Below are 244,125 nucleotides of genomic sequence, written 5' to 3'. Positions count from 1 at the left end.
TCTTTGCCCAGATGTTTGTTTGTGATATTTAACCAGTTTCCAGGGGATATTGGTGGATGGAACCAGCTGTGTCTTTTTCTCGGCTGCTCTTTGTTCTTAAAGTTTAAAAATGATGCTAAGGCTGAAACTCCAGTACTTTGGCCACCTCATGCGAAGAGTTGACTCATTGGAAAAGACTCTGATGCTGGGAGGGATTTGGGGCAGAGGGAGAAGGGGACGACAGAGGATGAGATGGCTGGATGGCATTGCTGACTCGATGGACGTGAGTCTCAGTGAACTCCGGGAGTTGGCGATGGATAGGGAGGCCTGGTGTGCTGCTATTCATGAGGTCGCAAAGAGTCGGACACGACTGAGTGACTGATCTGATCTGATAAAAGCTAAATTTTGAAAATGAAGTTTATATAATTCAGGTTATTTTACCAATACCAGTCAATCCAACCAGTCCATCCTGGAGGAAATCAGTCCTGAATATTCATTGGAAGGACTGATGCTGAAGCTAAAACTCCAATAATTTGGCTACCTGATGCGAAGAACTGACTCATTTGAAAAGACCCTGATGCTGGGAAAGATTGAAGGCGGGAGGAGAAGGGGACCACAGAGGATGAGACGGTTGGATGGCATCATTGACTCAATGGAGTTTCAGTAAACTCTGGGAGTTGGCAATGGACAGGGAGGCCTGGTGTGCCGCAGTCCATGGGGTCGCAAAGAGTCGAACACGACTGAGCAACTGGACTGAACCGAACCAATACACACTAATGACATAGCTAATATTTGTTGAGAGTTCTATCAGTGCCAAAAAGTTGCTGAGATATTTGCATGCAGCGTCTTAACCTTTGAACAACTTATGTAACAGGGACTCTCTTATTCTTCATGTTAACAAGTGGGATATGGCTGTTATCTGGCATTGGCCCCTCTGGGTGTGTACCTTACTCTTTCACTCTGTTCTGAGCCTAGGAGGCTGACAGATACCAGTCACATCCACCACTCCTTCCCCTGCCCTCTGGCTTACTTTTGGATTTGGCCAGTCAAGATCCCTGATGAGACAATTAAAAGGGATGGCTAAGTCTAAAACAGTTTTAGAAACCCAGTCTCTGAGTACACTACTAAGCATATCTGCTCCTCGAATTTTTGTCTATGAAATAGAAATGAATCTAACCTTTTTCTTGGGTGGTGGTGAGGAGGATTAAATTAGATGACTCACATAAAAAATACCTAGCTAGATTTCTCCATTCTAAAGGTCTGTTTTCTGTTGCATTTTGTAACGTAGTAGTCTATGAAAGTGATGGTTTACAATCACAGTTTGTTCTCTAACATGGCAGGGGGCAGGAGGCAGAGTGCCATATCCTGCCCAGACACCCCGGACCCACCTGGGAGTGGCCTACATGCAGTGTGTTTGACTGCCACGGCTACTTTTGTCTGCCTGAGTCAGTGTGCTTTGTCCTCAAGCAATCAGAAATGCCAGTGTTTCCTCTGGTTCCTGGACTGATTCTTTTAATATTCACATTCTTACAAAGTTCACAAAAATTTGAATTTTGTCAAATGCTTTCCCAGTGTACATGGTTTGTATGATCTCCTTTGATTTATTAGCACAGTGAATTATATTAATAAATCTCCATAGATTGAGCACTCCCTGCATGGCTGGAACTTATTCTAATTGGCTAATTGATTGTTTGCTAATATTATATTTATTTTTGCTTCCATGTTTATAAGTGAAATTGGTCTGTAGTTTTTTTGGCTTCCCTTGTAGCTCAGTCGGTAAAGAATCTGCCTGCAGTGCAGGAGACCCGGGTTCAATCCCGGGGTTGGGAAGATCCCCTGGAGAAAGAAATGGCAACCCACTCCAGTATCCTTGCCTGGAAAATCTCATGGACAGAGGAGCCTGTGGGCTGCAGTCCATGGGGTCGCAAAGGGTCGGGCATGACTGAGCAACTAACACTTATTTACTTACCAGATTCAGTATCAGTGTTACACTTACAAAGGGAATTGGGAAGGTTTCCTTCTTTTTCTACTCTCTGGAACAGGTTGGGTAGCCCTGGGATTATATCTTCTTTGAAGGTCTGATTTCTGCATGAAATCTTTTAGGCCTGACACTTTGTTTGCTGTTTCATAGTAGGTCTTTGATAACTTACTTTTTGTCTCGTAGGAAACTGGTGTGTTCAAACTTTGGTCTACTGGAATCAGTTTGGTGATGGTATTAAAATTATTCATTATTTAGGTTTTCAATTTATTACACAGAATTATACCAAGTATTTTCTAATGGTGTATTTCAGTTTACTGTTACCTTTCTTATTTGGATGTTTGTGCTTTCTCCTTTTTTGTTTTTTGTTTTTTTTTTTTAAATTAAGTAAGCTAGTGGTTTGTTGATTTCTTCAAAGACCAGATTTTATTTGTTTATTGGTTTGTCCTCTCTTCTAAAGCATTAGATTTTACTATTTACGTCCTTCCTTCTGTGAGTATATTTTTTATTTTAGGAAGAACAATTTCAAGTTACAATAGCTTTATGATACATAAGACAAATCATTCCTCGTTAATATTTTTCCCCAGATTTTTCTGGGATGTTTTCATTTGTTTGTGAATAGCCTCCCAGAGGTGACTTTTATAATTATTGGTCAAATTTCACTGGAATTACATTGATTATTTTTAGATTTTTGGAGGAGAATGGGTATTTCTATAATACTGAATCTTTTTATCCAGGAACAAGTTATGTCTCTTCATTATTTATTTGTACCTCTCAGTAATTTTATTTTTTATATATATTACACTCAATTTTTGTTAATTTATTTAAAGTTTTAGCCTTAATTGTTTTTTACTTGTGTGAATGGAATTTTTCCTTCTATAATCTGTAAGTTGTAAGAATAGTATTGATTTTTGTGTTTGTAACTGCCATTTCATGAATGCTTGTTTCTACTTTTTTTGTTCTTCCGTGTTTCCCAAGTGTATAATCATATCATATGCAAATAATTGCTAGTTCATTTTCTAATAGTTGTATCACTTATTGTTGATTTTTATATGCACTAATTGGTACTTTCAGAACAGTGTTAAATAACAAATGTAAAAGAAAAACCTCAAGTCATATTGTTGACTTTAGTGAGGATGCTTCTAGTGTTTCAATAGTTAGCATAATTCTTAATTTTGAGGGAGGATACATATGTCCTTTTCAAGAAGTAAATTTTTTTAAAGCAAGACATATATTTGAATATTATTAAAAACTTTTGACAGTTTTCTTGGTAATCATATTTTTTCTCCTTTGACTTATTTATTTGATGAATTTCATTAATGGATTTTCTAAGATTGAAATACTTTTGAATTCCTGGAATGAATCAATTTGCATAATGTACTGCTGGATTCTCATTGTTAAGATTTTTAGGGTTTTTCATGCTACTATTTTTAAAGTTAGGTTGGTTTGCATGTTTCATCTTTTATCAAAAATTTAGTTCTTAATGGTTTCCAAGTAGTCTATCATGTGGCTATACCACAAATTAATGCCATTTTTCACTTTCATGCATTGGAGAAGGAAATGGCAACCCACTCCAGTGTTCTTGCCTGGAGAATCCCAGGACGGGGGAGCCGGGTGGGCTGCCGTCCCTGGGGTCGCACAGAGTCGGACACGACTGACGCGACTTAGCAGCAGCATTGTTCCCTTATAGAGCCATTGATTTGTCATTTCCATTTTTCAACATTGTAAGTAACAATGAATATGCTTGTCCACCCCTTTTTCTTGTTTCTTAGCTTATTTACCACTTCTTAAGAGAGCCCCTTCCTGACCCTCTGACTACACTAAATCCTCTAATTACATGGAACTGTCTTATCTTCCCAGTGCTTTGTTAGGTCTGTAATTTACATTGACTATGTGTAGTTAATGTCATCTTCTTCTCTACTATTTGGTAAGTGGCATGAAGTCATGGACCATGTCTGATATTACACATCACTGCATCCTTCCAGGAGCTCAGTGCCTGACCTATAGTATGAGTTCAGTAAGTACTTTCTGAATAATGATTATCATCTATGTACATATATTTTCTTCTAAGGAGGGTAGGCCTGTTACATAAAAAGAAATTTTAAATTTTATTTTCTGTGTACATTGAGATAGTAAATTAATTGATTGGAACTGGAGGTGAACTAAATTATTTTCATAAGAAAGGAGAGAGGAATTTGGGATAGTGGAGAAGGAGCAGGTGAACAGAAAGGTTGGAGTCTGAGACACAGACCCTAAAGCTAGTGGTAAAGGGACTAAGGAGCTTCAGAGAAAGGATTTTTAGTTACAGTAGAATCCTATTCAACTCAAGTGCTAAGTCTTGATAGATTCTTAGGAAAATCATTTTTGTGAAGCTAAGACAGTTATTCAACAAAGATGTCAATGTCATCTGAGTTTCACCAAGAAGGTAAATTAAGTTTAAAAAGGGCAACGGTAAAGTCCTGCATGTAGATTAAAAAATATATCTGTTGCCTGAAGTAGTAGAGGTTTGGAGGGGACCTGACTTTGATAGCTTTCTCTTTAAAAATGTGGGCAATTACCTGAGTACAACGTGTGACAATTTGTGTGATCAGTATTAAAACAGTGAATGCAGGAATTAATAGGAGAACAACATCCTATCCAAGGTAGACCATAGTTCTACTTCACCCTATTGGTCAGGTTACATTTAAAGTATTCATTTCAGTTTTTTTTTAACCTGAACCATTGGCAAACTTGATAGCACCCAGCGTGCTACCTAGTAGGGAAGAGTTTGGAAGGCCATGGCCTAAGAATCATGTTTGAGGGGAAGAGAAACCGTTTAGTCTCAAAAAGAGGAAAAGGTCAGGCCACTTGATAACTGTCCTCAAATCTGTTGAAGGACTGATGTGTTGAAAAGGGTTAGATCCTGTTCTATGGGCTGCAGAAGACAGTATTTGGAACAACAGCGTATATTATGGGGCCTAAGATAGACTCAGTACAAAAACTTTAGGATTAAATTAGAATGTGCTGCTGTTGGAAGTGGGAGCTTTCTGGCCTTGAGTATTCTAGCAGAGGCTGTGTGACCATCTATAGAGGAGACTTCTGCTTTGAATGGGTCAGACTACATGACTTCTTCAGTCTTCTCCTATGGAGAATCTATGAAAAAGACTGGCTGCCTCATTGCTTTCACTCTTCATTGTTACTAGTTTAGTATCTGCTTTACTCTTCAGGCTGAAAGCTCTGTGAGGATGAGGACCGTGTCTATTTTGTTCACACTGAAGTAGGAGGGGCTGGCATAGAGCTTTGTGGTCAGTAATTACTTGGTGAAGTGAAATGAATGGTTGTCACCCACGATAAACAATGTCGATGGAGCAGTTTAGCCATTAGAATAGAGGAAATTAATTAAGGGGACTGGGTTCAGTTGATGTCTCTACTTTGGCCCCATCCTTAATATGTCAAGTCTTGAGCCAATAGGAAACCTGGTCTTATTGCCAACTTTATCTTTTAGAGGTAGACTTCCATTTCTCCACTCATGAAATAATAGGGAAAAACCGTATGGCAGAGTGTGTAAGAGTACAGTTCCTGGAGTCAGACTCCCTTGTATTACTTTCACAGGGTTACTGTGAGAATTGAATTTGTGTGTTTGTATGTATGTGTATTGGAGAAGGCAATGGCACCCCACTCCAGTACTCTTGCCTGGAAAATCCCATGGACGGAGGAGCCTGGTGGGCTGCAGTCTATGGGGTTGCTAAGAGTCGGACACGACTGAGCGACTTCACTTTCACTTGCCACTTTCATGCATTGGAGAAGGAAATGGCAACCCACTCCAGTGTTCTTGCCTGGAGAATCCCAGGGACAGCGGAGCCTGGTGGGCTGCCGTCTGTGGGGTCACACAGAGTCGGACAGGACTGAGGCGACTTAGCAGCAGCATGTATGTGTATGTGAGCTACTATTATAAATTGGTATAAATTCTTTTTTAAAACTTAAGCATTTGGAAAAGACAGGACACATGGTAGGCCTTTGAATAATGTGCATAATGATGAATTCTCTCTATATATACAGAAGCTTACGAAGAAGCCTTATAAAAGTTGTACATACACTAGAGAGATAGAAGGCTGAATTTGAATCCCAGTTTTGCCATAAGCCATTCTCCTCTCTGGAATATCAGTAACATCGAGCTGAAAATACCAGTATTGACTACCTTGAGAGTGAAGTGAGCTCAACTATGTGGTAGAATTTTGATAACTGTAGATTAAAATGCATAACTTGAGTTCTATTACTGCTTATGTCTTTATCACTACCACTGGTCTCCCTACCACACACACTGTAGTGGGGCCCTGGTTCAGCTGCTACTTTGCAGGATTCTTCTCTTCTACCAGCTTTAGCTCCTTTCCTTCTCATCATCCCTTCCTGGGAGGAGGAAGGGAGGGAGTACTTCCTCTTTGCTTTTAGAGCTATCAGGATCTCAGGTTTAAGGGCTTAGATTAGAAAGAAAAATGGCTGTTTTGATTTCCACCCTGTTCTTCTATGCCATTTCTTTCTTGGTCCCTCTCAAAATTTTCCTAGCTCTCCTGTGGCATAAAGTGAGTCAGAATAGCAAATGAAACATGCAGAAGACATAAATTCCAGGCATAAAATATATATCAAATATACATCTATCAATTGGCTTTATGCTATCTGAGCTGCCCCCAGGGTGTCAGTGGATCAGGTGAATGGATTTCTGCCACTGTGGGTAATTCCGTAAGGTAATAGGGCCGGCCTTAATGCAGTGGAGAGGCAATATTCTCCCAGTTATAGATCAAGGTTTAAAGGGGGATTTGTATATTTTGATTTTGTGAGTCAATGAAGTTGAGTCCCTAAGGCACTCTCGGAACTCAGGCTTTCTGAGGCTGTGGAGAGGAACTGACTAAAATCCAGGAATGCAGCTTGAAGGGGATGAAGCCACCCTTGGCTCCAAAGGACTGGTCCAGAAAGGTTCAGTCTTAGGATGTCTGAGGAAGCTCAAGAGTAAAGATAATTATTGTATAAATATTGCTTTATTTTTTTCATTTACTTGATCAAGTTAACTATTATACCAAATAGTGAATTTGTCTAATCAAATGGAGAAAAAATTCAAGCTATTTGATTGACTGACAACACCCAACCAGAAAGGTTCATCAGTTAGCTTTAATTGTGATGTTACACCTCTATGATGATGCACTAAGAGGGAAGACTTGGAGATGGAGAAACACAAGGAACACTTATTAAGATGACATTTTATTTTACAGGTACTGTGCTTAGCATTTCCATGCACTGACTAATGCTTTCTACACCCCTATGATTTAGGAACTATGGTTATCATTTACATTTTATGGTTGAGGAAATCAAGACATTGAGAAGTTAAGTAACTTGCTCAAGGACCACCTAGTTGGTGGATCAGGGATCTGAATCCATTCTTAACCACTACAAATACTGCCCCAAAGAGAGAAGCTCTTTCCAATTTGGGGAATGGTTTTCTAGGCTCCTGGAAGTCTGAGAACTTAGATTCAGAAAAATTTGATCAGAAATGAGAATATTAGAAATGTGCCTGGGAGTAAGTTAATATTCCTGATATACACCAGTGTGCTTAAGAATGGTTTCTACAGCTCCACACAACTAGTGGGAGGTAGGGAGAAACCTACTCCAACCTTTCTTTAGATGAAATCTGTTAGCAAATTCCACATTTGGACCTGAGCCCTAGCAGAGTTGTTAGAGATCTGATGACTTGGCTGAGATTTAAAAGATTTTCCAAACACAGGGGTCTCAAGAAAGATGCAGACTTTGATTACTGAAGTACAGCTGTGCTAAACATTTCCGATTATTGGGGAGTCCCAAGTCTAGTACATGTCATGCATATGGTAGTAAGCAGGATACTGAAGATTAATATCTATTAGCCGACCTCTTCTTCCCAACAGAACTCAGTTCTATTCCTGCAGTCACCCTGCCCCATGTGGCCAATTAAACACAGCTGATCCCAATTCCAGATCCCAAGGGTGGGCCTGATTAGGTTTAGCAATCCAATTTTTCTATCCTGGGATTGGTTCAACAGTGGGCATATGATCTGATACTGGCCAATTAGAATTGAGAGGATGTCGGGGGAGGAAGAGAAGTTAGGTATCTGCGTCAGTTTTCTTCTATTTTAAGGGAAATTCTCAGAGATTATCTTTTTCTTTCCTTTAGAAGTAGCTATGTTTGTGTTGTGATAACTATGCATGTCTCACAGTGTTTTATAACTTTCTCAAAGACCCAACTAAAATCAGCTTAAAGAATACATGTTTATTTTATAACCATTCACATAAGAGTTTCAGAGGTAGGATGGTTACAGGGTTGGTTAATCCCAGGGGTGCAAGATTCCTTGCATCATTCTCTACTGTGTGTTGGTAGCTTTCTTTGTGCTGACAAGATGATAGTAGCAGCTCTAGGAATCCTCACACGGGAGAGGCAAGAGTGTCCAGAGGCAGGAAAGGTGGCAAGTTCCTGACTTGTGTGGGAAACATTCCTAGAAGGGCCAAAGCTGACTTCCTCTTATGTTGCCAAGAATTGTTGCACGTACATTCTTCAAACAGTTGTGGGTAGATGAAAGAAATGACCATAATTGGCTTAGATAATTAACATCTACACTTCAGTTCAGTTCAGTCACTCAGTCGTGTCCAGCTCTTTGAGAACCCATGAATCGCAGCATGCCAGGCCTCCCTGTCCATCACCAACTCCCGGAGTTCACTCAGACTCACGTCCATCGAGTCAGTGATGCCATCCAGCCATCTCATCCTCTGTCGTTCCCTTCTCCTCCTGCCCCCAATCCCTCCCAGCATCAGGGTCTTTTCCAGTGAGTCAACTCTTTGCATGAGGTGGCCAAAGTACTGGAGTTTCAGCTTCAGCATCATTCCTTCCAAAGAAATCCCAGGGCTGATCTCCTTCAGAATGGACTGGTTGGATCTCCTTGCAGTCCAAGGGACTCTCAAGAGTCTTATCCAACACCACAGTGCAAAAGCATCAATTCTTCGGCACTCAGCCTTCTTCACAGTCCAACTCTCACATCCATACATGACCACAGGAAAAACGATAGCCTTGACTAGACGGACCTTTGTTGGCAAAGTAATATCTCTGCTTTTCAATATGCTATTTAGGTTGGTCATAAGGAAGATGAAATATACTATTTGATACTTGAATAAAACTGGGCTTCTCTTGGAGAGAGAAGTGGGAGAGAGTATGACTGTTGGATAGATAACCAATAGGGTTGGCCATACCCTACAACAACTGTAGTTGTCAGACTACCAGTTTGAGTGAAGCCAGCATCAAAGATGACAAGGTAGACAGATGCAAGTATCTGGGTCCTTAATGACATAATGAGCCGCTGAATCAAACCAAATAAGAAACCTGCACAGCTTCCTGTGGACTTCTATTATGTGCCATAAGTTCCCTTCTTATTAAAGCTGTTTGAGTTTTCTATAATTTGCAACTGAGATTACTAAAGACAGATACAAGGTGCTTAATGTACACTTGGTGAATAAATGAATGAACAGATGAATAGATTTGAGGTTTATGTACTAAGGATGAAAGTCTCTTATTGTATCATATGAGGATGAGCAATTTTTGAAAAGCAGGCAGGGGTAAGTCAGATTTTGATATACTGAAAATACATAGTAAGTTCTTCTGAAAAGACATATTTATCTTATAAAATAGTTCCTTTTAAAAAACATTAGAGCATATCTGTGGTTATTACTGTTAACAGAAAATTACTGAAAACAACTGGCTCTCTTCTGGATGAGTACAAAGTGGGGAGATAAAGTAGGTATACTATGGAAGTATTTAATAAACCATTTATCAAATATTTCTGGGGTGCTTATGATATGCCAGGCATTGTGGTTGGTCTCAGGGATACAAAAGTGAGCAAGAACAATGTGATCTTACTTTCAAAAATTTGGAGTATTTCTTCTATATTTCAGGGATCTAGACTAAAATATCCCCAATAGATCCTAAACTAGTAGAGAAGCATTACTGTTAATTTGGTTTACTAAAAATTAGGCTAATTGAATATGTAATATTTGGTGGTTGTACAGCACTCCTGTAAAGTATATACATGTATATAATAAAATAAATATTAATAAATACCTGCCATTGATAACTTACTCTGTGCTATGCATGGTTGGTTCTAAATGTCATGTACTTCTCATAATGATCATGTGAAGTAGATACTATCAGCAATCTCATTTTCTAGATGAGAAACCTGAAGCAGAGAACAGTTAAATATTTTATTAAGGTTACACACCTAGCAAGTTGCTCAGTTTGGTTTTCTACCCTGCGAAACTTTTTCCAGAACTTATTCTCATAACCACTCCTGTATGGGCATTGTATTTTATTCCCAATTGTATAGATTAGAATCTGAGTTTCAGACAGTGAAAATGACTCACCCTGTCTATAGTAGAAGGGAATCTGTGCTGGTCTCAAAGAGGTTTTTTGAGTATTAAATGAAACAATATGTAAAAAGTACATAAACCAAGGGCCTGGTGTATAGGAGGCCTTCAGAAACTGGAGGGCTTTAAACAAATTTAGGGTTTAGTTTTCTGGTCTTATTCTAGGAATTGTCAGAAATTTCTGAATTTCCAAAACCCACAGCATTTCTTTACCATATCCATTTCTTCTACCCCCCCCCCCCCTGACTTACAGGAGGCCCCTACTTGCTTTTCAAGTATTGCAGGAGGAAATTATAAGAGGTGATGCAGACTCCTGAATGTAAGTCAGAAAGAGTTCTCCTCTAACTGTCTCATTTCCCTCTTCTGAGAATGTCCAAGGTTAGCACAAGAAATCCATGGCCATTGAATTCTCCATCAATTTTCAAAAGGTTACTTATCGTAGAACTTTAGGATTGGAAAGGACCCTGAAGAACTTGTAATTTTAATCCTGTATTTGAAACAATATCTCCTTCTTTGGAATCCCACCAAGAGATAGTTTCTGAAATTTGGATCTGGGCCTGGGGTATTCATGAAGATGTTTATCACTCTTCTATCACACAGAGAAAAAATTAACTTGTTTTTTAAAAATTAATTTTGGTTGAACTATCATCTGTTATAGGAAAGGACAGTAAATCATATAGCTCTATTTATTATCCCCAAGTGAGGCAACAGAAAAGGTTACGAATTTTCACAAAGTGAACTTACTGTGTAACCAGCACTCAGAGGCCTCCTTCATGCCGTTTCCCACATACTAAGCCTTCAAAGGCAATCATTGTCCTAACTTCTGATGCCACAAATCAGTTTTGCCTGGTTTTGAACTTCGTATAAATAGAATCATGCAGCATGTAGTTCCTTGTGTCTGGTTTCATTCTATCAGCATAGAGGTGTGAAATTTATCCATGTTGTTGAATGAGGCTGTAGTTGGTTCATCCTCACTGTTGTGTAGTTTTCACTGTATGACCAGACCGTGACTTATTTATTCATTTTCTGTTGATGAATAGTCGACTGTTTCTAGTTTAGGCTATTAATTACAGTGCTTCTGTGAACATTCCTGTACATGTCTTTTGAACATTTGTTCACATTTCTGTTGTACATACCCAGGATTAGAATTGCCGGGTTATAGGAATGCATGTTTTGTCTTTAGTCAATGCTGTCAAACAATTTTCCAGAGTGTTCTCCAGTCTAAAAAGATTGAGTTGAACTTTTTAAAGGATAGGACCCAAGGGGAACATAAGAAGCTCCATTATAAGTGATGCTACATCTGTACTCAAAGAATCAGAAGCATCTACTTAAAACTTCATTTGTTCAACATACATTGATTGAGCACCTACTGTGTGCTACAGGCTCTTAAGTTTTGGGGATCTAAGAGATTAAAAGAGAATTTAAGCATATAATCCAATGATAACTATTTACCAACTGTGGTAAAAGCAATGAAGGAAAAGTACAGAATGCCATAAACCCAAAAGACTAATGCCTTCCCTTTTTTATTCCTTAAGGGAAGGGGAAAAAAAATAAATAAACAACCAACCTCTAACTGTAATAGTGTTAATTGTGAACCAGCTTCCAGGCTGTCAGGTTGCAACCTAATTAATCACTGAGGGTGGTATGGAATTGACGAATTGCTTTGGTGCTCTTTTACTAGTATAAATCTTTGATTTAATGATTGCTGCTCTCTGATTCATACCGTACTACCTTGGTGATCAATATGCATGATGAATGGCTGATTTTCAAGAACCACCCACTTGGTAATGCTCCTTTACATACACAGCGTGTGTATATATAAATTAGCACGCAAGACAGATTTCTAACAAAGCAGCAGACGGTGAGGTAATATTATGGGTTGAGAAGGAGGGGCAGAAATGGAGGAGATGAATGGAATTTGCTGATAGAAGCTGGGAGGAAATTTTCAGGAAGGGCAAAATAAAACACTCATTGAGAGAATTCTCTTTTCTGTTTACTGTTTGATCAGTTTCCCTTGGCTTAAGTCCTTCAGTTCAAGGATCTGACACTGCTTTGAAGGAGACTTACTATTCACAGCTCCTTCAGAACATGAAATTCGTTGTAAGATAAAAGCTATATGTAATTATCAGCTATGGATTCCTTTGCTTTATTTCACAGTTTCTATCACCAGGTGGGCGTGAGGGTAGGAAGTTGACTATGGTTTGCAGTGGTCCTGGAAGACCTGTTTTGTGTTTTGTTCATTAAATCCAGAACTGTTTATTGAGTACCTACCGTATCTCAAGCTGCAAGCTAGGTTCTGGAAGTACACTGGTGAGTAAGACAGGATAATGTCCACCCTCAAGGATCCTTTATCTAGAAGGGTCTGTGAGGCTACTAGAGCCTTCTTTGGTATATTGGACACACATGTGCTATACTTCACTCTGGTGTTGAGATACTTGGTTTCTAGTTTCAGAGAATTGTCTTTAGGTGTCTCTCACCCTCCTGTTCGCACACACATATATTTTGTGATTCAGTTTCCTCATCTGTCAAAACCTTACTCTCTCAGATTTATTAGGGAAAGCCAGAAGTATGTGATGTAACTGTGAAATAGTGAGACCAATTCTGATGTGAGTTTTACAGAAACCAGTCTCTTTATTGCCATGTTGTAAATATGACAGCAACTTGAGTAGTGAAGAATTATATGAATGTAAGCTGTTTTGAATTTTCAGGGAATTTTATTTTATCTGAAAGACAGAATCAAAGAAACACTGAAAGAATTCTTGTTGCATTATTTTTGATAGCAAGAAGTTGGAAAACCTTAAAGACCCATCCCTGGAATTTTGGTGAAACATGATGAAATGATTCAAAATGATTACACAGATCTCTATTGACATAAAAAATAAGTTCTCATCATATTATTGAATAATAAAAAAGGTTTAGAAAAGCACATGTAGTTATGATCCTGGGCACAGAGTGGGTATTTGGTAAATATCTTTTTAATAAACAAATAACTGGTTATTTGTAGCTCTTCCCTACCTCCCTATCAGCAAAAAGAAATGTATGGAATGATGCTCCCTAAATTGTTAAACGTTGCTGTCTTGGTAGTGGAGTTTCATGTAAATAGAAAAAATTTTTGAAAAATATGTTCTAAATAGTTTATTTTTTATAATGAATGTTATTTATTTATATACCTAGAAAATACGAGCTATTTTCATTTTTTTAAAGAACAGTACTCTGAATAAGAATACATTCCATCTGTTAAAAGGAGGCTTGAAGCCTCTCTTCTCTGGGATTTGATCTTCCTCAGTATGCAAGAGAATTAAGAAAAGCGACTCCTGGGCAAGTGGTAGTCTCTTTTTACAAGACCTGGAGGGCTGATTTCATCAAGTCCCCCCTGGAGAAATCTGAATGGTTCCGCATCTCTCCTCCTGGGAGCTGGTTTGCTCTCCCTCTCCTGAAGCCAGGGGATTCTCACTTTTATTACTATTGTGGCTTCTCTTCCCCTCTACCCATCTCACCCGGGCAGATTTCTTGTTTCATCTAGCACCCAGTAGAGCTCTGCTGAGCTGGGGCCTGTCTTTCCCACCAATCCTCATCCAATTAATTGATAAAAAAATTAATAATTTAATTGTAGTGATGGGAATTATACACCATTCTCTGAGCTCCCTCTTTGTGAAGCATCCCAGAGATGCCTCATACAGACAAGCACCTGAAGCAAGAGGAAGGAACATTTTCTATATTTTAAGTGGATCTGGCCACTTGAGCATCTTTGATTGGAGGGCAGGCAAAAGAACAGGAGTCTGAGAGCAAAAACGGTCCCACTAGAAATCAGAAGGTTGAAAGGAAATTGGTAGGGAAAAAAATCACACTTGTTCCCTCTGTGCTGGTGGATATTTCTGGGACTTGTGCCAACCTACTTACTTATTTTAACCCTGAATGGCATAGGTGTGACACAAGTTCATTGATTTTTGGATTCATTTAAAATTCCCTGATAGCTCAGTTGGTAAAGAATCTGCCCACAATCCAGGAGACCCTAGTTCGATTCCTGGGTTGGGAAGATCCGCTGGAGAAGAGATAGGCTACCCACTCCCGTATTCTTAGGTTTCCCTGGTGGCTCAGCTGGTAAAGAATCTGCCTGCAATGCGGGAGACCTGGGTTCAATCCCTGGGTTGGGAAGATCCCCTGGAGAAGGGAATGGCTACCCACTCCAGTATTCTGGCCTGGAGAATTCCAGGGACTGTATAGAACATGGGGTCACAAAGAGTCAGATACGACTGAACAACTTTCACTTTCAAAAGTATGAACTCTGAATTCAGTCTTCACAAGCTGTGGGACCTTTGGCTTCAATTTTTCATCTGTAAATAGAACTAATAAGACAACTTATCTAACAGGGTTGTTGTGATGGTCAGTGATACGATGTCCTTATAGCACTTATAGCCCAATATCTGAGACTTTCTGCAAGGGCTCAAAAGTTTTAGATATAATAGTGAATATTATTTCTGCAAGTCAGTATTAGGGATTATGTAACTAGAGGCCAAGCTAAAGTTTATTAAAGTATTGAAGGGGTTATTTCTTTGTAAATTTAATCTAGGAAGGAAGAGTTTCTTGAAACAATGTGCTGTTTAAGGCAGTGATGTAACATGATTGCAATGGTTAATCAACTCAGAACAGTTTTCAAGTCCCCTCAGGTGTCTTAGAAACCTTGAAATCACATTATTTCTAGTTAGTTATCCAAGTGTACCTTCTGCTAAACATTCTGCTAACAGTATTTTGAATTACTGCAAGTTTTAAAATACCAGTTTATTAAGTATTGTCTAAAGCAGATGTGTGCTTAAATGGACCTTTACATATTTTAAACAAATTGTGGTTTCAGTGTACAGTAGAATTGGTAGCTTAGACTGTATTAAAATGATGAAGATTTGAATTAAACTCTTCTGGGTTTTATTCATGTAAATGCCATAGTATGAAGAGCCATGGAATTATTTGTAAGTATCTTATGTCTCCTTTATTCTACAGTAAACCCATAGAGATAAGTGATTGCTCACTTATCTTTTTGTCACGCACATACTATTTATAGCTTGGTATATAGTATAGAGTAAATGCTCAATAAATGTTGAATGAATTATGGCCCAGAGTTTGTGTGAACAAGTATTTGTTAGTCTGGTCAAGGGGAAGATGGTGAAACAGAGCATTTAACCTCAGCCTACTTTTATCTCCTGCAAAGATGAAAAGATCCTTGGGTTCACTGTGTGTTATGTATTTCTTTTGTGTTTTTCTGACAACACATAGGATGGTAAGTATTCAGTATACACTTAATTGGATCAAAGTAAATAGAAGGAGGGAAAAGTAAACAGAGGGAAAAGTAAAATGGGCTACTATTGTTCTTAAATGAGGAAAACAATTTCCCTGGTTTTAGCCTCTCAATAAAATTTTTTGAGCCTTCCCAACTTTGTAGCTCAGCTGCTAAAGAATCCGCCTGCCATGCAGGAGACCTGGGTTCGATCCCTGCGTTGGGAAGATCCCTTGGAGCAGGGAATTGATGCCCACTCCAATATTTTGGCCTGGAGAATTCCATGGTCTGCATAGTCTATGGGGTTGCAAAGAGTCGGACATGACTGAGTGACTTTCTATATATACTATAGATTTTGGTGCATGGTAACACAAGTTGATTGCCCATGGAAAACTGGTCATGAAGGGTTTCATCTCTCTTTTTCCACAAAGAATATTTAATAAGGTCACCTTTTGACACACAGTTTGAATTTTATAGCTAGCCAGACCATTTTCTCAGTCCTTGCACTCCGCTAAGGAAGGACCCTAGAGCAGTTACCTGGGTAATCGTACCAAGCTTCTCCTCAAATGCAGATAGGGAAGAGCTTTGAGGGAAACATTTGCCACCCTTCTAAACACAGGTTCCTCTGCCTGTAAAGCATAATGAAGCTATAAGCTCAGCTTCAGAGGCCAGGCTGGCACTAACTCTGGAACACCTAACTTCATTGTCCATCTCTAGGTAATGTGTTGGTTTGCCCAGGCATCGCAAAGCTTTGTAGCTAGGGATCTGAGGAACTGATAGAAGAAGGACTTAAAGAAGAATTAATGAGAGAGAAGGGTGATTCATGGAGTGGAGTTGTTTTTGCTGATTAGAACGGTTGATTTTCAGTGGTTGTAAGGAGGGATACCAGACTATTTCCACAAGAAAAACCATAGTCAGTGTAAAAGACAGGCCATTTCGTTCATTAAAAAAAAAAAAAAAAAACAGTAGAAGCAGAGAACCTTAGAAGTCAGGCTTTTAGGATGTTAGTGTCTCCCACCAACAATTAGGTGAGCATAAAGACGCTCCCAAATTGGGTACCAACAGCTGAGAGTATCCAGCCTCTTGAGCAGGACAAAGCTCACCAGCCAGTGTAGGCTTCATGACAGCTGCAAAAGCAATGGCTACATAAACTTTCTCAAGGGTGGGGGGGCGGGGAGAAAGCGGAATGTGAGAGACGTTTTTGCAGTAAGAAAAACATAATAAATCCAAGAGCTACACATTGCCTGGGGATTTTTATGACCATAGCCAGGCATGAAGGAATGACTGAACTTAACTAAAGCTGTTAATTACCTGGGTGAGATCAAAAGCCCAAGTAAGGGAATATATTTATGATGCACCTTACAGGATATGCTTCAACTTTTTACTTTTTTTCATTAATTGGTTTGATTAAATAGATTTAAAGAGCCTGGGCAGAGCCCTTTAAATCATATTCCATATTGATCTAATGAAATAGTCAATAAATTTACTAACATAGCTCCTTTCCTTTACAGTCTGAAGGGAAATGCTTCACTGAATGGTTATAACTCAGCTCCAAACCTCACTGCCATTCCCACAGTGACTCATCGAGAGCAGGAGGATGCTGGGAAAATCTTTTAGGCCATTTGGAGGAGTGCTTGAATAAGTGGTTTAACACCTGTTCACAGACTACTCACCACCCTCTGACCCTCATCCACCAAGCCCTTTGGTATTTCATGGAGGACTTTATTGGAGCTGGCCAGTGTTGGGTGCCTTGTGAATTCTATGCATAATTTAGCAAATTTACCAATGTTTGCCACCATGTGTTCTAGCCCTGACTCTGGGACTTCAAGACTCCAGCCATATTTTAGAGCCTTTGACTTTCATTTGTCCATCCAGTTCTGTAAATATTGACAAAATGAGGCTCTTAAATACAGTAAAATGGGCTCAGATGAATAACAAATCTATAGTGAAGATGCCTAAGTCTCTCAGTAAACCTCAAACAAATCCTGGGAAAGTTTCCTAAAGTAGTTTCTTTGTGTCCCTTTCCCACCTCCTAGGGCAGGGCAGAGAACCTGGATGAGAGACATGGATAAAGGGATATTTTATGAAATCTTTTAGACACTGACATTTCATGAATTTCTTCTTTTGAGTGAGGAATGGAGCAAGATTTTGCACTTGCCTTATTGTTATTAATCCCAAAGTTAGGCCTACAAGCAGTGTCCTTGGGGACACAGTTTCCCTGGGCTTGGGGTGTCAAGTCAGCACAGAGGTGACAAAATTAACTTTGGAAGTCCCTTAATGCACCCATACAGGACAGTGTTACTAGTTTTTGTGCCTAAAATCCTGCAAGTAATTTTTGTGTACCTTCAAGTATGAGAACCACTGTGAGGAGGAACAGAGTAGGTGTGCAGCTCTGAGGAATTCAAACCAACCTGTCTTTAAAATCACCATCAAAACCTTAGTATGACTGGGGGATGAGCTGGCATTCCCAAAATGACCCTGACAGCCTACAGGCTTTAGTCAACCCTGTTTTTATATTGAGCCTTTCTAACCTTAATGCAGTGTTACAGATTGATTATGATTGCTAAGCTTAAACTAGGAAGCGGAGTCACATCTCGGAGGACGGGGGCAGGGGAGAGTGGGTGGGTTTAGTCTCCCAAACTTGCAAGCCTGCGCTAAATTAGACCTTGATGCAGCTTCACTGTACTCAAGAAAGCAATGGAATTCTTGGGCAAACCAGGGCAGTTTGTGGATATAAAATGACTTTAAAAATTAAATGCTGTAGTGAATTCAAATGTTCAAACTCAGAGTTCCTCAGAGTGGAGGAGAAATCCCTATAATAGAGGCCTTTCTCTCTCCTTTCACTTCTCCCCCTCCATCTTATTGTATCTTCAATTATCTGGGTAATTTGGTCCTGAGGGCATAAATTCCTTTATAACTCAAATCCATTATGCAGAGAAGAGTCATCAGGAAATTACTCAGATTGCATCCCTGATGGTGTGAAGGTTTTGGAGCAGATCCGGCATCCCATTAGCAAAGCACTGCTCTCGAATTTAGATTTGAGCCTGGAGGCTGGACATCCATGCTCTTGCCTTCGCCCCTCTTTGTTTCAGCAAGGGCCGCCTGTAGGGAAGTCCCGTGCTGGTGCTGGCTGGCGGCAGCTTCTCTCCATCCGAGGCCACGGCTGCTGCCAGCTTCCCTTGGCTGGCGTAGACACCTTCTCTCCAGGCCAGGGACAGCCGCTGCCAGGCGGGCAGACGTATGCTTTCATCATGTCTCACCATCTCCTGGAGCCAGGCACCCAGGCCTTTTAATTCCTGTAAAACTCAGGTCTTTCTGGTGGAGAGCTGGTTTTCATATCTGTGGCCTGACGGGGATCGTCCTTGTGCTGCTGCTGGTGGTCTGTTGGCAGCCTGCCTTTGAGCTGACAGGCCCTCAACCAAAATGCAAACATATTCAAGTTCAATTTTGGAAGAGGACATTCTAAGTCTGGCAACCTCTCTCATCTGGCTTCATTCTTTCTAGATTTCTGGTTTACTAGGGATATTCAGTTTGGTTTTATTATTTGTGTATACAGGTTTTCCCTCTCCCCCCGCCCCCACCCCTGCTCACCCCTGCAAAGTGACGACTTTGAGGAAGGCAGCATGTAGAAGGATCTTAGATTATGGTTCAGGCAGACCTGTGTCTATTGCTCTTTGTGTCTTCCCTCACAATTAAGTAAATACTGTGAGAAGAGAGAATTTTGTGTATTTCAATCTCTGCTGTGTCCCCAGTGTCTGGCATTGTGCCAGGCACATAGTAGGTGATCCATGAGGAATTAAAGTGCATGAGGAAAAGAATGGGCTAGCATGCTGTGCTCTAATTAGCAGCTTTGTGATTTTAGGAAGAATTCTTTTAAATGCCATTTTTCATTTTGTCACCTGCAAAATGGTCATGAAATGTGTAAGACCATAGAGAAAGTACCTGGCTAGTGCTGTGTTCAACAAATGGTAGGGTCTCCCTCTTCCATTTGTCAACCGTAGAGTGAACTCTTCAAGGACAAACACCTCGTTTGATTCTCCATTTCCCAGGCCTAGCACTGCTCCTGCACAGAGTGGGTGTTCCATAACGACTTGTTGAATGAATCTAGTCCTCCATGGGAAGCGGGTGCTTGGGGATCAGTGAAGTTGACTACTGAGGACAGGCCTAGAAAAGTTACCTTTCTATTGTGTCTCATTCTGGTATCTGTTTCTATGTGAGGGAAATGAATAGAGAATTCTCTCCAGATCATCTGGATCTATGGATTATGTGATGATTTGAAAAGGAATTTTTTACTGAAATTTCTTCTTTTCAGTCAAAAAAGACCACTCATAGGATAAAAGGCCAGGCCTTGCAGTGATTTGCTGACCACACTCTACATATTTTGGAAGTTTGATACTTTATGTGTAATTTCTTGCACATTTGTAATGTTAGGTCACGTGACCCATTCCGTGAGTTAACACACCTGCTACTGTTACACCCATTTGACAAGGAAGAAAAGTAGAGGCAGGACATGGAGATTTGCCAAAGTCAGACACTTATTTAGTGGTGCATTTCCTCACCCCAAACTTGCCTCACTAGAGCATGTAGCTTCTGTGAGTATTGAGCTGAAAGGAGGATACAGGTGTTTTGTATCAAAGGAACTCCTGTTCCCTTTGTCAATGTTACTTATTTGCAAAATCTTGTCTTTTTTTCTGTTACTTGACCCAAGGTCTGTATCTGCCACACCACTTACAAATTGCTCCAATCTCTATTTTTGTTGTTATGCCTGACATATAGTCACTTTCTTAGCTTGCAGCTCAATTAATCATGCTCGTGTAATTTTGAAGGGAACTTTTGTGTTCGTTTAAATTTGGAAGGTGTTGAAGAATCACTTACAGCTTTCAGCACTACTTTCTCCAGATATGACCCAGCTGAGAATGTCTATTTGATTTACTGTGTTAAGTTGTGTCTATTTCGTTTTTCAAGAGGGCTAGCATTATTAATTTTATTCTATTTGGGGGAATAATTAATTTTATTCTATTTTATGGAATCTATATTATTTATAATTTATTTATATTTATAATTCATTTATTTATAATTTTATTCTATTTGGGGGAATAATTAATTTTACTCTATTTTGGGCTTCCCTTGTGGCTCAGCTGGTAAAGAATCCACTTGCAATGCAGGAGACCTGGGTTCGATCCCTGGGTTGGGAAGATCCCCTGGAGAAGAGAAAGGGTACTCACTCCTGTATTCTTACCTGGAGAATTCCATGGACTGACTCATGGGTTGCAAAGAGTTGGAAACAACTGAATGACTTTCATTTTCAATTTTGGGAAAAAAGAGAAGAATATATTTATTCCTATATCAGAAGATATTCCTATGCTGGTAATTCAAGGCCAAATTTTTTTTGTTAACCTCTGATAAAATAACATGTAAACTGAATGCAAATCAAGTGTGACCTAAGACTTATTATATTATTGACAATTCTGGTCCCATCCAAAGCCACAGAAGATAATAAATTAAGTACTTCTTCACGTAGTATTGGTGATGTTCAATGCAAACTCTTTTGAAGATGAAATGGAACATTTTTATGAAGAGGGATGAATGAAATACAATAAGCTACTGTGGAGATAATTACTAGAATGGAGGTAAAATAGGTACCTCGGTGATTCTTCTCTAGTGTTGCCATAGGTATGGTCATTTAGATGCAGCATGAAGCCTCAAGCTATAGAATGCTAGCTCAAGGGTACCAAAGTGTAGACAATTCTATACTCAGTTCATATGTTTATTCTTCATTCCATTGGACTAACAACTTCCACATCAAGAATGTGTTTTCATGACTTAGTATAGACCCTACAGTGGTGTTTGAGGTCCTCGCTTTAACTAGTGCCCTCCCAACCTCATCTTGCTTTGCCCACTGCACTCTCTCTCCAGTGGCTTTCTTTCTTCTTACTTCAGCACATCAAGCTTGTTTTCATCATAGGGTTTGTCTGTGCCAGTCCTTCTCTATGGAATAATTTTAATCCAGATCTTCACAAAGTTCAGTGGTTCTTGAACAGAGGTAGGGCTTATTTTGTTTCCTAGGGGAAATTTGGCAGTGTCTGGAGAGGTATTTTATAGTTCTGACTTGGATGTAGGGTTGCTACTGGTATCTAGTGGACAGACACCAGGGATACTGATGAACATCTTACAATGCACAGGATAATCCCTCACAACAAAGAATTATCTAGTCCAAAATGTCACCAATGCTGAGGCTGAGAAACCCTGAGTTATAGCTAATCTTTCTCAACATTCAAATGTCACTTCTGTCTCAGACAGGGGTCTTCCCCATCACCTTCTCTAAAGCAACCACACTCTCTCCCGTTACTTTTTTTCCCCCTCAGCTCCAGGCTTTATCTGAAATTTTCTTTGTGTGTATTTTTACTTGATTCTTATCTGCTTTTTCTCTTTAAACTATTAATATACACTACTCTGGAGTGAGGCCCTTGTGCTTCTTGTATACCACTGTCTCCTCAAAGCTCAGAATAGTGTCTGTCATTTAGCTGATGCTCAGTACACGTTCCTTGGAAAGAGGGAGGGAAGAAGGGAGGTAAGGATGAAGGAGGAAAGAGGAAGGAAGGGAGGTTGGTTGGATGGATGGAAGGATGGATGGATTATGATTATGAATAAATACTGAAAAAACTCAAGGACATAAAAATCACTCCCCATTGTAATGATATATACCAAAAATTCCTAATTGACAAACTGACTGTCACATGTCATGAGTACTGGTGATAATAGTTCCTGGTGAATTGTGTAAGTATGTACTATTAATGGTCATTAGTGTAACACTTAATTTTCGGAAGAAGCTCACCAGGTCCATAACCCCAGTTTCCAGTCTGAAGGAATCATGGGCTTCATTAGTTTGTTAGCAGCACAGGTGGAATCTTGGGGACTGATTCTGGGATCTAACGTTAATATGAGTATTAAAGTTTGTCACTGGGACAATCTGAGATTCTTTTCTGTGTATTTTTTCTGAGGATTTCAGGGCTTTTCTCCATTTATTTTTCTCAGTACGTTCTTAATTTTCACTGCTTTGTTTTCACTCTTGCTGGACTTTTCTTCCTGATCTCTTTTCATGATTACATGCTGACACTACACTTCTGACTCTGGCTATGTCATCTATAGGAACCTCCATGTTCTTTGGCATCATTTATGGGTAATTCAAGCATATTGTATAATCATATGTGTAATTATTTTTAAGAGAAGTATCATAAAAAGTCACTTGGATTATCAATCGTGAAATAAAGTTAGTGCAATGAAATGCATTTAGTGCTGATATTAGAATGAAGGTAACTGGTTGTAACTGAGTAAGAAGGCAACTCAGGATAACAACGGTGTCATAATCATCATGATGGATTTGCCATTTCCTACTGCAGAGGATCTTCCCAGCCCAGGGATCAAGCCCATGTCTCCTGCATTGCAGGCAGGTTCTTTACCTCTGTGCCACCTGGGAAGGCCCCCATCATGATGAATTTGAATTGTCCTTGTCCCAGAGGTAGGTGTGAGTGCCAAGTTGCAGAGAGATTCCCTGAGTGAAATGGAAAATACGTTTACTCTACCATGGAAAACACATGTTTCATAAAGACATGACTTTATCAGACTTTTCCTCTGGCTTCCTACTGAGACTTTAAACTCTGGAACTTTCATCATGCTTCCATCCCCCCTCACAGCCTCCGTCTTTATCCCCTAATTACATGAGCTTAACTTCCCCTGACCCACAGAGAGTCAAGAAAAATTGGCATATAAAGCCCTGTTGTGTTTTGGTCTGACCTTTGGGTCTTTTAAATGAAGCCAGGATACAGTGTAGGGGTTTGAACTGCTAATGTCTGGACGCCCTTAAGAAGCATAAATCTCTCCAAATCCAAGGGGGACTTGAATGTGGTGATTTCCAACCTTCTTGGATTTGTGACACCTAATGGTTTGATTTGCTAACACCTCTCCCCCCACCCTTTTAAAAGTAACAGGTGTGTCATATGTTTATTTTAAAAATTGAATTATTTATATACTATTATTATTTAGCTTATTTTTGAGGGGGGAGACAGGGAAATCCTTTGGAGAATTTTTAATGGCCATTATGGCTGGCTCCTAAAGGCTAGCTCAGATTTAATCCTCTCTTTATCACTGATCTCATTATCATGATTCTAGTTCATTTAACCTTGCCTGACTTGGTCTGTCATCTGTACTCTCCTGTGTGATACCTGACCACACACTGTCCTCTGTTCTTTAATTGCTCTGGTGTGTTCTGTGTTTCCATCAATATCATTCTCAAATCTGACCCAATTCTAAGCACAGGGTCAGATCAGATCAGATCAGTCGCTCAGTCGTGTCCGACTCTTTGCGACCCCATGAATCACAGCACGCCAGGTCTCCCTGTCCATCACCAACTCCCGGAGTTCACTCAGACCCACGTCCATCGAGTCAGTGATGCCATCCAGCCATCTCATCCTCTGTCGTCCCCTTCTCCTCTTGCCCCCAATCCTTCCCAGCATCAGAGTCTTTTCCAATGAGTCAACTCTTCGCATGAGGTGGCCAAAGTACTGGAGTTCCAGCTTTAGCATCATTCCTTCCAAAGAAACCCCAGGGCTGATCTCCTTCAGAATGGACTGGTTGGATCTCCTTGCAGTCCAAGGGACTCTCAGGAGTCTTCTCCAACACCACAGTTCAAAAGCATCAATTCTTCGGCCCTCAGCCTTCTTCACAGTCCAACTCTCACATCCATACATGACCACAGGAAAAACCATAGCCTTGTCTAGATGAACCTTTGTTGGCAAAGTAATGTCTCTGCTTTTGAATATGCTATCTAGGTTGGTCATAACCTTCCTTCCAAGGAGTAAGCGTCTTTTAATTTCATGGCTGCAGTCAACATCTGCAGTGATTTTGGAGCCCAGAAAAATAAAGTCTGACACTGTTTCCACTGTTTCCCCATCTATTTCCCATGAAGTGGTGGGACCGGATGCCATGATCTTCGTTTTCTGAATGTTGAGCTTTAAGCCAACTTTTTCACTCTCCACTTGCACTTTCATCAAGAGGCTTTTGAGTTCCTCTTCACTTTCTGCCATAAGGGTGGTGTCATCTGCACATCTGAGGTTATTGATATTTCTCCCAGCAATCTTGATTCCAGCTTGTGTTTCTTCCAGTCCAGCGTTTCTCATGATGTACTCTGCGTATAGATTAAATAAACAGGGTGACAATATACAGCCTTGACGTACTCCTTTTCCTATTTGGAACCAGTCTGTTGTTCCATGTCCAGTTCTAACTGTTGCTTCCTGACCTGCGTACAAATTTCTCAAGAGGCAGATCTGGTGGTCTGGTATTCCCATCTCTTTCAGAATTTTCCACAGTTTATTGTGACCCACACAGTCAAAGGCTTTGGCATAGTCAATAAAGCAGAAATAGATGTTTTCTGGAACTCTCTTGCTTTTTCCATGATCCAGCTGATGTTGGCAATTTGATCTCTGGTTCCTCTGCCTTTTCTAAAACCAACTTGAACATCAGGAAATTCACGGTTCACATATTGCTGAAGCCTGGCTTGGAGAATTTTGAGCATTACTTTACTAGCGTGTGAGATGAGTGCAATTGTGTGGTAGTTTGAGCATTCTTTGGCATTGCCTTTCTTTGGGATTTGAATGAAAACTGACCTTTTCCAGTCCTATGGCCACTGCTGAGTTTTCCAAATTTGCTGGAATATTGAGTGCAGCACTTTCACAGCATCATCTTTCAGGATTTGAAAGAGCTCAACTGGAATTCCATCACCTCCACTAGCTTTGTTCCAAGTGATGCTTTCTAAGGCCCACTTGACTTCACATTCCAGGATGTCTGGCTCTAGGTCAGTGATCACACCATCGTGATTATCTGGGTCGTGAAGATCTTTTCTGTACAGTTCTTCTGTGTATTCTTGCCATCTCTTCTTAGTATCTTCTGCTTCTGTTAGGTCCATACCATTTCTGTCCTTTATCGAGCCCATCTTTGCATGAAATGTTCCTTTGGTATCTCTGATTTTCTTGAAGAGATCTCTAGTCTTTCCCATTCTGTTGTTTTCCTCTATTTCTTTGCATTGATTGCTGAAGAAGGCTTTCTTATCTCTTCTTGCTGTTCTTTGGAACTCTGCATTCAGATGTTTATATCTTTCCTTTTCTCCTTTGCTTTTTGCTTCTCTTCTTTTCACAGCTATTTGTAAGGCCTCCCCAGACAGCCATTTTGCTTTTTTGCATTTCTTTTCCATGGGGATGGTCTTGATCCCTGTCTCCTGTACAATGTCACGAACCTCTGTCCATAGTTCATCAGGCAGTCTATCTATCAGATCTAGGCCCTTAAATCTATTTCTCACTTCCACTGTATAATCATAAGGGATTTGATTTAGGTCATACCTGAATGGTCTAGTGGTTTTCCCTACTTCTTCAATTTAAGTCCGAATTTGGCAATAAGGAGTTCATGGTCTGAGCCACAGTCAGCTCCTGGTCTTGTTTTTGCTGACTGTATAGAGCTTCTCCATCTTTTGCTGCAACGCCAAGGCCAGGGGCGGCGGCCGGGAGGAGCAACCCCACGCCCGAGGCCAGGGGCGGTGGCCGGGAGGACCAACCCCATGTCCAAGGAGCTGTGGGTGCGCGGGCGCAGGAGGGCCTAGAGGAGCTATCCCATGTTGAAGGTCAGGAAGGGCGGCGGTGAGGAGATACTCCTCGTCCAAGGTAAGGAGCAATGGCTGCACTTTGCTGGAGCAGCCGTGAAGAGATACCCCACGCCCAAGGTAAGAGAAACCCAAGTAAGATGGTAGGTGTTGCAAGAGGGCATCAGAGGGCAAACACACTGAAACCATACTCACAGAAAACTAGTCAATCTAATCACACTAGGACCACAGCCTTGTCTAACTCAATGAAACTAAGCCACGCCCGTGGGGCAACCCAAGCACAGAGAAGATGCACAATAAAATAAATAATTGAGTGCTTGGAGACATCCTTGGTTGGTAGTTGGGCACAGTCCATGTTTGGAAGACAAACTCTCAGTGCTCATTGGACAACTTCTCAGAAGAGAGAAGCAAATCTGCTCCAAGATTTACTAAAGATGCATGTTTTCTTTCCATGGAAAGAACAATGATAGCTGTACCATTAGGCACTCTTCTATTCTTTGTGTGCCTGGGTGGAAATAAAATCTCACAGAAATCAAAGGGCATCAGTTGATGCCTTTTAAGGAATGCCATGATATAACCAGGACCTCTTGGCTTATTATCCTGGGTGTTTGCTTCTACTCTTTGTTAGCGTAGGAAGGACAATCATGGCCATCCTGGCTGTCTTGATCTTTCACCAGCCATCGTACATGGCCAGGCCGTCTGTCCCTCCTCTTTCTCTGCCAACATCTCATTCTTTTGATGAGGATTCCAAACAGCATGGCTTAGTTTTTCTAACTTCTCTTCTGATATTCAACTTATTTGTTTAGCTCTTATCTCCAGGGTCTTGGAACAAGTTCCTATAAAGGAAGTCGGATTGAGAGCTATATGAGAGATATTCCACTATGTAATATGCTAAATCTCCTTTTACATCTAGGTCAGTAACCTAGGGTTTAGTCATAGTATCTCCAACCCTTCTTCCTTCCGGAAGAACTTTCTGCCTGGGTACTTTCCAAATAGAGGGTGTGCGTGTATGCTAAGTCACTTCAGTCATGTCTGACTCTCTGCGACCCTGTGGCCTGTAGCCCACCATGCTCCTCTGTCCATGGGATTCTTCAATCAAGTGTACTGGTGTGGGTTGCTGTGTCCTCCTCCAGAGGATCTTCCTGACTCAGGGATCGAACCTGTCTCTTGTGTCTCCTGCATTGGCCAGTGGGTTCTTTACCACTAGCACCACTGGGGAAGCCCAAAATAGAGGGTAGGCATTCTATGTACCTATTTTATTCCTAACTCCAATGGTCTGGGAAACACCTTGTACTTAAAAATTCAGCATGTACTTTCCTACCCACAGTACTTGCTAAGGGAAACTCCCTTACTCTTTGTACCTCCCTGCAGCTGGTCACAAATAGATTAGGGATGACTCTCTGACTCAAGAGTGACCAATTAATAAGCTTTCAGTTTACACAGCCATAAAAGTAAAAGACACTTGTTCCTTGGAAGAAAAGCTATGACAAACCTAGACAGCATACTAAAAAGCAGAGACATTACTTTGCCAACAAAGGTCCATCTAGTCAAAGCTATGGTTTTTTCAGTGGTCATGTATGGATGTGAGAGTTGGACCATAAAGAAAACAGAGCACTGAAGAATTGATGCTTTTGAACTGTGATGTTGGAAAAGACTCTTGAGAGTCCCTTGGACTGCAAGGAGATCAAACCAGTCAATTCTAAAAGAGATCAGTCCTGAATATTCATTGGAGGGACTAATGCTGAAGCCGAAGCTCTAATACTTTGGCCACCTGATATGAAGAACTGACTCATTGGAAAAAACCCTGATGCTGGGAAAGGTTGAGGGCAGGAGGAGAAGGAGTCGACAGAGGATGAAATGGTTGGATGGCATCACCAACTCGATGGACATGAGTTTGAGCAAGCTCCGGGAGTTGGTGATGGACAGGGAAGCCTGGTGTGCTGCAGTCCATGGAGTAGCAGAGAGTCAGACATGACTGAACTACTGAACTGAACTTAACACAGCTTAGGGTGAGAAGTGAGCTGAACAAATCTGAATCTCACCCTTAGGAGTTTGAACTGGGAAACTTGGAGAGCCCATGGCAGCTAGCAAAAGGGGCAGAAAAATGCCCTAAATTAAAGTCATGGCCAGTAGTTTTTATGATGGAGCAGAAACTAAGACAAGGCATGAAGGAAGTGGATAAGCCAACTGTGTCAAGAGGTAAGTGAGATAGGGAGAGGGAAAGAGCGGCCCGGGCAGAAGGAAATGCATGGGGCAGGGTCTGAAAGCAAGTGCTTGATGGACGTAGAGAACCAGTCCAGATCAGATCAGATCAGTCGCTCAGTTGTATCCGACTCTTTGCGACCTCATGAATCGCAGCACGTCAGGCCTCCCTGTCCATCACCAACTCCCGGAGTTCACTCAGACTCACGTCCATCGAGTCAGTGATGCCATCCAGCCATCTCATCCTCTGTCGTCCCTTTCTCCTCCTGCCCCCAATCCCTCCCAGCATCAGAGTCTTTTCCAATGAGTCAACTCTTCGCATGAGGTGGCCAAAGTACTGGAGTTTCAGCTTTAGCATCATTCCTTCCAAAGAAATCCCGGGGCTGATCTCCTTCAGAATGGCGTAAAGAGCAGTGGTGCTGACTGCAGCTGAGACCACACTGGGTCTTATGAGCTGGATGAAGAAGTTGGGACTCTATTAAAGCAGCAACTGACAGGGAACATTAAAATGTTGATTGAGCAAAATAAGCTCTATAATGACGCAGAAAAATATTTATTTTGGGGATTCTTAGAACAGACTTGATTATATCTTTAGGTTTGTAGTTTTTTGTTTTTTTTTTTTAAGGTTCACAGTAAAATTACTCTAAAATGAATTTTTATTGATGCTCAGAGCACAAAGGTGAAAGAAACCTCCAGAGGTCATTGAGATTTTAGCCCTGTCTTTAGGCAGAAACATACATAAATCTTTCTAGACAGATGGGTGTTTGTTGGCAAAGGTATTCAGCCGCAAAGAAGTAATTGCTGCTTTTGTTGACAGATTTAGAGATGTTTCACCAAACACTATCTTAAAATACTATGATTAGATGTAATTTTGCAAAAATGAGTCTATAATGGAGGTGATTCACTTGCCGTATCAACTAAGGAGTATCTTCTATTTACAGTTTATTTAATTTACGTTTGATTAATTTACACTGAGTGCAAGCAGTTATTCTATAATTATCTCTTTGCCTGCATCAGATACATACAACATTATGTTTGGAAAATTGTGAAGTCAGATGTTAACATAGAAAACATGCATTAAGTAATCTCTTTCACCTATTTACCGTCAAAGCAAACCTTTTATGACTTTATATTCATGAGTTTTAAAAATCTGTATTTCCCACATATCGTAACACCAAATACTATTTACCTTCCATTTTTCACAATTTAATATCTAAGCTGTCACAAAACACAATTCTTTTGTTTGTTTAGTCCTAGTATCTCCACCATTAGTAGGAAAAGCAGTAATTTTAAACACATCTTTCAGGAAAACCATATACATGTATATTCTCTGAACTTCACTCAGGCAAGAATTGTGTTCTCTGTGATTATTAATTTTTAAAATACTGATGATGCACTTTGGAAATTGTGGTAAATAGGACTTAAAATGAACAATTGACTCCAAGTAATGTAAGCCAAGGGTTCATAAACTATAGCCCTTGGGCCAAACCTAACGTGCTACCTGTTTTCCTGTGGCCTTGGAACAAAGAATCGTTTCTACATTTTTTAAAGGATTGGACAACGTTCAGAAGAAGAATATTTCATGATATGCAAATATTATATGGAATTTGAATTTTAGTGTCTGTAAATAGTTTTATTGGAAAATAACTGTTCTCATTCATGTACGCATTGTTTATGGGTGCCTTTGTGTTACAGAAGCACCTTGAGGAGTTGCAATGGACACGTATGATTTGCCAAATCTAAGATATTTACAATCTGGTTTTTTACAGAAAAAGTTTGCTGATTTCCTGTCCAGCAGTAATCATGGTAATCTCATTTCCCCTGTGGATGAATGGTTTGGGAATGAACATAAAACCTAATCCTGGGAAATGGAATATCAGAACTATGCCAAGGGCTTCTGGGAAAGGTTTCTAGCTCTTCTAAAAAAGGCACAGGACAGTATAATTCCTTTCTTCTTTTGTCATTGTTGCACCTGGATGAGGAGCGATGGCATCTATCTTATGCCCATGAGGACTCCCACTTGAAGGTAACACCTGCCTCACTGAGATGGCAGCAGGGAGATGGGAAGGGAAAGGGTGTTTTTTTTTTTTTTTTTTTTTTTTAGCTTGTAAACAACAAAAATTTACTTCTCAAGTGCTTCTGGAGGCTAGAAGTCTGAGACTAGGGCAACAGTATGAGTGGATGAGGGGTGTGATATTGAATCATTGAATGAGCCCTCAACATCACCCTGTCTTTGTACTTCATGTTGTATTGGATAACACACTTGCTTAATGCTCAGTTTGAGATGAGGTTTTCTGGTCCTTGGAGCCAAAGCTTCCTACATAGGCCTCTACAATTTACTACCCTCTATACCAGTTGAGTAAACTCCAGGAGTTGGTGATGGACAGGGAGGCCTGGTGTGCTGCGATTCATGGGGTCGCAAAGAGTCGGACACAACTGAGCGACTGAACTGAACTGAACCGATACGAGTTGTTGGGAATATAACACCAAAATAAAATATAGTACTTTTCTCTACCAGCTCAATCTAATAGGGAGATACTTCTATTAAAAATGGGATCAGATCAGATCAGTCGCTCAGTCGTGTCCGACTCTTTGCGACCCCATGAAGGAATGTTTAAGGCTATTTTGGAGAGTAAGAGTGAACTTCACAGAAGTGCTAGTATTTGATCTGAGAGCTGTATTTTATCAGGCCAATTTATAGGGTCTTTTCTAGGGAAAGAGAAGAATATATAGAAAGGTGTTTGGGGGTAAACATAAGAAATTTGATATGGCTGAAGATACTGCTGAAGAGGGAAGGAATAGTCAGAATTTTTGTAGCACAGAACTTGGATATGTTCTTGCAGCAATCACTACAACCACTACTGCTAGTATTAAAACAACTATGAAAGAATTGGTATTAACAACAGGCATCATTTACTGAGTACATATGAGATTGGGCACTTGAAATGTATTATCTCATTTGATTCTCATCAGAATTCTACGTGGAAGGTCCTCTAAGTCTATTTATGTTTTAAAGGTAATTTACCAAGGCTCAGCCAAGTTAAAGACTTGTCCAAAGTCACTTAGCTAATAAGCAGAGAAGTGGGAATAAAACCTTGATATTTCTGATTCAAAGTTGGTGTCCTGACCAGGATGCCTAAAGCCTTTCAGGTCCTGTGGATCAGAGTTGGTTTGAATCTTGTTGCATTCTGCATACCAATGGATTTAATGACTCTTGCACATCTTGTAGAGCCATTGTTATAGCTTCAGGAACTGTAGCACAGTTGAATTTCAGAGGTTTTAAAAAAATCTTTTTACAAGTACAGTTTTAGAAGTGAGTATGGACATTTCAGATATGAATTTGGACTCACAGCTTCAGGTGCTTTTCACAGCTGTGCCAGTGGGTACTCAGGAAAGCATAGTTTGTACAGTAGAGAATTTCTATTTTTGAAAGCAATGCCCATGTCTGTGTATTCTAATTCAGTTGCGGTATAAATACATACCATCTAGTTGCATTTGGTGTATACATGTCCTTCCTAAAATGCAAGTTTCTAATACCCTGCTTGAAGAAGCAACACTTGAAGGTGTGAGCAGTAGAGGACCATGTTAGAATCCAGATGCAGTGATAACTAGCTGGAGCAAATGAAAAGCAGAGCAAAAGCTGAGTTGCCAAATGCCCGGGTGCCAGAGCCAATTAAGAGAAGTAGTTTCAAATGAGTAGAGCTGATGGGAAAGTGAAAAGGAAACAGGAGGGCTCTGGGGTCACATGGGAGAAAGTGACAAAGAAAAGGTCAGGGAAAGAGGTGGTAGAAAATGCAGGAGGTCACTTGTGGCTGGATCGAAAAAGAATGGGAAAAGTTTCCAGATGGAATACGGTCCAAGTAGGAGTGAAGGCAAGTTTCTGCGGCTGTGTAGAGCCATTATGAGACAGCTGGGCCATGGGGTCAGGTGGCTGCATTCCAACCCCAGTACTGCCACTGTGCCACCTAGAGAGGTTAACTAAATCACTTAAGCCTTTGTTTCCTCATCTGTAAAATGGGGATAATCATAGTACTTGACTTGTAAGGTTGTTAGGATTAAATGAAATCATCTATGTTAAGTACTTAGTACAGTGCCAGACTCATAGTAAAATATTCAATAAATGTCAGCCACATTGATACTATCATAATATCTGGCACAGTAAATCTCATTGTTCTTCCAAACTCCAGGCAGAATCTTTCTCAGAAGGTGGAATGGCTGTCCAGGACAGGCATTTAAAGCCATCTGTTAAATGAATGAATGGCTCTTACCCCCTTGAATTGTTATCATTATTATTTTTTGGTTGGACCACTTCTGCAGTTGATTTACCCGTCCTCGCACAAGGGTATACAGTGGTGAGAATTTTAATGCATGAGTGGTTTGGGCAACAGCCTCAAAATGTCTTATTTTTACTACGTATTATTATAGCATTACATTCATAGTTAGGGGTCAGCTGCCATTTCCTGAGGTTTATAACATGCCTGTTTTAATTAACATCAAGCTAAATTTTGGCATACAGGTGGTCAGCCCAGATGTGAATGTTATTTTTAAAAGTGCCTTATGGCTGTTAAATCTCTTTCTTTAAAATAGCAAAACATATATGAGTGTGTGTGCATGGTTGGGGGGGTGCGTGGTGGAGAGCAGTAAAAATCTGAAATACTGATTATTTCAGGCCTTCTTTAGGCAAACTTCAATGATGAAAAGATTCCTTCAAAATTATTAAAATATGCTCACATAAGCCACAAACTAATATATTGAATAGAATCCAGAATAACAATAAAAATGAGGTGACCACACAGTGGAGAGATGAAAAAAAAAGTATATAGAGCGTTGCATATACACTCCAGTTTAGAAAAATAAGCACAGAGAATGAATAATATGTCAAAGGGATGCACTTAATAGAGGTGTGAGATGGGCACAAGGGTTCTAACTTTTATTTAGGAATATAAAACTATTGTATGTGAACACACAGTATATAGGAAAACATCCTTTCTCTCTCATACACATCATGTGCATGCATGCATGCACACTATATATACATACACATGTCATGAGCTCAGTCATTAATAGATGTGGGTTGATTTCTAGAAAATTAATTTACTTTTCTGGCCTAATTTCTAAACAAGGATACTGGACCTGATGATTCATGCAACTCATTGATACCTCCTTCTTCTTTATCCCCATATCCATATCGAATCTATTACCAAGTCTAATGAATTTCACCTCCTAGATATTTACCAAACCTTTCCATATTTTATCTACCTCTGCCTCATCTAAGCTACTGCCATCTTGATCTGGGCCACTGCAGTAGCTTCCAGCCTGGTCAGGCTGTAGCTACTCTTGCCCACTTCCAAATCTCATTTCCATACTACTTTCAGAGTTATCTCTTTGAAATAAAATCTAAATGTATTATGGTCCTGGTTGGGACACTTGGCCTTCCCTCATTGCTCTTCAGATAAAGACAAAACTCTTCACCATGGCATTCTGAGGTCTGCAAAATCTTGACTCTGCCTATTATCTTACCATAATCTTCTGAATTTCTATGCTCAAGACAAGCTGGATTTCTTTCAGGCCTTGTACTTTCCATACTCCTCACTAACACAGAGCCTTTGCAAAGCTTTGCACATTTTTCCTAAAATGGCCTTCTTTCTTTTCTCTCATTACATTCTCAGTTGGACCTAAATTGGGGACAAAGTCTTTCCTCAGTGAAAAGGCATGGACTAATACAAAGATGATGCTGTGAAAGTGCTGCACTCAGTATGCCAGCAAATTTGGAAAACTCAGTAGTGGACAAGGACTGGAAAAGGTCAGTTTTCATTCCAATCCCAAAGAAAGGCAATGCCAAAGAATGTTCAAACTACTACACAATTGCACTCATCTCACACACTAGCAAAATAATGCTCAAAATTCTCCAAGCCAGGCTTCAACAGTATGTGAACCGTGAACTTCCAGATGTTCAAGCTGGATTTAGAAAAGGCAGAGGAATCAGAGATCAAATTGCCAACATCCGCTGGATCATCAAAAAAGCAAGAAAGTTCCAGAAAAACATCTACTTCTGCTTTATTGACTATGCCAATGCCTTTATCTGTGTGGATCACAAGAAACTGTGGAAAATTCTGAAAGAGATGGGCATACCAGACCACCTGACGAAATCTGTATACAGGTCAAGAAGCAACAGTTAGAACTGGACATGGAACAACAGACTGTTCCAAATATGGAAAGCATTACATCAAGGCTGTATATTGTCACCCTGCTTATCTAACTTATATGCAGAGTACATCATAAGAAATGCTGGGCTGGATGAAGCACAAGCTGGAATCAAGATTGCCAGGAGAAATATCAATAACCTCAGATATGCAACTGACACCACACTTATGACAGAAAGCAAAGTAGAATTAAAGAGCCTCTTGATGAAAGTGAAAGAGAAGAGTGAAAAAGTTGGCTTAAAACTCAACATTCAGAAAACTAAGATCATGGCATCCAATCCCATCATTTCATGGCAAATAGATGGGAAAAAAATGCAAACAGTGAGAGATTTTATTTTGGGGGGCTGCAAAATCACTGCAGATGGTGACAGCAGCCATGAAATTTAGACATTTGCTCCTTGGAGGAAAAGCTAGGACCAACCTAGACTGAATATTCAAAAGCAGAGACATTACTTTGCCAACTAAGGTCCATCTAAGCAAAGCTATGGTTTTTCCAGTAGTCATGTGTGGATGTGAGAGTTGGACTATAAAGAAAGCAGAGCACTGAAGAATTGATGCTTTTGAACTGTGGAGGTGGAGAAGACTCTTGAGAGTCCCTTGGACTGCAAGGAGATCCAACCAGTCCATCCTAAAGGAAATCAGTCCTGAATACTCATTGAAGAAACTGATGCTGAAGCTGAAACTCCAATACTTTGGCCATCTGATGCAAAGAACTGACTCATTTGAAAAGACCCTGACGCTGGGAAAGATTGAAGGCAGGAGGAGAAAGGGACAACAGAAGATGAGATGGTTGGATGGCAACTTTGATAGACATGGGTTTGAGTAAGCTCTGGAAATTGGTGATGGAAAGGGAAGCCTAGCATGCTGCAGTCCGTGGGGTCGCAAAGAGTCAGACATGACTGAGCAGCTGAACTGACTGTGAATGCAAATAGCTTTGGGAGAAGGAGTCTATTGAAGGGATGAAGGTGTAAATGACATATCCTGCTTTTCTTACAGATTGTATGTCTTGATGGAGGGGAAAAGCATCAGAATTAATGACTGAATTACTAACCATTTTTCAAGGAAATTGACTTTATAAAAATTCTAAGTTATACATATCACTCCCTTTACAGAATCCCATCTATAGTATGAGGTAAATACTAATAATATTCCTACTCTATGAATGAGGAAATTGAGGATAGGAGAAGTTGAATAACTAACCTAAAAGCACCTACTTAGTAACTAACTGGTCTGGGATTCCAACATAAGCTCTATTTAATTCTAGAATTATAGCTCTTTCTTTTATTACTTAGCTATCTCCATATGGAAGAATAAAAAGGCACAAGTGTAGGTTTTAGATGCTAATGGTAACAGCTATCAAAATTCAATACAACTTCTAGTGTTCAGCTGTGTAAGTTAATTGTTTATCCAGTGATAAAGAAAAGTGATCCAATAAAAAGAAAAATCTGACCCGGTGTCAGTGTATCACCATTAGTCTCAAGTCGTTTGTGTAACTGGGAATTGCTCATTTCCCAGTGTAACTTCCCAATGAGTTTCCCAATCCTTGGGTGATACCTTGGAAATAGCAGAATGAACAAATCCCACCCATAGAGAGGTCAGCGATGGCTTTCTTGCCATGTTTATGGCAAACATTCAATGAGCCTGCTAGAATTAAATGGCAAAATTCATCACAACTAATTTCTATTTGTCATCTATTAAGCTACATTGTTTTGTCTTCAACATCAAGTTAAATAATGAACCTCTCACAATGGAGTGAATTAACTTCCACTTTATGTTCATGTCATTGTCAAATGGAAACATCACTTGCACAAATGAAAAAGATTCATTAGTAACACGAATGCACAAGCTTCACTCTAGTAAAAGATAAGAGGGACTTAGACCTTGTCATAGTGTGTCGGTGCAGAACTCCCAGTTATTTATGATGCCAGCTATAATCTTCAGAGATTATTTTCAGCAATGGCAATTAGCCACAGTGTGTTGGGGCAATTATGGGCCAGAGTGTCTGCCTTTGACAGGTATGCCTCCATGGCTCTAAGAGCCATGATCCTTGAGAAATGTAATCCCATGGCATACTGCCAGGCGTTCATCTGGCTTTCCCATGGGTGAAGCCTGGGAAAGTAAGCTGTGCCCGGCCAGCTCCTTCTAAGTGCTCAGTTGGCTGGCATGAAGAAAACTTCTAGTTTACATTGCTGCCTGATTCTGGAAGGTCATAGCCCTTGCTCAGAGACAAGATCCAGCCTTCTTTTTCATTTTGCCTGATTTCATTCATACCTTGTCAGTATAAACAGCTCTTAGTTGTTCAGATTCTAATTGTCTAAGCAGTAATATATTTGGGTCCTTTTCTGTTTCACCAGTTTCTTTGGACCATTTTACTGCATGTTCACCATTTCCTTAAAAAGTCGATAAGAGAATAGTGATAATGCATTTACATATTATATGGGCATATAAATTTGTACCCCCTTTTTGAAAAGCAGATCAACAAAAAGGATCAATATCTTCAAAAAATGAGTACCATTTGACTTGGGTGTGCCACTTGTAAGAATTTACCCTAAGGAATCAAATGTGTACATACACAAAAACTTAGCTGCATGTCGTCTTCATATTCGGGCATCCCTACTGTCTCAGACAGTAAAGCACCCACCTGCCAAGGCAGGAGACATAAGAGACCCGGGTAGAGTGCTTGAGGCAGGGAGAGGATAAGAGGTGTGTATTTTGCTGAGGTAGATTTCTTGAAGAACAATTTAAAGTGGTTGCAGTTCTCCTGCTGGTTATGTCTTGGTTAATTCTCCTTTTTGTGTAGTATTCCCTGTCCCCATCGGCCACAAGGTAACCCATGTGATTTGCGGTATCCATCTCTGTGGTCCTCAGCAGTTGGTCCAGGTGTGGGTATGCAGATCCAAACCACTCAGTCAAAACTCTTCCTTGAGACTTTTAGAAAAATGAAGCTCTGATGAATGTACTTTCATTCCGCTTTTGTTTGTAGAATTTCAAGGATGGGAGCTATCAGTTGCTTGTGTCTCTCTTAGCTTGTGGTGAAGCATACTGGCCAGTGAAACTTACACCTTAAATTAAATATGTGCAACAGAAATATGCCTGATATGATGTCTCAGGCTGAGGCATTTACCAAGCCTTGGTCTGAATGAGCCACACTACTCCTTAATTCTTCTTAAGGTGGAAAATTGGAAGCAGTGACATTCTCATCTTTCTTCAGAAAGGCCTCGGTTTCTCCATATGGTAAGATGAGCTCAACAATACTGATCTATTCCCACTAAGGGGTGAGGCGAGGTTGTGTGAAACGAGCATTCATCAAGTACTTTGAGATCCTGGACTGAAAAGCCCCTGAAGCTCTAAAGTGCAATTAGCACTTTCCTTTTTCTTTTTGGCATAGAGTTTTGAAAAAGTTACTTTAAAATATTCTATTAAATCAGTTTTCAGGATCATGAATGCTGGAAGATTGACAGCTCTGGGAAGAGCGCCATCTCTCAAGTGCACATTTTAGGAGATGCAGTAGTTGAAATTGCACCTCTCCAGTACCTTATGAGGCCTCTGCTGACATGACGTGACGTGCCCAGCACTCAGCACGGGTGGGAGAGATTTCCATGATTCTTTCGGTTCTCCCTAGTTTTGCCATTTCCTCCAATCTACTATGACTTTGTGGCATGTCTTTGTGGGTGTGAATCAAAGCACCTCTAAATTGTGCCATCTGGGTCATGCAATATAGTAACTGGGGAGAACTGGGAAGCAGGTACAGATTGTCTTCAACCCCCACTGTCTGACTTAGGGATGGATTGGCTCCAGAAACAAAGCCCAGTTTGCAAAAGTAAAGTTGCGAGTGGAGTTTTTATAATTGCAGTTGGCCATCACATGTTACACAGGAAGAAAAGCACAATTAGGCCCCTCAGAGAAAGGGAGGACCTGAGGGGCCTTTCTGTTTCTCAGGAGTCACAGAATCTCTCTCGTCCTTGCTTGTTGCTCTTCTCCAGCTCTCCCTGCTTGCAGACCCATTCACCTGTCCTCAGCCTCCACCTTCCTCTACCTCTGCAAGTCCACTACACCCTACTCTACCTCTCAGATATCTACAGTCTGCGTGTGTGTGTCCTGGTGCAAACGAGAGAGGGGGAGAGGGAGAAAGGGGTGAGTTTTTAATCCTATCATGTGTACCTAGAGATGACCATGGCCTTGTGGGGTTGAAGAGGGGGGCAGAGTAGAAGGGGTGCTGGTAAGTAGGCAAAAGCTGGCCTTACAAGTCTACCCTCTGGTTGATAGATGTGATGTGATATAATATCTAGGCTGAAGCCCACTTCCTGGTGTATTTCCAGTGAGGGTGGGCTGCAGAGAAAGTCCGTGTGTGAAATTTGGAGGCTGGAAGGGAAGTAGGAGTCATTTTGTAGTTCACACACAGTGTGCCTTATCTGAAGGCTCACCTCCTTGGCATCTGGCTGCAGCCAGGCAGATCTGCAACTATTTTTCCTTCCTCAGGACCCTCCTTCAGCTTCTCTCTGACTCTTGGGCAATGTGCATGCTCAGCTCCATGGTGAAAGGCTCTGACTTCCGCAGGAAATCCACACCATCGGGTCAGAGGTAATGAGAACTGACAGAGGCTCCAGTTGATGGGAACTCCAGCTCATACAGTGGCTGCCAGCTTGTCTTTGCTGTTTCTCACTTTTCATCCATCTTTCCTTGTTTTGCTGCCTGCCCTGCAGGCTTTAAGAACCAGCATAAGATGCAAAGACAACAGCCTTAAAGATACAGCTTTACTAGTTCCTACGGTTGTGCAAAGTCAGATCCCTGTAACAAATCCTGTAACATGCACATGTACACATACAGCTGCCTCCTAGGGGTCCTGCTTCTGACTGAATCCAGACTCGTGTAGTTTGTCAGTACCCTCGCAGAGTTGAGCTGACAGTGATTTCTTACTTTCTACCAAGATACCCAGTGTTTCTGTTTATTTTTTCGTATTTAGGTCCTCTACACAAAACTATTCCTTGGGGGTCGTCTTTGTCTTTTCCCCCTTATACCAATGTTTCTTTATTTAAGTTTGTTAGAGTGTAGTTGACTTACAATGTTGTGTTTCGGGTGTATGGCACAGTGATTCAGTTATACATATACATATATTCATTCTTTTTTAGACTTCTTTTCTTATATAGGTTATCGCAGAATATTGACTAGAATTCCCTGTACTATATTGTAAGTCCTTGTTGGTTATCTATATTTAATCTTATATATAGTAGTATGTATATGTTCATTCCAAGCTCCTGATTTATCCGTTCCCCCATGTTTCCCCTTTGGTAACCATAAGTTTGTTCTCCATATCTGTAAGTCTGTTTCAATCTTGTAAATAAGTTCATTTGTTTCATTTTAAAAAAAATTAGGTTTCACATATGAGTGATATTTGTTTTACTCTGGCTCACTTCGCTTAGTGTGATAATCTCTAGGTCCATTCATGTTACTTCAAATGACTTTCTATTCTTTTTTATGGCTGAGTAATATTTCATTGTATCTATCACATTTTCTTCATCCATTCCGCTGTTGATGGACATTTAGGTCACTCCTGTGTCCTAGCTATTGTAAATAGTGCTGCAATGAACATTGGGATGCATGTATCCTTTCTGATTATGGTTTTCTCTGGATGTGTGCCCAGGAGTGAAATGGCTGCATCATATGGTATGTCTAGTTTTAGTTTTTAAAGGAACTTCCATACTGTTCTCCATAGATGGCTATACCAATTTACCTGCCCACCATAGTGTAGGAGGGTTTCCTTTTCTCCATACCCTCTGCAGCACTTATTGTTTGTAGATATTTTGATGATAGCCATTCTGGCTGGCATTTCTCTGATAATTAGTGATGTTGAGCATCTTTTCATGTGCTTTTTGACCATCTGTGTGTATTCTTTGGAGAAATGTTTATTTAGATCTTCTGCCCATTTTTTGATTGGATTGTTTTTTTTTTTTTTTGACAGAGAACTGCATGAATTGTTTGTGTATTTTAGAGAATGAATCCCTTATTGGTTGCTTCATTTGCAAATGTTTTCACCCATTATGTGGGTGTCTTTTCATTTTGTTTATGGTTTCCTTTGCTGTGCAGAAACTTTGTGTTCTTGGTATTAACCTTACCTATCAAATTAAATCACACTAAATTAACACTCAGGTGTTAGGAGGCCATTGTGCTTTGGGGACAATCCCCTGAACTCCCACCTAACCCATCTTTATCTCCTGCTCCTCTTGGCTCACTGCAATGCAACCACAATTATCTCTTCCAGATCCTTGGATATGTCAATATCATTTCCTATCTGGCACTTTTCGTATGTTGTTCCCTTCCGCCTAGAATGCTCTTCCCCTGAATCTTTACATGTCTGTCTGCTTCTCATCCTTAAATCCCCTCTGAACTGGATCCTGCTTGAAGAGGCCTTTCTGAATCAGTACATGTTGAACTTGACGAGTAATAGATGTTTGGATTATCATCTTAAGAATTCTGAGACTGAATCCAAGTTTCCAATAAAAAGAGTGCTGTGCTTGATTAGTGTTGCCTGGCACTGACATCACAAAAATAAAGAGCTGAAAGATAATTTCTGTGTATTTTCCTTCTTTGGTTTAAATGATTTTGCCATTAACTAGAACCCTAAATTCTGGCCTTGCTGCTGACTTAATGTATGAGTTTCATTTAGTCATGTGACTACTTTACTTGAGCTTTCTCACCAACAAGGACCCTTAGTGAATTCACAGATCACTGACACATGTGAATGGTGGTGGGGAGGCAATGGGGGTGGGTGTTCAGTAGATAAATGTGAATATTCAGTGACATTTGGAGTTCTGGAGGATGCAAGAAAATTTTAATATCTTATTTTTTAGAAATAATGGCTTCTCACCTAAATTTATAAGCAGATATATGAAGAAACAATTAAACTTGTCTTTTAGAAAGCTAAAGAAAAAGAAAGCCTATGTGGGAACACCTTCTGGGTGCCTCATTCTCTGAGGATGCTAGAAAGAAGCAAAAACCTGGATCTCTGTCTTTGTTGTGCTGTATTAACCAGTATTATGACCTTTGAATATGTCTGTTAACCTCTCAGGACACTGGCTTTCTAATCGGTAGCAGACATATTGCACTTCTGCTAAGATTCAGTGTCAAACTTCCTATAATAAAAATGTTGGCAAGATGGAAGGACTCTAGAAAGTGGTGAAATTAAAGGGTAGGAGAGAGATTCTCTGGGGAAAACAATGGGTTTGCTGGCTGCTGATGCAAGGTTGTAGTGTTGCTTTAGGGAAGGCAGGGAATCTTCAAATCTCTTTTCCCTGGTGTGTCTATCCAGTTTTGATCTGTGACTTCAAATTAGTGTGTGAATGACAAGACACTGCAAAGAAGCATTAGGTGTTTTGTGGGCAGCCTTCATGTGTCCGGGGTGGGAGAGAGGGCAGAGCTGGGGGTCACTCTTGGTCCAGACAGATGCCGCTGCTGCCAACTGCCCCTTGCGGAGCCCAGTGGCAGCCTAGGGAGTTACATGACTCCAGGCTAGTCTGATCAATAAAGGGCATCCTTACTATAGCAACGCAGCGTGATGGCAGGGCTGTCCATGGATCACGTGCCCCCCTCCCCAGACACTGTGGAGTTTGCAGCAGGCAATTAGAACTTGAGGGCAGCTTCTCTCAGAGGTCGATGAGCTGACAGATGAGCAAAGAGCTTTCCTGCTCTTCCGTCCCTGTATGGGCATGGAAGAGTTTTAGCCCACTCACCTTTGGTATTAGCCCTTCTTGGGTTGTAATGGGAAAATCACAGCAAGGCTTAGAAGTAGAAGCATGGGGAAATCCAGAGAAATCTCTTATTAATAATAACAATAACAATAGCTAATTTTTATTGTTCATGTGACTCTGATTAATATCTCCTCTCTAGATTGTAGCTCTCTGAGCACAGAAACAGTAAGTGTTTTCACAAACCTCTATGTCCATAGCATCTTGGGCTCGATAAATGTTGAATTAATGAATGAATTAATGAATTAATCAATTAATGAATTGATTGAATGAATTACTGAATGAATTAATCAATTGCTGATTGCAAAACAGGCACCATATTGAAGGTTTAACATAGATTGTCTTGTTGTATCCAGTTAAAATTCTATTATTACCCTCATTTTATTGACAAATCCAAAAGAGGCTGCTAGAGTCAAAGAAGTTTGCCTCGGGTCAGCCAGGAAATGTCTGTGCTATTATAGGAGGCACCTTAGTTTTCTAGTTACTAGAGCAGGGTTTCTTAACTATGACAATATTGGCATTTTGGGTCAGATAATTCTTTGTTGTAGGAGGCTGTCTTGTACATATTAGCAGCACCCTTAGCCTCTACCCACTAAAAGCCAGTAGCACACCCTCTCCTTGCCATTTGTAACAATCAAGAATGTCTCAAGATACTGCCAATGTCTCCTTGGAGGAAAATCACCCTAGTTGAGAGCTGTTGTACTAAAGGAAAGCCCAGGCTGAGCTGAACTCTGAAAGAGGGTTTATTTTGCCTTCCTTTCACAATGTGTATAAATGATGTGTATGTGTTACACTATTGAAGGTGAAAAGGTTGCAAAGCAAAGCTTTAAAGGGCTTTTGAAAACCATGTGGGTTTATGTATGTGTGAGCAAGGGGACCTCAACCAGGAGTTACATCTTTGGGCTTCAGGCTTGTGACCCCTTTGGTTATAAACTGAGCAGTTCAGCTTAGACTCTAGAAGAAGGGAGAGGACCCCAAAGTGTCTGGGAAGTTCCTTCTAAGAACCACATTAGCTCTGAGAGAAAATTACATTGTCCTGGAATGATGGTTGAGGGCAGCCTAATATATGGAAAGAGCAAAGGCCTGTAAGTGTTCATTATTTCCTCTAAGCTTGTTTCTTCATCTGTAAAACTAGAGATTCTAGGAAGATGGACTTAGATGACCATCAGTTCTGAGGCACCGGGCTGACAATGACAGCGGCTCCTACCTGGAGCTACTGGTGTGTGCATGTGCAGAGACAAGAGGGATGGACACTTTTCTGAAAGTTTGATATGTATTAACCCACGTAATCTTCACAATTCCTCATAAACACAGCCATATAAGAATGCCTGGTCAGCTGATCACAGAACTGGATTCCAATATATTTCCATTGTCGACATTAAACCCAGTTAAAGTTCTTACTGATGAATTCCAAAAATACTTTTTTATTCATATTGGTTATATGTGGAATTTTGAGACTAAAGTTTTTTTTTTTTTCATTCCACAAAGCATATATGATAGGATTGTTTCACAATTATTCTTATAGCAAATTGGGACCTACATGCTGATGAGAGAATTAAAGTAATTTTATGTGATACTTCCAGAATATAATACATATTGCATAATTTTCCTATTGAGAAGAATGATGTTTTCCAGATGCAATCATATATAAACCTAATAATGAAATGTCCACTAGGGTATAATTTAAATTAATCTATTCTGCTTTTTAAAAAATGCATTCCTTCCGTACTGAGATATTTTATTTCTTGTTTAGAAAACTATATAATTTGAACTTTTAACTATCATGCTTAATTTCTCAAAGCAAGGCAGTTAGTCTTGGAACTTCTATTATTTGTTGTAGTAAATCTCCTGTTCATTTAAAACTTTTCCTCAATTCTTCCTTTTCTTTGGGTTTGGATGTCCTATAGTCCAGGTAGGGATATATATTCATAGATCTGTATTCTAATCTTGTACCTTCTACTATATTGCTTAGAGCAATTGCTTATAAACTTAATGTCATTAAACTTTTTAATGTCACATCACTATCAATAAAATATTTTTGAGCGTGCATCTCTGTGTGCACAGTTGTTATAAATTATATATATTACTTTCTTGCTGTATATTGGTAAGGTTCCACTTATTTGCTTTTTTAGGCAAAAGCATAAATACAACATGTGTATTAATGTATTTAAAGATAGGTGTATTAATGTATTAATGTATTTAAAGATAAAATAATATGTAATGTATTTGAAGATAAATAATATATAATGTTTTCACATCCATATTAATCATTTCACATGTCACGTTTGAGAGTTCATTGTGATAGAGAAGTAATATGGCCTATTTTCTTCCCTGATAAATGAGGGATATTATCCATCCTGCTTATCTCAAGGTTGGAAGAGACTCAAATGAAATGAAATAATAGTGATTATAATTGTATTAGTAAATTTAGCTATCACTATCTAACAATATTATTTTAATGATTATTTTATTATTTTAATGATTCCTCCAAATAAACTTAAATTATATTGGTATATTAAGATGTTCTCTGGATTGAAAGACTTCATTTGGAGGAATTACCATGAGTTTTCAGCTATGTTTTGCTGCAAGTTCCATTTTTCTTTATGCCACACTATTAAAAATTTTAAAACTGTAAATATCATTTGACCAATGATGAGACTGAAGCCTCAGGACATTTGTTATTATGATTATACCTCACGTACTACCTCAAGGATCTGAGTATGCTTATAATAGAGAATACATATTAAAATAGAAATGAGTACATGGATATTAGCTTTTTGTTTTTTTAAAGGAAGGATGGAAATGATTTTTTAAGGATTTTTTAAGGAATGATTGAATCCAAAAAGTTAGGCTGAGAAAATCTGTTGCAGTTGGGCATAAATATAAGTTCCAGGTTTTTGAGCTATTAGGGCAAAAGGAAAATATCTGCATACTCTTGTTATCCAATAAAAGATAGCATTATACGAGACAACCTCTTTTATTCTCGAAATTTAAACTAAGGGAGAAATTTGCATTGAAGTTATTTACGTTAGTAGCATCATCAAGTCTTGATTGCTATTGTTAAGAGATTTTTTCCTTTTAGGTGCTCTTTATACTGACCTTCCATGAGAGAATTATGCTGAGAGTAATAAATAAGAATCAATAAAACTCTTGGGCAGATTTTAAAAATACAGCATATAAAATTTAAAAAATAGTGTTATTGAGATAAATAGATGGATCATATTGCATATTCAGTTCGTTCAGTTGCTCAGTCGTGTCCAACTCTTTGAGACCCCAAGGACTGCAGCACACCAGGCTTGCCCGTCCATCACCAACTCCCAGAGCTTACTCAAACTCATGTCCATTGAGTCAGTGGACATATTGCAGATTATATACAATTAAAAAGGAAATTATTAGATTGGAAGATAAATCAGAGGAAATTACAGATTGCAACACAGAGAAACAAAGAAATAGAAAATGTTAGGAGCTAAGGAGGACAGAGTGAAGTGAAATGAAAGTTGCTCAGTTGTGTCTGAGTCTTTGCAACACCATGGAACACAGTCCATGGAATTCTCCTGGCCAGAATACTGGAATGGGTAGCCTTTCCCTTCTCCAAGGGATCTTCCCAATCCCCTGGAGAAGGGAAGGGATCAAACCCAGGTCTCCCTCATTGCAGGTGGATTCTTTACCAGCTGAGCCACAGGAGAAACCCAAGAATACTAGAATGGGTAGCCTATCCCCTCTCCAGCAGATCTTCCCAACCCAGGAGTCAAACTGGGGTCTCCTGCATTGCAGGTGGATTGTTTACCAAATGAGCTATCAGGGAAGCCTGGAAGATAGAGTAAAAGACTCTAAACTGTCTAAACAGTTGTGGAAGAAGAGAATAGAAGAGGAGGCAATATTTGAGGAGATAATGACTGATAAATTTCTAGAGTTAATGAGAGACATGAATTCTCAGATTAAAATCATATCAAACAGGACAAAACAAATTTATGAACAAAGCCTCATAAATAGCAAACTGAAGAAATTTTCAAAACAAACAGAAAAATATCCTTCCCCCATGTTACCTATACATTTAATTGCAAGCAGAAGATAATTAAACAATGAGAACTGAATTTCAGTAGCAGCAATGGAATCCAGAATGATTGCTTCAAAAATCAAAGGAAGGAATCGGTCAACCTAGAATAATATATCCAATTAATGCATCTTTCAAAAATAGTTGAAAAAAACTTGCAGACAAATAAAAACAGTGTTCATAGGCTACCAACAATTCTTAACAAAATCACTTCTAAAGGATAGACTTCAGAAGGGAGTGAAATAATCTCAGAAAAAAAATAGAATGAAATAAACGCGCACTTCAAAAGAAAGCAAGAAAGGAAACCCACACAAATGCAAATAGGACAAATAGACAGTACAAAGTAAGATGGTAGAAATAATATAAATGTAACTGTAGTTTATTATAAATAGGAAAAATGATATATTTAAAAGACAAATGTTTTAGGATTTGATTAAAGAAAAATAGCACTAAAAAGAAAGCAAAGCCCAGTTTTATGTTAAGAGACTGGTCTAAAATTATGAGGACACACAAACCTAAAGAACAGATCTGTGGTGGTCAATGTGGTGTAGAGTAGTGAGGGGGCAGGGATGGATTGGGAGTTTGGGATTAGCAAATGCAAACTAGTATATGTAGAATAAATGAAAAACAAGATCCTATTGTTTAGCACAAGGAAGTATATTCAGTATCCTGTAGTAAACCATAATGGAAAATAATAGGAAAAAATGTATATGAAATATATATATATTTCTAAGAATATATATATATATAATCTGAATTATTTTGCTGTATGCCAGAAACTAGAACAACATTGTAAATCAATTATACTTTAATTAAAAAACTTAAACTTTTCTGAGGGAAGCAAAATTAAAAATAAGTAGGACATAGGTTAAAAATAAAAGAATAGAAAAAGATATACCAGGCAACCAAAAGAAAGATTGTGTAGCTGTGCTAATTAATAACAAGCAAAGTAGATTTTAAAGGCAAAAGCATGACTGAAGATAAAGAGGGTTCCCATTTGGATGAAAATATTTCAACTCCTCAGAGATAGGTAATATTTTAAAATTGGTGTACACCTTCAAATTATATAAAATAAAAACTGCAAGAATTGCAAAGAGAAACTGACAAATGAACATTGTAAACTTTAACATAACCTCTCTTTCTCAAAAACTGACTGCTCAAACAGATAAAATGTTAGTAAGAATAAGGAATATTTAAGTGAAACAACATTAATCTAAGTATCATATATAATAACAATCGCCTGACAGAAGACCCTCAGTTTTAAGGATTATATAACAGTTAACAAAAATTGACTCTTTACTTGGCTATAAAGCAACTCTGAACAAATTTTAAAAATCAGCATTAAAAAAAGTCAGCATCATATGACTACTGAACACACTATTCTCTTCCCATAGTAAGAGATTACAAACTGAATCCCCTACAAAGTACCTTATTTTTAGATAAACTAAAAGAAATGATAATAATTCTAAATAACTCACGCATCCAATGCAAATTATAGTGGAAATTAGGAAATTCTTGAATCTGAAGAATAAATAAAACAGGGCATATTAAAATTTGTGAGATATAAGAAAGGAAGTGCTAGAGGAAAATTCAAAGCTGTATAATAGAAAAGAAGAAAGGCTAAATTAATAAGCAAACACTCTAAGTTGGAAAAGCAATACCAATAAAAATAAAAAGCAAGAAACTAGTAAAGATAAAAAAATTAATGGAGGAGGAAACTGAACTTTTTCAAATGCTAACTGGGGTTGTCCTTAATCTGTTCACGAAATATTTCTACTTACAAGCAAATGGGATGGCATTTCTCTGATCCTTACGGTTGTGTACGGTCGTTGTGATTTGCTTTGGCTGATGAACTGTGAGTGAAAGGAAGTATGCATCATCTTTAGATGGATGTTATGTTTGTCAGTACATGGCTTACAAAAGTCTGTGTTTTTGTGTCATGCTTAACAGCAGTGCTTCAGATGGTGGCTCCTCAATTAGTCTGATCCTGGAGCTGAGTCGTCAGCCTAACTAAGCTGTTCCACAACAGCTTGTAGTGGAAGCAAGAAATAAAGATCACTGGTTGTGATTCGGTGATTTTCCTAACAGTATAATCTAGTGCAGTGATTCTCAACCTGTTGGTGATTTTGCCCTTGAGGAAACATTTGACAATGTCAGGAGACATCTTGGTTGTCACAACTGGGGCAAGGTGTAGGGGTTTCACTGGCATGTCAGCAGAGATCAGGGATGTTGCTAAACTTCCTACAATGGACAGGACAGCCCCACACAACAAAGAACGCAGAGCAAAATATCTAGTACAAAATATCAATAGTGCCAACATTGAGAAACTCTGATTTTGTGTATGTGGCTTGAAAGAGTTAAGAAGCAAATGTGAAGTGGAATCACACCGATTTTTTTCTTTTGCTTCTATTCCAGTGAATTCTTTATTCAGTCTCCCTGACACTGAATATGTTCAGTCCCATTTTTTTTTAGTCTTCCCTCTGATAAGGCTTGGTGAAGCTCAAGCACTCAAGCACAATGATTGGACCGAAAATGTGAGTGTGGAGTCGAGTCATTATGTAAGTGCTGATGTAGGCAAGGTCACGTACTAGTGGAGGAATTCTCTGTCTCTAGATTTCTGGATAATTCTCTTCCTGGGATCATAAGTACATCGTCAAATGGTTGGTGTCTGTATTTGCTTCTCTCTGTCTCTCCCATTTACCTTTCCTCTTTTCTGTTTCTTCCTTCCATGCAGCCTAAGTAGTGGCATGGGCAGGATCCTTACTTCAGGAGCAAGCTGAGCTATCTCTTTGCTCTTTCTTTTCTCATGTGGCAGTTAGGTCTACAGCTACTGCATGGACCACAGCCGGGGCAGTTTGATGCCAAGTGCTGCAGCATGCTCATTTGTAGTCTGTGGATGTTTGGGTTTATTCATTTTGGAGCTGGCAGGTGTGATCGATTGATTGTCTACCTAGGCAAAAACAGTATTCCATATGGTTCTGTCCAGTCCACTAAAACTCTTTGCACTGAGGTTTAGAGCCAACACCTGTGCTAAAAATGTTACTTTGATTTCCACCTAACATTATTACTTGCTCACATATAACCCCTGAGCTCTTACCTGAAAGAATGGCTGTCGTCTGTATTTTCATACACCTGGCCATTGTTTTGTCTAGTTGCTAAGTTGTGTCTGACTCTTTTGCAATCCCAGGGACTGTAGCCTGCCAGGCTCTTCTGTCCATGGGATTTCCCAGGCAGAAGACTGAAGTAGGTTGCCGTTTGCTTCTCTAGGAGATCTTCTGACCAAGGATTGAATCCATGTCTCCTGCATTGGCACACTAATTCTTTACCAGTGAGCCACTAGGGAAGCCCACCATCTGGTCCTAATATTATATAATTGCAGGGCAAATAAACCTCACTGCTACTTCTTCTGCAATTTAATTCTCTCCATTTAGCTAGACTAAGCTCATGATTCATCTCAATAGAGAACTTTTAACCTCTTGCTGAATGATGAGTTACTTATCAGCCAACGTATTTTAAACACTCAGTATTTACTAGGCAATCATATAAACATTTTAATGAATTACATCATTCAAGTCTCAGTAACCCAATTTTAAGCAGACATTATCATTATATCCTTACTTAGCATATGAGGACAGTGGACAGTAGAGAGTTTAAGGAACTTGTTGGTAGTGTAACACGCCACTCTTGGACTTCAGAGACTATGCTGTGAACCCCTATGCCATCTTGCTTGCCCTGTGACTGAGATTGTAATCATCCCATTTTTCTTTCAGTTCAGAAGGTGGTGGTCTTGGTCGAGTAGGACAGTTGGCAAAGTAGAGACCCATCATAGGTAGAACTTGGTGTTCTCCGTTCATCCTAGCTTGTGCTGCCTGGGTCTTAGGAACATTAATTTGAAGCATTTGGTCTCAGTATGTACTGTCCACCCTTGGAAATCAAATGAAAAGCTGCTCTGGTGCCATTGCAGGGCTTGCTTCTCTTACATTGACTAGAAAGCCTTTGGTAGAACCTCAGGGGACATCAGCTAGAAAAGCGAGTATGTCAAGTTGATTTGGGAAATTGGTACTGTAAGCTCCTCAGAATCACAAACCTAGTGTTCCCTTAATTAGAGAGGTGGCCCTCCAATCAATATTCTTGCTGTTCCTTGCTGAGCCATTTTCCTTGCTTCCCAGCCAGCCACTCTGGGGATTTTCAGCTGACGATGGTACAATCCTCCTGGGGCTGTACAAAGCACAGAAGGAGAGAAGGAGCATAATTTGTTGGCCTGTTACATGGGGTTGGTAAAGCACAGGACTGCATTCATCAAAGCCAGCATAGTTCTTCCCGGTTTTATATTCGGAATGCATGTCCCATGGTTCACAAGTGATGGCAGGATGCAGCAGGTACACTAAAGCATAGTCTGGAAGTGTTTAAGCATTTTAATATTTTTGTTGAAAAAAGAAAATACCCAAAGCTCCATATAAGAAATCACACTGTCCCAAGAACTGAACTCTGCCCAGATGTCTGTTATAGCTAGTTTGAACTTTGCATGAGTATCTTCTCATGTAATAAAAGAAACGGAGGTGATAAGAGAGAAAACAAACACAGTCATCAATTCTCATTGTTACTGATTCAGTATCGTATCAGGCACTAAATGACTGATTCATTATCTCATTCAATGTTCACAACCATCCTACAAGGTAGAGCTCTAACGTCCATATCATACATATGAAGAACTGGGGATTAGAGTGCCAGAGTAAATTGTCTACAATCCCACAGGATTTGAATTCTGGTCTCACTCACTCTGAAGCCCCTTATCTGAACCACTGGTTTGAATTTGATTTATTTGTTCAAATGAAATTAGAAATTCCCACTCCAGATTTGATTAATCAGGATTCTCTCATAATCCTTGGTGACGGTATGAAATAAACTGATTAGTCTTAAAGCATGGCTGAAACAGGTCACCTCGGCTATGTTTATAGGGATAATATAATTACAGCAGTTTTCAGGAGTTTTCAGACTCCCCCAAAATAAACATTAGTGAAGAAAGATAAGTTAGGGACCCCAATTAGCCAGTTTGGATCAATTTCACTAGCTGGATGTATAACTTCCCAGTTCACTTTCCTTGTATAAACACAGCTGTGATGTACCAACACATGCCTTGGCATGCTGGGATCCAGAGGTAAGATGGAAGTTCTTAAAGAGAATTCTGAAAACTGTTTATCATCTTGTCCTGTGCTGTCTTGCCTTAGGGCCAGATATTTATTTGGCATAAAATTGAGAAAGAAAACACAAGCTCATCTAAATGGTTCCTTTATAACCTGAGGAAAAGACCTTGAGTTATGACCTCAAAAGAGTTATATCAATAAAAGAGTCCCTTAAAACACTTATTCTTCTGTAATTTGAGCTAGTTTGCTATTGTTGTTGTTAAAGAACAATTGGCATATTATTTCACTTACTCCTCAGGTTGGGACAGTGAATAGTCTAAGTGTCAGCTTGTTCTCAAACGGGCTTTGTCCAACATTAGAAGACATATACAATTCCTGAAACTTAGACTTCATTTGGGAAGTTAGCTAATGACAATCAAAGAGGATGTCTAGAGAAACAGTGAAGAGAAAGGAAAACAAAGGGAATTACATGTTAACAGGGATAAATTTATGCATTTCAGTTTTAGGGTTTGAAACAGTGTGAAATCCAACGTTTATTCATTGAGGATTCTCTTCAGTGTAGGGGATTAAAGCTCTTCATTGAGGATAAAAACATGAGTTTGTTAGCTCTGCGTTGGTACTCAGTGATTTTATACCCTAAGATTAAATAGAGGCTTATAACTGAGTAGTTTAGCCTGATGCCTTACTTTAAAGAAATTTTTATGCAACTGTTTAATTAAAGAGTGTTCTTTTTTGGACTGATGTTAGCACAAGCAAAGGAGGGAGCCAACTAAGTATGGAGTGGCAAGTAGATTTTCTTTCCTGTGACAATACTGATGGATAGAGTCAGCTTTGAGATGACTGAGGTCAAATCTGGGTTTGATTAGTGATGTCTGTCATAGACATTGCAGGGGTGGGGGAGGGGAAGAATGTTGGTAGGATGTGTATAGTTAATATTGGTGATAGAAATTCTGCAGTTTGAACTGTAGCAAATGCTGTGTCCGTTCCCTAAGAAGCTTCTCCACTACTATAATACTGAAAACATGGTCTCTAATTTGCTGCTTTGGCTTACATTATTATTAAAAAATAAAAGCTAACATGTATTGGGTTCTTATTACATGTCAGGCAGTACTTGCACTTTGCACATATTATCTTATTTACTCCTATTTCACAGATGAGGACCGTGAGATTCACTCTCTAGAAATTGAATCAACGTCTTTTGGGCATCAGAGTTTATGCCTCTAACCATTGCAATTTTGGAAAAACTTTTTATTTTATATTGGAGTGTAGCTAATTAACAATGTTGTGATAGTTTCAGGCGGACAGCAAAGGAATTCAGCCATACATATATGTATATCCGTTCTCCCCCAAACTCCTATTCCATCCAGTCTGCCACATAACATTAAGCAGTGTTCCCTGTGCTATATAGTAGGTCCTTGTCTGTTATCCATTTTAAATATAGCATTGAACACTGCACTTTTAAGGCACATTCTTTTGAGGCTTCTGGTGAGGCTTTTTATCCCCCTCTCTATTTTGGGAGAACATCTCTCCTGAGAAACCAGAGGAATATTGAACAAGAGCATAAAGAACAGAAAACAGAAAGCACAGATGTGGAACAACTTTGTAACACACGACTAGCCCTGATTTCCCAGGTCACGTAAGCCATTGGTTCTTTAATAGGCATTGGCCTATTTTGTGAAGGGCCTTCTTTGGGATCCAATGTGTTTCCTAAGATGAGGAAGTTGTAAGTTTTGCTTCTATTGGGCAATAACTTAAAATTGCAGGGGGTACAGAATGGGGATATACTGATAAAAAGGAATGCTCTGGTGGGTCCAGGGCATGAGATACTGCAGTGGAGACAAGTTGGAAAGGTCCTTGCATAGGAAAACAGCATTCATTCACTTATTTATTCAATTGTTCATTTATCCAACAGACTTACTGAGTACCTGCTTTCTCTGGGCATTGTGCCAAATGCTAGAGATAAGGGTTCCTGTTAACAAGGAGTTTCAGAAGAGAGGAGACTAGCTCTGGAAATAAATGATACACTTACAGAGTTTGTCTAAGTTTGCACTGGCTTCCCATCTTTTCCACTTGGAGAGCCTGTTTACTCCAGGTTGGATATCACTATTATTACAACACTCAACAATCTAATTCTAAACAACATAGATGAGATGTGAAAATTCACATGCATCATGTTAAGTAAAGAAAGGTCAAATATAATATTTTATCCACAATATGATCATAGCCATGTCAAAATTATATGAGTGCAACAAGATGACCTAACTGAAAATGTGTCTGAAGATTTTGAAACATTTACGAGAAGCTGAAAAAAATCCTGTCTTTTAAGAGCTGCAAAGATTTTCTGTCTCGTAAGAAAATCAGCCTTCTTTACTTCTCTGGGTCAGACTAGTTCTTTGTTCTAGAAAAATGACTGAATTGTCTTTATGTTACTGAAATGTAAAGCAAGAAGCTGGCTATTATTTGGGAGGCTTGTGAACTCATCGAGACACCTTTGACTGAGAAACCAAATGCTCTGTGTGGTCGTGTTCTTTTGTTGCCTGCGTATGAGCAGGGCATCCTGTGTTTCTTTTATCTGTGTGGGCTGAGACTGCACTGTGCCCTAACTATGGTCACCTGTGTCTGGGGTGGTCTGTAGATTATTATTTGAGCTTTTGTCTTCCAGGGAAGTGATTTCCAGAAGGATAAGTAGACACAGTTTTTATCTCATGTGGGGAGTATCAGGCTGACCTAGGGTTTGGGGTTGGACTGGGCTTTCAATGACCTATTTGATCTGGTCATCCAGATTTTGAGAAGTGCCCTGATTCTGGATTATTATTTTCTTAAGTATAAACTTATATTATTAAATTTAAAGTGGGACCAAAGAGTGGGGCCGCATTCTTGTGAGTGAGGGTAGGGCTTGCTCTGGGAAGGAATGGTATTGCCTTTCCTTAAGATTGGTATTGCCTTAAGATTCCATAACATCTTATGGAAAAACCCAAAGAAATTTTTGGCTGACTCAAAAGTTTCCTTCTGTTCTTCTTGAATTGTAAGTAAAGTCCTATTAGAAGTTGGAGTCCCGTCTCACTACTGCTGTGGAAAATCAATAGAAAATCTTCTTTCACTTTGGGGGTTCCAAACAAGAGGAGGTTCAATTTGCTCTCCCTCTGAGGCCTGGGTGATGGACCCCAGACTTTGGTCCTCAGAACTGCAGCAGAGGCAGGCTGCAGCAAAAGTAATGTAACTGCCACCTTCCCTTTCCAGCCTCTGTCCATCCCCTATTCTCCTAGATGACAAATGGGAGGGGATTTTGCAAGGACAGTATCCCCTAAGATCTAGCCAGTCAAGTTGATAAGGCTTGGAGACCTGGGCAGGCAAACACATTTGGTAAACAACAGAAAAGAAAGGATGGTAAATGGGAGGGGAAAAAAGAGAAAAGAGGAAATTCTAGAGAATTATTTCCATTATTTAATTTCTATAGTTATATTTTTTGTAATAAATCAAGACTCATAGTGATATGATTATTGTGACCACCATTGACAAACCAAGTCCCTGTTCAACAAAGGATTAATACCTGACATTAACTCCATCAACTAACAGCCAATGTAAAAATTGGAGGTGTGTCATCTGCAAAGATATCTTGCACATAAACCTGCTGATTGATTTTTGTTTTCATGTCCCAGGCGGGGTTTCTCGTGTTTTGATTTACACTAGGTCCATTTGTGCGTGTTGTTGGTTTCAGCAGGAGAGCATGTTGGTTGGTGAAGGCAGCCAGTCCTGAGAGCTAAAATCACCTAATTCTTATTTTTGTAAAATGATGTAAGTCCTACTTATGTTTTTAGTGTACGAAAGACATGTTCATGTATCTAAATTAAAGGCAGTAGCCCACCAGGCTCCGCCATCCCTGGGATTCTCCAGGCAAGAACACTGGAGTGGCTTGCCATTTCCTTCTCCAATGCATGAAAGTGAAAAGTGAAAGTCAAGTCGCTCAGTCGTGTCCAACTCTTAGCGACCCCATGGACTACAGCCTACCAGGCTCCTCCATCCATGGGATTTTCCAGGCAAGAGTACTAGAGTGGGGTGCCATTGCCTTCTCCGAAATTAAAAGGTACCAAAGTTAAAAAAAAAAAAAAGTATCAAAGTAAACATCAAAATGTTCCTTCCTGTTGCTCTTCAGAGATGATTATTTACCAATTCCTTGAGTAATTTTTCCAGAGATAATTTATGCATATATGAGCAAATACTTGTGTCTGTGATGTTTTTAAATGCACATTTAAATGCTCATCTTGAGGCTGACACTCTGTTGAGTGTTTTACATGCATTGATCCTTCAACTGTCACAATATACCTATGAATAGGGACTTGGGTTTTTTGGGAGGGGCAGGGGGACTTAAGTATTGTTAACATCCCCATTCTGTAGAGGAGGAAACTGAGGCTCAGAGACCAGGGTGTGCTGAGCTGTCTTATTATACCAGTGTGGGAGAACCCTTTGTTAAATAGTTAGAAATTTTGTGATCTGGTTGACCACAGATTGAGCTTGAAATTGAAACCATTGGGAGTGTTTGCATTTGTAGAAATTGACAGATGCTGAAAATCACATTCCTTCTAGCCAGAGCTGGCTGGGCAATGTTTACCAGCACACCATTTCTCAGAGATGTCCAATGACTTGTTCAAGATCACAAGCTAATGGTGGCTGAGTCAAAATTTGACCTCAGGCCTCTCTGACTCTGGACCCTGTGTTCTGAGCCAGGATCACACTGAGAAGCAGGAGAAAATGAACTTGAGCTTCCCAGTGCCTGTTCTGGTGACCTCCCAGCCCTTGGACTCTCCAGATTTAGGCTGCGTTATGCTATCTCTCTTTCTCTTGTGATTTTCATTAGTGTCTTAATAGTTTGTTTCCTTCTCATCATAAAACTGACCTATGCTTCTTGCAGACAAGTTGTAAAATGAAGAAATATATTAAGAAGTAAATAGCCATCCCTGAAATAACTGGTGCTAGCATTTTGTCACCTTTTACTGACTTTGACCTTTGTGTTTTTGGTTGCTTGAACTAAGCTTGATTCTTATTTGGTATCTCTGTTTTTTGCCTTTGGACATTCTTCTCTTTGATTTGTTATTTGATGTTTCTTTGTACTTTTCACTCTGCTTGTTCACACAGGATTCCTAGCTGTGACATGGGCTGCAATTAACCCTGTTCTATGTAGCATCAGCATGTATGGTGAAAAAAAAAAATAAACCATGTAGTCAGCTTTATCCTTGAATCAGGCCCTGTGCCTCAAGAGGCTCAAGATGTGAGAAGCAAGAGGGAAACAAAACCACCAATTCAGGTTGCCTGATTCACACTCCCTGTGATATGTGTGTCTTGAGAGAATGAAGGCAAAATCACACACACAGTTTACACTGCTCTTTCTCTTCCTCTCACTATTTTTTCCACTGAGCTAGGGCACAGTAGTTGAATTTATGTAATTTGAATGTGCAAATTACATACTTTCTTGGTAAAAGAGAGCAGCAAAAGGAGCTAAGTAAAACACTTAGCCTTCTAAAGCATAGAAAATCAGTTGCTCAATGTTAGCGCATTGTTAACTTTAGCTATAACAGCTAACAATATTATATTTCACTTCTAGAGTATACCTTTAAGACAATATTTATGTGTTTGTATGTGTGCTAGCATGTGAGTCTCACTATATATATGTGTGTATGTATATTTATATATACACACATATATGTATATATAAACCATAATAACTAATTCTGCATCAGGTAATTGATTGGGAGTGTTAAAGAGGAGCCGTTTTCTTCACAACATTTCAATAGTGAGTAAGTGGCATAGAGAAATAGAGGCTGTCCCAAGAGACAAACCCTGTCCTTGGCTTTGGGCTATGCAAACCCTGTAGGTTCTGAGCATCAGTGATACAAATTGTGCCAATCTGTTAGAACAGACCCAGCTTCCCAGTGGTTTTGTGACTGTCGCCTGCCTCTGCATCTCTTATAATGAAATGGTTCTTGGACAGCTGGGTTATCAGCAAAGAGCTATGTAGGAAGTGCCCTGCCCAATTAATCAGATGTCATTCTGACCAGATTTCTTCAGCACACTGCTTCATGGTAAACAGCAGAGTATTAATAAATGAAAATCAAAAAGAGACAAAGGAGAAAGACATCATTTTTATGTATACTTGTCTTAAGGCATATTTTTCCATTTCTGAAACTTGAAAAATAACCATCTGGAAAGAATCATATTATAGACAAGGCATGTCATGACATTTACAGCAAATATTTTTTCCTGTGAGGATCAGTATTCTCTCATTGCCCCATCAACTGCCATATAATCAGATACCCATAAAGTATTCAATAAATAGAGGGTTCCTGCAATAAATCAATAGTGCAGGAATAATATGTTTTAAGTGTTCACATTTTCCTTTGTTTATCCTTCTTTTTAAACACAGTTTTGCGTCACAAACCTCCTTAAACGTTTGTCTTTGTTTCTTTGCCTCTCAGCCACCCAGTCTCGGGCAAATGACATTAAACTGCACCACTGCAGAGAGATCTCTGGCATAAATAAATGTATCAGGAGGTCAAGAGGTCAAGAGCATAAATGAGGCAAAGATTTCAAAGAAATCACCGACCAAATGATTTATAAATCATGGAAAATACTGCTCCAGCCATAAAAGAGAAATTAAATTTATACATCATGAGCTTCAAGATGCTTTGGGTTCTGGTGGGTAACTGGGTTAGAAATGGAAGAGCTTATGTCATCCTGTTGTTGGTTTGGAGCCTTGTTACAGCGGCATTTACCCCAGGACTCTAAATCAGGAGGACTGAGACTAAACTCCCCCGCCCTTCTCCTGTGTCTCCAGAAACATTTGCTTTTACCTCTGACCTAGAATTTCCACCCCACCAGCCTCAACTCTGGAGTCGGGTAAAAATCACTTCATTGTTGGGCAGGATGATTGTACCCGAGAGTGAATATGAGCCTCCCATCTGTTGGTGAAAGGCTGAGAGTCCTACCTTTGTCTACAGAAAAGCAACAGAGAATTATAGCATCTGCCCTGGCTGGCCAAGGAAGCTGTGGAACTGAGGCCTTCTGGAGCATAACAGCCAAAACATCTATAGGAGAGAGTAAAATGAGCCAGTCTCTGTAAAAAGAACAAAAATACCTTATGCTATAATCATCTGTAAAGAGAATCTGTCCAGAACTTTTACAGCTTAAAAATAATCCTTTCTACTTTTTGATGCATTTTCTTCAAAAACATGATGTTTAATCATTTCTCTCTTCTTCCCCCCTCCCCAATCTCTTTCTTTTTTCCTGCATTTGGGAAAATATCAGATTGGAAACTGCTTGAAAGTATCTATTTCATCTCTGTATGAAATGTACACAGTGATCTGTACATAAAACTGAAGTAATTTCATGGGGAACTTGCCGAAAATATAGTCAGTTGGGAATGTCACTTCCGAGTTAAACAGATGTGAAGCGGCAAATGACACCATGAACAGCCATCAAGCTTTGGAATTGATTGCTGCTCTTTATGACCTATCCGATGGGGACTTAAACTTGGGGCTGGTTTTAAAGTTTTCCTGGAAACAAATTTTGGTAATCCTATTCAATGGAAACAATATGTTGGTTCCTAGCTTGAAATACAGATCTGTGGTGATAACAGAGAAAAACAATATGCTGTGTCAAGATTCCTTTGCTCTCACAATCCCAGGTAGGATTTCAGTGGAGTTCTGAGTTTTCTTCCTTCTCTTTTCCTTCCTCTCTCCCTCCTCACTTTCCCTCTCTTCTTTCCTTCTCTCTTTTCCATTTCTATTTTTTCTTCTCAGGCTTCTCTTCTTAGCTTCAGGTATTTGCAGGAAGAAAATCTGTTAGAAAATTTTCGGCTATGTGTTTTGCTTTTTAAATATCTAAGACACATTTTATTCAAACATTTGGGATTAAAGAAATGTTCAGGTACATTCTCCCCACCACCCCCCATATACTTTTGCTAGTTTTTCTAAGCCTAGGTTATATGTTAAAGGGCATTTAATCCACAGCTTGATACTGCCTTTATTCTTACATTATCGAAATTGGGTTTTGAATCACCTTGCTTAATGATGTCTTTCCAATTCTCTTTTCCTTGATAATTGGAAAGTTGAGTCTTATGGGTTGGGCCACAGATCTATGCTGTGTTTGGAATTCTGGCTCCTAAGAACAGGTTAGTACTATTTTCTTTCTTTATTCATTTTAGAAGGATGCTTTATCTTCCTTATCTTAGAATCTCTACAAATACCCCAGTGGGGCATCTACCTAAGAATCATCACTTTCCCCAAATAGATTTAATATAGAAAGTTGAATAGGTTAAAAAACAAACAAGCTCACATAAGCTGCCTTACTTTTCTCTGCCTTTAGCTTTTTTCACATTGAAGAAGAAAAAGAAACTGAGATTTTTGCAAAGATCTGAACATAACACTGTAAACGTTTTCAATGGTTTTCCCCAATATTCTCATAGTAGTTTTGCTTGGATTATGTCTCATTACTCAATAAAGGACAAAAAAGGATATTAATTCACATCTTAGAAAAAACATGTAAACAATATATCTGGAGAGAACCTGTTAATAATGATTAGTTTGTTTGCATTTTTCTGTGACTTGTTAGAAATTTTGAATAGTGTTTTGTTGAGGCAATTTGGTTGCTCACTTAGCCTCTTCCTTACACTGTGGCTCTGGTGTTCTCAGTTATAACTGCCTGTCTCAGTCAGGCTTTCATGTAGTTGGGTCTGTTGGGCCAAGAAAGAGAAGAGAGAATCTCTGCTGCCACTAAATCTCTAACTTTGTTAAATATTTATTCATTTTTAAGGAAGTGAGCAATGAATATTACCATATTTGCCTTTTCTGGTCCATTGCCTTTTATTTTTCCCCAAAAGAATTCCTACTTGTATTGCAATAACTTTTTGTAAGGGTTCCATATTTTCAGTACAGTGTTTGTCTGGATATTACAACATAGGGCAGGTTGCCCTGTAGGGGGTCATGTGTTTCCACAAGAATAATATTATAATGAGGAGGAGGATATTCCATCTAACAAATCATTGTAATAACATTTATAATAATAAAAAATGAAAAATACTATTAAGTTTTCAAAGGAAATGCAATGTAAAAATTCATACCTTTGGAACAGATATTGCTTGAGATGATTTATAAGTTATCCAAATTATATCTCTGGTCCATTGGCTGTTGATCACATCTCATGGCTTTGTTTTTTTTAGCACATGATATTTTGTTTGTGCTGAGAAATAAAGTCATAATCTTGAACATGCAGATGAAGAGAGGGCTGAGGTATTCTGTATACAGGCTGTGTGATGAGGTCTATTACATGGCTCCTATACAGTATATAATAGTGGATGACAAGCAGTGTGACAGTCTGAGTAGAGAGTGAGACAGTAATTCAGAAATACTAGTCTCATAAGGCAAAAAAATAAAAATACAAAAACAAATATTTCTTACTGGTTTCAGCATGGAATTTCTTTAATAATACTCTCTGATTTAAGTGAAATCAGATATAATTCCCCAGGGTCTATTTTAAAGAATAAAGAAGAATCTTGTATTTAGTTCATGGACAGAAGACTATAATATAAGAATTCTTGACATTTTTTTCATTTGTCGTCTGAATATCTGCTTCCTCAATTTCCCTTTGTAGTAAAAGCAATTAGGAGCATGGTCTCTGCAGTTAACAGTTCAAATCTTGTTTCAAAGACAGACTGATCTTATGTAGGCTACCTGACTTCTCCTTGCCTCAGTTCTGTTCTCTGTAAAATAGTGAAGACAGTACTACCCATTATGTAGAGTCACTGTGCGATTTAAGTACACGAAAAGCAGAAGAGTTCTTGGCACATGGTGAATTAACAATTACTAAATATTCGCTGCTGCTATTATTAGTGTTGCTATTGAGCACCTACCTTTTGCATAGACAGGTTAAGGCAAACTGGGCTAGCCTATGCTCACATGATTCTAACCTGGCTAGATGTTAATTGCTAAGAGTACTAAAATAAGCCTCTGAGACCTCCAAAGGCAAACTGAAAATTAAGCCCTTGGCTGTTAAGGGATAGTACCTGTGTATGCACGATAATTTTATAGTTAAGAAAAATGGAAATATACAGTGAAAATCTGATAATGAGGAAAGAACATTGGATTATGAGTTGGAAAATGTGCCATTAAAAACAGACAAACAAACAAAAATGCATGACCTTGGGCAGGTCACATGTCCTTCTTGAATCTCATCAGCCAAATGAGAATGGGAGTGATGATACCCAATCTGTGTGTTTCCCAGGATTACTATGGAATCCGATTAGAAGAAACTTGGGCACAGGAAAGCTCTCTGGAAAGATGAATGTGCTGTTCAGGCAGGAGGTGATGCAAGTTGAATGACAGAGCAGGCTTTTGCCCATCAATCCTGCACTTCCGCTGTTGCTGTTACTGCTCCAGTATGGGATGCTGGAGGATGGCCCGATTGCAAATTCCAGGGCACGCACATGGCCTGCTGATTGCACTGGCACCTGCTGTGCAAAAGGAACCAGGGTGCATTTTTATGTGTCAATTCCGGACAGACAGATAATTTTGCTTTGGAATAAAGAGGCTTTCCTGGGTGAAACGGGACAAATGCTTAGACCCCCTTATCCTCCGAAACAGCATCCGAGTGGCTGAAGCTTTGTGCCCTTTGAGGTCTGAATGATACCTAGTAATTTTGTGACAGTCTATTCCTTAGGCAGAGTCGCAGAGTTCAGCAGCCACCCCCTACAGCCCTGGCAAAAGCAGTTTCCGAAAATGCCAGAATAGAGAGGAGTTAATATACAGTGCGGAAGAGGAAAGGCCCAGGGAGTCCAGATCCAAGCCAGGAGACGGTTTTCAACAATGAGGGAGAAAGAGCGCATGGACGTACACACACGCGTGTAAGGCACAGAATTAAGAGGACCAGAAATCTCCCCTACACCACCAATCCAGATGCAGAAATAAGAGGAGGGGGCCCGGTTGGGGCCCTAATCTATCACTCAGCCTGGCACGAGCAGGGAAGTCACGAGCCTGGCACCAGCCGCTGTGCTCTGGGGCCGCCTCCCCGCCTTGGGCGGCAGAAGGGCTGCAGGCTGAGCCGTGACATCCTGGGCCTGTGCTCCTCAACAGATGGCACTGTAAATCTGAAATATTCCACAGGAGAAAGACAAATGGGAATCAGCCGAGGAGGCTTGGAGCCTGGCATACGGAGCGAAATAAATAGAGGCCCGGCATCCTTATGGGGCCGTTCCTTCCTCCTGCTCTTAAATATCACACTTCTGAAGTCATCTCCCATTGGAACTCCCGGCAACTGAATAGGTTCATAAACACAGTTCTCTCTGGGCAGAGGGAAACTGAGAACATCAGGAAACTTTGTACTGATGCTTCCAGCCCAAAGTTAGTTGTGGAGATTGAACTTGTGAATGATTTCACACGAGACTCCACTCTGGCTGATGACTCTGCCCTTATCCCCCACCTTTGGCCCCATTATTGAGCAGGAAACAATCCTTTCCCTAATCTTCTTAAATATTTGCTGACCCTGTACTATGTACAATCTCTATCATTCATTCATTCACTAGTCATTTATTCTCCTTTATTGAGCATCTCCTTTTTCTCCTACGCTATGCTTGTGACTGAGACCACAAAGATAATTGATGGTAACTTGCCCTCAAGAAGTTCTAGTTCAGTGTCATGGATAGATATTAATCAGGCTTACAAAACCAAATACAATGGTTAAAAGGCTCGTTCTGCCCTTTAACAGAGAGAGAAGCTCTCGATGTACTGATAAAATTTGGATTCCAGTTATTATCTTACCTGTGTTTCAGTGAGTCCATTTATGACAAATTTCAACTGAGGTGTTTCAAAATCTCTTGTTTGAGGCTGATGTATATAGTTGTAAAGTATTTAAAATGTCTTTATAGTACACATACAGAGCATAAAATCCATCTCTCACTATGCTGGAGTGGGCATGGCAACCCACTCCATACTGTTATTCTGCAGCTCTGCCTGCCTTCTTGAATGTCAACTGCTTTGTTGTCTCTGATCTTCAGTCACACTGTTCCAGTTTCAGTGAGTGCTCTGCCCAGGTCCCTTGTATGAGTGCCTCGTTGCAAGCTCTCAGGCATCAGCATAAATAGCATTTCTCCATAGAGGCAGGATGTTGTGGTGGCTGAGTGGACTCTGCAGCAGTCCTGCCAGGATCAAAATCTGAACCAGCTAATTGCTAGCTATTTGATGGTGAAGGAGATGGTGGAAGACAAGAGAAGCCTGGTGTGCTGCAGTCCATGGGGTCACGAAGAGTCAGACACGACTGAGTAACTGAACAACAACAATGTGATCTTAGGCAGATTCCTTACTCTGCTAATGTTTCCCCATTTAAACAATGTGGGTTGTTATGATACCTATTTCATTAGATTGCTAGGAGGTTTAAGTTAGAAAATATATGGGAAGTATTTACAGTAGCACTCAATAAATATTAGCTTTTTTGTTTCCTATGATATCTAATGGCTTCCCAAGTGGTGCTAGTGGTAAAGAACCCACCTGCCAACGCAGGAGACATAAGAGACACGGGTTTGATCCCTGGGTCAGGAAGGTCCCCTGGGGGAGGGCATGGCAACCCACTCCAGTTTCTTGCCTGGAGAATCCCATGGACGGAGGCGGCTGGGGAGCTACAGTCCATAGGATCACAAAGTCGGACATGACTGAAGCGACTTAGTACACATGTGCTTCATATCTAAGTCAACTCACTCCTATTACTGTGTTACTCTCTGCCCTCTTTTGGTATGACACAAGTAGGTATGACAATCATGTAAGGTAATTCTGTGCTTATTTATCTATTATCGATCTTTTCCAGTACAGTGTGAGCTCCACAAGGCTCTTTTACTTAACAAAGTATCCCCAGCACTTAGCATAGTGCTTGCTTATGGGTTGATCTTGGAAGTATGCTGCTTGGAAATCATTCTGTCTTGCTTTCCTAACAATGGAGAGTTCTGGATGCCAAACAAATGCACAAAAATTTTCCATATTGTAATGGGCGTCTGGAGATATTCTTCTGAGACAATTATGAAATATAATATGCCTCCATGATATGATATATGATATCTGGATCTTTTTCAGATACAGGTAGGGAGGTTTCATTGAATCTTCTTAATGAAAATCAATCATCTAAAAATTAAATTAAGTTGATGCAACTAACTATTCAGTCCCACTTGCTTCTTAGCAAAAGCACCCAACCCACCACTGGGATCCCTGTTGCTAAGTTTTCTCAAGAAACAAATTGATTAATAGATTTTTTTTTTTTTTTCCTAAAGGCCTTTCAAGTAAGCAGGTCAAGTAGCTACGATTTCATTAGGGCCTCTCTAGTCAGTGATAGCTATGCAATTTGGTTCCAAACATCCAACTTATAGATTGGCCTAAGCCCCACAGAATTGATTGTGCTGCAGGGATTTTAGAAGTCTGTGGATTGTCATTAACTATGATTAAGGAATTTTGGAAGGGAAGTAGGAAGCTTTGCTGAGAAGCAAATATTTGCACATTTCATTCAATGAAATGATGCAGTAGGGCCAATGCACTCCCCCTTTCATCCTATGCTCCCAAAATCACAAAATATATTAAAGTTGTTTATTAATGACACTGTTTTTTATAAGGGACTTCCCTGGTGGCTCAGACAGTAAAGCGTCTGTCTACAATGTGAGAGACCTGGGTTGGATCCCTGGGTTGGGAAGATTCCCTGGAGAAGGAAATGGCAACCCACTCCAGGACTCTTGCCTTGAAAATGAACTTCTAAAATGAAGAATTAGGAACCAGCAAGATATGGTCATACATTAATGAGAGATTTGGAAATAACAAAGAAGATGATGGCAAAGCCCAAAGGAGAAGTTTGATATGTTTAATAGGTTTGATAAGTTTGTTATTTTTGATAACTGGTCAAGTCTTCAACTCACTTCTTCATTTTGGTACCAGTAGAACTTTAAGGGGATACAACATTAGGATGGTAAAAGTAAACATTTATCCATGTACCTATGTCTATCTCTATGTCTGTTATCTATGTTGATATCCATGACTGTGTCTACCTAAATCACCTATCTATATATAATTGTGGCTCCTATTGTGAACCACTATAGTAGGTATATATAAAATGCACTTATTTTGTACATAGTAGCAGAGAAATTGGGAAGACAGCTCAAAGACCAATGGTGGAAAATGAGGATCATGGAAGTAATGGTGAGTGAAGAAATCCGAGTTTCCACAATGAAAGATGCCCAGTGTAGGTAACACCTGGAGGATCCAGAGGAACTTAATTAGATAACCCAATATCAGAAACAGTTTCAGAAATTATCATTTTTCTCTGAACTTCCAGGTATAGTTGAAAGTCTGCTGCTACTACTGCTAAGTCATGTCAGTCATGTCTGACTCTGTGTGACCCCACAGATGGCAGCCCACCAGGCTCCCGTCCCTGGGATTCCCCAGGCAAGAATACTGGAGTGGGTTGCCATTTCCCTCTCCAGTGCATGAAAGTGAAAAGTGAAAGTGATGTCGCTCAGTCATGTCTGACTCTTCGCGACCCCATGGACTGCAGCCTACCAGGCTCCTCCGTCCATGGGATTTCCCAGGCAAAAGTACTGGAGTGGGGTGCCATTGCCTTCTCTAAGTTGAAAGTCAATAAATGATAATTAATAAGGTAGCTTTTTAAAAAGGATAATGTCAAGCACATTTTTTAAAAGTTGAAATAGACTTTAGAAATTCCATTTTTTACAACTTAAAAAATTAAAAATTTTTAATAGTTTTAGATTTATAGAGAAGTTGCCAGAATCATACAGAGTTCCTGTGTAGTCTGGGCTTCCCTTGTGGCTCAGCTGGTAAAGAATCTGCCCGTGATGCAGGAGACCTGGGTTCAATCCCTGGGTTGGGAAGATCCCCTGGAGAAGGGAAAGGCTACCCACTCCAGTATTCTGGCCTGGAGAATTCCATGGACTCTATAGTCCATGAGGTCTCAAAGAGTTGGACACGACTGAGCAACTTTCACTTTTAATACAAAATCACCTCATTTTGCAGACAAGAAAATTGTCCTAGAAAACTAAATGATTTGCTCCTGGCAATGTCAAGGGGAGAACCAGGATGCAATTTCCTCAGCTGGCAGCTGAGGGCTCTTCCTAGTAAACTGTGCCTTTTTCCATCTTGTGATTTTGTACTTCCTCTATGTTTTTGCTAATTAGAAACAAATTTGGTTCAGAAATTCTTGGTGTGAAATAGATCCAGGCAGAGCTGGCCTGGGTGACGTGTACTTCATCCCTGGGGCACCTGAAACATCTTTGAGTAACTCTCAGGGCTCCAAGGAGGGTAGTTTGGCAGCAGCTCTGGGGTTCAATGACAGAACTTGTTAAAAGTTAACCATTGGGCACCATCTGCCCTGTGAGGCTTGAGGTGGGGCTGCAAGTGTCTGAATCAAGAGCCACTATGAGCAGGGAGGTGAGTCAAGTACACAGGTCACAGATGGGATGTGCTATTCTGTAAGAGCATTCTCTTAACCCTTAGAGATTAAACTTAAGAAAGAAAGAGTCAAATAACTACATTTGAGTTCATACAAATCCCCTAACCGTACCTTTCATGTTATGTGTTCTCGGAATAAAGGCGAGATTGGCTCAAAATGTACCTTTGGGTCCTCTGTTTTCCTCATCCCTTGAAAAAGAAATTCTTCACCTTCCTTAATTTTTCCTTTTACCAATGTGGGGTAGGGAAAAAAGAGGAGCAAATAAGCAGTAAAAAAAAAAAAAAAAGAGATAGAAAAGAAAAAGACATTATGACATAAGGACCTAAAGTTACAGCCCAGAATCAGAAAAATTTGGATTTAATGCCCAGTGTTGCAATATATTAACTGTGTGATTTTTGAGGGAGTTACTCAGTCTCTCTGTGGCTCAGTTTCCTTATTGGTAAACAAGAATGGTATTTATGGCAGGTATTCAAATTTGTCACTGAGGGAACAGAATGAGATAATGCATCTAAATAGTTTTGCCTCAGGCATGGGAAACTGTCAGGACTTAATTAACAGTGGTTGTTATTTTTTTCACTAGTACTACAATAATAATCAGAGAGGGCAATGGCACCCCACTCCAGTACTCTTGCCTGGAAAATCCCATAGATGGAGGAGCCTGGTGGACTGCAGTCCATGGGGTCACTAAGTGTCGGACATGACTGAGTGACTTCACTTTCACTTTCACAATAACAATACTGTCAAGAAGGGAATAAACACAAAAGAATGAATAAGCAACTTTCTGGGCAAACCTATCAGTCTTTTACTTTTAGTAGCACTCTTTAGAAAAAGTTACCTTTCCCAAAGTACTTGTTTTTTTCTTTGAATTTTTGATGATTATTTATTTAATGATAATACATTCTCTCATTCATATTGCATGGTGGAATTGTCGAATTGACTTATTTTATAGAGTTTTTTTTTTTTTTTTTTCTTAAATAGTCTCATGCTCTAAAACTGAAGAATCTGAGCTATAGGATTTTTTTAAAGATGAAAGTATTGGGCTGGTTAAAAAGTTTGTTTGGGCAAATGAACTTTATGGCCAATCCAATACTTGAATTTTCACAATTTTCTTCGATCAGTTGTTTATTCAACAAGTATTTGTTAAGTGCCTGCTATGCACGAGCACTATTCTAGTCATCTGAGATACACAAAACAAAGATCCATGATATAAGAGCTAGCTAAACCCAACATAAGATGACAATAAATTATATTGTATGTTAGATGGTTGTTAAGTGCTATAGAAAAAGAGAAAATCAGGACAAGGCAAGGAGTGTTGGAAGCCCAGAGGCTTGGGTTTGTTTTATTTTATTTTATTTTTTTAATTTAATTTTATTTTTAAACTTTACATCATTGTATTAGTTTTGCCAGATATCAAAATGAATCCGCCACAGGTATACATGTATTCCCCGTCCTGAACCCTCCTCCCTCTTCCCTCCCCATACCATCCCTCTGGGTCGTCCCAGTGCACTAGCCCCAAGCATCCAGTATCGTGCATCGAACCTGGACTGGCAGCTCGTTTCTTACATGATATTTTATATGTTTCAATGTCATTCTCCCAAATCTTCCCACCCTCTCTCTCCCCCATAGAGTCGGTTTGTTTTATTTTTAATGAAATGTGACCCTTGTGGGGACAGGCCCTCGTGTCTGGGTAAAGAGAATAGATGCTAAAAGAACTGATCTTTCAACCACTCTTGATTTTCTGTTCTACTGCCTTCCAATGAGTCAGCTTTCCCTGCTGCAGCAGCCTGATTTCTAGCTGCTACCAATCCTAGCAGATCCACTTTTCTGACAGGCCAGAAACAGGCCCATTCAATTACTCTGACCCAAAGCCCAGCCAGAGGTAGATGAAAAGTGACGTTCCAGAGCATGAACAGTTTTCTCCTCCTTGTAGTTTTCTAGGATTACGGGCAAACGAGGGAACTGCATCTAGATGTTAGGTGGAAGCTCTTGGGTTTTCTAGCCCCTCTTGTAGGGATTCCAGCTTTCGTTCACAGGTGAGAGCTGCCAGGACACTCAAGTGCAAGGTAGCATTATCATTAATCTCCCAACCAGGGCTCCTATTAATGTGTCACTGAAACAGCCTATTTTCTTATACCAGTTCTCACCCCTTTGATATACTGGACATGTGTCAAAGAAATCAGAGGCCATCCATATCTTATCTTACATTAGGAAGAGGCATGTAGAAATGTCCCTTCATTACCAGGACAGTCATGTCAAAAAGAATCGACTTATTGTCAACGTTTCTAACCTAACAATGTTAATGGAGCCTTTAGACATCCTTTCTCCTCATTTGTTTCTTAGATGCCTATCAAGGAGACAGTTGCATGACTTTCCAAGCTCTGGGGAGCCCTGTGTATGTGTATTAAATGACAGCACTCTAGGCTGCTTATTATAAAGGACACGGGGTAGGTGGGAGGATTGAGATCCTGGAAGGAAAGCATGCTGTTGGCGGAGTGCCAAGATGGTGAGAGACTCCAAGAAAGACTCCAGGCTCCAAAGTTAGATATTGTTTCTCCCCTCTCATGTCCTCCCCTCCAAAATTTTCCAGCATTGCATGATAAATATATACATTGAGTGAAGACAGTTTCCAGTAATGTTTTAGATACCTTTCTCCCTTAATTCATACACGTAGTTCAATTATTTTTTTCCTGAGACAGAGGAGGAATTAAGGAAAGAAATCATTGGCTAGAGAATTTTCTAGGCCCTTCTGAAAGTACCTGGTGCTGGGGAGGGATATCCAGGTTGAAGCTGATCTTGGAGGAACCAGCTCCCCGATAACGCGTTGTTTGCCATCCAGTGCCGATCAATGGTAACAAGATGACGGGTTGATATTAATGAATAAATCAATAAGCCATTTCCCCCTGTGGAAGTTACACAAATGCCTTGTCCTAATAGTATGAAACCATTGGAATTTTTCTTGGAAATGCCCATAGGCTCTTACAGTAAATCTCTTTCACAAATGGATAATTCACCCTTCTTTCTTTTAAGACACAATGAATATGCTCCTTAGATCTGCAGTCTTAATCAAACCCACTCAGATGCAGTTGAACTTTGTCCAGTCAGCATGGTTCAGCAAGATACAGCTGTCACCTGTGTGCACAGTACTTTCATAGATTTCAAGGGGCTATTTGCCATTTGGGGAAATGCTCAGCACCAGACACCCCTTTTCTGTGGGAATCCCTTATGTATAACTCGCAGAGGAAGGTTGTACTTTGCCTTCCATTTCCACGTTGGAAGCTGATTGAATCTAGATTTTCCTCTCACCAACCCCTGGCTCAGCCAACTAGATGTTCTTGCCCGGCTGTTTGGGCTGTGAGCTGTGATGTGAACTTGGAGGGGATTAATCATGGTGGTGGCGCCTTGCGGCAGTGGCTGCAGCTCTCGGTGGTGAAGGCACAGGTGTCTAGCAGTGAGTTGTTCTCCCCGGTCTTTCTGAACTCAGTCTTTCTTTTGTTCTCCCCGGTCTTTCTTTTGTGAGCAGCTGTGTATCTCTTGGATATGGCTTGTGTTTCTGGTTTTTGAGTTTGGGGGCTAATACTCTGAGTCACCTGACAACATTTTAAAAGTACCTTTCCACTTAAGTTAGCTAGAGTTGGTTTCTGACCATTAAAGAAGCTTTATCATGTTTCAGCACTGAGATGAAATGCCAGATGTCACTTGCTGCATTGTGTGGAGGAGAAGGCTGAGCCTGGGCAAGATGAGTAACTTGCCAATGTTTTCACTGGTGAGTGGCAGAGTTGAGACTTGCAGTGAGCCTATGAGACCTGTGGAAGCAAGCTTTATGTCTTATTTAATGTGTTATGTTTAGGACCTGGCAAAGGACCAGACTCTCAAGATTTGGACTCCACATTCAGCCTACAGGTTACATTATTGTCTCTATTTGAGAGAGAAACTAGTTATCTACAGTATATTAGGACCTTTCCAGTACAAAAATGTTTGTTGTTTTTCAGGAGAATAGGCTCAGGAAACCTGGAGCACAACCACATCTATCTTCCTGTTCAAATGAATCCCGTTATTTGCCATTCTTGAGGGTGAACATAGTATGGAAGGGCTTTGTGGGAAATAGAGACTACAAAGTGGCGAGGCTGGAATGTCATTTATTCAACTATGTTTTGGGAAACATGCATAGACTGTCACTCTGTGCTGGGTAGGCATCTGAGGTATAGCTTTCTCATTTCATCCTAATCATTGTTGACAATATGATGTTGGTGCTATTATTGTTCTTGCTTTATAGATAAGGAACCTGAGACTTAGAAAGTCTAAGTTCTTGCCCCAGACTTACAGCCAGTAAGCTATAACACCAAGTATGACTGACGTCATGACCCAAGCTCCTGACCAATATACTATACCAGTGGGGCCTGTTGACATTTGGATCTGGGGTTTGTTGATGATGGTTGACTGCTTTTGAGCACGTTTCATTAAAAAAATGTATAGAATGGCTTATGTTATTCCAAGGTCATGGTCTTTGAGAGAGATACCCTTCCTCCACTATTTTTATTTTTCTGTGGGAGAAAGCTGAAATTTGGAAGACTTGGCAAAGAGAGTGTTAATGTGCTAACATCAAATGAATTCCATGGATTTTCTATTCATTAAGGCCCATTTCCCTGCACATAACTCACCTCTGCTTGGTTATACTACTCCAGGGTATGCTAGTAAAAAGGGGAAAAAAATGGGGAAGCCAGCCAAAAAGAGGTGTTTTTGGCTGCAAAAATCAACTTACACCTACCAACAAAGAAAAACAGAAAGGCTTTGCCAAACAGTAAATATCAAGTTCATTGCCTAAACCCCAGAAGAAAACGTATTAAGCAATTTATGGTACCTTTTTGAGTCTGTGGTCACCTGATACTACTTGGCTGTGAATCTGGGGAATTGCAATTCAGCAGTTCGGAGGCGGATCAGAGCAAAGACTCTGCTCATTTCATAGGTTGGCTGAAGTACTGGGGAGATGGCAAAATGAGAGTCCCCTTTGTCTTAGATGATGAATGAACATTTATTTATTCATTTACTGAATCAATTTACTAAGCACCTAACCAGGTACCAGGCAATCTTTTACCCCTGGGGATAAAGCAGTTGACTAGACTTGCAATATCCTTCTCACAGAACTTACAGTCTAGCCAGGGGAGATGGATAAATTAAGACAACAAATAAATGAATAATTTCAGAGAGTGATAAGTGACTTGAAGAACACAAATCAAGTGCTGCAATAGAAGATGACCCGTGGAGAGAGAGTAATTGAGATTGAGTGGCCTGGAAGGTCTCCCTGAGGCCCAGATGTTAAGAAAAAGCCCAGCCAAAGATTTTTGAGCAAACATTCTGGACAGTAGGTGCAAAGGACACAATGGTAACTGAACAGATCAGCAGAGCAGATCACAAAGGAACTTCATTCATACTCAACAGCAACGAGAAGCACTTGAGAGCATTTGAGCAAAAGCATTGATGTGTCTGATTGACATTGATTGAAGGCTCATTGGGCAGTCTCAGTAGAAGGTGGTTTCGAGAGGCCTAGGAATAAACGTGGCTTCCCCAGTGGCTCAGCAGTAAAAGAATGGGCCTGCAGTGCAGGAGACACAGAAGAAGCGGGTTCGATCCCTCAGTTGGGAACATCCCCTGGAGGAGGGCATGACAACCCACTCCAGTATTCTCTCTGGGAAAATCCCATGGACAGAGGAGCCTGATGAGTTATAGTACATGGCATTGCAAAGAGTTGGACATAAATGAAGCAACTGAGCTCATACACACACACGCACACACACAGAAATAAATGCAGGAAGAAGAGGTAGAGGATGTAGCCAGACTGCAGAAGTATCACTGTTGCTGAACAGGAGTGTGTATATCTAAAGTATACTCAGAGTGATTTTCAACTCTGACTGCACATTTGAGTCACATTTGAAACTTCTTAGGAATATAGCTACCTGGGATTCATCCTTGAATATAGTGATTCAGCAGGTTAGGAAACACATCTGTCTTTTAAGAAAGAAACAATAGGAGATTTTAAAGTCTAAACAGGGTTGAGAACCACTGGTTTAAAAGTATTTTCACATTCATTACTACTTTTGGTTGTCCCATAATCTGTGAGTTAGCTGCTGTTGCTTTCCCCATTTCGTGGATAAGAGCACTGAGGCTTGCAGAAAGAAAGTGATTTATTTAAGATTACATAGTGAGCCGAAGCCAGAATCTAGTTCTCTATATGCAAACCCAATGTTCTTCCTCTTACCCCACCACATATCCCTGAATGTAACCAGTAGGTGGATTACTGTCTTTGAAAATCCAAGATAGAGAAGGGTGCTTACCATCAATAAGTAGCAACATAATGGGGATTTGGAGAGAAAGTGGGAGCCCCTGGGCTGGAGGTGAAGTATGGAGGTATTCCTACATGGTGCCAGTAGGAAGATGGATCAGATAACATGGAATCTAAAGAGGTGATGAAAACAGCTTTGAGGGAATAAATGGTGGAAAGTTTGGAGGAAAGAAGGCATAATTAGCTGTGGGAAGATGAAGATACTTTCATAAAGATGCTTCCATGAACCAGTACTATAGTGTCTTTTATTTTTTTTATTTTGATGTTTAGCATTGATTCCAGTTTCTTTTTAGAGAGGGAGAGGTGAAGATTTCTTCTCCATTGGCTTTTCTACCAAGATGCTTTGTGTTGCCTGGACCATGTTAATTTTAAGGATTTTCAACTTTCGCTTTGATCCTGAGGTACTTCTTTATCTTCTTACAAGATCCCCTTTAGCTGTGGGTGTGCAAAACCAATTTCCATTGCTGTCAACAAAGCAGTCCTTAAGCTGTTTGATACAGTGAACACTTAGAGAAGGAAGACTGAATGTGCAATTCTCTAAATTAGCAAGCAGACTAATTTGGCATCCTCCTGCCCCATTCTCTATACCCAACCTCTCTACACCTCTCTCTGGTTTCAGCTCTTGTGAAAATCGTTGACTTCTTTTCTGGGATGCATGCCTTGCGTTTATTTGCAACCAAGTGACTGTCATCAAGGAGAAATATTGGATACTCAGGAAAGATCATTCCTTCAATCCATTCTTCATTTAATAGCCAGAGTGATTTTTTTCAAAGTGGAAATCTGATTGTGGCACTTCCTACTTTAAACTCTTCAGTGACTTCTTATGCAACTAAGATAATGCTGAGCCCATAAAGTGCTTGCAAGACCCCAGGGATGTGTCGTTTACCAAGATTCAACCTCATTTTCCCTTGCCTTTGATATCTATACCCCAACCACACACACATTTTTGTAGTTCCCTGTAGGTAGAGTGCTCCAGCTACCACAGGATATTTGTACATTCTTTTCTTCACTTTAAAGACCCTTCCTTTCCCATTTTACTAGTTAATTTTTTATTTGCACTTCAGAACTCTGTCATTTCATCAGATAGGCCTTGTCTGGTCATCCTAAATTAATCCCAGTTCTGGCTCCCTCTTCTTCCTCAATGTCCATCCCCCCCACCCCAACTTTTCCCCATCAAGGCATCACACACATCTCATCTGAAGCACCAATCATAGTGGCAATCTCACATTTGTTTTTGTGATTCCTCAAATTTGATTAAAGTTTAAGCCCCCTCTAATCTGTAAATTTTGTGAAACTAGGCCCCTGATTGTTTGTATCAACATTGGGGATTGTGTGGATTCTGTTCCATGTCTATACACAATGCTTGGTACATAATGATAAGAGTGAAAATAAGAGAATAACAATAGTAGCTACCATTTATATACTATGGACTGTTCTAGCTCCTCTTGTATATTAAATCCTTTTGTCCTTTAACAACCGTATGAGGTAGGTTCTACCATTATTCCCATTTAAATACAGGAAAGCTGAGCTACAGGGAGGCTATACGACTATAAAGGTCACACAGCTAAAAAGTAGTAAAGCTGAGATGAAAACCACTCAATGTGGTTACAAACTTAGCATTTTAAATTATAATACTATCTTTCTTTTGTATAAAATAGATGTTCTGTAACTCTTTGTTGAATGACGAGTTGAATGAAGATATGAATAAAAAAGCACATGACTCCAAAAATCTGTAATAAAATTCCAGAGACCTGAGCTCAGTCTCAACTCTGTGCCTGACACCTATGTGTAATTTCAGCTTTGAAGACCTCCATTCCCTCCCTTTGTGTGAACAGGGGAAGTGAGACAGACAAGCATTAAGCATAAACAATCTGACTCCAAGCTGGCATGACTTAAAAGGCTACATCTGGATTCAGCTCTTGGGCTTTGAAACCTTAAAACAAAAATGACCAAGGTAGAGAGCTTGTTTCCTAGATCATAAGGGAAGTTAGAGCCCCTGAGAGATGGAACAATAAACGGAAAGACCATCTGAATGGAGCATGCATCGTGCTTCCAGACCAAGCAAACAGGAAGTTGTAGGCCTTTCTCTGCCTATCATTTTAGGTATTGCACGAGGGGGGATTTAGGGGATAATTATCAACAATCACTTCCTTCTTGAGATATTTGTTATTAGCAGTTGTGAATGCCTGCTGGAGAAACCACTGAGTTAATTTTCCCCTTTCCTAATGTAGTTATACAAAAGTCTCATTGCGTTAATACTTTTGCAATTGTGCTGTAACTGAAGCCTCAGAAAACAGCTCACCAGAGAGCCCAAGCCTTGCAAACAAGTCTCGGGAAGCCTGCATGGAAAATGCAGACGTGCTCCTCTGTTGCTAGTTAAGCTGGCTGGGACATTAATGCATGCCTCCTCCAGCATTTTAGACCCAGGCCCCAGGCTCAGGCCCCCATCCCCACCCCCAAAGCTGCCATCAGGGTCCTATGTGCCTCCTAAACACTTGGCTGCGGCACTTGGGACATTTTATTGAGGCAGCTTTACTGGAAGGATCCAATTACAGGGAATGGCATGTTAGATTCAGTGCCCCGGTTAACAATGCTATGGAGAACACTGAGGTTCCTTTAGTCCTTCCTGGGATGAAAAAAAGACGAATAGAGGTAATGGCAAACAGCCCCTTGAGATGGCTGCTACTTCTGGACGTGAACACTCCACTGGTTTTTTTTTTTAACTTTATATTTTTATTCATGTATAAAAAGCAATACATCATAGTTGCAGAACAAAAATGTCCAACAATAGGAAGTAGAAAGAGTAAAAAGTAAAGTTCTCCCTTCCTGCCCTTAAAATCCCACATACTTCCCCTGAGGTAAGCACTGTTTTCAGATTGTTGCATATCCTTCCAGATCTTTCTTTATTGCATTTAAAACAAAATTATATTATGCTTTAAAAATTTCTGTCTACATTTTTCTGCAACTTTGTTTTTTGCCTTAGCAATACATCTTGGATATTTTCCACATCAATGCATACAAGTCTACTTTATTCTTTCTAACTGATGCTTTGCAATTCCTAGTATGTCTATATTACAATTTTCTTAAGCAGTTCCTCTTGTTGATCCATTTTTAGATGCTTCCCAAATTTTGGCCACTACATATAATTCTGTGATGAATATCTATAGTTTCTTTAAAAGCAGTGTGCACACAGAGAGTTTTTGTAAATTCCAGAGTGATTATTCAGAGGATTAGATGAAAATATTACTTCTAGGATGGTCAAGTTCAGGTTTCCTCTTGAGCTTGAATAAACCTTTGGAGGTTTTCTTTTTTTTAAATATAAATTTAAAAAATAAAATAGTTCTGCAGTCACGTGACAGATCCACATATTTACTTTCCTGTTGTAATCCCTCATCCAGCCAGTTCAACTTCAAGCCCTACAGGTAACCACTGCTATTACTTTCTTAGGTTTTCTTCCAAATCTTTTAATGCATAAACAAGCAAATGTGAGTATATTTTCTTATTTCTTCCCCCATTTTTACATAAAAGCAATATATTTTATGTACTCTTTGCTCTTGCTGTTTTCTCTTACCCATACATCTGATAGGCTTTTCCATATAAATACACAGAAAGCTTTCTCATTACTTAAAAAAAATTATGTTTTTAGTACAATTTTAGGTTTACAGAAAACTTGAGTAGAAATTGCTGAGGTACAGAGAGTTTCTTTTTTTTTTTTTTCCATTCCCCTTTCAATTTTATTGTTTCTAGGTTTTTGCCTGTAATACGACAGGGTTGCTATGAACATATCTGTCAGGTTTCTTGGTGAAAGTTTCTTTCTTTTTTTTTAAAATTTTATTTTATTTTTAAACTTTACATAATTGTATTAGTTTTGCCAAATATCAAAATGAATCCGCCACAGGTATACATGTGTTCCCCATCCTGAACCCTCCTCCCTCCTCCCTCCCCATACCATCCCTCTGGGTCATCCCAGTGCACTAGCCCCAAGCATCCAGTATCGTGTATCGAACCTGGACTGGCAACTAATTTCTTACATGATATTTTACATGTTTCAATGTCATTCTCCCAGATCTTCCCACCCTCTCCCTCTCCCACAGAGTCCATAAGACTGTTACCACTCTGTGCCTTCCCACCAGTTTTCCATGTTATCCAATCTTGCATCAGTATGGTAACTTTGTTACAACTGATGAACCAATACTGATACATTATTACTAACAAAAGTCCATAGTTACATTAGGGTTCACTTTTTGTGTCTTACATATCTGAGTTTTGAAAAATGTCATATATTCATCCTTCAGTATCATGCAGAACAGTTTGTGTCCTAAAAATTCCCTGTTTTCACCTAGTTGGCTCTCCCTCCCTGGCAATTACTGATCATTTTACTGTCTCTACGGTTTTGCCTTTTTCAGAATGTCATATAGTTGGACTCATAGAGTGTATAGCCTTTGCAGACTGGCTTCTTTATGTAATGTGTATTGCATTCTTCCAAATTGTTTTCATGACTTTATAGCTTTTTTTTTTTTAATTGCTGAATAATTCCAATGGGTGCACCACCATTTTTTCACTTGTTGAAGGACATCTTGGTTGCTTCCAAGTTTTGGCAACTATGAATAAAACTTCTGTTAGCCTTTTTGTGCAAGTGTTTGTGTGGACTGAATTTCATACCAAGGAGTACAATTGCTGAATCATATGGTGAGACTTGTTTAGATTTATAAGAAATTGCGAAACTGTTTTACAAAGTGTCTGTAACATTTTGCATCCCCATTAGCAGTGAATGGGAATTCCTTGTCAGCAGCTGGTGTTTAGTTTTGAATGTTAGCCATTCGAATAGATGTGTAGCAGTCTCTCGTTGTTTTAACTTGCAGTTCCCTAATGATATATAATGTTGAACATCTTTTCATATGCTTATTTGCCATCTCTATAACTGCTTTGGTTAGGTGTCTCTTCAGATCTTTCACCTGTTTTTAAATTTGGATGTTTTCTTATTATTGAGGAGTTCTGTATATTTTGGATATAATTCCATTATCAGGTATGCTTTGCAAGTACTTTTTCTCAGTCTGTGACTTGCCTTTTCATTTTAATAAATGTCTTTTGCAGAGCAGAAGTTTTAAACTTAAAGTATAGCATCATTTATTTTCTTTTATAAATTGTGCTTTTGATGTTGTATCTAAAATATCCTCACCAAACCCAATGTCACCTAGATTTTCTCCTATATTTTCATCTAGAAGTTTACATTTAGATTTATGATCCATTTTGTGTTAATTCTTGTGAAAGCTGTAAGGTATGAGTTTAGGTTCATTTCTTTGTATTTTGATGTCTAGTTTATTTCAATATCATTTGTAGAAAAAAATATAATTTAATTATTAAAGTATCTTTGCTTCTTTGTCAAAGATCAATTGACTATACTTGTGTGAGGTTATTTTTTGGCTCTTTATTCTGTTCCATGATCTATAATTCTATTCTTTTGCCAATCCTACTCTGTAGCTTTGTATTTACGTCTTAAATTTGTGTAGTATCAATCCTCTCAGTTTCCTTTTCTTTACTGTGGGTTGGCTATTCTGGGTCTCCTTGCCTTTTTACATAAACTTTATAAATCACTTTGTTGATATCCAGAAAGTAATGTGCTTGATTTTTACTACTATTTCATTAAATCTTTAGATAAAAATAAGAAGAATTGATATCTTAACAACTTTCAGTCTTTCTATACATGAACTTGCACTATTTCACCGTTTATTTAGATATTTTATGTCTTTCATTAGAGTTTTGGAATTTTCCTTAAATAGTTCTTGTACATATTTTGTTATATTTATACCTAAATATTTAATTTTAATGGAGGGCTAATGTAAATGGTGCTATGTTTTACATTTTAAATTCCTGTTGTCATTGCTGGTATTTGAGAAAGTAATTGACTTTTGTATATTAACTTTGTGTCCTGAAACCTTGTTGTAATCACTTACTAGTTCCTGGAATTTTTCTGTTGATTCTTCAGAATTTTCTACATAAACAATCATGTCATCTGTGAACAAAGACAATTTTATTTCTTCCTTCCCAATCTGTGAAACATTTGTTTCCTTTTCTTGTCATGTTGCATTGGCTAGGACTTCTAGTCGTATGTTGAAAAGCAGTGGTGAGAGGGGACGTTATTGCCTTGTTCCCATTTAAGAGAAAGGTATCTAGAAACTCACATTATGTATTATGTTAACTGTAGATTTTTTTGTAGATGTCTTCTACTTAAGTTGAAGAACTTTCACTCTATTCCTGGTTTGCAGAGCATTTTTACTGTGAATTGCCTAACGCTTTCTGTTTTGGAAGGTTCTTATTGTTGATTCAATTTATTTGTATACATAGACACTTCAGATTACTTACCCATTTCATCTTTTATGAGTTTTTGTAGAATCTGACTTTCAAGTAATTGGTCCATTTCATCTAAAGTTATCAAATTTGTCAGCACAGAATTACAAAATTCTCCATTATTGTCGGTTTAATTTCCATCAATAGTGATGGTCCAGCTTTCATTTCTAATATTGGTAATTTTTGTTTTCCTTTTTTTTCTTGGTTTGCCTGGCTAGCATTTTTTTAATCTTATTGATTTAAATTGTTCTTATTTTATTGTTTTCTATTTTATCAATTTCTGCTCTTATTTTCTGTTTTATTTGAATTTAATTTGCTTCTCTTTTTGTAGTTTCCTACCATGGGGTCGCTAAGAGTCGGACACGACTGAGTGACTTCACTTTCACTTTTCACTTTCATGCATTGGAGAAGGAAATGGCAACCCACTCCAGTGTTCTTGCCTGGAGAATCCCAGGGACGGGGGAGCCAAGGGGCTGCCATCTCTGGGGTCGCACAGAGTCGGACACAACTGAAGCAACTTAGCAGCAGCAGCAGCAGCTGCAAGATGGAAGCTTAGATCGCTTATTGTAGATCTTTTCCTTTCTAGCATATGCATTCATGTAATACATTTCCCTCTAAACGTTGTTTTCACTACATCCACAAATTTTGATAAGTTGTATTTTCATTTAATTCCAAATATTTTAAAATTTCTTTGATACTTCCTCTTTGAGCCACGTGTTACTTAGAAGTGTGCTGTTTAATCTTCAAATATCTTTTCCAGTATCTTTCTGTTATTGATTTATAATTTAATTCCATTGTGGTCTGAGAGTGTACTTTGTTTGATTTATATTCTTTTAAATTTGTTAAGGTGTGTTTTATGACCCATAATGTGGTCTGTCTTAGTGAATGCTGCATGTGAGCTTGAGTAGAATGTGTATTCTGCTGTTGTTGGGTGAAGTATTCTATAAATGTCAATTAGGTCTACTTGATTGATGGTCCTGTTCAGTTCAACTGTATACTTATAGATATTCTGCCTGCTGGATCTGTCAGTTACTGAGAGGAGTGTTGAAGTTTCTAAATACAATAGTGGAAATGTCTGTTTCTCTTTGCAGTTCTATCAGTTTTCACTTTACACATTTGACACTCTGTTGTTAGGCACATACACATTAAGGATTATTATATCCTTTTGGGGTATTGACCCCTTTATCATTATTTGATACCCCTTTTGTCTCTGATAATAATCCTTGCTCTGAAGTCCACTTAGTCTGAAATTAGTATAGCTACTCCAGCTTTCCTTTGAATTGTTATCACGGTTTGTCTTTCTCTAGCTCTTTACTCTTGTTAGTCTATGTCTTTATGTTTTAAGTAGATATCTTTTAGATATCCAAAAAATAAGATAATTGGGTCTTGCTTTGTTTTAATCTACTCCAACAGTCTCCGTCTTTTCTTTCGTGTATTTAGACCATTCACACTTAAAATGAGTATTGATGTAGTAGGTGTAATATCATTATATGTGTAACTGGTTTGTGCTCATTGCCCTTGGTCTTTGTATCTTTTTTGACTTTCACTTTTCTGCCTCCAGCGGTTTTCAGTGAGCATTTTCTCTGTTTCCATTTTCTTCTCGTAGTATATACATTATATTTGCTTTTTAAGTTCTTTTAGTGGTTTCTCTGGAGTTTGAAATATATAATTTACCCAAGTTCACTCAATATGGACACTATACCATGGAAATGTATACCGTTTATATATATACGTTACGTGTGTAAGAATTAACTATATTGCTTCATGGGTAATGTGGTTTATCTTGTAACACAGTACTTCTACTTCCTCCTTTTTATATTTTATAACATTGTCACTTATTTATCCATAAACTGCAATCATCTAACACATATTATTAGCGTTATTATTTTGAACAAACTATTACCTGTTAGATGAATAAGAAAAGATTTTACTTCACCTCCATTTCTTCTATAATCCTCCTTTCTTTATGTAAGTCAGTGTTTCATATTGTTCTTTTCTTTTTGAAGAACTTCTTTTAACATTTCTTGCAAAGCATGTATAATGGTGACAAATTCTCTCAATTTTGTTTGATAAAGTTTTTATTTCTTCACTATTTAAGGATGATTTTGCTGGATACAGAATTCTAAGTTGGCGGTTTTCTCCTTCCAACACTTAAATAACATTATACTGTCATAAATATTGAGTGCATATACTTTAATATTTGACAAGTATAGCTTTCTCTCAGTGCTCTTAAAAGATTCCTCCCTATGTCCACCTTTAAAGTTTTCCTGGCTGTCATTTATTTTATATATATAGGAAGATCAAATAAGAATGTCTAATTTCAGACTATCCCCACAAAATCTTGTATTTTTATTGAGATTACCCTGTTCTTCAAATTAATAAGGAAGAATTGTTATGCCAATAGAACCCTTGTTGAGCAAAAAGAGTTGTAGTGTTTTCCAGTAACCATTGGTTTGATATAAAATATAGCTTATTCCTATCTTATTAAGAGTTTTTCTTAACAATAATGAAAGTTTTAATGCATTTTTAGCAACTATGGAGATTAGCATCACATTTTTGTGCTTAGATCTGCATTAATGTGGTAGATCATATTAACAGATTTCTTAATACTGTAAATCCTTTTATTCTTAGAATAAACCCCACTTTGTCAGATGTATAATTTTTTAATGTGCTGTTGGATTATGTTTGACATTTATTTTAAAATCTTGCTTCAATATTCATAAGCAAGATTGGCCTATACTTTTCTTATTTGTGTAGGTGTGTGCATGTCTGTAAGTACACACACTCAATCTTTGCCAGGTTATTGTTTCATTTTAGGTACTATTGGAATTAATTTGCTTTATGAGGTTGGAAAATGTTCCATATGAAATCGTTTGGATATGTAGATGTGGAGGAGAGGGGGAAATGGGTATAATCAAACTATGTTTGCTATGTCTTCTTTGGAAATCAGACTATTATATTTTCTGTTCCTTCTGGAGGCTGTTTGGTAAAATACAAACAACCAGTGGTTTTGGTAAAATATTTGGTAAAATACTAACATTGATGAGGTCTTTACCTCTAGTGCCACCTGGAAAGCCCTATGCCTTTTATAGTTTTATTTGTAAAAAAAAAAACTTATTTTTATTTTTTCTTGATTAGATTAGGTCATTTATCTTTTACTTTAAAAATTAATCAGCTTTTCAAAGGTCAAACACATATTTATACTCTTCAAGTAAGAAAAAAAGGGTATGAAAAATGTACATACATATATATTCATTTGAGTAAAAGAAAGGCAGGAAGCATAAGATAGAAACTAATGAGACTGGTTAGTTGCAGGGTGGTAATGGAATGGAAATAATGAAGTGATGAGAACAGAGTGGGAGGAATGAATGGGAGGCACACTACTCCACATCTATGTGTTTGTATAGAGCTCACGCTTAGAACCATGACAAAGTTCACATACTGGAAAATAATTAATATCCACCAGGATATGAGTGCAATCCAAAATAGAATATAAAAATCATGAATGAACCCAACTACAGGTGAATAAAGTAACTGCACTGAAGGAGATAGAGAAGAAAAAACTAACCTAAGCAAACCTTAAAACAGTATTTTGACTGTACCCTTAGTAAAGACAAAAACATTTATACACAAAAATTGCCCTAGCTACTGAATTTGAGTTTATGGGGCTATGGTGAACAATGCTGAAACCATGTATATATTAGAATTAAACAAATCAATATATCTATTATAGATAATAAAAGCAAGGTTCTTAACTTTCAGAGAAACAAGTTACAGATAAAGGAAAGGAGAGACTAGAATGGGCTCTGTGGTGTTAGATTAGAATAAGAGATAGCAAAATGAACTCTTAGTTTTTAACGAATACAAATAGATATAGAAATAAATATAGATGTGTGTGTGTATGCAGGAGTTGGTATACATGTGTATGCTTCCTAGCTGTGTCCACAGAGAGGGGCTAGACACTCCAGTAGCAATGAACACCCTGGCACTCAGGTTATGGTTTCTATAGGTCATTTTCCAATAGCAGAAATCAGGGTTCCTTTAAAAAAAAACTGTGGATTCCAGGGAAGTAGCAGATGAACCTGGAAAATATTCCAGCTGCAGAAATAAAGAAATATTTTTTAAATGACAGGGATATGTTCAAAAGAACACTGAAGACAACTTGAAGAAGCTCCAGAATCTCCAAAATTAAAGACAATTTGGGCAAGAAAATTATTAGTATATTGCATTATAACATGTAGAATAAAGCAAATAATATTTTGCTGTATTTGCTTTATCACATACCTATCCATCCATCCATCACTCCATCCATTCTTCAATCCATCTCATTTTTTGATCCATTAAAAATTAGTAGACATCAGATAGCCTGTCCCTCAAATACTTCAGCATGCATATTATTAACTAGAGCTTAATATTTTTTTACAATTCCTTTTGAGGTAAGGTTTACATTTTATACATATAAACATACAGTTATATTTTGCTGGTATTGCTCAATGTCTCCTGCTGCTGAATATTGAAGTGGAAAAATCTGGGATCATTTTCCTTCATCTTATGAGTGACTTAATCTTTTTTATTGACTCCAGAGGATTCTTTATTTGTCTTTAAAATTCAAGAGTTTCCCAGATACAATTACTATTTACCTTCCTATATCAATTTTTTTTTCTTAGAACATGGTGTCATCTTTCAGTGGGCAAATTCAAATCTTCTTTTTAAAAATAAATTATTTCTTAAATTGTATTTTCCATTATGTGTTTTGATCCATTATTTTTTGTTTTATTTAGCACAGACTCCAATTACATGATTGCTGCATCTTCTATGTATATCTTTTAGTCATTGATCCTTTTAAACTCTTTATTCCGTATTTTTTGCCTTTTTAAATTGCTGTCTACTATTTGTCTTACTGAATTTTCAACAGTGTCTATTATCTCATATGTTCATTCAATATTGGATGATTTGGATTTAAATTGTTTTTGTATTTCTTAGTGAGTTCTGCCATTTTTTATCACCTGTGTTTTTCATCTCACCATCCATTATTTGAGACTCTGTATCTCTGCTTTATAATACTCCTTCATAGGCATGGTTGCTTCACTATTGTTTTTAACTTTATGATACGATATCTGACCAGTTTTCTAGAAAGTGTTCTTTATCTCTTGGTGAATGTTGCCAGTCTTCTCTACATTTTTCCCTTTTTAATTATTCCATTGCTCCTTCCATTTTTATTATTCAACATTACATCATTTGCATTGCCCTTGGCTAGATATTTGAAGAGGTTCAGAGTTGGGGTATTAGACAGTCCTCAAAGTCTGGGACTATGCTTTGTATCTCTCTCAGTCTGTAAGTCTCCACGAATAGGAGCAAACCCTTAAACAGTAGTGTTAAAGATGATTAGGCATGATGGAAAAAAGAAAAAGATGTTTTTCCTGACTATATTTACACAGGGTGGATTTGATAACTGTGCTGCTTTTTCTGCTGATAATATGTCTTCAGTTAACATAAGGAGTGGAGGACAGTTTTATTACTTTAAGGTGCCTGGGGTCTTTTTGTGTATATCCAACACTGTCATTTGCCCTTAGTAGGTACACAATAATTGTTTGCATATTTGAATTCTTGGGTAGGATGGATTATAATAGGAGGAAAAAGTCAAACCAAAGCTCTTTGCTTAAACCATGTAGATCATCCTCATGAGCATGTGAGCAAAAAGCTCTTGCATATTAAGATCCTATGGTAGGCACTTGTATAATTTAATGAAAAAGACAGAAATCCTGTCCTCTAGCTAGTGCCAGAGAACTCAAAATAATGTTAGAGAGTTTCTCAGCTTCAGACTTTAGGTTATTTTTTTCTGTATCTTAGAATCTCCTCTTATGACCTAGAATCTACTTATTTGATTGGGTGAAGTATATACTCTTGGGTCCCTGAACTGTTACTATTGTTTATTATACTTTTAATTAATTAACTGTGTGTTTATACTAAAGGACTCATTCTGCAAGCGCGTTTAGTTTTTAATGATAAAAATTCAGTTGAGGTGGGTAAATTTCTGGATCTTTTTGTTCTGCCTCCTCACTCAATTATCATTTACTCCTGTAATAATCATCATGTGTCTCAGTGTTTGATGTGGCATCTTACTTTGCGATTTTTTTTTCAATACAGAAGTAAATTCTCTTATTTAAATAAGTCATATCTTTGCAGTGTATCTTCCTTTTCTTTATTCAAAGATAAAGAACACAAATGAATAACCAGACACCAGCTGTTTTTAGCTTTCCCCCAAGATTCAAAATCTTACCTGGGGTGTGAAGAAACAGAAGTATCTTGGTCTGTAGCTGAGATTATTACTGAAGCTATCATGTGCTGACACGGTAAACATCCCCAGTTACAGTATTTGTTGATGCAAAGAATAAAGAAACATATTAGGAGTGCTAGGATAATCAAAAATCTCTCTGATTCATGCACTGGGGGTGTCGGATATCTCTTTCTTAAGGGAACGGATGTTTATGGACTGAGGGAGTGTGCCTTTTTATTTATATGATGGGTTTGGGGTTCTGAGATGTGTGTATACTTAATTTTATGATAAGCAGGGTTCTGATAAGTCAAAGACTTCTTATATTAAAGGCAACACCGGTTTTGCTGGAGAAGGGCAGGGTGACTAATTTGGTTAAGTGTCTGTGTCAATACTCAATGGCATATTTGCAGGCAGCTGGTTTAAAAGTAGAAACTGACTTGTCCATTTAAAATGGGTGCTGGTGGTGAGAAAATAGATCTTTAGAAATTAAACCTGCTTAATATGGCTTAACAGAATGAAAAATAATAGCAGTGCAGTTTCACAGACTGACTTTCTTGCTAAACAAACACCAAAGCGTCTTTCAATTTTCCACACGCAGGGACTAGTTTCAAAAGATGGATTCATGTTACCCTGGAAAGCTCCCAACCAAATAATGTCTCTTTATTGGAAGCAAATGAAGAAAAAATAGGATCTGTGGGGGAGTGGGAGCTACATAATTATATTAAAGCATAAACTCAGGAGTTCAGATAGGGATACATGGGAGGAATAGTTGTCCTGGCTTTGGGTGGAGAGAAACTGTGATCAGAAATATTTATTTGATAGGGTAGCCTTATTAGTGAGTTAGACGATGATAGAGAAAAGCTTGAGAATTCAGCCAGGATCGAATTTAAACAAGTTTTCCTGCTCTCTAGGGAGCTGAGATGGAGAAGGCGATGGCACCCCACTCCAGTACTCTTGCCTGGAAAATCCCATGGACGAAGAAGCCTGGTAGGCTGCAGTCCATGGAGTTGCGAAGAGTCGGACACGACTGAGCGATTTCACTTTCACTTTTCACTTTCATGCATTGGAGAAGGAAATGGCAATCCACTCCAGTGTTCTTGCCTGGAGAATCCCAGGGACAGGGGAGCCTGGTGGGCTGCTGTCTATGGGGTCGCACAGAGTCGGACATGACTGAAGCGACTTAGCAGCAGCAGCAGCAGCCCAGAGCTGGAAGACCTTGGAGTTTAGTTGTCCAGCAGGGGAGGCAGGAGTGGGATTTGGTGAAGAAGCAGAATGCAGTTTCTAACAATTTAGGTTCCAGAAGCCTGAAGCCTTAGGTATTAGTGGTGACTCTGCTCTTTAGCACAGGTGTGACTTTGGACAAGCGACCCAGTCCCTGATTTATTTTCTTATCTCTAAACAGGGATAAAATCAGTATTTATTTTATAAAGTTTGGGGGGAGATAAGCAGTGCTAGTACATACAAAGCATTTAGCAAATTGCTGAACATTCAGGTAGGATACATAAATGTAAGCTGCTTTGATATTATATTGCAATAATAATAATGACAAAAACAATAATAAACAGCAGCAGCTGCCATCCAGGATTTAAGTCTGAGTCTTCCTTGTTTAAAATAACTAATGCAACTAACAGTTTTCTCTTGCATATTCACTAATTGTTCCACCAGTCTATTCTTTGAAATACTTTCCCCACTTCTCAGTCCCCCAAATGGGGCTCATAGCAAGACACTTGTACTGAAAGCATCCATCCATTCATCTGTCAGTTACTTATTCATTCAACAAGCATTTATTGAGAAGCCACTGTTTGGCAGACCCTGTTGGGAGCCAGGGATATACATGATGGTTAAAAAGGCAGATTCTTCCATTCTGGAAATTTAAGACCTAGTACCAGTCCATTCTAAAGGAGATCAGTCCTGGGTGTTCATTGGAAGGAATGATGCTAAAGCTGAAACTCCAATACTTTGGCCACCTCATGAGAAGAGTTGACTCGTTGGAAAAGACCCTGATTCTGCGAGGGATTGGGGGCAGGTGGAGAAGGGAATGACAGAGGATGAGATGGCTGGATGGCATCACCGACTTGATGGACATGAGTTTGAGTGAACTCTGGGAGTTGGTGATGGACAGGGAGGCCTGGCATGCTGCGATTCATGGGGTAGCAAAGAGTCGGGGGCTATACATGGGTGTTTGAGAGGAAACTAGGGTTTGGGCAATGGCTTTCTGGAAGAAGTATTTAAGTTGAAACTTAAATACTTAAGCAGGAATCACTCAGTTGAAGGGGATCAGGAATGGATAAGAACAGGGGAAACTATTCCAAAAAGGAAGAGCCTGTGCAGAGGCAAGAATTTGTGAAAGAGAATAGAATGCTATCCAGTGTGCCTGGATAAGGGATGTGAAGAGAAGGGTGTCCAGAGATAAGAGATGGGTTGACATTGGTTATGAAGGGCTTTGTTAAATCACCTTCAGAGAGTATTTATTTTATCCTGAGGGCAATGAGATTGGAAAATCAAAAAATCTTAACATGTCCACGAAAACACTGGTATGTAATTTTTTTTCCTGCCATTTTCATTTCAGTTATTCCATTTCATCCTCACAACAAGTCTAAGAGGTAGAGGAGGGCAGGCATCTCTCCCCCTTCTGTAGCCAAGGAAACAGTGTCAGACTCGTGTCCTTCCAGGTCACTGCCAAGTTCCATTTTGTAAGACCGCCTGACGATAAAAAGCACCTTTTGCTTTACCTCCTGATACACTCTTTCTCTAAATTTAATTGATGGGATGTTGATGCTGAGATATTGTTCAAGGAGAACACTTTATAGAGTAAGGCAAGCCCTTTAGGAAGGAAGGTGACCTGATACAGGCCCCTACAGCTCCCAAATCACTTGATTCCATGGAGCTCCACATGCCTTGGCCTGCCTTCTCCATTTGGAAGCTCTGGCTGGGGCTGTTCTTGAAACCCATTGAGGAAACTGTGTGAGGTTATCTCCATTATTCCCTCACATCTTCCTCCCTTGGCACAAGGAAGCTGTTAAAATGAATTGGAATTTGAAAAAGGTCCAAGTGTAGCCGTGCATCAATCACAGATATTTGAGCAGGTCCAAAAGCACAGAAAACAAGCAATATTTAATCAGAGATTCATGGGTCCCCACAGGCCCAGGTTACCATACATCCATACATATATACACAAATGAACAAAAACCAACAAATATTAAAAATAGGGCTCTGCCCAGCTTGGAATTTTTCCAGCCAAGAAAATACTCTTCATTTTTCTCACCATCTTAGTGATTTCTTTCTCCCTTGATTTTTTTTATCCTTATGAGAAGCCAGTGGATTCATGAACAAGGGTGAAATCCTGACAAGCAAGAGGGAGAGAGAATGAATAGGACATAATTGTTATATGAGGCAACTGTTTATTTTTCTTCTTTAAATGACAAGCTTTTAGGAAGGAGGATACTATACTAGTTACCTAGAAGAGAACAAGGACTTAGCTTTCAAATGCAATAAATCAGTGGGGTAACTATATAAGCTGTTGTTTACTTTTGTAAAATTATTTGTATTTTGAAATGATTTTAGACTTGCAGAAGAGCTGCAAAAAAAAAAAAAAAATACCTATAGGCTTCATACAGTATACACTTATGCTAACAGCTTATGTAACTAACAAATTAATTTTAGTACAATGTTATTAAACTAAAGAACTTAATTGGATTTCACTAATTTTTCCACTAATGTCCCATTTCGGTCCCAGGATTATATTTAGTTTTATGTTTGCATTTTATGCTTCCTTAGTCATTTCTAATCTGTGACAGTTCCTCTGTCTTTCCTAGTCTTTCATGACCTTGACACATTTGAAGAGTACTTGCTAATTATTTTGTAGAATGTTGTGCAATTTAAATTTGTCTGTTGTTTTCTCTTGGTTATGCTACAGTTATATATTGGGAAGAACGCAACAGAGGTGCTATGCCCTTCTCCGGGCACATGTTAAGGGGTACGTGGTGTTGACAAATGTTCCTTAACCTTGACCACTTGTCTAACATCCAGCACCTGGCTGGCCTCCTAGACTTTCCACGAAAAGTTCAATTTTCCTGTTTAAAATGACTAATTATTTTTGAGAAGATAATTTGGGATTGTGTATGTACTCTGTTTCTGCCTAATCTTTCTCTCACCAACTTAAGCATCCTTTAGTGGAGTTCACCGGCAGCAATTCTTGCTATAATATGATAGTCTAATAATGATACTGTTTCTTTGATTCTTTTTATGTGCATTCTTGGAATTCTTCTGTAAGGAGGAATTGTCACTTCACTTATTCAGTATTAACTTGTGGACTTTTTTGCTCTTTGGATTATAATTCAATATTATGGCTCTTTATTTTGTTGCTTGATTGCTCAAATTTGGGCCATTGGCAGCATTTCCATATTGGCTGCCTGTCATTTCCGTATGCTGTCTTTTTTCTGTCCTTTTTTTTTCCCCAAGATTTTCTTACGTCCTGGCACCAGAAGATGCACCAGACTCATGGTACATATGCTCAGTGCCCCAGCCTGGAAAACTACCATTTGTCCAGAAGCTAGTTCCTTTTATTGGAGAAAGTAATTATAGACATGAAGTTCTGATTGTTAATTGTGGTTATTGCTACTAAAGTCTCTGCTACTACTGTTTCTAGGCACTTTCAGTGGCTAGATATAGGAAATATATGTATATGTACTGACTAATTCATGACTAATTCATGAATTAGTGATCTATATCTATTTCATGTTGATACCCCTCACTTCAGCACCATAGTCTTCTTCCTCCCTTGTTTTTAGCTACTTCCTCTGACAGTAAAAAAAACTTGACCCTTATTAGGAACACAATACGCTTATTCGTTCAACATTTTACTCAAATATATTAATAGTTTTTCAGAATTCCTATCCCATATTCCTGTAAAAAACAAATTTATCAGCTAGAATGTACTATTTGTATATAGTTCTTTCTGTTCTTAGCCCAATAGTATCCTCTGAAAACGTTTTTTTCAGAAATATGTAGGCTAGGTACATTCTTATCCAACATCTTCACTGTGGTTATGTGATTCATTTGTAGTTCAGTTAAATTTGTTTGCCACAGGTTGTGTTCCTTCTTTTTCACCACATTCTGGTTTGTTTATTATTTTTACATTTGCATAAAGTATGGTAGTTTTGTTTAACTTTATAAGAAACCTCCAAAGTGTTTCCAGAATAACTCCTGTCTTACATTCCCATCACAATGTATGAGTTTTAGTTGCTGAATATCATTGCCTGAACTTGGTGTTTCTATTGCAGTTGTTATTTTTCTTTAGTTTTACCCATTCTAATAGAGACATAGTGATATCTCATTGTGGGCTTTAAGTTGTACTTCCTTTATGATTAGTAACGTGGGGCATCTTTGAACATGTGTATCATCTATATATCTCCTTTGTTGAAGTGTCTGCTCAGATCTATTGCTCATATTTTAAGTTAGCTTGTTTGCTTTTTATTGAGTTTTAAAAGTTCTTTACATATTCTGGGTGCATGTCCTTTGTCTGTAACCTGATTTTCAGACAAACCTAGTCTGTGTCTTGTCTTTTCATTCTTTTGATAGTTTCTGTCACAAAGCAAACATTTTTAATTTTAATTCAGTCAAACTTATTTTTCTCTTTTATGGATCATGCTTTTCTTGCCATATCTGAAAACTTTTGCCTAACCAAAGGTCACCTGTATTTTTTCCTATGTTTTCTAAAAGAGTTTTATAGCTTTATTGTTTTTGTGGGCATGACCCATTTTATTTAATTTTTGTGTAAGGTGTGAGGAATAGGTCAAAGCACTTTTGGCATATGGATATCCACTTATTTAAGCACTATTGTTGAAACTACTATCCTTACTCTGTTTTAGTGCCTTTGTGACTTTGTCAGTAATCACTTGATTCTACATGTATGTGTTTATTCCTGGACTCTCTTGTTTGTTCTTCGATCTACCTATTGATCTATCATTTCTTTAATATTACATGGTCTTGATTTATAATACCTTTATGTCTTCAAAATGGGTAATATGAGTCCTCCAACATCATTCATCTTTTTCAAAAATATTTTGTGTTCTAGTTATTTTACTTCTTAAATTTTAGAATTGTAGAATCACCTACCATTTTTAGCTGATTAGATAATTTAGGAATTATCTAAATTTAGGATTTATTTTAAATAATTTAGGAATTATCTAAAATTATCTAAAAATTTAGGATTAGATAACTTAGGAATTATCTTAAACTGTTGAACAACACCATAGCATTTTTAGATAATTCCTAAAAGTCTGCTTGGATTTGGATAGGGATTGCAGTGAATCTGTAAATCAAATGGGAGAGAATTGACATCAGTTAACAATATTTTCTTTTTCTAATTAGTTCACAATTTATATTATTTTTACTTAAATGTTTGGTAAGTTGCCAGTGCAATAATTTGAGCCAAGAGTTGCTTTTTGAAAGGTTTTAGACTATAAATTCATTTTCTTTAATAGGTATAGGATTTTCAGGTTATGTGTTTCTTTCTGAGTTAATTTTGATAATTTATGACTTTAAGGAATTGATCCATTTTAAATTTATGGGTGTGGAAGTTTTTTTTGGTTTCTTTTGCAGTATTCTCTTGTTAATATTATAGTGTTGGTAAGTTACATTGTGATAATCCCTCTTTTGTTCCTGATGTTGATATTTTGGGGTTTTCTTTTGGTTAGTAAGGCTAGAGATTTATGATTTTTTAAAATCTTTTCCAAGAATCAACTTTTTATTTCACTGATATTCTCTATCATTTTTCTGTTTGCAATTTCAATAAGTTTTGTTCTCATTTTTGTTTCCTTCTTTGGCTCACTTTGATACAGTTTACTCTTTTTCTAACTTCTTGAAGTGGAGACTTAGCTTAATAATTTGAGGTTTTCTTTTCTTATATAAGCATTAAATGCTATTAATTGCCATTTAAATACTGCTTTAGCTACCCATGTTTTGTAGTTTGATATAGTTCAAAATATTTTAAAAGTTTGAGACTTCCACTTTGATCTGTGGGTTATTTAAAAGTGTATTTTCTAATTTCCAAAAATTGGAGCATTTTCCAGATATTCTTCTTTTTTTAATGATTTTTTAGTTTAGTTTTGTTATCTGAGAACATAAGTAGTATTATTTCTATTCTTTAATTTGTTAAGATTTATTTTATGGTTCCAAATTGGTCTATGTTAGTGAGTGTTCCAGTTGCAACTGAAAAAAAATTGTATTTTGTTTCTTTTGAATATTCTATATAAATGTTAGTTAAATCTTCTGTTCTTGTTTATAATTCCACTTTATTCCTTAGATTAATTTATTAATGTAGCTACTTCAGATTCTTTTTTGTAGTATTTGTGTGGTACTGTATTTCTCCATCTTTTATTTTTAATCCATTTAGGCCTTTATGTTCAAAGTAGGTTTTTTTGTAGAAATAATGATTTGGGTCTTATTTTTTTTAATCCAATATGGCAATCTCTATCTTTTAATTGCTGTGTTTAGACTATGGACATTTAATGTTATCATTTATATGACTGGGTTAAAATCTATCATTGCTAGCTGTTTTCTATTCTTTCCTTCAGTTCTTTTTTTCCCCCCTCCCTTTTTAATGCCTTTTCTGCTGTTAATTTAGCATCTTTTAATGATTTCATTTTACCTCCTATGTTGATTGATTTGTTATACTACCTTTTAAAAATAATTTTAGTGGCTACCTGATAGTTTAAACTATACATCTTTCCTTAGAGTCTAGCTTCAAATAATTTCATGAATGACACGAATAACATCATTTCATGCCTTCTACAAGGAACTTATAACAATATATTCCTTAAATCATTTGTGATTTACATATAGTATAAACCCACAATGTAGTCCTACTATTTTTACTTGAAAAATTATCTTTTAGAGCAATTATTAGTAAAAATGATAAAAATGAATTCAATTTTACCTTTGTTCCATTTCTAGCAGTCATCATTTCTTTGTTTAGATCCAAGTTTCAGTCTAATATCATACTTTTTCTGTCTAAGTGAAAGTGTTAGTCACTCAGTAGTGTCTGACTCCTGATGACTGCATGTACTATAACCCACCAGGCCCCTCTGTCTATGTAATTCTTCAGGCAAGAATACTGGAATGGGTAGCTATTCCCTTCTCCAGGTGATCTTTCTGACCCAGGGGTCGAACCTTGGTCTCTTGCATTGCAGGCAGATTCTTTACCATCTGAGCCACCTTTTCTGCTAAACAATGCAATTATTCTTATTTATTGTGGTATAATTGACGATCAGAATTTTACATATTTGAAATTTCACAAGGTGAAACATCAGCAAGATGACAGATTAAGAAGTTCAAACACTTGTCTCTTCCATGGAAATAGTTAAAACAACAGATAACTGCAGATTGATTAAAAAAAAAAGCTTTGGGAGATCTGAGAACTACAATAAAGAAGAGCAGAAACCTTGGGGATTATGATAATGGAGGATTGCAGCATAGGAATAGGAAGCATTTTACCTGCTTCACCCCAACCCACAGTCTAGAGCAGTTCAGTGACAAGAGAGATCCCCTCAGAGGGATTTCATCCTATGGGGAAATGAGAACAGAAGGACCTGCAGAAATCCTTGTCACCTTCATGAACATTTACAGCCTTTGCTACTGAGGATTCCTGCAGTCTTCACTGATGCTGAACTCAACTGATGGAGCTACCTAGAGTCTCTGCCACTGCATCTCCTCCCTGGGGCTAGAGCTGTTGCTATGGTGAAACCTTAGAAGCCTGAGTTGCTGCTTCTCCTTGCTCTCCTTGACTGGCACCACAGTGCCTTGCTACCTAGTGAACTGGAGCTGCCACTAGGCTGTGCCCTACTTCCTGGATCCCAAGTCATGCTTTGACCTTCCATCACTAGGGCTATGCAGTTGGAACTCTTTATCTGCCCTGAAGGTCTTGAGTTTAAGATCTGGAACATGCCTTCATCAGGGCTTTAGTATTGCTGCTCAACACCCTGCTCCTGGGGCCTGAGTCTGGACTTTGACCTGCCATTCTCTGGGCATGTACCATTGCTGTATCCTGCACTACTCTCTAAGTCACCTTGATGAGCACCAGAAACCCAGGTCCCAGTTCCATGGGTGATATGCATATGCTTACAGCTCAAACACTGGTACCACTAATGTCTTCTGCATCTGTGCTGCAGGCTCCCGATGCCATGGTAAATCCATGTGCCCCTGAGCCCAGGATCCTGGATCCACTGCCTTTCATTTCATTTTTGAAATTCATCTATATCTCCCATCCCTCCCTACCCCACACATATACACATACCTCATTCTTGGTTAAGGTACTTTCCTCTGATAGATCCTTAGTCTACCCCTTTCTATTAGTGCTAAAACTCACATACTGTCTCTCTGTCTCTGGATTTCTTGCCTTGAGTCTCACACAGGTGGCCTGACTTCTTCTAAATGTGGAATAACTCTATTGTTTTATCCCTTGCAATACTCAAAGGGATCCAAAGGTGTAATTGTACTATTCTAGTGCCCTAAGGCACAGACACTTAGCCTTAGCACTGCTGCTGCTGCTGCTGCTGCTAAGTCGCTTCAGTCGTGTCAGACTCTGCGTGACCCCATAGACGGCAGCCCACCAGGCTCCCTCGTCCCTGGGATTCTCCAGGCAAGAACACTTGAGTGGGTTGCCATTTCCTTCTCCAATGCATGAAGTGAAAAGGGAAAGTGAAGTCATTCAGTCGTGTCTGACTCGTCACGACCCCATGGACTGCAGCCTACCAAGCTCCTCCATCTATGGGATTTTCCAGGCAAGAGTACTGGAGTGGGGTGCCATCGCCTTCTCCAGCCTTAGCACTGGAACCAGTTAATTGGGCCCTCAAACAACCCAGTTGAGATCTGAGGCTGGAACACTTCTGCTCTGTGCTCTTGTTTCTCTATCCTTTAGAATCGTCATGTTTCAGGCTTGGAGGAAATCATAAAGACCAAGCATTCAATAGTTATCAACTTTCATTCTTTTGCAACAAAAGGAATAATGTAGACAAGGATAAGAATCTCCCATTGACGCAGGTCAGTAGAGTTTACTCACTACAAAGATAATTTGCTTTGTGGGTATGTGCAGTTATCTTCTTTCAGTTCTCTTATTCTTTAGGTAAGAATACTGGCATGAGTTATCATTTCCTTCTCCAGGAGATCTTCCTGACCCAGGGATTGAACCTGGCTCTCTTGCTTTGCAGGTGGATTCTTTACCATCTGAGCCACCAGGGAAGCCCTAGCTATTCTATACCTGTCCAGTAGGTTTTTATTGTAATCAATGAACTGATATAATTTATATATTAAAAAAATAGTTGCAGATATTGTTCTACATTTGTAGTAACAAATTACCTGTGGTGACCACAGCTGTGAATCGGAAAGTAAAGTTGAAAACTTCTGTACCTGGTCTAACCCTTCAATTGACTTTTGAGATCCTGTGTTTCTGTCAAATTTATTCATCTTGCACTTGCACACCTCTAGTGGCAGAGGATCTGATTTGCTTCTTCCTGAGGGAACTCCAATTATTAGTAAGCTCAGTCTGGATGGCGCTGAAATATCTCTCTGAAATGTTTCCCCACCAGTTTTATTGTATATTCTTAGGCCATGTAGGAGGTGTCTGTGAAGAGGTCACGACAGATGGCAGACCTTTGGCTTCTTCCTTGTGGTGTTGGCCAAACCTGTGATGGTACCACTAGACTTGATGTAGTCATTCTGGATAATAGGGAATTCTGCTTGACGATTAGGGCTGGTTAGCATTCTTGAAGCAGAGACGAACACATTTTGAAGAATGTCCAACCAGGAGAAGCATGTGGAGAAATTGGAGGTGAGGAAAACTCAGAGAAGATGCTCTTTGCCCTCTCTAAACGTCAGTGAATACCAGTCTTACCCAAAGGAGCAGTAGAGTCTAAGAAAGGGAATTTATCTCTGTAGAAATGAATCCTGATCTACAGTATGAGGGCCAATAGAATTATTTTCTGGACACAGCAAGAGTTTATAAATGAAATAAGTGTTCAAGAATCTGTATTTCAGAAAGAGAATGACTGGGTTTGAATCAAAGCTCTGCCATGCCATTTTGGACAGACTGTTCAAGCTTTAAACATTAGCTTCTTCATCTGCATATTTTGGATAATAATAACACTAAGTCATTATGAGATTAAATGTGATAAGTTATGGGTCACTAAAGGGCATTATTATTTATACTTAAAAATTTACATTCAAGTTAAAAGAGGTAATATTGGTAAAAATTTCAGAGTTAAGTTGGCACACTTATTTTTTGGATTAATTTAAAATTTATACAAATTGAAAATCAAACTCATTAAATGGCCTCCCCTACTCTCTTTGTTCCCCTCCTAACTGATGTTTAGAAGCAGAGGATAGCTTTGCTAATCTCATCTCGGCAACTCTTTTCAAAGACTGTAGATTACTATGGAAATATTGCATTTAAAACTATGAGCTTAATGATAAGTGCCATCATGACTCTGCTGGTTGTACCTTTCTATTCATGGGCATTCAGATGTATAAGACATTTCTTCTCTGATGGTTCATACACAATCTCTGAAATATCTTGATTCAACTACTTGGATTAGGGATTCTGTACAGACATAGCCAACATTGTTGCTGGATGGAAAATAAGAAAAGGCCAATGTGAGAATAATCATAGGTGGCTCAGGTGGTAAAGAATCTGCGTGCAATGTGGGAGACCCAGGTTCAATATCTAGGTCAGGAAGATCCCCTGGAGAAGGGCATGGCAACCCACTCCAGTATGGCAACTTGCCCAGAGAATTCCATAGACAGAGACACCTGGTGGGCTACAGTCCATGGAGTCACAAAGAGTCAGACATGACTGAGCGACTAACACATAAAATAAACATATGTTCCAATAAAATACCTGTTCCGTGATATTGTCTTTCAAACTTTAACTGGATGGGCCAAAATGGTGTCTTATTGCTTGATGTAACTGAAGTTGAACATTTTGTCATATATTAATAAGCAGAAGTATTTTTTTTATTGTGAAATCTCTGTTCATGTCTTCTGCCCATTTTCTACTGGATTGTATATGTCCTACTTAAATTAGGTTGCCTTATTGTTATTGTGTTATTTTTTAACATTATTTGTATTGGTTTGTAGAAAATATCTTTACATGTCAAGGAAATGATCACTTTTACATGATGAATTTTTTCTATTTTATATAATTTAAGTAGTGATGGTATCTAAAATATAAATCAGGGAATTATCAATATATCTTTAAGTTCTGGAAAATGATTTCTGTGTGTGTGTGTTCATAATATGTGCTTTATTTGCAGTACTCCCAGATCAGTACTAATTTCTAATTAAAAGAAAAAAGAAAAAAACATAAGTTCAGTTTTTATTATTGCTTCTTTTAAAAAAAGCATCTTTCTTAAACTTCATTAACAAAGATGCTTGATACAAGTGCACCACTTTTGTTCTGAGATTCCGTAAGCTTTATTTATTCATTTTAGTCTTAAATATATGTCAAAATGGGTAAGAATTTAGTTAAGAATACCACAGTTTTTATTCTCTGTTTTTTCTTCTAGATAGAGCATCGAGCAGCAATCATATTTTGCTTAAGGAAGTTCGCTGCATACACTTGTTCCCAAGGTACTGTGCTATGCCCTTATACTGTTTGGATATATCTGAATGTAATTTCTTGTTTCTCTTAGTTTTACCAATAATATCTAGCAATATTTTAAGCTTGGGGTGTTCAATAATGCTTAGTAGTTAGTTAAGTAGGAATTGATGCATTATTAACATTCATCATAGCAGCAATAGTAGTAGAAGTAGTATTTAGAGTTGTTGTTTTTAACATTTCTTCTGTTGGATATAAGAAAAGAGGAAAATATGGTCAGTTTCTTCATCTGGAAAATAGGAACACTAATGACCTTTCCCCATGAGTTTTTTTTAAGTTTTAAAGAATTAATACATGAAAAAGTTGGCTTAAAGCTCAACATTCAGAAAACTAAGATCATGGCATCCGGTCCCATCACTTCATGGGAAATCGATGGGGAAACAGTGGAAACAGTGTCAGACTTTATTTTTTGGGGCTCCAGAATCACTGCAGATGGTGATTGTAGCCATGAAATTAAAAGATGCTTACTCCTTGGAGGGAAAGTTATGACCAACCTAGATAGCATATTGAAAAGCAGAGATATTACTTTGCCAACAAAGGTCCGTCTAGTCAAGGCTATGGTTTTTCCAGTGGTAATGTATGGATGTGAGAGCTGGACTGTGAAGAAAGCTGAGTGCCAAAGAATTGATGCTTTTGAACTGTGGTGTTGGAGAAGACTCTTGAGAGTCCCTTGGAATGCAAAGAGATCCAACCAGTCCATTCTAAAGGAGATCAGCCCTAGGTGTTCTTTGGAAGGACTGATGCTAAAGCTGAAACTCCAGTACTTTGGCCACCTCATGTGAAGAGTTGACTCATTGGAAAAGACTCTGATACTGGGAGGGATTGGGGGCAGGAGGAGAAGGGGATGACAGAGGATGAGATGGCTGGATGGCATCACTGACTCGATGGACGTCTCAGTGAACTCTGGGAGTTGGTGATGGACAGGGAGGCCTGGCGTGCTGGGATTCATGGGATCGCAAAGAGTTGCACATGACTGAGCGACTGAACTGAACCAAACTGAACTAAAAGCACATGGACTCACGTCTAACATACAACAGCTTCTCAACAAAAAATACCTTTTATTATCATCTGTCAATATTAAATCCTAATTCAAGAGAAAGCATTTCCACTCAAATTTTCCTGAGCCACTGAGGCACACTAATAGTTCTTTTCTGGAGGCAGTTCTGCTCCCAGAGGTAAGTGTTAGGACTTGAGAGAAGCCCATAGATGTCAGTTGTTTGCTCCAGGGTCAAATTTGTCCATGAAAAGGGTATTCTTTCTTCATTCTCAGTAAAACATAGAGTGCTCAGCAATGCTCAAATCACTCCCTAAATCTACTAAATTAAGTCCTTTCCTAGGAAAATTACCAAGTAGAGGGAGGAAAACAACTGCATGTCATCCAGTATTGTGTGCACACTTAGGTCTTTAATTACATAGAGTTTGATTCTGTGCTTGACCAAGAAAGAAATGTGGTTCTTGCTAATGAGTTGAGCACATAGGAATTTGGAGATGTTCATCGTCAACAGTGCTTCCAGGAAGAGTTTCCCCTCCATTGTCGTGGTTCATTATTGGATTATATGATTTTCATTTTTTCCGTCTCCAGCTTTACCACTTTAAATGTTCCATCCTTTGCAATCAAATGCAACTCTTAAGCTTCATTTAGAAGTAACAATAGTGGTGTTCTATGGAATGGAAAAAGAAAAGAAAGAAAAAAAAATAGAGATGAGATCTAATTTACCAGAACACATCTTAAGAAATGAGAAGAAGATAAACTTGTCCCTGGGAACCCACAACACTCCAGTATAGGGCCTAGTGTGGGGAATTCACAGTGGATTGGGGTTTTACAGGCAGATTTCTGGGAAACAGGGTTTTGTTGGAATGGGGAGCCATAGAGCCATGGGCCTGTTGCAAAAATATTTGGGAACCCTGTCTGTTTAACAGCCTCCAAAATACTTCCAAAGGTCACAAATGCTAAAAATAAAAAACAACTTCCCTGGGTTGGGAGCAAGCTCTGCAAAGTGAAGATGGTATAGGAGTAAGCCTCTGGATATAGGGGGAAAAAATCAACTTCTCTATAAATCTTGGTTTACTACTGTGTTCACCTCTTGCTTTCTGTCTATGGTCATGCAGACAGGAGAGCACCTGGTTAGGAGTCCAAAGAACTAAGGACTTATTATTACACCACGACCTCATCTATCATCTCTATGAATCTACATCCTTGAAAGTGAAAGTGTTAGTTGCTCGGTCGTATTTGACTCTCTGTGACCCCGGTGGACTGTAGCCTGCCAGGCTCCGCAGTCCATGGAATTTTCCAGGCAAGAATACTGGAGTAGGTTGCCAATTGACAACCTTGAATGTCCTCTTTTGATGCTAATAGCCTATGATCCTACTTTTCAAGTGCAAGGGCTGAAATCATAGGGTTAAATGTAAGCAAGATCCTTTCTAAGCAAGCCAGGCTGTTTTGATGAATACATTTTTGTGTAAAGTCGTGGACTTTTTGAACACAAAATCATTAATCTTATCATTCTTCCAGCTGCCTCTACCTCCCACACCCACCCGTTTCCCATGCATTTTTAGATTGTTTTAAAATCAGCCTCAGACAAACCAACACAGATTTATAAAATATGATTATTAGACTATATCTTGCATTTTAGGAATTTAGAGCTGCTTAGGCACTCGGGAAATTTCAGGTCCAATTTCTGTATTTTCAGGCAGAGCAGCAAATGATTTCTACTTGAAGATGAGATATTGCAACTGTCCTGCCCATAACCCTCGGGCTCTGCCTTCCAGTACACTTTTCCTGACTACTAGACCCGCATCTGCATATCTTTGCCTAAGGACTTTCCCTGGCCTTTTTGGAGGTGACTCTGCCCACACACATAGCAGTCCAGAGATGCCTGGGGAATTACTGCCTTATACTCCAGCATCCTTTTGTCAGTGATAGAAAGTATGTATGATATACTTATTATATATAAGTATCCCAGTTTCATCCCCATCAATTCTCACCTTTGCCTGTTTAAAGTAACTCTGAAGCACATGTTCTGCACTGGCTCCCAGAGTTACCAACATTGGTAACCTGACTAGTTATCACTTATAATGTATGTAGTGTAATAGTTTCCCCTATACTGACATCCTTTCCTTCCCTGACTTATCTTCCCTGTTACCTGGGTTCCCTAGATTACCTTCCAAATATCTGCCATTTGTACACAAATCCTAACCTCAGGTTCTACTCCTGGGGGAATTCAAAGATGCCTCTGCACCTTGCACATACGTCTACCACGTTTTCCTAGCAGAAGGATTCCTAATGGGTTGCTTTTATTGCTGTGACCCCTGCCAGCTGATAGATTTGTTGATTATTGTTAGTAAGTTTGCATCGTTGCTTGCTCAGGCTTTAGTACAGTCCTAGTCAGACATGACTGAGCGACTTCCCTTTCACTTTTCACTTTCATGCATTGGAGAAGGAAATGGCAACCCACTCCAGTGTTCTTGCCTGGAGAATCCCAGGGACGGGGGAGCCTGGTGGGCTGCCGTCTATGGGGTCACACAGAGTTGGACACGACTGAAGCGACTTAGCAGCAGCAGCAGCATGTTGTAAGATGTGGTACATCTTTGTGGCAATGAATTAAATTGAATTTCCAAGACTTTTTCACTGGTTACGCCAAAGCTGGAAAGAAGTGCCCAGGGCTCTTGAATCCTGTTTCTCTTCATGCAACAGCATCATCCATACCTTCTGTGATGGACCTCTACTGCTTGTGACCACCCAGCATGCATTCCACCCTAGACAGTTGCAGTCCCCATAGCTAGCGTGTGCCTTCCAGTTCATGTAGTCCTTCCCTCTGACCACAGCGATCTGCTCAGAGATCCAAACTTTTGGAACTGCTGAACTGAGAAGCCTATTCTTTCTCTCTTCTTACTTTCCTTTCTCCCTTCCTCCTTCCCTTTCTCTCTCTCTCTATTTCCTTCTTTTATTCATTCTTTCATTATTACTAGAGTTACTGAACTTATAGGAATGTGAGCCTAGAGCTTGCTGGTGGACTACTTTCTACCCAAAGGAGAGAGCCTGCTCAAAGTAAAATCAATAGAATAAAAGATGGAATGAATAGGGCAGGGGGAGAGAGAGTAGAGAGAGATTGAATCCTAAAGACACTGTCTTAGTTCTTGCATACAGATGTGCTTAAAAGATCTTGAACTTTTCAACTATGTAAGTCAACATATTACCATTTTTGCTTAAGTCAAACTGAGTTTCTTAGAGTTCTTGAGTTTCTTAGAGTTAAATACAAACTTTAGTTAAATTATTGTACCCACTTAGCACCAGACCCTGTTCAGGTACTAGAGATTCAGAGATACAGGTACTTTCACTGTCCACAGAGAATTTGCATACAAATGAATAATTTAAGGAGTGATATTACAACACTTCCCTGGTGGCTCATCTGGTAAAGAGTCTGCCTGCAATGCGGGAGACCTGAGTTTGATCCCTGGGTTGGGAAGATCCCCTGGAGAAGACTATCTGCTCCAGTATTCTGGTCTGGAAAATTCCATGGACTGTATAGTCCATGGGGTCCCAAAGAGTTGGGCACAACTGAGTGACTTTCACACACATTATAACACTAGGTTTTTCATTTTCTTGCTTTCCTTTTTTTGGAGCCACTGTGTTTCTTCTTCTCGTGGCTTTCTCAAGAGACAAAGAAGCTAGGTTATTTTCCTTTCAGTTTCCCCAGTCACAGAGAATTCCTTTCTAGTACTTTTTTTTTTTTTTTTTTTTAAGAGGCTAGCATATCCTGGTTGTTTGTGCCATGTGATAAATGTCCCCATTGCTTATTAACCTTCAAAATAGGCAGCCCCCACTATTAGGGCTTATGGTCTGTATGAGACAACATAAAAACAAGACACATTCTCCCCCATGCACATTTCAAATGAAATGTAACAGAAGAGAAATAAATAAAAATGGAAAAAAATGCCTTAAATGGTTTATGTTGGAAAATGTTATATGGGCAATAATGGTACTTATATGGGCTTTGGGCAGAGACTTTGATAATGAAGGTTAAATGAGGGAATGTTACAAAAAATGTTCACTGTTCATAAAAATAAATCTCTGGTATGAACCAGAATGAAATCAGCAGAGTTGCAGGCACTGAGAGCAGCTGGGGTGACCTCAGCCTCAGGTTGGTAATAGCCAGACTCGCTGGAACCACACACTCTCACCTCAGCAGGATTCACTTAACTCTCCATCACAAGGACATTGAGTTCCATGGGCCTCAGAGGTGGCTCTTCAGCTGTCACTGAAAAACAAGGACATTGTCCTTTCTAGCATTCTTCCTTTTTAGGTCCTGGCAGGGTTTCCAGGGACCCTGTCTTTCTAGGTTAAGTATCTGTCCAGAGGTTTCAAATGCAAATGTCCAGCAGCAGGTTGTGAATGAATAAAATGGACTTGAAAGCTGCTGCTGCTGCTGCTAAGTCGCTTCAGTCGTGTCCGACCCTGTGCGACCCCATAGATGGCAGCCCACCAGGCTCCCCCATCCCTGGGATTCTCCAGGCAAGAACACTGGAGTGGGTTGCCATTTCCTTCTCCAGTGCATGAAAGTGAAAAGTGAAAGTGAAGTCGTTCAGTCGTTTCCGACTCTTAGCGACCCCATGGACTGCAGCTACCAGGCTCCTCCGTCCATGGGATTTTCCAGGCAAGAGTACTGGAGTGGGTTGCCATTGCCTTTTCCGGACTTGAAAGGGATAATAGCAAATTGGAGAAACATGTGCCATATGAAAGGGTCACTATGTAGTTCAGACAGTGGGAATGCCAACTTAGTGGGGTTAAGTCTTTCTTTTTTTCAAGGGGAAAGCTGGAGTTCTCAATTTTATGAATTTTAAAAAATAATTTTCAATATTTGTAACTGATTTTGGTTATATACATATAATATATGAATATATTTATATGCATATATATTAATATATGTATGTAGATATTTATGGGTGTAGGGGAAGAATATGTGTCTAAGGGGCAAACTTGGCCTACAGCAGCCAGTTTGGAATCTATTATAAGTGAATGCTGAGATTGTAATTATCATTGTTTACTTTCATTGATTTAATAATTCATTGATTATTGCTGTCGAGCTGTCAGATAAAGGTCCTCCATAATGTCTAGTCCTGGAGGCAAGAGCTTGTATTTGAAACAGTCAGTCATTAGCATGTACTGTGTGCTGGGCATTTGTCTATGAGCTTCACATGGATTATTTCATTATAATCGCCTTACTGTCCAAAAAGAAAGCACCAATGTTGGCCCGTTTATAATAAAGGAAACTGAGGTTTCCAGAAATTAAGTATTTGATTGACCACAGTTATTGTACAGGACACCTTGTGTATAGCACCTCTCGTCATCTTGGCCTTGCCACTGTTTCCAGCCAAGGCTACCACTCCACCTCGTGTGCTCTGGCTTCCTTTGGCTGCACAAAGATATTCATACATCATGGGGAAGCCCTCTGCCTATGGAGGCAGGAGCTGATGGATAAAGGCTTTTGACCGTGGCTGACAGTTCTGACACACATTCCATAAGACTCCTCAGAAGGCCTTGTGTGAAGTAAGCAGTCACCTGTAGCAGTTAACACTCTTGTACTGGTGTTTCCTCCCTTCCTGTTCACCTCCCTGCCCCTTATTTAGGGAATCACATTCCCCCAGTAAACCACCTATACATGCCACATCTTCATCGCAGGCTCTGCTGTTGGGGAAGTCAAGCTAAGATAGTAAGTGGTAAAGCTGGAATTAAAATCTAATTTTGACTTGTCTCCAAATGAATACTGTATCAAATCAGTCTTTATGTGATTCCTTTACCAGGTCCTTTCCAGTCTGGTTGTGAAATAAAGGTTTTGAGTTAAAAAAGGCTCTGAAATGGAGTATTACTCAGCCATTAAAAAGAATATATTTGAATCAGTTCTAATGAGGTAGATGAAACTGGAGCCTATTATACAGAGTGAAGTAAGCCAGAAAGAAAAACACCAATACAGTATACTAATGCATATATATGGAATTTAGAAAGATGGTAACAATAAACCTGTGTACGAGACAGCAAAAGAGACACTGATGTATAGAACAGTCTTATGGACTCTGTGGGAGAGGGAGAGGGTGGGGAGATTTGGGAGAATGGCATTGAAACATGTATAATATCATGTATGAAACGAGTCGCCAGTCCAGGTTCGATGCATGGTACTGAATGCTTGGGGCTGGTGCACTGGGACGACCCAGAGGGAGGGTGTGGGGAGGGAGGAGGGAGGAGGGTTCAGGATGGGGAGCACAGGTATACCTGTGGCGGATTCATTTCGATGTTTGGCAAAACTAATACAATATAGTAAAGTTTAAAAAAAAAAAAAAAAGGCTCCGAAAGGACTCTTGACCAGCAGAAAGGGAGGATGGTAGTGTGAGGTAGTTGGTACACAGAAAATAAATAGGAGAAACAAGGCAAAATGTAGTTTTAGTTTATAATACAGTTAATTTTTTGGCACTGCTTATGTGTTTGTCACTGTGCCAAGTACTAAAAAAGGAACGCAGAACTCTGGAAATGAAAACTATGGTGGAAAAGACTTATTTCCAAAGATCTTCAGTGACTTTAGGCAAGAATGTCAATTTCAAATGCCTGCAGGGGCCAAGTGAGACCCTGGAGTTAAACTAGCCTGGTTTTTGTTTGCGTATCAAACACAACTGTGTGGTTTTCACTGCTACACAAAATTAGGCTTTAGGTTTTCTCCCATTTTTCTTCCAACACATGGCTGTCCCAGTCTGCTCATTTTCCCATTTTGGATAGACATGAAGGTACAAAAATAGTTCGCTTTCATTAATTAATAAAAATTGAGATACAATTGGTATATAATATTAAGTATATATAAGGTGAACAGCATTTTGGTTTGATACATTTGTGTATTGCAACATGATTATAATAATGTTAGCTTTAGCTGACACTTCTGTCTCATCACATAACTGTCCCTTTTTTATTATAACAACAATTAAGACTTAGTCTCTTAGCAGTTCTGAAGTTTATAATACAGTATTGTTGACTATACTCACTATTCTGTGCATTAGATCTCCCAAAACTATTTATCTGCTAGTTTCAAGTTTGCACCTGTAGTTTGTATCCTTTAACACCATCTCCCATTCCCCTACCACCTAGCTCCTGGTAACCACTATGAAAAATCAAAGTGTAGTCACTCAGTTGTTTCTGACACTGTGACCCCACGGACTATAGCCTACCAGGAATACTGGACACCCATTCCAGTATTCTTGCCTGAAGAATACTGGAATGGGTGTCCATTCCCTTCCCCAGGAGATCTTCCAGACCCAGGGATCAAACTCGGGTCTTTGCATTGCAGGCAGATTCTTTACTATCTGAGCCACCAAGGAAGTCCCAGTAACCACTATACAATTCTTCATTTTAACTAGTTCAGCTTTTTTTTTTTTTTTAAGTTGCAAATATAAAAGATATCATGCAATATTTGTCTTTCTATCTGACATCTCACTTAGCATTATACTCTCATGATCCATCCATATTGTTGGCAATGGCAAGGTTTTCTTCTTCCTCATGGCTTTATAATATTCTATATCTCTACCACATCATTTTATCCTTTTCTCTCTTGACACTTAGGTTGTTTCCAAAGCATGTCTATTATATTATAAATAATGCTGTAATGAACATAGATGTGTATGTATCTCTTTGAGATATTGATTTCAGTTCCTTCAGATGTACACCCAGAAATGGAATTGCTGTATCATATGGTAGTTAATTTTTTTTTTTTTAGCAACTTCCATCCTCTTTTCTACAATGGCTATACCATTTTACTACCCCACTGAAAGATTCCCTTTTCTCCATATTCTTGTCAACATTTGTTATGTCTTGTCTTTTTGATGATAGGCATTCTGACAGGTGTGAGATGATAATCTCATTTTGGTTTTGATTTGCATTTTCCTGATGGTTAGTGATGTCAAGCACCTTACATCAATATACACCTATTGGCCATTTGTATGTCTTCTTTGGTAAAATATCTTTTCATGTTTTTTGCCCATTTAAAAATTGGATTATTTCCTTTTTTAGCCCTTGAGTTGTATGAGTTCTTTATATGTTTCTGGTATTAATACCTTTATCACATACATGGATATTTTCTCCCATTTCATAGGCTACCTTTTCACTTTATTACCAGTTTCCTTTGGGCTTCCCAGGTGGGACAGTGGTAAAGAATCTGCCTGCCAAAGCATTCTGCTGTGCAGAATCCCATTAGTTTAATGTGATCTTACTTGTTTCTTTTCCTTTTTTGTTGCCTTTGATATTGTGTCTTAGGCAAGAAATCATTGACAAGACCAGTGTTAAGGATCTTTTTCTCAATGTTTTCTCAGACTTTTATGGTTTGGGATCTGACATTTAAGTCTTTGATCCATTTTGAGTTAATTTTGTCAGTAGTGTAAGACAGCAGTCTAGTTTCATGATGCATGTGGATATCCAGTTTTCCCAATGCTATTTACTGAAAAGACTGTCCTTTCTCCATTGCATGTTCTTGGCACACTTTTCATTCGGTTGACATATATGTACAGGTTTACGTCCGGACTCTCTATTGTGTTCCACTAGTCTTTGTGCCTGTGCTTTCCTTACAACTGTAAAGAAAGCAGCCCCTTAAGGTTAATGACAAACGGCAACCAATTCTGCCATCTTGTTAAGGGAATATGATAGAGTCTAGGAATTGGGGAGGCTGGCCCCCTATCAGCTAGCTATAGGTCGACTCCAGCTGGCTGTCACTGTGTGGGAATGTTAGTTTCCTCATGCCAGATCTCCTAATTGTTCAAGAGTAGTTGGAAACCCAGAAATATTTGTGAAAATCTCTAGATTTTTAAATGCTAACAGCGATTTCAAATTTCTTAAACAACAGGCAAGTCAACCCTGACGGAGCAAACAGAACACATGTGCAAGTTGTATTTTCCACACAGGCCACTGGTTTGCACTCAGTGATACAGGCTCAGCCCTCTTTTCCTCCAAAGCCCTTGAGCTGTGCCCTGTTTTCCTGGGAGAGATGCAAGACTGGGAAAAGTGGCATAGGATGTGGGCTGCCATTGAATTTGTCTCTTAAGATTCTCTTCACTTTCTATTTTTAGAGAAAGTAGGTTAAGACTTCTTTATTTGTGTGTGTGTGTGTGTGTGTGTGTGTGTGTATGCACATGTGTTTTCTAAGGGTTCAGAAATAGACCTAATTTAAGAAAAACACACAATCAAATATGTACGTTGATGTTCTGTAGAAACTATGAAGAGGGCAAGGAAAAACTAATTAACCAAATAAGTGGCTTTTGCTGGTGGATGGTGGTATTTGAACATGTAGGTAGAGGTTTTTTTTTTTTAAGGGATTCTTAAATCAGGAAGAAAGGAGTGTAGAACTTTCCTTTTTTTTTTAATTTGTGTAAAATTACCATGTCCCCTGGCCAGATTTCTATTGGCCTTGATGATTAGTTGGCTATTTTAGTAGTTCATTGTCTCATCCTTTAGAAAAAGCTCCTCCTAAATGCGACTCACTATGTCATAACTATATAAAATATTCATTGAGATGGTGCTTTTAATGGATTTGTTTGGAATGAACTCGAGCAGAGGGAGCCATCGCTGATTTGTGGAGCAGCAGGACAGTTTCAGGGCTGTGTCTGCCCCAAGCATTGCTTTGTTCAACAAGGCTCTCCACCTGCCCTCTTTGCCTGCAGGCTGTAATCTGAGAGAAGGCACTAAAACCATACTTTTGGGGCTTTTCAAGACTAGGATTTGTATCCATTTTTCATAAAGGTGTTCCGATGTGGAGTTTTTCATATTGTGTTCAATAGAGATCTATTACAGCTTATCTGAATTATACTGGAGTGTTCATGCCACGTAGGATTCATTGCCTAGAGTGAGTTCTTGAACTCCAGAATTAGACAAATTTAGCTTTGAATCCTGACTCTGTCACCTACTAGTTATGTGACCCTCGGGCAAATATTTTAACATTTCTGAGCTTTAGCTTCCTTATCTTTTTAATCTAGAAAATGCTAGTACATACTTCACACAGAATTTGAAGCTTGAATGGGGATAGTTTGCAAAGTACATAGTCTAGTGCCTAGGACATATTAGAAACTTACTAACATTGGCCATTATTCTCTAAGTAGTACCATAAATCCAACCGCTGCAGCATATCTGGGACCACTAGAGGTTTGTATGGAGTTTTCTGCTAAGCATGCCATATGGTTCTTTTCTTTTACCAAACTTGACAGTAGAGCAGGGATAACTGAGCACCTTGAAACAAACGGAAGAATTGTGGACCAGAAAGGATAAGGGAAATGATCAGGACTGTCCTGCAAATTAGTGATAAGTCAGACCAGGGAATATAATTGAGTATTTTGACCCCTTTCTCAGCATTAATTACAAACCTTTTAAAAAATCAGATTAGGGGCTTTTCTTTTTTCTTTATTTTTTGCAACCAGAGTACATCTGAATCTGAAACCATGCCATCATGACCTCTACTATTTAATTTCTGTGTGTGTACCTCTTTACTTTTTGGTTCTAAGTAGTTACCTTCTTGCCAACCTTTTGTAATATGAAATAAAAAGTCACAAAAATCTTCCCTATCTTAACACAACCAGCCTCAAAACCTGGAGTCTCTAGGCCCAGCCCCAGCACCCAGCAAGCATTCTCTCATTTTATCCCACCCCTTTCCATTCCCTCCTGATTCTGAACACTGTGTATCTGTTAGAAGGAGCTGTAATCCATTTGGGGAATGACCTTGGGCAAATTACTTCACTTTTTGGGTCACAGTTTCTCCATCCTTAAAGTGGAAAAGATGATTAATTTCTTAATAAGGGAATAATAGTTCCCCATAAAGGTATGGAAGGCATTTGACAATGATCCACTTTGCCTGTTGCCTTCTGGGACTGGGTGGGGCTGGGGTTTTATTTTTATAATCTTCAAATTGAAGACACAAATAATTTTCATAAGCTTGCTGAAATAATGAAACGGCTATTTCTCAGGGCAAGGTCCAGTGAAGTGGTAAGGACGGAGCAAACATGGGGGAAATGGGCCAGAGGCAGCCTCAGATATGCTCTTCCTTGGTGTCTCAGTCCTGGGAGGGAAAAGAGGCTCATCAAAATCCTGATTAAGCAGGGATTGCCAATAGCACTCTATCCAGGCAAATAAGAGCTACCCCTCCCCCTTCCCTTTTACTCTTAAAACAAAAATCTATGAAGATTTAATCACATTGCTATATCTCCAGGACCTAACCTCTGAGTGTTCCTGAGAACATTTCAGTTTGTCTCCAGGCTCTCAAGCTTGTGCCTCAATGGGAATGTGATCCCTTTAGGCTTTTTACTTGAGTGGAAGAAGCAAAGATTGCTTTTTGTTCCCCTTTGACTCTTCTGAATTAACATGAAATTGAAGATGACTGTAGTTAGGGGAAGAGAGAGAGAGAACAATGAGAAGGGAAGTGAGGAAGGAGGCTCAGAAAGCGGGTGCAAAGAGTATGTCTTGGAACCCGAGGGAAGCTCTGTGTTCATCAAGGTGATAGTTTCCTTCCAGGCCATCAGCAGAATGAAAACGGCTCACCCAGCCTCATTTAAACCCTTTCATCTAGGTCTCTGAGGCCCTTCTCTGGGGAATGCTCTTTGGAGTGTGAATTCCTCCAAGCTCATTATCTCAGTGTAAGTGCAGATGCTACCCCCACCTGCCTTTGGTCCTTCTTCCACTGCAACCGCCCTTTCTGGGCTCTAGGACCAAACTGATGCTGGCAATAAGGGTGACTGCATCTTAATTGTGTAATTGACAAACAACGTGGATACTGATGTCTCAGTATTATTTAATGGAATCTGATGTTTGTGGCTGTCATATCAACCAGTGACTTTTTTTTTTCAGAAAAGTAATTAAACCATGGGTAGGAGTTTGGACCACAGGTAGTGGTTTGGAGGACTTCCCTGGAGGCTCAGTGATAAAGAATCTGCTTGCTGATGCAGGAGATGTGGGTTTGATCCCCGGGTCGGGAAGATTCCTGGAGTAGGAAATGGCAGTCCACTCCAGGGTTCTTGCCTGGGAAATCCCATGAACAGAGGAGTCTGGAGGGCTACAGTTCACGGGATCACAAACGAGTTGGACATGACTTAGCAACTAAACAACAAGGGGTTTGGAAGTTCTCTACACAAGTCTAAGGGTTGATTGGGATTGGTGAAAGGACCTGCCTCTTTGGTTTAAGTCATGTGTGAGCTTTGTCTAAAACCACAGACTTAGATTCCAGTGCTGAGAGAGTGGGGAGGCCTGAGCGGAAGGGGTTTCTGCTGCCTTTCACCCTCATTCCCTCCACACCTTTGCCACTGGCTTGTTCCTTCCCACTTCCTCCCATGGCTGTCCCTGCTCTGTGCAGGGAAAGTCCACCCATTTGCCTGCTAAAAAGAGGTGTGAAAAAAATGATGGCAATAGGACTCCATGAGAAAAATTTGGGTAGAGCATATTGGGATATAGTCACCAGATATTTTATGGTCTGACAGAAAGGCTTGAATTTCAATATTCTGTCCTTCTGAAGTGTCCTTTATTTGCATTTTTGGATCCTTCCTTCTTTTCCTCTTTCTTTCTCCATCTTTTTTCTTTACTCTTCTTTCTTTCCTTGAACAGACATCATATTCATTTCAAATTTTTTGAGTAACATTGTTTTTGGATTGTGAATGGAAACAATATATACTCATTATAAGAAAATCAGCTAAAGAAGTATGAAAGAATGCCAACTGAGAAGTAATAACATTGAAGTGCTAGTGGTGATAAGCTCTATGCTAAGTGCTTCACATATATGATCTCATTTAATCCTTTCGACAACCATGTGAGAAAGTTACTATTATCACTTGTGTTTTGCAGATGAGAAAACTGAAACAGAGAGGTTACGTAACTTGCCTCAAGTCACATAGCTGGTGAGCAGTAGTGCAGACTTTGAACTTAGGTGGTCTAACTCCAGAGTCTCTTTCCTATCCAACATGCTCTGTGTTGCTCTGTGCTGTTCCAACTACACATCAAGAAAGACAGTGCCAACTGGGGAGACCTCCAGTCACTCAGATTAGTCCTCCTTGGGAGCATCTGGTCTGAGGAACTCATCACCCTCCACACTAAGGCTCTCTACTTCACAGGCTCAGAAGCCTTTCTTTTACAGTGATGAATCAACATTACTAAATTCACAGAAATAGCTGTGGTACTAAGACTATTAATCTCATTAATTTACAAAGAACAAGTCTAGGGAGACTTACATTTACCTATCAGTACATCCTCATTCTACAGTAGAACTGCATGGGAAGCTAACCAACTACTGTTTCTTTGGACTGGGGAGCCTCAAGTCAGTGCATGGGAGTCATTCAGCTAACTCTCAGCTGAGTTATCTTTTCAAAACCACTGTTTTCCTCTTCCCCTACCTCCCTCATTACAGGAGTAATGGAAACCCTAATACACCAGTGCATTAAGCCAAGTTATCACTCTCCTTTATCCTACGACCACTCTCCATTCTGATAACACATTGGTTCTGTAGACTTCTTTCTACCATCAGTTAGGCTACAGTCAAGTCTTTTTGGTCTGGGAGTCATTCTGTCTTCTGAAGTTTGCATATCTCTGCTTGTGTCTGCTAACTGTTAATTTAAGCTCAAGTCTTAAAGGGCACATTTAAAAAATTTTATGGAAGTATATTTTACAGATCACAAAACTTTAAAGATAAAATTACACTCTTTTAAAATATACAATTCAGTGGTTTTTATGAAGTTTACCAGGTTGTGCAGCCACTCTCCTAACGCTTTCATCACCCCAGTAAGATCCATCATGCCCATTAACAGTTAATCTCTGTTCCCATCCTGGATTTCATAGAAATGAAATCCTACAGTATGAGGTCTTTGTGTCTGGCTTCTTTCAATTAGCATAATGTTTTGGAAATTGATCCATATGGTAGTGTGTATCAATATGCATTCCTTTTTATTAGTGAATAATGTTTCATTGTATGGTTATGTTATGTTTTATTTATCTATTCATCTGATGAACATTTGAATTGTTTCCATTTTTTAGCTATTACGAATAATGCTGCTGTGAACATGCATGTGCAACTTTTTGTGTGGTCATATGTTTTCATTTCTCTTGGGCAGATATCAATGAGTGGAATTGCTTGGTCATATGGTAGATTTATGCTTAACTTTTTGAGAAACATCCAAAATATTTCCCAAAGTGGCTACATCAAAGGGCTGTTTTACTGGCCTAATTTCCAAGTTGTTGGCCTATCCGTCATGCTAGCTCCCCAGGGCTGAAAATAAAAGGAATGAAAATGACCCATAATCTCATCCTTATTAACATTTTATTGATACATACAAAATTGTTATTTTATGTATCATACTATATAAATACAAATGTATAAAATTTTATGCACAACAGAGTAAAATTTATTTCTATATGTATGTCTGTATTTCATGTCAAGAAAACTATGTATGTATATACAGATACGTATATAAATATTATACAAGATGAAAATGTACATATACATACACTTAGGACACATTATATTAATAATTGAACTTTTTAGGCTTAGTTATAACTGAATAATTGTCACTTATCTGTATTATTAAATATGAAGTAAATGTGATTTTCAATCTTATTAATAGACTTCACATAATACACCATAGTTTTTAAAACCATTGTTCTTTTTTGGACTTCTGCATGGTGTTGTATTTACGTCTAAGTCATAATTTTTAATATATATATACTTTCAGTATTTACTTAAATTTGTCTGGGCTCTATCTCATGCATTTCTTGAATACTTGGATATTTCGCGGCTGTATTCACACTTCATCAGGTTTTCCCTCTCAGTTGTCTCTTGGTACAATGTGAAGTCTGGTCCTTTCATCCACAGAATCACTTAGAAGGCAAACTTCTTTTTAAAGTGTGTCTGTTTCCAATAATATAAAAGCTGAAAAAAAAAAAAAAAAGTAAAAGTTGCTCAGTCATGTCTGACTCTTTGCGATCCCATGGACTGTAGCCTGCCAGGCTCCTCTGTCCATGGAATTCTCCTGGCAAGGGTACTGGAGTGGGTTGCCATTTCCTCCTCCAGGGCATCTTGCTGACCCAGGGCTTGAACCTGGGACTCCTGCATTGCAGGCAAGTTCTTTACTGTTTGAGCCATCAGGGAAGCCAAAGGATGATGTAATTTAAAAAACAACCTCAAGAAGGATGGTGGTTTTGTGAGTATAGATAGTTTGGCTGAAGTATTTCACTCTGTAGTAGGGTTTTATATAAGTCTTGTCTGAGGATGGGAAAGTGAGGTGACTTCTTAAGATTCTCCCAGAGACATAGTAAGAATGATAGATCTTAATATAAAATACTACGATGAGATAATGCCTTTAGTGACCTTCTAACACATTGCCATACTGTAAACCAAGTCTTCCAACTTATAAAATAAATTCTCAGTGGAGATCTGTTCATGTGGCTGTTCATTTCTCTTTACATGGTCATTCAAGATGTGTCATGGCTCCCCAACCTATGTCACATCTTACCTAAGCTGGGAGATTGTCTCTTCCATCAGAAGAGACTTTTAACCTCCCAATCTCCCTCCCCCCTGACCTTTTTAAAAATAAAGTCTCATTGAGATACACACATACTAAAATATCCTATTGAGATACATACATACCAAACTATTATCCTTTTAAAATAGGTTTTATTCAGATACACACATACCAAAATATCACCCTATTAAAATATGTACTGCAGTGGTTTTTAGTACATTCATAGAGTTTTACAACTATCATCACTATCTAATTTTAGAACATTTTGTCACCTCAAAAAGAAACCTAGTAACTCCCTATTTCCTCTTCCCTTTGGCTCCTGGCAACCACTAATCTCCTCTCTGTTTGATAGATTTCCTTATTCCTTAGTTGATAGATTACTTATTTATATAAACAGTCATATAATATGACTATTATTTCTGCCTCTATCACTTTGCGTGTTTTGAAGATTCATATTGTAGCATGTATCAGTACTTCATTTCTTTTCTAGGCAAAATAATATTTTGTTGTATGGATATACCACCTTTTGTTTATTCGTTCATCATTCAGTGATTCTACTTTTCTGGCTATTTGTATAATGCTGTTATGAATATTCATATGTTATACGTTTTTGGTTGACATTTATTTTTAGTTGTTTTGGGAATATAGCTAGGACTGAAATGCTGAGTTATGTAATAATTCTATATTTAACACCGTGAGGGTCTGCCCAACTGTTTTATTTCTTTCCTCATTAAATTGTTTGGACACTCTTGTCAAAAATCAGTTGACCATAAATGTGAAGGTTTATTTTTTAGACTATCAATTCTATTATATTAACCTGTATATCTATCCTTTTACCAGTAACATACTGTATTTATTACTGTAATTCTGCAGTAAGTTTTCAAATTTAAAAGTATGAGTCCTCCAGCATTGTTCTTTTTGAAGATACTTCTTTGGCTATCCTGGAACTCTTACATTTACACAAGAATTTTAGGATCAATCAGTTTTGTCAATTTCTGAAAAAAGTCAGCTGGGATGTTGATGCTGCATGTATTGAATCTATAGGTCAATTTGAGGAATATTGTCTTCCAATTTATAAGCGTGATTATCTCTCCATTTATATAGGTCTTCTTTAATTTCTTTCAACAATAGTTTGCATTTTTCAGTGTCTGAGTCTTACAACTTCATTGGCTGAATTTATTTATAAATACTTCATTCTTTATGTTACTGTGTAAGTGGAATTATCTTATTAATTTTGTTTATGGCTTGTTCATTGCTAGTATATAAAAATACAACTGAGTTTTATATACTGATCTAGTATTCTGCAACCTTGCTGAACTCATTTATTAGTTCTAATAGTATTTTTAGTGGACTCCTTAGGGTTTTCTATACTCAAGACTATATCTTATGTAAACAGAGATAGTTTTACTTGTTGCTTTTGATTATGTGTGACTTTTATTTCTTTTTCTTGCCCAGTTCCTATGGTCTGAACCCCCAGTATAATGTTGTATAAAGAGCAGACATCCTTATCTTTTTTCTGTCCTTACAAGGAAAATATTGTATTTCATTATTAAATATGATTTAGTTGTGGGTTCCTTGCTTTTTTGTATGGTTCACTTTTATCTGGAATGCCTTTTTCTAATCTCCATATCTCTATTTTTCAAAACAATATCCATCAATCAAGGCCAAATGCCTAGGCAGATATCATTTCCCCCATCCTGGAATTTATGTTTGCTCATATATCTAACAAAACACTTATCAAATTCCATCTTTTACTGTAACTATTTATGTGTTTATTATGGGAAGCCATCTCCTGTTGTAAGCAGCAACTTTTTGCATATAGCCCACGTTGTATAGATTCTTATTCTGGAAAATAGTAAAATTATATTAAAAAAAAATTAAAGATTAAGTAAAACTGGAATTAGGTTAAATGTTTCAAAAAGTTGCCTCTGACTCCTTTCTTCTAAAAAAAATTTATCACCATTAAATCTTTCTACAGCAATGTGTACAAATTGAGAATTCTTAACTCCTTGAAGAGCTTCCTAGGGCTCAGAAATCTTTTGGTGTAGAAACAGTATCAACAACAAAACTATAGACAGAAGAGTTCTTGGAATCCGGAGAGAGGGTGGCACGATTGCTAACCCGTTAAAAATCGTTTAGAAATATTGCCATGTTTTTGTTCACTAAGGAAAAGTTAAAGAATTCTTAAAGAAAACTCAAGAGATGGGAATATCAGACCACCTTACCTGCCTCCTGAGGAACCTGTGTCAAAAAGCAAAAATCAGGTCAAAAAGTAATAGTTAGAACCTGACATGGAACAACAGACTGGTTCAAACTGGGAAAGGATCACGTCAAGGGTGTATATTGTCACCCTGCTGATTTAATTTATATGCAGAGTACATCATGAGAAACGCTTGGCTGGAATGAAGCACAAGCTAGAATTAAGATTGCCGGGAGAAATATCAATAACCTCAAATATACACCCTTATGGCAGAAAGTGAAGAGCAACTAAAGAGCGTCTTGATGAAAGTGAAAGAGGAGAGTGAAAAAGCTAGCTTAAAACTCAAGATTCAGAAAATGAAGACAATGGCATCCAGTCCCATCACTTCCATGGCAAATAGATGGAGAAACAATGGAAACAGTGACAGACTTTATTTTCTTGGGCTCCAAAATCACTGCAGATGGTGACTGCAGTCATGAAATTAAAAGATGCTTGCTCCTTGGAAGAAAAGCTATGACCAACCTAGATAGCATATTAAAAAGCAGAGACATTACTTTGCCAACAAAGGTCCTTCTAGTCAAAGCTGTGGTTTTTTCCAGGAGTCGTATGGTTGTGAAAGTTGGACCATAAAGAAGGTGAGTGCCAACGAATTGATGCTTTTGAACTGTGGTGTTGGAGAAGTCCCTTGAAAGTCCCTTGGACTGTAAGGAGATCAAATCAATCAATCCTAAAGGAAATCAGTCCTGAATATTCATTGGAAGGACTGATGCTGAAGCTGAAACTCCAATACTTTGGCCACCTGATGTGAAGAGCTGACTCGTTAGAAAAGACCCTGATGCTAGGGAAGATTGAAAGCAAGAGGAAAAGGGGATGACAGAGGATGAGATGGTTGGATGGCATCACGGACTCAGTGGACATGAGTTTGAGCAAGCTCTGAGAGATGGTGAAGGATGGGGAAGCCTGGTATGCTGCAGTCCATGGGGTCGCAAAGAGTCAGACATGACTGAGCAACCGAACAACAAAGGACACACAATTTTTTCCTTGCTGAAGCTGATCAGTGCTGGAAAGGAAAGAGGGTCAGTGAGGCTCACATTTCTGAGACTGACCAGATGACTGGGCTCAGAATTAACATGTCGTACCAAGTAGTCTATGGGGTCACAAAGAGTCAGACACAACTGAGCAACTGAACAACAGCAGAGTAGAGATTAACATAGTAATTCTAGAATATAGAGTTTTTTGTAGTATGTTCCCTGCACCAGCTGCATTCTCTTTTTACTCAATGTTGTTTTCATTTAGTTGTAAGGATAGAAATCTTATTAAACAAATCTCTTTATAAACTGTTTCCTTATTTTTGTATTCACAGTCCTTAGTACAGAGAGCTTTAAATAGGTGCTTAGTAGGTGCTTATATCTTTTGAGTGAATGGGTAAAGCAAATTTATAATGAGATATCAGTGATCTGTGGAAGCTTAATGCATTGATTTTCTGGTGTTGTCCTAAAGTAAATAGACCCAGGGATAGAACTCAGGTCTCCTCCATTGCAAGATGGTAAAGACAGCAGATTCTTTGCCATCTGGGAAGATGGGAAGCCTGGAAGCCCCCAAATAAATAGATTGCCAATTATTTCTTCAGCAAAAGTGGATGTGTTTTAGATCAACAAAGAGTGGCCATTTGGGATCTGCAACCATGGTGAGCCATATACAAGTGCCTGCACGGTAAGAAGAGGAGAACTTTTTCAAAGAGGAGAAAAGCAAGCTGAGATGGCCGTAGTAAACATAGTGGCTTTTCACTAGCTGAGTTGTGACAGTTTCTCATTGGCTGAACTCTTGCCAGGCAAGAAGAAGTTTTTCTTCTTTGCATTTGGCTTTACTGTCATGTAGGGCATGAGACCTCCCCATTCTGGCCTCCCAACTCTATATTAACTGAAGTTTCTTACATTTCCACCTTTTGATAAACTCTTTTCTCTGATAGCATCACTGATCAAGAGTCAGGTTTTCTTGTTTCAGTGGCCCTTTGTCCCTCGGTGCCAGGAAGGACCTTTCATAAGTGTAGTATTTCATATCAGAGGCAGAGTACACAGATTGGAAAACTGTTGATGTCGCATTTGAGTAACAAGGTAGGAGGGAGAACTCTCAGGCACTTCTTATTTAATGTCCATATGTTATCAAGATGATAGACATTGCAGATCATCTGAAGCATTATGTCATCATCAAAAGTTTACCAACAGACATCAAACAGGTCTGGATATCTTGGAAAAGCTGTCTCATTAGCTGTTGTCTACCTCAATTTTGTAAAATATATTTGCTTTCAGATCAATAGATGTGTACAGGGCCAATCAAGGTTTGGTGCTCTCGTTAGATGGGTTGAGTGAATCCAAGAGTCTATTCCTTAGAGTTTGATGGAACAGTGAGCCAAGTTTAGAACACCCCAGAATCTTAATAATAGTGAGAGTGATGGGTAAAAGTATTCCATCCAATAATTCCTGAACATAAGAGCCATTGTAAGTTTTATTTTTGTTGAAAGTGAGGAAGCCATGTTGCCTCCACAACATTCCAAAATCTTGAGATACTCAGCATATCTACTTTTAGTACAAATATTGGTAGTTTTGCCCTTGACTCAAGTGCGAGCCTGTATAAGAGCAGAGAATTCAACTTTTGGGGTCAAAGTAGCCATAGGTAAAGGTGCTTCCTCAACAGTACCAAAAGGAGTTGCAATAGCATACCCAGCATAATATTTGTCATTGTCCTCCTTAAAATAAGAACCATCAGGGAACCCTGAGAATTCAGCATTACTCAGAGGAATTTCCTGAAGATCATCATTAGGAGTTAGGAAGTGGTCCATCAGCCTCATGGGCTTCTATAGTCTATAGGGTTGAAAAGAGGCATGACTGAGTATGTATACACATATAGAAGGAATTTGAGGGGAGAAGAGTAGCAGGGTTAAGGTTGTTACAATGTATATGAGTCATGTGAGGAGCAGTTAATGAAAGGACTTCTTAGGAAGTGAGGCTGCTGACTGAGAAATGTTGAGTGTGATGAAAATTTCGGAGGGCTTCTACTTCATGAAGTACACAAATGGTTGAAGGGGATCCCACAGCAAATTTCCTGTGATGGTCTTAGCCAAAAGGGCAGGGGCACCAATGGCTCTAAAGCAAGGGGAGGTATCCCTATGCCACAGGATGCAGTGACTGGCTGTAATACTGATCAATGGTGATACCCAGGTTTTTGGGTGAGTATCCCAAGAGCATTTTCTTCATTTTCATATACAAAATGGGAGAAAAAACAAAAAAAGAATCTGGTAATTGGGATGCCCAAGGTCAGGTTCATCATACTCTTTCTTAAGGCCTTAAAGGCTATGTAGTGATGGCTATGATCCTTACAATAAAATTGGATCAAGATTGTTATTCTTTATGAAAACATATGGAATTCTGGCTATAAGAAGTTTGGAATTCACTTTTGGCAATAACCAATGAACCAAAGAAAGCCTCACAGTGGCACTTAATTTTGGGTTTGGAGAAACATAGGATAGCATGAAGCCTATATGAATCCAGGTGTAGTCCTTGTTGTTATATCAGATGTCCTAAATAGTGAATGTGGATTTGGGCAAACCACAATTTTTCTTGGTGACCTTATGTCTCTTTAAGGCTAAAAGCTTTAGCAAGTGGATGCTGTCTTCCTGAGGGCTTGAGAAGGAAAGCAAAGAAGCAAATCATCCATATACTGCAACAAAGTAGAACCTCTAGGGAACCTTATATCATCCAGATCAGCCTTCAGGATTTCTGAGAAATAAGAAGGACTCTCAGTAAAATCCCAGGGTATTATTGTCCAGCTGAATTGTTTTTTTTTTTCCAAGTAAAGGCGAAAAGTTATTGTCTTGCTTCATCATCTAGAATACTAAAGAATGTACTGTATAAATCAGTTGCAGTAAAGAATTTGCTTCTAGTGGGAATGAATATTTGTAAAGTATGAGAGTTGGAAACAACAACAGAGTGTCAGGGGATAACAATGTTGTTTATTGTGTCAAGGTCGGGCAAATATCCACTCTTGGCCTGTAGGTTTTTGCACAGGTAAAATGAAAGTGTTGTAGGGGCTAGTACAAGGGATAGTGAGGTGCCGGGGTCCAGCCCCGGTGGATCCAGGGAATTCGAAGCGGGGACAGCGTCGGCGACCTATTTATTTAAACATTTAATCAAAGATATAAAAAGTAATAGAATGAGGATAGCTCAGTGAGGAAATTCAGTGGAGAAAAGAGGCTGAAATAAGGATAGCTCAATGAGGAAATTCAGTGGAGAAAAGAGGCTGAAATAAGGATAGCTCAATGAGGAAATTCAGTGGAGAAAAGAGGCTGAATAATTCAGCCAGAAGGTAAGAGAAAGAACGACATGGTGAGACCAAGTTTCGGTGAACAAGGCCCGCACTTTATTTTCCAAAGTAGTTTTTATACCTTAAGTTATGCATAGAGGATAATGGGGGAAGGGGTAGAGTCATGCAGCAAGCCAGGCTTTCTTCCTGCAAACTTATCATATGCAAAAGCTTAGGTGATTTGCATCATCTTCTGGCCCGGAGGCCTGTTAACATTTTAAGACCCTTTCTTCAGAAAACTTATTTTTCTCTAAAGGTGATTAGTCAGGCGCCACCCTCCAAAAGCATTAGATAAAGTTGCATTCCTACAGAGCAAAGGTGTGGTGGGCTATAAGAAAAAGAATTAATTCAAGGGTTCCAGGTTACAAACATTAAAGCTACTACTTACACCAATTCTATTAATCAATACACTGCCAGGGACACAGCAGGTAAGGGATATGGAAACTTAGCAGCAAACATTGGCCCAACAAGTGAAAATCCCTTCACCAATACAATTTCTAATCAATCTTTTAACTACTCAAAAGAATCTGCGTTTAGACAGTTAGAACATCTCCTGCCTCTCACAGTTGGGAGGCTCTGAACAATCACATGTGGCCGGAAAAACCTATTCAGGCAGGCTAGAGGATTTCCAAAGGAGTTTGTAGGTTGAAACACTGTCACACCCAGGAATTATTAACTGGAGCTGTAAGCTAACTCTTTTTTCAGAGAGAGGTAGTGGGGGACAGCCCCCCGTAAAGTCAGAGGTGTAGGTGAAAGCACAAAGCAGAAAGTAGGCAGACTCTGGTTTTGGGGGTAGATGCTCGAGAATTTCCAGGGGGACTCCTGAAGCTCGATCCCGCCTTTGCGTAAGACGAGCCTCCTTCCTCATGACCTTTGTCATGGGCGGAGTTCCTCACGATCGCTCCCGGCAGTGATAGAATTCCAGTTGAGCTATTCCAGATCCTGAAAGATGATGCTGTGGAAAGTGCTGCACTCAATATGCAATATGCAATATGCACTCAATATGCAATATGCCGGCTCCCGGCGGTGAGGCCTTGTGCCTTGTAACATTTTGTTGTGAGTTTGGTGTCCTGAAGGTCTTCTTTATTCATAGAGCATTGATTAATTCTGGGTAGATGTTTTGAGGGATCTATTTGAATCTTGATAGGAGGTGAGCTATAAATTTTGCCAATATCAGTTGAAGATTTTGCACATAAGGAGGGTTGTAGCTGATTGAATAGGGATAAATAATCAATGCTTCCAGAATCATCTCTAGTATCATCAGAAGTGAAGCAAATAAGATTGCAAAAGCTCATCTAATTCACCTGCTTGGTTGCTTTGATGACTACTCTCAAATTCTAGAATAATTCTCCCTTTGGGGAGAAAAATGTTCCAGCATGGTACTTCTCTAAGAAGTCTCAGCCTAATAAATGGATGAGGGCTAAGGAACTAAAAAGAAAAGAGTGTGGATCTTTCAGAGGGTCTAAACAAAAGTGAATAGGTAAGAGACAGGAATCTTTTAAGGTTCACTGGAGAGCCCCGCTAGCTGAATGTGGTACTCCAAGGCAGGGGCTGCCTTACAGTAGTGGGGTTGAGCACTAGAGTGTGGCTCCAGTGTCAGACCTGGAAGAGATTCATCCCCAAACTGGAGAAATGTTTCTCAAGCTGGTGAAGAGAAAGCACTGGGAAGAGCCCCTGTAGTTCCTTGGAGCCCTGTCACTTAAGAATTGGGAAGACATGGGAAAGGCTGGTTAGAAGGGCTGTAGGTGTCTGAAATGCTTGAATTTGTAACACTTTTCAGATGTCCTGGCTCTTTTCATTAAAAACAGAAACTAAGAAGCTTTTGGTTTCATTTACAAGCCTTTACTGGCTGGAGTTAAGCTAAAGTTAAGAATTTTAGTAATCTTTTAAGTGACTCTAGTGCAAGAGAGCTGGTTTGCCAGATGAACTATATCTGGGGTAAAAATAGTTTCCAATTCCACCCTGATCCTTTTTACTTGAAGGGAGAGGTTCCAGTTCAGCTCATTATAAACACAGAGTTAAAAACTACTTGGGTGGGATAAACATATGAAAGAAGACCAGAATTTCTTCTTTTTTTTTTCATAATATGAAGTAAGGTGTAATAACTATGAACAAGTTTATCAGATTTTTGTGTGTAAGCCTGAATTTTGTTCCAATCAATAGGTTTTGGGAAAGTCATAGGAATTGCCTAATGAAGTTGCCTGGTGATGCCCTAGGCCATGTGTTCAATTAGTGGGCTCGTCTCCTGGCTGTAATCCTAGAGACCTTTTAAGATTTTCCCAATTAGTAGTGTTCCTCCATGCTGGGCCTGGCCTTAACCAACTAGCTGATGTAAGTCGAGAGAAACAGTTTGGAGACCTGTCAGGATCCTTGATTACTTTCAGAAAATCTTTGAGTATTGCTGCCAGTTCATCTTTTGGCATCGTTGTTCAGTCACTCAGTCATGTCCAACTCTCTGCAACCCCATGGACTGCAGCATTCCAGGCTTCACTGTTCTTCACTGTCTCCTAGAGTTTGCTCAAACTCATGTCCATTGAGTCAGTGATGCCATCCAACCATCTTATCCTCTGTTGTCCCCTTCTCCTCCTGCCCTCAATCAGCATTAAGGTGTTTTCCAATGAGTCAGTTCTTTGCATCATGTAGCCAAATTATTGGAGCTTCATCTTCAGCATCAGTCCTTTCAATGAATAAAGAGGATTGATTTCCTTTAGAATTGATTGGTTTGACCTCCTCGCAGTCCAAGTGATTCTCAAGAGTCTTCTCCAGCACCACAATTTGAGAGCATCAATTCTTTGCTGCTCAGCCTTGTATGCAATCCAACACTCACATCTGTACATGACTACTGGGAAATACATAGCTTTGATTATAATGGACCTTCGTTGACAATGTAATGTCTCTGCTTTTTAATACACTGTCTAGGTTTGTTATAGCTTTTCTTCCAAGGAGCAAGTGTCATTTAATTTCATGGCTGCATAGGTTCCAAAACCTATGTTTATGACTGTCCCCAGTGATTTTGGAGCCCAAGAAAATAAAATTTGTCACTCTTTCCATTGTTTCCCCATGATCTTAGTTTTTTGAATGTTGAGGTTTAAGCCAGCTTTTTCACTCTCCTCTTTCACTTTCATCAAGAGATTCTTCTTTGCTTTTTGCCATAAGGGTGGTGTCATCTGCATATCTGAGGTTATTGATATTTCTCCTGGCAATCTTGATTCCAGCTTGTGCTTCATCCAGCCCAGCATTTGTCATGATGTACTCTGCATATAAGTTAAATAAGCAGGGTGACAATATACAGCCTTGACGTACTCCTTTTCCTATTTGGAACCAGTCTGTTGTTCCATGTCCAGTTCTAACTGTTGCTTCCTGACCTGCATACAGATTTCTCAGGAGGCAGGTCAGGTAGTCTGGTATTCCCATCTCTTTCAGAATTTACCACAGTTTGTTGTGATCCACACAGTCAAAGGCTTTGGCATAGTCAATAAAGCATAAATAGATGTTTTTTGGAACTTCCTTACTTTTTTGATGATCCAGTGGATGTTGGCAATTTGTTCTCTGGTTCCTCTGCCTTTTCAAATCCAGCTTGAACATTTGGAAGTTCACGGTTCACGTAACCTGCAGATCTAATACCAGTCATTTCTAAGGGAACTGTCTGGTTGGAAAGGAGCCAGATCAAAGGCTGCTCAGTACAGCTTCAAGGGTACAGTAATTCTGAAGGAATCAAGCCAAAGGTTTAAAGCACAGTTCCACTAGAAAGATCCAATCCTGAAGGAGTCAGGCTAAAAGTTTAATACTCTAGTGTCAATAGACCAACCCCTTTTCCAAAAAGAATGGAGTGAAGTCTAGCCAGTTCTAGAAAGAATGGCCTTATTTTTTATTTTTATTTTTTTTTAAATTTTTTTATTTTTTCTTATTTTTTAAAATGTGTCAAATGAATACTCACATATGTAACAAAGCCTTTAAACAGAAAGGATAAAGCCTTAAAACAGATCCTAAGAAAACCCCAAGAAGTTTAAAATGCAAAGAGAGAAGCTAGAATGTAGGAGAAAGACTTACCCTCAAATTCTGATCAGTGGGAAGCAGTGAGCAGCAGTGGGCTCAGTATGGCCACTGCACCTGTTTGCTCACCATCTTCAGAGTCAGTAGGAGTCCTTCTCTGGATCCCTGTATGAGCCACCAAAATGTTGACTTGAAACAAATAGACTTTCAGTTCTCTCTTCAGCAAAAGTGAGTTTATTTACAAGTAACAAAGAACTGCATTTTTGGGGTCTGCAACCATGGCAAGCCACATCTAAGACCCCATACAGCAAAGGGAGGAAAATTCTTTCAAAGAGGGGAAAGAGAACTCGGGAAGGCCATCAGAAACAAATAGTTAATCGAAGAATTGAGAGTTTGAAATATGATGACTTTTTCTTTGGCTGAGTTGTGACAGTCTTTCAATTGGGTGAGCTCTTGACAGGCAATAAAAAGAAGTTTTTGTTCTTGTTGGGCTCTGCTATCATTGTAGGGCATGAGAGCGTCCCCCTTATGGCCTCTGAACTCTATTTTAATAGAGGTTTTTTTTTTATTATTACTTTTTAAACCAGGTATTTACATTTTAAAGGATAATCGACTTAAATGAATTAATCTCTAAATTATAAATGTACAATCCAATTTTTTAAATGTACAAAAGATTTGAGAAACACTTCACCAAAGATATACTGTGATAGATAAGCATGTGAGAAGATCTCAACATTAGTCATTAGAGAATTGCATAAAACCATAAGCCTACATAGCATATGAAAAAGCAGAGATGTTACTTTGCCAACAAAGGTCCATCTAGTCAAGGCTATGGTTTTTCCAGTGGTCATGTATGGATGTGAGAGTTGGACTGTAAAGAAAGCTGAGCGCCAAAGAATTGATGCTTTTGAACTGTAGTGTTGGAGAAGACTCTTGAGAGTCCCTTGGACTGCAAGGAGATCCAACCAGTCCATTCTAAAGGAGATCAGTCCTGGGTGTTCATTGGAAGGACTGATGCTGAAACTCCAATACTTTGGCCACGTCATAAAAGACCCTGATGCTGGGAAGAAGTGGGGGCTGGAGGAGAAGGGAATGACAGAGGATGAGATGGCTGAATGGCATCACCGACTTGATGCACATGAGTTGAGTGAACTCTGGGAGTTGGTGATGGACAGGGAGGCCTGGCGTGCTGAGATTCATGGGGTTGCAAAGAGTTGGACACGACTGAGCAACTGAAGTAAACTGATGATGAGATATTAATTGCTAAAGCAAAGCACCCTGACAATATTAAGTGCTGACAAGGATGGAATAATGGGAACTCTCCCATGCTGTTGGCAGAAGTGCAGGATGTTACAGTCACTTTGGAAAACAGGCAGTTTCATATAAAGTCAAAGGTAAAATTAGAATATGAACAAGCTACTCTTCCTCAGGGCTTACATGAAATAAAAATCTATGTTCACAAAAACTGTATATACAAATGTTTATAGCAGCTATTTGTAGTTATCAAAAACTGGAAATAATTCAAATATCCCTCAATTGGTAAATGGATTAACAATCCATGGAACATCCATGCAGTGGAATATTACTCATCAATAAAAAAGAATGGACTACTGATATTCAAAACACATGGGTAAATTTATTTTTTATTACATTAGTTTCAGGTGTACAACATTATAATTGACATTCGTACACGACTAAGTGATCACCACCACAAGTCTAGTTACCATCCATAGCCGTACAGTTGGCCCCCCTCACCCATTTTGCCCATCTCCTCCCAAAATATGAATGGATTATGCTGAGTGAAACAAGCCTGACTGAGAGATACATGTTATATGATTGTATTTTATACGACATTATGGAGAAAACCAAAGTAACAGGGACAGAGAATGGTCAGCGGTCGGCGAGTTAGGAGCAGGTGACAGCAAAGGAATAGCATGAGGGGATTTATTTGAATGGGATGAAAATGCTCTGTATCTTGATTGTAGTAGTGCTTATACGACTGCAGGCATTTGTTAAACTCATGGAACAGTACGCCACAGAGGGTGTATTTTACTGTATGCAAATTGAAAAGTATTTTTAAAATAATGTTTTTAGAGGAAGATGAGGTATGAGGTCTGAAGCTTCATGGATTATAGAACAGATGAGTTGGTTTGGGTCTGGCTCTATGACCAAGTAGTTGCTGTGAGTTATATGTTACCAGCAGTGAGAGCTAGTGAATAGTGACTTAACTTTTCCGGACATCAAAGAGAGCTTAGGAATGTCAGGAAGAAAAGTGGCCAGTGAAATAAATAATCTTTCAGAATAGAATTGAGATCATGAATAGCGATTTCAATTGTGAATTGTTTAAGGAAAAAGGGGCCAACACTAGATTGCTTCTTGTGAAGAAGATACGGAAGAAAAAAAAAGACAAAGAATAGGATGAAAATGTTCCTCCCTGAATGATTATCAGCAGCAGCATTATGGATTCCAAAGGGGATACACTCAGTGGTTCTCACTGGAAATCCAACATGCACTTCTTTTAGAATGCTTGGTCTGTGAAGGAAGCTTTCCAGGAATTTCTTTAAGTTTCGAAGAATCAGAGAAACCTAGATGAATGTCAGCTCTGTCATTTATAAGGCTAGATCCCTTGTAAAAACCACTGTTCTTCTCTAGTCTTCAATTTTTCCATCTACAAAGCAGGGTTAAGAAGAGCATGTATCTTTCAATATTGGGAAAATTAATAGAGATAATGCGTGTATAGCACCGGGCACAATACCTCACATAAGAAGCACTCAAAAACTTGCAATGAGAATTATACTACTGCCTAGTTTCCAGAGCTTGCATATGTTTATTTTTGCCAAGCTCATACTTGTATTTAATTTTTTTCTTGTCACCATCTCATCAGCAGGAGATTATCAAGTTTTAGCAGCATCATCTTGCTGCCTAGAGTAGATAGAGAGAGTCAATTTGAAGAGAGACATATTATTCCCAGAAACACAGACTCTTTTATACTCAATACAAAGAACCTTCAAAAGTAAGAGCTGTGACTTCCTCCCTCCAGAACTGGTTAACCTGTTGGGATATTTGGTAGATGAATTCTGTGCCACGCACTCTTGTATACTGTGCACCAGGCCGGGAGACAGCAGCTGCTCTCCATGCTGTCCTTCCAACACAGAAAACCAATCTCACAGCACCAGGGGAGACTGTAAAAAACGAAAAAAAAATGCAAATGTCCAGCATTGATTAGTTTTGCCAGCTGCTTTTCTTTAGAATCAACGGATGGGCCACTTTAGCTTTAAGTCCATTGGACACACTTAGGGGTTCTTTTTGTTATTGTTTGTTTCCTTTGTTGTTGTTTTTTTTTTTTTTTTAGAAATTGTATTAAAGAATAAATAATCCTTTGCAGGACAAACCTGTCAAAGAAGTTGACAAATGGAAGGAGGGCTTAAATAGAAGAACTAGATAATAAGCCTCTATTGAACTGTTTCTGAAAATATCTTTGACCCAGGGGATGATCTGGTTCTTTCAAACGTGGGATTGAAGAGTCAAATGCTTTCAGAGGCTAGGCTACTTATGTAAATAAATGAGGAAGCAGGAAGAGTCTGGGTGTAAGGCAATAGGGAGTGGTGGTGGGTTTGGGTGTATTTTTTTGTTTTCCTACTCTTTTGAGATCTTTGAATACAAAATTATTTCACTATTCTTTTTCTCAACTCTACTATAAGATGAGGTGATCTTAGGGAATGTGTGATGATAAATGACAGTCTTGAAGTGGTTTGTCATTCAGAGGAGAGTGAAAAAGTTGGCTTAAAGCTCAACATTCAGAAAATGAAGATCATGGCATCTGGTTCCATCACTTCATGGCAAATAGATGGGAAAACAGTGGAAACAGTAGCTGACTTTATTTTTGGGGGGCTCTAAATCACTGCAGATGGTGATTGCAGCCATGAAATTAAAAGATGCTTACTCCTTGGAAGGAAAGTTATGACCAACCTAGATAGCATATTAAAAAGCAGAGACATTACTTTGTCAACAAAGGTCCATCTAGTCAAGGCTATGGTTTTTCCCGTAGTCATGTATGGATGTGAGAGTTGGACTATAAAGAAAGCTGAGCCCCGAAGAATTGATGCTTTTGAACTGTGGATTGGAGAAGACTCTTGAGAGTCCCTTGGACTGCAAGGAGGTCCAACCAATCCATCCTAAAGGAGATCAGCCCTGGGTGTTCATTGGAAGGATTGATGTTGAAGCTGATACTTTGGCCACCTGATGTGAAGGGCTGACTCATTTGAAAAGACCCTGATGCTGGGAAAGATTGAGTGCAGGAGGAGGAGGGTATGACAGAGGATGAGATGGTTGGATGGCATCACCGACTCAATGGACATGAGTTTGTGTAAACTCTGGGATTTGGTGATGGACAGGGAGGCCTGTCATGTTGCAGTTCATGGGGTTGCAATGAGTTAGACATGACTGAACAACTGAACTGAACTGATGTAAGGGTCATGGCTAGTATGTGCTTCATTCTTCATACCACTTGCTGCTGAGAGACAATAATAGCAGCTTCAGTGGATATTTGAAGACTCTATTATGAAACAGAATGTAGTCAGAAATTATAATTTTTTTTAAAAAAATCAAACTAAACAGAGTCCTACTCAGAAAGGCCCAGACAGATACTGTGTCTGTTCATGTGCTTGGGACTTGGGGACTTGCAATTCTTTCTTAACTATATTATCTTCTTTGGGATGCACTCTATCTTCAGAAATGTTCCTGCTTTACCTGTTGCTGCCCCTTCCTTGTCTTGGTCCTGAGTTTGGCTCATTTTGGAGCAAGACTAGTCAGCTTAACTGACTAATGTAGTGTTTCCTAGCACACACTTGCATTGACTTGAAGTTGTCTGGTCTCTGCTGTGAATATGCACCTCTTCTGTGGAAAAGAGTGAGATAATGATTAGACTTTCTTCTTTTTATTTTCTTAAACCTTTATATTTAGCTGGATAGATATAGGTATATAGCAATAAAAACACAGACATACATATGTCTGAAAGAATAAAACAAAAACTGACAATGGTGATTGGCTCTGGGGAAGAAGCTTGAAAAGTATTCTTTTTATGCCCAATAAGTGGATTGTGGAATTGATAAACTACATTTCCAATACCATGGATGCACTATTTGCAATGAAGAAAGAAGGAGAAATAACTAGATTGAGTTATTTAAACCATACTGTCTGAGGAAAATTTTTAAAATAGAATCTCTAATAAGTTAGAGGAAAGTTAGATAATTTTGTCAGACAGACTTTAGAGTGTTTTCAGGATCTCTAGCTCCTGGTATTCATACCTTTGTGTAATCCCTTTGAGTATGGGAAGGATCAGTGACTTTCTTCTAAATCTTGGAATGTGACAAAGGTGAGAGGTTTATGTGATCACATCTGTGATTGCATAATAATGTAATGCCCATCATGCCAGACTGTCTCTCTGTCTGACTTTGATGAAGCAAGATGCCATGAATCACATAGTATCAGGAAATGAATTTGAGCAACAATCTGAAAGAATTTGGCAGCAGATCCTTCCCCAGTTGAGCTTCTGATGAGAACATAGTTCTGGCCAAGACCTTGAGCATAGGCTCTGAAACTCTAAGCCAAGGATCCAGTTAATCAATGCCAAACTCCTGATCCATAGAAACTGCAACATTGTGTGTATTGTCTTCAGCTGATAAGGCTGTGGTAATTTGTGATGCAGCAATGAAAAGCTGACATAGTTCTATATGCATTCATGAATTAATAAAAAAAAAAAACTATACAAATCACTAAAAGGAAATACAGCAGCATGCTTTTATAATCTTGACATACAAAGGATATTTCTAAAGAAGAAATGAACACCAAAAACCACACCAAAAAGACTGGCAAATTTGACTACATTGAAAGTGTAAAATTGCACATGAAAAACCACTATAATATAACTAATTTCCTTAGTTTTTCTATGTCTGTAAATAAAGAAACAAAACCAACAACCAAAAGAAAAATGAACTGAGAATGTTAACAATAAGTTCAAAGGGAAAAAAAAAAGTCTTTACCATTCAACAAAATGTTCAACCTTATTCACAATTAAAGAAACAGAAATTTTAAAAAATGAAATTTCACTTTTTACTTAACAGATTTACTAATATATGAAGCTTAATAGTACTGGGGAAACAAGTACTCATATATTATTATTCGGAAAGCAAATTGGTGCAGCCTTTTTGGCAATAGAAATAAAAATTTATAGCATACCTGCACTTGACAGCCTTCTTGTATGAAGTTATTCAGTAGTCATGCCCACACATTTTACAGTGACTCCTGAATAACAAAAATTAGAAATAAGCAAAATATTCATCGGTGGAAGACCTGTTAAGAACATTCAGGGATAGCTTACTGTGGAAAAAATTTTGTTTTTCCATCTAGAAGTCATGATAAGGAATGATTTATAAGCTGTCCTTGAGGGCAGGGACCATATTTCATTCATCTCTGCTTCCTTTGAGCCTAGGGCAGTGCTTGATGGTTGGTACATAACAGAGAGGAACAAATAGTATTTGATGAGCGAATGTATGAACGCATACTGGTGCATGTATACAGCTGGGTAGTGTCTGGGGTTAAACATTAAATGTGAGTGCATTTTAAAAAGTGTTTAAATGTGTAAAAGATGAAAGCCAGAGTTAACCATAGACTCTGAGGCATTATGTGATGCTTTTGAATCCTGATCTTTTGTACGCTGAGACCATGTCTGGAACCACCAGGGAAGCTAAATGATCTCTCTGAAGGCTGTCCTAGAGTGGGTTTGGGAACTACAGGGAGGAGGAATTTAGTTATAAAAGTGAGAGGAGAAAGAACAGGTAGGGTGTAGCCTGACCCTCCTTTCTGTGCTTCCTTAGTAACACCCTGCCCCAAAGGTCACTCTCCAGCCATCTCTAGTCTCCCTGTCCCTTTAATTCTGCTTATAGTCCAGCACATGATTAATAGTCCTGCCACCACCCTCTCCCCACTGCCTTTAAATGCGGCCACACTACCACTCACCTAAACCCGACAGAAAAAAATACAGTCCTGTCACAATCTTGTGGCAAGCTAGATCTCCCAGCATTAAATCACCATTAAGGGCCTCTGTGAATTTAATAGCAGCTTTAGGGGTCTTTTCCCCCTTTTTCTCTCATTTAGAACTCAGCTAAAGCTTTCCTGTTATGGGAGGTGGATGCTATAAAGACAAACAGTTCACTATCCTGGCCTCCACAGGTGCACTCGATCCATAATTGTTCCTTGAGAGGAGAAGTGCAGAGGACCTCCTAGCAAAGCCCTTTAGCCTCTGTCTGTTGAGCTGTTGGCAGGGTGGAGATGTGGTGTCTACATCTGCTATCTGCACAGTCATTTGTGAAATGCTTTTCATAGGTATCCCATTGGATCCTACCAGGAATCCTGCTAACAGAAGTATTTATTATATTCATTTTAAATATAAGGAAACCAAGATCCAAAGGCCTGAAGTAGTTAATAAAACCCCAGGACTGAACACAGGACCTCTGACTTAAGAGACCGGAGATTCTGAGAAACTTCAGATATTTCCCAAATAATTTGTTCTTTCCAAAGCCTTCCCTGAGCATGTCAGACTCTGAAAGTAGATATCCTAAGTCCACATCTTGGCTCTGCTGCTGCTGCTAAGTTGCTTCAGTCGTGTCCGACTCTGTGCGACCCCATAGATGGCAGCCCATCAGGCTCCACCGTCCCTGGGATTCTCCAGGCAAGAACACTGGAGTGGGTTGCCATTTCCTTCTCCAATGCAGGAAAGTGAAAAGTGAAAGTGAAGTCACTCACTCATGTCTGACTCGTAGTGACCCCATGGACTGCAGCCCACCAGGCTCCTCTGTCCATGGGATTCTCCAGGCAAGGGTACTGGAGTGGGGTGCCATTGCCTTCTCCGCATCTTGGCTCTACCAGTTACTATTTGGGTGACTTTGGAAAGTTACTAAGTAACCTATCTCACAGTTAGGTAATGCCACAATAATGTTGCTAAATGGACAGCTATGGGTCTGCAGTGGCATGCAATATTAAGCATAGTGAACATTTATTTTTGCTCAAGAATCCAGAGATTGGCTGATCAGAGCTGGGTTCACTTAGGTAATCTCTGCTTAGCTAGTGGATCTGCTGGGTGTTGGCTAGTTGGCTTGCGTGAGTCAAATTTGCTCCATGTGCCTCTCTTGTTCTAGCCAGCTTGTCCAGGCTACTGCACATGAGAAAGGTTTTAAGAGAGAGACAATTGAAGCAGGCAAGCTCTCTTTAAGCATAAGTTCAGAACTGGCACACCATCACTTCTACACAGCTATTTGGACCAAAACAAGTCACAAGACACAAGTCACAAGCCTAGATCCAAGGGATGGGAAAGTAGACTCTACCCTTTGAGAAGACCCACAGAATCACTGGACACAGGATATGCATAGAGGCAGACCATTAAATGGCACCATTAGTACAACTAAATCCAGCTTAAACATCTGGAAGTTCATGGTTCATGTACTGTTGAAGCCTGGCTTGGAGAATTTTGAGCATTACTTGGCTAGCGTGTGAGATGAGTGCAATTGTGCAATAGTTTGAACATTCTTTGGCATTGCCTTTCTTTGGGATTGGAATGAAAACTGACCTTTTCCAGTCCTGTGGCCACTGCTGAGTTTTCCAGATTTGCTGGCATATTGAGCAAATATGCCAGTATCATCTTTTATGATTTGAAATAGCTCAACTGGAATTCCATCACCTCCACTAGCTTTGTTCATAGTGATGCCTCCTAAGGCCCACTTAACTTCACATTCCAGGATGTCTGGCTCTAGGTGAGTGATCACACCATCATGGTTATCTGGGTCATGAGGATATTTTTTGTATAATTCTTCTGTGTATTCTTTCTTTATTGATTATGCCAAAGCCTTTGTGTGGATCATAACAAACTGTGGAAAATTCTTAAAGAGATGGGAATATCAGACCACCTGACTTGCCTCCTGAGAAATCTGTGTGCAGGTCAAGAAGCAACAGTTAGAACTGGACATGGAACAACAGACTGGTTCAATATTGGGAAAGGAGTACGTCAAGGCTGTATATTGTCACCCTGCTTATTTAACTTCTACGCAGAGTACATCATGTGAAATGCCGGGCTGGATGAAGCACAAGATGGAATCAAGATTGCCAGGAGAAATATAAATAACCTCAGATATGCAGATGACACCACCCTCATGGCGGAAAGCAAAGAAGAACTAAAGAGCATCTTGATGAAAGTGAAAAAGGAGAATGAAAAAGCTGGCTTAAAACTTAACATTCAGAAAACTAAAATCGTAGCATCCAGTCCCATCACTTCATGGCAAATAGATGGGGAAACAATGGAAACAGTGAGATATTTTATGTTTGGGGCTCCAAAATCACTGCAAATGGAGACTGCCGCCATGAAATTAAAAGATGCTTGCTCCTTGGAAGAAAAGCTATGACCAACCTAGACAGCATATTAAAAAGCAGAGACATTACTTTGCCCACAAAGGTCCATCTAGTCAAAGCTATGGTTTTTCCAATAGTCATGTATGGATGTGAGAATTTGACTATAAAGAAAGCTGAGCACTGAAGAATTGATGCTTTTGAACTGTGGTATTGGAGAAGACTCTTGAGAGTCCCTTGGACAGCAAGGAGATCCAACCAGTCAAAACTAAAGGAAGTCAGTCCTGAAGATTCATTGGAAGGACGGATTCTGAACTGAAACTCCAATGCTTTGGCCACCTGATGCAAAGAACTGACTCATTTGAAAAGACCCTGATTCTGGGAAATATTGAAGGAGGAAGGAGAAGGGGACAACAGAAGATGAGATGGTTGGATGCCATCACCGATGCAAAGGACATGAGTTTGCGTATGCTCTGGGAATTGGTGGTGGACAGGGAAGCCTGGCATGCTGCAGTCCATGGGATTGCAAAGAGTTGGACATGACTGAGCAACTGAACTATCTAACTGAGTATAACTATCTCCTAAAATCCTTGAGCACTTTCATTTTTGCATTTTAGGAATAGGGGTCAAAATAGCATCCATTGCATGTGGACATTGTAAAGATAATATGAAGCAATGTGTGAGGAGTACTCTACTGCATGTTAGGCTGAGGGGCAGGGAATTAGGATGCTCCTGATTCTAATGACTTTGTAAAGAGTTGCCATACCAAGGCGTGGACTGGCCACCTCCAGATGTCTTCCACTTGAGAGATAAACCCTCAAGTATTTAAATCATTATCATTTTGAATTCTTTTTTTTTTTTTTTCCCACAGAGAGCCAAATCCAATCCTGATTTGTTTCTCCCCCACCATACAGTCATAACAGCACATGTTATTTGAAGAATGCACTAGAGAGGAGACATGAATCTTTGAGTACGGGGTTGGAGAGGAGTAACCCTAGCTGTTCCTGACCTGTACATTTCCAAGTTGGTTTCATGTGATCACGTGAGTAACCGAATCTGGGCCAGACGCCTCCATCTATTGGTTGAGCAGACCCCTGGCCATGAAATGGCCTGGCCTGAGAGCTCTGTCCAGTGTGGGGGCTTGGTATTGGGTGATGACTAAATACTCGATCAGTCCCTCTTGCACATGTTTTGGATTTGAGACACATAGACAACAGTTGAATGAAGCTAGGAGAGCAGCAGAGGCTGAGAGAATCTGCATTATATGAATGTAATATAATGCACTGGAATATCTGACCCCCTCACCTAGAGTGGTATTACATTTTTAAGCAGAGAGTTCAGTTCTCTGTGCGTCCTTGCGCTGATCCTGAGACTTTTCCTTTCTTCTTTGTGGGACCTTCTGTCATGATGCAAAACTAACACCTAAGTGACCCAGCATGTGCTTCTCCTTTCTGTGTTCTATATGGTATCTGCAGATGTTTTTTTAAATGATGCTTACTTTTCTCTGTCAATTAATGGTGTATCATGACCACCTTCACGGGCTGGTAAATATTCTTTTCCAACAGCATACAATCTAGAGTAGAGTACAAGTCCCTCGCTCTCTAAAAGTAGAGCCTTCCTGTGACCATTCCATAAGACAAAACAGTGTAAAGTGAAAAAGAAAGTACTTTAGGACACATCTTGCTAATGGATGCACAAAATAAATTGAGATAAAGCACAGACGGTCACACAGTTTAAAGCCATGGCGGCTTGAGGCTGAGGTGCTGAGTGTGGTTCCCAGGGAAGGGTTTTGTGGGCACTGTTCTCGTTTCTTTGGGCATGCGCTACCTCTATAATGGCTCACTGCAAAGCAGTGCTGAATGCTATTTTCACACTGTGTCTTTTTTCATAAAAGTGGACATAATCTTTGGATTTCTTTCAGTGAGCAAAAACAGGTAATGTTGTTTTTTCTAAAAAGAAAAATGATGTAAAGCAAACTTTTGAAAAGCGGGGGATACCTGGATTCTATTGTATGACTATATTTATTTAATTGCTCCCCTAGTGCTGGATACTTATTAGGTCATGAACTATCTTTTTGTTTGTGTGATTGTTTTGCTTTCATATACAGCATCAAAGTCAACATCTTTGAATGAAATGTTTGTATACAACTATGATATTTTTATAGATAGAAGTTTGATAGGAAGATACTTTTTTATTTATTTTTACCTGAAGGATAATTGCTTTACAGTACTGTGTTGGTTTCTACCAAAGATCGACATGAATCAGCGATAGGTTTACCCATGTCCCCTCCTACTTGAACATCCCTCCCACCTTCCTCTCCATCCCTCCTCTCTAGGTTGTTACCAAGCCTTGGTTTGAGTTCCCTGAGTAATACAGCAAATTCCCATTGGCTATCTATTTTAAATATGGTAATGTATATTTCCATGTCGATAGGAGGATATTTGATAAGCAGAGAAACGTTCTAGTCCAAGGATTTGGCATGAAATAAGCACAGATTTGCAAACTAGAAAAACACAAGACATCTTATCAAATAATCAAATTTTGCTACTGTTGGCTACATGGAAGGAGAGAGTGGCTGAATTATTGATAGATTTGAAAGCTAAGTTAAGGCATGGCCATTATTGAGGGCTTTTTTTTTTTTAATATGTGGAAAACCTGGAGTATCTTAAGGTGAATCTCTTTTTCCCTTACAAAATTAGTGTTGTGTTACAGAGAGGGTCAGCAGAAGTTAATCTAGGCCATTTCACATGAGTTTAATCTATAATAAAAGGAAAAAATATATATCCTTTTATATTGTAGTGTGCTTTGTTAAAACGAACAAACAAACAAAAAATGTTATGCGTTTAAGGTATTTTATCAGTGTAGATATATTCTTATAACAAATAATGTGCTAAGTAGAGGTAGGTCTCTATTGGATTAATACCACCACTTTCTGTTTGTGTCTACCTTTTGAACAACTGAAAAAAAATGGTGTTTCACTGGATTCTGAAAATAACATAGCTCAAATGGAAGATAACCTCCCCATTTTACAGAAGAAGGAACTGGGGTTAGAAATAGAATGTCATTCATGAAAGAGAATGTCAGAGCTATAATGCCAGAATCTGATTTTTCAAGGTCACCTGACTTCACCCTGCATTTTCTTGTGGTGACAGTGAGACTTGGTTATAAAGCATCATCACACAGCGCTTGTATGAAGGAAGTAGGCCTACACCCTCTTCTGATTTCACATCCCCCCACCCCCATCTCCCCCTCACTCTGAGTCAGCCAGTTAGCCAGAAGCAAAGTCTGGATGACAAGCCAGGTAGACTGATTCCAGGCTCAGTTTTTCCCAATAAACGAATGGAAATCCTCTTGTTCTACCTCCCTTCCTCTAATTATTAAACCTTAATATGCACAAGAATCATATGGGTTTTCTTAAACGTGACTGTTTCCTAGGCCACATCCCAGGCACTCCTCCATTTCAGCAGGCCTGGGGTTAGACTCAGGTATGCAGATTTTTAACACACTCTTTAGATGTTGATTAGGAAAAGGGGTACACGGAGCAGACTTCAAGAAATGCTGTCTGTCCAATTTCAAGGTTGAAATCTGCTTTGTCTCCCCTTCAAGCATGCCTGCTCTTAGCAAAGTGACTCCAGCCCCGCCTTGTTGTAGCCCCTTATCAGTTCTATGTGTTTTGCAAATTGCATTTGCTCTTCATTTATGGACAAACCAGGTCAGCACTGCCAGGCCAATAAGAGCTGGATTTTCCCTGGCCTCATGCATCAGTGACATATTTGCCAGCATCGGCCCAGTTCCGACATCCCTGCATCAGCTGTGGTTGATGATGATGCAGGATACACATGACTCGATTTGTGGAGAGCCAGCTAAGCTTTCAGGGAAGTCAATAAGAAAAATCTCATTTTGATCTGCAGATTGGGCTCATTTGATTTGAAAGTCACTGGTGGCAAAAGAAATATGGGGCCCAGGGATGTCTCTTCAAGCCCCTCTCTGGCTGTAATCACCCCTGAGAAGCACTTTTCTCCATCTGCCTCCTCCTCCCCTCCTTTCTCCATAGATTCAATGTGTCAGCGGTGGAGGGGGGCGGCGGGGGGGGGGGGGGGAGCAACAAACACTCTCAGACTTTCTGGATGATTCTTCTTTCTCACTCTGTACAGAGGAGAAAGGGTCAAAATAGCACCATCAACCATTTGCCCAAACCATTTGCTGTGTGGCTCCTAGGATATATGGCCTTGTGACCTCCTATATAGGTCTGTGACTTTCAGCTTAAAGAGGTCAGAGAGGGAAAAATTAAATGTGTCATTATGCTTTATGAAGTAGCTCTTGGGTCTTGGTGTTCCGTGGGCTTATATGCATGTCAAAATGGTAAAGTTTACCTCCAGAGTATCTCTTGATGCTAATGAGATCTGTTTATCCTCGCCCCCCACTTTACTCTTTGCTATAGATTCTACAAAAATCTTTCTAGTTTCCCTGCTTCCTACCATTTCCCATAAAATTCATTATCCATGAAGCACCTTTGGTGGCTTTGCATTTTCCTAAAGATGCAATCTAAATTTGTGCTGTCCAGTGTGGTAGCCACTAGCCACATGTGATTGTTCAGTAGTTAAAATATGATGAGTTTGAATTGAGAAAGTGATAACTGTGAACATCAGATTACAAAGATTTAGGGGAAAAAAGGATATAAAGTATCTTATTAATAATTTTCTATGGATTACATGTTGAAATAATATTTTAATTATACTGGATTAACTAAAATAGGTTATTACATTTAACTTCAGATATTTCTTTTTTACTTTTTAAAATATGGCTACTAGAAGATTGAAAATGACATACATAGCTCACATCGTGTATCTTGGGTAGTACTGGTGTAAACTCTGGAATGTGGCTTGTTCTCATTTTGTTCCGTTCCCTTATCACACATTCTCTTTTGGTTATATGAATTTCTTTTAATCTCTTGAATTCATTACTTATCCTTTTGTTTCTGGGGTTTTAGTAAGCTATTGCTTTCTTCCATTACTGCTCTTTCACTAACTCTTACTTATATTTCAGTATGTCTTCTGCAAATTGTTTCTTGTATGTCACTGGCTCATTCATGACTTCCTGAGTCTGGCTTAGATGGGCTATCTATGGATCCAGTAAAATCTTCATACACTGTCTTCTGCAATGTCATCTTTGCTTTAAAAAGTATATATACATAAAATCTGCCCAGTCCACTGAATTGTAAGCTCTATTAAGACAAGAGCTATATCTGTCTTGTGCACCTTTGACCCCAGAGCAGGAACTCAGTAAATGTTTGTTGAGTAAATCCAGACATCTTATTAAATGGGCAAGGGAATTGAGGTGCAGAAAGGGGGACACTTCTTAACCAAGGTGAATTCATGGCAGAGTACCTCAGGCCAGAACCATACAGAAGAGACATAGATTTAAAGAATGTATAATATTGGAGGAATTTTTTAAAATGTAGTGGACAGAGACTTGTGCATGTTTTTATAATTCTATTGAAAAAGGTAAAGAAAGAGGTAACTCAACAGAACCAGCTGTGATGCCAAGCCTGATCCTGTCTGGAAGAGTCTCCAGCCTAAGGAAATCCCTCTTCAGCAGCCCTGACTCCAACACTTCTGGCATGTCAGATTGGGAGAATAGGGACAGGAGAAGGGAATGACAAGACAGTGGAGATCTGGGCGATAAATAGGTGGATAGATACGTATCATAGGACAATCTGAGTCAGACCTTAATGTATTCAGGGAAATTATACACCTGAATTACAAGCCAGAGGTCACTTCTTGGGATGTTGGCACCACCATTCCTTAGGTTGACATATTTCTGAAGAGAACAAAATGAAAGAGTGATTGTTAGTCATGAAGCCTCTAGGGTTCTGGTATCATCCTTTGCTATACATGCATCTGGGAGAAAATTCTTTCTGGTCCTAGAAATAGATAGCTTAGTGCATTTTCAAAATACGTCATGTTATAGGTTCTTTAGGAAAAACTGATATGAAAGAGAAATTTATTTTCTGTAGGATTTTCTACTGTAATTGTAATTTTTCCTAATTATAAGCTCAATGTAGGAAAGTTGGCAAATGTGTTAGCAATAGAAGAGAAACTTTATGCATAATTCCAACAGCCCAAATAATCCCACTCTATATTTTCTGTCTTTTTATATTCTTCATGTTTATTCACTTATAGTTTTATAAAAGTAAGATACTGTGAGTACATTTTAGTAGTGTTTCCTTTTAATTATGTATCATGCACAATTTCCTGTGTCAATAAGTACTCTTTAGTAATATGATTTCTGTTGTCTACTTAATATTCTAATATATTTAAACCTTTCCAACAGTCTTCATTATTGAACATTCAAATTGTTGCCAATTTTTTTGTATTATAAATCACTCTACAGGTATTCCCTTATGAACATCTCTGATGTTTCCAAAAGACAAATTTGTAAAAGAAGAATAGGTTACTAAAAGATATTGCACATTTTAAAGGATCTTAGTATTTATTTTTAATTAGTCTCCTAAAAGTTTTATTACAAACTGACTTCAGAGTTCTCAAGTATTCTCTGCACACTACTTTCATGTTTATAAGTTGTACCACCTACTATCATGAAATTTGTTTCCCATTATGTTGATGATACTTCCAAAAGGGAATGAATTCCCCCAAAAAATGCGAAAATAAATTCTAGACTCAAAATCATATTGATGCCCAGCTGATTATGTCCACTTTCCTCTAGATCCTTAAGAGTGGCATTTCCAAAAATACTCCATGAGAGAAGAGTTCTATGGTGAGGTAAGTTTAGGCAAAGTTGCATCTTCCATTGTACATCAAGACCTGAAGATCTTGAAAAATCTTGCAGTAAATTTGAGGAGGTCCAAATCTGTTTATGGAGAAGGCAATGGCACCCCACTCCAGTACTCTTGCCTGGAAAATCCCATGGATGGAGGAGCCTGGTAGGCTGCAGTCCATGGGGTCGCTGAGGGTCGGACACGACTGAGCAACTTCACTTTCACTTTTCACTTTCATGCATTGGAGAAGGAACTGGCAACCCACTCCAGTGTTCTTGCCTGGAGAATCCCAGGGACAGGGGAGCCTGGTGGGCTGCTGTCTATGGGGTCACACAGAGTTGGACACGACTGAAGTGACTTAGCAGCGAATCTGTTTAAATCAGTTTTCTTCCCTAAGGTTATTTGGTCATCAAACTACTGGGGGAAAAAATTTCAAGTCTGCATACCTCCATGGTATGCACTTAGAGAGCTGCCCATCTAGAGTAAGCTCGAGACAGTACATTTTGGGGACTGTACAGTACATAATTTTCTTTTAATTCTATGTACTTGACCACAGGAGGTAGGGCCAAATCAGTTGGAGTTCCTGTGCACATTGTCACGTGACCAAGCTGAAGGATTCTCTATTATCAGGCCTTATGGAAATTTCCAGTAAGCCAAGACCAATTTTCTGATGAGCTAAGACTAGAATTGTATCTCAAAAGCTCCTTCTACTCCCCACACCCCCCGAAAAATCAGTTTGCTTATGACTTTGTGATTGCAAATATATTTTCATCTATGTCAATCTTCGTGTAAAAAAGTGAAAAATCATTATTGTTACCTGTTTAATTTTTGGCCCAAACTATTTTAAGACTCAAATAGAGAATAAGAGGATACTTGTTAAAAAATCTCTCTTAGGCCAGGATTTCTCAGAAACAGAGAAATGTAAAAATCAAAATTTTGGTTCCCAGTGAGACTGTATTTCTCAAATATCAGAACACATGCCACCATTTTCTTTTTGTATTTTAGTATTTTTTAAAATTAACTCAAAGTCTTATATACTTTAATTTATCCTCAACAAAAAAAGTTCAAAAACATAGACTTGACAGTTTTATCTTCTTCTAATAGATACTAAAACAAAAACATAAAACTGCCTATAAAACACCTAAGATTATATGAGGTCTTGACAAACATTTTTGGTAAAAGGTTAGAGAATAAATATTTCAGGGGTTGGGAGCCGTGGCGTCTGTGTCACAGTTACTTTCCTTCATTGTTGTAGTGCAAAAGCCGTCCTAGACAACAAGTAAACAAATAAACTTTGCTGTGTTCCAGTAAAAGTTTTATTTACAAAGATGGACAGGAGCTGGATTTGGCTCATGGGTTGTAGTTAGCCAACCTCTGCTCTACATGAAACAAAGAGCGTATTGACATTTGCACCCTCTAAATAATTGCACTGATTCATTTTAGACACAATCTGAATGCTCTAACCTGGGCAATAATTGAACAGCAAAATCTCTCTCTCTCTCTCTTTTTTTTGCATTCTACCTCTGTTTTCTGAGATAGTCCCAATTTCAAGCCACATGTCTCAAATATTGGGATAAGATTCATCACTCTAAATCTCATAAGACTAGTATTAAAATAAAAATCAGGAACTAATCTTTGCTGGTTCAACAAAAGAATAGACATCTTGAGACAGACTAACCTTTCCTCACCTTCCTAATGAATTCTGCAGAAATGTCCTACTCCTTGATTTTACCCTTGCAAAATTATTCTTCATAAAAGGAAAAAAAAAGCCCCACAACCCAAGCAAACTGGGCTTCTATATTATTGACACATTAAAATTTAAAATGTTAATTAACAGAGGCTCTTATCTGAGAGCAGCAAAGTTGCCATTAGTTCCCAACTTTGCTGAATCTAAACTCCTATGTATCTTTTGTTTGACTGAGTTAGTCCACAGTTTACCCTAGTGGCCTCAAGATTTACCAGAGGGGAAACTTAACAAGGCCAGTCTCTGACACACCTGTCCATTGAGCCAACATCACTGAGCTTTGTAGATAGGAAGAATATGTTTTCCTATACAAATATGATAAACCCATCCATTCACTGCTCACTATTTTCCACCTTCAGTTCAGTTCAGTTCAGTCACTCAGTCATGTGCAACTCTTTGCGACCCCATGAATCACAGCACGCCAGGCCTCCCTGTCCATCGCCAACTCCCGGAGTTCACTCAAACTCACGTCCATCGAGTCGGTGATGCCATCCAGCCATCTCATCCTCTGTCGTCCCCTTCTCCTCCTGCCCCCAATCCCTCCCAGCATCTGAGTCTTTTCCAATGAGTCAACTCTTCACGTGAGGTGGCCAAAGTACTGGAGTTTCAGCTTTAGCATCATTCCTTCCAAAGAAATCCCAGGGCTGATCTCCTTCAGAATGGACTGGTTGGATCTCCTTGCAGTGTAAGGGACTCTCAAGAGTCTTCTCCAACACCACAGTTCAAAAGCATCAATTCTTCGGTGCTCAGCTTTCTTCACAGACCAATTCTCACATCCATACATGACTACTGGAAAAACCATACCCTTGACTAGATGGACCTTTGTTGGCAAAGTAATGTCTCTGCTTTTGAATATGCTATCTAGGTTGGTCATAACTTTCCTTCCAAGGAATAAGCGTCTTATAATTTCATGGCTGCAGTCACCATCTGCAGTGGTTTTGGAGCCCAGAAAAATAAAGTCTGACACTGTTTCCACTGTTTCCCCATCTATTTCCCATGAAGTGATGGGACCAGATGCCATGATCTTCATTTTCTGAATGTTGAGCTTTAAGCCAACTTTTTCACTCTCCACTTTCAGTTTCCTCAAGAGGCTCTTTAGTTCCTCTTCACTTTCTGCCATAAAGGTGGTGTCATCTGCATATCTGAGGCTATTGATATTTCTCCCAGCAGTCTTGATTCCAGCTTATGCTTCTTCCAGCCCAGTGTTTCTCATGATGTACTCTGCATAGAAGTTAAATAAGCAGGGTGACAATATACAGCCTTGACGTACTCCTTTTCCTATTTGGAACTAGTCTGTTGTTCCATGTCCAGTTCTAACTGTTGCTTCCTGACCTGCATATAGGTTTCGCAAGAGGCAGGTCAGGTGGTCTGGTATTCCCATCTCTTTCACAATTTTCCTTGGTTTATTGTGCTCCACACAGTCAAAGGCTTTGGCATAGTCAGTAAAGCAGAAATAGATGTTTTTCTGGAACTCTCTTGCTTTTTTGATGATCCAGCGAATGTTGGCAATTTATCTCTGGTTCCTCTGCCTTTTCTAAAACCAGCTGAACATCTGGAAGTTCACAGTTCACATATTGCTGAAGCCTGGCTTGGAGAATTTTGAACCCTAGATGTTCACAAAAAATAATACATCTGAATATCATTTTTTTTCATGTTTACAAAGCTTTTCCATAAATATATAGTCCCATCAAAATTGTTTAGTAATCCAAGAGCTGGGAATTTCTATCCTCATTTTACAACTGAGGAATCCCAAGTTAATCCGGCAGTTGAACTGCCAGCTATACTGTAGGGAGAACCCTGGGGCCATGCTAACCAATTTCCACCTGCTGGATGGTGATTTCCGAGTGCTCCTCAAGGTGATTCTTTTTTCCATTCTGCTCTGCCACACCCTGATCATCTCTACCATCCCAGGCCATACTGCTAACCCAACCTTCCATTCACCATGGTGGTCCTGAAAGCAGCCATTCAAGGGTGCCTGGATGGGTCAAGGTAAACAAGTATTTTAGTACTGAAACACAACTCTGTCCTAACTTATTCATTAACAATATAAATTCCCATCCTTAATTTAACTCATATCTCCTAATTCTATGTTCAGTGTTTCCCTATACATTGTAGCTGATTCTTAGATGTAGAGAAATTTAATTAATATTGGCTGAATTGCTAATTCAGCTTTCAGTTACAAAGAGTAATTAGATCATTAGAATGAGAATTTGTAAATTAGCATACATTGATTTTTTTTCATTTGCAAACAATCTGAATAAGTCTGTCCAGAGTCCAAGAATATATAACTTAAAGGCATCTTATGTATTGTCTAGTTCAACATGTTTAAGGAAACATGGGAGAAATCTGCCCAAGATCATAAATAATAGTGATAAATAATGATTATCGTTCCTTACCATGTGCTTGACATCACTCTAAATGTTATAAATGTGTTAAGTCAGGTTGATTGTTACTCCAGTTTACAAATGAAGCATCTAGGACTTAGAGAAATAGACTTGCCATAGATCGTATGGGTGTAGGTGATGGGTCTATGTGAGGACAGAACGTCTGACTCTTGAGGAAAGAGTTCTTTTTCAAAAGCAAAGCCCAAACTTGTGATAAGAATGGCTCTATTTGATAAAAAGGGCACTTTGCCTATATGGTCTTCCTCCTCAAACCCAAGGGCAGTCCAACCATGAGGAAAACATCAGACACATCTGAGGGCAATTCTGCAGAGTGTGGCTTTGCCCTGTGGCTGACTGCCACACTGCCTGAAGTATGCAGTGCACAGGACCCATCATCTCCAGGGACACTAATTTAACTAGTCTTGAGTGCGGTTAAGGTATTGGCATTTTTCCAAGTTCCTAGATAATTCAAATGGGCAGCCAGGGTTGAAATAGCACCAGGCACGCATGTTTCCCAGAAAGAGGGAGTTACTGAATCCCCAAGGCGGGATAAGGAGCAATAGGACTAGGGCTGAATGAGATGTATCTGGAGGAAGGGCTTTCATTGCCCTGGTAAGCAGATTCTTTTCACTCCAGGAAACCACCAGGGAAGAGAACACAGGGGCTGGAGATGGAATGCTTGAAGGCTGCCGTTTTCACCTTTCCTAATCAGGAGGCTTTTTCAGAATAGTGTTTGGGGATCACTGGGCCTCAAATGGTCACCACATCCTTTGCTCAGCAGATTGTTGGCTTCCCCTGCCTTTTCTCTCTTGAATATATCTTTCTTGAATGTTTAGAGTCAACCCCACACCTAAATGGGCATTTGTCAGTTATGTAGCTGAAGATGTGTGATCAACCAGCCTTGTCAGCTAAAAAGGAGGCTGGCTTCTTGCATTTAAAATGAATATTGACTGGAAAAGGAGGAGGTAGGGAGTGAAGGAAAAAAATCACAAGTGAAAAAAATGGCTGACTCAGGCCAACCTCAATGCATATGGTGTGAAATAACATTGTTAAGGGAGTTTGGCTGGGGTTGGAATTATGCAAGAGCCTCTTTCAGCACAACCTAAGATGTCTGGGAAAATTGCTCTGGAAATTTCTGTGTTAAAAGATTTGTGTTCCTGGGAAAGTTATTTAACTTTCTTCAACCTTGTGAATGAAATGGGATTGGTATATGATAATACCTAATTTACGGGGTTGATTAAACAAGACTGTAAGTCATCTGCTTATCACAGTGTCTGGCATGTAGGACACACTCTACAAGTGCTGGGGCTATCGTTATTGCTCATTTCTTCTTAGTTTTACTATTGCCTGTTTAAACAAACCCGTCATTAAATACCTCCTCCTTCAAGAAGGCCTCTCGATAACACCTATGCTCCAAGAGAAGTAATCTTTCTGTGTTAAATGCCCTCCTAATACTTTGTAGCTCTCTCTTGAAATCACCGCTTACCATGCTTTTTTGTGTCTTTGTCCTTTTTTCTTTAAGAATACAAACTAATTGATTGCCAAGTGGTATCTCACTAATCCTTGTATTCACAAAAGCTCTCATTACAGACTAATGACCCGATATTTGTGAAATTTAAATAACTTGGACAAATAATAGATAACAATGAATGTGATCATCCTAGAGGCTCTTAGCACAAGACTTGATGCATAGAAAATGTTCTATAAAGTTCGCTGCCATTACCATTTATTGTTTACTGTGATATTGCATGCATTATCTACTTGATTCCTCACAAGAGCAGATCCTCTTAATAGGCACATTTCACAGTTGAGGGTTAAGGCACAAAGAAGGTGAAGTAATTTGCCTAAGATCATGTAGCTAGTGAGGGGCAAGGCCAGGATAAGGACCCCTGGGTCCAACTATTAATATATTCAAAGTCTTGATATTAAGCCAGGAGTAGGGAACATCAGATTTCATGGCTGAGTAGCACATGAGAAAACTGACAAAGGAGAATCAATACTGGCTAGACTAGTCCTGTGGATTTTGGCTAGTAAGGAGAGGAAGCCCATAAGTGAAAGAAATTTTAAGCTTTAACCTGTGTTAAAGTCAAGAAAAAATCAGTTAGATTTCATCAAACTACTGATCAAAGTGCCAAAAATGGTTTAATTTTTTAAAAGCACATGTAACATCTTTTCATCTGCTTGACTGGTCAAGCCAGTAAAAACAGTAAAAGCAGTTTATTCAATAAAAACACCCACACTGTCACTGTGGTTGTTGGGCCAAGTTGGCCAGCCAAGCAGACAGTTAAAGTGGTCAACCAGGTGTGGATGGAGCCTTGAAGAGAAATGTTGAAAGAAGACACTAGCAAAATACTTTAATGTCTGTAGCAATCATTCAGAGGGTGCATCAGGGTATCTGGCTAAGGAAACTCCAGCTGCACAGGGCAAAAGAGGAGGGGGTAGATTTGCATAGGATCCCAGGAACCAACTGAGAGAGTCAGGACTGAGCGTCTCCTTTTTTCCTAAAATTCTAAGCTGTCTGAATCTGTTGGAGTAGCCTGAGTGGCTTTGACCAGCTCATTTGGAGGAGAGGGCTCAAAACTTCTGAAATAAGTAACTCTGAGGGTTGAAATACATGGATCTAAGATGTTAGCTCCTTGTTACAATCACGAAAGGGGTGGCTCGTCTGGACCCAAGAGACAGAGGACCCTGGAACATACCCTGATTCGGATCTTCTGGGTGCAGCATTGAGCCTTGGGAAGCAGCTTTTTCAGTGAATTAAAACACGCACACAAACGCACATGTACACACACACAGATATAAATTCCAGAGCCCAGAGCAGTTCTGCCTTGGACCAAACCAAGCATAGCATTGAAAACCTATAGGATATTCAGTAGGGATTTACATTGGCAAGGATGGAGTACCTGGAGCCCCATGGAGTATAGTTCATTCTGGAACAACCAGCACTCTGCAGCAGTGGAGGAGTTCTCTAGGTTCAAGAAGACACATAAGAATTTTGGCTCTACTGAGCAAGAGTCATTCTACGTGACTTCATTGTAGAATGGTCAGGAAATGGTGGGGTTGTGGTTCCTGCTAACCCAGGCAAGTCATTCAACGCATAGTGTTCTCGGGGACAGGGAGATGCTACTGAGAGGAATGTTATTCACACTTAAGGTTGTAAATCTAGACATTGAGGTACTGGTGACTGTTCAAAATCCATTAGACCTAAATATATTGATAGATTAGATAGATTGATCCACATAGACAAATAGACATGAGGGTAGAAAAAAAATGCCTATTTAAGAATGAGGGCAGGCCTGGAGGAAGAATACTGTTTAGAAAAGCTACACAATTGAGATTACTTCTAAACCTATATTTAATGAGAGAAATGAAGACAATTAATTTGGTCAATTAGAAAGTAATGAAGACGTTGCAAAAATAACTATTGACAGAAGGCCAATTAGGGATTTCTGCAGTAATTTGAGTAAAACACACACTGTAGAATCAGCAGATTGTGAGGGGTTGCCTCCTAGAAGGTTAGAGTTGGTATCATGTCTACTTAATTTTGGCAGTGATTTCTTCATTTAGCAAGTGGAATTGTGATCTGAAATGAACCCAAAAGCCAGACAGTAGGGTTCTATATTTCAAAATCAGAGAGAGTGCACGTAATGGTGACAATTCAGCTTAATCATTAAGCTGGTATTAATAGATATTAAGGGGATGGGACCTAAAGAAAGGATGTCCTAACAAAAACACAAAAAGGAGTTCGAGGGGCAGGCCATGGTCTATTAGGCAAGTTTATGCTGTATTAACCAGCTTTATAATCAGATTATTGGAAAATAGCAGAAGCCATTCCAGATAAATCATTGCTTCTTCAGGTTACCAGAGGGGAAGTCAGTGTGCAATCTTACCAGAGTGAAGGATGAGGATATCATTTCTTTTTGTGTGTGTATTCATCAGGAAAAAAAAGATTAAGAGCTGGCTGAACTCCTGTAGAATAGGATTCCATAAAGGTTCACTCGCAAATTAAAATGTGTGTGTGTGTGTGCATCTGGTGTGTGTGTGGAGGTGGATTTTGAAAGAGCCTGGATGGCATCTTCCATCCACATCTTCCTGACAGGTAGAGACTATTTTTAATGAATGCAAGGTTGGTGAGGTGTTATAGGTATGGGCCCAGGACTTAGTATGATTTTAAGCCTATGATAACTCTGAAAAATATTAACCAAACTATTGCGAAATGATACTATAGGATGTTAGAACTGAAGGAATCTTAGCAACCACCTTCTTCTGCTCATCTTCTTAGCCATTTACAGGGCCAGGGATGTTAACTCCTTTCCCAGAATCACATGTTCTGTCTATGTCACAACCTGAGCTAAAACTATATTGAGGGAGAAGGGTCTTTCTATTATATCATCCCACTTGCTGATGATGCCAATTTGTGGCATCTGTTGCTAACCACCAGGCTCAATAAATAGCTTCAGAGTTTGAAAATAATAAGAGGAAATTCCATTGGGAACGAAAGTGAAAGATTAGTTCTGTGTGTGAAAATAAACCCCAATGGCCAGTCTTGACAGCTGGGCAAATGCCCTATGAGTAAGCATGCTGGATAAATGTAGTTGAGTTGTTTGTTGAATCATCTGATAAGGGGGAAGGCATCACTCAGAGCTGCTTGTAAGGCAACATCACAAAAGAGGAAGGGCAGGGCAGTCAGGCTATACTGGTGTCCGTTATTTAAATTTTGGAAACACTTCTGGGTGAAAAAAAAAAAAACAACCCTAGACATTGGAGCCATTCCAGAGAAAAACAGCACATAATTAAGGGAATGGAATAGAGAAACTGATTTATTGAAGAAATTAAAGCAACACACTTTTATAGCTCTGTCACAAATAAGGGCATGTCTCTGACATATATCAAAGGCTTTAATAGGAATAATGAGTTAATCCAGGGAGAGATGATTTAGGCACAACATCAGAGGGCAAGGTAACTTGATGGGATTGGGGAATTACCTGTTGAAATGATGAAATTGTCATTTTCAAACGAAAGTGAGACAAAAACACAGCAATTAAGAAGATGGTGCTTAATAGCAATTTTATACAAAGTGATTTGATTTTTAGCTTTTGATGAAACTGAGCCAGTAGAATCATGCTTTCCATATTTCCTCAATTTTTGGAGAAATTTGAACTTATGACACATCATCAGTTTAATAGCAGCTATTACATGCAGGGAGGAAAACTGTATTAAATATATATAGGTTGATTGCAGTCTACACCTCAGTTTGAAAAGTATTAAAATGTAAACAATATATTCATTTTAGAATTGGAGAAGTGGAGAAATCATTGAGAAGATACATGTATTATCCTGAGATAGCATATATTTTCTGTGAGTTCAATTCGTGACTACTCAAGGGCTAAGCATGTAGTTGTATGACTGTCGATGTCTAGTTATTTTGTTTGACGTGTCCACATTTCCTTCTCAGAGACTTTGTTCTCACCCTGGTGATTGGGAAATTTACTGATTCTTCCGGTCACTACTGACTGGACCAGGAGTAAATCTGACCTGAATAAGGCAATAAGTTCCCTTAATTTAAAAATAAAAGATGTACCAGAAAAGAAAGGTACAGTCAGTTAGATGGGAGGTCCTGCAAAGTTGGGGTCAGCATTGGGTCATGGCATCGAACACCACAAACAAATCTAAATTAGTAAGGGGCGGCAAAGTTGTCAGTAAAAAAGAGCTGGCTTGGATTAAGAAAAACAGATCCAATATCCAGCTAGCACCAGAAAAATTAGAAATGTACTCTATTTCCATATAGCCCCTTCTCCCAAAAGATTCAGTGTGACTCCATGAGGCAGACAAAGGAGCTTCCATACCTCACTTTCAATGCAGGTTCCTAAGTGGTCTAACTCAGTATCCAATCTTTGGATGCCTTTGACTTTCTCTTTGTTAAGGATGCATTTTTATCTCAGCCAGCTTCACTGGGTATCTGTCCCTGGCAACTTTAATCCCTTTCTCTCTGCTCCTGCCCATTTCATTAATGCTTCCCGGTTATAACACATTAAGAAAAAGCTTTTCAGAGAAAACTCATCGTGCTGACACAGACTGGATTGTGACACGTGCTCAGTTGCTTCAGTCGTGTCCCACTCTTTGCGACCCCATGGACTGTAGCCTGCCAGGCTCCTTTGTCCATGGGATTATCCAGGCAAGAATACTGGAGTGGGTTGCCAATTCCTTCTCCAGGGGATCTTCCCAAACCAGGGATTGAACCCACGTCTCTTGCATCTCCTGCATTGGCAGGCAGATTCTTTACCTCCTGCGCCACCTGGGAAGGAAGCCTTGTGGATTGTGACACGGGTGGTAGTAATCCTCCAAACAGACTGACATAATTTTTCTTGCTGAAATAACTGACCTCAAAACCATTGTCTCAGCTACTGGTGTGGTTGCGGTGCATACTGGGCCAACCCCTGTCTGGAAGCCAGGTCTTAACTCTGTGTTTTTTGAACCTTCCTTTCACAGACCCCATTCTCATGAACTGTTCAATTGTAGGACTCCTTAGACCATGGCCAGCCTCCCTCACCCCAAACATTGTTTATCCAGAACACTAAGACCAACATTTATGTTCTTAGAATTTATAAGTCTTTCCTTCCCGATAGCCCTTGTGGTTGTCATTTTGATAACAGGCCATTCTGATTTCAAGAAAACCTCATTTTCTGTTCTGAATTGTGGTGCCTTCTTCTGCAGTAGTTTGCTAAGCAAGCGTATGGGCTGTTTGCTACGCTTTCAACCCTCATGCATTTTTAATGATTTACAAGGAAAAGATTTTTCCCCTCCTCCTCTTTTTTTTATAATAAATTTAATGACTTAATACACATCAAGTGGAATTGTTGGTTTGTGGTGACGGTTTTATAATTCCAAGTTCAAGGGTTTTTTCTATTTAATTATGCACAATAACTCTCATGGAATATAATGCAATAACAAAAACATGCACTGATGTTGGCATAAGAGCCTGTTGTTTATTAGTATTGGTTCTGTACTTTATGTTTGAAATAAAATATTTGGAACTAATGTTGGCCATGTTTTCTCCAAACCAGATAAAAAAAAAAACTTTCTCCCTGAAAATACCATGCTCCAATCTTCAGCGATAAAAGCCAGCAGCTCTTGAGATAGCAAATTAAATTTTATTTGTAGAAAGCACTGTGCTGTGTTTTGTTGCTTGCTCAGAGTTATTTTTTAATACTAATAATTTAATAAAGTAGAAGACCGATACATTGACCTGTGTTCTCCAAGGCACCAGAGTATTTCCCGGGGTTAAAAGGCATAGCTTGCTGAAAGGTTGTTTGTTTTACATTCTAACCTATTACTTATTTCTCTTGCTTTCTTGCCAGATCTAGCCTTAGCTTTTGAAATCAGTTTTGAATTTTAGAAAACATAAAGCGGTCGAATTTTCAGAGTCTGCGAGTCAGACATCTAAAACACTGATAAAGACTGCTTTTTCTAAGAGCCAGCATATTTGAATTTTGTGCTGGTGAATAGTAAAGTTATCTTCATCCCATCGCTTAAAAAATAACTAAAGAGCTTCTTGGTAGAAAGGAAGTAGACGTCTAGTCTCCTAAGACAAATTCAGCAAGGAGACTTGTTCAGTATTTCCACCCTGCATTATGCTTAATTTACAGAGTGAGAGAAATTACCATAGTCCACTGCTGGAAAATCTGGGTGCAGGGTTCTAGACTTAGGTAAGTGTCCTGAGAGCCAAGGTGTTTTGCCTTGGTGGAGAAGGATGAGCCTGAGGGCTGCAGAACGTTTAGCTAAGCTGGAGCTAGAAGATAATAGCTAAACATAAAGCCAAAGGCAAAAGCTTTGGCATCTATCTGAAGGAGCTAGATAGGAGGAGTGGGGTGTGTGTGTGTGTGTGTGTGTGTGCGCGCGCGTGAGTGCGTACACATGTGTGCGCGCATGCGCACTCTCAGTTGCTCAGTTGTATCTGACTCTTTTGTGACCCTATGGACTATAGGCCACCAGGCTCCTCTGTCCATGGGATTTTCCCAGGCAAGAATATTGGAGTGGTTTGTGGTTTGCCATTTCTTCCTCCAGGGGATCTTTCCAACCCAGGGACTGAACTCTCCTCTCCAGCACTGGCAGGCAGATTCTTTACCATTGAGCCACCTGGGAAGGTAAGAAGGTTAGAACCAGATACAAGGTGAGAGGATAGCTTCTGGAAACCCTAGAAAAAAGTGGGGTTGGAGGACATGGATAGTGCCTGGAGAGATTGTCTGAGGTCCTAGACAGACCCAAGGATGACTAGAGAGTACCTGTAACCTTTCTGTGAAAAGAAGTGTAATACAGTAGTTAAAGGTTCAAATTCTGAGGTAGTATGCACATGGATTCAAGTTCAGCTTTACTTCTCAACAGTGATGTGTTCCTGGGCAAGTCATGCTACTTTTAAATATGCAGTGGCTTTATGCATTAAACTGGGCAAGTACAATAATGTTCTTTATAAAGGCTGTCATAAAATTTAAATAATGTAATGCTACTGTTGTTATTAGTGTTGAATCAGGAACAGCTACTAATTCAGATTCTTTTAATGTCAAAATACTGCTTTAAATGATATACATAGACATATTTGTATCAATAGAAATATGTATGTGGTTTTTATGCATAAGTGACATTGGGCATCTATATTTTTATTTTAAAAATATTTATTTTGTGTATGTTTTTCCTTTCATATAAACACGTTTATTGAGGTATAGCAGTCATACAGTGAAATGAAGACTGAGGTGTATAATTTGATTAGTTTTAACACATGAATTCATCACTGTAAACCATATTCCTGTCAAGACATAGAATATTCCAATCATTCCAGAAAGCCACATTGTGCTTTATCCAAGTTAAACCCTCCTACCATCCCATCATCCCAGAAGTGCATCCTTTACTGAGTTATAATCATAGATTAGCTTTGCCTGCCCTAGGACTTCATTTAAATGGAATCAATCAATATACATTCTTTTGTATCTGAATGCTTTTGCACGGAAAAAATATTTTGGAGATTTATCCATGTGGCTATGTGTAACAGTAGTTCATTCTTTTAAATTGCCAAGGAGCACTCCTTTTATATTATATCACACTTTTCTCATTCTCCTACAGATGGAAATCTGGTGTTTTCTTTCTAGTACTAAAATAAAGCAGCTGTGTTGTTGTTGCACTCATCTCACACGCTAGGAAAGTAATGCTCAAAATTCTCCAAGCCAGGCTTCAGCAATATGTGAACTGTGAACTTCCTGATGTTCAAGCTGGTTTTAGAAAAGGCAGGGAACCAGAGATCAAATTGCCAACATCCGCTGGATCATCGAAAAAGCAAGAGAGTTCCAGAAAAGCATCTATTTCTGCTTTATTGACTATGCCAAAGCCTTTGACTGTGTGGATCACAATAAACTGTGGAAAATTCTGAAAGAGATGGGAATACCAGACCACCTGACCTGCCTCTTGAGAAATTTGTATGCAGGTCAGGAAGCAACAGTTAGAACTGGACATGGAACAACAGACTGGTTTCAAATAGGAAAGGAGTACGTCAAGGCTGTATATTGTCACCCTGTTTATTTAACTTATATGCAGAGTACATCATGAGAAACGCTGGACTGGAGGAAGCACAAGCTGGAATCAAGATTGCCGGGAGAAATATCAATAACCTTAGATATGCAGATGACACCACCCTCATGGCAGAAAGTGAAGAGGAACTAAAGAGCCTCTTGATGAAAGTGAAAGAGGAGAGTGAAAAAGTTGGCTTAAAGCTCAACATTCAGAAAATGAAGATCATGGCATCTGGTCCCATCACTTCATGGGAAATAGATGGGGAAACAGTGGAAACAGTGTCAGACTTTATTTTTCTGGGCTCCAAAACCACTGCAGATGGTGACTGCCGCCATGAAATTAAAAGACGCTTACTCCTTGGAAGGAAGGTTATGACCAACCTAGATAGCATATTCAAAAGCAGAGACATTACTTTGCCAACAAAGGTTCGTCTAGTCAAGGGTATGGTTTTTCCAGTAGTCATGTATGGATGTGAGAGTTGGACTGTGAAGAAAGCTGAGCGCCGAAGAATTGATGCTTTTGAACTGTGGTTTTGGAGAAGACTCTTGAGAGTCCCTTGGACTGCAAGGAGATCCAACCAGTCCATCCTAAAGGAGATCAGTCCTGGGATTTCTTTGGAAGGACTGATGCTAAAGCTGAAACTCCAGTACTTTGGCCACCTCATGTGAAGAGTTGACTTATTGGAAAAGACTCAGATGCTGGGAGGGATTGGGGGCAGGAGGAGAAGGGGACGACAGAGGATGAGATGGCTGGATGCCATCACTGACTCGATGGACGTGAGTCTGGCTGAACTCCGGGAGTTGGTGATGGACAGGGAGGCCTGGCACGCTGCGATTCATGGGGTCACAAAGAGTCGGACAGGACTGAGTGACTGATCTGATTTGATCTGATGTTGTTGTTGCTGTTTAATTGCTCAGTTATGTCTGACTCTTTGTGACCCCATGGACCACAACACACCAGGCTTCCCTGTTCATCACTAATTCCTGGAGCTTTCTCAAACTCATGTCCATCGAGTCGGTGATGCCATCCAACCATCTCATCCTCTGTCATCCCCTTCTCCTCCTGCCTTCTATCTTTCCCAGCATCAGAGTCTTTTCAAATGTGTCGGTTCTTTGCATCAGCATCAGTCCTTCCATTGAATATTCAGGGTTGATTTCCTTTAGGATTGACTGGTTTGATCTCCTTGCAGTCCAAAGAACTGTCAAGAGTCTTTTCCAACACCGCAGTTCAAAAGCAGTAATTCTTCAGTACTCAGCGTTCTTTATGGTCCAACTCTCACATCCATATATGACTGCTGGAAAAACCATAGCTTTGACTAGATGGACCTTTGTCAGCAAAGTAATGTGTCTGCTTTTGAATACACTGTGTAGGTTTGTCATAGCTTTTCTTCCAAGGAACAAGTATCTTTTAATTTCTGTTCTTAAATATATTTCTTTGTCTAAAGGCTTTTGGAAAACTGTGATCTGAATTTCAGTTCAGTTCACTCACTCAGTCGTGTCTGACTCTTTGTGACTCCATGGACTGCAGCATGCCAGGCTTCCCTGTCTATCACCAGCTCCTGGAGCTTACTTAAACTCATGTCCATCAAGTCAGTGATGCCATCCAACCATCTTATCCTCTGTCAGCCCCTTCTTCCACCTTCAATATTTTCCAGCATCAAGGTCTTTTCTAGTGAGTCACTTCTTCCCATCAAGTGGCCAAAGTATTGGAGTTTCAGCATCAGCATCAATCCTTCCAATGAATATTCAAGACTGATATGACTTAAGTGATATAACTTAAGTATTCTGACTTACGCATCGTTTATTTTCAACACATAGGGTAGATTTCTCCTGAGAGATAGGTGTGTAGACAATAGGTCCTGATATTAATAGAAGAAAAAGGTAAATATTTTCCAACTTGTTTCTTTGCTTTTTCTTATATGTGTGTATGTATATGTACATTTCAATGAACAAATATCACCTCCTCATCCATAGGTTTTTAGAGGATAGCAATCTGACTTAAATACCTTATTTTCAGCATATAGTGTAGACTTCCCCTAGACTATTTTTGCATATGTACTTTTTAAAAAATACAGAAGACCCAGAGTCTGATTCTGAAAGAATCCACAGTCATATGAATGACAGATTTGGGGTATGACTGGGGACTGGAATGGACACAGAGCTCTTTTAATTCTGCCTAACAAAGCCACAGGCTAATGTTAAAGAATGTTTGTGTGATCTCTCCAGTGGGGAATCAGTTACTCTAACACAGGAGTCTTTACAGAGATCCAAAGTAATCATAAAACTATTATAACCACAAGACCTCTTCATGGTTATCCGCTCAATAGTGAATGCTCCCTTTTTAAGCCAGCTCTTATATTCAGAGAAGGATTGTAGTATCTCTAGCCTGGAAGAAATCCCTATTCCTGTGGCTAATTTACTTCACCTCTGTGGTTCTTGGATGAAGGATGGAGTGGAAACCACCCCAGGTGATTGACTCTGAATTCTAGTCCTAAGCAATATATGAGGAGCTTCAGTGATCTTTCGGAGAAGGCAATGGCACCCCACTCCAGTACTCTTGCCTGGAAAATCCCATGGACGGAGGAGCCTGGTAGGCTGCAGTCCTTGGGGTTGCTAAGAGTCGGACACGACTGAGCGACTTCACTTTATCTTTTCACTTTCATGCATTGGAGAAGGAACTGGCAACCCACTCCAGTGTTCTTGCCTGGAGAATCCCAGGGACGGGGAAGCCTGGTAGGCTGCCGTCTATGGGGTCACACAGAGTCGGACATGATGGAAGTGACTTAGCATAGCATAGCATAGTGATCTTTAGCCATTTAGCCTGCCTTCCTTCCCTGGGAAATACTGTCCAGCTATTCTCTGAAGGCTCAACTGGTAAAAAATCTGCCAGCGATGCAGGAGACCTGGGTTCGATCCCTGTGTTGGGAAGATCCCCTGGAGAAGGAAATGGCCACTCATTCCAGTATTCTGGCCTGGAAAAGTCCACGGACAGAGGAACCTGGCAGGCTACAGTCCATGGGGTTGCAAAGAGTCAGACATGACTGAGCCACTTTCACTTTCATCCCCATATCTCAGTAAATTGTTTACTATAGGCAGCCTTCTGATTTATGGGCCTGGGCATTCTTAGGACTGTAAAGAGAGAAGGAAAGTGCATGATCACCATGTTGGAGCTGTGAGGGGAAAGCTGTCTTTGGACGATCAGATGCTATGAGGAGGGCACCCGTGAACGTAGTTCCTCTCTCACGATGTAAGTATCTTATTTACATTGGCATTTCTTGCTCTAACCCAGTGCTGCACACATGGGATAAATATATATATAGATAAATCTTCATAGAAGGGAGAATTAAATAAGATAGAATGCGATGAATGGAGGAATTGAAAAGCAAGGAGCTCATTTATATTGAGGTCAGCTATCTGGTGGAGAGGGAGAAATAACAATTTAGCTAATTTGAAATTATAAAGCAAGGTTAGAACTTTCAGTTTACCATGAATTCACACACTTGTCGTTTTTTGCTTAACATTTATGTTCTCTACTAGACTGTAAACTCCATAAGGGTAGAAACTGTAGTTTTTTAATGACAATACTGTTAATTTGACCTAAAGAGTCTAGTTTCTGAACCCTGGGCAAGAAACTAAGTGGGACCCTGATGTAGGGTGGTGTAGGATGCTTCATGTTTGTGTTTCCCACAAGGTTTATTTTTTATCATTTTATTTTTCACATACTTATCTATTTATTTAGCTGAGACAGTTAGTTGCAACAGGTGAGATCTTTTTAGTTGCAGTATGCGGAATCTAGCATGAGGGATCTAGTTGCCTGACCAGGGCCCTCACATTGGAAACACGGAATCTGAGTGACGGGACCACCAGGGAGGTCCCCCCACAGGGTTTAGGTCAACTCTTAGCACAGCATGGATGTTTAGTATTTCGTAAATGAACACTTGATTGAAACAAAAATTGGGAAAGCCTGATAGCAGTGGATCTTTGTGTTCTTAGAATTCATTAGAAAAAAACTACTTTGGTGAAGATGATATGGAAGCACCAGGTCTTTTTCCCTGTTCACTTAACTTTGTCTTACAAATACACTGAGTGATGCCAAAAAGTGTATCAGACAAGGTAGTGGGATTTCAACCTGTTACACCATTAAGGAGAATTTTTCAGAATTATCAAACCTCCTTTGAAAACATTTCTACACAGGTCACACCATGATCTGTTTGCCATTTGTAAAGTAAAACACCACCATGAAAAAGAATATTTAATGCCATAGAGAAAAACCCTACCTTTCCCAGTTAATAAATGTCAGATTGCTCATTTTAGCTGCATGGGAAAAAAGGAATCATAAAATAAGATCATAACCTCCTATGATTTTTGAATCAAAATGGAGATTAAGAAATGAAGGTTTGATAATCCTTAATGTTTGCTCTTTGAAAAGTCTGCTATTTGTTTAGAGTACGGCTGGCATACAATGTGGGATGGACAGTTATGATCAGGCTCCTTTTCATCATCCTGTCCTTGTAGTGTTCATTTATGCAAACTTGCTTGCTCCTGTTCTGAGCCATGTTTCAAGATGAGAGTGAGAGTATCAATATAGCCAAGTGCACTTGGTATATTCCATCTGACTCTAGTTTCTTTGGCCCTGTGGTTTTTGGTGGCCATCTTTAACCTACAACAGATAGCTAGAATTGCCTTTTCTTCAAATCTTCTAAAGATTTGATTATTTATATATAAAGCATTAAACACTCATAGACATTTGAGCAGTGTCTGGGGGTGGCTGCCATGTCTGAAAACATTTTAGTACGTTTGATTCATGTGATAAATTTTGGACATTTATTATGTATATTGATATATAAAAAATAGTTTATTGATACAATGATATAATTTAAGATGAAATAGTATTATGTTTCCAGACTTTCAGCTACCATATATTATAATCTTAATGTACACATTCTATAACCCACACCTCCACTATTCATTATCTCCCTGGACATGTGCTCAGTTAAGTTCAGTCACTCAGTTGTGTCCAACTCTTTGCCACCCCATGGATTGCAGCACGCCAGGCCTCCCTGTCCATCACCAACTCCCAGAGTTTACTCAAACTCATGTCCATTGAGTCGGTGATGCCATCCCACCATCTCATCCTCTGTCGTCCCCTTCTCCTTTCGCCTTCAATCTTTCACAGCGTCAGGGTCTTTTCAAATGAGTCAGCTCTTCACATCAGGTGGCCAAAGTATTGGAGTTTCAGCTTCAGCATCAGTTCTTCCAATGAATATTCAGGACTGATTTCCTTTAGGATGGACCGGTTGCGTCTCCTTGTGGTCCAAGGGACTCTCAAGAGTCTTCTCCAACACCACAGTTCAAAAGCATCAGTTCTTTGGCACTTGCTTTCTTTATAGTCCAACTCTCACATCCATACATGACTACTGGAAAAACCATAGCTTTGACTAAACGGACCTTTGTGGGCAAAGTAATGACTCTGCTTTTTAATATGCTGTCTAGGTTGGTCATAGCTTTACTTCCAAGGAGTAAGCGTCTTTTAATTTCATGGCTGCAGTCACCATCTGCAGTGATTTTGGAGCCCAAGAAAATAAAGTCTCTCACTGTTTCCGCATCTATTTGCCATGAAGTGATGGGACCAGATGCGATGATCTTTGTATTTTGAATGTTGAGTTTTAAGCCAACATTTTTACGTTGCTCTTTCAATTTCATCAAGAGGCTCTTTAGTTCTTCTTCACTTTCTGCCATGATGGTGGTGTCATTTGCATATCTGAGATTATTGATATTTCTCCTGACAATCTTGATTCCAGCCTGTGCTTTATTCAGCCTGGCATTTTGCATGATGTGCTCTTCATTTAAGTTAAATAAGCAGGGTGACAGTATACAGTCTTGATGTACTCCTTTCCCGATTTGGAACCAGTCTGTTGTTCCATGTCCAGTTCTAACTGTTGCTTCCTGACCTGCATACAGATTTCTGAAGAGGCAGGTCAGGTGGTCTGGTATTCCCATCTCTTTCAGAATTTTCTACAGTTTGTGGTGATCCACACAAAGGCTTTGGCGTAGTCAATAAAGCAGAAGTAGATATTTTTTTGGCACTCTTGCTTCACTGATGATCCAACAGATGTTGGCAATTTGATCTCTGGTTCCTCTGCCTTTTCTAAAACCAGCTTGAATGTCTAGAAGTTCATGGTTCACGTAGTTGAAGCCTGGCTTAGAGAATTGTTGAGCATTACTTTGCTAGTGTGTGAGATGAGTGCAATTGTGCAGTAGTTTGAGCATTCTTTGGCATTGCCTTTCTTTGGGATTGGAATGAAAACTGACCTTTTCCAGTCCTGTGGCCTGGACTGGAAATTTGAAAATTTCCAAATTTGCTGGCATGTTGCATGCAGCACTTTCACAGCAACATCTTTTCAGATTTGAAATAGCTTAACTGGATCCATCACCTCAACTAGCTTTGTTTGTAGTGATGCTTTCTAAGGCCCACTGGACTTCGCTCTCCAGGATGTCTGGCTCTAGGTGAGTGATCACACCATCATGATGATCTGGGTCATGAAGATCTTTTTTATACAGTTCTGTATATTCTTGCCACCTCCTCTTAATATCTTCTGCTTCTGTTAGGTCCATTCCATTTCTGTCCTTTATTGAGCCCTTCTTTGCATGAAATGTTCCCTTAGTATCTCTAATTTTCTTAAAGAGATCTCTAGTCTTTCCCATTCTATTGTTTTCCTCTATTTCTTTGATCGCTGAGGAAGACTTTCTTATCTTTCCTTGCTATTCTTTGGAACTCTGCATTTAAATGGGTACATCTTTCCTTTTCTCCTTTGCCTTTCTCTTCTCTTCTTTTCATAGCTGTTTGTAAGACCTCCTCAGACAATCGTTTTGCATTTCTTTTTCTTGGGGATGGTCTTGATCCCTGCCTCCTGTACAATGTCATGAACCTCCGTCCACAGTTCTTCAGGCACTCTGTCTATCGGATCTAATCCCTTGAATCTATTTGTCACTTCCACTGTATAATAGTAAGGGATTTGATTTAGGTCGTACCTGAATGGTCTAGTGGTTTTCCCTACTTTCTTCCACTTGTCTGAATTTGGCAATAAGGAGTTGATGATCTGAGCCACAGTCAGCTCCCGGTCTTGTTTTTGCTGATGGTTTAGAGCTTCTCCATCTTTGGCTGCAAAGAATATAATGAATCTGATTTCGGTATTGACCATCTGGTGATGTCCATGTGTAGAGTCTTCTCTTGTGTTGTTGGAAGAGGGCCTGTGCTCAGAAAGGCACAAATTAGTAAGTTTAAAGCAATAATGATTGCACTGGCAAAAAATGAAAGGTAAAGTTCTAAATGTTCATTAATATAGGTCTGGTTAAATAAATGGTATGTATGTAAGAATGAATAAGGTAAGATAATGAACAATACATACAATAACCTGTAAGAATAACCCTCTTACACATAAACTATAAAATGTGGAAAAAATACTAAAACATCTATTTAAGGGCTCTAGAGAGTAATTGAAAGTTGGAAGACTTGAAGGAAGTGAGAACTTAGTTTGTGATTTTTGTGGCTTTTCCTTATGGTTGGCAGTGATTACGTCACAGGGCAGGGTAGGTAAAACTCTAAAAGTTCGCCAGAGACAGAGCTTGGGGCAAACACTGTTGTTAAACTGGAGGGCCATTTTAAACAGTAGGCCACAACTTTCTGCCTTGGTTTAATAATTTGTGCAAAGAGGCAAATGATTATCAAGTTTTAAGATGTAGAAATATAATGAAGGTATTAGGCTCTTTCCCGAAAACAGAAAAAATAGAAAAAATAACATAAGCACACAAAAATCTACATGTCATTGAGGAAGTGTCATAGATTCTTAAAATCCATTTCTAATTTTGCATGTGCACGCACACACACACACACGCGCACACACACGCACACACACCCCCGCCCCCGGCCTTCATGACAGAGGCCAGCTTAAGGTTGGTAGACTAAGTAATATCATGGATTAAAAAGTCAGGATAAAAAATTTCTTTAAGGATGAGGATACCCTGATCATTTGATCTGGAGTAAATATAAACTCTTGCACTTTGCCCTAAATAATTAATTACAGATTTACAGAATGACAAAGACATGACTCAGTAGTCCCATAAACAAGAAAAAAAGTTCTGGAATTTTGTTGATAATAAGCTCCATTATGTACTATAAATAATATTATGTGCCTGCCAAAAAAACAAATGTGATCTTCAGTTGTTTTAATGGAAATTAAGGTTTTAGGACTGCAGTGAACAATATGGCAGCCCTTAGCTACTTGTGGCTGTTTAAGTTTAAATAATACAAAAACCCAGTGCCTCAGTCACATCAGCCACTGTTCAAGTGTTCAGTACTTAACATGTGGTTAGGTGACTTTCATATTAGCATCAAATAGAACGTTTCCGTCTTCACAGAAGGTTCTACTGGATAACTCTGCTCTAGAGCAAGAGAAGTAAGAGTTATACTCTGCATTTGTCAGAACATTCCTGCCATACTAGACATGTGCTGTTTGCTGCTCAGAATGGGTTCTTCCCTTTTCCTATAAATAGAATGTTGAATGTCCTATGGAAAACATCTCCTTTCCATTGTCAACCATGTTATTTGTATGGGTTTGGTGCCTCTGCTAGCCTTATTAGCCAGCATAAGAGATCCTCATGACTCCCACAGGGCAGTGTGGTTTAAGGTTGGAGGACTGAGAACTATGGCACGTCTTTTGCTAGCATATATGGAGAGTCCAGACTTGTCAGGCAGCCATCTGAGAATAGAACCAAATACAGTGAATTATAGAACAGAGAGACAAAGGGAATTGAAAGCTTGGTGACACTGTTTGAACATCTGGATCAAGCTTCATCGGAAGCCCACCCAACAACTGTTAGATTACACAAACTCATAACCTCCCTTCAATGTTTAAGTATGTAAGTTGGGTTTCCTACCACTTGAAACATGAAGAGCCCTAAATGATATCTTTGATAAATTGAGTTCAGTTGTGCATGTTCCTATTTGGAAAATGATACAGCATAATGGAATGTTTTCAGAGGAGAAAGACCAGGAGGGTGAAAGAACTTCAAGGAAATATCCCTCTTTTATTCCCATGACCAAATTAAGTCTTCATTCCCAGGCTAATCCAAGTGGCTGATGTGACCATTTTGACATTTCATAAATTCCCCTGGGAAAAAGGGTTCTAAAAGCTTCCAGTCTTCATTTAAAGTGGTATGGTAGAAGGAAGAAGACCATATGATGAAGTCACTGAATCCACAGATCTCCTAGTATCACTAGTACAAAAAATAAGAGGGCAAATCATGTAAAATTACTTTACTTTTAAATGTAAGTGACACTCATACCAGCACAAGGCTGCATTTTAATAACTATGCTACTACAAATTGTGTCACTTTAGTTGGATGATATTATAAAAGAAAACCAGTGGATATTATTTCTGTGTCATTTTCCAATCCAATACATTTTTATAAAATTCTACAGATTGAGTTAATATTTTAGAGCTGTATATATAATGAAATTTAAAATATTCTTTGACAATTGCTCTCCTGGAAGGCTGATAGAAATGTTCAATAAAGGGCTGCAGAGAATTGTTTTCAGAGGCTTGAGGGGAAAGGTAGAAAGACTTATTCTGTACTCTTAAAATTTTTTTAAGCTCCTTTTTTTGTGCCTAATCAAGTCAGCTGTCCACTTGCTCCTTTGCCACCCCCATCCCAAACCCCTATGGCCCCACCTTTGGAATTAAAAGTTAAAGATTCTTCAGAGGTTACAAGCTATAACGTAGATATTCACAACCTTGTTTGTACACTGGAATCACCTGAGGGACTTTAAAAATATAGATACTATTTAACATGAAATTACCATATGATCCAGCAATCCACTCACCCAAACGAATTGAAAGCAGAGACTCGAACAAATACTTGAGCATTATTCACAGTGGCCCAAATGTGGAAATGAATGCCCACCAATGGATGGATGGGTAAATAAAATGTCATCTATACATACAATGGGATATTGTTTAGCTTTAAAAAGGAAGGCGATTCAGACACATGCTACAACATGGGTGAGCCTTGAACATTGTGCTAAGTGAAATAAGCCAGACACAAAAGGACAAATGTATGATTTCACTTATGAGCTACCAAGAATAGGCAACTTCATGGAGACAGAAAGTAGAAAAAATTGGTTACCAGAACGCTGTGGGGAGAGACGAATGGAGAGTTATTGCTTAATGGGTACAGAGTTTACTTTTGGAATGATAAAAAAAAAGTTCTGCAGATGGATGTTGATGATAGTTGTACAGTCTTGCCTGGAGAATCCCAGGGACGGGGGAGCCTGGTGGGCTGCCGTCTATGGGGTCTCACAGAGTCGGACACGACTGAAGTGACTTAGCAGCAGCAGCAACAGCAGTGTTTGTTAGTCACTGAGTTATGTCCGACTCTTTGTAACCCCATGAACTATTATAGCCTGCCAGGCTCCTTTGTCCATGGAATTCTCCAGGCAAGAATACTGGAGTGGGTAGCCATTCCCTTCTCCAGGGGATCTTCCTGACCCAGGGGTTGAACCCAGGTCTCCTGCATTGCAAGCAGGTTATTTACTGTCTCAGCCACCAGGGAAGCCCATACAATAGTGAGTGTACCTAATGTCACTTAATTGTACAGTTTAGACAAAATGTGAATTTTCTGTTTTTTGTATTTTATATATAGAGAGAGATAGACAGATGCCACCCTCAGAGATTCTTATGTAGTTGGCCTGGGATGCAGCCAAAGTATTGGAATGGTATAGGCCACTCAGGTATTTCTAATGTGCAGCCTCATGCCTCAAAGTCTGGACAGGTAATAAAAATGAATAAAAGCATCTGGATGGGACTGCGAAGACAGAGAGAGCACATGCGTTGTCTTAAAGGGGCAGCTGCCAGCACTTGGCCCTGATTAATTTCTCCCCTGAGAGAATACAGGTCCCAGAGTGGCCAGATCTTCTGAAATATTTTAAAAAACAAACATATACCTCAATGTTTTTAGGAAACTTCATTTTTAAGTGATCTTGACTGACTCAAATTTTAAATGAAATGAAACATCTAATGACAAAATAAAATATGTCTGAGGCTGTATGTTGGTTACCAACCACCTCCATTTGCCTAGGACCGCCCATGTTTTTAGTATCAGAAGCCATCTTGGAAAATCACACAGTCCCAGGCCAACCAGGGTGGCTGGCCACCCCAGTAGGCTAACTGGCTTATATCTTCTGGTCTGAAGAGGCAGAGCATCAACATTCATTTGATTCCCTTCAGTGATCACAGGCAGGTAAGAATGGAAGGGATCTTGCAGGAGTTTTTATCTCCTTTTGATATTCATCAGCAGTCCCTCTACCCCAGGCCACTTCAAATAAACATGTATTCTAAGTAAAAACAGCAACTTGCTAAGCAAACCCAGCCGTAAGACAAATCTCACAGCATTCCTCTTAATTAGATTTGTATTTCCAGGCTCCTACTATACTCATTGGTCAAGTTTTTATTAAGCTATGTGGTTCTGACATTTTCCCCCACTTATAATCAGCTGTTCTGTTTGTGGAGATCTTTCCTTGGTGTGTAATAGATTTATTAACTTAGGTGTCTGTGACGGGATTTATAGGAAGAAATACGTATTTGGTCTTCATTCCCATTTCTGGCACAGAGCTCCTAAAACCCTTGGAATTTCCAGCCGCAAAGGTGTCTTTTGTTAGTCACGTGACTTTTGGAAAGCAACTAAGGGTGGGGCCTGGTTGCCAGGAGAAGCAATCATGTGATTAGAGGGTTGAAACTTTCAGTCTCACCTCCCTGAGTTCTAGGTAGAGGAGAGGGGCTGGAGGAATGAATTGGCCAATGGCCAATGTCAGTGATTTAATCAATCATGCCTATGTACTAAAACCATCATAAAACCCCAAAAGGACTGGGTTTGGAGAGCTTCTAGGTTGATGAACACATGGAGATGCTGAGAGAGTAGCATGCCTGGAGAGGGCATAGAAGCTCTTTGCCCTTTCCCCACACCTTGTCCCATGCATCTCTTCCAGAGCGGTTACTGAGTTATATCCTTTCGTAATAAACTGAGTAAATGGATTTCCTGAATTCTGTGAGTCACTCTAGAAAATTAATCAAACCAGGCAGAGAGGGGGGAATGTGTAGTCTCTGATTTATAGTCAGTCGATCAGAAGTGCAGGTACAAGCCTGAACTTATACTCAATCTTGTGGGACTGAGACCTTAACCTATGGGATCTGATGCTAGCTCTGAATAGATAGTGTTCAGTTCTGAACTGAATTGCAGAATACCCAGCTGCATTGGAGAATTTCTTGGTGGTTGGGGAAAACGCTGCATCTACAGTGAAATTGGGTACAGAACGTTCAATGACAGTATTCAGGGCTATTCACAGATATTCTGGTTCCTCTGTTTCTGATCACATGGCCTTTCTCCTGCTTACTGACCAATCCTCCAGATGTTAGGATTTGCTTTCCCCATAATTATGTGAGCCAGTTCTTTTATAATAAATCTCCCTCTCTCTCTCTCTCTCTCTCTCTCTCTCTCTCTCTCTCTATATATATATATATATATATATATGTGTGTGTATATACACACATAAACATCTTATTGGTTTTATTTTTCTGGAGAACCCTAATACAGCATGGCATGTAAACATGAGCCTAGAAGCCCTGCTATGTTTTCAAGTTGCTTCTTCTCTTTGACTGGTGCTCAAGGCCCTTCCCAATCAAGATTAGACCTCAACCTTTCTACCCTATACAACCGATACTGCAGCCTCACTGGACTCCCCAAACCTGAGGCGATCCATACCTCCATATGTTTGCATACTCCTTTTCCTATGCTTGGAATGCCCTTCCCTTCCTCTGGAAGAATCTTTTTTTTTTTTTTTTGTGGCCATCACCACTGTCTATTTCCATATTCCCCAAATATTATCCTTTCATATTATCCCAAATCTAAGTAAAAAAAAAAAAAAAAAGTGTTAGTCACTCAGTTGTGTCTGAGTCTTTGTGACACCATGGACTGTAGCCCACCAGGCTCCTCTGTCCATGGAATTCCCGAGGCAAGAATACTGGAGTGGGTACCCATTCCCTTCTCCAGGGGATCTTTTCACCAGAAGGAGCCCATCCCAAATATAAACTCTGTGTCTGTGGAACACTAACTCCCACTTCCCCTTTCCTCAGTCCCTGGTAGCTTCTATTATTTCTTCTCTCTTAATGAGTTTGCTTATTTGGTACCTCATGTAAGTGGAAGCATATGATAGTTGTCCTCTGTATCCGGCTCGTTTTACTTAGCATGGTGTTTTCATAGTTCACCCATTCTGTAGCATATAGCAGGCTTTCATTCATTTTAATGGCTGAATAATGGTCTGTTGTATGTACATGCCGTATTCTCTTTGTTTTGGATTCGGTTGTTGATTTTGTTGTTGTTGTGTTGTAGGAGCTCTTTTTATATTCTGGACATTACAGAAATACATTATCAGATACATGATTTGCAAATATTCTCTCCTGTTCTAAGGATTGCCTTTTAACTGTCATGAGAGTGTCATGACAGTTACAGTCTGATGTATATTTTTAATTTTGGTGAAGTCGATTTATCTTTTTTCTTTTCTTTGTGTTTTTGATTTCATATCCAAATAATCATTAACAAATTCAATGTCATAGATTTCCCTTTATACTTTCTTTTAAGAGTTTTACACTTTTGAATCTTATGTTTAGGTCTTTGATCCATTTGGAGTGAATTTTTGTATACAGTGTGAAGTCAGGGTCCAACTTCATTCTTTTGCATATGGCTATCCAGTTTTCCCAGCACCATTTGCTGAAAAGATTATCTTTTCCTGATTTAATTATCTTGGCCCTCTTCTCTAAAGTTAATTGCCCATGTAGGTAAGAGTCTATTTTTAAAAATACATAAAAGTTTGTTATTTTTAGACTGATATTTTGAAAATTATAACAGGATAGAAAGAGGTAAAAAAAAATCTCATAATTTACTACCCTGATCAACTTGTTAATATATTTCCTGTTGTGTTTTTTTTTCTAATTACATAGCAAAATGCAGATAAATGTAGTAGGCATAAATGGAAGACAAAGTGGAAAGGGTTAAACAGTGTCTGTATTAAATTTGTATTTATATTTGTTTTATTGTAGTCCTCTAAAAAAATAGGTGGTGGTTTAGTTGCTCAGTCGTGTCCAACTTTTGCGACCCCCTGGACTGCAGCCCGCTAGGCTCCTCTGGCCATGGGATTTCCAAGGCACGAATACTGGAGTGGGTTATCATTTCCTTCTCCAAAATATATAAATATGTGTGTGTGTATGTGTGTACATATATACATATGTGAATTATATGTAATTCAATCAGCATTACACCCTGGATATCTGTTATTCAACTATTTATTCTTAGATACATGTACCATAGTTTAAGGTACATCTCAAAAGTCACCATTTCTGAAAACGTGTGCCCAGTCTTCCTGATCCCAGGTAAAATCTGGGTACATTTTACACTCTTGGTATCCTTGGGTACCTTCTACTCTCCTGCATAAGGGCACTTGTGCCACATACAGAGCACATAGTAGGTGCTTGGTAAATGTTTGTTACATTAGAGATGATGCTTCACAGAGATGTTCACAGAGGTATTCAGTAAATGGTCATCCTGAACATGTGACATCCTTCATAATCCTCTCTTCCATCCTTTGTATATCATCTCACTAGGCATCAGCAGGATTTCAGGATCGGTCTGGCAAGTGCTGGCTAGCCAGCAAGTATTACGGAGGCCATCAATGTTGTAGACATGGCCCAGGCTTGGTTCCCAAACCCTCTGAATGAAGAATATGGAAGAAGTTCTGCCTCAAGATGCCGATTCAATTTTATTTTGCTCTGCTGCTCAAAATATAAGGCAGATTATTTGCAGGAAGGAGGAAATGAAGTGATAGTTCTTCTAGCTAGGTGTTACCTCACTACTTCCTCGGTATCCCTTGCTTTGAAGGTCTGAAGAGTACTGCTATTCCCGTGCATTAGGGAGCCTGACCTGTGGCTGTCCTCAGCTCCTCAGGGTAAGGGTATAGCAAACGCATCCTCAGGTAGTTTCAATCACTTCACCTCCTTTCCCCTCTCTCTCCACACCTTACACTAAACCCAGGAGGTGGCAGTGGACTCAGAGCACCTCCTCTCTGGCTACACCACTTACTTAAAAGATTACGAAAGTCATAAAAATGTCAACTTCTGTATTTCAGCTCTGTAAACTACACGTGCAGAAATCTCTCCACTCACTCCCCATTTCTACAGCTTGAGCAAGAAGCCTTTAGCTTCATGCTTGAATAACAAATAGAATAGAAACCACCCTTTGTCAGCCCGTCTTCAAATGTTTCTCCAGCCCCGTCACCAGAGATAAGTTCCAGACTGTAGAAAAGAACACTCTGGGACTGTCACTCTTACCTTTACTCATTGTCACGCGCAAGACCTTTTGAGGAACATCTATCTGCTTAAATGGAGAAATAGCAGTTGCAGAATGATGCAAGGCTCAGAAAATGTATGATTTCATGGTATTTGTATAAGTAGTTAATACTAAAATAAAATAACAACAAAGACAAATTAAACTTCAAATCTCTGCCAGGCATTCAGCTGAATGCTGTACACACTTTATTTAATTTCCATGATACTATGGCCACTTTACAATTGAGGAAATAGACTTTGAATCACTGCTGAAGGTTGCACAGCTAGTCTGTGGTTACTTGAAAATTAGCAGTGTATCCACGTCAGAGTTGCAGCTGTTTCTCTTACACCATCTTCCTTCTTACTGACCTTTATTCAAGCTCTTTAATTAAAAAGAAAACCAATGTACATGTATATATTTCATGGGAAGGTTAAAGATACATGCATCTTTACAGGAGAGTCTCCCAGAAGCTACAGTCCTCAGAAAGAACTGGAGCTGGTCTTAGAGTCTACCAGTGCACAGTGGTATCTCCCCGCCACTGGTCTCCCTTGTTTCTCCCATTCTGTGCGCCGTCCCTCTACTTGGAGTCTCCACAGTGAGTATGCTGCTTAAATAGTTAGAACTAGTATCTATGCGTGGGCATTGCTGGTAGAATTTCTCCTATAACCCAAGAAAGAAATTTTAATAGTACTAACTGCCTCAGAAGGGGAAAATTTTTCATCCCTGGGAGAATTTAGGCAGGGATGAAGGATTATTGTTAGTCAGTAATCTTGCCGGTCAGATTCTGCTGTGAATAGGTGGTTGGGATAAAGCTCTCCTCTGTTTGTAGGATCACAGGTGAAAAGATCCCAGAGGATCCCTTTTAGATTTTCTGTGGTTTGCTTTCTCTGGGATATTCCTCCTCACAATCCAGAAGGACACAGAGGGATCACCTTTTTGAACCCATGTTGGTTCAGCCAGATTCTGTTCCTTGCCATAAACAATGGGACTAGGAAAGTTACTAGCTCCAAAATGAGCCAGTTGGTTTCCCATCCTCCAGAATTTGGAATTGGGATGAAGAAAAGCAAGTCAGGGTTGATCTCTTAAACAGAGGAAATTTAAACTGAAGAAAGCTGTACTCACCATGGAGATCCAGGTAGAGGGACAGGGTGTACTGAGTGGGAGAAACAAGGGAGGCAGGTAGTAGGGCGATACCAATGTGTCCTAGTAAACTCTAAGTACCAGCTCCAGTTCTTTCTGAGGATTTCAGCTTCTGGGAGACACTCCTGTACCTTTGTAGTCAATGGGTTTCTTTTGCCTTCAGCCAACCAGAAGAGGCTCAACTAAGAAAGGGATGAGTAGGGATCAGCCCTCTCTCTGAACATGAGCAAAAGAACAGGCTGGCAGATCTCTGGACTGGGATCCCATTCCTCCATTTTCTTTGCCTTTGCCACTCAGGAATCTGTGAAATCTCAGGAAGATCCATCTCTGTGTTTGCAGAGTTGCATGATTTAACTTATATGCAGAGTACATCATGAGAAACGCTGGACTGGAAGAAACACAAGCTGGAATCAAGATTGCCGGGAGAAATATTAATAACCTCAGATATGCAGATGGCACCACCCTTATGGCAGAAAGTGAAGAGGAACTCAAAAGCCTCTGGATGAAAGTGAAAGTGGAGAGTGAAAAAGTTGGCTTAAAGCTCAACATTCAGAAAACGAAGATCATGGCATCCGGTCCCATCACTTCATGGGAAATAGATGGGGAAACAGTGGAAACAGTGTCAGACTTTATTTTTCTGGGCTCCAAAATCACTGCAGATGGTGACTGCCGCCATGAAATTAAAAGACGCTTACTCCTTGGAAGGAAAGTTATGACCAACCTAGATAGCATATTCAAAAGCAGAGACATTACTTTGCCAACAAAGGTTCGTCTAGTCAAGGCTATGGTTTTTCCTGTGGTCATGTATGGATGTGAGAGTTGGACTGTGAAGAAGGCTGAGCGCCGAAGAATTGATGCTTTTGAACTGTGGTGTTGGAGAAGACTCTTGAGAGTCCCTTGGACTGCAAGGAGATCCAACCAGTCCATTCTGAAGGAGATCAGCCCTGGGATTTCTTTGGAAGGAATGATGCTAAAGCTGAAACTCCAATACTTTGGCCACCTCATGCGAAGAGTTGACTCATTGGAAAAGACTCTGATGCAGGGAGGGATTGCGGGCAGGAAGAGAAGGGGACGACAGAGGATGAGATGGCTGGATGGCATCACTGACTCGATGGACGTGAGTCTGGGTGAACTCCGGGAGTTGGTGATGGACAGGGAGGCCTGGCGTGCTGCGATTCATGGGGTCGCAAAGAGTCAGACACGACTGAGCGACTGATCTGGTCTGATCTGATGAGTACAAGGGAGATTTGTGGGGCTTTGTTTGATTTAGCTGTGGTTTAGGGGGTTTAGTAGAGAGAAGGGTACAAGTGAAGGAAAGGTTACCCCACAAAGGAAGCTCAGGAAATGCTTGTTTTAAACCAAATCCAACCATTACATCCAAGTTTGGTCCAAGTCTCTTTCTCTTTAGGTGTGTGAGAATTTTGTTATCACTTCTGTAGAAGTTCATAGACAGTCTTGGTTCATATGTGATAAATCACTTCTGAGGATGGCTTTGAGGTGAAACTAGTGGAGCCTGTCTGCTGCTTTTCAGTGAAGAATTTGAGGCCACCTCTTGAGCAAACTCTTGTATTGAGCATGCTTAACTGGGAGAAATGTTACCCCAGAGAGACAAATAATCTTCCCATTCTTAAGGAAGTCTGGACTATTTTTCTAGCACACATGGACAACTCATAATTATTCTTAAGTAACCCTGAGAATTTTAACATGAATTGAGTTATGTGTTTCTTGTTAAATGGATCAAATTTCAACAAAGCCCGGGAAACATCTTGAAAAATCACATGAATACAATTTCCAAAGAAAACAATCCAAGAATTACTGCCAAAGAGTTTTATTTCCACTAGGAAGGAAGAGAAGAGTTTCATTTTGCCCCCCACACAGACTGTATGTTCAATTTGTGGTCTGCAATGGAAAATTTTGCTGATTTTGCTGAATTCAGGGGAGGAAAGGAATGAAGGAGACTATTGTTATTTGAGTGATAAAACTGTCTTTCTTTCCTTTAGTATTAATATATCATTAGCATTTTCATTTTGATTCTGTTGATATAAATACTGAATTTTAATGGCATGTGATATACTGTGGGAGGGGGGGACAAAGAGTTTACCCCATGATGCTTGTCTCATGGGCCTTATATAAAGCCCTACAAGTAGGGCACTGCCAGCCCACACAATACCCTTGTGTGAATTAGAAAAAGATGCCCCTTCCCAGCATATGTAGCCTTGTGAGCAGCCAGTGAGCACAGGGGACATTTGTGCAAATTAGGACCCAAACACCTCTTTCTCTGGTGGGCACAACATTGTGCCATGGTGTAAATCTTGATTTCATCCTCCTTCCCTTTTGCCAGTTGCTCTTATGTTGGACACAGCTTCATTACACCATTTCTGCCTATAAGACATGTAAGGGACTAATCTGGGAATCACCCATTGTCTAGAGAGATGCAGTGCAACCATCATTCTCCATCTTTAGTGAGTAGAAGAGTCACCTGGGAACTTGTTAGAAATACTTGAACCCCACGCCTCATATTCTGATGCAGGACAACTAACATACGGTCTAGCCATCGTTACCTCATCATACTCCCCCAGGTATTTCTGATGCTGGTGTTCCAAGAACAATGGTTTGAGAAGGAAAGATCTTAGAATTAAATGGTCTAGGTCATCTTGGAAGAGACGAGATTGAGGCTAGCTGAACTTATTGGAGAAGACCTACAGAAGATGGCGAATTTTAGTTATGTGATAACTAAACTGTAATTTCTGGAACTTTTGCCTAGTAGAAAAATGTTTTTATTTCCCAAAAATGGATGATAAAAGCTCAACTACGTTTATTTGAAATTGTCCAGGAGAGAACAATGACAGCTGAAGAAAATTGTTTCTAAGATGAATCTCTGAAATAAGCTTTGTTGGGGAACTGAAAACGTTGGTTCCGTATGCAAAAGAGACACAGATGTATAGAACAGTTTTTGGACCCTGTGGGAGAGGGCGAGGGTGGGATGATTTGGGAGAATGGCATTAAAACATGTATAATATCATATAAGAAATGAATCGCCAGTCCAGGTTTGATGCATGATACAGGATGCTTGGGGCTGGTGCACTGGGATGACCCAGAGGGATGGTATGGGGAGGGATGTGGGAGGGGATTTCAGGATGGGGAACATGTGTATACCCATGGCAGATTCATGTTGATGTATGGCAAAACCAATACAATATTGTAAAGTAAAAACAAAAAGAAAGAAAGAAAGAAATGCAAATGCAAAAATTCAAAAAAATAAAAATAAAAAAGTAATTCTGATTCCATTTCAATTCAACATCAAGTATTGAGTAACTTTTATGAAACTGGAACTGGTAGACAGGTGGAAAGGCAGTATAGGATATATGATGGTTAAGAGCATGAATTTTGGGTCAAGTAGACAGATCTTGGTTTGACTCATATGTCTTGAACTTGCTGTGTGTCCTCAAGAAAATTGTTCACCTCTCTGAGTTCTATAGAACCAAAATAGAACATATAACCTCATAGAGTTGTTCAGGATTTAAAATGATGAGCACAATAACAGTGACTGACACATAACAAGCATCCAGTGAACAGTAGGGATTATTATATAAAGATGAAAATCATTGAATTGTACCTTCAAGGCACTCATAATTTAGTCTTAGGGATCCACAAGGTTTTTTCTGTGGAAAGACAGATAGTAAATGTCTTAGGCTTTGCAGGCCATTTACTCTTTCATAACTACTCAGCTCTGCCGTGGTTCCACGAAAGAAGCCATAAACATATGTAAATGAATGAACACAGCTATGTCTTAATAAAATTTTATTTACAGAAAGAGGTCACAGACCAAATCTGATGACCCCTGGTCCAGTAGATTAGCTTGTGAAAGTTAGAACTAGTGTGTATTCTGCCCTCTTTCCTGAAAAGAATGTTTGCTGGCCCACTAAATAGTTTGTTAGTACTAATTGGTATTCCTGAGGACACCTACTTTATGGAGGAAATAGGTTATGAGTAATAATGTCAGCCCTTATGTTGAATTGTTTATTTCATTGAACAGTAGATTTTTGTTAACTAATTAATTAACACATTTGTAAACAGTTTAGAAATGTCAAAAAGCAAGAAGTTTATAAATGTCAAAGGAATGATTTCATAAATGTCAGTGGCTCGATAATCAGCTTTGTGTAGAATATGACTTCAAGGAGAAAGCATAGCCCATGATGGCAACAAGTGATGAAGGTTGAATTCACCAAATCACTGATTTTAAGGACTTATTGCTCTCTCTCATAAGAACTTTTTTGAAAGTATCATCCTAACTGAGAAAGCTATTTGATACCTAATTGTTGTTCAGTCATTAAGTTGTATCTAACTCTTTGCGACCCCAATTATGGTTGCACAAATAGTATCCTAAAAATTCTACCTGGACTATGAGATAGTCTAGGCAAACCAACGCAAAGGGTCTAATCAACCACTCTCAGGATTCTTCATACACAAGACCTCTAGCCCATAATCTCTCTTCCACATCTGTAAAATCAGTTGAGTACTACCAGAAGTCAGAATCTCTCTGTATTGTATTTCAAATAATTTTTTTTTGTCAAAAATAGTAAAATACTTACTAAGTTTAACTTGTATAGTATTCAGGTTTTTATATATTAAAAAAAAAATCCAGATAAAGACTGACTTCAGATTACAGTTGATCTAACAGCTCAAACATGTCAACAGAGTCCTATTTTTCTCTTTCTGGTCTGCCTTCCACTGTGACAAGTTTTATTCTAAAACTTTGTATTAAAAGGATGGCTTGCAGTAGCTTCTGGCATACCTGTTTTCCTTAGTCACATGCTGTAATGAGTGTATTTTTGTCCCAATATTCTCAGCAAAATCTAGAGAATTGCCATGTTTAGACCAGCTTAGGTTATATGTTTACATCTGAGCTAATCACTGTAGTCAGGCAGCAGGAATACTCTGATTGGCACAACCTTCATCTCACCTTATAATACTGGAGATCAAGGTGATATTAGTTCCTCTGGGATACTGGAGCTGTTGGAATAGGGAAGGGAGGAATGCATATGTAAGAGACAACCAATCAAGGATCAAAAAGGTCTTTTGCATCCACTGTTGAGTCACTTATGCAGGTTGAGGATAGCCCATAGAAATAGTGTTCCTATACTCTCCCAACCCCTTTCCCCCTACTTCCATCCCTTGCTAACTGCCACTGGCCATTAAAAGATGTGGTACCTCCTTACCTCGAAAAACTTGAAGCTAGCTAGACCCAACATGTCCTAGTATCCCTTGTAATCTTTGACCACCTCTAGGTGTGACCACCTCCTTTTTTATCTGTCCTCCTATGTACTCTTGCTCCATGCTTTATGCCTGGCCAAACATCTCTCACCTCTTTTCTTTCCCAGCCCTTCCCACTAAGCCCATTAGATGAATAACATACACCCTGCCTCTTCAACTGTTTCATAATCAACCTCTCTACATGTGCCTCTGACATTTTCAAACTGAAATCTGTATCTCCTAAATTCTAGGTTTTATGTCTCTGTCCAAATATTTATTCAAAGTTTCTTCTTGAAAATCCTAAAGAAACCTGAAACCCAGCATGCCACACATGTCTACTCTTAGTCTGTGTTGTGGAGATTTCAAAGCATGACTGTAAATTCTTTGATGTTCCTCCCATCAAGAGGTGGGACTCTGTTAACTTTTGGATCTGGGTGAGCTTATGACCTGATCAACAGAGTACAACAGAAGTGATGCAGTGTGATTTCTGAGGATGAGTCAAAAAGTCATGTAGCCTGGCCTCCACTATGCTCACCAGAACACTCAGCCTTAGAACTCTCATCCTTTAAGTAAGAAGTCTGACTACCTTGAAGCTGCAATGCTATGAGGAAGCCCAAAGCACAGAGAAATCCATGCATAGTCTCTGGTCAACAGTCTTGACTAAGATCAGCCTTCAAATCATGCCAGCCTAGGCCTTGACATATAAGAGGAAGTCTCCAAACAATTCCAGACCACAGCTGTTCTTGTTCAGTTCAGTTCAGTTGCTCAGATGTGTCCGACTCTTTGCAACCCCATGAATCACAGCACGCCAGGCCTCCCTGTCCATCACCATCTCCTGGAGTTCACTCAAATTCATGTCCATCGAGTCAGTGATGCCATCCAGACATCTCATCCTCTGTCGTCCCCTTTTCCTCCTGCCCCCAATCCCTCCCTGCATCAGAGTCTTTTCCAATGAGTCAACTCTTCGCATGAGGTGGCCAAAGTACTGGAGTCTCAGTTTTAGCATCATTCCTTCCAAAGGACACCCAGGGCTGATCTTCAGAATGGAGTGGCTGGATCTCCTTGCAGTCCAAGGGACTCTCAAGAGTCTTCTCCAACACCACAGTTCAAAAGCATCAATTCTTCAGCGCTCACCTTCCTTCACAGTCCAACTCTCACATCTATACATGACTACTGGAAAAACCATAGCCTTGACTAGACGAACCTTTGTTGGCAAAGTAATGCCTCTGCTTTTCAATATGTTATCTAGGTTGGTCATAACTATTCTTCCAAGGAGTAAGCGTCTTTTAATGTCATGGCTGCAGTCACCATCTGCAGTGGTTTTGGAGCCCCCCAAAATAAAGTCTGACACTGTTTCCTCTGTTTCCCCGTCTATTTGCCATGAAGTGATGGGACCGGATGCCATGATCTTTGTTTTCTGAATGTTGAGCTTTAAGCCAACTTTTCACTCTCCTCTTTCACTTTCATCCAGAGGCTTTTGAGTTCCTCTTCACTTTCTGCCATAAGGGTGGTGTCATCTGCATATCTGAGGTGATTGATATTTCTCCCGGTAATCTTGATTCCAGCTTGTGCTTCTTCCAGCCCAGCGTTTCTCATGATGTACTCTGCATAGAAGTTAAATAAGCAGGGTGACAATATACAGCCTTGACATACTCCTTTTCCTATTTGGAACCGGTCTGTTGTTCCATGTCCAGTTCTAACTGTTGCTTCCTAACCTGCATATAGGTTTCTCAAGAGGCAGGTCAGGTGGTCTGGTATTCCCATCTCTGTTCTTGTTACCCCTAACTATTTGAATGATCCTAGCTGAGACCCCAGACATCAGGAGGCAGAGATGAAACATCCTTACCGTGCCTTGTCTGAATTCCTGACACACAATATTTGTGAGCATAAGAAGATAGTAGTTGCTTTATGCCACTCAGTTTTGGGATAGTTGTTATGCATCAATAAATAACTGGAACACCTGTCATTCTTAGTTTGATTTCATAGCTTAGTGGCTCCTGGCCTAGGCTTCCTTTTTAAAATAAAAGCAAATGTTACTAATTTTGAGAAGAGTTTGTCATGATTCCTCCTTTCAAGCTTTGGTGTAATTTGAGACACCTTGGTGAGAAAAGGTGTTTGATATTTTACTGAGTTCAGTTTCTTCCTTCTAGAATTCTGAAGAATAGGATACAGCTCTTGAAATACATAAAAACTAAAAATGTTTCTGAAATTCTCTCAGTTTAGTGCTGTGTTTCTGCATATCTGGCTTGAGAGATTTTACTTGTTGGACAGATTTTGAATTAGTTTTTTATGCAATGAATAGCTCATTAAACTCAAAGTACCCTTACCCTCTCATTTTGCTTTTCATTATCTTTGCCCTCTTACATTGTGGGCAGTGTTGGATAGTGCCAGACTTTTTAGCATCTGGAAATCATATAAAATTCAGTTTGTGAATAAAAATATTCTACCATTTCCTGGTCAATTTATTTTGCTAAATACAAAAGTTTGGCTTGTTCCTTTATAAATGATGAAAAGGGACAAAATTAATGCAACTTTCAATGTATATATATATTTTTAAAATGACCATCCTGTTCCATAAAATAGTTCCACATATTAAGTAACTTAGAAAATGTTTCTGACTAAAATCCGGTTCTAAAATTGAAACTATTCATTGATTCATCCATCTAAATATTCATTCAGTAAATACTTATTGAGTATCCACTGTGTATAAACCATTGTATTAGGTAATAAGAATTCAGAGGTGAGAAGATCCAAAGATTTCCCTTAGAGGGATCCTAAAGAGTCATAGAAAGTGCTTTCCTGAGTACATTCCATGAGTTTTTAGTCTCACTTTTGAAACTGCTGCAGAGAGTTCTCAGAAACACGTTTGCAGTGTCGCCAACTCCTTTGTCACTGTTGGCAGTAAGCAGAGTCTTAGGTGGAGCTGTTCTTTTAACAAATTAAACAATGATCAAAACTTTGCTCATTTTCCCACCACTATTTATCATCTAATTCCATGACCATTAAGATGTTATGTGTGTGACAACTATATACAGGATCATACATATAACAAGAAGAAAACATGCACACACAGAGGAAATAAAATATACTAGGCAAGGCAAAATATGTCATGTAGTTTAAAAATGTATATTTGCACCTTAAAAAATACTTGCTACTCTAAGATTTTGCAAGGGACATCTGTTGTTTTGTCTTACCAGCATAAGTTCCTTTTTCTAGTAATATCACCCTAATTTTGCTTGGGGAAATCAAGGCTGTTCCATTCTCAATCTATGCATTCTGAGGGTAGTAAATTCTGCTCCCAGATCCGGGGGTGAGCACGTGACATAAGCTCCAATCAGCAAATGCCCATCCTCAGGCCACAGTTATTGGCTCTGGGTCATTCGTGTGACTCCAGCTAATCCAATGAGAGCTTTAACCAAGTTCCTGCAAGAGCCTAGAGAGAGGCACTTGGTCTTTCCTTTAGGGTTAGTAACAGATCATCATGCTTCCCTGGGGCATCAGGCTGCCATCTTATTACCTCATGGGAAGATTCATCCAAAGAACGGAACCAGCCCAGAAGGCAGAACTAAGATGAGGAGAGAAAAATCACACCTCTCAAGAGATTTAAGCCTTTTCTCTCCAGACTAAAAATTCCTTAAAAATTTTTGTTTGCTCTTTTATTAGCCAATCTGTCACTTTTAGTAACTTCTGCATCTCTAGATGTTTATAAACTAACCAGTATATATGTGGTACTTAAACACTCACTTTGCTTTAATAAGCTGCCTTTCAAGCCATTAGAGAAAGATTTAGAGGTTAAAGAATGATGTGGTAGGTAATTTATGTTTGAGTCAACCTCCTATTTTATAGACTATGTTTAAAAAAGTACCTATAAATATTTCATCTTAGCATCTTCAGTAATCTTAATGGGTTAAGTGCCCAACATGTTCTACATGTTGTTCGATTTACAGTGGTCTATCTGAGCAGATGTGAGATTCCTTGCCATATACGATTTCTTTTTTCTTATTCCCACCACACACACACTACCAAGCACAGAACTGACCCTTGAACAATGTGAGTTTGAACCACCTCGGTCCACTTATTTGAAAAGAAAAAAAAAAAAAAATCTGTGGATTTTTTTTCAGTAAATATTGAATATATACTATAGTAATGCATAGTCTGGTTGGTTGGATCTGCAGATCTGGAAACATGGATACAGAGGGCTCAACGTAAAACTATATATGGATTTTGGATTTTCTACTGTGAGAAGGTGGATTCTCCTAAACCCTGTGTTCCTTAAGGATCAACAATATATACACACATATATAGTTCCTGGCTTTCATTCTCTGCTTCAACTTCCAGGATTCTGATTCCTATAAACCCAGGTAGAAATTTAGAAATACACATGTTTCTCTAGAAACTCGTTAATTCTAATCCATCTGAGCTACTCTTTGTGAAGTACTGGTTTAAGGGATTAGAGTCCTAGAGAATTATAGCTGGAGGAAACTTTATGATCTAGTCCAGTCTTCATTTCCCACACCTATTTCACAGTTACAGAGACTAGGACCCAGCTCTAGAGGTGAACACAGTTGGTGCCAGCACTAAAATGAGTCTCTTGACTCTGTCCAAAGACGTTTCCACTGCGCTTGTGTGGTCTTCACACTCAAACCTGAAAACAGAACACAGCTGTGCTCTCCCCTGCAGTCTGAACTCAAGGTTAAATTTTTAGAAAAAGAAAGTAAAAGAATAATGTGAAACCACTTAGCTGGTGTCATGCTGTCCTGCTGGGGTCTCTAGGCAGTTATGTTATGTTCAGTTCAGTTGCTCAAGTCGTGTCCAACTCTTTGCAACCCCATGGACTGCAGTACGCCAGGCTTCCTTGTCCATCACCACCTCCTGGAGCTTGTTCAGACTCATGTCTATCGAGTCGGTGATGCCATCCAACCATCTCATCCTCTGTCGTCCCCTTCTCCTCCCACCTTTAATCTTTTCCCAGCATCAGGATCTTTTCTAACGAGTCAGTTCTTCGCATCAGGTGGCCAAAATATTGGAGTTTCAGCTTCAGCATCCGTCCTTCCAATGAATATTCAGGATTGATCTCCTTTAGGACTGACTGATTTGATCTCCTTGCTGTCCAAGGGACTCTCAAGAGTCTTCTCCAACACCACAGTTCAAAAGCATCAATTATTTGGTGCTCAGCTTTCTTTATGGTCCAACTCTCATATCCATAGGAGTACTAGAAAAACCATAGCTTTGACTAGACAGATCTTTTTTGGCAAAGTAACATCTCTTTTTTAATATGCTGTCTAGGTTGGTCATAGCTTTTCTTCCAAGGAGCAAGTGTCTTTTAATTTCATGGCTGCAGTCACCCTCTGCAGTGATTTTGGAGCCCAAGGAAATGAAGTCTGTCACTGTTTCCATTGTTTCCCCATCTATTTGCCATGAAGTGATGGGACTATGATCTTAGTTTTTTGAATGTTGAGTTTTAAGTCAGTTTTTTCACTCTCCTCCTTCACTTTCATCAAGAACTTCTTTAGTTCCTCTTTGCTTTCTGCCATAAGGATGGTGTCATCTGCATATCTGAGGTTATTGATGTTTTTCCTGGCAATCTTGATTCCAACTTGTGCTTCATATATGTTACGTATATAAGGTTAATACAGGTATATTTTTCAGAGCATATAATATGTGCTAAGCACTATGTTGATACATGTATTCTCTCTTTTGATGCCTGTATGATCCTTTAGATAGAGGCACTACCACTGCTTCTGGGTGTGAAAAGTGAGGTTCAGTAATTTACCTGAATCACTCAGGCAGCACTTTGATTTCAGTCCTAACAGGCCCTGGTTGCTTACCATATTCTCCTCATCTTTCTCTCCCTCTGTCTCTTCCTTCTTTCCTTCCCTTCCTCCTTCCCCTTCTCCTTCTATTTTTCTTCTTCTCCATCCCTATCCTTCTTCCTAAATACTAGTCTCTTGACCTCAGCCAGCAAACCTGTAAATGTAGGCCATTTATTATGATTCGGGAATAACTGGCAATGTGTACTATTCCCACAATGTATAATATTCCCTAGCACTTTGAATAGGGTCAAAAAATGTTTTACTAACCGAGCAAGGGCAACTTGTTCTAAAATAAGGGCCTAGAAAGTTTGGCTGCCTGGCATATGTTGGTGATCATTGATCTTGAATCCTTTGAGATTAAGGGAAAGTCTAGAATATTCCTAATGATGAAGATGGTGATGATCATGATGATGATGATGATAATAAACAATAGTATTTATTGTAAGCTGGGGCAGGAGGAGAAGGGGACGACAGAGGATGAGATGGCTGGATGGCATCACTGACTCGATGGACGTGAGTCTCAGTGAACTCTGGGAATTGGTGATGGACAGGGAGGCCTGGCGTGCTGCGATTCATGAGGTCGCAAAGAGTTGGACACGACTGAGCGACTGAACTGACTGAACTGAGTGAGTCCCAAACACCGTTCTCAGGGTTCTGTATACGTTACTTCTTTAGTTCTGCACAACAGTCCTAAGCAGTAGGAGCTCTTATTCTCACTGCTTCTGTAAAGAAGCTCCTTAGCCTATGCAAGATAGTGTGTATGTGTGCACTCAGTCGTGTCTTACTGCAACCCCATGGACTGTAGCCTACCAGGCTTCTCTCTCCATGGAATTTTCCAGGCAAGGATACTGGAGGGGGTTGCCATGTCCTACTCCAGGGGATCTCCCTGACCCAGGGATCGAATCTGCATCTCCTGCATTGGCAGGTGGATTCTTTACCACTGCACCACCTGGGAAGCCCATGCAAGATAGGATGGTGGCCAAATAATACATTGTAATTGACTGACTTGCCCAAATCAAGAAGGGTAAATCCTCAATTCAGTTTTTAGGAGTATCAAGGAAAACTGTATCTCATGCTTCTTTTGTACCTTTCCAATACTTAGGAAAGTATTAGAGTAGAGAATAGTGACAACAATATTGATTGCTAACATGTTTGAAGAATGTACTGTGTATGTTGGACATCTTAATCCCTTTGATAGCATTATGATGTGTAAGCCCATAGTCACCCCATAAACTGGGCCCTGCTATTAGATCCCTCTTGCAGATAAGAGGTGACATAACTTGCTCAATGTCATTGAGTGAGTGAAAGTTTCTCAGTCGTGTCTGACTCTTTGTGACCCCATAGTCTATGCAGTCCATGGAATTCTCTAGGCCAGAATAGTGGAGTGGGTAGCCTTTCACTTTTCACTTTCATGCATTGGAGAAGGAAATGGCAACCCACTCCAGTGTTCTTGCCTGGAGAATCCCAGGGATGGGGGAGCCTCATGGGCTGCCGTCTATGGAGTCACACAGAGTTGGACACAACTGAAGTGACTTAGCAGCAGCAGCAGCAGCAGCAGCCTTTCCCTTCTCCATGGGATCTTCCCAACCCATGGATTGAATCCACATTGCAGGCGGATTCTTTACCAGCTGAGCCACAAGGGAAGCACAAGAATACTGGAGTGGGTAGCCTACCCTTCTCCAGCGGATCTTCCTGTCCCAGGGATCAAACCGGGGTCTCCTGCATTGCAGGTGGATTCTTTACCAACTGAGCTATGCCCAGTGTCATTGCCCACATTTATATCAAAGTCCTTACTCAGACACAGTTACTCAAGAGAAATACTTGATATCTCTTTCTTCTAGGTCTAAAAGTACTAGAAGATTCCACTACAAGAGCTTGGTTATCCCTTACAGACAACCCCAGTCTTAGTGTGACTCTTGGTGGCTGAGAATCTTTCCAGAATATTGTATCTGGAAATGTCATTAGCATTTTTCTATGATACCAGAGTGCAAGGATACAAACCCAAGTGTAATTCATAGCAGAGAGGCCAGATAGGGTCAGGTCTGCACTTACTTCTCCCAAATAGAAGTGAACTTTATATTGCACTCTTCCAGAGCACTCCTGATATGGAGTCCATTGGAAATAACCAGAAGGCTCCCTTTCATAGGCTGCTTTATAATTCCTAAACAATGAATTGCCAAAAATTAAAATTCAAAAATCATTCAGCTGTATATCCTGCAAGTATAATTTAATAGTGCTTTCCATTAAAGCTTTATTCTTTTTTCTCTTACTAACAAAGCAGCTTCCTTGCTGATTTCTTGTCTGTGGTTTTGAGTTGAATTAGAGTATGTGGGTTGAGCCTGCAGCCCACGGTGAGCTCTCTCCAGTACCATCTGCACACCTCGTTTAACACTGAATCATGCATTCTTCTGTATTAATGTGTCTCTCATACTGCAGCTTGTATTGTTACTTAAATTTTTGTGTGTTTAAGTCTTGTCTCCTCAATTAGCCTGAAAGTTCCCTGAGGTCAGGGACTATGACTTATTCTTCTCTGCAGCCCCAAGAGTGCCATTTCTGTGTGTGTGTCCCACAGTCATGTCCAACTCTTTGTGACCCCACGGGATTTCCAAGGCAAGAATACTGGATTGGGTGGCCATTCCCTTCTCTAGGGGGTCTTCCTGACCCAGGGATTGAACCCACATCTCCTGTATTTCCTGCCTTGGCAGGCAGATTCTTTATCATTGAGCTACCTGGGAAACCCTCACAGTACCATTTCGTACATTGTTGATGAAATCTATTGAAGGAACTCTCTCATGTGCTGAGTTCTCCTTCATAATGTAATGACTTCATAATCTTCATAAACTTGAAGTTCTGTGTCTTTTCAAGGCACAGTGATAGATTCCCAAAGGGGACTTAGTAAGAAGTGGTGGATCAGGGTCAGACTGCTTTGGCTTATACAACAGCTCCGTTACTCATTAGCTATCTGACTTCAGCAACGTATTTAAACCTCTCCAAAGCTAGCCTCCTTCAGATACTACAGTGCTAATAATCGTGCCTGTGTCCCAAATTTGGTTTATGAATTGAGTAAGTTAACACATGTAAATTGGTTGGAAGAGGCCCTCGTGTTTGGTAAATGATCAATAAATGGTTGCTGCTATAATTGTTACTATTCTCAATGCCCTTCAGCCAAAGACCACCAAGAACACACTTGTAGTTGGTCAGGTTGGGTTTATTACTCATTGCAATGAGGGAGAACACACACCATGAGGAACAGTGGATCATCTCAGTGAGACAGCATTAGAAAGAATTTGTAGGAATTAAACTTATGTTAGGAGATTTGGGAGCAGGTTTAAGAAAGCAGAGGTCTGCTCTGGACGGAAGCTGTAAGAAAGCAGGGATAATCCTGTGACTGAGTATCTAAAGAAGACTTATTTAGAAGGAGAGACTGGATAGAGGTTGAGTAGCTAAATGAATCTTTTGTAGAAGTAGGGATCAGACAATGCTGAGGCTGTAATTGGTTAAGAAGCAGAAGTCAAGCATGTCATCCAGGAAAGATGGAAGTTTGGTTATTTTTCTGCTCTGGGTGCTGCTTATGGTTTTTTTTATATTCAGACATAATTATGGAGTGGTCTTATTTTTGCTTGATCCATCATGGTCACAGAATGATACTGTCTGATGCTGATGCTCTATGAAATGGTTTATGTTACACAGAAGAACATCAGGGCCTGGCTGACAGCAAGGCCAGCTCCTGGATATCTGAGGTGGGTTGTCTGTTTCTCAGTAAAGTAATAATAATAGCCATGGTTGATTGAGCATTCTTAGGACCATCCTATAGTGAGATATGTATGTTTCTTGTCTTCATAGGCTGTGTGTGTGTGTGTGTATATATATATATATATATATATATATATATATGTATGTATAATATTAGAAATGTAAGAAATAATATCAGAAAAGCCCTATGGAGACAGGAAACATACTACTATAGTAGACAGAAACAAAGGATATGAGGGCAGATAGCCTGATAGGCAGGGAAGTCTCTCTGAAGATGTAACGTTTCAGTTGAGAACTAACAACTGAGGAGACAATTTTGAGAACAAGTAAGTGAAGAACATTTCAAGCAGATGGAGAAGAACTTGTGACTAGAAAGCAGCTAGGGAAATCCTGGGATTTCCTAGTGAAGAGGCTCCAGGGTGGCTGGAGCATATGGCTTGAAATGAGGTGCAGAGACAGCACGACAGATCATTTAGGGCTCTAGAGGTTTAACCAAAGAATCTGAAAACTCTGCCCTCACTGCACTGGGAAGCCATTAAAGACTTCCAAGTGGAAGGGTGAACTGATTGTAAACTGGAGCCTATGATGGCAGAGGGGTGTTTGAGTTGAGCCATGGAGGATGGATGTTATTAACAAAGGTGGAGAATGACATACCAAAAAAAGTATAGTGTGGAAAAAAAAAGTGAGGAGTGGGTAGTGGGGAACCACAGAACAGGTGTCGGGGTAACTGTGTGCTGTTGGAGAGGAGAGTTCATGCTGAGGGCAGAGGGCTCGGTGGGAAGATCATTCTGGAAACTGTCTTTGGAGTCAGTGTGTAGGATTCAAAGTCCAGATTTCTGTAGAGAATGACGAGTCATAATATCCAGGGACACAATTTACAGAGGGAACAAGGGCCTAATTTCTGCTCCTCTTTGATGCTTTCTTATTCTTATGGATTTATGTGTAAGTACTCATTGGTTTTTCTCAGATAAAACTCAGTGAAAACAGATAGACTTGGTTCATTTACAAATGCAAACAAACACAACCTTTTAGGTTTATGATATCAAAGAGATTCATTTTCCCATGTTGCTAATGCTTTGAATTATAATCAGTGTTACTAATTAAGTAGTTCTTCTCAGAAGGCCTCAGACTTCTAGGCTTTGGCTGGTACTAGAGAAGGCTTATCAGTATCCTGGACAAACATGGGGCCTTTCTATTTAAGCAACAGTGACTTTGGAAAAAAAAGTCTTTTCATAATATTGTCATTTTGGCCATATTTAGAAGTTCAAATAAATATTTTGCAACTGCTTGGGGCTTTGTCCTTTGTCTGGACAAAATATTAATATGGGTGTGGGTCTCACGTCTGCTCCTGTGATAGGACCATGTGAAACTAGCGAGAGAGGAGATTTCTGAAACAGTGTTGTGATGGTGGGCTGTATTATTATAATTTTTAGAATTATTTTTGGTTGTAACAAACGTAGTCTTCTTCAGCTTAGGACAAAAATGGGGGAGGGGGCGTGTATTTCAAGGAGAGGAGGGGCTACTTGTTGCTATTTTTGATCCGTACTATCTATCCACCTGGCATGTGGTAACCATTTATTAAGGCTCTCTGGGAAGTCACCTCTTCCTACCTCAGTCCCTGGGCTTCAGAGTTGCCTTGGCTCTTCCTCTTGTAGCAGCCTATCTGTGTGATTCAGGCCTGCCAGCTGGTGCCTCACATTTCTTCAGGCCCTGGGTATTGGCTCAGGATGGCCAATTTGAGCCATTGAGAAGCATTAAGACTTTTTACTGGCAATCCTTTGTCACTGAGAATAAAGCTAGCAGAGTACACTGCCGGGAGATCCTGGGAGCCATCCTGTGATTCTGCCAGAGGGCTGGGAGGAAGCTCTGCTAAGAAACTCAAACTGAGCAATGGAGAAAGAGAAACAGTTGCATTGCTTGTGGCCTGGAGCAAGCAGTTCCTGAAGCTACATATACCCCAGATTGTTCACTAACAGGAAACAAGAAACTCTCTTCCTGCTTTAGTCAGTTTTGATTGAATTCTGTCCTTGTGCTAAATCGCTCAGTCCTGTCCAACTTTTTGCGATCCTTTGGACCATAGCCCGGCAGGCTCCTCCGTCCATGGGATTCTCCAGGCAAGAATACTGGAGTGGGTTGCTATGCCCTCGAGATCTTATGAATAAACCAAAGAACGGGAGGTCTGATGGGGATCAGAAAGAGCTTGGAAGCAGAAAATAGAGACCCATGCAGAACCCCAAGCAGACTCCTTTTTCTTTGTCTCCTCTTTGCTTCTACCTGGGTGCCTTTTTATCCTTCTTTCACTGCAGACTGGGTGCCTGTTTTCAACAGTCACCTTCTCAGGGGCTCCCAAGCATGCATGGTACACCCTAGTTGTTGGAAGACATGAACCAGCATCTCTTTAGATGCTACTTCCAAGTCACCTGGAGGGAAACCCTGCATGGCTTGAGTCAGACTGGGTTGATTCAGGAATAAATTCTATTGTCTTAGCTCCATGGGAAGCTTTGTGTGTGAAATGTTCTGCTTCAGAATAGGCTTATTACCCCACCCCCAATGTTAATCCTTTCTCAGAGGTTTAGGAACAGGGGTCATGACAGGCATGCTGAGCACTGACGGAGATGGGTAGTCATGTTCACTGGAGAAATATTTCTAACTTTGGAAAGAGTCATCTTTGTTCAGTCTTAAGCAATCATGAGCATAAGAGCTGATGGTTTTCCCAGAACTGAGGGGTTTTCTACCACAGGGGATTTTATGCTAATGACAGGAGAGCCTCAGAAAAACCTGGATGGTTGGTCACCCTCGATTTGCTGGGGGCAGGCTGAGTCTTTATTTCCAGACCAGTACAGGGAGTTAGCTTCTTGATATGTCAACTAAAATCATGGTTTCAGGAGTCATATAGAGACATACCGCCACCTTCTCCTTGTTCATACCTCTGTTCAGGGCCATCCAGTGTCCTGTATCATTGGACATAAAATAGCAATCCCTCATCAGTATTTCTAACTAATGAATGCAGTGCTGGTAGGGTTATAAACTGTGAACAGAGATCACTTGCTGATTTTGCTCAGGGATGCAGGACTCAGTGGAGAGAAGATGGCCGCACAGAGTGGGAGCAGAGGCAGCAGCTCATGCTGTGACTTTCCCTGGGCCCTTTGGTCTCCCACAGGGCACACAGCGATAACCAGCAGTCCCTGAAACTCTAGGGACCTGCTAGAAGAGAGACAGGCGCTCACCTCTGGTTCCACCACTCCCCTTTAGCATTCAGCCTTATATCACCACCTGGAAGATTTCAAACTAACAGTCTAGAGCTTCAATTTAGGGAGGTGGCTCCCCACCCTAGTAATGCATATTGGCATCACTTACAGAGCTTGCAAAAAATATCTCAGTGCCTCTTTGTTCCCACTAGGCTAATTGGATCAGGATTGTTGCAGTTCAGGCTTTTGTGTTTAGAAATTCTAAAGGGGCAGCCAGGTTAAACATCTCTGGTGTAAAGGATCAGGCATCACATTACAGAGTGAGGAGGAGCCCAGCCCCCTCACAATAGAGATTTTCCAGCTTCCCTATATGGTTCAGGTATCCCCTGTGTTCTGGTCATCCATGTCCAAAGGGGTAGGCCTCAGCTGCTATGGATGTAGCTGCTGGGGCCCAAGCCTGACCTGTGGATCTAGGGACAGCACCTAATCAAGGGAACCATTGTGAGTTGGATAAACACTTCAAAAAATGTCAATATAGTCATTTTTTTTCCCAAAAAGAAATGCCAGTGGTGGAGCTAAAAGGGACATTATTAGGGTCTCATCTCCTCTACTCCTCATTAATAACAGACCCTCCATGGAAGGTGGAGACACCACCATCTTCCATGGTTATTGCTGGTTATTGCTGTGAGCCCTGTGGGAGACCAAAGGGCCCAGGGAAAGTCACACCATTAGATGCTGTCTCCTCATTAATAACAGACCCTCCATAACATCCAGACACTATTTGGTATTCTTTGAAGAGAACAGAGTATTTTGGAGAAGAGATGAAGAACTGATGGAGGAATATGGCAAAGGAAATGGGGACGAAGAGCTTCAGTGGCTTTGGGAAAGTGTTAGAACCTGCTTAGAAACAAAATGTTTTGAGACCAAGTTACCAAAAGAACAGCGGGCAGGGAAACCTCTCCCCTTACCCCCCACCAGTACCATAAACTTTGGGGGCAAGGGGGGAAAATCCTGACTTTGTTTGAACAGCTGGAGTAGGAGTTAGTCTAGTCCCCTTGATCTGTCTGGGTGTGCCCCTCCTAAGAGCAGTTAAATCCCTAGCATCAGAGAAGGCATATCCTGCAAAGGGCCTCAGTGCTTGTCGACTCCAATCATGAACCTTACCAGTGGGGAAAGGGAGCCCCCCCCCCCCACCGCCCCCTGCCGTCCAGGGGAAGGGACCTGCTGAATGTCTCAGCTGGTTAGGGGAAGGCAGGGACAGGCGATGTCCCCTGACTTTGGAGACTGTGAGTGTTCTACTTAGATATAGGACTTCCCAAAAAGAGCCCCAGTGGCTTCCTGCCAAGTGGACCCTGTGTCCCCTCTTTGAAGACAGAAGGATATTGCCTTCCCAATGCCACTCCCACTTCCCACAGGGTCAACTCTAAGGCTCATTGTGAGATAACCACTGAACCAACAGATGGACTTTAATTTTTGAAGCAAATACCACACTCACAATGAGATTTACACTGAGAACTGTCTCCAATTTTGCCTTTCTGCAGTCTGTGTCTTATATCATCATATAGCATTTTGGCTTTAAACGTTTTTTAAATTACTTTTTAACACAATAAACCATATCATTTCAGACTAGTGAGCCATATCCATATAGACTAGTGACTATGATAAACTTGACCATGCTTTCAAAGTAAGCATGTTTTCATTATTTGAAAGTATGTTCCATAAACCCAGTTAGGAGACTCAGTTTCTTGGGAGAGGTTGTTAAGGTCTTCTTAAGTCACACACATTCAATAAATATTTTTTAGTGCTTGCTGTGATTGTTGTTGAAATTGCAAAGATGAAAACAGTTAATGTCCGCCCTTAAGTTTACAGTAGAGTGAGGCTAGGATAATTAATTAAGATGATAGTTGTTTGTAGGATTAAAGTCTCTAAGATGGTTGATGAAATGGATCTTTTCCATGCTTCTCAAACATTTTCCAGTCTTCTGCCTCAGAATTTTCTTCATGCTCTTAACATCCTCAGCAAACCTTTTTGTTATGGGAAGTACAAAGAGCAAGATCAACCCAGCTCCAGTTTGAGGGGTTACAAACCCTGACTCAGTTGAGCAGGATTCGATGAGGTATTCCCTGCACACAGCAACCCCCAACAGAGCACATACCCTTTCTAGCCCCAAAGTAACCAATCGGATGCATGTGTTTGCTGGTCTGATAAAGGCAGTATATCTCAGTGTCCTAACCTCTGAGAAAGATGTGAGGGTGTGTCACCCTTTGGCCCCATCTGTAAATAACCTCTAGCCCTGAAGTCCCAGTCTGTCCCTAGGCAACAGCAAGAAGGGGCTCCTGTTATCTGGCTTTGCTGATATGCCAAGCTAATGGCACGAAGCTCTCTTGGCCATCCAGAATGGAAGAAACAGAACACCAATTTAAATCATGAAAAAAGTCAGTGAATCTATCATCATTAATCTTGCTGTCAGTTTTAATTTTGGGGACATTACCTCACTCAACACCAGTTGAAAAGAGCTGCCAAAGCCGATGATGTCATCATCACTAGCCACGTCTGACCCTGCCTGCTGATTCTCAGAGCTCGGAGCAAGTTAATAAATCCCCTGGCACTTAGACACACAGTGGAGTTTTATTACAATGAAGGTATAACCCGTGATGTTGTTTCAATTAAATGGCCTGAGAAAATACTTTCTTGTGTTTAGCAAACCTGTAAAACATAATTATCCCCATGCAGTTGGGCCAGTTCGTTGTGCTGATGTGATGATTATATATTCTCTTCCCTCCCCTGCCACACATGCGCAGGCTTGTGTGTGAGGGCGCACGTGCACACACACACACACACACACACACACACACACACACAAACAATCTTAGATAAGAGTAGAAGGATGGTTCTAAAGACAGTTGAATATTCCACACAAGTATCTTTTCTAGGTCACCACCTAGAGACCTGGCTGACTGCAGCATAGCTGCATAACTGCACTGACGCATCCAGGAACCTTTTGTATGCAAAGCAGTTGAGGGAAGTCTGGGGCTTGGCATTGGAAATCTCAGTCAGGGCAGAACATTGACTCTAAAAAGAGGGATCATGCACTGAGGAAAACCTGGAGACCAACAGCTGCTCACTCAAAACCCAAACCTCGTAGCTCTTCAAATATTTATGAATAATTTCCTTTGACATGTTTGCTAACTGTTGAGGATATGAGTTTTTGCTGGTTCTTACTCATGGCCCATCTGAAGTCCCCTGGCCTGACCCTCTTGTGAAGTCATCCTGCTGAACAGACGCCATCCATCGTGTCAGGGCCATTGCCATAGCGTCGGCACACAGGGCGTAAACACAGGCTTTGCGGATCTCTGCTGCTTCAGCAGGAGGGAAGCTGGCGGTAATGTGAGAAGGCTCATTCCTTTCAGCCCAGTTTTCTTTTTAGCAACACGGCCAGTTTAGAGGACACTGTACTTGGTACGTGAAATAGACGAGCAATGTTTTCAAACACTCTTTTTTATGATTATCTACTCTCTGTACCGAGCGTAAGATGTTTGGATGTGTGACTGCATGAATGTATACATGGACACACACACACTTTTAAAGCTTTTAAGCATAATGAGAATTTGTTAGCATCAGAAATCTGGACCAATTCCTCCAGGAGTCCTTTCCCTTTGACTTATTCCAAGTGACTCCTCCAAGCTCTTCTCTTCCCCCACCCCAGCAAGCTCCCCTAAATGGCCCTCATCAATCATGCCAAATGGTACAGTTGGCTTTGCACAGAGCACAAATGAGGATGAGGGGAAGACCCCCAAGCTCATTTTTCATGCCCATCTCACACAGGAACTGATCCCAGGTCTCCAGGGGTGAGCAGGCAGTACACAAATTCACTGTCCCACTTGCCCTCCCAGATAGAGGCACTTGGAGATTCTTTATTATTGTTTTTAATGGTCTAATATAAAGTGTATCTATTCACAAGATACATTGCCTGATGTAAGAATCTGTAACTGTATCCTGTTAACAATTCCTGCTGTTTATGGAGTACTGTCTTGACATACTTGTTAAACCTCAATAAATATGTTTTTAATAACCATATGGTATTTAACATATAATAACTGTCTTAGGTTTAAATTAAATTCTTGCTCATGACACTTAATTTAGAGTGTGACCAGTCTTTTCCTGGCTAAGAAGGGATTTGAAGTAACTATGGTAAGGATACTTCTTTTGGAGAGAGGAGAATGTTTAAACATCATGTGTTTTAATGATATGATTAAAGCAAGTTGCATTTTTAAAAATTCAGACATGGGGGCTCCTAATGAAAATAACATACAGTAGAGCTGTAACAATACAAGAAATTGACTAGTTATGGGGCCACATTCAGAATGCAGTTATTTCATGCCTGGTGCACATAAGTCTCTAAGGTATGCTAAGAGAACAGCTGGGGCTTATATGTTTTTTTGTTCTTCGTGTCCTTTTTCACCGCACAGCGTGAAGGTGGTAGACAGTGCTGATTCTGGGCAAAATAGGGAAGAACAAAAAATTAGGTCACAGTGCACTCACTTCCTTTATAAGTGCCCCCCCACGCACACTCCTTTTATTGTTGTTTTGTCACTTCACTCATTTTGTCCCTTGGTTACTCAGTTTCCCACCCAGGTGCCTGAAAAAGGCTATATATCCTTTCATGCTCCAATGCTTTCCTTAACACTTTGATAGTCCCCACTGTGAAGGGGGAACAGGCAGAAAGAGACTTGCCCTGAGCCAGCTGGGGAGATGCATGCCATGGTTGTCTTTGGATGATGGAATTTGTTCAGGCAGAGAGACTGCTCAAGGTGCTCTGGAGAAGCCAGAGGGAGAAAGCGAGTGTTAAGTCTCAGCCTGAGAAGCACCTGCTCTGTGGGGTTGGGTGAAGCATGAGGGAAAGAAAGCCCAAGTGAGAATCGTGGTAAGCGGGAGAGAGAGACTGAGAGAAATTCCAACTGTTGGAGAAGTCTCATAGCGAGCTGATTTCAGGAAAGTTTCTATGAAGGAGATGGCATTTGATCTAAGCCTTGAAACCCTTAGTTAGGTGACAGTAAGCCCTGGTGAAATCAGAGGCCACCTTAGTCTAGACAGTGATGTTGCGGTCCCCCACCAGTAGCTCAGCCTCACTGAGAAACTTGAGTTCTCCAAGCCCTTTGAGTGACCATTTGCAATCTGCTCTTCTAGACCAGGCTTTCTCAACCTCAGCACTACTGACATCTGAGAAGGGTCATTCTTTGTTATGAGGCCTCTTCTCTGTGTGGTAGGATGTTGAGCAGCATCTCAGGGCTCTACCCACTAGATGTCAATAACACTTTCATTCCTCTCTAGTCATGAACACCAAACATATCTTCAGTCATTGCCAAATATCCCCAGGGAGAAAAATTGCCTACCTTCTCCTGGTTGAGAATCACTGCTCTAGAGGAAAGAACAACACATAAAAATGCTGTTTGAGAGGCAGTAGAAACCTCAGGGTATGTTTGAGAAATAATGAGTGGTCTACCATGATGAGCATTCGGGGTCTGAATGTAGGAGTTCTGGAAAATAAGTTACCAAGGGAGATGAGAGCCTGAGTTGAACCACCATTGAATGGTGGGTTGATTTGGACTGAATTTGGAGGGTACTATGCAGTCACTGAAAAATTTAGATAGAGACATAATTAAATCGCTTTGGAATACATTAGATTAGAGCAATGACTTTCAAACTATTATAAGAAATTTATTTACATAATGGTTCAGGGCATACAAATATACATTTAACAAAACTTTTGCAATTTTTATGTTATGTGCAATACAGTCGATCTTTTCCTATTCTATTCTTAAAATGCTGGTCATGATATACTATATGGTTTCATAACCTACTAATAGGCATTAAAGACATAGGAAATGAGAGGTCAGAGAGTTTGGGAAGGGAATATTTCAATCGCTAGGCCAAAAATAATAAGAACCCAGTACTAGGATGGGAATGGGACAGAAGGACGAGCTGGCAGGAACATTTCAGATATAGAGATGTAAGGAAGAAGGAAAAGTCAGGAAAAAAATCATGGATTTTATTAATTTTCATAATTATTATTCTTGTGCCACCGACATAAGTTGATGCCAAGGTAATAGAGTTGGCGAAGGTTGGTTTTTGCTTTTATTTCTTTACTCATTTTTTGCAGGAAGGAGATACTATTTCTGGCTCTGGGCCTACAGAGTTTGAGCAGCTTAGCATGGTGGAAATGTCCAGCAAGCCACAGGAAAGGTGGACTGTGGCATGGAGGAGGGTCAGGGTGATTATGGATTTATGAGTCATGCCTATGCAGGGCCTGGAGGATGAGGTCACCAGAGGAGGGGGAATGTGGTTTCTGAGTCTAATAGCCTCTCCTTGTATACTGATATCTATCTGAGTAATAATATTCGTTTCTAGTGTAATAAAGACCCACTCAGCAGATGGTATCACATTATATATAAGTCAAAGCAAACTCAAGATGTGATCCATGCCCTTTGAGAGGCTATAATTCATTTAGGCCTCCTGGCTTAAACCAAATGATTCTTTCATATTGCTTGAGCACCAGCTATCAGCTACACGCTATTCAAAGTGCTGAAAATAAAGCAGTAAATAAAATAAATCCTCCTGCCAGCATGGAGCTTATTCTCTAGTAGAGGGATACAGACAATAAACAAACACAAAATATATGTTAGGACAGATAGTGGTAAATGCTATGGAAGGAAAATAAAGCAGGGGAAGGGAGAGGGTGTCAGATGGAGAAACTGCAAACCTGGTGATTGAGCCCCCTGGGAGTCCCCGGTTCCTTGGGATGACTGACGTGATAAAAGCATAATGAAACTAGTATTGATGGTCTCGAGGCAGAGTGTGATGGAAGGCTGTGAGAGGTAAGAGCAGGAGGCAGGGAGTAGGGGTCTTCTAAGAACATTTGGCTCTGGACTCCTCTTTTTACCGAAGCTTTGGAGGCATGGTCATTCATGCCCTTTGGGAGGCCGTAATTCATTTAGTTCCCCAGGCTTGAACTGAATGATAATTTCATATTGCTTGAGCACCAACTATTAGCTACACACTATTCAAAGTGCTGAAAATAAGTAGTGAATAAAATAAATATTCCTGCTAGCCTGGAGGGCTTCCCTGATCTTGATTCCTGCCATCTTTGTCTTCCTACATTCCCATTTTGTAATCTCTTCTCCAAAGCTCTTTCCCCTCTTATTTTTCGTTTGGAATTCACAAAACTCTGAACTCAGGGATCTCAGGACATAACACTCCTGACAGGTGAGAGAGACTGATCCCGTGTTCTGTGTACATCTTCTCATACCTGACCCTGGGGCACTGGTTCTTTGGGATGTTCAGAGTTATTACATGAAAATAGGCTTTTGTGGTCAAATTCATTTGAGAAATTCTGGGCTAAACAAGCTTAATGGGATTCCTGCCTGTTGCATTTCATAAAATCTGTAGTGTGCTATTGAACACTACAGATCTCCAAGAGGAAAGTGTGCATGATTTTACACTTATTTGGCCGTGGAAACCCATTGTTATGGAAAATCTCTCAGGGCATTGTTGTTGGAAGGCACACTCTTCGGAAAACAGTCAGTAGGTGATATTGTATGATGATGAGCTTCTGAATCCTACTTTTCTCATCCATAAAATGAGAATGTTGGTCTGCTGCCCAAAGGATGTCAACAGTACCACAGGGCTCTGTCCTTCACCTTAAGATTGTTCAGAATTTTAACCGTGAACTTGGTGAAGAGAAAAATAGATAATTATGACATCTGGAGATGACACAGTGCTGGGAAGGGTGACTAATAGGTCAGATGATACAACCAAGACTTAAACTTATCTTGACATGTTAGAATGATAAGCCAAACTGATTTGCAGAAAATTTAATAAGGATAAATATATGGTCCTGCTTTTAGTTTCAGAACAAAAAGTGGTTTTTAAAGTGTAAGATGCGGGAGAGCAGGTTTGACAGCAGTTTAAGTAAAAAAAGAAAATGATCTTGGGATTTTGATTGATCACAAGTCCAAGATGAGCTATCAAGAGATGTGGCAGCTCTGAACTGAACCCTATGAGGCTTTATTAACAGAAATGATTGTATTCTGAGGGAGCTGTGGGCTCTCCTGGGGCTGGTTCTTCTGGTCTGCTGCCATGGAATAATAATAGCTAGCATTTTGGGGTGCTTGTTAAATGCTTATCACTACTTTATGCATGTTGTGTGTGTTATCTGGTTTAGTTCCCACAATAAACACATCAGGTACCATTACAATAGTCATTTCTATCCTACAGAGGAGGACACTGAGACACAGAAAGCATACCAAAAGTAAGCTGTGGAGCCTGGATTGGAAAGCAGGTAGTCTATGTCCAGAACCTGGATTAGCCTGACTTCTGTGAGGATGGCAAGAAATCTGAGAATTCTAAGATTTGAAGGCATGAGTGATACAAGGGCTAAAAACGAGCACTGTCTCCTAACATACGGAAGCTCTTCTGTTGAAGAGATCTCAACTTGTGCTATGTACTTTATGGATGGGACTAGAAATGGCTACTCCAGTATTGCTGGGCTTCCCTTGTGGCTCAGATGGTAAAGAATCCACCTGCAATGTGGGAGACCTGTGTTTGGATTGGGAAGCTCCCCTGGAGAATGGAAAGCCTACCCACTCCAGTATTCTGACCTGGAGAATATACATGTCCTATACATGTTCTAAGGAGAAGGCAATGGCAACCCACTCCAGTACTCTTGCCTGGAAAATCCCATGGGTGCAGGAGCCTGGTAGGCTGCAGTCCATGGGGTCGCTAAGAGTCAGACATGACTGAGCGACTTCACTTTCACTTTTCACTTTCATGCATTGGAGAAGGAAATGGCAACCCACTCCAGTATTCTTGCCTGGAGAATCCCAGGGATGGCGGAGCCTGGTGGACTGCCGTCTTTGGGGTCGCACAGAGTTGGACACAACTGAAGCGACTTAGCAGCAGCAGTATACATGTTCTATACAGTCCATGGAATTCGCAAAGAGTCAGACACAACTGAGTGACATTCACAGGAATGGCTAGTGAAAATCACAGGGAGAAAGATTTCAATTCAACATAAAGAAAGACTTTCTAAAGGGCCTGCTGTTTAGTCGCTAAATCGTGTCTGACTTTCTGCAACCCCATGGACTGCAGCACGCCAGGCTTCCCTTTCCTTCACTATCTCCTGGAGTCTGCTCAAACTCACATTCATTGTGTTGATGATACCATCCAATCATCTCATCCTCTGTCACTCCCTTCTCCTCCTGCTCTCAATCTTTCCCAGCATCAGAGTCTTTTCCAGTGAGCCTGCTCTTTGCATCAAGTGGCCAAAGTATTGGAGTTTCAGCTTTAGCATCAGTCCTTCTAATGAATATTCAGGGTTGATTTCCTTTAGGGTTCATTGATTTGATCTCCTTACTGCCCAAGGGACTCTCAAGTGTGTTCTCCAACACTGCAGTTCAAAAGCATCAGTTTTTCTGTGCTCAACCTTCTTTATGGTGCAACTCTCACATCCATACGTGGCTACTGGAAAAACCATCGCTTTGACTGTATAGACCTTTGTTGGCTAAGTGATGTCTTGCTTTTTAATACGCTGTCTGGGTTTGTCATAGCTTTTCTTGCAAGGAAAGAGTGTCTTTTGATTTCAGGGCTGCAGTCACCAGCTGCAGTGATTTTGGAGCCCAAGAAAATAAAGTCTGTCATTGTTTCCATTGTTTCCTAGTCAATTTGCCATGAAGTGATGGGACTGGATGCCATGATCTTCGTTTTTTGAATGTTAAGTTTTAAGCCAGGTTTTATACACTCCTTTTTCACTCTCTAGTTCCTCTTTGCTTTCTGCCATTAGAGGGGTATTCTAAGGTCTAGACTAATACAAAATGAATTGAGGAAACCTCGTTAAACCTCTCTCTTTCTCCCCTTCCTCCCTTCCCACTCCCACTCTGTTCTACAGTATTCAGTTAGAGGCTTCTTGGTCATGGGTTCCATTGTTGGTAAAATTTTGACCTGCATGAACTAAGTGTGTAATTCATGTATTCAATAACTCAGTCAATCTGTTTGCTTATAATGTTTGAGGCACTTTGGAATACACAAAATAATATGACAAGAGTCCTTGCTTTCAAAGAGCTTCTAATCTAGTCAGGAAGAAAGATATGTAAACAAATTACAGATGATCCTGGACCTATGGTGACTTAACTTGTGAGCTCTGCTTTCCTGACCCTTTTACCCTAAATATTGTTGATGGTTAGTTGTTAAGTATTCATGTCTGACTCTTTTAAAAGCCCATGGACTGTTGCCTGCCAGGTTCCTCTGTCCATGGGATTTTCCAGGCAAAAATACCATAGAACATTGCCATTTCCTTCTCCGAGGAGATCTTCCCCACGCAGAGATCAAACCTGTGTCTCCTGCACTGGCAGGTGGATTCTTTACCGCTGAGCCACCTAGGAAACCCCACCCTGAATACTACTGTGTTTGGGGTTAACCAGTTGCAAAGGACATAGCCTTTCAATAGTTAATGATGGTCAAGGTCTAAGGGAATTCAAGGAACTCTGGTTAAAGTGAGAGAGCAAGAGCTCATGAGGAGGAGGAAGGAGGGGAGGAGATGGAAGCAGAATCAGTAGCCAAGGAAGAGTAACAGTGGGGCCAAGCTGTTTGTCCCTAAACCTTTAAGTGCTTTCAGAGGCATTAGTACCTATTGAAACCTAGACCCTAACTGTGGCAGCACAGAGCACCTGTGCTTATTCGAAGGTGGGTAACCAGGAAAAGAGAGCAGGTCTTATCCAAGCTCACTGGATTTTGTTTCAAGAAGCCTCATCCAGTCTAACCCTTGATGAGACGGTTTCCCTAAAGCAGTTTCAGAATGTAGATTTGTGTTCAGCGTTTTATTCTCAGGTAATGCATTCTTGCAGAATCATTTTTCAACTCATTTCATGTTAAGGTTGGAATTGTTATAGATTTATGGGCTTGCTTAGAGCAAGCTTTGCTCTTATGTCAAAGAACCAGTTGGGTCAAAAGGTAGAGGTTATCAAAAGTAAGGTAACCGCTCCCTTGTAACTGAGATGTGTATAGGATACAATGGAGGCACCAAGGAGGGGCTGACCTCCTGACCTCAGGGGCCTTGAGAGGTGGTCAGGGAGGTGCTCCTTGAAGTACCAGTAGGAATTATTCAGGAGACAAGAAAGAAAGGGACAGTACAAGTGGAGGAAGTAATGGGACCAATACCACAGAGTCCCACTAAAGTGTGGCTGTGGGATGGACTTTCACTTCTCAAATTATTCTGTGACTAGATCTTTCTCTACCACAATTGTTGTTGTTCAGTCGCTGAGCCACGTCCCTGGTGGCTCAGACATTAAAGAATCCACCTGCAATACAGGAGACCTAGGTTCAATCCCATGGTCAGCAAGATTCCCTAAAGAAGGGAATGGCTACCCACTCCAATATTCTTGCCTAGAGAAGTCCATAGACAGAGAGGAGCCTGGCGGGCTACAGTCCATGGGGTCACAAAGAGTCAGACACGACTGAGTGATTATCAGAACTATGGGAAATCTATTGCTTAAGACATGCAGGGTGATTTTAAGTGTGTGGCACAAACTCATAGCATCGGATAAGGCTGAATACTGAAAATTTCATTCCTCTTGAAATTCTGTTTTAATCCTTCTGAGCATGTCAAGGAGAAAGTCTCAGATTCATGCTGGTTGGCACACTCACATAGCCTTTAACAAGGAGAATACAAGTCTCAGGTTTCTCTCTCTCTGCCTCAGTTGTCTCATCTTCAAAATGAGGGAAACAAAGTGGTAATAGGTACTAAGTCATAGAGCTGTAACAATAATATGAAATATTATACATAAAGCATTGAGAACAAAGCCTGGCACACACTAAGTTACAGTTGACAGTTACCTTTTGTATGTTACAACTGACACTGGTTTCATTTAAAATTAGATATATGAAAGTGAATGGCAATAAAAGGGGTACATGGAAAAGGCACAAATCAGGCAGGAAGAATGTGAATGAACACAGTTTGGGGACAATAAACCAGAATGATCTCTAAGGGTCTTCGTAATTCTCAAAGTCAAAGATTGTACTGATGAAGGAAGGGGGCCCAGAGAGGAAGGGAGCATTACCCAAGGTCACTGGGCTCATTAGTGGCAAAGCTAGGAGCAGATCCAAGGCCTCCAGATGCTCAGACTCACGTTCTTCCCTCTGGGTCTTGCTCATGGTCCAAAGCCCTGGGACTTCTCAGCTGAGAGAGGCCTGTCTTGGCCTTGCCCTGGCAAAAGGACTCCCAGCAGGGGTGCAGTCCTTCAGAAATGACTCGTTCCCAACTGCAGTGAACCCAGAGCCATATCCTAAAGCCAACAGTCGCCTGCTGTAATCTCACTGAATTCTTACTGAGCCCTGACACCACGTTCAACACTGGGAATTTGGGTGGGCCTGGAGTGCCTTTAGTATTACTGCTATAATTCAAAACATCCAAATTATTATTTTCTCCACAAGATGAAGCCAGGGGAGTGCTGTTAAGTGGAGGGAAAAGTGTTTGTTACGCTAGGCGTTCCAACAAAATGTCCTCCTTTGCCATTAAATCATAGCATTTCTAAATGAAATGATATTTTGCAAACTTTGGCAGGGCCTGAAATTTGGACATTGTGCAGAATTTTTTCCTCCTCTTTCTCATTTGTGCTTTTTCTCCAAGTGATCCAGAGAACTACTATTTGCTGGCTACATTTTTCTTATTTGTCTTTCCTTATGACCCAAGTTTTTCACTTTCCCCAAAGACATCAGATAACTTGATTTTCTGCCCATAACTTATTTTTTAAATAAATAATGAGGGTAATAAATAGAGGCTCAAGAGAACAACCCATTGTCTAAATGGATTGTTTCTTAGCATTCCCCTTCCTCTAGGATTAATCATGAAAGGCTTTGTAGAGAGAGACCTGTTACTTTGATGTTGTCAGAAAATTAATGAAATTGTATTGACATGACAATTGAACCCACAAAGACTGAATTTAATCAATTAAGTCTATGAAAAATGGCATCACCCACATTAAACTCTCAACTGAACAAGTGCAGTCCTGTGTTCTCTGTGTGGACAGTACTAACAATCGCCTACCCATTCTCTGGCAGCTCTGGGTGAAATGGGTTTACTCAGGTCCTAGCATTTCTCCTTTATCTTGATCTTCACTAATAGGGCCTGCACAATTCATGAGGGTGGCTTCTGCATCCATAACCCCAAAACTGTTGGAGCTCAAAGACTAGGATTAGCAGCTGAGGAAATCCATTGACAGGCCTGGTGTGTGTCTGGGTCTCAAATGGGCTGCTGTCCTCCTACAAGACCCTAGAGACTTGGAGTAGGCCTGAGGTTGCAAGTCAAACCACTCTGCCTGCGGTCTGGTTTACATTAAGGAAAATTCCCCCTAGTGACTTGGGAGGTGGGGCTTGCCTGCTCCCCTGCTCCCTGGCCCAGGAGCACACCAGGCCTCTTCTCTGTGTCTTTGGGCAGTATGTCTCAGTAGGCTTGGCTGTATCTCTCTTTGGGCCTCCTCTTTGTCCCTTTCCTGCCAGCTCTCCTTCCTTAAACAATTATTTAGGCCTATAACCTAATTTTGGAATGTTTGGACTCAGAACTCAGGGTACAAACGTATTAAAGAATATTTCCGTTCCCTGGCTTGGCCTGGGAGATGCTCATTAATTGAATATCTTGGTGTTCATTCATTCACTCATTCATTCATTCAACAAATGTTTATTCAGAACTGTGCCAAGCACCATTCTAGACGCTATCTATGAACAACACAGACAAGAATGTTAGCTTATTTTGGAGCTTACATTCTTGGGATCAGGACCAGCTTCATGATATTCAGGGCCCAGTGCAAACGAAAACACAGAGCCCTTTGTTCAAAACTTGTTAATGATTTCAAGACAGTCACAGCAGAGTATTAAACAAAAGGCAGGGGCCTTCTAGTGTGGGGCCCAGTGTTACTTACACAAGTTGCACACCCAGGAAGCTAGCCTCCAAGGAATAAGCAGAAGGTGAACTTGCTCATTACCAGTGGGTGGACAGTGCAAAGGATGGGACACAATAAATCTTTCTACAGGAATGACAGTAGTTGGATTCTTTGATAATTCCAGAGTAGACAATTTGGGGGAGTCTCAGGTCATCATAGATTATCATTTCTCATTGCACATTTAAAGTATTGGCTTTGGGAGCTCTGAGTAGCAGAGTGATGGCTTGTGGAGAGCTGATGTGCTTGGGGTTCTAAAAGAAATCATATGCCTGCAAAGATGATACTTTTTAAGGCTAAACAGAGTAGAGTTACTTCTGATCGCTTCCCACAACCTCCTAAAAATCCTTCCTTGCAGATAAAAGTAAATGTGCCACGTGAATACCAAAAGTGTTGCAACTGCACATATGTTATTCTAATAATGTGGGATGATCTGTTTAGAAGGGACGCCAGTGGAGTACCGATGCAGAACGTGGGTTCAGGGGTTAATTTCTGGATCTATAATCCATAGAGATCCTCAGTGTGATTTTTGAATGCATTGACTGCTGCTGCTGCTGCTAAGTCGCTTCAGTCGTATCCAACTCTGTGCAACCCCATAGACTGCAGCCCACCAGGCTCCCCCATCCCTGGGGTTCTCCAGGCAAGAATACTGGAGTGGGTTGCCATTTCCTTCTCCAATGTATGAAAGGGAAAAGTCAAAGTGAAGTCGCTCAGTCGTGTCCGACTCTTAGCTACCTCATGGCCTGCAGCCTACCAGGCTCCTCCATCCATGGGATTTTCCAGGCAAGAGTACTGGAGTGGGGTGCCATCACTGACTGCAGGTATCTATAAATGGCTAGTCTGTTGTTTCCTGAATTTCAGTTCTCAAGCTTATGCCAGCCCCTTCCATTACCCCCATTCAAATGTTTTTCTTTCATCCAAAAGTAATGAAAAGAGAGCCAAAGCTCTGACAGTCAGATTCTGTTAACTTCATTTCTGGAAAATAGTACTGAGAACATGACTTTCAATTCCAGGCCCAACTGACAAGGAGGGAAGCTCAAGTGAGTGTGCTGGCATTTGCATTTTGAAGTTTTATGAAAATAAAAGAATTCATGTAATCTTTGGAAGTGAAAATCCAACTGAGTAATAGCACTGTGAAGGAAAGATTTTGTTCTCAAAGTGACCATTTCACAACTTGGACTATTTGGGGGCTAATATGTTTAACAAGTGATGGTGGCTTGTCATCATTGACTAGTCCATTATATAAAAAGTTCACTGAATGAAGAGTCAGAATAACTGGTTTTGAGTCTTATCTCCTCCACTAGTTCTCTGAACCTCGGTTTTTATCTGTGAAATGGGATGCCAATTACCCATTACTGAGTAGCATCATGAGGTTCAAAACAGCAAGGTTTATGACAGTGCTTATAACCTGCACAGAGCTTTATAAAATATAGGGTTTATTATTAATGTCACTGTTATCTATGTTAGTTTCCATTTTCCCATGGTGAACTCTTTACATGGCAAATGCAAAGATGGAATGAAAGAGGCATTGCAGGTGGAGCCCTCTGATTATTCACTTTTGTGGGGAAGTGGATAAAGTACAAGATTTGCTTGGCAGTGATGATAGAGGGGAGCTGAATCCTGTCACAGAAAATCTGAAGGCCCTCCCCTTTTTCATTTCCCTCCATGCACTTCTGCCTGTAGTAATAAAAAATCCTGTGTTCGTGCCTGTGTTGCTTTATTTTAGGAGCTTGACTTTTATATGAATCTTTGTCCCTGTGTGGGATTGCTGAGTATTATTTTTGCCTCATCTTACCAGTGAAGAAAGGGAAGTGTGTGACATTAAATGATTTGCCCAGGTCACCCAGAAAGCCAGTGATGGAGTCTCCAAGAGTCAATTGTGATTTCTCATTCTCCTCCCCGAGTCACCAGAAGAAACACCATAAAGTGTCTTGGCTAGTCTGATATTCAGCCCTACTTCCCAGCCAGGACCAGAGACAATGGTTATTCCTACATGAACACTCTTGTGACCTTCTCCCGGTCCCCGCTTGACTGGGGAAAGGAATTGGAGGACTTTAGAAAGACCTGCCCTGAAGAGCCATTAATGACCAGCTTTGACGCTCAGAGTAGCCACTCACCAGCCCTGTAGCTTTGAACAAACGAGCCTATAAATGTACACATAAGTGTGGACACACATGGAGAATGAGGTTAAGAGAAAGAAGAGAAGAGAGAAAGGGAGATAAGCATGTGCTCAAGTTCAGGTTTAGTAAATGATAGTAGTGCAAGAAATAACATTTTCATCTTTCTTCCCTCAAACTGACCTGCTGTTAAATCCCGACACACTTCTCAAGGGTTATCATAAAGCATTATGGTTTTATTTGAATCAGGCATTATGTATAACTGGTTTCCCTGGCGGCTCAGACTGTAAAGAATCTGCCTACAATGCAGGAGACCTGGGTTGGGAAGATGCCCTGGAGAAGGGATTGGCAACCCACTTCAGTATTCTTGCCTGGAAAATCCCACGGACAGAGGAGCCTGGCGGGCTACAGTCCAAAGGATCGCAAGCAGTCGGACACGACTGACCGACTAACACTACTACTACTCTACATGTGCTGTATTCCCAGAAAATTGCTTGATTGCTTGTTAGTTCTTAGAAAGATGGTTATTTTATAATTTCTTATAAGAGGATAAACGTCCGAGAAGGTTAGGCCTCAGGCACTGTGTTCCCGCAGCTCCCCGTATTTCCCGCATACCTCTCAGGAGGGCTACTTGCTTCTTCTTGTTTCAGTTTCTGTCTGTCCTGTCAGGCTCTCAGCCCCCTGAAGGCAGGGAGAGTCTGTTCTGTTTATCATTGTTCCCATACTGGCACCAAGCCTACTCTGGCATATTCCAGCCAATCCTTAATGTCAAGGAATGATTGTGTGAAAAACTAACAAGAGTTAAGTTTGTGGGTGCTAGGTTTAAAATGGGTTATTAAGAAGCTAAGTGCATTTCAGGCCCATTTCCATCTTTTTTATTTTTTAGTTTTATTTTTATTTGGAGGATAATTGCTTTATAATGTTGTGTTGGTTTCTGCCATATAACAACATGAATCAGCTGTAAGTATACATATACCCCCTCCCTCCTGAGGCTCCCTCCCACCCTACCCCTCTAGGTCATCACAGAGCACCAGGCTGAGCTCCCTGTGTTATATAGCAGCTTCCTGCTAACTCTGTTTTATACATGGAAGTGTGTATATGTGAGCACTACTCTTTCCATTTGTCCCACCCTCTCCTTTCCTCACTGTGTTCACAAGTTCATCCTCTATATCTGTGTCTCTATTCCTGCCCTTTAGATAGGATCGTCAGTATCATTTTTCTAGATTCTATATATGTGTGTTAGTATACAATATTTTTCTGATTTCACTCTGTATAATAGCATTTCTGTCTTTTTGATATTAGTATGTGTAGGACATCCTGACAGTCAACACAAGTTCCTTGTAAAAGGGAGAAACTTGGTCTGGCAGGGCCACATGTTCATTCATTCAACAAAATATACTGAACATCAGCTCTACATCAAGAACTATTCTACCTGCTAGAATACATTCAAGAGTGACCTCAAGAAACCTAAGTCCCTACATTCCAGGAGATTATATTCCAGGAGGAGAAAACAGACAGTAAATAAATAAATATACGTCAGGTGATGCTAAGTGTTATGAAAGAAAAGGAAGCTGGATAAGAGAACCAGAAAATGAGAGGGCTGCTGTGTTAGGATAACCAGAGAGGCTGCAGATAAAGGGGGATTTGAGCAGAGACCTGAAGAGTGAGGGACTGAATCTATGGGTACCAGAGGAAGTGTGTTCAAAGTAGAAGGATTAGCCGAAGTTGACTGTCATGACTGGCTTTGACTCTGATGGAGGTTGAAAGCCATGGGGATGAAGGGAAGCTGTTGGAGCCAGTGTGGTGACTGGAAAGAAAATATTATCCTTCTCCGAGCTTGCTCAGGGCAATCCTGGCTTCTCTTTCAGGCATATGCAGGTGACCATTCTTGTCTTTGGGCTAGAGAAACAGTTGTGGCTTTGTTTTACATGTTGGCCGATATTCTTATGAAGTTTTTAATGATGGAAAATGCAAACCTGCAGAAATGATTCCCACACTACCTGAAGGCCAAACACCTATTTACATTACTTGGGTTGCTTCAGGGCCTGGCCCTGACTCCTTGGCTCTGGGAGGGTGCTGGTCAGGAATAGAGCTTTGGGGAGCCAACTAAGGCAGATGCCAGCCTGCCAGTCCCATCCCTTAGCCTCGGCCCCATCGGAATCCTGCACTGATGGATAACAGAAGAGCTCAGGCAGGCAAGAGGAGTGTGCTGCTCATCCACGGAACATCCAGTGCAGCAGCGACACAGTTAATCTTCTGTCTAGAAAATGTTTCAAGCAGCTTAGAGACAGGACATATTTCCAATTTCTCCTGAGAGGAGAAACACAGAAAAGTCGCACCTCCCAGTCAGTCCCCAGTTCACAGTGAAGAGCCTGAAAAATCACACACGAGAAGATGAGAAACAGATCATTGGAGCCGAGCGCTCCTCTGAGAAGCTCGGAAGCACAGTGGCAGCTGGAAAACCTTGTTTTCCTCAGGTTTCCAAACTTCCCTCAACGAACTTCACTGTTGGTCTCCGTCTGGTGTGAAATGATTAATTCCTTTAAATGATGCAGGGACTCAGAGATCTGGGACTGCTTGTCTCTCTCCTGAAACTAGCAAGAAACAGATTTTGTCACTACCTTCTAGTTTTGTGGTTTTTGTTTTTTAATCGGATCCTCTCCTCCATAAATATTTATGCTGGCAATTTAAAATGGCCAAGTGATGCTGCATTTACCTGGGGTGCACTTAAACCCTGTGGTGCTTTGACCACAGGACACACTTATCTGCTGATCTGAAGAACAAATATTCACTTATTATCTCATCCCAGGGTGATGCAGTACTTGGTAAAGTGGGAGGTGGAGGTGCTGACCTGGACTAAGAGGGCCTAAGAAGGCCAAGCAGATTGAGTGGCTGCTCAGTTTTGAAATTGTCTCAAAGTGTTCTATGAATTGTTCATTGATCCAAAATTATTTTTATTAATTGTTGTTTTGTGCTGGCTGTGGTGGTTACAGAATTGAATAAAATGTGACCCACAGTCTCAAGGAGATCAGATTGGTAGGAAAACAGTGTGAAAACAGAAGATCAGTGTGACAGTAGTGTTGGCGGTGGTGGCCCAATGAAAAGTTCATCCCCCACATCCCCCCTTTATTCTTCCTGCCCTCCCTCTCTCCTTCCCTCCCTCCATCTTCATTATATATGATTGAGCATTTAATCTTTTATAATTACTAGTTGGGCTCCCCTGGTAGCTCAGTCGGTAAAGAGTCTGCCTGCAGTGCAGGAGACCCAGGTTTAAACCCTGGGTCAGGAAGATCCCTTGGAGAAGGAAATGGCAACCCACTCCAGTATTCTTGCCTGGAAAATCCCATGGACAGAGGAACCTAATGGGCTGCAGTCCATGGGGTCGCAAGAGTTAGACACAACTTAGCGACTAAACCACCAAACAGAGCACAAGACTGAGCTATTACCATCAATACACTGACCTTGTACTATTATCCAATATAAGTGAGAAATGTGTACTTTGGAGGAGCAATGCCTCCCAAATTGATGATCCTTCTTTTTTCACCCCTTCAGCCACAAATCTCTAGAAAACTCTCAGCATACTACAAGCAGTTTCTGAGAGCAGGAACTCAGTTTTTCCAGTTCCCCTCTACTTCCTGTTTACCTGGCACAGAGTAACAGCTCAGTAAGTACTGAATGAGTGAGTGAATGAATGAATAAAATATTCCAATTACCACTAAGTGGCTGGGAGACTCAACTATCCACCAGAAAATTGAATCTTCATAGGTGGCCAAACCAGATAGCTCAAGCCACAGTTGGAAAATTTACTCTGGGGTTTGAGTTGTATGCCATAGACATAACTCACTAAAAATATGTGGCTTTCCTGCCCAGGAGACTTCCAGGCCCATCTAGGAATGACTCTCAAAGTATTCTGGCAGCTCTTTTGGTGGTTTCTTTTGCTGCTTGAAAGCTGGATTTTAGTAGAAAGAATGTTTTACCAACTCTTACCTGGAAAGTCCTGGTTATGCCCAAAGGGACCCTGACTGAGGATGTCTTGGGAGGAATCCACTGTGCCTCCCTGACAGACCCATCTATGCCCGGTTGCTGTAATTCTGGGCCTTTGAATTTTGGCTTGCTCTGTGTCAAGTGCCTGGTGTGATAGAAGAGGTGGAAGGAGTTAGAATTTGACACTAGGGGATTGAAGGGCAAGAAGTGATATAAGCACTGTGATCTTAAAACCCATATTAGTTTCCTGTTGCAGCTATAACAAATTACCATAAACTTGGAGGCTTAAGAACAACACAAGTTTATTTGTTTATAGTTCTAAAGGGAAGAAGTGAAAAAAAAAAAGAGAGAGAGAGTGAGTTATTAAGGGTAAAGCAAGGTGTCAACTGTATCAGTTGTCTGGGGTCTCCAGGGTTGGGTCTGTCCCTTGCCTCTTCTACTTTGAGAGGCTACTGGTATTCCTGGACTCCTGGCTGCATCATTCCAGTCTCTGCTCTTCTGGTCACATTGCTTTCTCCTCTCTTGTAGTCAGATCTCCCTCTGCATTCTTCTCATAGACTCTTGTGATTACCTTGGGCCAACCTAGATAATCCAGGTAATCCCCTCACTCATAATCCTTAATCACATCTAAATGTCATTTGCTAGATAAAGTAACACAGGTTCCAGAGATTAGGGAGTAGATAACTTTGGGGGAAACATTACTAAGCCTACCACAAGCCCTTTAGTTTTCCTGAAGCTATATATGTGTATGTGTATAATATGCATATAAATGAATAATATTTACCTGGTGTTGACCATTACTCTTATACTGTAAAGACTATTAAAACACATGTTTTTTAAAAAATCTATTTATTTTTAATTGAAGGATAATTGCTTTAAATATTGCATTGGTTTCTGCCAAACATCAACATGAATCAGTCATAGGTACACGTATGTCCCCTCCCTCTGCCTCCCACCTCCAGCCCCATCCCACCCCTCTAGGTGTTAACAGAGCCCTGGTTTGAGTTTCCTGAGTCACACTGCAAATTCCCACTAGCTATCTATTTTGCATATGGTAATGTACGTTTCCCTGTTACTCTTTCCATACATCCCACCCTTTCCTTTCTCCTCTCTGCCTGTGTCCATAAGTCTGTTCTCCATGTCTACATCTCCACTGCTGCTGTGGAAATAGGTTCATCAGGACCATCTTTCTAGATTCCATGCATGTGTATTCATATATGATGTTAGTTTTTCTCTTTCTGACTGACTTCATTCTGTATAATAGGCTCTGGGGTCATCCACCTCCTTAGAGCTGACTCAAATGAAGTCTTTTTTATGACTGAGTAATATTCCATTCATATGTACCACAGCTTCTTTCTCCAGTCATCTGTCGATGGACATCTAAGTTGCTTCCGTGTCCTAGCAGTTGTAAATAGTGCTGCAGTGAACACTGGGGTACATGAAACACGTGGTTTATTGTCATTGTCACCATTACTGACACTGTACTCTAGATCCCTGCTACACGTGCCAGTTAAAGCACGTTGTCCTCAAACGGGGTTTTTGTTTTAGTGAATTCCCCACCTCCTTCCAGTCCCAAATAAACAGCAAAATTTGATTGATTGTTGCATTTCTTAAGGTCCAGGAAGTAAAACATACAAATCTTAGCTACAGCTCAACGAAGTTTTATATATGTTTACCCTCTAGGAACCAGATGCAGATCAAAATATAGAAAATCCCCAGCTCCTTTCTTAGTATGGTTTCCTCATTCTTCCTCCCAGTAGATTCTCCCAGGTAATTTCTCTCTTACCTGGATGCTTTCATTCAACACTATATACTTGAGAATCTTCTGTGGTTTTGCAAGAAACCAGAAGTTCACTCTTCTTCCATTGCTGTATAATATTCCATTATGTGACTGTGCCACAACTTATTTACCCACTCTATTGTTGATAGATATTTGGGATATTTACATTTTGTGGCCATGATAAATGAAGCTGTTGTGAATATCCTTGCATGTACCTTTCAGTGGCTATAAGCAGTCATTTCCATAGTCAAGAAGTTCAGTGTAAGGGAGAAAAATATGGAGATGCAAAGCCAATTTCACTTTTAAATACAATTTTGAAAATGATAGCAAATTCCATCCAGACCCAGATGTGGAGTTCTATGAACACAAAACACAAGGAAATGTTCTCATGCAAGTTAGGGAGGTCAGCTCAAATCCAGTGGAAGAATGTCTGAGAAATTCACAGACCTTGAATGGCCATGACTTTATGTCAGGGAAGAAACTTGGGTAGGAGCTGCAAGCCCCAATCAGATCAAATGAGCTAGCTGATCCCCATCCATTTAGGATAGAAGACTCTGGCAGGAATTGAATTAAACTCTGACATGTCTCTCTCTAAAAGATAGGTAGGTAGGTGGTAGAGGGCACAGTTCAAAGATTACTAGGGAGGACTGTGGTTGATGACAAAGGAGGAGGAGTCTTTGGCAGCTTAAAGCGATTGAAATGTTAAAACAATCCGCATCAGTTTATTTTATGATCTTTCCTCAAGAGTTTCCTCCTGCACTGAATTCTTTCTGGAGCAGATTAAGAAGGAGAATCAATTAATGTGAATCTCATGTTACTGCAAACAGTTGGAGGTCTTAATTGGGCCAGGAGCGAGCAGGTGGTCCTTCACCAGCCAGCTATCCTTTCACCTGTCAGTCAAGTGAGGAGAAGGCCTCCATTGCTCATTAGCAACCATTTGTCACCTCAAACAGAGCTTTGAAAGGATTTCTTTGAACTTTGTTTGGGATTGATTTTCTGCATATGCTGAGCTGTTACTGACAAACTCTGGGCAACTGCTCCTCTGTAACAAATTGCATTAAAAGAAAGGGTGAGACGATTTTAACAGCCTCCAAATTACACAGCCTTGAAGGGTAGGATTCTCTCCTCACCTCCAGTCACTTCACAAAGCCTTCACTTTCTGACACTGAATTATAATAATAATAACCAGAATAACAAGAACTTTCTCCTCCTTATGAGGACTGTCCTGAATTTGTCTTTTTTTTTTTTTTCACTGCCATTCGTTCTAGACTAAAATTGATTTATAATGACTCTTAATTAAGAAAGGACTTTATACTTTGGCTTTGGCTCTTACTTTTCAAGGCGCATTCGGGAGAGGATTTGCATTATCCAGGGCTGGTTTGGAGCACTGCCCAGATGATCCTCAGGATGCTCTTTTAGCCTCTTTCTTTCATGCAGGGGCTGAAGTGGTGTGCTCAGTACTGTATCTTAAGTATATTCCATTGTGTCTAGCACGGAGGTGATGCTCAGTTACGTATTTGAGTTAATCGATTCAAAAGATAACCATCTTTTATCTTGTGGCTTAAGGGTAAATACACGTTGTGACTTGTCATAACCAAGCAGAGTAGTCATTGTTCAGTAGCCAGATAAATTACTAGAAAGAGTCAATTTTATTGACTAATTGATTTGTTTTACTGAGTATAAGAGCAAAACCTAGGTATTATGAAAATTTTTGAAGACATATGTAATTCTTATGAAGTTGTGATATCCCCTCCTATACAGCAGGGTCATATTTAAAGAAGCATGGGTGGTCCAACAGGAAATAACCATCTTTATCCACATTTCTGTCAAAAATGGAAAGATACTGAAGACTTTACAACATGCGAGCTTTTCCTTAAACCTTTTATTTGTATTTCTTCTCTAAAACCAGAAAATGTCTGTTTCCATTTCTCTCTTTCCCTTCCCCTCTCCCCCTTTCTCTCTCTCCATCTCTTGTCCTTCTTTTCCTCCCTCTTCCTTTTCTCTTTCTTTCCCTCTTCCTCCTTTTCTGTCTCTCTCTACCCCCCTCCACAACAGAACACTTTCGTCCATCGAGTGATGGTGGCTCCACCCACAGCCTTCCCAGTGCCTTTTCTTCTCCAACCACAGGAGGGGAATTCATTTGCTATGGCTCTGAGTAAATCATTTAAAGAGAATCTCTCTAAACAGCTGCAGTTTTTTTCCAGAGAGCGAGGAGGGATCAAGGGATGGAGTTCCCCCTGCCACACACATGTTAATAATTATCATCCTATTTCATGTTAAAAAAATTAGAAAATTAATTTTAAAATTAAATCTTGCCATATACACATAACCATTTTACAGTTTTTTTGTGACTATGCTATACATTATAGTATTGAATCCTAATAATTTAGTGTTTTAAACATTTTCCCATGTAATTAATTAAATAATATCCAAAAATCTGATTTTTAGGGGATGCTGACACTCAGCCGTGCAGCGTCCATGTTGTTTTATGCAATTCTGCTGTTGGGCATTCGGGTTGACGTGAGTTTTTGATATTTCTCTTCAATTCCATGCCATAGGGAGGCATTGACTCTAAAGCGTGGACTTTGAGACAGGAACCAGCCTAATGAAAGGAGGGTACTTTCATTAAAGACTTAGGTCTCAACATTTACTATACACATTTCCTTCTTGCTGGTTTGGCCTCCTGGGGGTCAGAAACTAAAGCTGTATCAGTGGAAGCCAAGTGTGTGGGCTGCCAACTTGAGTCACATTAGGAAGTTCCCAAATCTCCTGGGCTGTATCTTTCTTTAGAACCTGACAGATCGAGGCATAGTGCAAATTAAATAGGATGAGCCAAGCCAAATCTCCCCATCTTTCAAATTTCTGACTATAGGTCTGGAGCAGCAAGGGGACTTTTAACACTGACCTCTGGTTAAAAAAAAAAAAAAAAATGATAACACTTTTGTGTTAATGGACCTGGAAAACCTCCAATTGCTAGAACCAGTGTAAAGAGGATGGGGGGGGGCATATTTTGCATTCTCAATTTTATTAGTTTGGTTCACTCCACCAGATTTTTATGCTCTGTTCCTCAGGAACCATGGAGTGCCTATAAACCTTGAAAATTGCACTGAACTTTGGGAATAAATCCAGCCTCTGGTTGCTTAAGAGATTAAAAAAAAAAAAAATAGAAAAAGAGGAGCTTGTCAGAAGACAAGTGTCATTTCAGTGCTTGATGTTCTTCATTCTGGCAGTCCTGGGACCATTTCTGCCTTAGCTTATTTATAAGGGAAATAAATAGTCATCTTATGGGGGAGTGACATCTGCCATGTGCCCTCTAAGTCCCACTGCTGAATACTCACTTTCCCGCTAACATGGGCTTTCAGTGAGCAGAGCTCTTTGGGAATCAACGTAGATCCATGCTTATCCTGGAGTTGCCTTTGGACTACTCTAGGTGTTGGTTTCTGGCTGGGACCGTTGTTTTGATCACCAGAGAACACCTGCTTTTGGTGTGTTTTCTTTCCCTCTGGCTAACAGTATGCCATTTGGTTAGGGAAATGAGGTAGTATGTCATCTCTCTGGTTTCCTTGCAAAGATGGTCATTCTGGGATTACATGGAAAAAAGAAATAATGTGAACAATGTGACCCAAACTGAATTGGTGACATTAATAAGTGACCAGATTGGGTTGTCTGTGAGACAGGTGTGAACTGGACATTGGTGTCTGATGGCTGTTTCTTCAAGGATGTGTCGTAATCTCTTGACACTAGCGTGGACAGACCAGAGGTTGTGTTGATTTGGAATGACAGCCTCTATCCTGCCTGTGCTCGTGCCTTGTTGAAGTTGACAAAAGTTGACTAAGGCAGGTACCTTCTGCTGGGAATCAGGCATTGTTTCTGACACTGACCTATACTTTTCTACTAATATTAGCTCTTTAATGAGGTCATGCTGCTATCAATTTTTAATATGTTTAAAAAATCATAAATATCTGACTTTTTAGCTACTGAGGAGGCCTTCATAACCTTGTCATCGTCTGCACAGATTTCTGCTCTGTGTGTTTTCCTCATATCTTCTTTTATCACCACGCTTTTTCTATTTTTTTAATTAAAAAAACTAGAATCAGTTTTCATGTTGGCATTATGTATCATTCCATTGTTTGAAGAGCTACTCTATTGAGTCAATTACCCCAAGGGATAGGACTTAACATTCCCCCCATCTCTGTTATTATACTTACATTGTTCTCTCTCTAGTATTATAGCTTCTTTGGAGCCCTGTAGAACCCATATTCTCAGGATGCCCTCTTCCCAGATCACTCCCTCAGTGGATACCAGCACGAAAGACCCTCTTCTAAAGATCTAGTCTGATCTGGTATTAAATGGACTTAGATCTTTAAATCTTCTGCACTGAAGTCAGTGTTGAAAGAAACCAGCTGAGTTACTATATATGAGATATAAAGTATCTGTATCTAGCTTGCGATTTGTGATTCTAACCCATCCATGGTATTAGAGAAAGAGTAGCTTTGTTTAACAATCCTTGGTACTCGCTGAAAATTCCTTCCTTTGCCTCTTGGTTTTGCTTTTCCGTTTTGCTATGGGACGTTGATATTGAAATTAACCTCTGCCAGTTTTGATTCAGCTAGATATCATCAAGGAGTTAAAGAGTGGAATTCATAGTTTAGATCTTCCCACCAGCACTTAGGGAATGGTATTTAAACATAGAGCACTGTGTACTCACAAAACCATACATTAAAAGGACTAGAGAAATAGGCTGTTAGGAATTCAAGTGAGAGCAAGAATGAAAGACTTGAAGTTGGTGGCTTCACAAGCAAATATGGAGCAAGAGAGGAACTGAGGCAAAATTAATAATGGCTTTAAGTGTTGACTCTGTGATAATATTTCTCTTTGCTAAACTGAAAAATCTTTAAGAAGCAAAAGACTGACTCTATAACAATAGAGTATCAAACCAAATGACAGGCGGTGTGGATAATTTGGGGGCAAGGATCTTCACACAGGCCCCTTGAGTGGCTGAATAAGCTGTCCCTGTTAAGAAGCCTCTTTAAGCTGAGTTTTGATAGTCAATGCCCCTGGGCTCTAAGTCTTTGAAACAGGGCAATTTCTCAGAAAGAGTAATTAGTGCCTTGCTGTAGCACTGCCCCTGGGGCCTGTGCTTTGGGACCACTTTATAACTGAGGCTGCCTTGTCACAGAGTGCTTCAGGTGATTGTCAGAAACAAATCCTCCTTAAGCATCCCTTTTCCTTCTAGCTGATGGTTTTAATCTGTTGAAATCTGGAAACCTGATAAAAGCAAGGTGGCAAAGGCAACGCTGAGCAATGGAATCTGTGCCAGAGTTTAGTTGGACCTGGGTTAGACCAGAGTGAACACAGCCTAGGCTCCTTACCAGACTCATAAGGATGTGATAGGTTACAATGAGATGTCTCAGTACTAAGCTGCTGTCCTGGGACATGTCTGATCCCAGGTGCCACTGCATAGATATTAATACATTGGGAGCCAGCTGATGGTGGTAAGTGGAAAGTCTAACAGTAGGAAATAAACAAAAATTTCAGGCAGGTAGGCGAACTCTATTGTTACCGTTTCTAGAAATTTTCCTAATCTGTTCTTGCCTGCCTTTTCATACCATCTCTACTACTCTCTCCTCATTCATTGTACTCCAGTCACTAATGATTTGAGAACAGGCCCAGGTAGTTTCTGCCCCAGGACATTTGGACCTACAGTACTAGGTGTCCCAGCTTCCTGGGTCTGACTTTTTTTTTTAATTATTTTTTATTGAATGATACTTGCTTTACAGAATTTTGCTGTTTTCTGTCAAACCTCAACATGAATCAGCCATAGGTATACATATATCCCCTCCCTTTTGAACCTCCCTCCCATCTCCCTCCCCATCCCACCTCTCTAGGTTGATACAGAGCCCCTGTTTGAGTTTCCTGAGCCAGACAGCAAATTTCTGTTGGCTGTCTATTTTACATATGGTAATGTAAGTTTCCATGTTATTCTTCCCATACATCTCACCCTCTTTTCCCCTCTCCCCATGTCCATAAGTCTATTCTCTATGTCTGTTTCTCCATTGTTGCCCTGTAAATAAATTCTTCAGTACCATTTTTCTAGATTCTGTGTATATGTTTTAGAATACAGTATTTGTCTTTCTCTTTCTGATTCACTTTATTCTGTATAATAGGTTCTAGGTTCATCTACCTCATTAGAACTGACTCAAATGCATTCCTTTTTATGGCTAAGTGTTATTCCATTGTATATATATACCACAACTTCTTCATCCATTCATATGTTGATAGATATCAAGGTTGCTTCTGTGTTCTAGCTATTGTAAATCGTGCTGCAGTGAACAATGGGATACATGTGTCTCTTTCAATTTTGGTTTCCTCAGGGTATATGACTAGGAATGGGATTGCTGGGTCATATGGTGGTTTAATTCCCAGTTTTTTTTAAGGAATCTCCATACTGTCTTCCATATGTCTGTATCTTATTTACATTCCCACCAACAGTGCAAGAGTGTTCCCTTTTCTTCACACCCTTTCCAGCATTTATTGTTTGTAGACTTTTTGATGAGGGCCATTCTGACCAGTGTGAGGTGATATCTCATTGTCATTTTGATTTGCATTTCTCTAATAATGAACGGTGTTGAGCATCTTTTCATGTGTTTATTAGCCATCTGTATGTCTTCTTTGGAGAAATGTCTGTTTAGCTCTTTTCCCTACTTTTGCATTGGGTTGTTTGTTTTTCTGATATGACTTCTTCTTTTTTCTTTTTTTCCTGCAGGTTTCATCTTTCACATTATCTCCTAAGATCATGCTTCCCTAATCAGTCTACCTAAATTATCCTATTGCGCTTCCCTCGTGGCTCAGATGGTAAAGAATCTGCCTGCAATATAGGAGACCCAGGTTTGATCCCTGGGTTGGGGAGATACCCTGGAGAAGGGGATGGCAGCCCACTCCAGTTTTCTTGCCTGGAGAATCCCATGGACAGAGGAGCCTGGTGGGTTATAGTCCATGGGGTCACAAAGAGTCAAACGTTACTGAGTGCATGTGCACGTTCCTTCATTTAGTCATGTATTTGAGGCAACTCAGCTAAGGTCAAGAATACATTCTTTCTGCACCAAATTATACTACTTAGCAAAAAAAATGCTGTAGCTGCATATCAGTTCAGTTCAGTTCATTTCAGTCACTCAGTCGTGTCTGACTCTTTGCGACCCCATGAATCGTAGAACACCAGGCCTCCCTGTCCATCACCAGCTCCTGGAATTTACCCAAACTCATGTCCCTCTAGTCGGTGATACCATTCAGCCAACTTATCCTCTGTCGTCCCCTTCTCCTCTTGCCCCTAATCCCTCCCAGCATCAGAGTCTTTTCCAATGAGTCAACTCTTCACATGAGGTGGCCAAAGTACTGGAGTTTCAGCTTTAGCATCAGTCCTTCCAAAGAAATCCCAGGGCTGATCTCCTTCAGAATGGACTGGTTGGATCTCCTTGCAGTCCAAGGGACTCCCAAGAGTCTTCCCCAACACCACAGTTCAAAAGCATCAATTCTTCGGCGCTCAGCTTTCTTCACAGTCCAACTCTCACATGCATACATGACCACTGGAAAAATCATAGCCTTGACTAGATGGACCTTTGTTGGCAAAGTACTGTCTCTGCTTTTGAATATGCTATCTAGGTTGGTCATAACCTTCCTTCCAAGGAGTAAGCGTCTTTTAATTTCATGGCTGCAGTCACCATCTGCAGTGGTTTTGGAGCCCCCCAAAATAAAGTCTGACACTGTTTCCACTGTTTCCCCATCTATTTCCCATGAAGTGATGGGACCAGATGCCATGATCTTCGTTTTCTGAATGTTGAGCTTTAAGCCAACTTTTTCACTCTCCTCTTTCACTTTCATCAAGAGGCTTTTTAGTTCCTCTTCACTTTCTGCCATAAGGGTGGTGTCATCTGCATATCTGAGGTTATTGATATTTTTCCCGGCAATCTTGATTCCAGCTTGTGCTTCTTCCAGCCCAGCATTTCTCATGATGTACTCTGCATAGAAGTTAAATAAGCAGGGTGACAATATACAGCCTTGACGTACTCCTTTTCCTATTTGGAACCAATCTGTTGTTCCATGTCCAGTTCTAACTGTTGCTTCCTGACCTGCATATAGGTTTCTCAAGAGGCAGGTCAGGTGGTCTGGTATTCCCATGTCTTTCAGAATTTTCTACAGATTCTTGTGATCCATACAGTCAAAGGCTTTGGCATAGTCAATAAAGCAGAAATAGATGTTTTTCTGGAACTCTCTTGCTTTTTCCATGATCCAGCAGATGTTGGCAATTTGATCTCTGGTTCCTCTGCCTTTTCTAAAACCAGCTTGAACATCTGGAAGTTCATGGTTCACATATTGCTGAAGCCTGGCTTGGAGAATTTTGAGCATTACTTTACTAGCGTGTGAGATGAGTGCAATTGTGAAGTAGTTTGAAGCATTTTTTGGCATTGCCTTTCTTTGGGATTGAATAATTGTCATATGCTGTAAGGTTATCAATTTTTTTTTTTACTGCCTACTAGGTACCTGTAGTATCCTCCATGATGAGATTTTTGAGCCTGAATTTCTATTTTTGAAGAGGAATATCTCTCCAGCAGTCATTTCTCAAAGAGTGACCGTTACTAAAGAGATTTCTCTAGCAGTAATTCTATGTGTCAATATTACTGTTTAACCATCAAAGGGACTATAGCTTGGACTATGCATGAGTACTGACTGGGTAGCACAGTGGTAAAGACTTGCCTACCAGTGCAGGAGATGGAGACGATGTGGGCTCGATCCCTGAGTCAGGAAAATTCCCTAGAGAAGGGAATGGCTACCCACTCCAGTCTTATTGGCTGGAGAATCCCATGGACAGAGGAGCCTGGTGAGTTACAGTCCATGGAGTCTCAAAGATTTGGACACGACTGACTAACATTTTCACTTTCATACAAACTATATTTTTTTGAGAACTACTATGTATCAGCCCTGTGCTAAGGATAAAATAAAGCTAAGTCCTTTTCATGGAGACTACTTTTTAATAAGATAGACAATTAACAAATCAAAGCATAAATATATAATCTCAGATAATAACAAATTATTTGTTTCTGTAGAATAGTAAAGTCAGAAACTTGATTAGAATAGATTCAAGAAGAAATGAGATGTTAGGAAATAAAATAGCAAGGTAAGATTTTTAAAACTGGATTTTGTTTTACACAGATGCCAAATAGAATTGGTTAAAGGTATAGGAGTATTGAGGTCAAGGATTTTCTTAAGGAATGAGGGTTTCAGAGATGATGGCAGCAATCCACAGGATGGAGAATCTTTGCAAAAGTGAGAGGAAGCTAATTGTAGGGAAAATGTACTGGAGGAGTCATAAATGGGTGGGATGTGGTAAACAGATGCCCCGCCACCGGCACAGAGCTTTTCTTTTGAGGAAGGTCAAGGCCAGTCTGTGCAGGAGTGCTACGCTATCCAGGACGAGGTCAGATGTGCTTCTTCTTGTTCCCGTGTGTGTCTTTATGCAAGCCTATTTTCAGCCCCACTGGGGAAACTGAAGCACTTCCATCATTGGCTCATGCGTTAGCTCTGAGATCGCAAGAAAACGGGGGTAGAACTCTTGTCCTCCAAAACATCTCAGTCTAGTAGGTTCCTGGAAAAATGCATACCTCTCCTCATATTAACAAGAGCTTTCTCTCAAAGAGTGACTTGATCATTGAGTGATTTAGTTGAGTCATTTTAAATCTGGATTTTTGTTAACCTTATTTTTATTCACACCCATTCTTGAGGATGTCGTCCTGAATTCACAAAGTCCAATTAAGTATGCTAGGCTAATAACTTCACCATGAAAATATCTCAAACTATTCAAGTCCTGAATAAAGTATTCTGCTTTTGACACTACCCACAAACCTCCTAGGATTTGAAAAACTTGAAGTATGCAGAGGGAAATCAGACTAAATGCTCACGTATATTTTATTGGAAACATTTCTTTAAAAACATGAAGACAAGGGGAAAAAAGACCAAATTCAATTTTTGAGCCTGGCACTACAACTTCTCTACAAGTCACTCTATTCTAAACAAGAAAAATAAAATCAGCTTTGTTCCTGAACATATGCTTTTGACATTTTTTTTTCCTTGAAGGCTGTGAATTATTAATAAACTAATTTCTCTTTATAGTTCAATCTTTGGAGATTTAAAGTGTTCTCTGAAATGCACAGGGAAAAGATAGAGCTTGAGTTCCAATCAGCTCCAATCCTCTCTCGAGAGGCTGGCCTTGAGGTATCTCTGAATCTTTGATATCAATCTTTGATTCAACTGGGAATTTCTGATCATTTCTAGAACTAGTCTGTTAATACTCCTTAATGCCCTGTTTAAGTTGGGCCATTTCTGCTAGCTGATTTTATGCTCTCACTTTGCTCCTGAGATATTTTATGTATGTGTCTGTAGCATATGTATGCACATCTCTCTCTTTCTCTGGTTATACTTGATGGATTATTTCTTGGCAAGTTGTGTTAGAAGGCAGGACTTTTGATAACTGAGAATGTCCAGTAAATCGGCAGCTCTTGTAATAAACTGCGCTGGATCTGAGTTCCGCCAACAGCGCCTCCTCCCTCCCCGGTGGAGCTTACCGAAGAGAGCTTTTGGCTCTGTAGAGAAAATAAATTTGCAAAACCCCAAGCTGTGCGACAGTAGAATGAATGAGAGCTGGGTTAAGTTCCTTCCCTCTACCTTGCACCATTAAGCATGTTAAAAGGAGCACCCAGCTGAACAATAGTCAGAGGTGAGGAGAGAGGTTTCCTCCATCACCTGGGAGTTCACACAATTTAGCTGAATGTCTGATGTCACTTCACACATTATAATTCTATTGCCTCCTGTGCTATCAGTGTATGAAAATTATCATTCCTGTTTTTTTGTTTTGTTTTTTCAGGGGATGGGGGATCAGAGGGAGAAACTGAGACGCTGAATGTAGTTGCCTTGCATGATAACCCTGCATACTGTATTCAGGGACTGAACATGAGTTCCCATCTATGTGATGGGTCTTGGGATTCAGATTCTGGATAAGGTCTTCTGCCTCTCTGGTCTATTTATTGATCCAAAAGGTGTGGGGCGGGAGGGGCAGGGAAACTAGCAAACACAGACCAGTCTGTATGTACCAGTTCCTTGTCTCTCTCCCCTGAGGGAACTGGCTTCAACACTGGACTCACCTGCCTTTATTTTCCCTCTGCTGCCTCCTCTCACAACCTGCTGCGTTATCAGGGTACGATGATCAAGCCAGAGAGTCACCAGGTGCCCATGTCGACAGGGCTGCTTAGCAGGAGCGCAGAAGGATTGAGATTCCACACCAGTAACAGGATCTTTCCCAACGTCGCCAGCTCATGCAGACAACAGACTCGCTTCTCTCCCGAGGAGGCCAGGATCAGAACCTGAGCCACAGAAAGGAAGGGGGTGGGCAGAAGGGAAGGCAGAAGAAGAAAAGAAAGCTTTTCCTTTTTTATTTTTAAAGCCAGTTCTATTCTGGGACTTTATTTACTTTTTTGTTCAGCTCCAGGGGTTAAAGGGCTCACAGTAATGGAAACTGGAGGTCACCGATTTATTGCTCTTCCTCTGGACTCTCTTCTGGGCCAGTTTGCTTGGTGGTGAGTACCAGCATCCTCAGCCTTTCTCACCCAGGACCTCAGCCTCATCCAGCCTGAGGACTCCCTCACTCCAAGACCTGGGAAAACTCAGCTCTGCTGTGGCCAGTGCTGGGCTCCACCAATCAGAGGCTCAAGTGACTGTCCATAAAAGACAGCATCTTCTAAACCAACAGCTAGAAACTCAGGCAGGAGTTGATAGGACAGTCTTAAGGCACAATTTTCTATTCTGGGAAATCTGAATTTTTTTCTCTTAAAGCCTCATAATGATTGGATGAGACCCATCTGAATTATGTCAAGGCATCTGTCTATAAATGTTAACCTCATCTATGAAATACCTTCACAGCACCACCTTGGTTAATGCCTGGTGGTGTCACTGGGCTGTAAAGCCTAGCAAAGTGGACACATAAAATTAAGCATTACATGTACCAAGTCCTCTTATATCTGTCTACTCTCTCTCAAGTCCATCCACTTCTCTCTGTGACTCCACATACCACCCTAATCTAAATGCCATCATCTTCCCTAAACCAGTGCAATTGCTTCCTAAATTGTCTCCCTGCTTAAGCTTTTCCCAAACCATTCTTCACCCTGTAGCCAGACATCTTTTAAAAATACGTACCAGATTCTGTGTTGCTCTGTTTAAAATCACTCAATTGCACTTGCCTGGGTCTAAGATCAGTTACAGCTCCTAATACCACATAGAAAGTTCTACTAGGTCTGGCCTCTGCCCACTTCTGCTGCCTTCTTCATGCTTCCTGCATTCCAGCCAGACTAGCCTTTCAGTATCTTGCATTTTTCCTATTTCCTTCTTCTATAGGGTTTTTGCAAGGAGTCTTCCTTTTGCCTTACAGCTCATTCTCTCTCCCTAGGTCTGGGTAATTCCTACTTACAGCCATTGTAGTCAACCTTATTCCCCTTATCCACCAGCCTGACCAGATCATTTCCTCTAAATGTATATTATCATACCTCTCCTTTGGAGGACACATGGCCTTGGACAGTTAACCTTTATTTGTATGGATGTGTGATTGGTGTCTGTGTCCCCCAGACATTGCCTAGTGAAGATGGCAGCAATGACTGACTTGTCCCCCACCACCTACCTGGTTTCCAGTATGGTGCTGAGACATGGGGATGCTCAGTAAATATTAAGGATTGACTATACGGGTGAATCGTCTGAGTTAGGATGGAGGTCAGGAGAAGGATGCTCGTTACATCCTGCCCCTTCCCTCTAACCTTTTCCCATTCTTCCCCCACACCTTGAACAAAACCACAGCTTCTTCTGATTACAACTTTATATCACAATTGAGCACTAAGACTAGGAGTTTTAAACATGCCAGGAAATCAAGTGTTGACCGCTCCAGTCAGCTTGTTTGGCACCTATACACACATATCTAGTGTCTTCAGTTAAGCATTCCAGTTTGATCAGTATGAAGACATCCCCAATATTTTAAAATCTGGAGATTTCATCTAAAAATATTAATTTATGGCTTCTCATTGAAAAGGAAAAGAAAAAATACATCTGTCTACCCTTGGCCTGCCATCCCATATGGCAAAAGTCAACTTTGGTTGAGCAGCGACTGTCCATGTAAGACAGGACAGGCAGTGTCCTCAGGTCAGTACATTCCCTCACTCAGATTACCTGCCCCATGTACACTGGCGTTTGAGTTCCCTGCCGTGACTGACAGTAAACTTACCATTTCCTCACTTTCTTCTCCACGTCTCTTCAGTAAACTCTAAGGAATGTATCCTAGGGGAGAAATGCAGTTGTATAAAAACTGTTAAAGAGCAATCTGATAACGTGTCTGTTGGTGCTCTCTTCTTAGGCTGTGCTGACCACAGCAGTGGCAGCAGTCTGCCCTTCACTTAACCTTTTTGATTTGGGTGGGCCAAGGACAAAGTGAAGCTCTGAATTTGCAGCCAATTTCTCTACGAAACCTGAAATGATTATATCCATACATCCGTTGCTTTTGTCTATAGGATGGGAGTGAAAATACTTAGCATAACTGTCAGCCAAAATGGCACAATATGAAGACCACGCATACAAGTTTTTTATGGCCTGACTTCTCCCGGGAACTTAAGTAAATTCCCTGAGCTTGTGACCTTCCATTGGACACAATACAAAGGGTCGTCATTTGCTTGATTCTCATGCTTAAAGGGGGAAAAAAAAAGAAAGGAAGTCCAGATGAAAGTTAAAAATAGGGCATGTGAATTTAATGCAACTTTCTCTGGGATCATAAGTCTGCTGAAGGGAAGTAAAGAGGGAAGAAAAAAATAGACACTATATTAAATGAGCTTCCTGGAAGAATGCTATCTGCTCACAAATGTTTATTCAAAGGACTCCTCAGACTAATTCCTCATTAACAAAAGTGTCCTGGAATGTAGGTGGAATCCATCAGAACATCCTTGAAGGAAACTTGAGAGCTAACTCAGAAAAACCTCAGGCTTACAGAAATTTTTTTCCTGCTCTGTCCATCTTTTCCAATTACTCTTCACTCTTGTTATTAAGTATTCTTTCACCATATCTAGAATTTGTACACATAAAACTCCCATCTTCTTGCAAGTTGAAATTTTGCTTTGGGTCACATGGTTGAGTTAGGGAAAAATAACCAAATTCCAGGGATCCACAGGAAAAAGGGCCTCATCTACTTTGCAGATATGATTCACTATAGTAAACAAAGGTTATTTTCTGCAATTTGGTCTGAGGGAATGACTGAATCAACTTCAGCTTGCTTCTGAAGCGTAATTCCAATCAGGGAATTATGTCGCAGGTGGAGACATATCCCTGGGAAAGACAGCATCTGCTTTCATACAGATGTCATCAGTAATAAAGAAAGATGGGGAAGCAGTGTGATCTGGGAATTGGATCGTGTTCATATCAGATCTGCTTTTCAGTTGTAAAAACAGTAAGTTATGCTCGATTATTCTTATACACACTGTGAAAAACTTTGCTTAGCTTTACCAGGGTCCAGAGAGAGACACGAGACCCTGGCGAAGACTTTAGAAAAATGATTATTTCTGAATTCTACCACAAACTCTATCCTGGTTCAGAAGCAAGAGGCTTGGGGGAAAATAAGTTTAAGCTCATAAAAACACTCAAAGGGCATACTGGTCATCAAACAGCTCTGAGCAAACTGCATTTGCAAATAAATCTGAAAACATGTGGATTCAATTTTCCTTGAAATGCCCAGAGGTTAAAAAATTAAGGGGGGAATGTTTGGCAGAAAGAACCTGGGGTTTGGCTGTGCGCACAAGTTTCTGAAAAATAAATTGATTGTTTTGCCAGAGAGAATATATTACCTGGTCCCCCTTCTCAATCACATCTCGAACTTAATTGTCAGTGGCCCCGTTTCTCATTGTGGCTGCAAAGTGGACAGGAGGGTTGAGTTCATTTGAAAGAAAGCAAGTTTTATTCCTTCCCAGGGTGGCCTTCTGCACAGTCAACCCAGACTCTCAGCACTGTCATGGGTTTCAGCCCAGTGACATAGTGGTGAGAAAACCATCTGCTCGCAAAATCAGTCCTCCTTTGCCTCTTGTCTCCCATCTGCCTCCACTCATCAAGTTTTACCCCACTTTTTTCCTTCCGCCAACCCCCCAAATAATACCTTTTTTTATGACCAAATAAACACAGGCAAATGTGGAACTGCTTTAGAGCAAATCCAAACTGTTTTAAAAGATCATGAAAATAGAGTGGGTGGGGGAAAAACTCCATCTGTGAAAAAGCAGTGATTAGCCTTAAAACAATGTGAGGCCAACAGCGCAGAGTCCCATTATGAGATGATGTGTGGTGCCTGTAAGTGGCTGTTCCTGGTCTCTGAGGTAGCAAAGTTGTCACATGACTCCGTTGTTGCCATGGCAATAATCTGTAATTGTGCAGAAAATCCACAGAACTCATGAGCAACTCCTTAGTGGATTGGGCTGAAAGAAAATCAAACCCGTGAAAGCCCTTGAATTGATGTGGTTATGAGAGTGCATTGGCCAAGCTGGTCCAGGTGAAGCTGACCTGATTTTGTGGATTTCCTTCCCCCAGCCCCTGTCTAGCTTTGGTGAACTCCCTCTTTATGTATGTTTTCCACACTTTCATGTCCATAACTGGTGAGAGGTATAAATCCCAGTCAGCTAGGGCAATGCTTCAGCTCCTCAGAATTCTGAGCATGCAGTTTGGAATCGACAGGATGGGAGTTGTGGCTTTTTGGCTGCTGGAACCTCTAAACGCTAGAATAGTACTGAGGACCAAGGCCTGATTTATACACTTAGGTGAAAAAGATTAGAGTGTCCATTGGGGATTGAGGGGGAGAGGCATATTTCTCCCCCAGCAAAGGCACTGAGAACACACTAGGCAGGAGACTAGTGCAGCGAGGGTGTGTTGTTCCTGGGGTAACTTGGCAACAGAGTACACACACATGGGCAACACACCCATCTTAAGGCTGCCAAGACTTGCCTTCTTTAAGGCACGCTAATACAAACCATGCCCCCAGCACAGCCAGGGAACAGAGGGTAGGTAGCATCTCTCCCTCCTGCACTAGATGCTGTATGACGTTTATGCATGTATCAGCCGTCAACCCCAAGTGGTTGAGGGCATGAGTGAGTGTGGGGGCCCCTGACAGAAAACTTGAGCAGGAAGAGGAGCCAGACAAATCACTCTCAAGTTCCAAACTTCAGCGAGAATCCCATGGGAATGCAGCTTCCAAGTGGATCCCATGAGAACATCTGGGATGAAGACGCTCACGCCAGACTTCAACCCAGACTCATTAGTAATAATGCTTCAGTTTTTTTCTCATCTATTTATTTATCCTCTCATCTACCGCAAGTATGATTTGCTTTTCTTCTGCCCATTTTCCTACTGGGAGCAGGAAAAGGAAGATAGAGAATGAACACCAAGCTGTAAATTTGGGTACTTTCTCTTGGATACCTTCTCATTTGAGGTTAATTAATTACAGACAGTTAACAACAGACTTTGCTTGATTTAGGCAGAGAGGAATGCAACATAGGAGAGTGAAGGGCTTGTGGATTTGGAGAAAGTATTGAGAATCAGGGTAGGAATCAGACAAGAATCTGACAGCTTAGGGATCTCTGTAGCAAGAACAAAAAATGAACAGTTTGATCCCAGTTCATTTAGATTCAACTATTTTCTTTCCTGTCATTTTTCTCAAGATTCAAAGTGTTGGGGGAAAAAGTCCAAATGGCCTAATTTGGACCATGAATCCAGTTTTCTATTTGGAAGATGAATGTGAAAGGGAAAGGAGGGAGATGGTAGAGACTCCTTAGTGTCTCATCAAGATTACATGGAGTAAGAGAGAATTTCTCAAAAGAACAATTAAAGTGCATGTATGGAAGGAAGGAGATCAGATATGATGATGGTCATGGCTTTGGCTTGGCGAAGGGAGGTCCAACAGCAAATGTCCAGCAGTAGGGCTTGAAGGGAAAGTTGAACAGTGGAAGTGCCTATCAACTGACTTATGTTAGTAAGCCTGAGCCTAGACTTGCTGGGGAAAATTGCTACAGCAAGTTAGGTAGATGGAGAGGGAGGGGGAGTCTGGAAAATAGTTTTGTTTGGCATCCCCTTTCTGAAAGAGTCTAGAGGGAAGACAGCTACTTGATTTGATACCAGCCATGCTAATGGGGCAGACTTCCAACTAGTCAAAGCTCCTGGTTAATGTCCACTTCTCAGCATGTCTGATTACAGGTTGAAGTTGACCGATCAGCAAACTGCTCAATTATAAGCCCATCTTCTCCCTGTGGTGCCACTAATTAAAACAGGAAGCATGGTGCAGCTCACACAGTCTGTGGAGCTCTTACCTTCCCAAAACTGAATGAGTCACAACCGTTAGCCATTGTCAGTGAAATGCAGCTTCCTTTTTTTTTTTTTCCAACCCCATTTCTGTTTGGTGTGAATTCAACTCTGAAAAACCTTCCCTCGGGATTATTGATCCCCTCCATACCCTTTGCTGTGAGAGAGGAACACACGTGGCGGGAGCTTTGAAATGCAGCTATGTGGAAATCTCAGTGTTCTGGAATGTTCTGACCTTTTGTCCTGCCAAGCACCACTTTTTTTTTTTTTTTCTGAAATCACATCATAAAGGCTATTCCTACAACGAACTTAATTTTTAAGAAGAGGGAGAAAAAAGATATGGCTCAGCACCCGTCCATTTGCAGGAGAGCTGTTCTCAGACACCTGGAACAAACTGAAGCCTTTCTTTTCTTTTTCTGTCTTGATAAACATAATGGGCCACTGTGGTAATTTCACCTGTAAATGCATTTCTTTGTAGAAAGACAGGGCTTTCATGTGCAAGAGTGAAGAGAGAAAAGATGTTGAGAAGCACTGTGGTGACACGCTAGCAGAACAGGGGCTTGCTATACAACCATCAGATATGTCCCAGATTCTTCCTGAAGGCCAAGTCCTTGGCTTCTCAACCAGAGAGAGAAACTTTTGTAAACTCCTCAAGGTCCAGTTAAAATCTTCGTTAATATTAAAATCGATACCCTGGAGATAAGATGACACTCAAGCATCCTTCCAGAAAGACTGCCAGTTAGCCTCTAGCAGCTCTTCCTGCCCGCAATCCTCTTAATGTCTCTTCTCCCTTGAAAAGATGCAACTTGAGATGTTCTTGCCTTTTTATACAAACTTTTCCATTCAGCATTGGATGACTCCATTGTTTTATCCCAAAAATAAGCACAGTAAGTTCTTCTATCACAGTAATTTCTTATCAGTACATCTGGGGACATCTACAGGTTTCTAAGAAAATCACTTTGCACCCAGATGTAGAGGGGCAGACCAACCTCAGAGTCATTGCACAAATTGTGTGTCATAGGTGAGACTAGAGGTAACAAAATGTTTGGTGACACAATGGGTAAATGCCCTGATTCTGGAGTCAAGAAGACTGCTTTCAATTCTAAAATTGCTAATTTGTCACTTTGGATCTCAGGTTCCAAGTCTGTAAAATGAAAAGAGTAGTAATGCCTACCTCAAATGGTTATTAGGAGGATTCGATGAAATAATGAACATAAAACACTGGGCTTATTATTTGTTGTATCAGTTTAGTTCAGTTGCTTAGTCGTGTCCGACCCTTTGTGATCCCATGAACTGCAGCTCGTCAGGCCTCCCTGTCCATCACCAACTGCCGGAGTCCACCCAAACCCATGTCCATTGAGTTGGTAATGCCATCCAACCATCTCATCCTCTGTCGTCCCCTTCTCCTCCTGCCCTCAATCTTTCCCTGCATCAGGGTCTTTTCAAATGAGTCAGCTCTTCGCATCAGGTGGCCAAAGTATTAGAATTTCAGCTTCAACATCAGTCCTTCCAATGAACACTCAGGACTGATCTCCTTTAGGATGGACTGGTTGGATCTCCTTGCAGTCCAAGGGACTCTCAAGAGTCTTCTCCAACACCACAGTTCAAAAGCATCAATTCTTCGGTGCTCAGCTTTCTTTATAGTCCAATTCTCATATCCCATACTCAATAAATGGCAAGAGTTACTAACAGTTAGCATCTTCAGATCTCCTGAGCGTGGGGCCAGTCAAAATGAATGAGGAGGGAGAAATGTCTGAGGCTCTGGAAGCTCTATGACACACAGGGCACCAGAAAGCTTACCCACATCTCTTTGCCACTTTGTTCCCACCACTTACGTGTTTGATATGGTCATGCCTTCAGTTCTCCTACCTTGGGCAGGCTGTCCACGATAGGATGTGGGGACCTGCAGGTGACTCATAAAGTCTCACTTATCAAAGCTGTTTATCTTACAGGGCTTCAGTATACTAGTCGAATGAAAAAATGGAGCAAATAAACTGATGACTCAGTGGTAAAGAATCCACCTGGAATGCAGGAGATTTGAGTTCAATCCATGGGTCGGGAAGATCCCCTGGAGAATGAAATGGCTACCCAGTCCAGTATTCTTGCCTGGAGAATTCCATGGACAGAGGAGCCTGGTGGACTACAGTCCATGGGCTGCAAAAGAGTTGGACATGACTTAGCAACTAAACACACAAACACATATAGGCTAAAGCAGTGCGTGTTACACACGCACACACAAACACAGGCTCTTCTAGTTGGTGACTTTCCGCTTATTATTCCTTGATGGAACACTTTGGAAATAGAGATCATTTTGTATATTCCACATGTTATAGATTGATTTAGGTTGAGATGACAAATTGGTATTAGGCAAATCTCAGATCAGTTCAGAGATGGAGAGATGGGGTCCAGCAGTAGGCATTTTTTTTTTCTTTCCTAAGTCAGGACCTTCCTGACAGTCCACAGTCTACACAGGGAACAGCAGCTAGGCTCATGAGGATTTTCAAAGGCAGGACAGAGTAACATGACGGAAACAGTGGGTGGGGAACAGGAAACAGCATGGCTCGCTCTTATACAGGCTCAGGTTGCTGACTGTCATATACAATAAATCTGCTGAAAATGTTAAGGCGATTAAATAAAAAAGAGAATACAAATGTGGAAAAAAGTTATTGTAATTGGATATTCCAGAACTCGAGACCCAGGCATAATGTTTTTATAATACTGTATATAATAGAGTGTTCTATTCAATAACATAATGATTAAGTAATTGAACAACATTATTTCAAAATATTTTCTGGGTTGGATCTTATGTCCCAGCATCTCAAACACACATAGTTCTAGTTATGAGAATCTGCAGTGTTAGGACAGCGAGCTCCAGCCCACAGAACATCTGGTTTCAACCAATGTTCCCAGTCTCTTGTCTCTATAAGCAGCAAATCTGGAGGACCAGGTTTGCACATTTGGGTCATTTGATTCATGGGAGGCACAGATACTTTTGGCCACTTGTTATGGCTGGTAGCCAGAGGTACCTGACTTCAATGCCTAAGAGTAAAAATTGTTCTGTGCTTTTTGTTTAGTCACCTATGTGTCTTGTAAGTCCCTGGTACCTACACAATACTCTGTGATGGGTTAGGATTCAGTCACTGACAAAAAAAAAAAGTGCTCATTGAGAACCAACCATGAGGCAAGTTCCCTGCCTTCACAAATTTAAGATTCAGCAGAGGAGACAGATATTAAGCAAATCGATGCTTAAATGATTATCTGATTTCAGTTGTGAAGAATGAATCAGAGGAGAATGATGGGGTATCATAAGGGGGGATGCTTACCTGGTCTGGAGGGCAGCAAGGCTCATCCTTGTAAAGGAGTAAAGCAACATTTAAACCAGTGGCTGGCTTAGTCAACAGAAAAGGCAAAAGGTGGGAGTGGAGAAGGCATTTCAGACAGAGCTCAGTGTGTGCAAATGCCCATAGGCAGAAGGGGTGAGACATGTTGAGGAGCCTGGAGAAAGAAGGTCAGTATGGCAGGAGTCGGGGGAACTATAGGGATCTGACAGGAGATAAGTGAGGTGGGGCGGTGCCCTGCTGAGGACAAAGCTAGATCTTGTTCTCAAAGATGCCATCTAATAGAGAAACAACTGCTTCTCAGAAGTATATTTTGTTCATTAGGCTCTCAAAACAAAACAAAAAATATATATCTAATAAACACTTGCTCCTTCCAGTTTGTTCCCACTAAGGGCAAAAGCAAAAAATAAATAAATAAACACAATTAAAAAGTCTTTCCCACTCATGGTGGGTTGGTAAAAAGCTCAATGCATTTGTGTTACCAGTGTTTCCCAAGTGTGGGTTATTTCTGACAGAAGGGCTTGGTCAAAGTTTGCCAAAGAATCAGAATATATGTATATATAAAATGAGGAATTGGCTCACGTCACCACGGGGACTGAGAAGTCCTGAGATCTGCAGTCAGAAAGGTGGAGATGCAGAAGGGCCAATTGTGTGGTTCCAGTCCCTGCTTGAAGGCCTGATAACCAGAAGATCCCATGGTGTAAGTTTCAGTCTGAAAGCTGGCAGGCTCAAAACCCAGGAAGAGTCAATGTTTTAGTTTGAGTACAAAGGCTGGAAAAGACCAATGTTTCAGCTCAAATACATTTTTCTTTTTATTTATTTTAAGTTGAAGGATAATTGCTTTACAGTATTGTGTTGGTTTCTATGAAACATAAACATGCATCACTTATAGGTTTACCCATGTATCCTCCTGCTTGAACATCCCTTCCACCTCCCTCCCCATCCCATCTCTCTAGGTTGTTACTGAGCCCTGGTTTGAGTCCCCTGAGTCATAGAGCAAATTCCCATTGGCTATCTATTTTGCATATGGTAATGTATGTTTCCATGTTACTCTCTCCATACACCTCACCTTTCCTTCCTCTCTCTGCCAGCCATGTCCATAAGTCTCTTCTCTATGTCTGTATCACCATTACTGCTCTGCAGATACGTTCATCAGTACCTTCTTTCTAAATTTTATATTATGCATTAGTGTATGATTTTCTTTTTCTCTTTCTGACTTACTTCATTCTGTATAATAGGCACTAGGTTCATCCACCCCATTAGGACTGACTCAAGTGCATTCCTTTTTATGGCAGAGTAATATCCCATTGTACCACAGCTTCTTTATCCATTCATCTGTTGATGGACATCTAGGTTGCTTCCATGTCCGAGCTATTGTAAATAGAGCTGCAATGAACATTGGGGGTACATGTGTCCTTTTCAATTTTGTTTTCCTTAGTGTGTATGCCTAGTAGTGGTATTGTTGGGTCATATGGTGGTTTTATTTCTAGTTTTTCAAGGAATCTCCATACTGTTCTCCATAGTGGCTCTATCAATTTATATTCCCACCAAAAATGCAAGAGGATAATAAGGTCATTTTTCTTAGAGACAAACATTTTTATAGAAAAACTCTCAGAGATGTTTTATCTGGACCAGGACTTGGCCCAAGTGGACCTTGAGACTAAGCTGACCAGCTAGGAGTGAACCTTGTCATGCGGCAGGACAGGACAGGGTTGGTGTCACACAGTCTGGGCTGGATGGGGTGGTAGGTGACTACTCATAAAGACCTAACAGAGCCTGACAGTAGCCACAGAAAGACTGCTATCATTATTCAACCAGTATTCAATAGACAGAAGCTGTTACGGTTATTGATGCTAGTGTTATCATTTTTAATATAGGTATCAGCTTGTAACTGGCATTAGCAGAGTCAAGCTGTTGGCAGCACGGACTGGGAATCAAGGACACTGTGCCCGTCCAGAGAGGACTGGTGAGAGCCAACTGAGATCCAGATCCCAGAAGAAATGGCCTATTAGGCTGTTGCTCAGCCAGAGCCTGAGGCACTAGGTGAATGAAGAGAAAGATCCAGTCTTGGAATCTGAAGGAGGTTGGCTGCTGAGAATGAAGTGGGAGTTCTATACTCTTTGAAGCAAAAGGTCATTGCAGAGGAGAGTCTGAACAGGTATTAGTTTCCATAAACAAAATGTAACTAGTGGCTCAGTTCAGTTCAGTCACTCAGTTGTGTCCGACTCTTTGCAACCCCATGAACTGTAGCACTCCAGGCCTCCCTGTCCATCACCAACTCCTGGAGCTTGCTCAGACTCATGTCCATTGAGTTGGTGATGCCATCCAACCATCTCATCCTCTGTCGTCCCCTTCTCCTCCTGCCTTCAATCTTTCCCAGCATCAGGATATTTTCCAGTGCGTTAGTTCTTCACATCAGGTGGCCAAAGTATTGGAATTTCAGCTTCAGCATCAGTCCTTCCAATGAATATTCTGGACTGATCTCCTTCAGGATGGACTGGTTGGATCTCCTTGCTGTCCAAGAGACTCTCAAGAGTCTTCTCCAACACCACAGTTCAAAAGCATCAATTCTTCAGTGCTCAGCTTTCTTTACAGTCCAACTCTCACATCCATACATGACTACTGTAAAAACCATAGCTTTGACTAGACAGACTTTGTTGGTAAAGTAATGTCTCTGCTTTTTAATATGCTGACTAGGTTGGTCATAGCTTTTCTTCCAAGGAGCAAGTGCCTTTTAATTTCATGGCTGCAGTCACCATCTGCAGTGATTTTGGAGCCCAAGAAAATAAAGTCTGCCACTGTTTCCCCATCTATTTGCCATGAAGTGATGGGACTGAATGCCATGATCTTCCTATTTTGAATGTTGAGTTTTAAGCCAGCTTTTTCACTCTCCTCTTTCACTTTCATCAAGAGGTTCTTTAGTTCCTCTTCACTTTCTGCCATAAGAGTGGTATCATGTGTATATCTGAGGTTGTTGATATTTCTCCTTGAAATCTTGATTCTAGCTTCTGCTTCATCTAGACTGACATTTAGCATGATGTACTCTGCATATAAGTTAAATAAGTAGGGTGATAATATACAGCCTTGGCATACTCCTTTCCCAATTTGGAACCACTCAATTGTTCCATGTACAGTTCTAATGGTTGCTTCTTGACCTGCACACAGATTTCTCAGGAGACGGGTAACATGGTCTGGTATTCCCATCTCTTGAAGAATTTTCCACAGTTTGTTGTGATCCACACAAAGACTTCGGCATAATCAATAAAGCAGAAACATGTTTTTCTGGAATTCTCTTTTTTGATTATCCAGCAGGTGTTGGCAATTCAATCTCTGGTTCCTCTGCCTTTTATAAATCCAGCTGGCACATCTGGAAATTCACAGTTCACATACTGTTGAAGCCTGGCTTGGAGAATTTTGAGGATTAATTTGCTAGCATGTGAGATAAGTGCAATTGTCTGGTAGTTTGAACATTTTTGCTGTTACCTTTCTTTAGAATTGGAATGAAAACTGACCTTTTCTAGTCCTATGGCCACTGCTGAGTTTTCCAAATTTGCTGGCATATTGAACACAACACTTTTACAGCATCATCTTTTAGAATTCCATCTGCAATGTAGGAGCCACAGGAGATACAGTTTCAGTTCCTGAGTTGGGAAGATCCCCTGGAGGAGGGCACAGCCATCCACTCCAGTATTCTTGCCTGGAGAATTCCACGGACAGAGGAGACTGTCAGGCAACAGTCTATAGGGTTGCAAAGTGTCAAACACGACTGAAACGACTTAGCACACACGTACGCACACAGAGTTCTCAAAGTGCAACCCCCAGACTAGCAGCTACTGTATTATCTGGGATCTGGTTAAAGAAGGTGATTCTCTGGCCCCATCTTCTGCCTATTGTACAGAAACTTTGGGGTTGGGGCTCAACAATCCATGTTTTAATAAACCTTCCTGATGATTCTGGTACCTGCAAGAGTTTGAGAACCACTGGTCCAGAGGAAGGCGGGAGCTGAAGTGTGCACAGCTAAGGGACACCAGGGCTGCTTCCCTGTCAGGGTCATACAAGTGCCAGGACACCAATCAGGACACAGTCCAGCTTCTGTTCTGATTTCTCTTCCCTTGGTAGTGACTTCTCAGGTACCGGCAGTCACTTTCTCTGCCCTTCTTCTCTTTGTGCCCACAAATAAGCATAACACTTGGAGTGGATAATTAAAGGACTCTCTCATTAATCATTGTTAGTTCTTTATTTAATATTTTTTAATGTAGAGATTAGGGAGGGCAGACTTTGAATACATTTCCTAATATATCTGAGGTAGTGGATAACTTTATGAACATCTCCTAGGGTTTTTTGTTGTTGTTGTTTGAAAGGAAGGGCTCCTCTGTAGTACCCCATGCCTGATGAGGTGTTCAGTACTTGCCTGGTATTGGCAAGAACACCCTCAGTGTCTCCTTCACCATCCAAATGCAGGTTTGGAGTAGAAGAGGGTAATTCTGCAGCAAAGATCTGACAGAGGGAGGCAGCATAGAAGGTAGGAGAAACACAGAAGGTGCTGTGGCAGAAGCACAGGTTATGAATCCAGACGGACCTACACAGAGCTTTAGGATTCAAAGAGGTAATGCATGCATCTAAGATGCCAAGCTTAAATTGATTGTCCAATAAATACATGCAATGAAATTGTATTTTTCCCTAACCTCTTTCCCAAGTTTCTTAGGATCCACAACAGTTTAGTTTACTGGGTACAGTCTGAGATAATCACCAATGTTTACTGAGATCTTATCAGTTAGATGAGTTTACTCTGTGTAACCAAAACCTAATTCAAACCAGTATAAATGATAAGAAGTGTTATTTCATAATACAGAACACCCAAATAAAGGAGGGATTCCAGGAGTGATGCAACTAGGACCCGTTGGTTCTGGCCCATTCTCTTGGTTCTGACCCATTCTCTTGGTTCTGGCCCGTTCTGCATCTCACACTGGCTTCCCTCATGGTCACAAGATGACTGACAGCAATAGCTGAAATTATGTGCTTTCTTGCTCACATCCAGAAGAGGAAAGGAAAATACCTCTTCCAGCTACTGACTCTTATTGGACCAATATGAGTCACGTGCTTTCCCTGAGAATAAGAACATGCATTGATTGGCTGCTTTTCAGAAGTCTGGATATTTGATCTAGTCACTGACATCCCATTACACAAACTATAATAGAAGTATCTCTGAACTTGGGGGGTAATATGAGCTTCCTCTGAGTTTCATAGGCTGAGTTTTGATGGATGGATAAATAGCTAGAAATAAAGAAAAGGAGAGCCAAATATGTTCACTACAGTTTTCTACATCCCAGGGACTGTGTTAAGCATTCCATATGTATGTTTTTATTTAATCTTCACAGCCACCCTCTAAGGTTGCTCTTTGTATGGATAAGGAAAGAGAAATTCAGAGAGGTTAAATCACTCCCTTGCTCTATATCCCTGGCAAGGTTGACAGAACAAGAATATAGATTCAAGCCCCAGAGCCATGCTCTTTACCTCTGCGTTGTCTGGTTGGCTCACCCCTTTGGGGTGGTGGCTCAAACTTTGGCCTCACAGTGCAGGGCGTCCAGGGACCCTGGCACTAGCCCAGCGAGGTAGACTCATTTTTACCCCATGCTGAGGAATAATGGGAACATTCTGGAAAGAACTTGAGCCCTGCTCTCAGGTTTCCACAGTTATTTGTCTGTTGTTACCAAACACTAAAGACTTTAAAAATTCACTGTGGTCATATAGGCAGGAAAAATGACCTCATGCTTGCAACCACAAATCCAAAATGCTCTGGAATCTGTAAGACAAACTGCATTTTAATTAGAAGAGAGAAAGAGCAATGAAGACGTTTCTTGGATTTTTTTTTTTAAACCCTCCCCTGGCTTGCCTTCAGGCCAAAATGTGACAAGTGCCCTAAATCTGATAACAAACACACACTTCTGAAATCATTGTTAGCTTTCCTTTAAAAAAAAAAAAAAAAAAAATCACATTAGTTTCCCGTTACCAGTAAGAGTTCAAGAATGCGTAGCCTTGAAATGCAGCACACGAGAACACAGGGAGTCAGCCCTATTAAATATTAAAAAGTAAAAATGGAGCTCTCAACCCATTTTCCTCTCTGCTTAGAAAGTTTTTTTGTTTTTTTTTTTTTTAATTGTATCAAGTCCTCAGAACCTTGAACCTGGCATTATAAAAAGGCTTGTAGTTTATCCCTAAAAACCTAGTCACTGGTTATTGTCCATGTATTGTTCTCAACCACTGGGTCAAGCTTCCCAACTGATGATGAAGTTTTCCTGACACTGGAGAGCAATAATGCAGCATCAATTAGCTACTGCATCCTGTGGTTTGTAAACAGAAACCACTGGCCTTTGACACAGTAGCTACTTAATAAAAAGGCAAGGCAAGGAAACAAGATGAGGGAACTTTTACATGTTATGTATATATTATATGGCTTCCTATATGTATATATTATAAGGCACACACTTTCCTGAGAGCCTTATATGTATTGTCTCATGCAGTACTCTCAACAGGCCAGTGTGATTTTTTTTATCCCACTTTATAGGTAAGCACACTGAAACCTAGAAAAAGTAATTAACTGTGTGTAAGTTAGAATTCAGCTAAAACTAGAATATGCAGTTGAAAATTAAAGGATAAAACACTCTTTCTGTAAAGAGCCATAAAGTAAATATTTTGAACTCTATGGACCATGAGGTCTCTATCAGGATCCCCTAACTGCCATTGTACCGTGAAGACATTCACAGATAAAATGTAAACAAAACGTATGGCTGTGTTCCAATAAAAATTATGTATGAAAACAATCACTGGGCTAGATTTGGTCTGCAGGTCATATTTTATTGAAACCTGGCTTAAAGCAATGCTTCTCAAACTATCTGTGACAAATTACCAGCCAACTTTTCCTTTAATTTCTGGTATATCATAATTGATACTTTTGTAAAATACCATAAAATGAATTAACAGAGAATGAAATTTAAAAAGGAAATGTTTTTTTAAATTTGTTATTGGATTCAATGGACATAAAATTACTCCATCAAACTGTGGTAAAGGTTCATAAACACTCTGAATTTCTGTACTTGACATGGGTCAGTAATGAATAATCCATGGCACAACACCATTCCATGGATGGCACTTTGAGTAGCTGTCCTTTAAGAAGTAAGATGTTTAGAGACTTCCCTGGCAGCACAGTGGTTAAGACTTCTCACTTTCACTGCAGAGGGTGTGGGTTCAATCCCTGGTTGGGGAACTAGGATCTCACATAGGGTGTGGCCCAAAACACGAAGAAGTAAGATGTTTATTTATTTGATATTTATCCATTTGGCTGTGCCAGGTCTTAGCTGTAGCATGTGGGAACTTTAGTTATGGCATGAGAATCTTAGTTGTAGCATGTGAGATCTAGGTGCCAGACCAGGGACTGAACCTTGTTCCCCTGCCTGGGAGCGAAGAGTCCTAGCTGCTGGACTACCAGGGAAGTCCCATAAGATGTTTATTATTTCACCTAACAGTTAATGTAGAGGTTGGCAGGTTTGACAGTTTAACCATGTTATCAAGGACCCAGATTTTTTCCACCTCTCATTTTGTGATCCTTGGCATTTCTCTCTTTCTAATTCAAGATGGTGGCTACAGTCATCATTGCATCCTCACGTAGCAATGTCCCAAAGCAGGAAGGAAGGAGGAGAGGCAAACAGAGCTTTCCACATGTGCTACAATCTCTTTTATTAGGCAGGACAAACTTTCCCCAAGCAGCAGTCTTCTCCAATATTTATTTGGCTGTGGGTCACATAATTCATACCTATAGCAGTCTCTAGGAAAGGTTAATAAGAATCCCATGGTTGGCTTAGCGCAATTGTGATTTGTCCCCTCAGAGTGGATCCAGAGCCACCTGATCAAATTAGGATTCTGTGAACCAAAGAGGATGTCAGCTCTAGGAATGTGCTTAAGGAAACCTGGCTATATGTCTAAGATTGGGGCTGGCAATCTTGATCTGCTCAATCCCAAACGGTGCTTCATTCATTCCTGTTTATCCCAGTGAAAGAATTCTCCTACTGTGGTTCTGGCTTTATGATCTGTATACATTTAACCATCGGTGTGGAGCTTTAAAAATTATAGTGTGCTTCCACATGCATGATGCAATTTTAAAGTCAGTGCTTCCATGTTGATACCAATAGCATGCCAGAGGATGGAATTTAAGCCTGGGGATGATGATCATACAACAGAAAGAAGCAACATCAGAACATTGGCTTCCAACACTCTTCACTGAGTTTGTCCCAAGGTGTTTGACCATCGGTTCCACACTTATCAATCAGCAACAACAAAGCAACAGCCAGCCAATCTAGGCAAAAGGTCAACTGATTGTGATGAATGGGCTGGTTGGGTCAACAGAAATGATCTATCTTTTATCATGTTGCTCTAGATGGTGTCCTGTAAGGTGACCAAGAGTCCTGATTTATCGGTGACTGAGGGTTTTCCTGGGATGCAGGACTTTCAAGTTTTAAAATCAGGACAGACCTAGCTTTCAATTTGAAAACAGAAGTCCCAGGAAAACTGGGATAATTTGGTCATTCTAGTTTCTGGCCTTATCTACTATCAAACTGTGCTTCTGTGCATTAGTTGCTGTACTAAGTTCACAGGCCCCTAAGTTTTCCTAGCAAATCGATAAGCAATGTGTCTAGCTTTCTCTTGTGAATGACATTTTTCCTGTAATTAAAACATCTAAATTAAGAGAACCACATGTATATTTTAACTATTCTTTGCTTCTTCCACTGTTGAAGATTTCCCTGGGAAATTTTGAGAAATATTTTTCCTTGATTGTGAAGAAAGGCATACGGAAGATCTTGTCAACTTTTGCTTCTGCTTCTTTTCTGTCTGCTCCCAAGCCCAACAAAGGTACATGGCAGCAGGTCTCAGAACCCACCCGTGGAGCTCTTTGTATTTAAAGATACTTCAACCTGTTCACTGGTTATGCACTGCTGCTCTTACGTGTCTATTAGAAATCATGTAGGACCCTTTAAAAAGTTAAACTTTCTGGATCCTGTACAATGCCTATGTTGGGAGTCAGGTATGGATAAGGAATGCGGAGTGGGTTTGGGCCCAGGGACTTTTATTGATGCTTTTCATAAAGTTCCCCAGGTATTCCTAACATAACTGCCGCCAGCCTTAGAAGCAACTGGCTAGAATATGTCACTCAACCTGAGTGACAACTAAAATTGTAGTTGTACTATTAAAAAAGAACCTTACAAAATTGCAAAATTGCTCATCTTTGCCTTTCTTCCCTTCTCTCTCTTTTTCTCCCTTTCTTCCTCCTTTTCTTCAGTGGTAGCAATTTATGTGAACATTGAGGGCAATTTAAAGCAATGTTCATGGATTGAAACTTATAGATCTTTGACGTGAATTAAAATATAACTTCTGAAAATTCAGAAGGCTGTTTGCCATCTAAAGGAATGTGAGGCTCAAACAGAAGCTCGGAAGAAAGAGATCTCTGGGTTTATTCCTAGCCAGGACGTACCAGGCTGTGTTACTCTTCCCCTATCATCATCTGTGTGGTCTACTTCGCATGCCTTCATGGTCCACATCCATTGAGAAGCAGTGGACAGAGGCACATTTGATTTACATTGCTTGTTAGGCCACCGGTCTCTTGGCTAAGCCAGGCTACAGAGATGAGAAATCACAGCCTAGCTTCCTGTAATATGACAAAAGCAAGCTGCGTAGCAGTAAATGTTCTCATTAGGGCCTCTTTAACTGCTCAGACTGATTCTATTTTTTCAGCCACCAGAATAGTTAATACAATGTGTGGGACAACATGATTTCCATTGGGGCACAATCAAAAAGGAAACTACTTTCCGCACTTTCTTTCATCTCTTTCCTTACATCAACCTAAGCAGAGTAGAGGTCCCCTGGGATTCCTGCTCATCAGCCCTGCCTCCTACAAAAGGGAGATTTTGCCTCGACAGTTCCAAAGAGTCTCGATTCAAAGGTAAAACAATTAGTACACATTAATCATCACAAGGATGGTACTAAAAGCATAATCCTCTTAGAACTGGAACAAATTAAATGGAAAGTAGCAGTATAAAATCAAGCAGAAAAAGACCACACAAATGCAAGAAAGATGAGAGGACATTACTCTGAAATCCCAAATGTCACTGCCAAAGAGGGCGCCCAAGCATCTTCTTCTCTGGTCTTGACACCAAAGTTACCCTGCCTTCTTCAGTTGCCTGTAAAACCCAAATGCTCTGCATACTAGGGCCACATATCCATCTTCTCACAAATCTAGAAATGTTGTGAACACCTGCAGGCTATAGTTACATAGTCTGACATCTGATGTATTTTCCAAATGTGGAAGCTTTCCCCTAAAGCCTGGAATAGACCACCAAGGATTTCTCCAGGAAGATGGGGGAAAAAAAGAAGCCTGCTTTTCTACAAAAGGAGGATCTTCACTGAAATTTCCAAATGAGGTCAGCCCTGGGTGAAAGTTTGGTATAGACAAGGAATGTTAGTTTCCTTTACACCCGACCCTAGAACTCTGTCTTCCCTCTTTTCTCTTTTCTGAGCTTCAGCCTTGAGGTGAGAGCTGTCTGGGAAGAGAAGCCATGTAATGCAAGAAGTAATACTGCTGGCATGCCCTGCAGCAGCTGGGAGTGATGAATGATGGATAGTCCTTCCTTCATGGAAGGATAGACTATGCTGATGATAGATATACCCAGAATCCAGTAAGGGTTCAAAGGTATCTTTCATCCTTCCTCAAGTTGCCCTTTCTGGGACCCTGAATGTTCCTTTCTGACCTCCTTCATGCTTTCTAACCTTTTTATACTCTCTCAGCTTCCCAGCCATGTCCATGTGTCCCTTGTCATACAGACAGTCCCATTTCATCAGTATCTTTCTTCTCTAGCCAGTAAGGCTAGTTTGCTCCAGATCCTCAGCATATCATAGTAATAACTGTGCACCAGTAAACTCACAAGCTTCTCTCTTACTCCTTTGTAGCACAACTGATTATATTAGAAAAAAACATCCCTCCCACCAAAAATGAGATAAAGAGGACCCAAAGGAAGGAAGAGATCAGAGAATCCATTCTGCCACCAAAGATGTGTAGAACTTGCTGTTTTATTACACACTAGAAGAGAATTAAAAGAGAGAGGACAGTACTTAAAATCAGGAATTATGGGTGGACTTTTCATACTAGTGTGGGAACTACTAGAGGTAGACGTATCTTCTCAGAGTCCATATATCCCTGCTTATCAAGTTGAAATCTCTTCCAGGTATAATCAGACTTCTTAGGAACCT

General features: G+C 40.0%; 1 long non-coding RNA gene across 1 annotated transcript; it reads left to right on the top strand.

The window, feature by feature from the left end:
* The first annotated feature begins 2,141 nt into the window (after window positions 1-2,141).
* LOC113895090 lies at window positions 2,142-136,987 on the top strand. The gene is made up of 3 exons (XR_003511754.1): window positions 2,142-2,185; window positions 98,630-98,693; window positions 136,050-136,987. It is a non-coding gene; the product is annotated as an uncharacterized LOC113895090 (long non-coding RNA).
* The last annotated feature ends 107,138 nt before the right edge of the window (window positions 136,988-244,125 follow it).

This window comes from Bos indicus x Bos taurus, chromosome 7, assembly GCF_003369695.1.
Source record: "Bos indicus x Bos taurus breed Angus x Brahman F1 hybrid chromosome 7, Bos_hybrid_MaternalHap_v2.0, whole genome shotgun sequence".
Taxonomy (NCBI): Eukaryota; Metazoa; Chordata; class Mammalia; order Artiodactyla; family Bovidae; genus Bos; species Bos indicus x Bos taurus.
Note: the sequence above shows the minus strand (reverse complement) of the source record. Positions and strands in the feature narration are given on the sequence as shown.